Consider the following 288358-nt stretch of genomic DNA (forward strand, 5'->3'; position numbering starts at 1 on the left):
ATCAATTAGAGCCTCCCCTGTAACAAAGTGTACAGAAGAACTGTATGTTTTTATATTTATAAATATAGAAACTATTGCTATTACTGTTACTATATTTATAAATATTTGGCCTAAAGGAAAAATGTGTGCTATTATTGATGTGATTTGTTGTTATAATTACCTGTATATTGCATTACTAACAAAGGCTGTTAAGTGAGATGCTCTTACATCCATCTGATTCCAGCAACAATTAACTTCCTTTAATAAAACAGACAAGAAGAACAGCAGTCTTTCTGACCCAAGTCTGCCTGGTGTGCAAATGATATCACAGCTGCAATGATATTTCATGCTGCAAATGATATCACAGCTTACTTGAGCTCATTGAGAATTCCTGGGCTTTGTCTAAAGCCCTCAAAACAACTCTTCTCTCAAACAAATGTGGAAAGGCACTGCCAAGAGATCTAACCTGTTTGTCAGGAGAAAACTCTGCTTACTCACTTTTTAGCAGCACTACAAACCAATCCCTGCTATCCCAGAAATCAAATGGGAACATGCTAATACCACACCAATATGAAGAGTGGATCTGTAAGTGATGTCACAGACATGACTGGAATATTAGAGCTTAAAAAGGCAAAAAAAGTATCTGTAAAAACTTGCCCATAGCTTCCTGAAGATTGCTCTTGAGTCCCGTGGCTTTCTGAAGATTGCTCTTGAGTCCCAAGGAAAACAGTGTCATAGGACTCATTTTTGTATGGTGTGTGGTCTTCCTGACTGCCAGACACCTGCAGGATCTCAGATATTTCCAACCTAAGCTCTGGAAGGGACAGCAGCACATGCAAGAGAAAAGAAGGAACAGAAATACATAAGTACATAAAGTAAAGAACATTAAGGAACAACTACATAAACAGTAAGCTAACAAAATTGAATAATAAAATGAAAACTGACTCATTTGCTGAACTTTTTTTCCCCCACAAAAGGCAGCTAGGCCTTCCTTTTAAACCAGTTAGCCAGAAGGAATTTCCTCAGGGCTCTGAAAAGGTTAAGAGATATTAAAGTGACAGAATAGACAGGAAGGAGGAAAAGTTAATTTTCAGACAACACAAATAATGAAGAGTGTCAATGCACAAGTGACTAAGCACAGAGCTCCACAATAATGAAGGACTATAGACTGCACAGCTATCGAGTACGTGGATGTATAAATCTGCTCAGCCCCATGAAGTGGCAGATCCAGTCACCTGGCCATGAAGAGAGAGTAAAGGAGAGATTAAGATGTGAAATTATAGTTTCATTTCCTATGTTTGGCTTCAGGTCACACACACTCTGCTGTGGAGGTCAATGCCAGCCAGAGCTGATTGAGTAACAAAGGACACAAACAAATATCAAAATATTCTCCTGAAAATGAAAAGCAGAGACTTCAGCTAGCCTAAGTGTGCTGAATGCTCCTACTCCTGCTGGTGAGGGCTTCCAGACAGCAGAGCTTTGTGAAGGCACCTCTACATTTGTACAGTGTTCTTGAAGTTCTACAAAAGCATTTCCAATGAAAATTGTAACCCAGAGTATGCCACTAACAGTCGTTGCTGCTTAACTGACAAAAGGAGTATCTTACTATCAGCAGTAATGGACCTAGTCCTAGTAACTATTTAAATGAGGCAGAAAAAGATGAAAAGGGAGAGAAACATGCCCACATACAATTTGTGCTCTTTAATGGAAGTTACTTACATTGGTTTAAATTAATTACAAATTGCTTTTACTCTGTGACATATAAAAACTGCAAGAGAGCTTTCTAATACAGCAGTCATCTGGTTACTGAAACACACAATTTCATGATTACCTGTTTTGGTTTGGTTTTGGTTTAGTCTTCAATATTCAGCATTAAGCAATACAGCTGTGTCACATCTTTGGTGACGGTTCACAGCTGAGTATGTCCTAAAAACACCATGACCTGGACACATTCCAGGCTATCCAGTCAAAATTATAAACTTTCCATCTAAATGCCATGTACAGCTGAAGTAGCACATCCATCTTTCTTCTGTTCTGCAGACACATGAACAACAAAGCTGAAGTTTTATGCACTAAGATCCTGCACTCAGGAAAGGTAGGCTCAATTCCTGTCACTGGCAAAATTCCTATCACTGATGCTTTAAGAATTTCTAGTTTTTATTTTTCATGTATCTGTAACTTTGGTGTACTATAAAACACTAAAACCTCTGTTCCCAGCACCTTTTGCCAAAACAATTTTTTCTGAACAAAAATCCAAGGACACACTTGTTGCCCTAGAGCCCAGAAATATGTAAACAGCAGTGGATTGGAGGGGAGCATGCCTGGGGTGGTTAACATCATGACCTGAGGGTGTGACTGGAGAATTAAGGGCCAATATGCTAATAGGACAGAACTTATAAAAGGTGAGGAGCTTGTGACCCCCGTCGTCCATTTTTGGGTGCAGCCTCCTTAGCAGGCTTTATTTGCCCTCAATGTACCATAAAGGCCTTTAATAAATTTGCCTGCCTTTTACTCTCCTAACTTGTCTGGGCATCTATTCCAGGTAGCCTGTTTTACGCATCATCACAGACACAGTTTCTTGTCACCAAGTACTTGTTGCCTATAGACTGAGCCATTATGGCCATGGAGTATGTGGAAACACTGTATGTGTTCAAATTTTCCTACAAATTAATCATCTGGGTTCACGGAGGTGAACCATAAATGATGATTCTCCTCAATCTGGAATCTAGCAAGCAAAAATTATAAATAATCAAGCTTTCCACAATTCAGAAACTTGATCCCACATCAGCAGAAAATGAGAACTCACATCCAAAATACACTGTCTAAAATTGCTAATGCCAGCATCCCGAAGCTTTGAGACTACAAAGCCCACTTCCTTATTTCTGCATCTGTTTACTCAGTTGTACTTTGCTGTGTGTTGTGCTCTGCTAAAAATTACCCCCATGAGCATTGGTCTGTGTGGGAGTTAGCTCATCGTCGTGTCCCATCATAACACCATCAGCACAGTTACCACAATGGACATAGCTGGAAGGAAAATTCTGTTCTGGCTGCTGGACATGGGAAAAATCCCCATGTATTCTTTAGCCAACAAAATAGGTGGTCCCTAGCGCTCCCATGTGTGATCTCCTCAGGTGCTAACTCCACAGAAGCTAGAAAGGAAAGAACAGCTGGTGGGTTATGCTCACAGGATGAGATCCCTATCTCCTAAACTAGCCTAGCTTTAAAAGAACTGCATGAAAGGAAATAAACATAATCTGAAAAGAATTGTGAGAAGTATTTGACTCATTGTTGCCATTGAACTTGGAAAATTAGCACTGAAAACATAATTCTCTACAAATCCAAAATTACATGACCAGAATTCTAGATCCAGTGGAGTTTTATGATCTCAGTCTTTTAAATTAACCTTCCAATTTAGGAAAGAAAAAATGGTAATCTGCAAAGTAATGGAAATAAAACATTACGCCCCCCAAAAAAAGAAAAGAAAAGGAAAAAAAAAAAAAAAGAAGTACATATAATCAGACAAAAAATTCAGGGAAGGGAACATTTTGCCAAATAGAAGGTCCACAGAGGATTTCCAGAGCATCTGTCTTCCTTGTATGAAAAAATGATGGAAGAAACCATCATGCATTTATACTTGTTGCTTATTTTTTGTTGTCATTGCTTTATTTGAAAGACCTCTATGATCTGTAGGAACCCTCCAGAGGGAAACTTGACCCTATGTACACAGCCCTTTCCTGCAGTGGTTTGTGCAGAGCCACCACCAAAGCTCTTGGCTCCTTGATGCCAGTGGGTCAGAGCTGGCCATACTGGGAGCAGAATGCCCACAGATGGCTGAGAAAAACAGGGCCTTGACAAGTGCAAATCAAAGTAAGAGAAGTCTGCCTTTACAGCTAATCATAGCTAAAACAAGGTATCAAAGGGACTGATGGTGTTCCTAAGAAAACAGCAGAGTATGTCCATTTTCTTATGCTGCACACGTGCATTGATCACCCACTGCACCCACCCAAGGATGTTAATGTCTGAGATGATTATACAATGAACAATAAGTGTAAATAAACTCTGGCAATACTGATGTTTTATTGGCAAGTGAAACATTGATCCTACAAGATGATAAGGCTTCACCACCACCTGCTTGAGCACTGAGTAGAGATTGAACTGGGAAATTGAACCATCTCTACAAGCCAGGCTGCCTCCAGCCAGTCTGACAATACTGCTGTCCCTAAGAGCTTTGGCAGGAGTTTTAACCTCTGTATTCAATATTTGGCATAAAATTTAGTGCAGGAAAATATCCAAATTGCAAACCTTAGCATTCTCCTTGTAGGCAGAAACAGACCTCCCTGCACCAGACCCTCTGCCTGGTCTAGACATCATGTTCCTTCCATAACAGCAATATGAGAGTCTGCAACAGCAAAATCTCTCTAGACCAGGAAGCTCAATCTATATCCCAAATCTAAGCATGCAGATTTTTAAAAATAATTTTAGCTTTTTATCAGTTTTACTCTAATATGCTTGAAATACTCAAATGATAAATTGATAACTATTAATTTTCTGTGGAGATGGATGCACACATCTGGATACAAATACATACTCGCATATCATCATCACTGACAAACCTCACATCTGGATTAAGAGCATAAATGTGGTCACAGTTTGGGCTTGGTGGGTTTTTAAACAGCATAAAAGCAAATTCCCTCTCATGTTGCTACAAATTTTCTGTAAGGTGCTGTTCTATACCTGTAAGAAACAATAAACTAAGAGACTATTTCATTTTCTTTTTTTAAACTAAGTAGAACATAAAATGAGTACTTACCCCAGAAGAGCTCTCTGGGTTTTAACTAATCCACTACAATAAAACAGAGGAGAATGTTCTGTGGGAGCTTTTTATATCCAGCAGTGTTTATTCAGAGCCCAGGAACAGTAGGATAGCACATCTGGAAGATGCAAGAACAAACCAGAAAATCTAGAAAAAATTTTCCTGCTGGTGGAAGGGAGGAGCACTGCAGGCCCTCTGCACACTAATGCAGCTCCGCAGTGTTTGTTTGTTGTATTTACTTGAAAAATTAAAATTAATTTTTAAATTTAAATTTAAAGGAGTTTAAAGGATACTCCATACACTAGAGTATCTAGAGTGCTTTTTGCAGGGAATTCACACACGGCAATTCACACTGAGTGCTGTATTCCACACATATATAAATTCAATACCACAGGAAACAGTCCCTGCCATATCTGAGAATTTTCCAGCAGTATCAGGTACCATTAAATGTAAGTTTCTCTGTTGACTATGATCACCTCCAGGTCTCATTGTCATAAAATCTCTTCTAGATATGATACTTTAGAATCAAATAAAATATTAATGAGGTACATAACAGCGTGCAACAACAGAGATCAAAGCTCTGACTACACACAGGACCTTCTTCTTCTCATTCCTCATTTAAATCAACAGGAAGGTAAACTTGCTTTCTGGTAAGTCTGTTCTTTTAAGAAGACTCTTGTATGTCTGTTCCCCTGAGTTTGTGGTGAAGAGACTCACCCATGGAGATGATAGGCAATAACAGGTGAAATCTCAAATGACAGCTGGTTTCTGTACATTGCACTGCCTTGTCCTGGCAGTGTGACTCTGCAGTCATAAGCCAATGATCCTCACAAAACAGGTGTTTCCAAATGGCTGCAGGTAAACTTCGCCAGCTTCTTCATTTCCCTTGAGAGCTTCAGATAAATTCTGTTGAGGTGACTTGCTAGACTGACCCTGCTCTCCCTGCAGCGTGTTACTTTGATTCTGAGTTTTATATATAGATTTTAAGTGTTTTATATATAGCTTTTCATTTTTATTACTTGTCTAAAAAAAAAAGACAACTTTGCTTGTGCAGTTGATAATGACATTTCGGCCATTTCAGTCACCCACTAGCGAAACAAAGATGAGGTTCTGATGTGTGACTCCCAGCTAGGCACTCTCCCTTACAAGGTTTTTGAAACAACATGACCAAAGTTGTTTACTTATTTTGGCAGACATGTAATATTAGCATCAAACCCAGCCTATCAATATCAGTTCAAGCCCTGGGTGATCCAGCAAGAAGCAGCACTCTGCCATTCCTTTCTCCTCTACCTCTGACCCCAGTTCTACTGAAACCTGAGTAATGCTGAGCAGAGCCAAGCTTAAACATAAACTGTTGCTGGGACAGCAACTCTTTCAGCTTGAAAGGAGCCTTCGGGGATCTCCAGCCTCCTGATTTTAGATCAGAGTGAATGCTGATTTCAGGCCATGTTTCTCAGTGCATTACCCAGATGGGACCTGAAGACCTCAAAGGCCAGTGATGTCTTTGGAGTGCTGTGGGCTTCTTTTCGTTGATCCTCTGAATTAAAAACGCTTTTCCTTATTTCTGGTCCTTTGCTTCAATCTGTGTTCACCATTTGTTATTCTTCTGCTATGCACCTCAGTAAAGAGCCTGACTCTTCCTCACTGGTGCCAGAAACTGGATATTGGGTCCCCTCTAAGCAAGCCCCATTCCCTGGTCTGCCTCTTCTAATTTCCTCACCATCTTGTTCATCCTCCACTGGCCTTCCTCCAGTTCATCAGCATCTCACTTATACTACCTCATCCAAACCTGGGTGATTTGCCACAGAAAATTAAAACTGCAAGAGCACACAGAAACCAGGAAAAATGTAACCAATCCAAACCTTAAATATCACATACTACTAAATCCAAGTCTGATTAAATCAATATATCCTGCAGCCAGATTACTTGCAACTGGTGTAAAGGGTCCTAACTCTTTCCTGGTGTTACACACTCATGTACCCCATCTCTGCCTGAAAATGCAGCCCTGTTTTAATTCTGCTGATGACTCTGAAAACACACCAAGGATGTGCTTATGTGCTCCAGCAGATCCCTGAGAAAACCACGGGAGAAATTACTGATGAAGAAGCAGGCTTTGACTACCTCCCAAAGAGAGTATCAAAAGCACTGAGATGCCCTCAGCTACTTCCAGCTATTCGGGATGAAGACACTAATAACAGTTTGCTCCTAAACATGTTAGGAGGGTTTTACTTCAGATTTATCTCTGTTCCCCTACTAGCAGGGAGAGTTTTCTGGGAACCTATCTATCGATCTGGGTCAGAAATCTTAACTGGTAGTAGATTAATTTACAGGTAGAGAGAAGAAGTAGACAAACACTTTTTTCTTGTATCTTACAAAATCACTATCTTACCTTAATGCTGAACATGTCCTGACTCCAGAAACCTGACAGACCTGAATTACAGTGGATCCAATTACTTTATTTTCATGCCACTTTTCTTCAGGAGCTCTACACAGTCCACCAGCAGATACAAGCTTTCTTTATGCCCAGCAAAGCACTGGTTGTTCCTGAGTACTTGGCCACCTTATGAATAGCGATCTGTAGTTTTTAACCTGAACATTTTATCAGTGATAGTTTTAGATATTAGCAACCTTATCACAAAGGAACAAAGCAGTTGAAAAAGTCTTGGTCTCTCCAGTCCCCTCAGCTCAGGAGAGCTGCTTGCTGGCAGGGTTTTGATCTGGTCCCAACTGGGCAAGTATTGTGTTTTAGTGCTGTGATCACTCACGTCTCACTCACTAAGATGTGGAAAATGAAGTTAGCATCATTCTTTTAACAATGTGGAGTCCATTGCCAAATCACTGCAATAAAATACAATTGGCAGGCAGGGTGAGGATGAGCACTACAAAAAGTAAATGGCACAAGAAGCAGACTGAAGTAGCAAATTGTAGTGTTGAAGCAAGGCATGGAACTTAGCCTTCCTTGTGCTTGCCTTGGGAGAACTGTAGTAACTGTGTCCTGAGGCACCCAGGAGCAGTTATGGTGACAGGTAAGATCTGTAGATCCAAACCTGAGCTACAGCTGCTCTGCACATAGGGACTGGGGAGAGGGAGTGCAATTTCACCCCCCTTTCACACACCAACAACTGTGGTTAAACAGCACTGAGATCATCTTAAACAGCATTGTCATCATCTCCTCTATCCACCCACTCTGTTCTCCTTAGGGATGGCTCTGGCTTTCCTGCATCCCCCATACAGACTCAGAACCCAGGGGACCTGGGTTCCCAAGGGCCTCAAGCTGGAGGCATTCAGGTGGCAGATGCCCCCCATGGCTCCTCCTCCACATGGCAGCCATGCTTCAAAGTCCTCACAATAGAGGCTGGAAACTGGGCACCTTTCCTGGGTTCCAGATGGTCAGATTTAGTAGCAGGAATTAAAGTTTACTTTTCCATTAATAGATTGAATATTGGAGAACTGCTCAGGTGAGGCTTATCTAGTAGAGCACAAAGCATGCAATGCTCTCAGACATGGGTGCAGCATGTGCCAAACAGGGCTAATAAGGCAAAACTGGAGCAAAAAGGTCATTCAGCCTACATGCATCTCAGGGTTTCATTTGGGGGGAATTGTTTTAAAAATGAAAAAGATCCTTTTTATTTTTTTAAAGTAGATATTTTATTATTTAAAAAAGGATTGGTTTTTTTCCTAAAAAAGAAATTTAAGAATTTAAGTGTTTCCATAGCATAGCATGAATAGTGTATATAGTATGAATGTGCTGTTGTGATTTACATTTTTACTTGCACAAAACCTCAAGTTTTTCCTGCATAGCGGGACACCCTTTTGCCTTGGACAGAAAACCCTCTTTAATCTGAAGGAGTGAATTACCCTCTAGACCACAGAAAGCAGGACGACTTGGTAGAGTACCAGTCAAACAGCTGCAGATGCTTCCAATTTTTAAAATCATAAGAGTCATAGAATCAGTAAGATTGGAAAAGCCCTCTTAAGATCACTAAGTCCAACCATCAAACCAGGACCACCATGTTCAGCACTAAACCATGTCCTGGAGTGCCACATCCACATGTTTTTTGAATACTTCCAGGGATGATGAGTCCACCACTGCCCTGGGCAGTGTGTGTCAGGGCTGAACAACCCTTTCCATGAAGAAATTTCCCCTAATAGCCAATCTAAACCTCCCCTGACACTGCTTGAGGCCATTTCATCTTGTCTTGTCCTTTTTCCCTGGGAGCAGAGCCCGACCCCCACCTGGCTGCCCCCTCCTGTCAGGAGTTGTGCACAGCCAGAAATTCCCCCTGAGCCTCCTTTTCTCCAGGCTGAGGCACCCCCAGCTCCCTCAGCCGCTCCTCATTAGACTTGTACTCCAGCCCCTTCCCCAGGTCCATTCCCTTCTCTGGACGTGCTCAGCCAAGGTATTTCTCATTGTGAGGGGCTCAAAACTGACTCCAGGATTCAAGGCGGGACCTCACCAGTGCCCAGCACGGGCATGGGCACTGCCCTGGTCCTGCTGCCACACTAGTGCCTGGACAAATAACATGGTAATCTCAGGGAAATTACAGAGACAAAAACTAATGTGACTCCTGTCCCTATTTGGCTTCTCATTTGCTATCTTGCAGAAGACAAACCGTTCCAGGCACAGGCTCCTCATTCCCACGCAATATGTAACATAATGGGACCCTCACTCACGCCTACAGATGTTTCCCTGATATATTTGCCTTATATAAAATGTGTTCTTGGGACATTTTTACCCAGCAGTTCAGAAAAGGGCTCATAAAAGAGCATTTAAACCAATTTCCACTTTACAAATCCCCAGCCTCCTTTGCTTAGAGAACATCAGGGAGTTCAGATAAGAAACAAAGCCTTGCAGGTTCCCTTCCCTCCCAACAGACAATTACAATTCAACTCCCTTTTCATTTCTGGATGGTTGCAGCTGCTGGGCACATGGTTGATTTACAGCAGACAACAGAGCACCGTGCTCAGGAACTTGATAAGCTTTCAGAAGCACTTTAGTGCATCAGCTCTATCTGCTGCTCATGTGTGTCAATATACTTACTTTTATATTGATATTATATATAAAAATATACACATAATATACAAACATTATATACATATTGTGTATCTATTTTATATAATATATATGCACAAACACATAGGGCATCAGAAACGTATATGTATATATGGTTTAATGTATATATACATATAGATATATTTATATATATACATGTATGCACTTTTTTCCCAGTAAGACAATACTTTTGGTGCAGGATGAAACAATTATTTCAGTTAATGTGGGCAATAAGTGGGAAGTGGACAACATCAATAAAATGTATTAAATATTTCACTAATGCAGAAATCTTTCAGGATAATGTTTGAAATGCATGTGGTGGGTTCCACAGAAGCACTCAAGGGTTGGTATGGAGTCCAAATATTTTCTACAGGATGCAGTTCTAGGATGCATATTTCAATGTCAGAAAGATTTGTTGATTATATATTTTGTCTTCTTTTAGGCTCTTGTAAGTCAGTGGGACAGTGTCTCAGACCTGTAACAGTCAGACCCTAATGCACTCATAGCACTGATCAGATGATTAGCATAACAGCAGGAAATGGGAACAGACAGATTTGGCTTTTTATCATTCAAAAGTTTTCCTTCTCTAGTTAAGGGCAAGAATTTTGGCTTATCTCAACAAAGGTATTTTGATGCCTTATTCCTATTTAAGTATCTATCATTCAAGTATCTCCTATTTAAGCATCTACCTTATTACACAGAAGCTACATATATAAATACCTTCACAAATCTGGGATTGACTGTTTGAGCTTTTCACCCTTCCATCTGTGAAGCAAGGGTAACCATACTTCTGCCTAATTTTTTATAAGCTTTTTTTTTGCAGAAAAGTAATCCTTTGGAGTTAATTCAGTGCTTTGCTTGTTAAACAGAAACAAAGGCTAAAGCAAAAGTTTACCCAAACACCCCTCTCCTGGTCAGCTTCATCCATCCATCCATCCATCCATCCATCCATCCATCCATTCCCTCCAGGTATAGCTTCTCTTGGACGCAATCTATCCCAGCTACTCCAGAAAGAGGATATTTCATGGAGCAGTCTACTTGCAGTGTGCCACAGAGATGCTCAGAAAAAGAAGATGGTCCCATTAAAGGACTAAAGTCAGTATTCAGAAGTTATGGCACGCTGAATTTCCCGTGTGACCTCTCTTGAAGGGCTAGTTGCACTCCTGAATCCCAGTCCTCCCTTCGAAAGGATTAACGTGGATTAAAAACTGGCAGAGTGACAGCACTCAAACACAATTCCACTAAGGGATCATTAGCGGCATGTCACTATTCCCAGTGCATCCCTGCTGGGCTGGGCTCAGGACTGTTTAATATTTTTATGGATGACAAAATACAAAATCATTATGGTTAGAGTTTTGTAATGGTACAAAGACGAAAGAAAATGGGCAGCTGTTGCAGAGAAATCCAGTGCAGTTGTTAAATTGGATGCAACAATATGCAAAATGTGGCATGTCAGCTGTGACCAAAAAGCATGACTGAAGGGGACATCAGGAAGCTGTGGCTGAAGGCAGCTGGAGTGTCCAAACAGAGAAACCCCTGACCTTGTATTCCCAGCACTATGTTTGGCCCAAGGGATGAACACTGCCTATGGGTGAGGAGACAGGAATGCTGGGAACAGCTGGAAAATCCCATTATTTCAGTGGGCACAATTTTATTTCCCTGGCACAATTTTGCCAGGTCCTGAAGAACGGCCCTAGTGCAGGCATCAAAATGAGATCAGAACACTGGTTTGTGAAGGACTCCAGGAAATGTGGCAAAAGAACCAGGAAAAAAATTTTCATAGATTTGCAGGAGGGGAGCATGGGAATTACTTCATGGATGGTTAAAAATAACTAAGGTCAGGGACAAAGCATTATTTGGCTTGTAGGTCTAACAAGCTACATCAGAACACGGCCCAGCAGAGCTCGCATGAAGGGATGAGACAAAGCCTGCACTGTTTCTGTCAAGTGAGGATCAGTCAATCTGGGCTATGAATTGGCAGTCCCCAGCTATCACCACATGAGGAGGGAATGCATTCCTAAAGGAAATTAGCTAAGGGAAGTCTCTGTCCAAGGGAAGTGTAAGCTGTAATGATAATTCTTTCTTCCAGCCTTACAAACCTGCCAGACCATGTTTCCATGTTTCCCTAGTTAAACCATTTGATACCAATGACATTGCAATGATGTGTGCTGGCACTGAAGACCTGGAGCTTGACAGTTTTAAACCATACACAAATGATTGTCCAGGTGTTACATTCTTACTGCTAAAATAATAATCTCTTGCTCAGGATTTTATTGGAAATATTGTTCCTGCCCTGCTCTAGCTGGGCTGGGGTCTCACACTCCAACTGGGATATCTAGTTGCCTGCTGCTGTGGTCCTGCAGCTCCGTGACACCCCTGCGCCTTGCTAAACCTTATTACTCATTGTTTACTTTCCCAGATCCAGTTTCTCTGAGTCTGAGTACCATTTTATAAAGCATTAATGTCTGTTTTCATGCATGTTCACTACAAAAGGTGAAAATAAGTTTTTGTGTTGCCTTGAATAAGAGAACACTCTGAATCCTTAACAGCAAGGTGAACCCTTAACTCCACAACTGTAGTTCTTCATGTTCACATAGGTGTCGCTGTTGAGCAGCTAGCAGAGTAAAGAACTCAGTTCTCAGTGGCAAGAAGGAAAGACCTTTATTGTTTTGATTTCATCATATATATAGAGTTTTCAAAAGTCACCCAGATTGGTCAGTCAGAAACCAGGCCAGGCCTGCACCGTCCAGCTCTTGGGACACTGTTTTTAATAACATCCAAACTTTATTTATAAAACACAAAAAGAATTCTCATGGGAAAGACCTGTGTTAGCCACACATAGGCACTTTTTAAAACAGCTGTATTTCTAAAGCAAATGTATACAACCTCAAGTCACCTCAATCTCCCACTAAAATTCAGGTGCAGAGAACTTTTATAATGGTAATATACAGGAAAGCTGTCATCTTGTCATCTGAGGAGCTGTGGTCCATCACTTTATAATCCATGTAAGACAAAAAAATCTCTTTTTTTTCCACTATTATTTTTATATTTTTGGAATAGATGTCTATCTGATCTCTTGGACGAATATACTTAATATTTTGTATCTCGACTGAGTTTCTACAAATAACAAATTGACAGATTGCCCAAAAGGAACAAAACAAAGCTACATTCATGGCAATGGCATATTGCCTCCACTCCCCCTAAGCTCCCTCTTGGCCTGTGTCAGTTAAAAACTCCAAGGGTCACCATACCTTGTTCATACTTCTGGGAAAAGCTTCAGAGAATCTCAATTTGAATAGCCACCAGAGCCATGGCATTTCCCACCTGACTCATCACTCTGGCTCTCATGGCCAAAAACTGCTGGCCCTGATACATGGTGTTACTAGATTCTGTGTAAAACTGGTCAAGCTGTAGTGTCTGGGTTAGGTTTCTCCTCCAGGTGAAAATTTGTCTTCTTAACCAAATTGTTGTTTCAATGCTAGGATACAGAAACCAGTTTTATTTTTGTTCTTAGCGTTAATTTTTTTCAGATTTTATTCTGTTTTGGGAAGCCACAGGTGGCACATGACCAACCTCATAAAATCACAGACTGATTTGTGTGGGAAGGGACCTTAAAGCCCATTTCATTCCACCCCCTGCCATGGTCAGAGAAACTTTCCACTATCCCAGGTTGCTCCAAGCCCCGTCCAACCTGGCATTGAACACTCCCAGGGATGGGGCAGCCACAGCTTCTCTAGGAACCTGTGCCAGGGCCTCGCCACCCTTCTAGCAAACAATTTACTCCTAATATCCAGTCTAACACTGCCCTCCTTCAGCTAACAGTTGTTTCCCCTTGTCCTATCACTCCATGCCCTTGTGAATATCAAGTAAATTTCCCTCATTTCAGAGAAACACCACTCACTTGGTGGAACCTGCTCTATCTCTGGCCAGACCTGTCCCAAACCACAGTGCTGGGGTGAGGTTTGTGTGATGAAGTTGGCACACATGCCAAGCTCCCAGGTCAAACAAATCCTAGGGATTTTGATCTGCGTAACTCAGAAGAGGATTGAGCCCATGTGATACCAGTGACTGCTTTAGACCTTTGCACGAGATGCATATTGGATTTGCTTTTATCCCCTCAAAACAGCAACAGGAAGCAATCTCTAAGGAATATAGTAAAGCATTAATGTCTACTATCAACTTCAAAACAGCCTGAGTTGATAGTGGTTCATATTTCTTCTTCCAGCTGGTTTAAGGGACTGAACAAGGGAAATATTACCCACCAGCAAAGTGCTGACACATCACTATTGCTCAAGACAGTCAAAATGGCACAAGATGCCAACGAGGGAAAATATTCAAATATTCTTTGCCCCAGACATAAACAGTCTAGGACAGAAATGTGGAAAAATACATTCCCTGCCCCAGTCCCTGCTCTTCACCCACCTCATGTCCTGTGTGGTCAAAAAAGGAGATTCAAGGAGGGGAACAAAATGTGTTCAGAGCTACCCAGCATGGAACAAATAAACTGTCCAGTCTTTGGCCACAAGAAGAGACACCTGCGAAGACTCAGAGGAGTTCTGTACAGCCTCAGGGTCTGACGGAAGGTTACAGGGGAGCTGTTCAGTGCTGCTCCCCAGGCCAGACCTAGAAGGCGCCAGCATTACAGCTTCAAAAAAAGGGAAGAAACTTTCTAGCCAAGGTGGGGTTTAGCTACAGAATTGTTTGATACAGGATATTGTGGATATTTAAAAAACCAAAATTTCACAGTGAAAAATATCATCAGCTAAGTTCTGGAACAAAAATCCTCTAAGGAGTTATTAAAGGCCAGGTACCATTTCTAGCCCTGGATATCTTTGAGTGCCAGGGAGCTGGCAGTCACATATCCATACATGTTCCTTCACATCTGCTTTGGCCGTGGCTGGAGACAGGTTCCTCACCTGGCTCTGCTGTGTGCTCTAGGCAGGTACAGGTGCTCACCTCCCAGATCCACTGGCCTCATCTCCACATCACTGTTGGAGAAGGGAGACTGGCATACACAGAGTCCCAGTGTGGGATAGTAATTGGGATTACTTTGTTCCATCTGTAAAGATGTTTATAATGGACATAAAAACACATTCCTCATTTTCACAGCTCTGCTGTATTTTTATGTCTCTAAGCAGCTCCAGCATCAAACAAGAAACACACAGCTTTGTCTTCTTTCTTTCTTTCTTTCTTTCTTTCTTTCTTTCTTTCTTTCTTTCTTTCTTTCTTTCTTTCTTTCTTTCTTTCTTTCTTTCTTTCTTCCTTCCTTCCTTCCTTCCTTCCTTCCTTCCTTCCTTCCTTCCTTCCTTCCTTCCTTCCTTCCTTTCTTCCTTCCTTCCTTCCTTCCTTCCTTCCTTCCTTCCTTCCTTCCTTCCTTCCTTCCTTCCTTCCTTCCTTCCTCCCTTCCTTCCTTCCTCCCTTCCTTCCTTCCTCCCTTCCTTCCTTCCTTCCTTCCTTCCTTCCTTCCTTCCTTCCTTCCTTCCTTCCTTCCTTCCTCTTTCTTTCTTTCTTTCTTTCTTTCTTTCTTTCTTTCTTTCTTTCTTTCTTTCTTTCTTTCTTTCTTTCTTTCTTTCTTTCTTTCTTTCTTTCTTTCTGTGAGCATCCATCAGTGACAAGGAATTCCATGAGCACAGAAAAAAGACCTGAGATTTACATTCCCTCCACTGCATCACTTTTAGAAGTAGTTTTACATACAGGTATATGATTATGCTCACCTTGTGGGGGCTTATGGGGTTCAGATTTAAGAAATAAATCAATTCTTCCCTGTAAGGGTGATGAGGCCCTGGCACAGGTTGCCCAGAGAAGCTGTGGCTGCCCCATCCCTGGAAATGTCCAAGACCAGGTTCGACAGGGCTTGGAGCATCCTGGGATATTGGAAAGTTTCTCTGACCATGGCAGGGGGTGGAACAAGATGATCTTAAGGTCCCTTCCAGTCTGAATGGTACTGTGATTCTATGATTTAGCAAAAGCCCTCATTTGATCACAACAAGGCATTGATGTGGTGGCACTGGTTCTCCTCAAACCTCAGATTCATTCTCATTTTGAAAAGCAGTCAATGAACCCTGTGTAACCCATCATAGCCAACACAGAGGCTGGGGAATGAATAAACCAAATGAGCACACTGAAATCTGGCCTTTCTATAAAAGATTAAGGTGAATAATAAATAATCCATCTGAATGGATCAGTCCCATTTGCCTCTGTGAAAACTTGGCACAGATTCCCTGGTGCTGATGGTCCACACCAGGCACAGCAGGTAAGGACCATCCATTTCACAGTTTTCCTGTTTCTCAGCAGATTTGTCCATGTCAACTTTGTCCGTGATGGACCCTGCACACAATATACCTGATCCTTTAGATACCCATGAGCAATTTGGGGGCAGAGATATTAAAAGGTTACACATCATTTGGCAAAAACACAACTTCTGCCCTGATAATTTTACATTCCTTCTTCATGATTTTAAGTGGAGACCTTGATTTCAAATAAAACCTCTTCATTGACTGATTTGATTTCCTGTAGTCTTGGTGTTGACAGCAAGTCTTGTCCAAGCTCCAAAGATCACAGCAGTAGAGCTCAGGTATTGCTTGTACAGCACCAAAAGCTCAAATGTAGGTGAAGAAAAGAGATTTCAACTGGATCCAGCTAATTTCTGGAATACTGTCTCTCAGAGTTGTAATTCTGTATTGTTCCTCATCCTGATCAACACAGTGCTCACTACCTGCAAAATTAGCCACCATCCAACATGCATCCCACCTCTAGGAATGAGATAAATACTTGGAGACTGGCCCTGTCTGTCTGCTCTGTCACTACCTTGTCCTTGACAGTTCTTTGTATTTTTGCTTTACCAGCTCCTCTTTCTGCTGGCATAACACCCCATTTTAACAGAATAGGAAAATTAATAAAAAAGCACTCAGAATGAAAAATTCTGAGATTAAATTAGATGGGAATGAGATTAAATACAGCTAATTGATTTGTTAATGAAAGCTTCCTGAAACAAATCCAGAGTTGTTCAAACCCTTAATCTGTGATTGTCAATTTAAAGGAAAAAAAAAAAGAAAAGAAATGACAGGCATCAGTTTAATTCAGGCAAGAGATTATGCACCTTGGAGAGAGACAGTAGGTCCTGGAGAAGCAAAGGAAAGGCTTCTTCAACTGGCCAAAAGAAAGGCTTATCCAACTGTTATCAGGAAAGACCAAGCAAGCTGTCGCAGATTTGTGAGGTTTAGCTCCCAAATGTAGCAGAATTCTGGGATCCTGCAGTTCCTGAGAGCCCAGAGGATCACAACATCATTTAATTCCGCCCCAGCGACGCTCAGAGCAGGAATGTTGTGGCTGGGAGGCAGGTAGATTCTGGTGCCTTGACCTGACAGGCAGAGTCACAAAGACCTGGTGTGTTTTACTTCATGGTTGCAAGCAGTAAAGTGGAGATGGTTTGTTGGTGCAGCTCCACAGGCTACATCCCTCATGCACAGAGAAAGTTCTTGGCTTATTGCATGGTTTTGGTATCTTTTCTGAAATGTGCTGATGTCAGGACATCACAGCTATGGGTATTGTACTTTTAATCCCCACTTCATCAAAATTCAGTCCCCTGGCTAAACTTAACTGCTGCTGCCACAACTAAATTTTTTTCTCTGGTTTTATCATGGCCAGCATATATAATTCAGCTCTATGCAGAGCTAGAAAGGGGCTATTAGTAGCTTAAATCTTATTTATGCACTAATACGAAGGCATAAGTAGGATTTATGTGATGCGTAATCCCTGTGCTGACCTTCTGCATAGAAGCAGGCTGAGCTCAGAAGAACAGCTTTTATGACAAAGGAAAGTATAAAGCTTACAGCTTTTAGGACCAATACTGTCAGCAACTCCATTTCTTCAGCTTTGGGAGTTCCCACTTCCTTTCAAATGAGAAAAGATGAGGAAGGAGAAGAAAACAAAGGTCCTAACCCTTCTGCCTTTGATCTGGACAAAATTAGATCCTGCTGTAAGTTTAGGACAAGCCTTCAAAAATGTGTGGTGATTTCTCAGGGGATTTGATTGTGATTTCACAGCAGCACTGTGTTCTGGGACCCTTGTGCTGGTCAGTCAATGCAGACCAAGAAAGACTGTCCTACAACAACATTCTATAATCTGGGTCTGTTCTCTGAAGGTGCTTTGCTATTGCATTACTGCATGTTGTTTTATTAATGTGTTCACTAAGCACATTTCCCTTGATTTGCTTAGAATCATAGAATGATAGAATGTTAAGAGCTGGAAAGGACCTTAAAGATCATCTAAGTGTCTCTGTCCATGGAAGGGGGTTGAAATGAGATGATCTTTAACTCCCTTCTAACCCAATCCATCCCATGATTCTATGATTATAAGATTAAAAGAAAAACAAAAGAAGCCATAAAAGGTTTTAGTAAAGTAGGGTTTGTCATTTGAATATTTTCAGAGGGAAGTTATGTGGTTTCCACAGTTCTTCAAGGAAACAAGTGGACAATTCTCACTCGTCTTTCTGTAAACATAGAGCAAAGCTCATCTCCCTTCTTCAAATGGATTGTCAGCACTCTTAATGGGAAATGGAGTGTATTATACATCCCCTAGTTTAATGATTTCACTTGTATCTGTGACTAGATTTGAATTCCTACACAATAAAAGACTCCAACCAACATCCCAGACCACTCACGCTTGGTACTGTTGAGGCACCTAAATGGCAGACAGCCTGGAGACAGAGGCAAACCAGAGTGTCCATGTTCAAAAACAGAGAGACAAAAGGAGGAACAATAAGAAAAGACCAGAAGAGGTGTCACATGACAGGCTGGAAAGCTGGCACGCTGGAAACAGGCAGATGCATTGGCGTTCTCTAGTCTCCTTCTCCAATGTACTGCATGTCAACTCCCCAGATGAGCAAGACCTGCTTAGACCTGCCTGAAGCCTTTGAGCTGTTATCAGAATGATTTGTTTCCAGAGAATTTGCCTAAACCAAAGTTAACTCATAATCAAGCACTTCCCTCTTCAAAATACTTTGAATACTTGGAATAACTGAAAAATCTGCATATCAAAAAAGGTGTTTCTTCTAGCTTGTAATTATAAACCAAGTGGGATTTCTGTATCAGCAAAGCAGCACAACAATGCTCAACCTCTCTCCTGTGGAAACCAGTGGAACTCATCTGCTCTCTTTGTAGTACTTTTCTGAAAAAAACCATTACCAGAAAAAAAAAAAAGACCTGACAATGTAGTAGATAAAGGAAAGCAGCAAAGAACCTGTCAGCATTTTCCCCCTTCTTGATCAGATGTTCCCCTTGGGCTTGTTCACTAAAATAAACTCAAATTCCCCAGAGAAAAAAAGGCAATAGGAGGACACCCGGCAGATGAAGGGGAGTGGGAATGGGTCCCCACTCGAGGAGGTGGTAGAAATTCTTCCCTACCCCCCTCACCTACCCAGGTGCCACTTCAGAATAGGTATGAGGTCCTGGATCTAGAAGATCAACTAGAGGACACAGAGGAGAATGATCTGTTCAGTGATCCTCCCAGTTGTGAGTCACCTGTCAGACAGATCACCACCTCTAACATTAAAAAGAAAAGAAGGGTAGTGGTAGTGGGTGACTCCCTTCTTAGGGGAACAGAGGGCCCCATATGTCAACCAGACCCATCCCACAGGGAGATCTGCTGCCTCCCTGGGGCTCGGGTATGGGATATTGCCAAGAGACTACCTGGGCTGATTCGGCCCTCTGATTACTACCCACTGCTGATACTCCAGGCTGGCAGTGATGAGATTGAGAGGAGGAGCATCAAGGCAGTTAAAAGGGACTTTAGGGCACTGGGTCAAGTGGTGAATAGGGCAGGAGCTCAGGTAGTGTTCTGCTCAGTCCTCTTGGTGGCAGAGAAAAATGACAAAAGAAATAGGAGAGCCCACATTATCAACAAGTGGCTCAAGGGTTGGTGCCATCAGCAGAATTTTGGGTTTTTTGATCATGGGGAAACCTTTACAGCACCTGGTCTGCTAGAATCAGATGGGCTCCATCTCTCTGTTAAGGGCAGAAGGTTTTTAGCTCATGAACTGGCTGAACTCGTTGAAAGGGCTTTAAACTAGGTTCGAAGGGGGAAGGGGATACAGCTGGGCTCTCTGGAAACAGGCCTGAGTTAGGGGTGAAATCAGTAGCCCAGCTGAAGTGCATGTATACTAATGCACGCAGCATGGGTAACAAACAAGAGGAGCTGGAAGCCATGGTACAACAGCAAAGCTATGATGTGATTGCCATCACGGAAACATGGTGGGATGACTCACATAGCTGGAGCACTGCACTGGATGGCTACAAGCTCTTCAGAAAAGACAGGAAAGGGAGAAGAGGTGGAGGGGTGGCCCTTTACATTAGGGAGGTTTTTGATGCCATGGACATTGAAACTAATGATGATGAAGTGGAATGCCTATGGGTAAAGATTAAAGGGAAGGCCAACAAGGCTGATATCCTACTGGGAGTCTGTTACAGACCACCCAACCAGGATGAAGAAGTGGACAACCTATTCTATAAGCAGCTAGAGAATGTTTCAGGGTCACCAGCCCTTGTTCTCGTAGGTGACTTTAACCTACCGGACATCTGCTGGGAACTTAATACAGCAGAAAAGAGGCAGTCCAGGAAGTTCTTGGAGTGGGTGGAGGACAATTTTCTGTTGCAGCTGGTGAGTGAGCCCACCAGGGGAGAGGCTATACTAGATTTATTGTTGACAAATAGAGACGGGCTGGTGGGAGATGTGGTGGTTGGAGGACAACTGGGGCATAGTGACCATGGAATTATTGAGTTTTCAATAATTGGTGAAAGGAGGGTGAACATCAAAAAGACTTTTACATTGGACTTCAGGAGGGCAGACTTTAACCTATTTAGGAGACTTATCCAGAGAGTTCCTTGGGAAGCAGCCCTTAAAAACAAAGGAGTATAGGAAGGGTGGGCATACTTCAAAAGAGAGATCTTGAGGGCACAGGAACAGACGAAAGATGAGTGGGCGAGGCAAACGTCCATCCTGGATGGACAACGAGGTTTTGAAGGAACTTAGGAACAAAGAGAGGATATATCATCTTTGGAAGGAGGGTCAGGTCTCTCAGGAAGTATTTAAGGAGGCTGCTAGGGCATGTAGGAAAAAAATTAGGGAGGCCAAAGCTCAGTTTGAACTCAATTTGGCAACCCTTGTAAAGGACAATAGAAAATGCTTTTACAAATATATTAATGAGAAAAGGAAGGGCAAGACCGACCTTTGTTGTCTATTGGATGCGGAAAGGAATTTAGTAACTGCAGATGAGAAGAAAGCGGAAGTGCTTAATGACTTCTTTGCCTCGGTCTTTACTGAAAAGACACATGGTGCTCAGGACAACTGTCTTCCTGGGTTGGTAGATAGTGTCAGGGAGCAGAACAATCCCCCTGTTATCCAAGAGGAGGCAGTCAGGGAACTGCTGAGCTGCCTGGATATCCATAAATCTATGGGACCGGATGGGATCCATCCCAGGGTGATGAGAGAGCTGGCAGATGAGCTTGCAAAGCCACTCTCCATCATCTACCAGCAGTCCTGGCTCACTGGCGAGGTTCCAGATGGCTGGAAGCTGGCCAATGTGACGCCCATTCATAAGAAGGGTAAGAAGGAGGATCCTGGTAATTACAGGCCAGTTAGCCTGACCTCGGTACCAGGGAAGGTTATGGAACAGTTTATATTGAGTGCTATTACACAGCACCTACAGGATGGACAGGGGATCAGACCCAGTCAGCATAGGTTTAGAAGGGGTAGGTCATGTTTGACCAACCTGGTCTCCTTTTATGACCAGGTAACCCGCCTGGTGGATGCAGGAAAGGCTGTAGATGTTGTCTATTTAGACCTCAGAAAAGCCTTTGACACTGTCTCCCACAGCATACTCCTGGAAAAGCTGGCAGCCCACAGCTTGGACAGGGGCACTCTTCGCTGGGTTAAGAACTGGCTGGAAGGCCGGGCCCAGAGGGTGGTGGTGAATGGTGCTGCATCCAGCTGGCGGCCAGTCACCAGTGGTGTCCCTCAGGGGTCTGTACTGGGACCAGCTCTGTTTAATATTTTTATTGATGACATGGATGAGGGTATTGAGTATTTCATTAGTAAATTTGCAGATGACACTGTGGCTAGTACAGGTCTTTCTCGTGAGAACATTTTGCTGTGTTTTATAAACAAAGATAAAGTTTGGATATTTTTGCAAACAGGGTCTCGAGATTTGGGCAGTTCAGGCCTGGCCAATTAGGCCTAGGGGGAGGTTTTTGACTGACCAATCTGGGTGACCTGTGAAAAGTCTATATATATGGAAATCAAAATAATAAAGGTCTCTTTTCTTGCCTGAGAACCTGGGTTTCTATTTCTCTGCTAGCAGCTCAACAGCAACATGACGCTAAGCTGGGAGCATGTGTCGATCTGTTGGAGGGTAGGAGGGCTCTGCAGAGAGACCTGGAATGGTTGGATACATGGGCTGAGTCCATTAGGATGAAGTTTAACCAGTCCAAGTGCCGAGTCCTGCATTTTGGCCGCAACAACCCCCTGCAACGCTATAGGCTGGGAACAGAGTGGCTGGAGAGTGCCCAGGCAGAAAGAGACTTGTGGGGGTACTGGTCGACAGCCGACTCAACATGAGTCAGCAGTGTGCCCAGGTGGCCAAAAAGGCCAATGGTATCCTGGCCTGTATCAGGAATAGTGTGGCCAGCAGGAGCAGGGAAGTCATCCTTCCTCTATACTCGACACTGCTGAGGCTGCACCTTGAGTACTGTGTCCAGTTCTGGGCCCCTCAGTTCAGGAAGGACGTGGAGACACTTGAGCATGTCCAGAGGAGGGCAAGGCTGGTGAAGGCCTTGGAACACAAGCCCTATGAGGAATGGCTGAGGGAGCTGGGGTTGTTTAGCCTGGAGAAAAGGAGACTCAGAGGTGACCTTATCACTCTCTACAGCTTCCTGAAGGGTGGTTGTAGTGAGGTGGGGGTTGGTCTCTTTTTCCGGGCAACAACTGACAGAACAAGAGGACACAGTCTTAAGTTGCGCCAAGGAAAATATAGGTTAGATATTAGGAGAAACTTTTTTACAGAAAGAGTGATAAAATATTGGAATGGTCTGCCTGGGGAGGTGGTGGAGTCACCATCCCTGGACGTGTTTAAAAAGAGACTGGATGTGGCGCTTGGTGCCATGGTTTAGTTTAGTTGAGGTGTTAGGACAGAGGTTGGACTCGATGATCTTGAAGGTCTCTTCCAACCTGGTAATTCTGTGATTCTGTGATTCTGTGATTTTATTCCTTACTGAGAAACTCCAAAGGATGTGTGCTGAGAAAAGCAATCAATACAAAACTGTGGAGGTTTTACCTCCAAGTTGCCAGCCAGAGGGCCGGCTGTGAGGGCAGGGACAGCCTGTGCTGTCTCACTCATGGTGACAGGAAGATCAGCCCATGAGCCCCTGCGGCAAGGTATGCACCAGCTAAGAAGATCATTGGCCCAGGCTCCTCCCCCGCCCCTTTCCCATATATAGATTGCTTCTAGACTGTTCCTCTTTGTTCCCCTCTTAAGTTGTACACCATTGGTTGGTTTGAACTATGTATCCTCCCCTTCTATGTAATGATTGGTTAATACCCCTGTCCCTCTTCCCTACAGCTCTCCCGGTTGGCCTGTGTGCCCAACCACTCCCTCTTTCCTTCCCCTTAAAACCCTACACCACTGGGTGCTCAACGGCCATCTTGCGCTTGCCTGCCTGCTCATCGACGCCTGCAGCAGGCCTGGTCTCATCCCGTCCCTCGGGACCAACTGCCGCCAACAGCTTGCAGCCTCCGGAGCTCCAGTCCCTGCGCCCGTCCCCGCTGCTCCGTCCCGTCTCTCCTTCCCCGAACCTTCCCTGCTGCGCCTCACAATAAACCACTGGAGAATCGCAGACTGCTTGCTGTGCGTCTTTCCGCTGCCGCACCTCCCAGCCTCAACTTGCTTTTTTATTTAAGACAACACAAAACCACAGCACATGTCCCCAAGATGACAGCATGAAAGGATGGATGCCATGTCTCACTCTACATCATGAGTTCAGGGTCTCCCATTGGGTGCTTTCATCCTGTAATGCCAACCCCCTCACTCCTGAAAATGCACCTACTCATTTCCAATGGGGATAAGAGGGAAAGGGGTGCCACAGTGTCTCTCAGAGCGGCTTCTAGCTGGGCGCTGGAGAGGGAATATCTGCAGTTTTGCTTCTATATTTTTGTTTAAATTGGGGATAAATTAATCCCTGAGGATGATGTAAATATGTGGTATGTATGATGCTCAGATCAGTTGCTTCAGTGGAAGCGACTTGAAAGACAAATTGTCCAAGATCTCAGACTGAAATTCATACATTTCACAGGTTGTTCAGTACCGAATTTGTCGAATCACCTGGGCTGCTCTTGCCACACCTGTGAATTTTCCAGAATTGCAGGCAACCAGCTGCTTTTCCAGAATTGCAAGCAAGACTGTCTGGGAAAACATCTACAAGCTTTTCTTGTCTGCTTTTATTTTACTCAGTGGGTGAAAGATCCACTATAACTTGTCAGTGAGGAAAATGAGGTGTTATTTTTTAATTTTTAAGAGGGGGAAAAAAAAAAAGAAAAAAAAAGCAGTGTTCCAGGCTTCCTTCGTCAGAACTTTGGAAATTAAGAAGAGTGAGAGCTATCTATACGTTTCTGGATTTATTTAAACCACACATCACTTCTCCACCTGGCTCTGACCAAAGGGTGTTTAACCCTCTGCAGGCTGATAATTCTATTGACTGAGAACATTTATCCAAACAGTTAGGCATCCACTTTGCTGCACTGGGGAATTTCAAAGCTGCCATGAAAAAGTTGTATTTGACAAGGGAAAGATAGGTTGAAAGAGAGGTAATAGCAATTTTACCGCTGAATTTTGAAGCAGCCAGGATATGGTTTCAAACAGTGAAACTGTAAGTAAGGGAAATACCTTGATTTCCCCCATTGCAGCAAACAAAGCCATTATCTTAAGCTCAAAATAGTTGTTTCCACTCCTAGTAGTCTCTTATCTGTATGAAGAGTTTGCATGATTCCAGCACTCTGCATTAAGCAAAAGCAGCATTATAGTGATGCACTTCTGAATAATGGTAATTTGATCTATTAAAAAATGCTATTAAACATATCATTTGCACTCCATGCATGTGAACTAATCATCCATACCTAAAAACTCCTTGAGCACAAAGGGAAACTAGAACTGAAACACTGAAGTGCTGAATTCAAGGTCGTGCTGCAGACAAGATTACACTGTTCTTTGTGCAAATGCAAAACTGGTTCAGAACCAGTGTGGCTGAACCCTAGCGCTGTTCATGAAAGATGGTATTTATTTCTTCTAGTACACCAAAAATAAATTAAACCTAAAGCCTTCCAACTTAGTTTTGCATTAGGTACAATGTATACAAAAAACTCTTTCAGAAAATAAATGCAAAACTAAGCTTCACACTTTTTAATTATCTCTCTTGTCCTTCCAGGGCGAGCTTATTTTCTTGCTTTCTTTATCTTTTCCATTTATCTGATGCTTTTGCAGAACTCTCAATGAAGTGTGCCATTACAGAAGGTACTAACAGCAGTATTTAAACCCAATTGTTCGCAGTTATTTGAAAACACCATTCAGATTATTGGCAGTTCCTCTACTGAGATATTGGTGAACTCTAAGACAGTAACATTCTGGTGCAAAAGAAGAAAATATCAGCACCTGAAGCAAACTTTATGATTCATAAATGAGTAGTAGGCTGGAAATCTTACAGTTTTTCATGTGTTACTCACTTTTGGGATGATTCTCCTTTCCCTAGAGCAGGATGCTGAAGGTGAGCATTGGAAGTCCTGCTGAAGTGCACAGTTGCTCCATGAGCAATGTGTGAGCAGGATGGAGGTATCGGCTGAGGGACAAAGCAAGGATGGGAGCTCACTCTCCTCATCGGGCCTGATCTCTGTCAGTAGCACTCGTTATATTTTCCATGTTATTTATTCAATTTAAAAAATTTAATTTAATTTTTATTTATTCAATTTCCATATATATTCAATATAAAAATTTGTATCTTTGGGGAAAAATGAGAAGAATATATATACTCACCTACAAGATGAGTAGATGTGTAGAAATGGTTTTGGGCTAGTGTCACTGGTAGAGCACATTGATTTGGAGAAGCCAGAGGAGATGCTGCAGGCAGAGGTGAGGTACACACACTCACCTTGACATATCCCACAGTCTCCCACAGCACCAGGTGAAGTAGGGCTTCTTGTTTTCTCTTCATTCATGGTCCCTTTGGGTCCCACCAGCCTTTAGTGTCCAGCTGAACTACAGCCATTATTTCAACTTTTCTATGCAGAAATGGCATGCCCAGGACAAAGTTTTATAGATGTTGGTGATAGAAACATAAAAATAAAAGAAATTGAGCTTAAACAGCCTGTCACAGTGGGATGGTTGTCATTAACATCCAAACAACATTTTGCCAGTTCTTATTAGATCAAAATGGGATAAATCCATATATTAGAAAAAATAATCCCACTGTCAAAACACAAACTCAAATATCCAGCAACTACTCCTTTTCAAGGATGACACTGCTGAACAATAAAGGACTTGGTAGGCATCTAGTAAAATTTTTGCAGAATTATTGCAATTTTGGGAGTATCATAGTACTGAGATAGGGAGTACCAGTTAGCACCAGTTAGAAGCTCCCAACTTTGAGTTCATCTTGCTTTTGGCCACAGGCACTCCAGTACACTGGAGAGGCTGCTCTTTCTGTCAGGCACTGTGAGCAGCTCAGCCTTCCCAGGCCAGCTCATTAACCAGATCATATTCATTTGCAACAAAAAAGAGGTGGGAAGGGAAATGGCATTGAGTCTGAGTCTCTGGAGACCCAGACCTCAGGAAGAGAGACTTGCAGAATCATGGAAACGCTTGGATTGGAAGGACCCTTAAAGATCATCCAGTTACAATCCCCCCTGCTGTGGGCAGGGATACCTTCCACAGACCAGGTTGTTCCACCTGGCCTTGGACACTTCCAGGGATGCAGCATCAATATCCTGTCTAGGCATGGTTACAGCAGTTGAAGTTACTGTCACTGCCCACCACAGCGAAAGAATGTTCCTATCTCCACAGTCCACTCAGAGCTGGAAAAAGCCCCAAAATAGAAACCCCACACCAATCTGCCCTAATTTCAGCCAATGTTCACAAAGAGTAGTGCTGGGCACAGGGTGGAGCAGCACGGGCCCAGGTTTGATCAGGCTTTCATATCTGTGGCTGCGTTGTGGTAATAGTTCCCTACTGGAAAGCAAAACTTTAGGATATTGTTGAGAGTCGCCAGAATACAACACGCACACTCATAGAGGTATCAGTGTTACTTCATTTATTTCTTCTAAGACAAGCATTATTATAGACAAAAGGTACTGTTCATGTGACAGACTGGTGCATATGATTGGTTATTTGCTACTGTTCACGTGCCTATCCTAGCTTGCTGATTGGCTACAAGTTTCTAGGCACAATTTACTTGATTCAGCTAAAGTTCTACCTGCATCAGCTCAAGTACTGACTGTGATTTTTTCCCTATCTTTCTGGTTCTCTTTCCTCTCTGTCTCCTGGGAAGGACATCTCAGAGTTGGGAACAATGGCTGGTTTGTGCACATACATTTCACCTTGCACGTACACTTCGCTTATGTGGCCTTGCTGTGCCAGCCATTTTCTTACAGGACATTGCACTGTGTTCCAGAAAAACTCAGCTGACTGCGGCCTATAAAATACTAAAACTCTGCAGCTCAGCTATACATTCCTCTTTCCTACTTTGTGTTGCTGGGAAAGGAGGAGTAAGTAGAAGAATACTCAGTGGTAGCATCAGGCGTAAGGTAAACCAGGTTAAAAGAGACAAAAGTTACTCTTTTCAGCAGGAAGAGGAAGAATTCCCATTTTACAGCACAGTTATCCACTTGCATGAGCCAAGGAGCAGCATCAGGTATTTGCCACCAAGACCTTAATTTGAGACCTCATTAGCAATGACATAGCATGTTTAATGAACAGGGACTTTAAATTAGAGTATCTTATGAAAGACACTTGTCAGCAGGAGTGGAACATGCACAACACGGGGAAAAGAAGTAAGTTAAAGTAGAGGGAAAATAAACTGACAGAAAGTGTGTGGCCCAAAGAAGAGGGAAACATTCTTCTGTTTCTGTACACTCCTACTTATCCTGAAGAAGTTTATAGCATCTTCTCCAGTGTTTTGTTGCTAGAATGTAATTTTTCTTCCCAACTTGTCAGTCTAACAAAAATATGGCATGTTTTAGAGACCCATGGCATCATCTTTGTTTCCAGATTTGTCTCATCAGCAAATTTACATTTTTTATATTCATTCAGCTTGTTGTGAATGACCGATTGTTGAAAGAATTGAGCTTTGCCCAAGGTGGCACCACAGTTTTATCGGTCCCTGCACAGAAAATCTTTCCCTTCTGAGAGGTCTCCAGCTTTTGGTTCTGTAAGGCATCATGTCCCTCTTTTGTCATCTTTTTATATGTAGAAAGGTTTTTGAAGGTCAATGTGATGCATGCAGTCAACCCCCTTAACCAAACTGGCAATAGTTTGATGCAGGCTCTGAAGGAGGAAAAGGCCTGAGCCATAGCCAGGCCATGATCTCCTCCAGAAAGCCCTGAAAAGAGCAGAGTGACTCCATGAGCATCAATGCACTGAAGAACATTGGGCATTTAACACCTCAGTAGCAGGTGGTTTTTCCAGGGCTCATTTATCACAGAACAAAGACAGTTATTGTGTGGGTACGAGGAGTCCCATGCTAGGAGCCAACCACTTCGTCCCATAAATATATCAGCCTGAGTGAGCCTTCTTGAGCTCTTCCTGCCCAGCAGCCTGGCTGCATGGTGGTGACCTCCCATTGAGCTGGGACATCACTCTAGGTTGATGTTCCTTACCTGAGACTGAGAGATTCTTCCTTACATAAGGTAGACACATGCCTTGTTCCTAAGAGATTCACTTCCAGCGAGCCACAGATTCTCTGGGCAATCTATGCCAGTGTCTCCCCATCCTCACAGGGAAGAGTTTCTTCCCAATATCCCATCTAACCCTGCCCTCTGGTAGTGGGAAGTCATTCCCCCTTGTCCTGTCTCTCCAGGCCTTTGCCCCAAGTCCCTCTCCAGCTCTCCTGGAGCCCCTTTAAGCACTGGAAGGGGCTCTAAGATCTCTCTGGAGCCTTTTCTTCTCCAGGCTGGACACCCCCAACTCTCTCAGCCTGGCTCCAGATTAGAGGGGCTCCAGCCTTCAGAGCATCTCTGTGGTCTCCTCTGGACTTGCTCTGGCAGGACCCGATGATCACTGAGGATGATCACAAGACTCCATGTTGTGGTTCCTTACCTTGCAATAAATTCCCTAATGTTATGCTAAAATGTGTCTCTGGGAGCTCTGGCCACCTATTTTCACCAGCTCTAGCGAATTCACTCATCTGACTGCCATAAGACATATCTGTGGACACAACAGCTCCATGAGGGCTCTTACCTTCTGGTTTATTTAAAAAGACCAACCAGCATGAATTTGGGAATTCCTCCATAGGCTGTGTGTTACCCAACCTGATCACTCCTCAGCTCCAGTCACACACAAGTACACAACCATTCATTCAGCAAAACCACTGGCAGTGCCCCGCTATCTCAAATCCCTAAATGTAATTCATTTGATAACAACCTATAATGATTTAATTTATTAGCTTATAGCAGAAATCTTTGCTGTTGCAATTAGTTGAATAACCAAAATAGGATCGAGACAGTATTTTTTTTAAGCAGAAATGATTCAACACTTTCCCCCTCTCCTGAAATTACTTGAGAAACATTGCAGTGCAAAACTAAAGACTCAGAACTGGGCCATGTTCTGAATGTCCCTTGTGTGTAGGTTTAATTTTATCTCCTTCTCTGCAGGTATTGCAATACCCATTCAGTGCATAGATGAGCTGCTCCAAGGAGGATTCAGATCCACACAGCTGTGTCATTCTGCGCAACGACTCTGAAATGATTACATGTATGCTGTAGGTCTCTTTAGCCATCCATTTACCTTTAAGCTTTGCTTTTATGCAAAAAATGTATGCTTTTATGCTTTTTTATACCCTCCCTATTGAAACATAGCAGCACATGTGGACACAGCCCCATGTCACACACTACTGACAAACTCGGGCAGACATGCCTGTAATGGCTGATTAAATCAATCCAATCTCACCCTGTTACTGAACGTGACTTCAAGGAGATCTTTTGCCACTCAGTTGCAAGAATTTTATGCTACTTGGCACTGTTTAACAAAGGGACTTGGAGCTTGATTTTCTAAAGGAATTTCCTCACATGAACTGACGAGCACATGGTCCATACCCTCTTCTCTGGGCACTCAGGTTCTGGAAATAGGTCTAACTCTGCCCAAGTGAATTGAACGTGCATAGGACCAGTCATTATTTTAGCAATGCATGTCTCTGGCACAGTCTAAGGAGCAGGCTTCAGATTTTCTCTCTTCTGTAATACCAAATTTTACTACCAAAACTAGTCTGTTATTGATTCCTCTCCCCACCTGTTGAACAACCACCCCTGAAGTCCTCTAGAGCTGTACACACATGCAATGACCTTATGTCTGTTTCACATTGTTCCCAGAACAAAGTCTTCCTATTTTGATTCTGTTGCTGAGTAACTCTATTTATGATGTGGCTTCAATAGCATTTATTGTAATGAAAAACAGTTTCTAAAAATCCAATGTAAAATTTCCCTTGTGAAAACATTAAGTGTACTGCCCATCCTTTGAACAGCGTAATGGCACTGGAGTTCCTAAGAAAAATTCCTATCCATGGCTGCTTGTGGAAACATCCCAATGCTTCCACATTTGCTCAAAGCACCCAGACCACTATAACTTAACACCACATTTCAAAGTGTTGAAAGTTAAAACTTCCAGAGATCCTTTTACAGCTTCAGTATAATCATAGCTAATACTGGGCCTTTTATCAAGTCAAAAATGTGCTGCCCTGTGTGGAGACTGAAATCAATAACACATGGACAGAGCCAAGACATGGTGTTTAGCTAGTCCTACCCAACTTAGAAGTCAGTTGCCACCAGTTTCACACCAAACATTGCCATCTTCTGTTGTAACGTGTGTCCTTCCTGTCCCTGACCCCGCCCCCCTGACCCCTTCTGACTGGATGTGAGTCAGGACCGCCTCCCATCCCTAGAGATAAAAACCCCAGCCAGATCCAGAACAGCCTCTTTGGTTCTGGGCTCGTATGGAACCTGTACCCTCCCTCGCCTTCCCTTCCCCCTCCTCAGTCTCCCCATTCCTCCCCTGTTTTCCTCAATAAAAACACCATGGAGACCAGGAACCAAACAGCTGCCTTTCTAAACCTGCGACGCTTCTACAAGGACCGCGTCTGACCAGTCCCACAGCTCGTGGCCATGGAATGACCATCCTGCGTGTTCCGGTTCTGGGGCAGCCCTCCCCCGCAGCAGGGGGGGGCTGCCCTCAGGTTTTGCACTGCTGCAAGTGGTGGAGAATGCGGGCATCGGTAAGAGACTTGCCTAGACACGCCGGGGAGCAGCGGAGCCCGCGGGAGCTGGGGGGCGGCGGGAGCCGGCGGTGCTCGGTGAACGGCGGGGCCGGCGCGCCGGGCCGGGCCGGCCCGAAGGGCTGAGCCGGGCCGGCGGCGCGGCCGCGCCAGGCCGGACCAAGCTGGCCGCCAGCCCGCGCCTCCCCGCCAGGCTGCGCGGGGCTGCGGCGGAGGGGCGAACGCACGGCGGGGAGCCGCCGACGCGGCAGGACGCTGCCTGTGCTGCAGACGGAGACCACCCTGGCCGCGTGGCCCGCACATGGGCGCCGCCATCTTGTGAGCCGCCATTTTGTGTCGAGTGCGCCCCTCCCCCGGCGAGACCAACTCTGCATGGCCAAACACCATCTCTGCTGTGCAGCACACGCGTTGGCCGCGAGCTGTGAGACTCTTTAAAGACACAGGCGTGTCCCAAGAAGAGGACCCTGAAGGGACTTGTAGAAAGCCTGTGAAGTCTGTGTTGAGTTGCTGAGGATGAAACAGTGACGAAGAGGACTGCAAGGGACCGGAAAGCGGTGACCAGTCTTGTCAGTTGGCAAAAGTCTATCAAGAGTAAGAGAGACTCTTGTGGTGAGCCGATAGCACCTGCACTGCCTATTCAGGGAAATTTTCCGACCCTGGACCTCTGCTAAAGGTGTAGTTTGCAGCAGAGGAGGAGTGAATGTTTGTATGAATGTGATTTGGAGGCACCCCCCAGGGGAGGGGGTGGGAAACGTGTGAATGGTTGAAGGCACCCCGCAGGGGAGGGGGTGCAGAGGTGTGAACAGCTGAGTCATAGAACACGGCAGGTTGCAGGGCTCTGTTTTAAAACCCCAGCTCATTCTTTTTTATTTTAACCTTAAACAGATTAACAAGTGTTGCATTTTGAGAATTGGGCTAGAGAGGGCTTCCGGAAAAGGCCCTCTCCGCCCAATCCTCAAAAAAGAAAGGTATTTTCTTTAGTTAAAACCCTTTTTTGAGTTACAGTATGTTTTGTTTACCCCTATTAATACCTTTCCTCCTTCCCATGTCCCTTCTTCCCTCCCATTCTCATAAGGAGGTAACTAACAAGGCCGCATCCCGTCAAAAAAGACGCTGAGTTGCTACCGATTCTCTCAGGCACCTTGCCAGTTCCCCCCTTGTACCATTACCCTTAAAAAAATCACTCCTCACCCCCTTTTTTCCTACCCTCTTCTTCCCCAGATAGCACCTCTACCATGCTCTCTAAAAATTTACTTTTCCCAAAATCCCTGTCTCTTTCCGGCTGTGTGTAAGCTCTGCCCCTCCCCCTGCACATCAAAGCTGGGGGGGGGGCACTGCAGACAGCCCAGCCCCGTCACGCAGCAGAGCAGCAAGATACACCTGATCTCAGCCAACCAGCTTCAACTCCAGCCCTACTGAAGAAATTTCTACCAGCTCCAAAAGACTCTGAACTAGAAAAATTTTTTTTCCTTTTGTATAAGAGAAAAAGTGGATTTGTTGTAACATGTGTCCTTCCTGTCCCTGACCCCGCCCCCCTGACCCCTTCTGACTGGATGTGAGTCAGGACCGCCTCCCATCCCTAGAGATAAAAACCCCAGCCAGATCCAGAACAGCCTCTTTGGTTCTGGGCTCGTATGGAACCTGTACCCTCCCTCGCCTTCCCTTCCTCCTCCTCAGTCTCCCCACTCCTCCCCTGTTTTCCACAATAAAAACACCATGGAGACCAGGAACCAAACAGCTGCCTTTCTAAACCTGCAACGCTTCTACAAGGACCGCGTCTGACCAGTCCCACAGCTCGTGGCCATGGAATGACCATCCTGCGTGTTCCGGTTCAGGGGCAGACCTCCCCCCGCAGCAGGGGAGAGCTGCTTTCAGGTTGTGCACTGCTGCAATCTTCAGCTTAGAATCTGAAACATTCTTCTTCAGTACTAGAAGCGGGACATTGTATTTTCCAGTTTAACCTCTTCTTGCAAGTTACAGACCACTATGGCACAAAAACCTATAGAGCAAATGGCTAATTCTTATACAGGGTAAAAGTCTTGACAAATTCTTGTCTACCTTGAGCTGTTGGGATAACTGATTCTTCCTTTTCACACTTAAATACCCTACTACAGAGCAGATGCAACCTCTTTGATCCAACTAGGGAACTAAGAAACTCGCATGTCTATAGAGAATATGCCTGAAATACTGGGAAGTTACTCAATATTTGCAAGGATAACAGACCTACATAACAAATCTGGGGACTTGGGAATTAGAGTTTTCCAACACAGCATGTGTAGTCTACACATAGGAACAACAGAGTCTCTGTAAATTACTGGGAATTCCATTTGTTTTCTTATCAAGCTGAACATGACTCACCATTGATGAGTGCACACTGCATGCACACACTGCTCCAAAACCAGATTTTTCCTGGGTTCATTTAAATGCATTGGTAAAATTAATTTAATTTATTCCAGGCGAGGATTTGTTGTCTGAATATAGAACTACTTTGGTAAGATTTGTCTCAGTAACACTCTTGCACAGTGTTGATGTTCCAATGCAGCAGTTCTGAGGTGGTCAAGTTCGTTTTGCAGCATTTGAGCAAGTCATCCACAGAAGCAAGTTAGAGCTCCCTAAAGCTTTATTTCAGAGACACCAGAGTTTTTCCTGTAGTCTAATCTGCTGTGACCACAGCTCACACAGAATCTGCAAGCACAGCCAGCAACTGCTCTCTGAAAAGCTTGTTTTAGCATGATTTAATTTTTCAGTAGCATGAAATCCCTCACCACCACCAAGATTCTTGCAGAGTGCCCAGCCAAGTGAAAAATCAGACAAAAGTTCCTCTCCATGCCCCACACTGAAGAACAGAAAAAGGGAAATGGTAGGTATGTAAAAAGGGAAGTTGCTTGGTTTTGGGATAGACAAATTTATACTGAGCAGTGAAATGTTCCATTCTGCTGATGAAAGGACACAAGGGAAGTAATGCAGCTGTCAGAGACAACAACCACGGGCCTTCATCTACACTTTCAGTATTGCTGGGCAGCTGGTTCTGGGAAACCTGCTAAGATATAAAATAGGCAAGAAAACCCCTAGTCATTTGTCACCTTATCCCAAAGAATACAAAGGACGTATTGGTGCCTTTCATATGAATAAGAGCTATTAAGCGGTAGTATTTATCTCTTCATGGCTTGGAGCTCACTTTGTGCCTTGATAACTGCCTGTTAAACTGATGACCTGATTCTCCTTTTTTGAACAAACATAAATTAATAAAAATTTTAGAGCTGGGTTGAAAACAACATAAAATAATTCTTTCAGAATAAAATAACACTTTTAGCTTTATTATTTGACATAAGTTATTTTCCATTACTAGATGAAATTCTGGCAATCCAGTGATTCTCCAGAATCAGGAGATTTCCTTCTTCTTTCCTAAACCATTAAAAAAAATCCTGAGATTTTTATCGCCCTCCTCTGAGCTACTCACTTATGTGACACTCCCCATCACTTCCCTCATCCCACTGACCAATGTCATGAGTTTCACTGTTACAACTCTTCATTCAATGGGTCATTTAAATAAAACATACCAGTTTCATCAACAGAATGTAAGAATGAGGCTGACCACTGCTTCCTGTAACTGACTGTACTCTGACTGTACTCTGTACTCTGTACTGACAGTAATCAAACCCTAGGGAAGAGCACTGCTTGATAGGAAACACTGATGCTCCCCCAGAGGTCCCAAGCCCCAGCCATTTGTCAGCCAGGGTTTAGAACTGGAGTGCACAGCTATAAAATTAGACAGGGAGAGGGCAGATTCTGAAGGCTCGGGGACTCCACCTTGGCTTAGCTGACTGCAACTTTGGCATGGCTGTTTATCATCATGTGAATTAGACTGCCACAATCTCAGGCCTTATTTTGGGTTTTCAAGTTTAAAAACCAAACAAACAGGCCAAAAAAGCTTATTTTTTTGATGTGTCAGGATACATGAATTAACCAGGATCTGAGGAAGTCTGAAGTAATTGTTTCCTGTATTCTTACAAGATGGACTTTTGCAGATAGGGTTTAAGGTGCTGGCTTTAAACAATAAAACCCCTTGATAATTTGGGGCTCAGTGATAAAACAGAGATTCCCCTGGCAGCTTCTTTGTCGTGTCCCCTGAAAGTGGAAAGAAATGCCAGGAACAAAACTGCTGCATGCGAACCTTGACACCAATGTCCCCGGGGGTCAACACTGCAGGAACAATACAGATATTTTCTGTAACTATTTTAAAATTATTTTTTCAGATATGTATTTTGACATGCTTAGTTATGAAAAAGTAGCAAAATGAAGAAAAAAAGGAAAAAAAAGTGTGCAAAAGTGTTTTTTTTTCCCTTGAATAATAAAAATAGAAAATGAAAGATGGATTAACATATGTTAATTTTGTTTTGGTTTATCATTCTCCCTTCCCATCTCCCTCAGTAACAAAGAACTAAACAAGCAGAGTAAAAGGAAAAACTTTAAAACAAAATAAACCAAAATCAACCAACCAAAACCCACAAACAAAAACCCCACCTCCAAAATAGAAATGTTACTAAATGAATAAATTTTCAGGAAGCACTCTACATAATTATATTTTCAAGTAAGCTAGGGAGAAGAAATAACTCACGCTGGAAAGAATTCCTTTTCATGGTAAAAGCTACTCTTCAAGAAATCTTTTCTGTGTTGACTGTTGGGAGAGGGTAGGTAAGGAGGAGAGGAAAGACTGAAGTCTCCTGAAAATTTCCCAGTAGATAATCAAATACATGGCTTCTAATTTTTTATCATCATGGACTTCAGAGACAGGATTTATTACATCAATGTAAAAAATATACCAAACCCCAAACAAGGATAAGTCCTTTTCTGTAGGTCCAAAAAATACTCACTGAAACAGATCACTAATTTTCAACAATCCTAACAAACTCCGGCTGTATGGAGCATTTCTTCCTCTCTACCAACATCAGAAAATGTAGAAGGCTGAAGAGAAAAGTTAAACCAAACCATTTAAAAATACAATACTGTGACAGATTTTATTTCATTTTGGTTGATACTACATACTTACTACCACTAGGAACAGACATGCCTTTTTTTTGTTGTTGTTGTTTGTTTGTTTGTTTTGGACTTCTTGTATTTTTTTTTAACCTGAATCAAAAGTTGACCTAAACTTTGCTGTGCCTTGGAAATCTGGCTCAGGAGTTAACTGCAGGAATTTTTATTTAAATAGGTACGCATTTATGTTTGAAAATAAGACAAAAACAGGTGAACAGGAAAATTAAATTACAAATTCAGTTCATACAAATATCTCTTATACTATGCACTAAATCCTGTTAATTAGCTGAGGTCTTTTAAAAAATCTTAAAATACTTATGAAACATTATTTACAAATTATATAAATAAAATCTAGGCCACTTAAATTAGCCAATACAACAAAAAAGTCACCTTTTTGTATGGTGTGTACTAAAAATGTTCTTGTTTATTGATCATAACCCAGTTTGCAGTATCAAATGTTTGTTCACTTATATCAACACGGGTTCCAATAGAAGGAAGGAAGGTATTGGTTCCAAAAGAAAACAATCAATATAATAAATGCTTAAAATCAATGAGGCTTATTAATGTTCTGTTCTGCACCATTTGCAGTAATTTTTATAAGTCCCTTCTACAGTATTTGTCATGTGAACAGGTCATCTCAAAATAGCAGAGACATAGTTTTAGCAACAGGAAAATACTCAGTACATTGCTCACACGTCACAAAGACCTTACCAGGAGGGAGAGGCAGAGAATGGAATGTCAGTGGCCAGCACAAGCCTTTACAACACTTAACTTAAAAGGCAGCATTTATAGAACTAATCACAGACTATACACATCCTGCACTCAAGAGCAATCAAAAGGACTGGAAAATATACATTTAGGAAAACAAAAGACTGATGGTTTTCCACTACATTTTTTCAAATTAATGCTTTGCTCCATGTCTTTTGTTTTAAAACCAGCACTGACACCACCACCAACTATAACTACTTTTTCCTTTAACATAATATATGGCAGGTAACTACTGTACGTGAAAAATGTACAATAAAATATGAGAAATCACTGAATTTCCTATGCAGACACATGAAAATATAAAGCCATACAGATTCCAAAGTGCCATGAATACCAAATTCAAGTGATGGTTTATAGCATGTAGGAAAGAAACTAAATGAAACTTGCACTATGGGTTGCTGAGACCTTCAGCTGTATCCTCAGTCTCCCCTTTGGCAGCTTTAGTGAGAATTTCCATCCATTTCATCTGCAGCTCTTCATCTTCTGCACTGAAATAGAGAGTTTGATGGGACTGGCAAAGCTTAAAAACATGCTTCACTTCAAACTTCTCACCAGAACCTGGTAAACTGACTTCATAGCCAGGCAGAGGGATAGGACGTGGGTTTCGTCCATCCTAAAGGAGAGAGAACAAATGTAAAAATTCAGGAACAAATGCTATTTGAAATGGGAGGAACAGTGGTATACTGCATGGAACCAGCAGGCACACACTGCAGGAAGCACATGGATGCAGTCCCAGGTACACGTGCATTTGGCTCCTTGTTTAGCACTGCAGCGTAGAAAGCAGGGAAGAGGCAGTATCGACTGCTCAACTTAAACCAACAAAAAGCAATGATTTACTGGTGCTTTATTCTTATTTCACTGATTTTCTTTCACAGTAAATACGGCCAGGGATTTTCATATAATTTCACGTAACTTATGCATGTGTCTTTTATAAAATTCCCTTTGCATTAGGTACAGGCAATGGGATCCAGCTGAGGAGAGTTTGGTGTTGTCCCTTTTGAACATCATGGGATATTTTGCAGGATTGGTTAAAAGGAATAAGCAAATAAGCAAAGCTGGACCCTGAGAGACACCAAGACAACTAAAGGGCAAGGGAAAAGTCTTTGAAATAAAAGGGAGTTTTTGATTTTCAGTCACTTATGACGCCTTTGAGAGTTGTCAAGGAAGCCAATGCTCAAATTCTTGACCATCCTTTAAAGGCCAGATGGACTCACCGATCTAAGGAGTGATACAGCTCTCTAACAGTCACATCTTGGATATCAACCAACTCCTATCCTAAGCTCTCAGGAAAGATATGCAAGGCAGGGTGTGCCATGGCCAAGCAACCTCTTCAACTGCTCCCAGTAAAGTGTTTCTAAAGATGAGTCCCCAAATTGAAGTCTGAATTACACAGGCATCAAGCATCCGTACAAAGCTGTCACTTTCTCTAGCAGCTACTTGTGTTGCAGCCCCATACTAAAGTTAACAAAGCATCCCGCAGAGAAGTGGCAAAGTCATTCTTCTGTCAGCCCACATCAAATGCAGATCACTTGGTAAATCTGGAACAGGACTAAAACTCTGAGAACAATGCTCAAAAAGATGCCTACTTTTCTAACACTTCATCTAAAGTAATTCAAGTATCAAAACTGCTCACATTAATGCAAACACATTCTAAATGGGCAAGAAATACACAGTCAAAAATGTGTCATAGCTTATTAAATCAATACAGGCTTCTTGATTTATTCATCTATTGCTTGTTATTGTCATGCAAAAATGCCAGAGTCCAACTGCTTGAAGACCAAGCACTATTCAACAAGATTTAAGGCAACTTTAGGCCAAACACTAAAGAATTCAGTTCCCATGTGAGTGTAACTAATTGTCCTTAATGCAGCACTGTTTCTGTTCCCTGACACCACAGCCACATCCCTATAAACGGGAAGGTCTTGCCCATGCAGAAGAACTGGCATGTACAGAGCAACTCCTGCACACGTGGCACCGCTCAAGCAAGCAAATATGGGACTGATGAACACAAATGCACAAGAGCACATGCAAACTCAACCATGCCTGTTTCACTGGTCTTGGAAGAGTAGACATTCAGACTTATCACATGGAAAATTGTAGATTGCCCAAGACAATGACAAATGATGTTGTTTGTAGCCACAAAGTGCACCGTAAGAGCAAATTGATGTTTCAGTTGTACATGTTGCACCTACCCAACATGTGCAGACACAGGCAAATTAAGCAGTATGCTTTTGGTCTTGCACCCTCCGTTTTCTTAATATGCTGCCTTTGGCACTTTATCTGTACCTGCCTGATCCAAAAGGAAGGGATTTACATTACCTCTGAAAAGCCACACTAGTGACAGGTAAAGGTGAAGCACTCGGCCCTGAAGAATATTCCACCCCCAATCCAGACTTCTCTTCGGGACCAGCAGCATCTCTGGATGTCCTTTGCCACTGAGCCCCTCCCTTCCACCTGAAGCCCAACAAAGCTCTAGTTCTAAGAGCCTACTGGATTTGGCTGGTTGGACTGTATTTTTACAAAAATATTTCTGCGTGCAACATAGTAGGACTGCATGATACTGCTATTTCATCAAACCAAAATACCCAGTCCTGAAAGAGCTTCACTTTAGGGCTGATTACAGTAATTTTCTTCTGATAGTGAGTCATAGATAAAAACCTAGTGGATGTGTAATATTGTCAGCAATCATAAGCACTGTGCACTCATCCTGACTCTCAGCAGCACAATACAAATAGGTTATTTGAAAAGGAAAACCTTCTCAAGAACCCTGAGCTCAATTTCAAACTCACCTACTCCCTTATTTTCCAAAAGTAAATCACACTTACATGATGAATTGGAGATTTTTCTTCTTTATAAAGCAAAATTTTCTCTTGGATCAAGCTTAATCTGATATATAAATATATATATTAGCTCTAACTATACTAGTTTTACCCTTCATATTTCTCCAAAATCCATTACTTTTCTAGTTAGCCTGGAAGCCTTAACTTTGCACATCTCACTCAGGTAAGTTCATGTCAGAGCTTTGCAGGTAGCTGTGCATTTTACAAGTCCAATGGGGTCAGAAGCTCCAGGTGAGGCACTTGAAAAACAACACTAATTTTTCTTGGAACTGCTGGTCCTTACACTTGAAGTAGTCTTTGCTTATAAGCAAACTCTTATAATTTCACCAAGATAAACCTGACAAACAGCTGTACAAATTCTATCTCCATTTGAAGACAAATCAAATTGGTATGATTCTCAAACCCAAACAAGCTGGGAATTTATCCTCATGAATAAAGCCTTACGCAAGACTTGAACTGCAAACACTCAGGCTATTAATTCATTTTCCAGGAACAAGGATCTAAAGCAAAAGAGCAGTGTTCTTGCTGTTTTAAATCTGTGAGTCGTTTCTACCTGCACTAGCATCCCTTCTTGGGCATGAGGGCCAGAGGTGCAGAGGAAGAAGCTCTCAATGTGTTCAAAGCTCCAGATTCAGCTTGGTTTACTCCTTCCCAAGAGGCAGCTAGTCTTTCTGTTCTTCTTAACAATAATCCCCCAACTTTCAAACTTCTACAGTCATGCTGTTTCAAGATCTTTAATACTATTTTTGGCAATATTATTCCCAAAAGATGCATCTTAGGCACTGAAATGCTTCTTTGCAGGTCTAAAAATGTCTGTGAGATCCATTGAGGTGGTTGTTCAAAACAGAACTATGCCTGGGAAAATAATATTTAAGCGCATGTGTGGCTCTCAACTGATTCCAGACATTCAGACACCAGTAATGAAGCTCTGGAAGAGATTTTCCTCAGAAGTCTAGAGTATCCTATGTAAACCAGAACTAACAAGAATTTTGGATTAATATCAAGGAACATTAATATCAAGGACTTGCTTCGTAAGTTTTTCCTGCAGCTGGATGCAAATTGAAGTGTACAAATGGGAATGGCAGCCTTTGAAGAAAGGATTCACTTTTGTTGTTTATAGTCTCATTCCTGACAGTAAATCCTGGTTTTGGAATGTAAGATAGATAACTTTGTCCTGTTGCTTTCTTGACAGTTTATTGGGTGATTTATCTTACACCTGGAATAGTTGAGGATACTAACCACTAAACTTAACTGTCATAAAATTGACAATCAGTGTTGAAGGCACCCTTTTCCCCTAAAAAATAGAATCTTACTAATAGTATCAGCAGAGGCTCAAGATCAAATTTGGCAGGACATGGACAAAGTACACAGCAAGTGAAGCAGAGAAGCTCTTCCAGCTTCCATCTATGGCTTTGCATGAGTGTCAGGTGGGGCCTGCAGAATCGAGCATTGTTCAGTTTGCAATGAATGCAGGTGATTTATGTCCACGGATTATTATTTGTGCTGTACTACAGCAACTGGTTGGGCAGTAGGAGAAATTCTAAATCATACTGTGTAAGGGGTGTTGCTTCCTCTCAACTTCTCACCCCTGCCACCTCTTAGATGACACAAGTTGTTTCTGTGTGAGGAAGGCCAAAGAATTTGAACATCTCTCCCTCTATTCCCACTCTCTTTGTCCAAGTGTGCGACAATCTGGCTTGGTATGTGTGGGTAAAGGGTTTGCACTGGCCCTTGGATGAGGCACAGCTGCACATCAGTTGAAAAGTTCCACAGGTGGGGCTGTTCTCTCTGCTTGGCTTTTGAAAGCATTGTTCCTTTCCCCACACCCTGACTCCAGAGAGAGCCAAGGACTGGGTTTGTTGCCTTAGTTTTAGTGCCTTGTCTGAAGCGGTTTGCTTTTTCAATGTGTAATTTCAGCCACATATCTCCCTCTGACTAGGAGGGAAGCCAGGCAACTTGCTGCCAGCAGGATGAATTGGAAACTTATCCAATGTGGGGCTAGAACCATAGATGCAGCCAAGCAGGCTGAAGCTCCAAATTCAAGCTTTCAGCCTCTTTGAGCACTGTCGCTGTTGAGCTGCTAGCAGAGTAAGAAGACCCAGGTTCAAAAGGTGGCATACAGAAGAACATTTTATTATTTAATTGCATCTTATATAGACTTTGCAAAGGTCACCCGGATTGGTCAGTTCAAAGCCTCCCCCTAGACCTGATTGGCCAGGCCTGAACTGTCCACCTCCGAGAAGCTGTTTTTAATAACATCCAAATTTTATCTTTGTTTATAAAACACAGGAAGAAGAGAGAAAAAGTTCCCATGGGAAAGGTCTGTGCTAGCCACAGAGCACCATGTTTAAAACACTATACAAACTTGTTTAAAGCCAGAGGTGCTCCTGCTGACAAGCAGCGAAATGAACATGGCTCTAGAGACAACGTGTAGTACTTGTTGCACATCAGCTACAAGGTGAGTTTTATTCTGAAATGCTTTATAAAATCATGAGGGAAATAGATTTTCTCAATTGTTCCTAGCCACAAACAGATGCTAATAAAAAGAAAACCTTCTTTTCACTACAACTACAGCAGGCTGAATTCAGACCCATTCCTTCTTCCATGCCACACAGGAGAAAAAACAAAGCTGTGTATAAATGTGTCAAATGCCAAATACAAAACTGGGTATGGGGAATCTTATTTCAGCATTGTTGTTCTTCAATGCTAAGGAAGCATGACTGATATTGCTATTTTGGATATAGATGTTTCCATTGACTTCCATCACATGCAAATGCTAGTTAGTTTCAACAGCACATTTAGAGACAAAAAAATCTTATCAATGTAGCTGTTTCAAATAAAGATAAAACCCGACGATGCTATGACAGAGAGTTTTACCATTTATCAGGCTGAAGAACATCTGCATTTTCACAAATTCCTCTACCTCATCAACCCAGAACTAGGTTTAAAAAAAAACCCTTGAACAAGAAATCCCAATATCCAGCTTCCTTTGCAGTTCTATGTATTTAACATGAAAGTGCTTTCCCTAATGACAGAGTAATAAAACCTTTGAATACACCTGTCTGAAACATCTAAAACAGCCAAAGCACAACCGAATTATCCTTGTTTTGTCCTTTTCTTTTCTAAAAATTTGACTGGAAAAGCAACGAGCTTTAACATAAGCTCAAAACTGTATCAGCAGTGACTATAGGTAACAAGGTAATCTGAAATCGCTAAGGCTTTGTGCTATATCCAGAATAGAAAATTCAGTTTTGTTGAAACCAAGCCAAATCCCTTGACCCATTTCTCAGCTTGACATATTTAAACTTATGCTTTTTTCTTTTTCCTGTGTGGTAACCCTTGTGAATGCCATCTTACCTGGCTGTTTCCTTGCAGGTACAGAACAAGAGGTTCACTCTTGGGGATGGTCACCCACATTTTGTACCAAGTCTTCCCTTTTTCAAGAAACTGGAGGTAGCTGCTGAAGAGGCTGTTTTCAGCTGCAAAGATGCTTTGTTTCTGGATGAAGGTGAAAAGAAAGAAAACAGAGCTGTTTCCATTTATGTTTAAGCGTGTATAATAGTTAGAATTAAATATAAAATACTCAAGTGGTGCAGAGTCAAATAACACTGGAGGGCAAATGTTGGATAGGCCATAACCAAATAAAAAGCAATTATTATATACAATTAAGAAATAGCGTAATTCCATGTAACAGAGGCAGAGGCTGAACCACCATTCCCAGTGGACATGAAGTTAAATTCAACTTCCACACAGTAAATTGAGAATGGTAATTAAGATGATGCAGCTCATTTCTTGCTTAGCAAATTAGGCTGGGAGATTACTTCAAATTAATGCAAACGGTGTATTAACAGATCCTCTTGTGCATGGATGGAGCCAAATCAGAATGCAAAAAAAGATTGCAAGAAATGGTTGTGTTCTGATAGAAAGCAAAGAAAATCAAAATTCCTGTTCACATTACGATTTGCACAGAAGCCTTCTGAAGATTTCTGGCAGCTGCTAGTAACATTTATAGAGTGGCAATCTCCTCAGCTGCTACTAAGCTTATTAAGAAAGTTTCACATAAATAGAAGGGAAAGAAGAAGCCTGACTCTGATATTTTCTTTCTATGCACTGGCTTTCTTGCATTTTACCTCATCCTTTGAGATTTAACAAAAACACTAGATGCCTGAGCAAAAGAGGGGAAAATTGCACTTTTCCTTGGGTTTTTCCAGCTTTTGGCTGTAATCTGCTTTCTGAAGTAAAGCCATGGGTCACATTTCACTGACTTTTCAGATTAACAGTGCTCTCTGTTCCCTGTATAGGTTCAGGTTTTCATTTGAAACTTTTCCTACTGAAAAAATGCTGTGAAGTTTGTCATAAGATACCACAGACTCTGTTGACATCCATGGAGAACTCATCATCTGTAGGCGCAGCTAGAGCATATATCACAGAATCACAGAATGGTTTGGGTCAGAAGGGACTGTAAAGACCGTGTCAGTCCAACCCCCTGCCACAGAGGGAAACATCTGATACCATATCTGAAGGTTTTGATGGGATCAGGTTCTGGATCCAGAACTTTCTCTGTGCTCTGCAGACCTGGCAACTTAGGACAGGGCAATGTGGACCTGTAGCTTTACCCCATTCTATTGCTGAGATCTTGGATGTGTTTGAGTACAAACCTGACAAAGCTGCCACTTTGTCCCAGTTCACTCTGGGACACCATGCCAGCGTAAGTTTGCCTGCTCAGGTACATTAGTAGCCTGGAAGAAAATACAACATGCTGTGAAGCAGAGCAGGGCAGGGTCTAAGAATCACAGAACACAGAATCTCCTGAGTTGGAAGGGAACCACAAGAATCATTGAGTCCAACTCCTGGCCTTGCACAGACATCCAAACAGTCCCACCTGTGCCTGAGAGCGTTGTCCAAACTCCTTGACCTCTGGCAGCCTTGGAGCCACGCCCAATTCCCTGGAGAGCCTATTCAGTGCTTGATCACCTTCTAGGGGAAGAATCTTTTCCTGATATCCAGCTTAAACTTCCCTGTTTGAGGGAGATTACTACAGGAGTTCTGGGTCTGCACTTGCACGTTTATGTTTCTTGCTTAGAGCCCATCTTGTTTTCACATAGTTTGGTGTGACGAGTGGTATGACAAGGCTGGGAGGAAGCCTAATGGCTCCGAGGGGTGGCTTCCAGAAAGACGTTTTTCAAGATATGGTGGTTCTTAGTATACGATGCATCTATTCCCCCATTTTACATGAGGTACTCAGAGCAGAATGGTGAAGGTCAGACTATGGGGGAAGGATAATTGGCAATGAAGTTAAGTTTGCAGTGTGTCAGTGCCTCTTTCAAGAATCTGATGTCCCTGTGGGTCCGCTTTCAATTAAGATGAATGTCCTCTTTAACATACCTAGTCACTTCTGGCTGTGTTTCACAGGTGAAATAAATAAACCTCGTTTCTTCAAGGTGGCCCACGAAAAGCATGGCTTGTAATGATACTCACAGTTCTGCCCATGATCTAAAAACCAATTAGTTAAATAAAAGTTCCAGTTGTGTGGATGAAGAAAAAAAAAATCAGTTTGCCAACATGTTTCATATTCTTGCAAAAAATAAGGGTAGGATGTGCTGCTCTCAGGGTGTAAAGCTTGGTGATAGCTGTGGCAATGGTGAAGGAGTAGTTCACATGGTATAGCTTGTAGATGTCAAGTTTTGGAGAAAAGTGCCTGCATTATAGCAGAGTGGAGAAAATTCCAGTGAATCATCAGTCTTACAGACGGATGCCATTGCACAATCACAGGATTGCGGAATAGGCCGAGTTGGAAGAGCCCCACAAGGATCATCAAGTCCAACATTTAGCCCTGCAGAGGACATCCTCAAGAGTCACACCAAGAGTGCCCGAGAATGTTGTCCAAATGCTTCTTGAACTCTGTCAGGCTTGGTGCTGTGACCACTTCCTTGGGAAGTCTGTCCCAGCCTCCAACCAATCAAATTAAGAAACAAATTAATTTCAATAGTATTTTGACAGGATGTAAAATAAGGAGTGCCAAAGTATCTACTACACGGAATTAAAAGTGAAAAAACAGATATTTTTCTTTGAGTAGTTATTGTGCACAGCTCAAGATTGGAAATCCATCATAAATAAAAAGAAGACAGAGGCTTTCCCTCCTTTTTGTAACTTTGGAAGCTGAAGCTTAGCTGCCAAGCCAGTGTGCATCCCTATGTGATCAGCATCCTATGATGAACGCTTACCATCTACAAATAGCATCCACGCTGCAGGCATGTTCAATGCAAGTTATAGGTCAGAGGATTAAATATCATGGTGGGGTAGAAAAGAAAACCAATTTGATTAGTTTTTAATAAATACACTTAAAAAGGAGAGAGCCTCACAAAGTTTCTTAGCCAAAGACTGTACCTCTGCAGCTATTCTTTTCTTCTGTTCTCCAACTGCTTCCACCCCAGGGCTGCATGGGCTTGCTGGAAGCTGCAGGAAACACTCTTTACACACTCGATTATGGCGGCTGTTATCTCCAAGTGGCTTAAACTCGGAGCATTTTGCACAGATCACCTGTAACAGAAAGATGGTATTTAATTAGCCATGTTTAAAACATAACCCTTTAACAAAGAAATTGTCTTGCAGAATGGTTGTTCTTAAAGTAAAATTCTATGAAAACTAATGTAAACATAAGATAGAGAGACCAATATAATATTCACTATATTTACCTCCATTAATAATTAATGTGTTTGTGATCCCATGCAATACACCAATGCAACAAATTTGAGAAAACATATGTCTTTGGGGAAATACTGTATGACTAACATCATGCAAGTTTCCTTTTCTTGTCTTTTGTTATATGCTTTTATAAGTCAAAAAGAGTTTAAGTTGACCAAGTGCTTAATGGTCTAGGAAGGACCAATTTTCAGAGTGAAAGTGGTTGACATTCCTCACCAATCAAGGACATCCTGGAGAACTGAGGAATCCAGAAAACACCAACTATTTTCAGAACATTATTTGTCTGCCTCAGTTGCCAAGAGCATGCAGTGGAACACCGGGCCCAAGGAACCAGTGCTTGGAAAGGATGCTGAATCTGCAGCTCCAGAACCTGCTTTCATGCTAAAAATTTGTTTCTATCACAGCAGCTCCAGGGAGAGAAACTGTCCCCAGGGTGTAAGCCTGATGGACATCCATTCTGAATTTCTGTACAACAATAACCACAAACCAGCACCATACATACATGTTGTTACATGGTCCACTGTAAGGCATTAATTGCTACATGAAGAGAACTGCCTTAATTCAGGAAGTGTTACCCAAACAAAAGCAAGACAGCATTTTTAGCAATATGATAGTCTTTCCTTGAGACAAATTAACTTCTTCAATTCAAACGCTATTGCCACACCACAAGGCACTGCACAACAAAAAAATGTTTTAACAATAAATTATTAATGATGTAATTATTGTTATCTCTCTGTCTCTGGGGGAAAGCCATTATTTCATTTTTTTAGTAACACCAACTTTGCAATGGGATATTTTAAACCCCCAGAAAGGTATTTCATTATTTAAGCAATTATTAAGAAATACAAACCCAGAAGGTTGAAAATCCCAACTCTAGAGTAAAAATGCCTCCTCCACAGCAATTTTATTTCAGTTGCTGAGACCGAGGTTTCTTTAAACATCTTAACTATACATTTAGATCTCTCTGCAGCTGAAAATTTATCTCCATTTCAAATGACTTATGTTATTTAAATAATATTACTCTGTATTACATTAGGAACACTGAATGAAGTTTCAAGTAATCTTGCAGAAATCTATCTCATTTTGGCCGTGGTTATGATTTACAGCAAAAAAAATGGGGAATTCAGCTGTCGATGAATGGCACTAGGGGACGTGGCTAAGGACCTTCAGTAACCTGGCCTTGCCTCTCTGGGAGAGATTTTCTTTGGTTTTTCAAGCAGGATGAAATCACTTTTGCATAACCTTTCTTTAGGGAAAGAATTGCCGAATCACGGAACATGCTGAGTTGGAAGGGACCCACACGGATCATGAAGTCCAACTCCTGGCCCTGGACAGGATATCCCCAAGAGTCATATCATGTGCCTGAGAGCCTTGTCAAAATGCTCCTGGAGCTCTAGCAGGTTTGGTGCTGTGACCACTTCCCCGGGGAGCCTGTTCCAGTGCCTGACCACTCTCTGGGGGAAGAACCGCTTTTTAATATCTAACCTAAACCTCCCCTGACACAACTTCAGGCCATTCCCTTGGGCCCTGGAAAGAGACCACAGAAAGAGAGCGGAGTCTACCCCTCCTGTTCCCTTCACAAGGAAGTTGTTGACCCCAGTGAGTCTCCCCTCAGTCTCCTCTTCTCCAGGCTGAAGAGACCAAGTGCCCTCAGCTGCTCCTCATATGGCTTCACTTCGCCATCTTTGTTGCCCTCCTTTGTATGCTCTCTGATAGCTTAATATCATCTTTAACACTGTGTGTTCAGCTGTTCATTTTAGAAGGGCTGCTGTCTGGGTGAAGTGAGGCTGTCTCAAGCCATTGCTTCTGCAAACAAACTACAACCCTCTCCTCAGATACACGCTCATCCCCAGGGAAAGCACCACCTTTCTTTCTATACACTGAGGCACTGCATTTGTCTTTAAACCAGCACAAACTGGGACCCTTGCACCAGTTTTGCTCTTTCCCCCCCCAATACCCATAGAGTAAAGCAAGTGGAAAAACCTGCCCTGTCAATGACTTGCTATGAACCAGAATGTCTTTTAGTCCCTCCACTGAAAAAATAAAAAATTGTTTTCAATGGTCTCGGCAGAAGAAAGTCAAGAGCTGAGCCTGCTGGGATACTTACTGCTCCACACTGCTTACAGTGGTGCCGCCTCTTCGTGATGGAGTTAAAGCTCTCACTACAGCTCTTACAAGCCTGTTTCTCTTTGTCTCTCTTGGATTTGGAAGATTTCCTAGAGGAATCACTCTGAAATTAAAAGTACATAATTAAAAAATAATAATTTAGAAAATGGTAAAATTGTTCATAGAGTTCTACTAACAGAGATCCTCTTTGGGGTCCACACCATTTTAGGGAAGAATTTACGTGACTCTGTTGCTTGCCTCAGCTGGATGGCTATCTCAGCGTCCTAGGTTGCAATATAGATGTATTTAAGTATTCTATTACCACCAGCTGTGGGCCGGTAGCTGTTATCACCTGCTAAGGACCCACCACATGACTCATGGACTTATCCCATTGTGGGATGCTCTGCCCAGGAAGGAGGAGCCAGGTGTTCCCACCTGGATATAATCTGGCCTTGGAACTGCCTGAGGGAGCCCTGTCTACTGGGTTCCCAGAGGACAAGAGCTACCACTGGACCTTCAGCTGGAGACCAGACCTTCACAGGATCACCGCTTCAACTGGACTACTTCAGTTGGACTGCTACTACCACCCTAACAGGGTGTCAGGTTGTATCTGACTTTGTCAGTGCTTTTCCTTGTATTATTTCACTTATTTTTAATTTCAATCTCAACTTGTGATCTCCCACTGGTTTGTTTTCAAACCAATACACTCAGCCATCAGGGGACTCTGGGGTGGGATATCATGTGGCCTCAGCCCCTCTCTGCCCACTCATCTCCTTACTGCCATGGCACAATCTCCTCTCCCTGTCTGTCAGTGAGGAGGAAGAGGAATGGCCAAGGTGGGAGTCTCAAAATTAGCTTCCCTTCCAGCACTCACATCTTTCATTTTTAAGGTACATATTGACCTTGTGAGTGCATTGTAAATTTCCCTCCCTTGGTGAGGAGGAGATGTGAAGATTTTGTGAAAAATGGCTTGACTGAAGAAGTGAATGGTGATGGCAGTGGACTTTGCATGACCCAACTTCAAATGCTTAATTCAGGAATTTTCTTATGCTTCCTCCCAGCCCAAGATGATGCATAAAGCTCCTCAGGAAGGTAGGGACACCCACACCTGGACTATCTGCTGTCTAGGAGGCTAGGCAAGGTTAGTCTCTAAATCCAAGCTGGTACCTAAAGTCACTCAGCAAACCCTATTGCAGAATTTTCTGATAAAGTGAACAGCGTTACTGGATCCAGCATAAACTGGACTTCCCATACCTGGAGGTGTTCAAGGCCAGGTTGAATACGGCTCTGAGCAACCTGGTCCAGTGGAAAGTGTCTCTGCTCATGGTGGGGGTTGGAATGAGATGATCTTTAGGGTCCCTTTCATCCCAAACCATTCCAAGATTCTATCATTAACATGCCAACACGCAGATCACAAAGATACAACTTCACATGGAGCTTCAAGCAGATTCTCTGTTTTGTTTTCTTTTTTTGAATAAATAGATACTATTCCTCCTCCCTAGCCAAGCTGGCTATGTGCAAGAGAGTAGCAGTTTCCTAGGGGCAAGACTGGGGTACCCCCAGACAGGCAGCATCCACATGGAGACCCAAAGGATTGGCTGCACTACATTCCTCTGGCACAGCTTTTTCATGAGAGAGGTTTGGTAACGCTCTTCATTTTTGCTTGCTTGGCACAATCATTTAACAAACTACTGGGAGAATAAGCATTTCCTCTAAAACAAATGCGTAAAGGTATTTTACATGTTTTCTGGAAATCAGCTGCTGAAGATCAGGTCCTTTGTAAGACAGACAGATCATGGCTCCTTGACAACCCTCCTTCCCAGGAAAATCCTTCCATTCACCCTAAGGTCTAATCTCAGTGGTTGTGACTAATCTACAGAAGCCAGTAATGGAGATTTTCGGGCCAATTAAAGAAAAAATCTTTAATTTTATAAGCTGACACCACTCCCATCTTTCAGCCTCCTCAAGTCTGCCTTGGATTCCCTGCTTACAGAGGAAAGTATATTGTATTTCAGCAGAGCCACTGGAACCACCCTGCTTTATAATGCTATTACATAACAAAAGCACAACTAATTACCTCAATTACATTGAATATCTTCATTTTTATTATCTTTTCTATAGCTGCAATAGCAATGTTTCAAACTTGTATACAAGCACATAGGATGTTTGGCAATTCAGATTGGTGAAGTGCAGTCACAGATTTGTTCATTCAGGACAATCACTATAACCCTATAAACACGCATATTAATTGCTCATCAAAGCAGAATGTCTTCAAATCCAAGTCCTCCCACATCAGAGCAGAGAGTAATATTTCACTTTTCTTGTAAAGATCCACGATAACCACTACGACACCAAATGGAACAATTCCTAGGATGAGTCATTGGCAAGTCTTTCCTTCCAGGCTCTATCAGACCCCTCCCAGTAAGGCAGATAATAAGGCCAGTTCCAAAAGCTTTGACTGATCAGCAGATACCTTCAGAATAACTTTTTTATTTGTATCACACATATTGACTAAAGTCAGCTGTTTCTCACTCTGATTTTGGTGTTAATACTATTTAATGTTTCACAAGCTTGATTATCCTTCCACTAGGGAGGGATGGATATAACCTCACTGGTCAGCCTTATTTTTTCTCAAGGCTTTTGATTCTTATATTAACCACAATTACACTGGTGTTACTGGAATGGCAAGAGCAAAAATGAAGGCACCATTTAGCCCTGTGAGCTCTGACTGGAAGATAATCACAACAAATGCTAAACAAAACTAATTTTTGGCTTTCAGTAGGCACCTACATGTAGGCACCTACAAAAGAAAAAATGTAGGTAGTTCCCCTACTGTGAATCAGGTGGGCTGCTTCATGTGGAAACTGGTTAATTTGGTTGCACTTCATTAGGAATATACATCATCTCCCACATGCATGCTCTACAACACAGATAAGACTCAAGTTCAGTATTTCCTCTAAGAGATCTTCTATTTGACTTCCTCCTCAGTGTGCAACAGTCTGGACAGTGTCCACTTCCAAAAATGACCCATATCTTGGACAAAGAAAGAAGGCACAAAGCGTACTAAATTGGGCAAGATTTGTTAGGGCAGTTCTGCACAGGCTTCTATTTTACACCATTATATTTTAACTTGTGCTGAAGCATATAACAAGGACTTAATACTAACTTCACTAAACCAAACAGGCTCTGTATAAAGATGTCTTTAAGTGTTTGATGAACACCAGCAATATTTCATAATATTTCTCAACATTTTGAGAATGCAGTGAGAACACGAGGGTTTGAAATTCGCTATTGTAGCTGCAGGAAAGATAACAAAAAAAAGCCATTATTACTTGGCAAATTCCAGTGAGCTATTACAGAAGACTTTTAAAATAACGTTATTTAACATTGTTAAATTAACAGTGTTAATAACATTGTTATTTAACACTGCTGACACTGAAAAAAAGAATTAAAAAAGAATTGCTTTCCATTCCTGTGAAAATGAGAAGTCATTCCTGCACAGGCAGTGCCCTCACCCCATCCAGTGATGGCTCAGGTGACCTTAATACATATTCTTAGCACATCATCTGAACAGAAAGGCTTTTGTAGCAAACAAGGACATGCATTGTAACTCACATTGTTCATCACAGATAAATTTAACAGTCACTTTGCAACTGTGTCCTTTATTCCATAAGCTACTTTATTTACTGCTGATGCTTGTGAAATGGGGTGATAACACAGAGCTGCACTTGCTTCAGCATCTTGACATTAATGAGCTTGAATAACTGTCATATTTCTCATCTTTCTCAGTACACCCAACTCTGCTTTGAAAATGCTGAGTCTGACAAGAAAAACCACTCACATAGAATCTGTTCAGAGCCAGGATCTACTTCCTTCAGACTAGGCTGTTTTGACTGCTAATTTGCTTTTACTCTACAGCTTCATTTCACTCTCTAAATCTTGACAGTTTCCTTCAATTTTAAAATTTTGGTGGAAAATTAGCATATATCCCAGCAACACGTACAACTCACGTGACTGCAAGACGAAGGCCTGTGGCTGGCCTTCTTAGGTAAGCAGACATCTTATCTTTAGTGAACCATGGAGCCTCCATTTACTTCTGAAATGCAGGGAAGAATCACCAGAAAGCTGGTAGGAACAGCAAGAAAACCAGTGGGCTGAGGAGACTGCTGTTGCAATTATTTATTACTTGCTATATAGTCACAGAATCACATAGTCCCAGAATGGTTTGGATTAGAAGTGACCTTAAAGCTCATCTCATCCACCACCCTGTCATGGGCAGGGACACCTTCCACTACCCTAGGTTGCTCCAAGCCCCATCCAATGTGGTCTTGAACACTTCCAGGGATGGGGCAGCCACAGCTGCTCTGTGCCAGGTATTTCATTCTGTCTGGGCCAGCAGGTAGAAATTCAGCCCCAATGCTGTTCATGTAACTCATAGACACATTCTGATGAGACTCTTACAGGAGCAGACACATGAGCTACAAAGCAGTTTCAACTCTTTTGCTTCTCGTTATGCTCTTATAGGTGTATTTTCCATTTATAAATGAACTATTTGGAGCAACCCACAATAGGTAGAAAATCAGCAGGTGCTTAATATAGGTGAAAAATAATTTAAAATCATATAGCAAATTTTGTACTTTGTAGTTTTTTTGTTTGTTTCTCTACATGCCGACATTATATATGCAAGGTTACATGAAAGACATTTTCCACAGGCTCTTATTTCCTCTTGCACACAGCAGTCTGAGCATAAACTGCACTCGCAGTGCAGAGCAGCAAGACAACTCAGAAAGAGATACCATGATGCTGTAGATGAGCAGATGATCCTTCCTGCAGTAGGATTTCACTGTCTGGTTATGCAAATATGAACACTGAAGAAAATCCCAGAAGGCTCCTGAGCAGGCTGGAGAAGCACGGGAAGGAGCTCTCAGTTTGCTGGCCACCGCTACCACCAAGTGGTTTGCATGTGAATCTGCTGAGCACAGGATGTATTGCTTGTGCTCTCACTGAGCTGTTACTAGAGTTGTCAGCACTAAAAATTCTTATTTTCTGAAGCTGCAAATAACATTCTTACTCATAATTCCCATTGATATTATCCATTTTAAGCAAAATTAGTGCCCAGAATCAATACTACACAATTCTGGTTATTTCTAACTTTGTCTTTTTGATCAACTCCACTTTTATTTCTATGTCAGGAATTAAAATTTTCTTTAAATACATGATTTAAGGAAAATTACTTAATGTATCAAGATATGCTATGCGTATCACTGACACAACTATTTATAATCAACTAAGATACAACTTTGAAATCTAATTACAAATAAAATTTACATTTTCCAAAGAAGTTTAAGACCAACCAGAATTTTTATGTGTGGGTTTTTTTAATTTCATACTATAAAACGTAATTTTTTTAAAAGTAGCTAACTCAATACAACATCTGTAACTCAAGGTACAGGACACTAATCGCAAAACCGACTATAAATAAAGAAAATTTTGTTAAGCGAAAATATGAAGTGAGAACAAAAAATAACCAGCAAGGAGCACACTAATCACAAACATTTATAACGTGGTTTTTGTATGGGTCAGGCTTGTTTAACAGCTTTGCATTGACGCTCTGTACACCCTCAAGCTTGGCCAGAGATCTGGAGGAGCCGTGAAGTGGCTCCTTTGTTATTAAAATTGTCACGCTGATACATAACATCCTAAAACACAGGTAAGGGTATTTTTGGTTCTTGTTTGTTCTTGTTGAGGCCAATTTTCAGTAAATTCAACTGACCCTAGGCATTTCCTGAAAATCTTTTATTCTAGTAGAGAAAGATGAGAATGATAAAAAATAGACCTTGTTAAGGACTCAAACCCATGGGTTTGACTCAGCAGCAGTCATAGCCATTGTACTGAGCAAAATGAAAAATACCTTTGAAACTGTATTTTGCTTTCATAGCAGCCAATTTTTTACAGGCCAGAGACGTACGAAAGTACTATCATCTCTTCCTCTGCACTAGCAGAAACATGGAAAGCATACTCTGGAAGAAGTATTCCTCAAAATTTGGCTCTGGAGACAAAATCCTGAGTTATACAATGAGACAGTATTAATCAGACACGTTTCCTGAACCTATCTGATTAATGTCTCTTTTTGCCCTCCTACCTCCAAGCAGTCAGTGTAGCTCACTCTCACAATTCAAACACACACACACAAAAACAAACAGAAAAAGCCCCACCAAAAAAACCACCAAAAACGAACAAACAAAGCCCACACAAACCTCCCCCTCTCAAAACCCAAATTGAAGGAATCAACTCTGACACACATGCAGCATATATCCATTACGAAACTAGTTGTATTGCTTTAAGAAGTCTATGCATGATTTGAGAAGAAATCCCCTTTCACCCAGCACTGATAACATCTACTTTCTATCCCTGCAAATTGGTTGGAGAATTTATTTCCAGATTTTCAGTAACAGTTTCTGCTAACACAGATGGGACAATGCGGCAGTGGCTCAGCAGGCCAGGGGAATCGTTGACAATCCAATGTGCACCGAAGTACTTTCGGGGAGATCTTTCAATTCCCTGGTCTAGTGAGTTTACCATAACCCTTCTGGGAAAAAGAGTAAGACATCACTTAGGCTATTTTATTTTAGGGTATTTTGCCTGCACGTAAGTTGCATCGATAGAAAGTTCACAGTGTGAGGCTGAGGGGTTTATTTGACTGGTTGCTGGCTGGGGTAAGATTGCACGCTAGTACAGGGACACAATCTCAGTTTTGGGAAAGGTTACAAAAAGGTTGCAAAAAGTTTTAAAAGTGTTAAAAAGTTTTTGAAGTGTTAAAAATGGGAGCTGGGCTGTCTTCACAGTTCCCAGGAGAAGAAATCAAAAAAGCTCCCCTTTTGGGCTGTGTTTTAAGGAAGTGGAAAAGGCTGAGGGGGGCCACCTCCTGATCCAAGAACAACCTGTTGAATACTGTGATTTTGGTTGCCAATGTATAAGCTTAACAATCACAAAAAGTGGCTTGTTAATGGCACTGCAAATTATAATACCATTTTCAACTGATTATGTTTTGTAAAAGGAATGGAATGGAGCAACTTATGTTGATTTATTTTTTGATTTTGGGAATAATTCTAATTTGCAGAAGGAATATATGCGTGTCTTCAGAGATCTGATGGTGTTAACATTAGAAGAGAAGGGACAAGAAACCACTTAAAAGGTGTTGCCTCACCTTTAGTATAGGAAAACATTATTCAGTACTTGCAGACAGAGGACATGGATTTTTTAGTGTATGAAGACCAGAGGTGTCACCCCCAGCTGAACCTCTGGTTACATTAACGCTGGGCAGTGACAAAATGGATTTCTTAGTAGATACTGGAGTGGTGTATTCGGTTTTAAATACGTGTAAAGGAAAATTTACATTGTTGGTGAAACAGAGCAAAAGAATAATTGGCCTTTCTTTCAACCATTAAAATTTGGAATTCATAAATGGGTATTAGCCCATTAAATTCTTTATGTATCTGAATGTCCCATACCATTACTAGGAAGAGATTTACTGAGTAAATTAAATGCACAAATTACATTTGAAAAAAAATCCAAGTCCATATTCCTGAAGAAAAGGCCTTGGAGACGCACGTCTTTCTGTTACAGAATCCTGAACTTGAAGTAGAAATACCAGAGTAAGTGGACAATGCAGTTGCCCCACTGGCATGGGCCACTGGAATTTCAGGATGGGCTCGGAATGCAGAACCGACCATTGAAAATGTGTGGTCCAGTCAAGAAGACCTACAGAAAACCTCTCCGGAAGAAATGGATTGGGAACTCTTGATGGACGGGACCAGCTCTGTGAAAAATGGAACCCAAAAACCCAGGTCTGTGGTCGCAACTGAGTACGAGGTAACAGAGGCCAAAGCAGTGACCCCAAATGCAATGGCTGAGAGAGCAGAACTGATTGCACTGACAGAGTGCTGGAGCTCTCACAGGATAAGACCGTAGATAGATGGACTGACTGGAGATTTGCTTTCGGAGTGGTCATAGAGCCATTTGGAAAGAGACAGGGCTGTGAAACTCTAAGGGATCCCCCCTGAAACATGGACAAATTATACAGAGATCATTAGAGGGAGTGCAGCTACCTCAAAAGGTGGCAGTAATACACTGTACATTGTAAAGCTCATCAATTTTGAGAGACCCCAAGAAATACTGGAAATTGGCTGGCTGACAAAGCACCCCAGGAGGCCACCAGTACGGACACCCTGATGGTGTTACCTGAGTAACATCAGCATTTGGACAAGGAGGCTGCTGGTTATAAGGCTGCCAATTATCACCATCTGAAGATGAGTAAGTATCCAAACTGTTAGATGCTGAAAAGAACCCTGAAGGATGGTTGATTATACCCAGCAAATAGATAATAATCTCCCAACACATTATGAAGAAAATGGCAGAGGAACAACATAACATAACTCACTAGGGAATAGAATCAATGGCATAAGCATTGAAGCCTCAAGGGACCATATCAAGTGATACTGAGCATCAATAGAGCTTTGAAGGTGCCAAAATAGATTCATGGATCCACTGCAGCAGAATGAAGTCATCACTGGCAACAGAATGGATGCTGATACCACAGGACCCACACGCCTTAAGCTAACCAATAATTTTGCTGACTATAGTTTATGGACTAGAATAACAAGGGTTAAAGCACATGGTCTTCAACCCATATTACCTCAATGGGAGTAAGACAGAAACATCTGGGAGTTATTGACAAGGGGAGTGATGGATACCCTGCATAAGTGCACGGGATTCAGTAGGATCAATGTATAGCTCCTGCTTGGTGGGATTTCCAGCTCCTTTAGAAGTACTGAAAAATCCCACCATGTTGCAAAACTTTGAAATTGGGCCAACATGTAGAAATCTCTGTTCACCGGGAATATCAACAAAAATAAAACTGTTTGCTAAAATGAGAGTGAAAGGGACCTTCCCAGCAAAGCAAATGTGTAACTTTTGTCAGTTGTTTCTCTAAGTTTGAAAATTTAACACAACTCCAACCTCCCTTAAAATACAATGGCATGGAACAAATTTCTTAGGCCTGGGAGCAGTAAGCTACCTCTGGGATGGCTTTTGCTGTGTGGATGACTGGGCTACTCCTATGTTCTGGCCCATATTTCTGGAGGGCCCTGTGCCATGGGCAGATTAAGTCCCCACTATTTGACAAAGAGGATTTGAAGCATAAAAGAGAGAAGCGCTCAGCCAGATGACTGTGATTCTCAGGTTACCCTGTGCAGTGAGTGAAATGATTGCTGCTGTCCTTTGTACACCTGGAGCTGGGGAAGCTGTGAACCACTGCACCACAAAGATAATCACGTGTGCTTTAGTTAAAGGGATAAATTACACTTCACAAGCCTTAACTGACCCGAGTACAGAAATGACTCAAGTCAGAGAAGCTGCCCTTGATAACAGAGCAGCAACAGACCACCTGCTGTTGAGACATAATCATGGATGTGAAGAATTTAAAGGGATGTGGTGCTTCAATCCCTCCAACAACTCCTAACTTATAGAAATGAAAGTATAATTAAAAAAACCAGCCACAAGTGTTACAGAGAGAAGCACTAGGTGTCTCTTGTCTGGTTTCATGACTCCCCAGTGTAGGATAATAAAAACAACTGTTTGTACTTATTGTGATATTCCTATTCAGAACTTTAATCATTTGTTGCCTAATACAATTCTTACGACTGGGTAGACAAAGTCAGTGTTAATAACTGGATATGGACTTCAAAGAAATCATACTAAAATCTCAAGGGGGTGAGTTGTTACTGAACAAGTTATATTTCTTGAAGAAGTCCATGCATGATTTGAGGAGAAACCCCATGCATCCAGCACTGTTAATAAAGTAATGTCAGTTTTTTAACCTAGCAAACTGGTTGGAGAATTTATTTCCTGGTTTTTGTGATATATCTGAGCAGGATTCAAATTCCCTGATGCAGCAAAAGGCAAGTAGCTACGGGTATAACTTTGCCAGGAAGTTAAGGACAACAGATGCAGCCACAGATAGCAGGATATAAACCCTATAAAATCTATATTGAAGTATGAGTTTCCTTTCCTGCTACAAAAGAAACATAACCAACCTCCCAACACTGCTCTGACTTAAGTATTAGCTTCAAATTACTCACCCCTCCTAATGCACCACCACCATCTGCTCCTGGCATTGATTCCACTGAGCTGGTGCTGGCTATCTGAGGAGAAACAGAATGACACAGAACAGTTTCAACATGGACATTCTTCCTAAAGTATATTAAACATTGAGAAGAAAATAGAAAGAGTTTGCTTTCAGCCCCTCAACTCTTTGCAGGTGAGTACACTTTAATACATAAAATCAGATCGCAGAATCATAGAATGGTCTGAGTTGAAAGGGACCTTAAAGCTCATCTTGTTCCAGCCCCCTGCCATGAGCAGGGACACCTTGCACTAGACCAGGTGCATGTGTCACATATGTGCTCAGCAGCCTACAAATATGGGGCTGGCTCTGATGTGGATGGCTTTACAGATGGCACAGAATTGCCAACCTGCCTTCGGGTGCAACCTGTGCCTGTCCCCCACGTGCTGCAGAAAATTAGTGCCATGGTTTGAAGGACAGCGCTTTATCGGAGCCTGCCAGCCAAACCAGCAAGGGCTCTATGAAGGCACTGGATTCTGAGAGGAACTGAGAGGAATTCTGAAATTTAGTCCATTCAAACACTAACCAGTTAAGCTTTCCTTCTTCACAATCTCAGTCTCCAAATAAATGCAAAGTGGCATCTCTATGTATTCAGTTATAGAGACATATACAAACTGAATACACATAGATGTTTGTATATCCATATATATTCATATAGAGTTAATAGATAATATTCATATATCTATGTGTATCCCATACATATAGATAAATATACATTCAATAGTATTCAATACATGTAGAGGGCAAATAACAAGCTTTGTACATTAAGTACCAAAATCACAGCCTACACTCTAAAAAGAAAGGAAAACCATCTTATCTGACATTAATTTACAGGGAATTCGCTAGTTTACACAGGGTTCTCAAACTATTAGATTCTTTATGATACATTCTCCTGTTATTCCCATAGATCATTCTTCCTTTGCCAATCAGACAATGATCTCTTATTTCGAGATCATCCAAATGGCCAATGCATTTTGGCATTCTGGCTTCATTTAATTTGAAAGTAAAAAGGTTTAATCTCTGATTAAATGGCCAAATTGAAGAGCTATCATTCTGATGCCTCATTGGATCTATTTAGATTCTAATATCATCAATCAACTCTTTAGAACACGTAAAGGAGCAAATGCATCCCCTGGGGCCAGGGCTGTGTCAACCTATGGCACTTCCTCAGGGGATTTGATTTAATGAAGGGAAGCATCACTACTCAGCTCTAACCATTTCTGCCTCTGCAAAAGCTCAGCAACCCTAAGGTGTTCACAATATCTGTTCCTTAGTCCTCGCAAAGGGGGTTCTTTTCACTGGAATCCTAATCAACCCAGGGATTTACTCTGCCTAGTAAAAGGACATCTGTGTGCTGTGATGGGACTTGGAAAAAGAAAAATGTGGAGAAAAAACAGGGTTTGAAGAAGAGATTAAGGAAACCCCCAGGAAATTTGGGGAAAGAGTAAATTTCTCCAGTTGCTTATTCAGATCCCCATGTCTGTTTGTTTATTTGGAATAATGGGCTAAAAATTAAATACCCTCTACTGTTACCTGGAAAGTATTTCAAAAGGGCTTCTCCCTGTTATGTTACCACTACCACTCATAGTGTCTAAGAACTGGTAAGAATACAGTTATTGACATGTTTGTCAGAATCACCCCAGATCTATGGGGACAGAAACAGTAGATGGAAATAATGATGATTCAGCATCTAACAATCATGATTTAACTAACAGAAGCATTCTCACTCTCAAATCTTAGGGGTGCCACTTTCACAGAGCTCAGCTCTCTGCAGCACTTTTCCTTGACAGCCTTCCAAGACTGCACAAACTGCATCCTTCTCTACACCAGGAGCCTCCAACTCTTCTGAGATGAAGCAGTGGTGATAGAGGTCCTTTTCCTTGGGAACATTCTTAGATGGCTTTAAAATCACCCTTCATATAGTTTGGAAATGCTGCTGGTGAAGATGGAAGAACTAAACCACGAAGGGACCTGAAAGCTTTCTAAAAAGACTTTTAAAATAAAAGACTACTGCTACCATTACACTGCGTGGCACTGATTAGCAACAACACCTTCCTGACAGGTGAGAGTTCATTAGTTGCTGAAGACCTGCACAGGCATAATCTTAAGAGTCAAGTTAAACTTCAGATCTCTGCACTTCCCAGAAAACACAAGTCTTCTGTAGGCAGATTTCAGGCTGACACCAGCCCGAAATGCTGGTATGAGCTTACGTGAGTCCGCAGGGAAACACAAGCATGGTCAGAGTTGGATGCACTGGTCATAAACTGCAACCAGTCCTATGCACTGTAACATAGTAAATGTATGGCCAAGGATGGGAAAAGAACAATTTTACTCTTTTTCTACAGGCTTATTAAAACCATAGTGTAATTTCTCATAAGTTACAGATCCAGCCAGGGATCCATGACTGCCTATCTATTTCTTGACTCATGAGAGCAAAAAAGGGTCACTTTTTCTTTTAAAGTTGCTGCCCAATATTCCATAGATGATATGTATGGTGGATGCTATGCACCGCAGTGTATTGCAGTTAACAATGTTCTCAATATTTGTCCAGTTTTCCTTACAGAAATACCTCAGCTCATTTTAATTGAAAATTTCTGTCATATTTAGCTATGACATCAGTTTGCAAAGCTGATTATCTAGAGAAGCTAATCTCCTAAAAATGCAGGTTAGTATTCTGGCATTAAAGAAATTACAGTACAGACTGCATTAATATCAGCCATGGATAAACCAGACTCCTGAGCTGCTTGACGTTTATGAAGAGTAGAGTATAAATATGTGGCTACACAATGAACACAGAAACAAACTGAATTTATAAAGATAATAATAATGAAGTTGACCAGATGCTGTGTCTTAATTACACAGAAAGAAGTGTGCTTATTAGTTTGCTTATCAGCAAAAGATTTTTTCCATCAAAGCATCCTGGCTCTGAATGCAGCAGTTAACTGAAAAATATAGGCATGAACTGATTATTTTCAATTTTTTCCCAAGTATTTTTAGCTGATGAATAGCTCAGGATAAGTAAACTATGCCAGATTCTGAAAATGGCTATCAGTAGCGGGATTCTGGAGTCTATGAAGTTTTGAGAAGATCTTTACTGCCAGTCTGATTATGCTGGGATGAAAGGCATATCCAACACCTCTCCTGAGGTCCCTGGGAAATCATTCAGGTAAAAAATTCAGATTATTGAGTCACTGAATCAGTCTTGACTCTCCAAGGAGAGGTGTCATAAATGGTTAGGTACAAAACAAAATAAACCCAAACAGTTTCGGAAGCAGAGGAGGAGGAAGATAAAAAGCTCCCAAAATTCAGCCTCTGCAGATGGACCTTCTCTCTCTCTGCTCAAAGATCTATCATGTCAGAAGTCATAAAGTCACAGGCAGCACTGCATGATATTCCTAAATATTTTGCTCTCCCAGGCCCTATTCCTCTTCAGCTTGTAGCAAATGCCTGTGGCTAAGGTTATCACCATCATTTTAAAGTTGAATGGAGAGATATTGTCCTGATGTGAATCCTTAAACAAAATTTCTAGCAAACACAACACAGAGTGATACCTTATGACTGTAGAGAAACAATAAACTTTCAAGACTATTCTGCCTATTTAGTTGAAGAGTATTTTTTCTGAAATATATTTGTTATGTATAAGACATTATTTTAAGATCCTTTTAAAATGCATCATTTTCCTTCCAAATCTTTAAAATATTTTAAATAATAATAAAATAACATCAAAGAAATAATCCCAAAATGCATCCCTGATGAGATGGGAAAGAGTAATGAACAAAATCTCCCAAGCACACAAACAACATTTCAGACAGCTAAGCACTCATAACATGGAGGAATTATACCTGCTCTGCTAAAAAAAAGCCAAGCCACCAGCCTGGAAAACATGACTGATGGGTCTCTGGCATTGAATTGCCCTGGGTAATTTATTCCATATCTGCACAGCTGAGTAACTGTGACTGATACACATTTGAGAGCCATAGAAATGGAGCTGACTGCCCTATAATGTCATATAAAAATGGAGAACAAGACTCCACTATTTTAAAATTCGCTGTGCAAATCTTACTGTTGGTAAAACTCTTCTGGCAAAGAAGAATGAAGCACTGGTACTTACTGAGGAATCAGGAAGATGCTCCTCCTCTTGTGAAAAAGAGCTGTTGAAAGCTCTGAATGTCTCACTGTTCTGTTTGTGCTTTTCTATTGTGGCTTGAATGACCTGACACAAAAATATCAGCAACGATGAGAAGCATCACAAAAACAATTCTCTCATAGGAAGATGAGTAGTGTTATCATTTGGTGAAAAACGCTTACACTTGTATAAATGAAAGGGGAACTTAAAATCCTTAAGTGGTGGTGTTAACCCATCATTGTGTAAGTTAAAAACTAAGACTGCCATCAGACAACGTCTCTACAAGTCAAACTGGAAGAATATACAAGGTCTGATGCCTCAGCCTCTCCTCATACTGGACTTCAGGAATGCAGGAAAAGGGAGCCCCCAGACACTTTCTGGGGCCAGTTGGTCAGCACTAGGACCCTGACAGGGCTCCACACTTCTCTGTGAGCAGCTCTGCCAGACTGGCCCACCCAGCTTCCCTGCACAGTCACATTAGTTTAGAACCCCAAAAAGATAATTTTAAATGCTGTCTGGATGGTGATTGCCCCCCTTATCATTGGTGCTTTGTACTAACATTAATCCACTCCCTCTTCTCCTCTTCTGTCCTGTTAAAACAAAAAAATAGAGAAAATATCATCATTCTACTTAAAGTATTTTCAGTAAATTAATTTCACAGCTTCACAGCCTTATATCCATTAGATTTTTAGCTTTGCCATCCACTATTTTATAAATATTATTAATAATTATTGACAGTAATTATTACCAAATGTCAAAAATACCTAAATCACTGACAGAGTGGACCCTACAAGCACTAATATAAACATTGATGCCATTCAGTAAAGGCAATCAACATAGCCCTCCAACACACTTTGACTTAGGACCAATGTTCTCTTGCATATCCAAATTATCCTTCTCTGCTGCTCATCTCATGATTTAAAGCTCTGTCCCACTAGCACAGTCCCTCAGTCAATTTCTCTATACATATTCACAAACCTTCAAAGACAGAAAAAGTAGCATACCTGGCTTGTAGTTCCAATGATCTCTTTTTTCCTGTTATGGAAAATGTATGAGCCACATTTTGCTTGGCAATTTCTTGGACCTGTAAAAAGCATGTCAGCTTTTTACTCATCAACCTTGTCTTTCCAACATTTTTAATTACTTACAAATATAGTAATTCTTTGAAATGCTTAGTCAAAAGGATCATTTGGAATAAAGTACAGAAGTAGGAAAAAATAAGGGACTATTTCCGTAATTACCTGTCTTGCTACAAAACTTGTGGAATCACTACCACCAACCAGACTCCTACAGAAGTAGGGGAAGAAGGTGCCTCCTGTGCCAGCCAAGCTGGGGCTGGAGCCAGGGAAGGCTCTCAATCCAAATATGTACATGGTCAACATTATTCTACTCTGCTTTGAATGATTCTTATAAAAATTTTAAAAACCCAAGCAACCAAAAAGAACCAAAAAGAGAAACAATCATAAAATCATTAGAGTTGGAAAAGACTTTATACCATCAAGTCCATCAAAACAGCACCCTCACATTCACCACAAAACCACGTTCTCAACTGCCACATCCACAGGCTTTTTCAACATTTGCAGCGATGGTGACATCACCACTTCCCTGGGCAGCTTATGCCAGGGCTGGACAACCATTTCAGTGAAGAAATATTCCCTAATATCCAACATAAATCTCCCTTGGTGCAACTTCAGGCTGCTTCCTCTCATCCTGTGACCTGTGAGAAGAGGTCAGCCCTCACCTGGCTACACCCACGTTTCAGGCAATTGCAGAGAGCGAGAAGGCCTCGCTCCTTATGTCCAGACAGAATCCCCCCAGCTCCCTCGTCAGACTTTGCTCCAGACCCCTCCCCAGCTCTGTTGTGCTTCTCTGGACACACTCCAGCACCTTAAGGTTTATCTCGTAGTGGAAAAGCTGCATTGATCCAAAGTGATCCAAAGCTGGATTTTAGAATTTTATTATATTTTTACATTCATATAATGTTGTGTGTTTGGATTCAGCAGGGATCCGAAGCTGTCACGTGGAGAAGCATTAAAAAAAGGGTAAAGAAGAGATGCAAACCTGAAGTCCTGCAATGTCCATCTTCTCTCGGACACTGAACTTCTGGCCGATCAGCCTCAGTTTTGGCACACAGTACAGCACCATGCTGTTAAACTGCAACAAGGCAAGAGTTTAACTTAGGGGGTTCCATGCTGGACACAGCGTGCATTGTGAAAGTTCAGAGCTCTGGTGTGTTTTACTCTAAGACATAGTTCTCAAGAAGAGATTTAAGGTGAAATTGAGGCTGACAGATCATTACTGAAAGATGTGGGCAGACAGAAACATGCCAGGCTAGTCACTTTTCCCTTCTGCCCCTCCCTCTGAATTTGACTGCTTGAAAGCGCAAGAGCTTTTCTCTCAGTGCCAGCAAGAGGTGGCTATCTCCTGCAGCAATGTGGTATAGATGGTAACCACCTCCTGTGGCACTCTGCAAAAACTCAGCCTCTGAGGAGAGAAGATGGGAAAGACCCCTTTGGGTCTGACAAGGCATCAGCAAAGGCACAGCATGGAAGAAAGAAGGAAATCCTTGAGAAAAAAGCTTCAAGAGAAAACTGCTGCTCACAAGGAGTAGCTGGAATCAGCTGGTGAATGCTTTTTGTCTTCGAGCTTAGGAAGATGGAAAAGTACCACAGAATCATGGATTCAAAAGATGGTTTGGGTTAGAAGGGACCTTAAAGCCCATCTCATTCCACCCCCTGCCACGGGAAGGGACTCCTTTCAACTAGACCAGTTTGCTCTAAGGCTCTGAGCACAACCCTGAGAATAAAAGAGTAACTAAAACACTCACCAGGAATAAATACCTATCCTGTGCTGTGCCATTCTTTGCTGAAAGTTTCTGAATGTGTCCTTCTTTAATGAGCTCATTGGCTGGGTTAACAATATCCTCTTCACCACCCAGGCGCTCATAGACTTCCAAAAGCTTGTGCATCTTTTCCTGCAGGTACAAAACCCCAGAAATTTAAATATTAAAAAAAAAAAAAAGTTCCATGTGGTCTATTGCCCACTGTATCATTTCTGCAGTAAATGTACATAAGTTGAAATAAAACAGTCTTTCACTTTCGCTGTAGCTCTGCATTTATATTAAAACCTGTTGCATATTCTTCAGTACTATTCCCCACTCTGTATTAGGCATACTGGATTAGCTATACTCAGATTGTACAATTTAATGACATATTGAGATCAATTTATTTGATCTTTTTAGACTGTTACTATTCAACAATAAGTATGTGTCATAGAATCATAAAGGTTGAAATAGATCTCTAAGATTGTCAAGTCCAAATACTAATCCTTTGGAATTTTAGAAGCAATAGCCAATAAAATCAATGGCCAAGTTGGAGACCAGTGTGTTACCAATAATTTCCAAGTTTTAATTTATTAAATGAGTTTCTATCCCATGTCTCAGACATAAGATTTCTGCCACAATATGATAATTTTTCAACTTTTGAGAAGTGCCACCTCTTCTGTTTGTTGCTGATACAGCTGGAGGTAGGTCTTCATCAGGAAGCACCGTCATATTCCACAGCTCTAAGCTAAGTGTAAAACCTCAGCTGTCTGGGGAAATACTGCGGTCCTATGCAAGGGCCTCCATGGCCAAAAGTACCTCTGTAATAGGCCTACCAAAATGCTTAAAATATACTTTTAAAGTATTACAGGCATCCTTATATCTTGGTCAAAATTCTTTATGAAGGGATTACTATTTCCTTTTCAGCAAATCCCTGTTTCTACTTTACATTAAGGCATCTAAATATTAAAGTCCCTCTAGAGAGTATTCTAATAGATAAAGGTGACTCATTGATCCACTTGCAATTGCCTTATTAAGCAGTGCAGAAGCTTTAGCAAGTCAAAATAAAAGAGGTATGTACATCGTGCTCCTGAATTACAGCCCTTGGAAAGGTATAGCTTTTCAACTCCAGTCTGGACAGATGTGCTCCAAATGACACTGTCATCAAATGGTCAGGAAGTGAGGACCAAGATCAATCCATTTACACTCAAATATATGCCCAAACACATCTCTAAATCATATGTCTACCTACCTATAGATTAAGCTGCAATTCCAGGTCTTTATACATTTTGTTTGCCTCCATTTGACTCGACAACTCTCACAGCAAATATACATCATACCAGTTCCTGTCCTAATCAATTCTTTTGGCTGACAATTAAAGAAATGAACAGCAGAAAAAAAAACCCACCAAAAAAGAAATAAAATCTCAAACCATTAAAATGAACGTACTGCAAACAAAATGGAAGGTGGGGGCTGTGGACTAAAACAAGTAAGTAAATCATCTAAGGCCCAAAAGGCAGCAGATTTTTTCCACCAAATGGGATGATGAGCAAGATATTCCACTTATTTACAAACATACAAACAACACTGACCTTATCAAACTTACATATTTTATAAACGAGAAACTAGAACACTACAAATAGGTCCAAAACCTGAGGAGTAGTTGCACTTTTAGGACAAGTCAGCTTTGGAAGCATGATTTATTTCTTCTACTGCACCACAACAGGAGTAAGCAGCCAACAATTAATTTGGCCCTCTACTAACTTCTGGAGATTTTGCTACAGCACTCACTTTCCTTTCAGTTTGGCTTGGACCTCATGCAGCAAAATTATTATAGCAGCCTTTTCCAATAGGTTCTTGTGTACTAACAGAAAAAGCAACCAACACAGAAACCAACGAGCCGGTTGTTTCACATTCCTGATGTCTGCAGAGATATTGTACACAGCCCATAGGAAGAGTTGCTAGAGGCCACAAACCAGGAAAATTTCCACCAAAATATATCCTTATCAAGAGAACATGCCAGACTCAAATTGAAACAGATGGTTTCCTAACTGTGTTTTCAGACACACTGAAAATACACAGACATCAGCTGGTTACTTCCCCATAGCAGCCACAGGAAACGCAGTCTCATGGTGTCCTTGCCAGCTGGAGGAGGAAGTAATGTTATGATTGGGAAGGGAATATAAACCTTGCACCCCAAAACTGTCAGGGAGTGCTAAGCCAGATACACAGCATTTCAGGTCTCTGTTAGATAGAAAATATCCTGAGACACATATGTGCACCTAAGGGATAACATCTGCAGCTATAAAGCCAATTTACTTTAATGGTAATGCACTAGCTCTTCTATATGTAAAATTTGTGCTAATGTCCAAAATCTCCATAGTCTCACTGCCCAGCTTTTGAAACACAGCTTTCCAAAGCTACTGATGCATGCAAAATGCACACTTTGGGCATTTAAGATGAGCCAGAATCAAATTAAAGCAACTTTCCTTTTGTTGAAGATCCGTAGGACTAAAAAACCTCTGAAAATCTGGACAAAGACACCTTGTAAATGGACCTAATCAGAATACTTTCAACACTGTTCAAGGAAAAGCGAATAGTTTTATGAAGACTTCCTTTTTCAATTCACTGGGTCCTTAAGAATGAGGAAAGTGGAATTTAAGCCAAACAATCCACAGAAATTGTCTTTACAATAAAAAGAACTCAGACATCCAACACATTTAAAGCCTGACTGACAGTCAGATATTCTTCCCCAGCCTACGGTACTGAGCCTGTTGCAATGGGAGGCCCTCAGTTCAGCCAAGTGTTTCAGTCAGATCACAATTCCATTCTGGAATTGCTACTCACCATCTTCCGGATGGCTGCATTGGAATGGTTTGCTGCTGTTGATATCAGCTCCAGTGACTCTGCAATAAAGGTACCAACAGTTATGCATTCTCTGGATTATATCTTTTAATAGCATCTTGGGGGGAGGGGGGTGTCACCTCTCTGATTACTGCTTTTCCTTCAAAATTGATGTTACATAAGCAATTATAGACACAATCACTTCTGCATGTTCAACTGATCTATGTTTCACCTTTCTCTCCCTAAAATCTAGATGAGCCAAAGCACAGTGACAGAAAACCCTCACCTTCTAGGAATCATCTATTAAAATTGATTTTAATTAAAAGTTTAGTCTTCCCAAGCATATTTTTAAGGCTATTTTCCTAAAACAGGGCTCACCTGCTTATGGTAATATGGACCCTGTTTTGGTAGAGATCAAAAACCCCTCATAAGCAAGAGAAGTCCATTTCTCCTGTTTCTCCATGGTAATAGAGTTTAAGTGCTTTCTTGGCAAGAAATACACATATAAATACAATACAAACTTAAAACCATTCTTCCTTTCTTCCTCAGGCTATTGCAAGGATGTCTTCCTGTCCTTGTCCTTGGCCATACAATGGATTAAACAAAAATGTCAGCTGTTCTACTACAGCAAATGTCACCATATTGTCACTGTTATTTGCCAAAGCTGCTTTCATTCCTAGACCTGGCATCCCAACTCTTTTCTTCTCAACTCCAAAAGCATTCAAATTCCCTTTGTTTGGCAATAATCTGACTAATTCAAATCTCCATTCTGCCATGGTCCTGGTTGTAAGTATCTGAACATGTGAAGAAAAAACTGGCCAAGATTTCATTGTGCTTTTAGACAGAGAGGAGTTTATATGTACTTTCAGCATCTTTCCTGTCTGGAGATTCTTCTGGAAGTTTATTTAAATAGTCCTTCAGGAGAAGCTCATAACGAGGAATCCTTTGCACTGGTTCAAGCATGTGATGCTGCAAAGTCAGATTTCCACACACCTCCTGTTTCTGTAAGGGAGAGAAAACAAGCACTGAAGAGTTTGGGTTTTTTTCCTGCCTTTAGTGTTTAACAGCAATGAAAAATGACCATTCTCATACGGCTAGAGGACTGTACAGGAACTTATCAAGCCATCGACAGACTCATAAGGCTGGAAAAGACTCTTGAGATGATCAAGTCCAAACATAAACCTAACACTGCCAAGGCCACCACAAAACCAACTCCACAAATGCCACATCTGTATGTCTTTTTAATCCCTCCAGGGATGGTGATTCCATCACTGCCCTGGGCAGCCAGTGCCAGGATTGGACAACCCCTTCCATGAAGAAATTTTCCCTAATATCCAATCTAAACCTCCCCCTGCAACAGCTTGAGGTAATTCCCTCTTGACACGTCCCTTGTTCCCTGGAAGTAGAGCCTGACCCTCCCTGGCTGCCCCCTCCTGTCAGGGAGTTGTAGAGAACAAGAAGGTTCCCTCTGAGCTTCCTTTTCCCCAGGCTGAGCCCCCCCAGCTCCCTCAGCTTCTCCTCATGCTCCAAACCCTTCCCCAGGTCCATTCCCTTCTCTGGACATGCTCAGCCCCTCAAGGTATTTCTCATTGTGAGGGGCTCAAAACTGACCCCAGGATTCAAGGTGGGACCTCAGCAGTGCCCAGCACAGGTGGATGGGCACTGCCCTGGTCCTGCTGCCACACCATGGCTGGTACAGGCCAAGGTGCCCTGGTCCTTCTTGCCCACCTGGGCACACCTGGGCTCATGTTCAGCCGCTGCCAGGAGCACCCCCAGGGCCTTTCCTGCCGGGCCCTTTCCAGCCTCTCTGGCTCAGCCTGGAGCTGCAAGGGCTGCTGTGACCCATGGACAGGACCTAGCACTTGGCCTTGTTGAACCTCAGACCACTGGCCTTGGATCCAGCCTCTCCAGATGCAATTCTGGAGCCTTCCTGCCCTACAGCAGATACCAGAGCTGACAGGTTTTAAGTGAATCTTCATCCCATATCTGGCATTTTCTGCCTATACGCAACTATCTTCTTTCAGAAGGCTCAGAAAAGCTCTTCCCATCCATGGTCTTGTGCAGTATTGTTTTCTCGATGACATGAAATCAGAATGCCCCCAGGGATATATTACTTGCCAGTGCTCACTATATGAGCAGCAGACACATTGCTTACACACCACCTTTGAAAGGAGGAGCTCTCTCAAATTCTACTTCTTTTTCACTTGGCCAAGAGGGGGAGGAGGTTTGAGTCCAATTACACTAAATATCACCTGATAAGGCACCAATGTGCTCTGTGTGCAATGGCACTGACTATTGCAGTGTACATGTTTTCATAGGATCCTGTGAAGCAAAAGAATGTTTCTATTTAAAAGAGGAGAGATGAAAATCTCAGTAAGAACCAGTAACTTGCTTTAAAGCACACAGGAAGTTTCTGCTAGTGATGTAATCTGACTCCACAGCAGCCTGTTAACCACATACACACACGCTCTTCCACACAGCATTATTTTTACATCAGCCCACTTATGTGGTCTGTTCTAGTGTAAGCAATCCATCATCAACCACGTTAATTTCACTGTGCATTTCTCAGAGAAAAGAACTTGTTTCAAGTATCTGCAATTTCCTCATGAATATTCCAGCCCACACCACACTGCTGACTTGCTCAATTCTCACAGCAAGGCTGGAGATAATGGGATGAATGTCTGAGAGAAAAATATTAGCTATTCTTCCAGAAATTCAAAGCACTCAACTTGCTTTCAAATATATCTTGTCACAGTGTAACAGGGAGAGCAATATTTCTGTTTAGGAGAGCTGAAGTGAATTTATTATCTCTCAGAGGTTTACAGCACCAGAAAATGAAGCTGTGAAGGACAGAATCAAAGATTCCAGGGCAAAGAACTTCACACATCTAGCACTTGGATTATATTCCCAAATCCACTTACTATAACCTTCTCCATGGTCTCTTTATTTCTGCAATAGGATGAACCTGAACATGGGACAGCAATAGGGAAGAAGAGGAAGAAATCACTTCAAAGTCCACATCAGTTGTATTCACATGCAAGTACACCTTTCTGAAAAGGCAACAGTGACAAAACAAACTGTTCTGAATAGAAGTTTCATGCTATGCAACATATAAAGTTTACTGAGTTTACAATGAGATTCTTTACTAGATAAATGTTTATTCTGTATTTAATTCATGTGAGAATCCAAAACACATAAATATATATAATATATATAAATATATATTAGAATAATATATAATGATTTATTATATGTAGTATATATTTTAAAGCACTTTCATGATGGCATAAGGATAAAGTTGACAAACTAAGTAATAATAAACTCACTAGCTATCAAGTTTTGGCCCCAGCAAGTAGATGTGAACTGAACAGTAAGTATTTTTATCTTCAAGATCAGCTAAAGTACACTTGCTAAGTTACAGTCATCAACTTATTAGTAACATTTGATTTTTGTTTTCTGCTTTCCCTAATTTAACATAATTAGTAACAGTGAATGCCTTAAGCTGTGTATTATACATATACTATTCCATTAGCAGCTTAGGTAGACAGTGCACCCCTGCAGGATCACAACATGCTTCAACGGGTATGTTGAAAACTATCAGTGGCTTTTGATAGTGCAGAGATATGTCAGATGAGTGGACTAAGCATTCTGGGTCAAATCTCTGCCTCCTGCAGCTACGATTGACCAAAGGAGCCAAAGGTGCTGTGTAGGTGCCACTAAATAACCTACAGTGCAATTCTGTCATCAGCAGGCTTCCGAGGTGCATCTCCTGCCCGCATTGGCAGCACCCACAGTGCCTGGCAAGAGTTCTGCTCAAGCAACAGCAGAGCTCTTCAAGGTCTGGGACAGGTGCAGATGGACAGGTGACACACATAATTTCTGTTGGAAGCTTGGTGGTGGGAAGAGACAGGTGAATTTTAGTCAACAGAGATGCCTGTGCTGTAGGGAAAACAGTCCCAAACAGATTTATCCTCAGAAAGCCATGGCATAGGCTGAGGACAGCAAAACACAGTGCTGCTGCACATGCCCTTAGTGGGAGCAGGATGGGTGCAGGCAAAAAGAGGGGAAGAAAAGGCCATGTGGAGCAGCAGTGTGGCAGGAAAGGACCTCCCCCAGTACTTGCGTCTCCAAACTGCTGAGTCTCTGACACAACCCTAAACATCCACACATGGCCTCTCCTCTCCCAGCTCACTAGGGGACTACTTGATTTCCAACAGCTGGTCCAGCCACAATCCTCCCATTTAGGGCAGGCAGCTGCGCACCCTGCTTGGCTTAACCCACTCCTTGCCAGCCCTCCCCTCCCAAAGGATGGTATCTGCTTTCCCCAGACTGGCGCAGGGATGCTCAAGAACATGCTGGAGCCTGCATCCCTTCAGCTGGCTTGGGGGCCGAGTGGAATAGAGCAGTTTTATGGATACATCAGCATAATTAGAGCTCTTCCCCTCTCCCTCCTCAGCTTTTTGTGCAATTATGAGAAAACACATGAAAATTCATGTTAAGCATTCTCCTGTGGAGGATCCCGAAAGCTGAGTACCACTTCAGAAGCCTCAGGAAAACCAGACAAACAGCGGATGCTGTCAGTGACATGCCCAAACTCAAGCACACCCACCTCAGAATGAAAATGTATTTATTAAAAAAAAATTAAGATTAGAAATGAGGAAAACAAATCCAAAAGGGTCAGAATTACTGGGCCAGCAGCGAAGTTTTATACTGATACTTCTGATACTCCTCATAAAACACAGAAACATGGAATGGTTTGGGTTGGAAGGCACCTTGAAGTCCATCCAGTCCAACCCCAGTCCCCTATCACAGGTTGCTCCAAGCCTCATGCACCCTGGCCTTGAACACTTCCAGGGATGGGGCAGCCACAGCTTCTTCAGGCCACCCTCCCAGGGAAGAATTCCTGTCAAATATCCCATCTAACCCTGCCCTCTGTCAGTTTAAATCCATGTTAAAAGAAAAAAAAACCCAACAAAATAAAACAAAAACCAAACCAAATCAGTAACAACATCCACAAAACACACACACACACACACGTGCACACAAAAAAAAAACCAACCCAAAAAACCAAACAAAACCCCCCCCCAAAAAAACCCCAAAAAACCCAAAAACCAACCAAAAAAACCCAAAAACACCTAGAGTGGAAAAAAGCTGAGTACCAGCTAAAGAGAAGAAAGGAATGCCACTAAAATTGTGTATTTTTAGTATTAGTGCCATATTATCTTGACACTGTGTGCCATGAACTGGGAAACAAATAAACACACTGAAATAAGTGAGGATATCTCAGTCCTGGCTCTGGCCAGGGCAGAGTTAATTTTTTGTAGTATCCAGGAGGGGGAGCAGCCAGAACCCCAGTGTTATTGACAATACCTTTGGTCATTGCCAGCCTGGAAGAGAGGGTTTCACTTGAGAGAAGGAGGTTGCTTATGGTGGAGCAAGTGTGGTGCATGGAGTGGCTTGGGTGAGGCTGGTCCTGACTGGAGGGAGTGGCGTGGGTGACATTACTGCAGTCGGATTGAGCTCTGCACTCTCTCTGTACTACAATTTTGTTATTAATACTGTTGCTCTTACTGTTCCTTTTCTTATCTCATTGGTGTTTCCAGTAAATTGTTCTTATCTCAACCCATGTTTTTTGCGTTTTGTGCCTCCAGCTCTCCTCTTCAGCTGCTGCAGGGCGAAGGGAAAAGGGCAGGGCAGGGAAGCAAGGGAGTGGCAGCGTGGTTTTGAAGTCTCTAAATTGGGGAGTATCATTCCTAAACCACGACACTCTCTAAGTCCCATTATGCCAATTAACAACGTACCTGTATGTTCTGAACAACATCTTTGAAGGGAGAGGACCGCTGCATACATGTGTTCACTATGTCCATTGCCCTGTCAAAGTTCTTTACATATTCTCCATACATTTTCAGAAAAGGAGCAAGTTTCTGCAGGATATCTCCTAGCCGTGGGTTGACATTCCTATGGTAAAGAGACAGGTAAGCATGGAAATCTCTGGAACTCAGACAGTTTTAGAGAGAAAACACAGCTGTAAGATTCCCACAACTGTCTCCCCCATGTACGAGCACTTACACCTATGTGCAGTCAAGACAGGCTTCGTTTCAGGTAACCTATACAATACCCTAGATGAAACTTCAAACATTAATCCTGATATAGCAGGAAAACAGCTCTGGCGATACTTTGAACTGAAAAAATGCTCACAACGTATTCTGGAAATTCTGAGTGCTCAGGCCTACTCCTGAAGTCAGAAATGTTTGAGAGACTTCATATTAATGTATTAAATAACAAATGTATTAACTACTGCATTAAACAATAAAATATTTGAAATTAGACTAGGCCTTATGGTTGCTATACTTTCTTGAAAATGTAATCATAATTGTAATGACGGCTACCTACCATTCTTGTGTTATTCTTGTTTTGAGCTCAGGAAGAAGAAACTGTCCATGGAAACAATAGATGGAAGAAATATTTGAGAAGATGCCTGTTACCACTTCAGATGAAATCCCTGCTTCGGACAATTTAGTGCAAAAAACCTGCAGAAGGCAACAAGAGAGTACCAACATTTCTTTACAAAAGACAATCCTAGACACGATGACTTTAGATTGCAATTTTGCAAAGCTGACTGCTTAGAACAGAGCTACAGATTTTGACCCCTGGTAGCCAGTTCTTGGACTCTTCAGGCAGTTCACAAAACTTAGGCCCACTGTTACCAAGAGTTAGATATATCACTGTAGGCCATAGAAAAAACCTAGGAAAATCTGAGCACTACTTCAGAAAAATATTGAAATGACTGAGAAGATCAGACATCTCATATTTGGGAGTGCAAGCTGCAAAGAACATCCAGTTCCTGAAAAGCATTTACTGCAATTTACATGAAGCAAAATAAACCATGTGATTTGCTTTTTCTCAGTAGGGAAAATTACACTGTACTGAACAAAAGAGAAAAACATACCCATGACTTCTGTGGTCTAGAAACAGTCTCTGTTCATCTAATATAAACACTGCAAGTATTCCATAGTGCTCTAAGAGTTGAAAGGTGAAGGGTTCTCCAAATTACAGCTTCTAACAAGATTTCTAGCCAGGTGATCTTTTCTATTTTTTTTCTTCTACTCATTTTTAAAAAGTACTTGGCTAGCAATGTGTCTCATCCTCATTTTTATTTCTTTCCTACACATTCATAGTCTTTTTCTTTGAGATAATTATAGAAATGCCTGAATCGTGTAGAGTCAACTCAAAGTCTATGGGGAAGAAAGTTCAGACTCATCGTACCAGTTTTACTTCATCCCCACGCATAAACATGATGGACAACAACTACAAAACACAGTGGTAAAAAAAATAGTTCACTGTAAGCGCAGAACTGACACATGTGGACTGATTTTAGTAAAACTTCAACTTCTTCCACATCACAGAGCAATCACAGATTTCATAATTTCTCAGTGCCTTCATTGTCCCTGTGATTTTCTCTCCCTATACACCTAGGGAGGAACCAAATGCTGGCAGTGTCTGTGCCTTGGGACGCTGCTTTCCCATTCCCCTTTCTGCCATCCTTACCCTCTGGCTCATTCTCAGAGAATCCTCTTGCCCAAAGCTTGCCTCCGGGACTCACAGGCACGGACTGGCAAGCAAACTCCATCTTCCACCTACACACAGCATTTGTACTGTATCGAGCTATAACTTAGGCAATGGACAGGAGACATCATTGTTGCTTGCTGAAAAGAGAGTTAATTCAAAATGGAATTACCTGGTCCAAGAGATGGAGTCTTTTTACATATGCTTCTTCTGTATGGAGCAGCTCATTGGCAATGTTGAATAGCCTTTGGGGCTCCGTACACTGAAAAACAAGTTACAAATTACACAATCCATCTGCACCTACACACCTGAGTTCCACCAACTGTTCTCTTTTTCATTTTGTCAGAGGCCAAATCCCTACCAGCAGAGGAGCCTGGAGTGAAAGAGGTTAACACATTTCAGAATCCGTTCCACATCCCTCAAAGAATTACTTTGCTCCAGAGACATTTTTAATGCTGTTTTCTAAAAGTGAAATTAGTAATACAATCAGTGGCTGGTCAGGACATCACTTGAGTTCATAATGATTTTATAAAAACAACCAGAAACATCCTCTAAACCTGGAAATAAGTCTAGTCTATTTGGAAAACAAGGCAATAGACTTTAAATCAACTCTTCTCCTTTTTGAACTTAGGTCCTGCAACTAAAACCAAAACTAGAAACCAGGCTGTTTGGCCAGATTTCTACCCTCACCAGCACTGCATTACTCTCTAAGGCGTATTTCTAAGATTTTTGTGCAGCTTTAAACATGGGCCAATTCCCTGGAAAGAATTTTCAGCAATGTAACCCAAATCACTCAGTAAAGCCTTTCATTAAGCTCATTTAATAAAAATAAAATGAGAAAGGACCACTTAAAAACCCTAAATACAGTTACAAAACACCAACTTTAGGCACAGTTTAGCCAAAAGCTACATAGGCCCTTTGCTCACTAAGTGCTTACAAATACCTGGATTACTACAATACAGGCTTGAGCTTTCCAACACACTTTTAAAGTGTTAGACTTTAAACACCATGTACACATATAACAAAACCAGCCCAGAACAGAGGGCTGGCTGGCTTGTGGTCAGGAATACAAACATGGAAAATGGGCAGCAAAGATGATCAAATGTAGGGAAACCGTTCTAGGCTGGATCCAGGAAAAAAAGACAAATGCAATTTGTAACCTTCACACACGTTCACAAAAGAACCAGACAAATCTCTTGAGGAAAAATCCAGCTGAAGTCTATTAACACATGGGGCAATTTCCAGTTCAGGAAGCACCTGGGCCTGTCACCAGCAGCAGTGCTTCATCCCAAATGCCTGTCTCGGGTGCTCGAATTTGGGGCAAGGACTTCTAGACATAACTGTGTAGGCCTCCGTCAGATTGTTGGAAAATGTAAAATAAAGGCTCTCTTTAAGCTTCTTCAACATTACCTTATTTTGTTTCCAAACATAGTTGATGAGAAAAATTTAAACACCTGCCGCCACCCCCCCCTCCACTGAACAGACAAACTGCAGTACAACTGAAAACCTCAAAGGCTTTTCAAAGCAAGCCATGAACTCAAACAAACCACACCCACAGTTATCCTACACATAATGAGGTGCCACTTGCCGTGAAGTACCCACAACTCCATGATGTAAGCATTACTGAAGGAAGGTGAATATCTTTTTTTATTTGAAGCAACATCAGACTTCCTTTGAAACAATCCCTCTCTTTCCAGGCACAAATCGGGAGACAGGCAACCATGCCATGTGTGAAGTTTTGACATGGTCTCTGTCTGCCCTGCCACTCAAATTATTCCAAGTAAATTCAAATATTCTTTTAAGCTCTTTCAACATGCCACACAACATCCTACTCTGTTCAATATCTAGTCATATTTAGGGGAAGAGAAAAAAAATCACAGCACAATGAAGTTTTGAAATTGTTTCAAGCAAATACATCTTATTACAGTTTACACTGAAGTGCGTTGCTGGACAGTCAAAACCAGTAAATACAAGGATCTCTCACTGAGAAAGAAATTATCTACTGGTTTTGCTGGGCACAAAGGAGCGTTCAAATGAAAGGCACTGATGTAAGCAGCCACCACGCCAGTCACCAAGAGCATCCTTCGAGTTGTTTGAATTCAGAATTGGAAAAATAATTATTTCTAACCAAATGCATTTGTACTCAAAAGTAAATCTTTACATAGCACATGCGCTTTTTAACCTGCTGACCTTCACCATCTGCAATTCAGTTTATATTTCAAAAAAACTTGCTGACATCTGCCTAAATACCAAACAAGGGCTGAATAGACTCAGCTTGAGCTCAGTTTTACAGAGTGACTCCATCTTCAGTTGCTCTCTGCTACTCAGAGAGGCAGATAGGCACATTTCTCAGACAAATTTGCAACGTTTGCCTTTCAATGGGAATAACATTTTACATTAAATTGCAGTTTAATTAAATGTGAGGCAGTCCCATTCTTCTAACTTCATTTTGTGCCAAGGCAGGACAGCTTTAACAAAGCTTGAACCATCACTCAACTCAGTTCACTAGGAAGAGATATTTCATGGTCCATGTCTCTAAAGGAAAAGTGAAACAAATTTTCAAACTGAGATTATGCTCAGCCTTGTGCAGTGCTCTTGCTGGCTGACTGCTCGCCACAGCCACAGCACCTCCTGTTCAGTCATACACTAGAACCATATATCTACTGCAGAGGCTGGATGGAACAGTTTGGCTGGTGGGGTGACGAGAAAGATGAGAAAACCAAAGAAGGAGATGTTGACTTCACAACACAGAAAGTAAACTCCAGCGTTCAAAGCAGCATGATGCTCTTACACTTCCTTGTGGAAGATTCAAAAATTCATTTTCAGCTGCAACTCTCCATAAAACATTTTAAAGTAAAAGGAAACAGCAGCCTGAAAACAAACAGAACCAGCTTCTCATGAAAGTTGGATTCACACTTGGAATGTATTTGCACCTCAAATACCCCAGTCAAAGGCATAGATTGGCATACACTGGTCTGCTTTGTGCAATTAAGTGGCCACGAGTGCATCGCTGCTTTCTGCTCACCCACCCAGCTGGGCATCCAGGGACATGGCCGGGCCAAGGATTCATGGAGGCAAAGACTGCCCTGGCTATCACAAAAAGCAACTTTGAAACAAAAATTTTAAGTACATACAAAGCTTAACACAAAAAAACTTGGGCAATATTCTGCAGCAACCATTTTTCATACAATGGGTGTGTGCAACTATATTCAGTCAGCATCTCTCACACACGGCTTTCAGTAAATCGTGCAAGAGAGCTGCTGAGATAGAGCTTAGGTTAAAATCATACACAGTTATGCGTCAAAACCCCACCAGTCAGCCCTACAAATAACAGAAAAAGTCCCAGAAAGATACAGGTCACTTCCTATTCAATAATGCTGAAAACAACACAGAAAAGTTATCCTATGCTTGGTTATCTTTGTTGCACTGAGATCTCGTTTTCCTTAACTTATTTAAAACAAATATGATGATGATGGCGGCATATCTGAATTTTATCAACCAGCATTATGACTAAAACATTGACCTATGGACTTTTTTTTCAGAATGTACATGGAGATAACCTCACCCAAAGGTCTGACTAGCAGGACTGCAGGCCAAATTTTACAATACACACTGGACAATGAAATCAGAAGTCAAACTCCAGCTATGTACAGGCAGAATAGAAGCATGTGTCAGTGAATGCATGAGACATGTGAGACTCCATTGTTACTATTTACACAGCAGGAATCAGGAGAGATGGAGAAAAGCATTTTTTGGGGATTTCGAATGAGCATATATTACTCTTGGTGAAAAAATACCTAAATAAAAAGCTATGAAGCATTGATAGCCCTTTCAGAAGCATTACCCAGGCTCTCAGGCAGTCAGCAGAAGTCTTGGGTATATGACTTCAGAGCATGACAGTTCGTCAGTCTCACTTTTATGTCACTTTTTTTCTTTGTAACCATCCTTGTAACCGTCACGGTTAATGTGCATCACTTCCTGGAGCTCCTGACATTTTCTGAGACATTATCAAAACTAATAAGCTCCTGTGTTCATTTCAATTTTGATATAAGACAACCGGAAATCCCAGTAAGTCACTCCTGAGATTTTAAAACATTATTTGTGACAGTAGTGAGCCCTGTTAGACTGCTGCAGACTCCTAAAGGAAGCCACATCACTGCAGAGCTAAAACTAGATTAAATAAAAGAATACTAGTTATATATCAGGCAAGATTACTTTCCCCAGCCATGGGCTGTGTGAAAGCTTGGGTGGAGGATGGAGAGATATCTGAAGTAGAAAAGAATGTTTATTCATGAGCTTCGGTTACCCTGATATCCTAGGAGTTACTGAGCCATCATTAAATCACTCTGCAGCTGTACTTATACATCCTCCTCCAGCTATAACAACTTGCATATTTAACGAGACCACTGGTTACCTTCATGGTGCAGCTGCAAAGCCTGGTACTGGGGGTAGGAGAGGGAATGCAGGAAAAAGACACTCTCTCCAAACTTAAGGCTTTCTGAAGGAGGTTTCCCCAGCTCCCAAGCCAGCAGCTGATGCCAACTGAACACTCCTCTCTTCCTTGAAGCAGGAAAATTATCAGTTTTCAAGGCTGATGTGAAATTCCAACCTAAGAATAACCATGGAACAAGTCAACTTTGAACCACAGTAGCTCTCCTTGCTGGAAGTTATAGCCCTTCATGCTAACCCTGAGTCTATAGTGCCCCGAATCTGCAACAGAATCAACAGGGAGAGCAGGAAATGACCTCAAGTTGTGCCAGGGGACATTGAGATTGGGTATTACAAAAAAATTCTTCACTGAAGAGTCAGGCATTGGAAGAAGCTGCCCAGGGAAGTGGTGAAGCCACCATCCCTGTAAGAGTTAAAAAAACAGGTGAATGTGGTGATTAGGGACACAGTGTAGTGGTGGACCTGTCAGTGTTAGGGTAGTGGTTGGACTCAATGATCTTGGAGTCTTTTCCAACCTTAATGATTCTGTGATTATATGTGGACATTTAACACAGAAATTGGCTTCACCCAACACGTCCCCAGAAGAGGGCACAATCTTTACACTAAAGAAGGGGCAGTTCTCTCTCAGTCTTCCTCCTCTATGTGACTGCAAAAACAAGGTGACTTAGTGTAGCTTGGTCAGGCTCAAAACTGACTTTTGGAAGGAAAATCAACTCAAAATGCAAGGGAAAACCTGCAGTGTATCACATAAATGCAGCTCAGGAAGAAGGGTAATACAAAAAACCAAAACAAACAAGTTTTCTTCTGGAGATGCCTCTCTCATAAATTCACCAGGTGAGCTCCAGAGAATTACAACCTCATAACTCTGTGTTTTGTCATCCTTATTTCATACTGTATGGACACTTAACCTAAGGAACAAGATTTAAAAACAGCCATCAAATCATCAATGTCTTACAAAACATTAGTATTTGTCAACAAAGCACTTCTTCATCATATGGTAAAGTGTTCAGCTTGCAGTTGTCAAAGTTGGTTTGATACAGCATTCCTAGTCCAAACTGTAAATTTAATTACCAGATTAAAGATTTTTTAATGCAATGTATTATTTTCTAGGGCTTGGACTTCTCTGATGATCCTTATGGGTTCCTTCCTGATGAGGATATTCTATGATTCTATGATTTCTTGCTGGCCTGTTGCAACTAATAATGTATCTTTTAAATAATATTTCAGTTGCACACATGCACATACATACACAGTATGAATATAAAATAAAGTGTATCACAGAGTGTGTATGTATGTATAAACACACTCTTGTCAAGCTGAAGTACAGAACTTTGTGCATACCACATACCCACAAGCCATTTTCAACATTCTTTTATAGTCACCAGCTGATTGACCTAGAAACTATGAAATGCATTCTAATGTCCACATTGCCCAAGGGACAAGCTCTTGACAGACATAAATCATGATATATTTGGGGATTTCAACTACCTGAAAGTTGAAATTTCAACTACCTATATTTGGGGATTTCAACTATCAGAACTACCTGATTTGCACAAACTGAGGTGTGGACGCTGTACTTCCCTAACTGTAGATCATTAGTTGCAGCTGTTCATCATATTCTTTAAAACACAAAAATCCCATGTATTAACTTTACTGTTGTCATGGTTGGAAGGCAAAAAGCCTAACAAACCCAACCCCCCCCCCAATACAAACAAAAAGACTCACCAAGCAAAAAGTGCAAAAAGTGGAACATTTCACAGGTATTTTGCAATATTCCATTTTGCTCTCCTGGAAAAACCTAATCCATTTTAACAGCACCATTTCGAAAAATAACTGTCTTGATAAACTGATAATAAAAGGAATCTGTCATTAATCTTATACAGCTGCTGCAAATACACAACAGCCTGGACTACATTAGTCTGGAATCAAAGAAAAATCTCTTTTCTAGCTACAGGTTCCTGAAGAGTAATTTGATGTAACTACCATCAAAACAACTTCTTTGCACTCAAGAAGTGGTCACACCAGCAAAAGCACAGGTTTCTGTAAAAAAACACTCTAAATTTTGTGTGAGACAAGATTTTGATCACACCCGTCCTACTCAGACGCAAGGTCCTGACCCTGCAAGATGCACTATCCAATTAGCTCTCTGAATAACACAAAGCCCCACGGAAAACAACATGCTCTAACAAGCTGAACTTAGACAAACACAAAAAACAAACACAAGGTGTGAGTCTTGACCTACAGAAGTATTTGAATTTTAACAGCTTACCTCTGGCTGTGATGGATTCTCTTACATGAAACCTTTTAAAGCAAGCTGGGAACCTTTCTAAAAAAACTTTCTAGGTCAGGAACAAGTTAGGACCTGCATAAAGCAGGAAATAATACTATCATGATCTTTTGATGAAAAACCAACCAAACAAATAATAGAAACAATGTATGAAAGTGATGCAAGAGACTGCTTGCCAGTGTCAGGAACTGGTTTCTGTGAACTTGATAGCAATGAACAAACTTCCTTACCTTGTTTACATCCAAATAGTCTAACTTTGGCACTTCTGCTATCTCTTGTTCCTCACTGCTTCCTTCATCAATGTCACTGTCCTCATCCTGCGTGGAGTCTCTCTTCTGCTCCACAGAGGAAGGCTTGGTGCCCTTTCTGTCAGGTTCCATCTCCTCTAAGTTCCCAGCCATGCTGGGCTTCTTCTGCTCTGCCCCTTCTTCACTGGGGAATGTTTCCCCAGCCACGCTACAAGAAGGACTGTCAATGCCACTGTCTCTGTTGGGAATTTTACCATTCACATTTAGCTCTGCAGTTGAGTCTTTATTGCCAAGCTCTCCTTGGGGCTCTTTGCTCACAGTCACAGCAGTACAGTCTTCATGGCTTTTGTTATCACCTATGCTCAGCTCTTTAATTTTCATTATGTCTGTGTTAGTTAGATCTGTGCTACATGGTACATTAGCCTCAGCCTCATCCGGTTCAGTTTTGTCATTTGTGGAAGAGCTGCTGAAAGCCACTGTGTCACAGTCACATGAGCTCATCTGCTTGGATGAGTCCAGGCCAGGTTCCATCTTAAGAGCTAAATTTAGCTGGTTTCTTTGAAGAAGATGTACAGGTTGCCTGTGGGTGAAGAGAAAGCACCACAGTCACATTAACACTCAGGTTTCACCCTGAAAGAGAGGGTCTGATTGTCATTTGATTCAAGTTGTATTTCTTGTACCCCACTGACAATCCCAGGAAGCAAGAACGTGCACATTGCAGGAACAATGATCACCCAAAAACATCCCAAAAAAACCCATCACATCTACATGCTACTGAAATGGCACCACCAGAATCATGGGCCTTTAGTGCTTTCCATGTCACCTTGAAGAACAGTCTGGTTTGAGGGTTTGGAGAAGGAATTGCCTTTAAAAAGAAGCAGTTGGTTCTGGGCTTGTTTAAACAGGAACTCTCATTCTTCAACAGAAATAAGCCTTTGGGGCAAGGTCTTTTCTGCCAGAGAGGATGTTCCAAAGCATGAGAAGGCACTGCTTTTCCTCTTTGAAAGACACCAGTGATAACACACTCCAAGGCACAGTACAGGGCCTGTCTTCATCTCCCTCTTTGTGAAAAAAAACCCCATCACTTAGCTACATCAGGCAGACTTGTTCTTCAGGGAAAGTTTTCATGTGTTTGTAAAATGACCTGGTTTTACAGCAATATACGTATATTTTATCCAATTTAGTGTCTTTCACATAAAAAGTTTCAGAACAGTTGCTATTCTACATGCCATTGTTTCCCAGTACACTAAGCGCTTCCCTGCCTCCAAGCAGCAAGATCTGATGTTTATTGTATCTTAGACAGAAAACTCAATTATTTCATAACATAACAATCAATTTCCTATGATGCAATTCCCACATCAAGCCAACTTACCAAAAGCAGACTGTGGGCTACTTGTCTGTTAGAATCTTAGCAAATGCAGCAGGTCTTAAGCTCCTTAAGCACAACTGTATGCTACAAACTAAAATTCACTGTTATACAGCTTTTATTAAAAAGATACTTTGTCCTCAGTGAAGCTTTGCACTTCCAGTAGAAAACATCCCAAGAGGACTTTCTATGTGATCATTACAGTAAATGTTTTCTTTATTATATTCTAAGTTAAAAATCAGAAAAGGGAGATGAGAGCAGATGTCGCAAAGCCATATTTACCTAATACTTTCAAATTTCTCAATGAGTGTGTTGACTCCTGCTGATATTGGTATTTCTTCCTCTCCAGGTGCTAAGCTCCTTGATGACTTGGGATCAGCTGGCAAAGGCCGAGATGGTGCAGGAGGAATTCTTTCCTGCCCAGGTTTGAGATGGACAGGCTTAGGAGGTACTAATGAAAGAGAAGGGGTAAAACAGGAGGATGAATCTCCATCTTCTTTATCCTAAACTCAGAACAAAATCCAGACCAAAAGATATACATTCTTGCACCATTCTTTATAAAAGGCACAGGTGCAGTGCCGAAGTATTGCGTACACCAAAGCAAGCTGCTAAAGAAAAATGACGGGTTTCTATTTTGTGTTTGTACAGCTGGCTTAGCTGTGCTAACAAACCGAGCAGCTCACAGCATTGCACCGCTTCCTCATTGCCAAACAGGATGCATGGCTCACGCTTCAGTTTTCAAGTTTGCTCGCCATCTCACTCATACTGATGAGCTTCCCCTTCCATGACTTCTCAGAATTCTGGCACCCCATTGAATCTCTTATATTGGGAAAAAAAAGGCGGAGGTATGAACGACATCCCAAAACAAACCATCAAAACCCAACCCCACCATGGATTTCAGTGCCTTATGTTTGCTTGGTCAAAAACACCACAGGCAGAACATAATGGCTTTTCTTCCTCTTGTTCTCCCTCCCCCGTCTCCTGTGGTGTAGTAATCTTCACAAATTTCCTTCCTCTTTTGGTTCTACATTGAGTTGCGTATGATATAAATAAAACAAGCATTGTAAGAACACTCATGTTATGCTTCAGAACTCACAAGGAGGCCAAAGCACAAAGTTTAACGGCATATTTTTTAAAAAATGGCATTAAACTGTAATGTCATTTTAAAAAATTTATTCAGATCTTCCACTGATTGCAGAGTAAATGGTTTATCATACACAGGCAGTAACTCATGGCAACAGGTTCCCGTGGTGTGGTAGTTTCATATAGGGAAAGCAACTCCTATAGGCAGAACTGACACTGGAAGGCAGGAAAACTGACTGGGATTGGTCCCAAAGTACACACTGCTTGGGGGAGCACTGCCAAGTGTGCTCTCCAATCTAGACTATCCAATGAGCTGACACATTAAATGATGAAATCCTAACTACATGCTGTATTAGAAAACATTTTCAAGAACAGTTTCTTTCAACCATTTCCAACTTTGATCATCCATTTGGCACGTCATCAGCATTGTAATGGGGCTTGAGTTAGCAACTGTTCCGAATGTAATCCCAGGGTTACTTGCTTCAGGAGGATAAACAGAGGCATATGCACCCAAAAAGTCAATTCCAATTGTCCCTTCCTTGCAGAAAGCTCTGCATCTGTTCTAAGATCCACATCAGTCCAGATGTCTGCCCTACTCCAGTGGATGGGCAGCTGCCATAGTAGTCCATAGACAGACATTGTCTGAGGTCAGTGATGAAGAGCTGTTAAACCATTTTGGAGTTCTGAGTATAGGTCAGCTTTTAAACTCCCTACGTTACTGAGTTCAGCGTAGAAGAATAAAATCAAATTTTCTAAGGATCTGAGCTTTAAGAGGACACTTCCTATAAGAGGACTGATTTGCCCAGTCTCCAAAACCATCTGAAATTCCTATTTTAAAATAGACGTGTAAAGTTCAATTTTGAAAAGACCTCTACAAGCCCTATCTTATGTGGGAATAACAGGGAAGCAGGAAAAGAAAATCTTCTTGCATATAAATGGGTTGGCGGAGCTCTATGTTTTGTCCACCAGGTTTTCATGTGCCCACCATGTGATCAGTGAGTGTCTGGCCATGCTTCTCCTTGCAAAAATAAAAATAACCTAAAAACAGTATCCACACAACCATCTGGTTCATCTAGCCAAAGGCAAGCTCTGGGCCCTTTACAGAAGGTGCATAGTGCATCAGGCAGACACGTCAGAACCTACCCATATACCCCATCAGGCCTTCCAAGCTGGCGCTGGTCCACAACACCCACAGGTTTTACACTAACATTGAAGCATTTACACACTCTGCTCTCCATGTAAACATTTGTTGTCCTTCCTGTTCGTGGATTCATCTGAATCACCTCAGACAACACACTCTGCACTGAACCAAAAGGAAGCAGGAAAACACTTTTGTTAATTCTGATTTTTTTCTCACTGAAGTAATGTTGAGAAATGGAGACATCAGCATGGAGGCAAAGCCACTAAACCTACCCATGACTACTTATCAAGCAAAATTTCAGCCATACCAGTTGTGGTTCAAGGCCAAGTGCACCTGGGTCAGGGCAATCTCAGATGCAGACTGGGCAGAGAATGGATCTAGACTAACCTCGGGGAGAACCACTTTGGGGTGTGGTTGTCAAGATGCTTGACATGACCTGACCACATATGCTGACAGCCCAGAACCCTGCATGTCCTGGACTGCATCCCCACCTGCAGCATGGGCCGCAAGTGAGGCAGATTCTCCCCCTCTGCTCCATTCTGGTGAGACTCCCCACCTGCAGCTCTGGGGCCCCCAGCACAAGAAAGACATGTTGCAACAAACCCAGAGGAGGCCACAGAGGTGCTCTGAGGGCTGGAGCCTCTCTGCTCTGGGGATGGGCTGGGAGAGCTGGGGGTTATGTTCAGCCTAGAGAAGGGAAGGCTCCAGGAAGACCTTAGAGTCCCTTCCAGTGCCTAAAGGAGCTCCAAGAGAGCTTGAGAGGGGCTTTGGAAAAGGGCCTGGAGTGACAGGACCAGACAGAATGGCTTCCTGACTGAATAAGATGGAATATTAGGTATCAGGAATTAATTCTATCCATTAGGGTGGTGAGGCCACGGCATAGGCTGCCCAGAGAAGCTGTGCCTTCTCCATCCCTGGAAGTGTCCAAGGTCAGGGTGGACGGGGCTTGGAGCAACCTGGTCTAGTGGAAGGTGTCCCTGCCCATGGCAGGGGATGAAACAAGATGAGCTCTAAGGTCCCATTCAACCCAAACCATTATGTGATTCTTTGACTCTAATTAAAACTAGAAGTTTGCTGGAAGAGATACCAGCATTACAAAGCATTTTCAGGTTCTGCCTGCAGGCTGAAGCCACATGCTGGAATGGTATCTCCTCATTCCTCCTTCTCCTGAAGGTTTTTCACAGCAGCTCATGGCTATCTGGAGGAAGCAGAACCCAAGACACAAAAATCTTTGTTGGAGAACAAGTGAAATATCAGGAAGGACAGAATCAGAAGAGTGGAAGGCGAGGTTAAATAAATGGGAGAAGGTACAGCCCAAGCTTGGCCCTGGGTCTGTAAACCAGCTGGGAATATGAGTCCTCCCTCACTGCTAAACATGCATCTCAGCCTTTACATCACTTCATCCTCCCTGGCCATTAATTCATCTCACAAATGCCTAATCTACAGTAAAGCAAATACTCAACAGACATTTATTAGCAACTGGATGGAGGCATTCCCATCCACCATCCCAGCAGTTGGGGGCTGTTGTGAGTTGCTGGGAAAGCTGGGAGGACTTCATAAAGAAATTCTCAAGCAGTGTGAGTTGCACTTGCAGATTTACTTACTTCAGTTAAGGCCCTTGACAAAAAGAGATTGGAAAAACAGAGATGCTGAAGCAGATTATGAAGGGTTATCACCTGGGAAGTGAATACACTTATAGAAAGAATAAATGATCCAAAAGCCCTGGGTGGAGGTAGAGAGCTGCATCTGGAGCTTCAGGTGGTGATGCCAGCACATACCACCCAACAAATCAACAAGAAACAGGCCTTAATGAGACAGCCACATGGCTCTAGGGAGAAAGACCTGGGAAAAAGGGTTATTGCATAAAAACACCAACAAAAAGCTGAAGAAATATTTATGTCTGCACCACACTGTCACAACTACTTTTTGTGGATATGGCCACCAAGAGAAAGCAAAGGTGTTAGGCACTTAAAATGTCAACTTCAATGGAGTCAATTTAATAAAAACAATTTTTTTTTAAATTTGGCTGTTTTAATTTTCCTGGAGAGGTATGAGGCATTCTCCTTTCTTTCCTGCGTATAACACCCATAAGGTAACAGAAGATCAATGACAAGGGAGAAAAAACATTTCAAATTTACAAAGCAAATAAAAGTGAAGAGAAAAAAGAATTGTACTATCTTTCCTTCCTTGAAAAGTATCCTGCGTATTTTCTCTACTGTCACACATAAGCTAATTGAAGATACTTTCTAAAAGCAGTTTTATTATAAAGAAGGAAAGTGAAATAATAAAATCATTATTTAAAATTCACACCAAAGGAGTATCTTTCAGGAGAATGACTGGTACCTCCATGACCAAGACTTGTCACCTGTATTTCTAACTTTGACTTAGCTGGGTCAGCCTGATTTTTGAGTGTTGAGTACAATACAACAGTCTTACAGGAATTTTCATTTGGACTCACGTTTCTTTTTGGACTACTTTTACAATACATCAAGTCCAATAAAACAAGTCCTGACAAAAAAAGTATCAGCAAGAGTAAACAAGAAAGCTTTTTACCTTTGGGTGTTTAGTTCACCTCTTTAACAATTTCCAGCCTTTTTCACCCTTACTGGCATGAACAAGACTAGGCACACTGACTTCTGTTCTAAGCTTATGGCTGTAAATGACAGAGAGAGCTTGGTGGGGGGAGGGGTGTGAGCAGCAGAAAGAAGCAGCAGTACCGGTCTTGGTGAAGGAAATAAATCATTATTTGAATCAAGCTAACTAGGGTCCCTCCAACTTTTATGAAATATACACATGGAAAAAACAGTTTACATCCTCAGTGATTGAAAACCAGTGCCATGAATACAACAGCAAAGTCTTTACACCAGCTAAATTCATTCCAGTTCTTACTGAACAGTCACTTTTACTATTCCTTGTTATCGTTTGTAATAACAACATTCATGGAACTGATTAAACTTGGGATATCAAGACCTCTAGGCGAAAGCTCCATAAAGACACAGACCTTGTGAGATGTTTCAAGCTTGAAGTAGTATATTAATTTAATGTTTAAGGTTTACTTCTAGAAGCAGAAAATACAATGATTTCTTTGCTGTTGTTTAAGGCTGAATTGCTTTTACATAGACATTTTAATTGGAAGGGGGTGGTGGTGCAACAGCTCCATGTGTACACCACAATATATTCTTTTTCAGATGACCATGACCATCACATGGACACATATCTTCTAAACATTTTGGTTTATGAACTCAGTATCTTCTTGAGACTTAGCTTCCTTTGTTCCAAACACCTCTCAAGCTCCATGCTTTTTGCATCTCCAATTCCCTTGAGGCAAGCACCCATTACATACATAAGTGTAATCAATTCTACAGAGCACAGGGTGGTGAGAGTAGGGCACTTGGCAAACTGGCATTACAAAGAGAGACCACAAGTCATTTCACTGATGAAGAAACATGAAAACAATTTATATTCTTTCAAGGAATTTGCTACAGTCTTTTTTTTTTAGAATTCAGAAGCCTGGGGAGACCAGACAAACATCTGGAGACCAGCTGGAACATGCTTCTTCCTGGCTCCTTTTCCATCATACTTTGGGATTGCCACCTATTTGATTATTAGCTGGCAGTTCTGTGGAAGTACCACAGGCTACATGTGAATGGTTTAGCTTCTATTTCGTATTTTCAAAATACATTTATTCCATTTAGGCATTTCCTGTTGCCATGCATAGTACTTACAATAAATGGAAAACATACCAGGTTTAAACAATAAGATATTATTACCTAAAATACTTCAAAAAATTATCGAAAATGTAAACAATATTGTTGAATTCAACTAACACTTCACAGCTGCATGAGGTATAACAACAGTACAAGAAATATAAACTAAGTTAAGTAATTGGTTATTGCTGAATCAATTGCTTTTGAAGGCTTCTGACTTCTTTTGAAGGTTATCTGACATTTGAAAATGAAGATGATAAAACCTTACCAGATATAAATTACAATGTAAAAGTAACTATTTTTCTGTGACTCAAAACAATAATTTAAAAATTATACACTTTCTATGCAATAGAAGCTTGTACAATTTCTAGGAAAAAGCCACTTGCCTTGGGGTTTCTGCAGAGGATGCATTTTGGCCAGTGCAGTTTTGGTTTTGGGCTTTCTTCCAGCTTGATAGAGACATTGTGCCGAGCTGATGTGCTGCAGTTCCCCACATGCTTCCAACACTGGATTGGAGTCAATGTGACATTTGATTTGAAAAGGAGAACAAGGGCAACCTGAGGGAAGGAAGGAAAGAAGTCAGTTTGTTGAGTGGGTTTTTTATTAGTGCTTTTGTTTGGATTTTTGGTTCTTGGGGGGGGGTTTCTTTGGGGTTTTTTTGTTTGTTTTTGTTTTGTTTTTTGTTGCGTTTTTGGGTTTTGTTGGGTTTTTGTTGTTGTTGTTGTTTTGGTTTGGTTTTTCTTGTTTGGTTGGTTGGTTAGTTGGTTTTTTGTTCTACTAATCCTGAAGAAAACTTGTGCTACTTCTGAAAGTATATCATTCATCCAAGTTTCTGAGAAAGGGAAGGGGGGTAGGAGAGGGGTGAGCCGTTCATTTGCAAGTTATTACAACCAATATATCCAGCCTTAACAATCCTGTTAAACTGCCTGACTGGTAAAACAGACAGAATTTCAGTAATCCTGTCTTTAATTAAATATTTACTTCTTTACTACAGACACGCAAAATAAAAGAGCAAATATGAAAGTTAAAAGCCATTTCAAAAGGATTTCTCCAAACAGAAATACAAGTGCTGTAGCATACAATGTTGTGTTACTTGGTAAAATACAACTAAATTAGGGTGATTTAGAAATGTGTTCCACGTGGTGGGATTGCTACAAGTGCCATTTCTTCATATTTAATCACTCAAGTTGAATTTTACCCCTATTTATTACTCCTCCTTATATACACTACTAACATGTCTGCAAAAGGCTCCAGTCTAGAAGATGCCATTAAGACACAATCTAGTGACAACACAGAGAAAGAAGTGATCAAAATGATTGTTGGTCTTCAGTTTAACAATCTTGATTCATTTCTGTGGGGACTGGGAAAACAAACCATCATGGATCCTGCAGTATTTTCTTGAAGTTTTTTCGGACTTGTGGCAAGCCTACATGAAACCCTCACGTCAGCTTTACTAGTGTGTCATGAGAAGGTTTAAAATTGCTGCATATGAACATATGAATATATAGGCTTCTAGGAGTATTCAAAAATTAAAAAACACATCAAATTTAGAAATCTGAACATAAATGCACTAAAAAAAAGGCAAAGAAAACATGACAAACATTCTTTCCCTATTCCTGTTTTAAAATGGACTAGCTGAATTTACCAGCATCTCACGAGAGTGCAGGGTGGCCAGCATCACATAGAAAAGATTCATCTAAAGATAAAAAACCAGTCTTTGCCTTTCTGTGATGATTTCAACAACATGGCTTTAGCTTCAAAAATGTAACCTACTTTCAGCCAGATTCTTATTAAGATCAAAAACCTGAAATTAAAATTACTCCCATTCACATCAACTAAATTATCCTGGATTTATATTAACGGTATTAAATCAGGATGTGACCTTTTGAATAAAGCGCCTGAAGTCTGAGACATGCAGACTGCAGATTTTGTTGTCAAAAACAGATTCAGATGGCACAAATCTACTTACTGATCTCTGCCACCCAAATATACAATCCTTGAATTCTCTGTGTACAGCTGCCAGTTGTTGCTGCTTGAATCTTCATTAGCATTTCTACCACAAAATCTGCTTTTCAGCAGTTTGGAGACCAGCTATTAAAACATTCTTCCAGCTAAAACCAGGGAATTATAAGTACTAGGTTCTATTCCAATATAATTTCACTTACCAGAAAACTGCACTGAAAGTAAAGTAGATTATTAGAGCAGATTAACAGATTATTGCAAACACATAATCAGTGACAGAATTTATGCTGATGGCTTGGCTCTGGGTACAAAAAGCTCCCTGTGACAGCAGCAGTCCTGCCACACGCCAGCTTTTAACGGGGAGGACAAGGACTTCCTCCTTATGAACAGTAGCTCAACACAGCCAGAAATTAAAATAGTGCACAAGGGAAAAGCTTGAATTCAAGAAAATTAAAAGGGCAGCATGTAGAAAACGGAGCTCAGTGTTTCAGCAGGTATTCAGTGTGTGACTGGAACGCAATCTAGCAATGTTGTATTTTCTTAAAAATTGCTTCAGTGATCCAATTTCTCAGTGGACAAATCTCTGCACCTACCATAGCTCTAGAAAGCAGGAAAAGACCCTCTAACCTGCGCTATGTTGTCTGATGACACAAGCATGGTACCGATTTCAGCTCTGGCAAAGCACTGAAGTCCTGGTAGATGCCAGACATGTCCACAGTCCCCCACGGCAGCTGAAGGAGAAAAGCCACAGCTTCTCCAGTCTTCAGGTACCACATCTCTGGGGGATCCCCTACTGAACATCCTAAACTGAGCCCAGCTACCCATGCTGAGTTGGGCTAAGGTACCAGCTACCCTAAGCATTCCCCATTCTTCAAACACTGCCACTAAAAAGGACTATTCTCTTGGTATAATTTTGTGAAGTTTCCAAAAGAATTAAAAGTCAATTCCTTTTTCTTTCCTCCTGGGATTCATCAATGTGAATGCAGGCCCAACCACCTTACTTTTTTACTGAGAACAAGAGCTAGTGGTTACTTCATTGGTTTCAAGTGTGTGGCACCACCAGACACCTCTTACGTCTACGCTAAAACCTCTTATGAACTACTTATGGTACTGCAAAGTAGAGTGTTTTGATCCTTATTTTATAAATTCACACAAAAAGTTTTTTCTTCTACTGCATAACCCTGTAAAACAATCATGGCACAAGATCCCCCACTGGTAATTTCTCAACCAACACATCCATCTTGTCCAAAATTTGGCTCCAAATGCTTTAGGACTTGTCCTCAGAGGCATTTGCAGAGTAAATACTTCATGAAGCCTTATGCAACTTCCCATTAAACAAGATTATTCAAAGAGCAAGTGGGCACAAAGTAGAAAATAAACTTAAAAAGTACTAGGAAAGAAGAGGAACTTAGAAAGCCACAAGTGCCTTGAACATCAAATGTAGTACTGGCCCTAAATCAAGAAGAATATGCAGGGGTGAAGCACAGAAGTGGCTTTCATTCTCTTTATTTAATTTAAGCCAAGCTGGTTCTCCCTGTTCATCTCTGATGTGGCCCTTAAGGGCTGCATTTTGCAGGGAAATCAAAAATTCCTTAGGTTTTTTTTTTCAAGTGCTATGAAATGACTTGTGAAAACAAGATTTACTGGATTAATTCACACAAAATGATCTGAAAATAAAACCCTCTGTCTGCCAAGTGCATTGCAGGTGTTATTGGGAATGGGAAATGAGAGGGACAACATAAGTAAGATCCATGCATAAGCCAGGTAACCACTCCCAAGATATCTGCTTCTGCTGCATGTTTCCAGAAGTGGGAGCAGGTGATGGGCCCCCACTGCCTGCTCTCTTGCACCCACCAAACCTGCAGGACTCAACAGAGAACTGCCTCCTGCTTGATTTTTGGTCCAGTGTTGGATAAGGAAAACTCCTTTTGCAGTAGCCAGGAGGGGCAGGGCCAGGACCTGGAGGTTGTTCCATACCACCTACACCATGCCCAGGGAGTGGTGTGGGGATGAGGGGAAGAGGCCTCTTTCGGTCAGGGTAACATGGCAGGTGGTTGGGGTTTTGCTGGTTTCTGCAGGGTGAGCACTCCTGTGTGAATCATTCACCTTTCTTGTACACTCTGTTATTAATATTGTTGCTGTTATCCTTTGTTTCTTATTTCATTGCTGTTTCTAGTTAGCTGTTTTTATCTCAACCCATGATCTTTACCTTTAACGCCTCCAATTCTCCTTTACAGCCACCAAAGGGGAGGAAGAGGGGGAGGGTAGAGTGAGCGAGCAGCGCATGTTTTCGAGTGTTTCAGTGGAACACTAAAATGGGGAATACCACTCCTGTACCACAACAGCCTTATTTGCCCAAAGTGAGGCACAAAGAGTTAACAACAGATCTGTCCAGAGCGGGTTAGAAATAAATTTGATGTAAGCATTTGTCGTGTTAGGTATGGACCCACTGGTCACAATATTGCTTGGTCTCTTCACCTGCAGGATTGTGGTACTTAATCCTGTATATGTTTCCATATATGCACCATGTGCCCATCACGACACTCTTTTTCACAGCAGTGAAAGGGATCAGGATTGCTTTGTTGCTGTACTGTGTGATATCAATTTATGACATGATAACATCATATGCAATGAGGGTCATTTGACATGTGTGTTCAGTGTTGCTCTCTTACCCTTACTTTGGATGCCACCTTTCAGAGTCTATTAATACTCGTATCCACTCTGTTAGGGGAACAGGACAGGATGATTTTCCCCAGTTAATACATGGACACCATCCCCAGGTTATCCATGACTGTGAAACATGCACTGCCATCAAGCAGCTCAAGTGGGTAAAATCCCTGTGATGTGGGGGCACACTGGTCAAAATATAAATATGGGGAAGCCTGGCAGATCAATGACATCACACTCCCACAAACCTGCCAAGGCAAGTGCTATGTGCTGACCATGGTGGGAACAATCACTGGATGGCTGGAGATGTACTCTGTGCCTCATGCCACTGGCCAGAGCACCATCCTGGGCTTTGAAAAGCAAGTCCTGTGATGTCATAGCCCCCCAAAAAGAACTGAGTCTGACAATGGGATTCATTTCATAAACAGACTCATGGACACCTGGTCCAGAGAGCATGGGAGTGAGTGGGTGTATCATATTCCCTGTCATTCGCCAACTTCTGGGAAAATTGAATGGTACAACAGACTGTTAAAAAACATCAAAAGCAATGAATATGGGACCTTCACACATTGGGATCTACATTAAGCAAATGGTAAGCAGGTGTTAAACTGGTTAGTTAACACTAGAGGCTCTACCAATGGAGCTGGCCCTGCCCAGTCAAAACCTCCACATAACGCAGACGGGGATAAAGTCCCTGTGGTGCAAATGAGATGTGTGTTAGGGAAGACAGTTTGGATTAGTCCTGCCCCAAGCAAAGGCAAACCCACCCATGGGACTCTTTTTGCTCAAGAACCTGGGTGCACTTGGTGGGTAATGCAGAGAGACAGGGACAAGTTGCATGGACTTCAAGGGGACTTGATTTTTGAGTGAGAACAGTCTGTAATGTTGAACTGTATAATATTGGTTGCTGAATGACACTGCCAGTGTGTGCCATAACTACCATGGTCAATGAGAATGGACTGCTCCAGATACACCAGGTGTTAGCTCATGGCTTGCAACCAGCTGACAGCACACCAGCCCTCCCCTCCTGGAAGACATCTAGGATGGACAGAATGCACAGCCATGGATTAAATGAACTCAACAGACATCATGGAGGGGCAGCCCATTGACTGTGGAAATTACATTATGTAGACGGTATAGAATAAAGGGTGGATAATGTCCTGGTTCTGGCCAGGACAGGATTAATTTTTGCAGTAGCCAGAAGGGACATTGCCAGCATCTCGAGATTATTTTATACCACCTCATGCCATAAACGGGAGCAGGGGGAAAAGAGGTCCCCTCCAGTCAGGGTAGAGTGGTGGGCAGAGTGGGGTTTTGCTGATTTCCGTGTGGTGAGCACTCCTGTGTGAATTGTTTGCCTCTCTTGTACACTCTGCCATTAATACTGTTGCCATTAATGTTCGTTTTCTTATTTCATTGCTGTTTCCGGTAAACTTCTAATCTCAAATAATGATCTTTTACCTTCTGTACCTCCAATTCTCCTCTCCAGCTGCTGCAGGGGGAGGGGATGAGGGAGGAGTGAGTGAGTGAGCAGCACATGGTTTAGAGTGTTTCAGTGGGAACACTAAACTGGGGAATATCATTCCTAAACCACAACCAAATTAGCTGTAAGTGCCATGGAAGCATTTGGGGAAGTGTACTGGTATGAGAAAATTGACAAAAAATGGTCATTTGTGTCCAAACCTTATAAAAGGCTACTCATAAAAAATTATTCCCAGACAGCCTGGCTGACAGTGACTTCACATCTTATCCCTGGTTACCTGTGACAACTCAAGGCAGAGAGTCACACTTGTCTGGATGTGGAGTGTGCCAGCACCTCCCAGGCACTCACAACAGGCACACCAAAAACCTGAGCATGCACTTCCAAACTTATAAAATCCTGCCCAAAGATTCCGCTTTGCTCTGTGCACTTCTTGTGCTTCTAATATATTTAAACTCAAGTACTTCATGGCTGGCTTGTAATTCTACTCACAAGAACAATGCTGCTTATAACTCCTCTGCTCAAAACCAATCCAAGCAAAAAGGACATAGATTATTCTTTCCAGAGGTAATTTTTTGCATCATTTTAATAAAATAATAGGTATTTTAGGCTTCTACTAAGGCAAAAGTTAAATAAAAGTCCTGTAATGCCTCAGCTGAGCTACAATTTGTATTTTCACTGAATTGGAAGAGTAACATCAGTCTTTCTGACAGAATTCAAAGCCACCAGGAACATTATGGCACAGAGAACTTTCGTGTCTCCTCTTATCCTCACTTAAATGTTTGCACCCAGAAAAAGTCTGTATTTTTTAAATATTTCCCTTAGAAGCTTTCACGAACTTGAAGGTTACAATCGATTTTTCTAGTACACTAAGATAAAATACAAGGATTTTGGGTGCTCCACTAAGCTTGATAGTAAAGAGACCAGTTGAGCCCAAGTGGTTAAACTCCAGTTCTCAGGCTTTTCTACCAACACACAAGCCTGTTTCCGATCTTGTATTTGGCACTCAGTCCCCAGGTAGCCATGTTCAAATAATAATCCCAGGTTAAAATAAAAAAATATCTTGGAGGTCTGTGATAGCAGCAAGAACCTGAAATGTTATGACAATCTCCTGGTTTGGCACATCCTACATTAGCCAACCCACAGGACTTCTCCTCTAGCCTCTATTAGGGGAAGAGATTTTGCAGTATTCCACTGAAACAAAGCAAGCTTACAGCTCCTTGGGCTGTTTAACACTTTGCCCTACACTAGGCTAGCTCCCAGCCCTCTCTTGCTGCTCAGCAAGGAGCACTAAGCCTTTCCCACTCTGCCACTGGGTATACCCTATTTCTTCTCTTATGCTGCTTTATTATCTCCACCGTTTTCCTCAAACCCACTTAAACCTCACCTCGTCCTCCTATGCACACCCCAGCAGAGAGCCCGGCAGGGGTGTAAGGCAGTGGGTGCTGGGGCTGTACAGCCCTGCTGTAAAATCCAGCTCAATGACACTGACAACAATTACCATACACTTTTCTGGCATTCCAAAACACCAAATTTAGCAAAAAGAGTGACAGCAAAGTTATCGCCATAAGCTTTCAGAAACAGATGCAATCAAGCAAACATTATGTTCCAAAGCAAGCAAGAATCTGGCATGGACTGCAATTCCCCACCAAAGAGAGACATATCACTTACTTGTGCTTGAGCAGAGACTCCCACATTTTTTCTTATTTGCTTAAGCTGTTAAGACAATCAAAAAGAAGGAAGAACATCTCCTGCTGCAGCTTTCATTTCACGGGTTAAATGCCATGCTCCCAGCAACCGACCTCCCCCAGCTCACTTCCGACCACCACTGCGGTTGGTGACTCAAAGCCTATAAACGTGGCAAATGCCTGTGGAGGAGTCACAGGAGATTACTGCTGGGTTTAAGTTGCAAACCATCTGAAAGGCAATACAAAGGACGTGGATGGTTTAGAAGCCTGAATCTTTCTGAAATAGAAAAGAGATTGTGGAATCACAGATTCTCAGAATGCTTTGGAGTGGAAGGCACCTTAAACAAAAACCATCTTGTTCCAACCTCCTTCCACTAGAACACATTGCTCAGAGCCCCATCCAACCTGGTCTTGGACATTTCAAGGGATGGAACAGCCAGAGCTTCTCTGGGCAATCTGTGGGCAAACTTCACCAACATCACAGGGTAGAATTTCTTCCTAACATCCAACCTAAACCTAAGCTCTTTTAGTCTGAAGCCATTCCCCCTTGTTCTATCACTACATACCCTTGTAAAAAGCCCCTCTCCAGCTCTCTAGTAGGCTTTCTTCATATTTTTATAGAGCTTTTTGCTTAGACATGGTTTGATATTAATACAAGAACAGTCAGTTAGAGCAGTAACATGTCATGGAAACCAACAAAAACACAGTTCTCAGCACTCAAACTCTCAGTCTGCTTCACAGTCTTAGAAGGGAAATGAGGGACCACAAGAAGTGGCAATAATGAGGGGCCACAAAAGTGGCAATAAATGCAATACTGCCAGCATGGGATGGAGCTACAAGCTACAAAAATGTCTTGAAAATGTTCAAAGCCTCATCTTTCCCTCTCCTGCTCTCCCATCAGAATCTCCATGCGATATTATAAAGTACAAAGCAATGTCTAAAATTTTTGAAGTAATGCTGCATTTCAGGGAAGACTTCATCTCTGAGGAGCCACACAGTGGCTGCTGCTTTGGGTTCTTACAAAAAACACAATTCTGGCAAACCATGCTAAATCATTCAGTCTGAGCAGGGCTGCCAGAAATTTGGTATGTTCAGTTCACCTCACACCACCACAGAAATACAGACAATAAAAGGAGTTTTTCACAGAACAAACCACACAGCTAAAATTAGCAAATTTGTGCATGTAAAGCACAAGAAGGACCAGTAGTTTCCCTAGACCTACAGTGCTAGGATTTGGGATTTTGAGATTTGCTGTACTTTTATCCTGTTCTGACTAATTTTAAATGCCTTAGGTGAGCATGCTTTCTCTAACAGATATTTCTATAGCATCTCAAGTGTCACTACTGAACATCACTGTCATCGTATCTTCCATAAACCTCCATCAAGATACCCCACCTCTATTCTCATTAGATTCTCCTAAGGTATGTTCTTGCAAGTTAATCCAAATAAGGCTATGTTTTACCAGCAATGGCACACACCATACATATTTCATCATCTGAATCACAACAGGCATATTTTGGAGAAAGGAGTTTTCAGCTCTGATTTCTGTTCTTCTTGAACAGGTTTTTACATACAATGAGTAAAAACCTGTTTTACACACTCATTTCTGTATCCGTCATTGCAATCATGTTTTTATTGCCCTATCCAGAACAGCACCTTATCCAGGTACCTGTGCAATGCTATTCCAACACTCCCCTGCCTCTGGTACATTTCATACTTGATCCTGCAGCTAGGGATTTCTTCACAGCTGCTTTCAAGAAACCATTACAGAATTTTAATTACTCATTTAATCTGGTATACTTTCGTTTCAATAATTAGCTTTTCAACAGACATACATCAGCCCTTTCCTCACAACACTAAAGCACATTCCTTGTCCCACTCAATGCTCCCTAGACAGGGTACTACAGAACAGTCATCATTTTCTATCCTGCACGTAAATCAAAAAACCTCACACTCCAGACCTACATTTGTCCAGCCAAAAACACTGCTGGCATTGTTAGTTCTACACAAAGCAGGAATGAAGTGTCAATACAGGTTCTCTGACCACCCCACCACTGCAGGGACAACTTGGGCACAAGGGCCTTTCCTGTACATATGGATTAGCTAGCAAACTGTTATTAAAAACTGGCTATAAAAGTGATTCTTAAGTTTACTCTGCATTTATATAATTACAATGGTCAGGAGAAGATTTCTGAGTGACAGAAATGAGGAGCTTCAACATCTAATTCTGTATTAGAGCACTACTTGACACAGATGTGTAAACCTAATTCCTGCCAAAATCTTCATACTTACCCGATGACAAGGTAAAGGAAAGGCAAAAATACAAGCATGTCTCAGAAATTCTGCTGCTAGGAAGTCATTGCACACAACCTCACAGTGGAGCAAGGAAAAAAACCATACAAAAATCAAGCTGGCACTCACTTCTAGTTTTAGGTTTTTTATTTTGCTCTGAGTACAGCTGGCCACCACATCACCCACAGACAGCACAAAGCAAGGACCCTTCCAAGGCCAGTCAAATATCCCACATTCCCACCAAAGTGGCAATAACATCTGTTGAGATGTAATACAAGATCAAGTCAACTTGCCACTAACAGAGAACATTTAAACTTATTTTCAGGACAAAGAAAGAGAATCTATCACTAATTGTATGGAAGGTCATCTTTCCCTAGTAAAGAAGAAAAGTGTTATTTCTTATTTTATTTTTATTTTGGCAAAGTCTTGCCAAAATGGAGTCAAGGGGAAAAACACATCAGCTGAATGGGAAAAAAAACAGCTTCCAACCCTGATGATTCCAAGGGGGCCTGAGAAGTGAAAGCAACAACCAGAAAAACCATATGGAGAACAGAATAAATTCACTCAAAAGGAAAATCAGAAAGAAAACAAAGTAAAGCACCACAGAATATATTCTTCCCCAGGACTAAAACCAGGCACAATAAAGCCCCAAAACAAAAATATTTTTCTTCCTATATGTAACAGGATGTGGTACTGCAGTCAGCAAGCACTTACCTTCAGCTCCTGAGGTTATTAGTACACAGTTGAAAAAAAGCTCTTGTGTTTTTACTGACTATGTTTTAACTGAGCCCTCTGCCAACATCCTCATGGACACTGAGGACACACTGTCTGCTGCAAAGCCCCATCCTTCCTTCAGTCACAGGAGTCAGCCCCAAATGACAGGGTTGTACTCAAACCTCTCTGTAGGAAGGCACCAAGCTCATCCAGACTGGCACTCCAGGGACATGTCCAGCTTCACCATCTCCTCCAGAGAAGGAGGGACTGTGAGGAATCAGCTCCTCGCTGTGCATCACTGTTATCAAAGCACTGGATGGATGCAAGTCCAAAGATTAAAAGCTTCCACATGTAATTATTTCTTTGTTAATAAACTTCTAAGTGATTATAATTTAAACTCTGCTGGAGTATAGATGAGGACTAATGGATTTTGAGGGGACTTGGGGGATTTTTTAAAGTAGTCGTATATGTTCTCTCATGTGGTTTAATGCAAGTACTGTAATTTCTAGATTTGTGTCTGTAGTTCTGCTGAGTGTGACACCAAATTACACAGTTGATGCCAGAATGATTTTTGCTTTTACATTTCCTTCATATATATTCATAGCTCTGTAGACGATTGTTGTATAGTTATATAGTTCCCAGCTAGCTCCAGTTCTTTTCCTTACCTTTTCCCTACCCTGACAGGCAGAAAGACAAAACACATTCCAGAGGCTCCAAGCCCTGAAGGGTCCAAGGCCCCTATCCTATCTAGGTTCTTCCTGGGAGCCAAGGACAAAATACCCTCCCCAGACCCATTTTCGTAAACAAAGTTTAGCTCTCATCTAAAGGGGGGCTACCGAAGACGTAGAACCAAAAGGGGGGAATTACTTCATCACTTATGCTTCTAACTGGGGATTCTTACCAATTATGCTAATTTGCTGCTATTTTTAACTGTATTCATCCTTTGCGGGGTGGGCATTTTTCCATATCTGCTCCTTGGATGCCTCCAATAAAGATCAGCCTTTATATTACCTCCTATACTAATACTGTCTCAAAAGTGTGTTGTTTTATTTCTAGATCTTTAAGCATCACAGTCAATGTCCTGAACCAATATAATAATTGTGTGCTTTTCCACATTATCACAGAATCATAGAATGATTAAGACTGGAAAAGATCTCTAAGATCATCAGGTTGAACCATCAATCCCCCCACCACCTGCATGTTCACCACTAAACCGTGTCCACCAAGTGTCACCTCCGCATATTTTTGAACATTTTTGAACACTTTCACTTTTTGAACACTCCACCACTGCCCTGGGCAGCCTATGCCATATTTGATCACTTTTCCAGTGAAGAAATTTTCCCTAATATCCAACTAAAGCTCCCCTGGTACAACTTGAGGCTGTTTTATCTCGTTCTGTCACTTGCTACCTGGGAGAAGAGACTGACACCCACCTAAGTGGCAATTCTCAAGTTCTTTCATGCTGTTCTGTGACAAACTCATACCAAAGTTATTCTTTCTAATTTTGTTTATATTTTTATCCCTCTGGAGAGTATCAATCTGGCCTTAGGTTTCATCTCTCAGTTGACTAGGATACAGGTGCCCACCAGTAACTTTTGCATTAGCCTTCCTATCATACCTCAGAATATGGGCATATCTTACAGATCTAATCCCAAACTTTGGCATTAAGATTTCAAGCCTCCAGTGACATTCCCACAAGGCCCACAGGAAACAGATTTCCAGTTTGAAAAAACATGTTTAATCTTTCTGTCTAGTGCTGGAGACTGTTCATTGGCAAGCAAATTTGTGCATTTACCTATAGTCTTCTCAATGTTTACACTTGGCCTGGTCTTCATATTGACATACAGAGAATAAAAAAGGGGATATTGAACATCAAATCCCCATAAATGGAAGGCAGTTACAAACGTTTATTATATAACAAAGTACAACAGATGCTGAAAATCTCATTCTTTTGGAGGAAGCATTTAGCTGTCTTTCCCCCCCAAATGGCATAGTTTAATTAGGCTAAAATAATCAGCACAGCAACTTTCTGTGACACCAAGATCAAAGGCAGAAGAGGGAAATCCCTGAGACTCTTCCACCTAGTAAGAAAAACAGGTTAGGTGATGTATAAAGTCTGAGGCATAAAGAGTGACAAAATAAAGGAGATGGAGCCTGGGGCAGATGTCAGCCAGCCTGACATGGCAGGTGACAAAAGCCCTGCCAGAACGCTGCTTACAGCACACATCAGGAGATTCAGCCATCACACAGGGCTGTCAAACGCTGTTCCTCTACTAGAGAAAGGGAGGCAAGACGGGATGACCAGCCAGACTCATCTCTTTGGCGCATGTAAGTCTTGTCCTACTTCTGTGTGCTGAAATGAAAAGCAGCTTGTTTAACTTCAGCAGTAGATTTCAAGACTTAATTCCTGCAGTGGCTAAGGCGCAGATACCAAGGGCCAGATATCAAAGTCCAGCTTAAGTTGTTTCAGGTGCCTAATTTAGAAGGGAAAGATAGAATTGGATTTTCATTCATATATTTCATTACAACTAACATGAAACCTAGAATTCATTGATCTGTAAGACTGTGTTCTGCTTTGCTTTTCTCTTTTGCAAAAGGATTAACTGAAGATAGAAGAAATGGTTCTTTCTTCCTGATTTTTTTCCTGAGTTCAGGATTGAGTTCAGGGCAGATAACATGCCCAGAGTTAAAATTAAGGTAAGCGCTTGAAACAGATTAGAGCACTCTCTAAGGAAGATTTATTTATAGCCTTCTCATTCTAGCCAGGGGAGCAGAAACAAGGGTATTTCTCTGACTCACAGGGCAAGTCCCATACACCATCACTGTGGGGTCCTTCAGCACAGCAGCAGCATTTCTACATACCTTTTCCTCCTCCTGCCTCTTTCCCATTCAAACTTGCTTTGTGTCTCATGTTTCTGGTTATTAACTCAGTTTAGCTCTGGTCTCCAGATTTTGTCTGGCTGCTTCCTGCACAACACAGGGATGCTTACACACAGACAACTCATGGTCTCCTAGAAGGGAAGATCCCATACAAAATGGATCCCCTTACAGAGTCCTCAGAGATCAGCCACAGGCAGCTGAGCATGAGGTGCAGAGTGTAGCTGCAGCTATAAATGCATTTTCACCATGGATGTCCCAAGTTAAAGCTATCATTTTGCCTGATGGCCTCAGAGCCCTCACTGATGTCAGATGTCTGCATCACGGCCTCTCCTCTAAGATGCACACACTGGATCCTGATAAAGGGATGCAGGCAGAATCTTTATTCAGCATTCCTGAGTCTTTCCTCTTGGATGAGCACTTTTTTCTTTTTCCCTTAACTAGTAAAAGGTTCTTCATTATGATGAAAGAGTTCTAATTTATAATTACACCGATTGTGCAAATCAAAGAACTATTTCAGGCTAATAATACACCTGGGACTTCACATCTGTACTACATTGACACAGGAATTACAAGGCCGGAGCTATCCATTACTGTAAAAACCTAAAGAGATTTATTCTAGAAACAAACTACTGCAGCCAAAGCCATCTCTGTTTGTTCCTTTCAGGTTACCTCTAGCTGGGTGATTTACTGTCTTTGGGATTCTCTCCCAAGAACAAAGACAAAGATGGCAGACCTCCAATTCCCAGAACTGGTGAGTTGGTGGGGCTGGGTGGTGGGGAGTGATGGTGAGAGAAAAGTATTACACTGCTCACCTTCCAGTGATTTACAAGACACAAAAATGAGAAACAGCCTTATCTAGTCCTATAAGCAAATTCCAGCCTTCATTCAAAACCATGTCAAAAAATGTTTCATGTGCTTCATTTCTCCTGTTACTAAAAGCTTATTATATTGTTATTCCTAATGACAAAAGCAGCATGCAAGGATGTCTCACTGCTCAGTTGATGTGCCTGTGCATGCTCTTGATGCCATACATTGCAATGTGTAAGATCTCATTTAATCAGAAAGGTGTGTAAAAATTATCCTTCACTTGAAGTTTAATGACAATATAATTAATCCCCAACATTGTCCCAACCAACTGGCTTTCTCTTTATAACCCTGAATTGTTTTATTAGTTTTATTAAACCAATAATTAGCCTTTGCTGATTTAAAAGTCTATTTAGGTACTAAATACAATTAGGTAAAACTGAGCTCAGGTTCTTTGCAACAAAAGTGGGCTTTGCAGGGCAGGACTAGCTTTTCTGTGCTGTCACTCCACACTGCAGAAATTAAGAAAATTTAACTTCATTACTGAAAAGCACAGTGAGTATTATTTTACACTATCTTGACAGCAGAGCTGCATATTTCAAAATCCAGAAAAATTTCACAATAATCACTAAAAGAAAACATATCTCAGCTCTCAGTGTGGCTTGGTAACACCCTACTTGAAGTTTAAAGCTTTCACAGAAAATGACCAAGCCATAGAGTCTTGGAGTTTGGAAGGGGCTTGGGGAGATCACCCTGTCCAACCCCTCTGCTTAAAGCAGGGCCACACAGAGCGGGCTGCTCAGGACCTTGGACACGTTCGAAGCCTGGACACGCATATTACAATATGACGTCTATAATAATGTTTTTGTCCCTGTTAATACAAATAAAACAAAATAACAGTGTAAATTGTCAGTAAATAATGTTCTCAAAAAACAAGCCCTTTATTGAAAAAAGGACACAATAAAAATGATTTCTGACTGATGAGCTGAACATGGGCAGCAACTGGAGCAAAGAAAACAAGTTGCTATGGTGCCTCTGCTGTAGACTGGATCATTGAGTGCCTCGTGGGCTCACAACAGCACAGTCACAGTTTGGAGGAGCCTTCAAGAGCCAGGACAGCACTAAGAGGCTAAAAGCGAAAGCATCCCTAGTCCTGCACCTCTTCCTCATATCTATACTTCCAACAAAGCAATCCCACACAGTGACTGTAGAAGAAAAACAGTAAAATAAAAGCTCATTACAAGATTGTTTCAGATAACAAATGACTCATAATGAATTTACAATTCTGAGCTCTGACAATCACTGACAGTGAAAGTCAATGTAATATCATCACAATCTTATCAGTTCCTTGGAATGGGTTGTGGACAAATAATTTTTCTTTGGTTTGAGTTTTTTCAGATCTGTTATGGCATATTGGCTTCAGAGAGCTTTAACTGCTGCCAACATCACGTCACAAGGAGGGGAACAAGACACCTTTTAGAGCAGTATCTTGACATGTAAAGCGAGGATCTGAGTTAGCATCAATCAATAGAAAACAAAACAGTAGCATTAATATATCTCCAAATTGCCTAGCACACCTCCTGCTTCCTTGACAGCACACTGGTGTCAACAAACACCATTGAGCCCTCCATAGCCCTTCCAAAAAATAAAAGAAAAAAAACCACCAAGCACATGAATATACAAATTGCAGTAAGGTCTGACTATGCCCTGGCCACCCTGTCCCACTCGGGGAATGATTAATACACACCAATTAATTGACTGTCATCGATCATGACACCAACTGGCTGCACAGGCCTTAGCCACACTCACCTGTGACACTGAGGTCAGCTTTTGCATATGATGAGCAAACCCTTCAAAACACTGTGATGATTGTAACCATGCAAAGTTACTGCTCAAAAGGCACCTTAAACCAGGTTATCCCAGCCCATAAATAAACTGAGGCTAATTAGCTGATGCTTAGAGCTCAGGTGTCATCCCCCCATATGCAAATCTGGCTTTCATAAATACATGCAAAGCCTGCACATCTCCACGTCTGCCCTGCTTGAGAGGGACAGCTCTCCTCAGAGAAACAAAACAGGATGGCTGCAGGTCTGCCAATTTCTAAGTTAGTCCAAGTGCACAGCCCATTATGCACATCCTGTCATGCACAGCCAAGCACACACAGCCCTGTTGCTCCCACACCCTCACTCCAGTGGGGCCACTATCTTGCTGTGCCATGAGGCCACCCCTTCTTCGTGTTCCTGCCTCACTCCTCAGCCTTCCTGCAGACACTCCACAGAGACGCACTCAGAGGGACCAGCCTTGAGCTCCAGTCTCCCCTGACTAAAGCTTCGTTCTCAGACTGGGAATGCTCTGGTCAGGTTCTGTGATGTACTGTGCAAAGGAAAAATCAGACCTGTCAAGCACAATAATTGCTTCAAGGTGGTTTTTAATTGCAAAGCTCATTTGCACTAAAGGTCAGGAAGAATCGTGTATTTTGTTCCCTGCAGGATGCACAGTCACAGAATCACAGAATGGTTGAGGTTGGAGGGGACCTTGAAGACCATCTCCTTCCACCCCCTGCCATGGACACCTTCCACTAAACCAGGTTGCTCAGAGCCCCATCCAATTTGGCCTTGCGAAAAAACAACCAGAATAAAATTAGAAACAAACTGAAAATTCTAGTTAATCTCACCAATTTTCTGATCACAGATCTAACAGTATTTCTTCTTTCTTACCATGGTGCACCTTCTCTTCCTGTCCAGATACTTGAATGCAACTCCTACAGCATTCCTAACTCAGTATCTACAAAAAATGTTATTTGACTGAACAGACCTCTCTTCCTCTCCTCAGAGCAGACAGCTTGGGATTCTCAAATGCACAAAAGGCAATGTGCCCTGCTACAGATACGCTGAGAAAGGCATAGAACACAAGATGCACTATTGAGAACTACTACATTCTTCTTCCACTAATCTTCCACAAGATGTATTTGATAAAATGAATGTGTGACTGGCTTAGTGTAACAAACATTAAGTGTGTCAGTCTTCAGTTCTTTTTGCACTGACAAGTTTTAATACAGTGGCTACCCAATACATGTTGTAGCAATCTTACAATTCTGTACCCATCATTTAAAACCATTAAATAACATTCCAATGCCAGAGTGCATAGCATACACAAAGCCCAGGCAATTTTCAAAATAAGTGACCCAACCAGGGATGTTCTCCAAATACTTCAGTTCAGTGACCTCATCTGATGATGGAATTATAATAGCTAGGTTACAGTTATATCAAATAATTCATTCTAGCCATGCAGACTATACAAACTTTTTCATATCAAGTAAAAATCAATTTATCACACATTCTAAACTATATTATACACTAGGGTTCCTCCTTCTTCTGTACAATAAGATGTGTTTATTTCAAAACATTTTCAGAATTAAAAATACAAAGCTATATAAAAGCCATAACAATACATTAGCTTGTTTGACTATAGAACTTAAATTGTAATAACATTTAACAGCATAAAATTCCAATCCACTCAGCAATCTGTTGGAAATACAGATGATAATGTTAAATTAAAATTACTGTGTTTTGGCATATGTAAAAAATTACACAAACACATTGCTAAATTTGGTATTCACCTGAAAGTGGCAGAGGCTGACAAATCAAGCCATTTTGGTGTTCTAAGAGGATGCAAACATGTCTTTGAAGAGACACCACAATCTGGGCATCAGGGACAGCAGGCAGGAGTTTCCTCTCTCCCCAGGGACATACACCACACTGTGAGCTCATCATTACTATTCTTATGTAGATCACACTTTCAGTGTTCAATGACATTTTACATACAGAAAAAAGACTGGAAAGCCCTGCCCCCTTAGGAACCAAAGCCTCTGAGGACAGGGCAAAGCCCTATGAGCAGAACTTGCACCAGTCTTTTGAGAGAGCCCAAACTATGAACACACTTCACCTATCTCTTCAGCAGAGGGGCAGCAGCCAGCACAAAGGGCACACTCAAGACACGTACTCCTGCCTTGTTTCACTCATTCTGCAACACAAAGAGCTTGGGCTGTACTGGAAGGGAAGCAGAGATCCACGGGGAAAGTACTCAGCTGTGTAGGCCTCCCCATGGTCTGGGTGAGGTAGGAACTACATGGAGAATTTGGAGTGAAGAGGTCTAGAAATTAATTCGGTCTTGAATTAATGGTCAAGTTTTTCCCCCATGTCTCATTTTCCCTTGTTCAATGAAAGAAGGAGACCACAAAGTTGGAACTCTCTACAATAAGCAGATGATGCTTGCAAACAGACATTACAATGACAACCACATTGTCAGTTAACAACTGCAAGTTAAAACAGGATATCGAACTGAGGAGAAGGAAGGTCAGCCTGTGACTGACACAGGGACATGAGTAGGTTAAGAATCAACAGCAACACAAAATACTCTGTTCTGGTTTAGCCTTCTTTGATGACATTTATTTTCCCTTGCAAGATGGCTGCAAAAACTAGGATTTTCATTTGCCTATGGCTGGCACTTCACACTTTTTCAAAGCTGCAGTCACCCCAGGGTGGTACCAGCTAGCAAGCAATAAAGAGAATTCTTTCACTGCATTTTCAATAGGTACAAATCTACACTCCACCTGACACTATATCATAAGACAGATATCAGCAACAAGCATTCCAGAAGTTGGTAAGCAATTGGAAGAAATGCCTGTAAACATTTAACACCAGGAAAAACAATTGTCTTGCTTTCCCCTGACAACAGCAGAAGGGGTGCAGCACCAGAAACCGTGACTAAATTAGCACCCCCAGTTACTGCAACTAAGCAAATGATTGCCATCTCAGAAGACCAGCCACCACTGCCTTTATGATCAGAGACAACAAGAAACCTCAAACTGACACATTTTATCTCAAAATTGGGCAGGCTCACACTTTAATGACTGGGGATCTGAGCTGAGATGTGGTAACTTACTGTTCTGCCATATTTTGATTGCAAAGAGTTGCATTCCTGGAGTCTCATTGGGTTAAAATACTTATTTTGATTTAGTGCATCCTTTAACTTAGAACAAATAAACAAAAAAAAGTAAAAAATTAATTATTTTTTTAAAATCAAAAATTAAAAATAAAAAGGCGAGAAAAGATAACCCCAACCCCTCAGAACGTCAATAGAAGCATATCAAAGGCCAGTACTCGTCCTTTCACTACTTCCAATTCAATTAATATTTTCAGGCTATCTGAGAACTGATACAAGGTCTAACAGTACAAAAGGATTCTCTTTCTTGCACTGCAGAAGCTGCATTTAATCCTTTTTTCCTCACTTGACTCAGGGGTTAAAATTGGGAATGAGAGGTGGAAATAATTCTGGGAGATTTTTCATATGTTCAGCTTTCCAATAAAAATAGGAATTTCTTTTAATAACTTAACTGAAGGCAGTCTCATTCAGCAAAAATAAATCTCTGACACGCAGCACTCATCCACAGTCAAAGGAGAATCAACACTTCACTGTTCCTATATCAAGTTTACTATACAGGTAGGTGGATAAGGGAGAAGATCAGAGTAGGCAGAACAACAAAACTAGATGGCTTGTCAGAAAGGTATTCATAAACAATTAATAAATGGCTATTAAACCATAAAGGGTAATGGTAAAATTGGTTTAATGATCTTGCAGGTGTCACACAAGCACTCACGTGTATTTCTTAGATGAACAAACTGCTGAAGTCTCAGGCGAAAATACGTTCATTAGTTATGAAACCAAAACCCCATTTTATATATGCATTCAACTTGTTTCTCACCACTAGAATAAATCTGTGTGTTTGGTTCATTGCTGGTCATACCATGGCTTAAGTACTGTGTGTCCATACACATATATGTACTTGTTTGACATATACCCATCCTCCCAATCTGCCATAAACCAACTCCCAACTCATTCCAGCACACAGTTTATTTCAACAGTCTGATCACTGATCTTCCACCTTGCCAACATCTCTTGTACAGCACAAAATTATGAACACAGACACTGAAACCGGTTGGAAACTTTTGAGGACTGCAGGATTCAGGCTGAGTTTTAATTAGCCTGCTTTTGTTTGTTTATTTTTACAGAAGAACATGATTCATTTTTCTTTTGTCTTTTAATATAAATTATGAAATAGCTAGTACACATATTCACTATGGGCGATAATCTCCAAAAGCTGAGCTCCATTTGAAAGCTGCACAGTGCTTTCAAATGGAGACAGGCAAATCATGGCAGATAAGATGAGAACCATTCACAATGCCGTATTTTGCAGAAGCTATTTATTCTTTGCTTTGCTATTTATTCATTGCTTAACAATGCCTTAAACCAATTGCTGATTTGTTTGGACAATTAACATCCAAAATTCAATTCTTCACAGCTGAATTGGATTGCATTTGAGTCTCAGAGAATACCGCTATTCATCAGCTGACAGCCCTCACCAGGTAGTCAAGGGCTGAAATTTTACCGCTCATTGCAGACAATGTAATTACCAAGCTTGGAAGGGATGTAATGTACACACCCAAAGAAAGCATTAATGGCGGTAATGTATACACCCAAAGAAAGTATTAATAGTGGTATGACCAGTGAGGGATAAACAAGAAAGCAGTATTTCATCACTGCATGAAACAACAGTATTCATTTGCAAGACCAAACTGCCTACATCATGCATAGCTCTGTTGAGAAACAAAGTACTTGAGCTGAAAACTCATTGTGAAGGGAGGTAGGTCATCCACAGCTTAATAAAACCACACAAACTCTGGCATCCACAAGTGGCAATCATTAGTTCACTCACTCCTATCATTCGAATTCTCAATAGTATTATTACAAATAAATCCATGGCAAAAATATTTTTAACTCATCTCTCCAAAACATACATGTGAATTCTTCAACTGTTTTGACTTCCCTCATCAAAACTGAAACCCATAAACTTGGTGGATCTGGCAGCACAAACCTCTTTTGGTTTAACCTCTCAGTTATGCCATTTATGGCCAGTAGTCCTTTAGTAACTTCTTACTAGTCCTGCTGGTGGAAAAATGTTTCAACTACTGCAAGTCCTTTTGCTGATAGCAAACTTCCTCCACATTAAAGAGGATCAATAGTCACACCTACTGCATTTCACATACTGAATATGCTTCTATTTTTCCTGATAATTATGACTTCCAGTGTTATTGGGAGCTACTTTACATGCAGGAATGAATCTGTCCATATCCGTTAGAGAAATTATTTTCTCATCACTAGACGCAATGTCTTATTTTTGCTTCCCTCAGCACTGAAGCTATTGATAGTATGTTAGTAAGTTGGTGACATCTTGAACTTGTGATTTGCCCCAATCCAGCTCAGAGATACTTCAGAGACCAAGTCAGAGAAGTGGGTATTTGCTTTATTCAGTGCACCGGATGTGTGGGAATTGTTTCCACCAAACACACACACCAGTACCTCCAAAGACACAGTGTTATAGGTAAAATTCATGAATATTCATTACATTCCCCAGGATAGGAGTGGTTATACAAATTACTTCTCGTAAGTCATTAATATTAATAGCGATTTCTTGTGCTCAATGGCAAAAAGATTCCTTTTGCCCCCTTTTATCTTGATAAGATTAAGAGAATCCACAAGGCCAGAACTGACAGGTGCCGTGCTGGTGGAAGGGGCAAAACCTCAAAGAAACAAGGATGGTTGAAGTGCAAATAGATTTGGATTTTCTATTTGACTACTCCTTTCTCACTTGTCTTCTTAGTCCTCTCTTTCCTTCCCCTTACTTTCCTTTCCTTTCCTTTCCTTTCCTTTCCTTTCCTTTCCTTTCCTTTCCTTTCCTTTCCTTTTTCCTTTCCTTTTTCCTTCCCTTCCCTCTCCCCCTGCCCCTTCTCCTTTCCTTTCCCCTTCCTTTCCTTTCCTTTCCTTTCCTTTCCTTTCCTTTCCTTTCCTTTCCTTTCCTTTCCTTTCCTTTCCTTTCCTTTCCTTTCCTTTCCTTTCCTTTCCTTTCCTTTCCTTTCCTTTCCTTTCCTTTCCTTTCCTTTCCTTTCCTTTCCTTTCCTTTTTCCTTTCCTTTTTCCTTTCCTTTTTCCTTTCCTTTTTCCTCTCCTCTCCTCTCCTCTCCTCTCGTTTTCTCAGATGACCTCCAAACACGCCATACAAACATCCGACAGGATCATGGGAACAGGGCTAGGAGGGCAGCTGTCATGGCTTTAAGCCGGACAACTTTTAATTGACACAGCACTTTTTGTCCATTGAACCTTAATTTTTGATCCATAAATGCAATACAAATTAAGCAAAGATGGAAACATTACCCCATTTAATAGGCTCTCAATCAGCTATTTTGAAGAATTCCTTAAAACTGCAAGCCACACTGCAGAGACAACTTGCTGTATCACAGAATCATCACAAAATGGTTTGGATTGGAAGGGACCTTAAAGCTTACCTGCCATGGGCAGGGACACTTTCCACTATCCCAGGTTGCTCCAAGCCCTGTCCAACCTGGCCTTGGACACTTCCAGGGATGGGGAAGACACAGCTTCTCTGGGCAACCTGTGCCAGAGCCTCCCCAGTCTCACAGCCAGGAGTATCTTCCCAATATCCCATCTGAATCTACCCTCCTTCAGCCATTCCCCTCTTGTCATGTCCACACAGGCCCTTGTCCAAAGTCCCTCTCAAGCTCTCCTGGAGCTCCCCTTTATGCATGGGAAGAGACTCTAAGTCTCCCAGGGCCTTCTCTTCTCTGAACAGCCCCAGCTCTCCCAGCCTGCCTCCAGTGCAGAGGGGCTCCAGCCCTTGGAGCATCTCCATGGCCTCCTCTGGACTTGCTCCAGAAGCTCCATGTCCTTCTGATGTTGGGGGTCCAGGAGCTGGACACAGCAGAGGGAAGTCTTATTAGGGTGGGGTCCCACCTGAGCAGGGCAGAGGTGCAAAATCACCACCCTCATACGCTGCCCACACTGTGGGATGAGCCCAGGAAACAGGGGGTTTCTGGCCTGTCAGTGTATGTGGCCAGGTCATGTTGAACTTCTTGTCAACCAACACTCTCACGTCCTTTTTTTTTTAACTAGGATGCATCAGTTAGATATTTTAGCTGTCAACTGAACACTGCAGAGCTCCAGCTTGTCAGATTCTATTTCTCCTTTTAAAAAAATAATAATAGAAAAAAGTTAATGAAACATTGCCTGAGAATATCAGAATACCCTGCTCAGAACACACAAGAGAGACTGCTGCTCAGAAAATCCATATGGTAGAAATTACTTATTTTTATGGAAAAGATAGAACAATCTTTCAAATCAAGGATACAGATATTCTCTCAAAGCTCTTTCTTTCAAGAACACACAGCTATTTTGACAACAATTTGTCTCTCTCAATTGCAAAGATTACATCATTTAATCTAACCAGCAATACCCCAGGAAGACACACAAGTTCTGCTGTACACAGTAAAGTATATGCTATCTATTTTTACCTTAAAGTTTAAAAAAAGCATGTAATTCCACTTCTCTGGGATTATAAGAAACCAGGAAAAATTGCCATCTAAATTGATATATTACCATGTTAATGGCAGTTAATGGAATTGCCTGTATTTCCTTGACATTTTAAGTTACCTTTCTAATCATCAGTCCAGGGCATGTGGGGAATACTGAGGTTTTACACCTACACTAAATTTGCTCTTCATTTCCTATGAACACTGATGCTAATAGTGTAGTTTGTACAATTCTCAATACTGTCAAGAAAGAAACCAAATTAATTCTAAAGTACAGATAATTCGCTCCTCAGGAAGAAAAGAAACTAAGCAGAAACACCAAGTCCAGTGGGAAGGAAAGAAAAAAGTAAAAAGCAGTATTACCGATAGCTATTTTCACTGAAGGACAATTTACAAATTCTACCACCATTAAATAAACCTACTTCCAAAAACAAGTATTTCCCTTTTACAAACACATCACTTTTTTGTTACAGCAGTAAGTGTTTCAGTGTCCCTTACTTACTCTCACCCTACATTTCCCATGTAAATTCAAACACGAACCATAAAACAAAAGAAGTCCCATTAATGTAGCATTCTCAGTAAGGCTTGTTCTGTGGATTTTTCTCCAAACCACTGACACCGAGCCCTTCTCACAACATGATTTAAAATTCCATGCTACTTCCACTTCTTTTTCAGATATATTAGCCTGGCTGTGCTTGGAGGAACATCTCCCTGAGAAGAACTGTTTCATACAGCTACAGCTGCAGGTAAGCACAGTCCAAGCTTCTGGGGTGCATCTGGCCTACAGCAGAGAGAGGACACAGCAGGATAGATATGATTCTTGCAGACCTTACCCCGGATGCTACCTCAAAGTTTTTCAAACCTGATTGCCGCCATGGCCAGAAGCATGAGTAATCCCATAAATTTAAAGGGGATTGCTCACAGGACTACAGTTACAATATGTACCATGCAAACACTCACTTGTACACTTTTCAAACTGGGACCATCCATGTCATTGAGAAGTGGTTTATGGGTCAGAGCTCTGCAGAAAGTCAGTAAGACTTTGAATTTTCTAACCATTGGATCAGAAAAAAAACCAAATCATCTGTATTTAATCTTAAAAATATCTGCGATTATTAGGAAGTCAGCTCCGACTAGTGCTGCAGGACATGATGAAAGACACAAGTAATGGTTCTACAAAGCTCATTTAGAGATTTATTGCACACTCAACCTCTTGCAAAGCAACAGAATGCAACTAAGAACATAAACATGACAGAAAGTACAATTATAAAGTCAAAATCTGGTGCTACTACTAGATATTCTCCAGTCCATTACCAACATAAACCCGCTGGCTGCCAGTAATGTTCCGTCTTTCTCCAGTCTCAGTCCTCCATGACCTAAATATTCACTGATTAGTACTTGTGTGTATTTAACTCTTTGAGGACCCAGTCCTGAAGCCCTCCATATTTTTCCATCCAGGCTGCTCAAAAGAAACACTAAAGCATTGGACAGCTCTTTTGAAAAGGAAACTCAACATCTGGCAGGATCAGCACAAGAGCTCTACCAGCCTTCTGAGTTTTGTATCTATTGTCACTCATTCTGCTTCTCATAGTAGTATTTCTAAAATAGGACATTTTAACAAGCCAGACCAAGCACCCAATAGCAGAAAGAAATGGTAAATCCTGAGCTAAAGGACAGAGTTTAAAACAGGTGCAACATACAGGTGGTGGGACTGATGGTGTGGTTTTGTACTACACTTAACCTCCTCCCACTGAAAGAGTCATCCTGCCCTGCTCCCTCAATGACAGACACTACATTATTCTTGCTTAGAGGGTTTTGACCCAACTTGGAGTTGATTCAGCTGATCACAGGGCAGTGGTGTGAAAACTGTGCTCCGGGTGGAAGCCAGTAAGACCACAGGGAGCAGAAAGTGGAACTGGGCTTGGAGGAATCTTCTACAGTGGTACCACAGGCAGGGCTGCAGTTGTGACAGGTCCTGCACTCTGGAGAACCTTGGGAATGACATGGTTTACTGCAACTCAACTGGCCAGCGAACAGAAACACTTCATCTGAAATATTACTACCTAATGGCATGGAGAAAATATATCAAAACCTCTTGTTCTGCAACAAAATACTTTTTCATTGGAAACCAGAACTAAAAGTATTCAAAAACTAATACTGTTTATTCCTATTAAAAGCAAATTCATCTTTACAAGGAAAATAACTCCAGTTTGATCTTTCCACCTTCTCAGACCATGGCATTTTTACCACTCATTCACTAAATGTAACCCAAGTTAAACCAGTTTGCCTTTGACAACCAAAGAGGTCAAGACCTTGAGCTTTTTCAGTGAAGTGTTTTTTCCAGACCTCTACCATTTTTGTGGCAAGGGTTTTTAATTGCCGTATCCCATTTATAGGGGAAATTAATGTTCAACTGATCACATGCTTAAGCAAAAAGGCTCTGTTTCAGTTTCCTGTTGGAACTTGCAAATGCAGATTTGGGGGGGGCGGGGAGGCAAGACAAAGAACAATAGGTCTATTAAAAACAGGATTCAATTTTAACATTGACTTGTAAATTCATCCAATGATGAAGTCTTCACTTTTTTGAAGGGGTGGTAGGCGAGACCCTGTAAGTTTACAAGAGTTTTTAGACTTTGGATGCAGTTCTTCATGGCAGTCCATACACCCACATTCCCAGTGTACTGGGAAGGGACAAGATGCAGGATTACACTGCGAGCTAGTGCCACTCTCTGACACACAGCAAAACCAGGTTGTTCCTAATAAAATACTGGAAATTAATTTAATCCAATTTTTTAGAACTGCAACCAAGTCTCTTCTTTCCCCACTTAGAAATGAAAAAAATTAATAAGAAAAAAAAATACAGATGCCTTGATTTCAGGTGATTGTCATTGAGCCCTTAGAGCACTACTGCTGAGAGCACATGGAGTAAAAAGTATCATTTCCGTCACCTGGACCCTTAAGTACCAAGAATGCTGTAATGGCATCGCCAGTGTCAATCTGCCATATCCCCACTGGATTTTCATACATTAGAGGCATTTCTTTTGGTTTGGATTTCCTTACAGCACCAAGCTTGACTCCAACCCTAAAAATAAGAAGAGGTTTCTTTTGTTGCTTGTGGTTGGGGTTTTTTGGTGGGGAAAGAAAGGGTGGGTTTAGGTTTGTTTTGTTTTGTAACTGCTCCTAAATTCAGGACTTTCAAGTCTTTGCCTCTAGCATTATGATATGTATCCTAACTGTAAGAATCTTAAAAGCAAGGTACATAACCACAAAAATCTGTATAACTAACTCTACCAGGCTTTTGCTCTTACTTGTTTTTCTCATAACAGATTTATCTCATTATTTGAGCCTCTGTCTCAAAATAGTTTCTCAGATACTCAGATAATAATTTCTCAGATTCTACTTGAGATGAATTTCTGAATGACTAGACTTTCTGCACATTTTTTATATTCAAAATTATAAAATCAGGTAATTTTAAGAAAAAGGGGAAAATAAGCTATGTCATGCAGACATGCGGTTCTTCAAAGGAGATAATCTGACCTAGCTATAGAAAATTATAAAAAAAAATACAGCTCTGCCACAACGGCAAGTAAATCCGTATGTTCTCAGAAAATGTCACAGACATACTTTCCCTTCAAGTTTACATAGGCACAAGTGACAACTGCAATGATTTTTACTTCCATTTACCCAAATTACAGTGAGTTTTTTTCCATCAAGAAGTATGATGATAACTTAGAAGTATATAATTACCCTCCTCTGCTGACACTGAAATGTCACATCCACAGAACATCGACTATTACTTGTTATTTCATGAAATTCACTATTGGTTATGCGGGCTGCTGCTGCAAGTATGAAACCAACACCTTCTCTCCGACCCTAAAAACCCTGCCAGCTGGAGGCAGAAGACAGCACCAGGGAGAGATCTCCAGGAAAGATGTCTCCTTCTCCTTACATACTCACACATAAGAAAATGTAAATACTCTTCCTGAAGATTCCTAGCTGGATCACCCCAAACTATTAACCACAAAATAAGCACGTGTCTAATTCCACACATGTGCCTGCAGCTGTGGCAGTGGAGACCAGAAATCAAATGCTGTTCCTCCACAACTCCCCAGCAAAGCCTCTTACTCACTGTGCTGCAGCTACTGCCTTCCCTACACACCTTCTCTAACCTGGGGAGTCTTTCATTCCCTTCTCAGCCTTTCCAGGAGAAGTCAGAATGCCCTGTATGGTCCAACTTCTCACAGTCTGGGTTCACCACTCCAAAATTTGTGAGTGGTGAAAATTGATTGCCTCAGACCAAGAATGCAAACCTTACTCCCCCCACGGCAGCATGGCTTCACTACACCCCAAAGAGTGGAAGGGAACAGCCAGCAACACATCTTGCAAAACTGTCTTCCTCTCTGAGAGGTACACTCAACACCCCTTAGCAAAGAATGGTGGAAGAACAGTTTGTTTCTTGATCAGCCTTTTTTTCTTGTTGTCCCCAAGCTTGCCTCTAACTCCACCCACTTCTGAACAAAGATTCTCATACACCTTAGCTCACACATAACTTTCAGAAATCTGAAGGCTCTGGGTCCCACATGGGAACACCACAAGAACACAGGAAGCCTTAGGACCATGGAAGAGCTCAGCAGAAGTTTTCAGATATGCAACACCAAAATTGCAGGTAAGGCAGATCCTTAACTCCTGCTGGGGTGCTCATGTCCTTGTTTAGATCCCACCTCAATTTACTGCAAACTGTATACATTGGACTGATCATAATAAAAAAAAAAACCAACCCTGCATACATCGATTACTTTAAGAGCTGGATATCATTAAAAGTCCCATAGCAACAGGAGCTGTAAGATACTCCCTCAAACACCTCAGGGAATGCCTAAATAACAAATATTTAACAAGGAAACAGAAAAGACGGGGAGGGAAAGTCTGGTCCAGGTCCCCATGTTGTCATGGTGACTTCTCAGTCATTATGTACTTCAACCTCATTTAGAAAAAAGCTACATTTTCACCCCTCCCAACAAAATAATGCAAGAAAGGGAAAAAAATCCTGCCACCTTTTCCCAAGGCAATCAAATGGCAACCGAATCCTTTGATCAGGCAGAACCCCTGAAATATTTTAACCAATACTTTTCTTGCACTGAGAATCAGGTACACAGACAACATGGAAACAGACATCAGCAGAAAATTCAAATTAATAGTCCATCCAATCCATTTATCATACAAGATTCTGACCACTCTTGGCCCAGACAGGTTTCTGCTTTCAAATAATTTAAAAAATAATTACTTACAACATAATTTCATTCATCCCCATTTGCAGACACTGTTTGTGAGCAATTGGTTTTCTTTTACCAAGTACTATGTGTTCCACATGCTGCTGTTATGATACAGAGCTATCAAACAGCCTTAGCCGGCTCAAAAATAATAAAATCTTCTCAACATCTACACACAAATGCTGCATAAATACAGATTCTAGAAAGCAAAAAATCAATACAGCTCATTATAGAACTGTATGGATACATAGCAAATGCTTTACTACCAGCACTAAATTGCTCACACTCAGCAAACACTGCCCAACACCGCCAAATCCGCCCCACTTCTACACCAGGAAAAGGCTAATGCATAACACAGTCAAAGAGCTGGCATCTAGTAAGACACCATTTTCTACATGGTACCTGAAAAAGCATTACAGACTCCACGAGAAAGCACTATTTGAACAGATCACAGCACGCACACTTACCGGCAGCTAGCCAGCCCAGTCTGCCCAGCCATCTGCCCCCTTGCCCGCCCACCTCCCAGCATTCAGGATATCACCACATTCACTTCACAGACGGACCGTTCTGATGACCCCCACCCTCCCCGTTAATCAATTAATGAAGCAAGACTGGTTTTTTCCTTACTAAGCAACGTATGGACACTAGGTCACTTGAAGGTTGCCTGTTCCTTCCTGCTGCAGGGCCTCCCAGATAAAAATTGCCCAGCCAAATTCAGGATTTTTTTTTTTTTTTAATATTCCTTCAAAGCTGTAGGAATACACTCAGCCCTTGACAATGCCAGCTTGCATGATGAAAGAGCAAAAGTAGTTTTGAGGCTGCCGAATGCCTTCCCTGGGTTACCATGGAAATAAATGTGGGAAGGGGAGGGGGCTTCGCTGATGGCAATTGCTGCTACTCAGTGGAGATGTTCTAAAGCCAGGCTGTGTGGGACTACAGTCCAGGAAAAGAAAATGCGTTTTAATATTACTACTATAATTTTACCTGCACTTCCTTTAATTTGCACCAAATTTCACATAGTTGAAAAGCATGAAACTTCCCCAAGATGCTGGAGGGACACTGGCTGAAACAAGTACGGTGTAAGATCCCTCCAATTAAGGGCTGAAGAAACTTTATTTACATATTGGAATTTACACAGATGGGAATTAATGCTCAGTTGCAATTAAAACTTGGTTGACAAAGATGAACCTGCCGCAGAGCTAAAGCTGTAGCAAGGACGACTAGTTTCAGGAAGGCTTGATAAGGAGCACAGCCTTACCATTAAAACACATGGTAGCATTTCTCTTACAAACAATTCTCCCACATAGTATGAAACAGATTACCTCAATGATCTTGTTGACCCTTGTGGAACTGATAAATGTCCATCAACAAAAGCAGGGTGGACACTGTGACACACTGCTCCACAGTGCTCCTCCATGAGATCTAGACTCATATCACCACCACCACCCTCCCCCTTCTTGGGTCTTATCAGGGTTCCCATGGAAAGTCTACCAAAATAATCCATGGAAGGCAGAAGCCTGGCACCAAAATCCCAGTAAGAACTGCCAATACAATTTCATCAAACTGATTACATTTTATACAAATTTAATTAGTATTTTTAGGTTGGATATTAAGAAAAATTCTTTCATTGAAACAGAATGGTTAATCATTAGAACAGGCTGCCCATAGCAGTGGTGGAGCTGGACTTGATGATTTTGGAGGTCTTTTCCAACCTCAGAAAGAGATAAGAGCTGCTCACTACAGTGACATTAACGCAGTACTCCAACCAAAGTGCAATACTCACTGTCCAATATTTGCCACAAAGCAGAAGCAACTTCCACAGTCATCGGTTTACCATTGGTTATTACCAATGCATCTAAATTTTACACGTCAAAAAATTCTCCAAGCACTGTCTCTGAACACACAGAGAAAGTTTTTTAATAACAGTTAATTAATAGAGAGCTCTGCCTTAGCACACTAGGCAGACCTCCTCTCTCCTCAGCCTCTCCATAGAGGACACCAAGAAGTCTGCACCAACACAAAGACCACTTTGGTTTCCAAGCACAGCAACTAAAGGTGATCCACTCCAAAATCCACCATATATTTACTTATCATTTCCAATGGGCTTGTTTAGAAAGTTAAGCCAAAAAGAGAAGAGGTAAGCAAGTTGTGGGCCATACAAAAAGACAGAGTAAAGCTACGGTGTAGACACCGTGAGAACAATTACAAGCCAGCTGTGCACAAGGCTGGAAAAAACCTGTCAGACTTTGGACTTCCTGCAGAAAACTCCAGTACTGGCTGCTCTGCAGCTGCTCCAGCCAGCCCTCACAGCAGCTGCCTGCTCCCTGGAACTCACTCATCTCTCCAGCCCCACAGCAGAGAAAAGGAGACACCACCAAGGTCCTAGTGCCCCGAGAGAAGTGGATATCTTCTACCCAAGTGGGGCCAGGGGAGAACTGGTGGGAGAAGTAACCTAGGCCAGGTCCCTTTCTGACTCCCCTCTCACTTGCAGCAATTTCTGCCCTAATTTGAGTTGAGAGAATAAAAAAGTATGAAAACACTTTTTTTTGCAACAACCTATCATAGCCATAACATGAACTAATACATTACAATTACACATATAGAATCTCTGTAAGACACACTGCTGGCCAAGGAGCAGAGAAACCCCTCCTGGACCTGAGGGAAGGCTCATCTCCTCATCTCCCTGTGAAGCAGAGAACAAACAGTCCAACCCATATCCTTCCACCCGTTTTCCTCCTCAGCCAAATACGTGTTCAACTTTTCTTTTCAAGGCCACAAATCAAAAACCTTAATACAAATAAAACACAAATCTGATTTTATGATATCACAATAAAAATCAGTTTTGCTGATCACATGTGACCCAGATCACACAGTGCAATTCTGCATGCTTCCCCAAGCTCCTACAGGTGGCCCTGCCATCAAAGCTTTATAACCACCAACAACAAAGTTTCACTCACAGCAAAATCTCAATTCATATGCAAAGTCAAGGAAGAGCAGAATTTAATCTGCCAATGCAGACACAGCAAAGCACTATAAAACACTAGCTGATGCATACAAGCAATGGGAAAGAGCTGAAATGGCTTAAAAATCCAAACAGCCAGAAACCAGAGCAGGCCAAAGCCACAGAGCAGCTCTGCAGAGCTCACCTGGCATGGACTTACAGTAATGTCTCTGGCCACATCCCCTCACACCATGCCAGCACTGTGTCCCTCTCCCAGCTCCAGCAGGCACCAACCAGTGCAAGATGGGACTAGTCTGGAGCAACTCTTCCAGATGGCAGCTGCCATCCTGATGCTTCTGCCCACTCATCTCCTTCTCTCTAGAGACCAGTCTATCTGGCTAATGAATTTTAGAAAAACAAAATGGAAAAAGAAAAAAAAATATTTTATAGCTCTTTACCCCTTTTATTGACCACTCTGAAATGTGAGCCTGAGAAGGAAGAAGGGATAGAAAACACAACGCATAAACCTCACTTCCTCAGGAAATCAGATTAAAAGCCACACCATCAACTACCAGGGAAGCTCAACAAGACAGGGAGCAGCTCATATAAATTATTCTTTTCTCTAAAAGGCAGCTGCCAGGGAGAGACAAAGGTGACTACTGAGGCTGAGCAGAAGTCCAAGAAATTGCAGGGAGAACATATATTGATTATCAAAAATCAAGAATATATCTCTTTCTATATGCATACTAAAATTGCACATGTCCAGGTATGTTTGGAAAGGGCAGCCAGGAGATTCCTTTGAAACCTCCCTGAACAAACAAAAAATGATCACTGTTTTAGACTTTGTAACAGCCAAATAGCACTAGACTAACCAGCCAACACTCCTGTGATTCTGTGGCTAAAACCACTGTGCTCCAGGAGAGAAACATACACATACTTTGTCTCCTAGTAACAAGGCAAGGTATCAGATGTGTCAAGCTGAGGGGAAAAAAATAGTCTTTTATTCCAGAATAATAAATGGAAAAAAGCTGGCAAATGACTGGCTATTTATTATTACATGATCCTGCTGTAATCTTCTTGAAGCTTTTTATCAGAATTGTGCATGTGCAAATAAATTAAGAGTTAATCCTATGGTTGGTGGTAGCTTTTAGATGACTGATAACATCTTATTGGAAGAACAGATATAAAATTAAAAAAAAAAACCAAACCACCAAAAACCCAAAACAAAACCAGAAAGGGGACATTTTGAAGGACAAACCATAATTTCAAATCATGTACCCAGCAAAATGGGGAATAAGTTGATATCTATTGTTTGTTTACCCTGTATTTTATGCTCTAAAAACTACATTCAACTGCCAATGAAACAAATGAAAAGTCAGCTTGCCTAACTGCAACACTGATATCTGAAGTCTGAAGACACTTGTGTTGCTCACACTGTAAGTAGTTGCATGCACCAAAAATAAATTTTAAAAAATTAAGAAGATACAACGAATCACTCAAGCCACAGCAGAGCAAGCAAAAGAGCCTTGTTTTTCTGAATGGTGTAATAGCTTTTAAAAAACCCACAAAAAGATGTACAATTACTAATCTGTCTAAGAGCTGCACAAGTGCACCATGTTATCTGGTCCCCAAATAACACCACTAAAGGTGAAATGGTACACCAGCCCATGGAAATTGAGATTTACAGAGGTACCTGTTACATCTGGGGACATTCTGTGGTTTGCAATATATATTTTTACAATTTTCTCTTGTGCAGAGCTGACTGGTTAGGCAGACAGAAGACTCGGGGTACTTTTGTGAGCCGCACAGGTTTGCCCCATATTTCAACCAAGTCCAAACCACCTGAAAACAAACTGAAGTGATTTTTTAAAAGATGACTTTTCACAATTCTCCTTAAGTTTTCAACCTTTTAAATCCCATCTCGGCTAACATCCAGAATTTCCTTCTCATATAGCAGCAGAAAAACTCCTTGTATGCACTAATAAGGCACATAGATGCTACCCAACAGACTACAGCTGCTTTAAAATGTCAGTAAAAAAAAGCTATATGAAACAGTGTCCATCAATTATTATTTCCCTCTGCATGTGCAATCAATACAAGGACACTGCAACTTTAAAGCTTGATCATTTCAATCCATTTGGAGTTACCTTAGAGGCATTAAGACAGCGAGGGGGGTTTATCACTGCTCTGTTGCAAGAGAAACTTTTGAAAACCAAATAACTTTTGAAAAATGGAAGTAGCTCTGCTGTCAGTCACCTCTGCTACCAAAATATATTCGTTTAAAAACTCAGCATCTTTTGCTTTTTTAGGGTTAAACAAATTAAACAGAAATTTTTGCCTGGTCATACAATTTCTGAAATTTATTTTAGAAACTCCCCATTAATACCTGCAGTAAAAACAAAGAGAGAGGTTTAAATTGTTAGCGTGGTATAACTGGTGACAAAAGAAGGTTAAGCACTGAAATAACTTCAGCTACTTAAATTGGGTAATTTTTCTACTAAAACAGCAAAAAAATATTCCTCAATAAAGCAAGATTAATGGGTCTCTAGAGACCTTTGATCCAGCCATTTCATACCACATGTTCAGTAAGTGTATTAAATTTCACTGTACTAATAATAGGTTACAATTACTATTATCATCATCAACAACAGACAGGCAGTGCTAACCATTCAAGCACAAACACTTCTGCATTTCAATCTCAGGCCACGTGTCCCAAGAGTGTTCTGCGCTGGAACCACACCAGGAGAAAACCCAGAACCAAGCCAGCGTGAAGTGGGGAACAGAGGGAGCTGGAAGTTCAACTCAGTCAGAAACAACTATGAAAGGCGTGAAGTGCCTTTTTCCACTTTCATTTTATTTTCGTAGTCAGAAAATGTTTTGAAAGTAGAACCTATTTGTATGAAGTCACTGATGGGAGCTATATATTTCTTCTAAAACATTTAGAAATGAGGACAAAAACTGGAAGGCTGGAACCATAAACTATGATATACACATTTACTCACAGTTGGCTTTGCAATTTCCAGTTTGGTTTTTATCAGGACAAAACCTCATGGTCTCCTTTCCCTCAGTTTCCAATGAACTTCATTATTAAAACACAGGGTTTTGAGTAGACCATGACTTCACCCAAAAAACAAAGATGGTCTTTGTGCAAGGGGAACCACAGTTGTGTGCTCAGAATGGTGCATAACACCACGCAGCTTTAGCAAGAGCATGAGCCAGGCTAATTATTTTTAATTTTTTTATGTAATTCCTTATTTTTAATATATGTATATATGCATCCATACATTATACATATAGATGTACACATATACACCTTGACAACCATTCCCTTTTATAACTTAAAAAGATGTAGTTTGCTGGTGTTACAGTAATTGTTCATTATTAATTTCATGTATTATCTCTTTCAGAAAAATGTGAACACAAATCTATTTGCAAATATCATTGAACAATTTTCTGCCATAGCAGACAGCGCACAAGAGCAGCATACTGTGCTCAGGTCCATGACATTCTGAAGTCATCAGTGAGGAGAATGAATCTCTGCAATTAGCTGAATACATGTGTACGTATAATGTAGGCAACCTGCCATCTGCATTTCCAGGGATTTCACAGCTTTTTTTGGAAGCTTGGGGATGTGGAACACCAGAGCTTGCTCTTGATGAGAGCACTTTGATAGCAGTCTTCTGGACCAGTGGCTAGTTTTAATTTTATTATTCCTACAAAGGCACCCAACAATCCCAAAGGAAAGCAGAGCCCCTAAGATAGGCACTGTGCAAATATTTACTAAAACCAGGCTTTGTTCACAGTTCCAACAAAGAATGCTTGAAAATGAAAGAAAATTTAAAAAAAAAAAAAAAAAAAAAAAAAGGAAGCGTTGCCAAGGTTTCACAGCGGGAACAGAACGGTAGCATGCACTCCTGGCCAGTCTCCTACCTGGCTCCTGGGACAGGGCTAACTCCCTTCGGCACCAGTCAGTGAGCTTAGAGTATTGTTTCAAACAAAAATAAGTAAATAGGAGCCTTTCTTTTCCCACTCCACAAAGTAAATAACTGAAGTACATGTATTCTTGGTGCACACAACTCCTCCACATGGGAGAGACAGGGGAATTCTTTTGGGAATCCCCTACTGAAACACTGGCAGAACATCACTGGCACTACAGAAAGCGAGATCTGTACATTAGTCACAGCCCAATGCAAACAGAATGTGCCATTCTGCAGGAAAAAAAAGAAAGTGAAGAAGCACACAGAGACTGACACCATGCAGAGAAGTTAGTATCATAATAGCATTTCACACAAGAACTAGCAAAAAGAATTCCATATGGATTCAGTTGCACTGAGCAGTAAGTGTATATGAAAGAAATCAGATTTAAATCAGTTCTTCCAAGCTAAACCTCAAGTTTTTCAAAGAATGTACTTCCTCTTCAAGCCACACTGAAGCAGGGTCATCCCACCACTGTCATACAAGGTTTAACAGATTAAAGTTTTTGTTTTCCACAAGTAGAAGAGCTTTGGATTGATTTTCACAAGTCCATTAAAAATTGTTTTTTAAAGACATCTGTTAGCACATGGAAAGAGGCAGGTGTAGTCATATAGGGACTTATATCAAAGTAACATTATCCAGAACAGACACCATATTTCTGTAAGGATCTATAATGTAAATACGGGATGCCCAAACCAAGGGCCAATTCCCATCCAAATTCCATAGTACATCAGTCTTAGCCAAAGAAATTGGAAGATTTCATTGAATTATCATCTGTTTTTCATTACTAAAGGTGACAGAACCCTGCAATCAAATCATAGGATTGTTAAGGCTGGAAAAGACCTGGAAGATCATCAAGTCCAACCGCCAACCCAACACCACCATGTTCACCATTAAACCATATCTTCAAGTGCCCCATCAGCATTTTTTGAACACCTTCAGGGATGGTGACTCCACCACTGCCCTGGGCAGCCTGTCCAATGCTTCATTTTCAATGAAGAACTTTTTCCCTGATATCCAATCTAAATCTTCCCTGGTGAAGTGGTGGAGAAGTGGTTGTCCTGTTTCCTGGGAGCAGATCCTGACCCCCCTCTGACTGCTCCCCCCTGTCAGGGAGTTGTGGAGAGATACTAAGTCTTCCCAGAGCCTCCACTTTTCCAGGCTGAGCCCCCAAGCTTCCTCACCCACTCCTGATGCTCCAGACTCTTTCCCCAGTCCTGTTCTCTTTCCTGGCACACTCTGGCCCCTCAAGGTCTTTCTTATCATGAGGGGCCCAAAAGTGAACCCAGGATTCAAAGCACAGCCTCACCAGTGCCCAGTACAGGGCAAAAAAGGAGACTTCCCCTCCGCACTTCTTTTGGACTCCATACAGCATCTCCCTCTGGGGCAGGCACAATGCTACACTGCTTTCCTCTACTTAAACATCCAACTGGACTGCCAGAGGTCTTCTTTCTCTTACTTTGTTTTTAAATTAATTCAGAAACACCAAAAATGGTGTTAAGACAAATTACTCTGCAGAAATTTGCACAGTAACAAAGAGCTTGTGATTATATCAGCAATTTTCACAGGGGCTATTGCTCTACTTCTGATTTATGGAAAAAGCTTTAACATTCAAAGCTTTATTCTGCAGCTTTTGAAATTAACTGTACATATGTATGCTTCCGTGAAAAACAAAGCAGAAGTCTTTTGGTTTAATTTTCTCTTTCAATTTATCCTTTGCTGCAAAGAAAAAGGTTACAATTCACTCAATTTCTCACTTCCCTACCAGGCCTAAGAGGTACAAATGCCCTAGTTTCCTCGCCAGGAACCAGCACACTTGGCTGACATGGCATCTCGCCACATACCAAGGGAAAAGTTAAAGCGGTACAGATACAAATTAAAAAAAAAAAAAAAAAAAAATCCTTCTAATTTCAGTATTGCATTGGTCAAAAATCAGTGCCTGTATAAAGATCTGCAAAATTAAAATCAACTGAAGCCTGTAGCTTTTAGGGCCCTCATCTTGGATTTTGGAATGGATTTTGGAACAAAAGGTGTTTTTAAAAAACTCAAAAAACACCCAAAGTACTTCATGAAGTAACATTTCCATTCTCATGAAACAATAGCTCAATTACAGACATTCAAACATCTCCCAGTTGAGATTTTGCAGGTTTTTGCCGAAGAGACCCAGACAAAGAACTAAACATCAAGAGACATTTCTTTGAATTTTGCCAGCTGCTGTTTTGGGCGCTGGGCACACCAATTCAGAGCATTGCTCTGTGACCAGAGCCTGGCCTGAGCTGCTCTAGACCCAGAACAAGCTCTGTACCCGCACAAGTAGGATTTACTTTTGTCCTTTGATTTTTAAAATAGCCATGAAACCCCACCCTGGCTTGAGGAACAAGGTTACAAAGCACTTGTTTTGCACTAACTTGCCTATTTCATGGCACCCCGGACTTCCAGTTTGAATGTTATTTTTTTAAGCACAGCCTCTCACATGGATTTAAATGTTTGGCACAAGACAGTCAGAAGAGCTCTTCGTTGTAGCTTCCTGCCAAGAGGTTTGGATCTGGGCTAGTTATCATTTGTTCCCTCCATACTAATGACACGCTTTAGACAAAGATTTGGCAATGCACTCTTGGCTCAAAAATTCCCACATTTTCTCAAGGAAATGCCCTTCCATATTGTTAAATAAACACAAAAAATTACGATTTCTGTATGAAAAAGGTGGAAAACTACCACACTGGTTAGGAAACCAAGCCAAACTTTGACCTGTTGGACTACAGGAAAAAAAGCAGGGCACAAGTGTAGCTAGAAAGGGCAGAACACCACTTTCAAGAAATCCCCAAGTTTCCCACAGTAAGAAAATGTGTGGAAATGGAGTCAAATTGCCCATGCCCTCAGTTAATGCCAATAGCACTAAAAGACAGCCTCACTGAACAGCCCTGTGACTGGTGTCCCACTCCACTCTTCCCTGACCTGTAAAACACAATTTTTCAAACAAGTAATTTCAGGTTCATATTAAGGTAAATATTTTGTTGTCCTTGGAACATTACAGCCTTCTACCTGCCCTCAAGAGCTGTTCAGATCATCTTTAATCCAAAAGAAAATAATTTTTATGCCTCTTTCGCCCCCTTCAGTAGTACACCTTGAGAAGACTCTGGATCTTTTTTTTTTTAGTGAATGTCTTGGGGTGATTTTATGATAATCCTGTATCCCCTATCATCTGCTTTATGCCCAGAAATGGGTCCTGTAACTTTACACTGGGTTCAGGAGCTGAGAGAACCCTGGTCCAGTTCTTATTCCCCCAGGTTTCTCAGCCTTGAAAGGTGGGGGGAGCAGCATTCCTGCTTCCAGCTGCTGCTAGCTATCCTGCTTGGGCTGTTAGCTAACGATAAGCTTTTCCTGGGACTGCAAGAGCAATCCTCGCCTTCTTCTTCTGCTTTTCTTCTGGAATTGTTTCGGCTCAGCTTCGGTCCGAGAAACCAGACCATCAGTTGAGAGCCACACACTGTGGATGGTGGGGGGAGGTTGTGGGAACACCACATCCTAGGGGCTCCAATCCTGGAGAAGCCAAGCCAGCTAAAGAACTGTAAATCCACCAGCTGTCTTCACAGGTTCAATACCTAATAGTTCCTTTTTCCCATTTCCCTGTGCCCCGTGGGCATTTTGTTTGTTTTGTGAAATAAACAGGTTTTTTCACTTTCAGCCAAGAAATTCCTTTCATGTGGTGGGGAGGGAGTGCTGAAATCATTTTTCTGGGGGAGGCATTCATTTCAGGGTGCTTCCTCCTAAACTTGTCTCTAACCTGGGACAGTGAAACAAGTTGATTTTAAGAAGGACAACTTTCTGGACACTTGCAGTAAACCTTGCACAGTGGACAGAGCCCCAGGATTGCTGGGACTGTTTCTGCAAACACACCACGACACAGTTCCTCCAGAGTCCCACAGGCACCCAGGAACTGCATCTGAGGCAGCAATAATCTGCTGTCACTTGCTAAGCTGAGCTTCAACAGATGTTTAAACAGGACTGAGGTTTATCATCAATAAATCTGTCATGCTCACTTAGCTTTGCCTCTAATTAGGGATGCATAAACCCTCCTGTGTTTAATTTCAAATCTTTTTTGAACATGGTTTAAAAGCTCAGTATGTCTCAGTTACTGCTTTATGGTTTTGGTCTTTTATGGGGTTTTGAGACAAAACTCAAGTGGAACAGAAGAGTTGACCATGAACATTATAAGAAAAGTTGTGAAAAAAGACTGAAAATAAAAAAGAAAGGATTTGGGGAACAAATTGTAAGGGAAGAGGGAGGGCAGCAACGAACATGACAAATGCATACCATGGCCTGTAAACCATTTCATCTCAGCTTGGCTTTTGTGCCATCAGATATGGAATTTGTCCATTTTAATATATCACCCAGGTATGAGAGCTGGGATAGGTAAAAGGGGAACTAGGGTGAAGATGTGGGGTTATCTTGTGCACAAGATAAACAACAAAGGGAAACTCAGATTTAAACTCCAAAGGGTACTGACTGTCGATTTCAATTTTGTCAACCCTCCAAACACAAACTTTGATGTCCCTCCAGATATTTAAAAGCTTTCCATGCTCCATTTAGGAATGTCTACCTCTCTCCTAAAGGGAAGTATCCTGACAGTCTTATCTTGTAGCATCTCATCCAGACAGATCACGGAGGTTTACAAGTGCCTCTTCTTCACTGTATTTCCAAACTGATCCCAGACTGACTCTTTGACTGAATTAGACAACATCTGAACACCTGCATGGGCTAAAGACAACATATATCACATGAAAAATGTGGAAGTGTAGACTAGCAAAAGGTAGCAAAAGTAGGCTTAAATAAAATATTGTTCCTTTGCAACGAACACTACAAATCTGGACCTTAGCTGAGAGAATTGGCAGGCTGACAGACAATGCTGCTACCTATGCATGCCTTCCTTCAGCTCCAGTGACCCTTAATCCCGCTCTGAGAAGTGGCTCTCCAGAAGACACAGTTTTTTACTGCTCTGGGCTGTTCTCAGGGGCACCCTGCATCTGCGTGTGCCCTGTCTTTCCCCCTCCTTTTCTTTTCCCCCCACAATCAATTAGAAAGAATCATAGAATCACAGACTGGTTTGGATTGGAAGGGGTCTTAAAGCCAATCTCATTCCAATCCAAATGGTGTCCCATGGGCAGGGACACCTTCCACTATCCCAGATTCCTCCAAGCCAAATCCAACCTGGCCTCGGGCACTTCCAGGGATGGGGCAGCCACAGCTTCTCTGGGCAACCTGTGCCAGGGCCTCATTACCTAGTCAAGAATTTCTTCCTAATGTCTAATGTACTCACTTCCAGCAAAAGAGTAAAGAAGCCTATCACCAGGCCAGGTTAATATAAATAGGCAATTCTCCAAGCCTTCTCTGTATTCTTTTCAACTTATGGAAGTGCAGGAAGAAAGGAAAAAAACAAAAGGCAGTGAAGTCTACAGGGTGGGCCATGTCCCAAAAATTTGTAGCTCCCTAAAATTAGCATTTGTGGACAAGCAACCCAATCCTTCCAACTGTGCAGACTGATCTAAATTCCTGAACAAGGCCCTACTAATGAAAAGGATCCATCCACAATTTTCCCAATGCTAGGACACATTTAAAGCACAGGTGGACTTGCCAACAAATAAACTGCAATGTCACTGACTGATCATGGATTTTATCAGGGTAACTCTGCTGTTATATGAAGAACATACATAGATCCATGAGATACACACACTTCTAGGAATAACTAAGTTGATGATTCCCAGGCAAGAAGTATTACGCCACTTCTGTTCTGCAGATTTTTTTGGCCATTACTTGTTGCCCACAGATAGAGTAGTAGGTTATCTTGCATTACAATAGACATAGTAAACTGGATTTTTCAGAGGTTGTTGCTTTTCTTAAAATTAATTTTTACTAAAAAAATAAACCAAACAAAAATACTGGCATTGAAGTTGAGATTTCAAAATTTACCCATAACACTCTAATTTCTTCAGACTTTACTGTTCATCAGAAAAGGTCATTCCAAAGAGCAAAACACAGCACTGCATGCTCAGGATTGTAAAGATATCCCACAGCTTGCAATCTCCCAGCTCCAGCTGTGAAGTCACAGCCAGGGCACATCTCGTGTTTCCCTGGCTGGTGGGTTTGCAGAGACCCCCATGTGCACTGCCACTACACCCTTGCTTGCACTTTGGATGCTGAGTATGTCTAAGTGCAAAGCATTTCAGGGAATTACATCAGATGCCATCATTTGGCATTTCCCAATCATCCAAAAAAACCCAAACAATTAAGATACAGCCAGATTTAGGTTTTCTATTGGGAGAAGAAACAGAGTTCATGTGCTAGCTATTTCAACAGCATTATTTCAAAGACAGTATCAATAAAATGTTAGATTAATCATACATCTTTTGATTAAAAACATCGGTGAGGCACATTACCTCCAAAATAGTGGTATAATTAATCTTACTGCTCAGGCACAGTACTTTAGGAATAGGTTCAGCAGAGGGTAAAGAAAGAGACATGAAGAGAACAAAAAACTAACAAATGCAACAAATTATTTGGTAGGAAATTGATTATTTAATATAAAATTATGCCTTTTACTCGCAAACCTGCCACTGACACTTTTCACACATCTATACGCTTCCTAAATACGACACAGTTTGAACTGGAACAGCTAAACAGGATCCATCTCTAATTCATGCTCTCTGGGCAGGAGTTGCTTCTTAAGATGAACAACAGTGACAAACTGATACAGGAGTACAAAAGTATTGCTGAGGTAGATCAGGTACAGTCATGGAGCTGTGGAGGTCATCCAAAAAATCACCCAGAGTCTTTTACAATATATTATTTTATTACCTTAAGAAATATTGCTACAGCAAAAATTTCCAGCTCATTTTCCTCCTGTTTTCTATACTCACCACAATACACACAAAAGACCTGTGGTAACATTGGGTATTAACCCACTGCCTTATCACACCATGGATCTACAGGGAGTTCAGTTCCACATTAGGGATGTATTCAAGAACATTTTGTTTTGACAAAGCTGAGTCTACACTATTTACATATTTGTAATTGCTGCCAATACTGTGGTAAAGCCTGCAAAGGCACCAGGGCTCCACCACACAAATTGAACTCAAAACCACCCCGCTTCTGATGAGTTTAACAGAGTAAGGACACGCCCTTCTGAGGGTCTTTGCACCCACCACTAACCTCTCATTAAACAAGAGTATAAAATCATGGAAGGGTCCTCAAGGCTTATCTCATCCCACCCCCTGCCATGGGCTGGGACACCTTCCACCAGACCAGGCTGCTCCAAGCCCCATCCAACTTGGCCTCGAACAATCCCAGGGACAGGGAGTATCATTTGTAGCAACAGTTCACCAGAAGGTGAGAGTGACTGTGGTTTTATTTGTTGCACAGTTTTGTACAAAGCCTTTATTAAAAAGTCTCCTCTCATTTATTTTTTTCATATGAGACGTGTGAAAAGCCCAAGCAAAACATATAAATATTCCTGATCCTCAAATTTTACCGTATGTACCATATGAAATTTTACCATATGTACCATATGAAATTTTACCATAAGTACCATATGAAAATATTTTGGAAATAAAATGCTCTGAATTTTTTTTTAAATCAGCACAGGAATACAGAATTTTTCGTGCAGAACCAGTCATGTTTTCATCCTTAAGCATCAAGTGTCATCTGGTGGATTGACACAGAACTGCACCAAAGAACCTCCCAGAAAAAAGTTTACTAGGAAAGAAAAAATAAATTAACTAAACAGAGACAATATTTACATATGGCCTCAGAGATGCAAAAAACAGAAGCCCAAACATCTGCTAGGTGCAGCTATTTAGAAGAGGATCAGCCATAAGATTCTTATAAGACATACAGGGATTTGGTGGACTTACCTCACTGAAATTCAGGAAATGCAATTTTTTTTTTAACTTACTGTCAGAAAGCTACTAAAAAGCTGTACGTCTTCAACAAAGACATCAAAAAAATCTCAGTCAAATATTTATTCAGTTTTTTAATCTAATGTGAGCTCCAAAAGTAACAACCTGAATCTGGAACTGGGGCTCTAAAGGAAAACAATCACCTTGGGTGAAATGTCAAGCTGTTTTCCCTCATGAAGGAAAAAAAAAAGGAATAAATGATCAGGCCAACAAGGACACTGCAAATTTTTAAATAAAAAAGCAAACATTAAACTAGAGACCAAACTTCCTATTTCTTTCTGTGCCTTTGAAACACACATCCTCAGCTCCTCTCTCAACAAACTTTAATAAGCACTGACATAATGATTTTAAAAAACAGACAGCTCCTTTCTTATCACTAAAGAGATTAAGAGACTGAGCCAAGAAGAAAAAGAGAGATTTCAAGAAACTCCTACTAATGAAGGCCCTGAAGAAAAATAATAATAAAAATTTAAAAACAAACCAAAGCAAACAAACAAAAAACAAAGAAAATGAAAACAACCAGAGAAAAAATGGAGCCTTTGCCAGGATCATGTCCTAGGTTGCAATATAGATGTAGTTAAGTATTCTATTACCACCAGCTGTGGGCCGTTAGCTGCCATCACCTGCTAATGACCCACTCCGGATGACAGGCAATGAGCCATCAGTTAGCTGTTACCAGCTGCTAACGACCCACCCCGCATGACAGGCAATGGGCCATCAGGGACCCACCGTGTGACTCATGGACTTATCTCATCCCATTGTGGGATGCTCTACCCAGGAGGGAGGAACCAGGTGTTCCCACGTAGATATAACCTGGCCTTGGAACTGCCTGAGCTAGCCCTGTCTACTGGGTTCCCAGAGGACCAGAGCTACTACTGGATCTTCAGCTAGAGACTAGACCTTCACAAGATCACCGCTTCAACTGGACTACTTCAGTTAGACTGCTACTACCACCCTAACAGGGTGTTAGGTTGTATCTGACTTTGTCAGTGCTTTTCCTTGTATTATTTCGCTTATTTTTAATTTCAATCTTGACTTGTGATCTCCCACTGGTTTGTTTTCAAACCAACACAATCACCACGAGGATATTATTTTCTATCAGTTTTAATGCTTCAGTTTGAAAAGTAATCCCCCCTCCAATAAATGTATTACTCTGAAGACATTGATTTTGAAATATATTTAGCAATCTTGATAAGCAAACCATGGGGCACATACCTTCAGGAAACACTCCAATTTATAGGAAGAAGACAAGTGTTGATCAACTTACAAAGCAGAAAAATCAGCAGCATCTTCCTGGCCTTCCACACAACTTCCTTACTTACTGTGGCAGCTCATGGCTACTGATGGCATTAAAGCAAGATCTAAGTGTTTGAAATAACAGCAAAAGCCAATTGGCAGAGAAGGCAGCCCAGCCTCCACAGCATGGCTCTGTTTGTCAAGGTCCTAGAATGATTTGGGGTTTGATGGGATTTTAAGATTGTCTCATTTCAACAAGATGTTCCTGCCATGGGCAGGGACATCTTCCACTATCCCAGGGTGCTCCAAGGTCCATTCAACCTGGCTTTGGACACTCCAAGGGACGGGGCAGCCCCAGCTTCTCTGGGCAATTTGCGCCAGTGTGGCTAGCACAGGTTTTTCCCATGAGAAATTTTCTTGTGTTTTATAAATAAAGATAAAGTTTGGATGTTGTTGGAACAGTGTCCCAGAACTTGGACAGTGCAGGCCTGGCCAATCAGGCCTGGGGGAAGGCTTCTGACTGACCAATCTGGGTGACTTTTGAGAACTCTATATATGTGATGAAATCAAAACAATAAAGGTCATTCCTTCTTGCCACTGAGAACTGGTGCCTTCATTACTCTACTAGCTGCTCAACAGCGACACGCCAGGGCCTCACCACTCTCATGTCCAAGAATTGCTTTCTAAAATCCAATCTAACCCTGCCCTCTGGCAGTGGGAAGCCATTCCCCCTTGTCCTGTCACTCCAGTCCCTGGTCCAAAGTCCTTCTCTAGATCTCACAGAGACTCTTTAGGCACTGGAAGAGGCTTTAAGATCTTCTGAGAGCCTACTCTTCTTCAGACTGAACACCCCCAGCTCGCTCAACCTGGCTCCAGTCCTAGCTAGTACAATCATAGGACTGCACACTTTTAACTACCGTTGCATATTTCCCATGCTGCATTCATGTTCAGAGAGGAATTTAAGCTGGACCCCAATGAAGCCAATGTACTGGCTGGAGAGTCTGGAATGCCTTTGCACTGTCCTTCAGGTGCTCTCCTGCTGGCCTGTGAACCCTCTCCAGGCTCTGGGAATCTCTTGTCACTGACATCAAACCAGAAAGAGTGGGATGGATTGAGCTTCTTCTACTTTAGCTGAAAGCCTTCTTCACCAGCTTGACAAGGCTACGAGTGAAGATATTCTTCCCCTTCCCTGATAGCTGGATCCCATCTGCCCTCAGCAGACACGGCTTCCAATGCTAGTCCCACAGACTAAGTAGCTGAACCCCTGGCTGGAACGGCACCAGTACCATAACCATTTGTTGAATAACCAGATTCAAATGGTTCTTTCAAACCCCTTCCCTTTGACTGGAAAGAATGATGAACCTAGCTATGTTTCAGAGTCCCTTACTACCTCTCCAAGGGTTCTGTAATCCTTCTTGATAGTCCTCAGACTGCTCCTGGCTGTGTAACTGGTGCCTATGTGAAACACCAACAGTCGACTGGGTGAAGCTTGGTTGTCTCTTGGTGACATACCCAATAGCCCATGCCCCCAGTGCACAGCACACCTTTCTAGAGAGTGTGTCAGCTTGGCGTATGGGTGCCACTCTACGTGTCTGAAGAGACTTACCTACTACTGTGCCTTTCCTCAGTTGTGCTGGTTGTGACATAGGGAGCAGACAGGGCTGCCTCACTCAGCTCCAACATCTTCCTCTCATGCTGTGAGTCTTTCCTCTCCAGTCTGTAGAGAAGTGAAGTGGATCTGAAAGGGCCCTTCAGGCTCCAGGGAAAGGCTCTTCCTCCTGCCAGTCCTTGCTGTTGCAAGCTGCCATCCTTTTGCATTACTGCCCCTCACTCTTCTGTTTTTGGGGAAGTTTTGGGCTATTTGGCTGCAAAATGCATGTCCACTGCAGACTGCACTTGGAACTAGCTGTCAAACTCTTCTCAGCCTCCCAGGCTTTACACAACCTTCTCAGATCCTCCTGAAGCTCAGCCACCTGCCGCAGGTGGTCCTTTACCTGGACACACCCTTTGCAGGCAGCTCTGCTGCCCATACCTGTCCCAGGTCCAGGTGGTGCCTAGAGGCTGAGGTCCACACTGCATCATCTCCCTTCAACAGCTCCCTTGGGGAAGAGGCATCTGCCACAGCCAGGATATGTGGTGCAGACCCGCTCTCAGCCAGAGCTGCAGCCTCTGCTCTCAGAGGAGTGCCCCCAGTTGCGCTTGAGGGCCAAGTAGGATGGTACTCTCAGCCCATGCAGGTGGTCACACAACTGGGTCTAGTGGCTGAGTTATTTGTTAGACTGGGCTGTTCTGTGTTACGAAGTCAGACTCCATCAACTTCATCATTATTCAAAGTCAATTTAATGAGCAAACATACACCACACAGACACAGAATTAATTTGCTCTCTGGCACTTCTTTCCTGTGTGGGGTCAAAGAGAAGAGTGGCCAAGGCTCAATTTCAGCCTTTCAACCAAGCTGGCTGTCAAACTCCACAGTGCAGGTTTGGCAGGGGCTGACAAGGGATGCGTCACCATCCCCATTTTGGTGCTAGCCAGAGAGCTCCTTTGAAGCTATCTCCCAACTCGCTTCATGCTACTGTGTTTTGCTTTGTAGCTCAGCACAGTCTCAGAGCATATGACTCCTTAAGAGGAAATGAAGTTAGGAGAGGCATTCACTGAGTGTGTCAAGCATACAACAGCAGCTGACAGACGTGGTCTTGCAGGGCCTACTATGAGCTGACCTATTATAAAAGCCCTTCAGACTCACACCCAGGGTAGATGGTAGTCCTCAGCACCACCTTCCTTCCATAGATCCAATTCTATAGGCAGTAATTACTCATGTAGGCATAGCAAATACAAGCTATTTTTCCTTTCTTTGATATTTTTAACCTCAAAGTAAATGCTTTACCTAAGCAAAATCTACCACTAAATATTAAAAACCAAAAATACATCCTAAGCAGAAAAATGTCAACTATAACTGCTTCCCACTCCTGAAACAGAAACAGAAATTTCCCACTCAGAAACAGAAATATTCCAGTAACTGTTTATACTCCTCTCTTACAAGCCAAATCCAGTCTTCCCCACACCTGACACAAAAGAGAAGACAACCACAAAGTCCAGTCTATTCAGGAGAAGGTGAGAGCAGACTTCTCAGCAGGAATTTCTAACAGGCAGCATCCACTGAAAAAATGTTTGTAAGAGACTGTTAATCTCTGCATCCCAAATCACAGTTGCCATAATAGATGTCAAAGGTACAGAGAGAGAGCAGATCCATCTGGCTGCAAGGGAGCCTGTGTGTCTATACACCCTGAATCAAGATGAAACCTTAAAGGTTATCAAAAACACTACCAGTTCTTCATGCAAAGAGCTATCTTGCGGGTAACACACTAGCCTAGATCCAGCCGAAGCTTTTGGGCAGTCTTAAAGCTGAATCAAGTCCAACAGGGTTTTCCAGACAGTTCAAATAACCTAATATATAATATATTACATATATAAAATAATATAATATAATATAATAATATAATATAATATAATATAATATATAATAATAATAAAATAACTCTTTTTTACAGACTCCAAAAAGAGTCCTCAACTGACCAAGATAAAGTATGGAAGAGGCAAAAAGCTTCAGTAAACCAGAAGAAACAAGGCCAGTCCTCTTCTTGACTTTCTCAACTGTTGTCAGAGGTCCAACTGAGCTGACAAAGATCAAAAAGCATTACCTCAAAGCTCAATTCAGAGGTAGCTGATCCAATCAGATTAAAGTTTACTAAAGTTTACTGTATACTAACATCTAAAAGTTCAGTTGATTTAATCATACAGTGTCAGTACTTGAAACAGGACAAGTTTCTGACTCTCCTGATTAGAAACCATCAAGCAACTAAGTGCAAAATATGGTCTGCCTAACTGCAGAGAAAGCTAGAACTCTAGAGCAGCACCTTACCTCTCAGTAACCTCCTAGTTCCATGCTCAGTTGTTCTGGGTGAAATCTGAAAATACTCTAGGTAACTAAAGAGGTTAATACAGTTACTTAAAAAAAAAAAATCAGTCTACTGCAATACACCATACATTTACCCCCAGTGCTCCAAGGTAAAGATATGGTGTTGCTATTACCCAAAGGAGAATAAAAAGCTCCGAAGTCTCCAATATAATAAAAGGAGCCCTCCCTCACAAACTGCAGAGCAGCAACGGTGCCAGAATTAAGTTGTGTTATGGCTCAAGGCACCAGAATGTCTTACCGCAGTGCCAAGTAAAGCCACTTCAATGCGGTGTCCCTATGCCCCATCAGGGATTGCAAACCCTGTGTTTAGGAGCATGGAAAGAAGCTAAGAGATTTATGAGAATCAGCAGGGCTGCATCTTGAGTTTCCTACAACACCCACTTTTTCCAGTGAAGGAGATTTGTGGTCTTCTGAGGACTCAATCAAATGCCACTTTACTCAATACAAAAAGATGTAACTCCACCACAACAACAGCTTCTAGTGAAAGAAATATTTTCCTGACAGACATCTTACAGATTCCTTAAACACACATCTTTCTAGTTTTGCCTTTAGTGTTGCTGCCAAGACTGCTGGCTGCCAGTGCAGTAGCAACTCAAATTTGCAATGGGGGAGGGGGGCAGGGGAAGCATTCCTAACAGTATTAGCAATTAGGAGTTTCCTGCAACACCAGCAGAGCACTGGTGAACAGCTGCAGAAATGCAGAAAATGCTTTTCTTCTCTCAGACATGGTCAGCCATTATAAGAGGCCAAGACAATTTCTGTTACCATTGTGACTGCCTACAGGACCCCCAGAACTCCAGCAGAGTCAGCAGTTCACACTATCCCCCAACGAATAACACCGCTGCAGAAGTCCTTTCTTTGGCAGAAACCAAACTGCCCCACTTTTCAGCATCCCATTTTTCCCCTGCCCTCATGTAACCATCTGAGCCACTGATCGCAAAACATATTTACCTCAAGAATGACAGATACCTTTAACTGCTGCAGTTTTTTCCAATCTTCCAAACTGAAAGAAATATAGTCTTTCCAGATGGATCCATGTACTTCACAAACTGAAGCACAAAAGGAACTTCTTCAATCAACTTCTACTGTAACACACACATCCCCATCTGACAAAGAGGAAAATGAAAGGGGAAAAAATAAAGTTTTGTTCCTAATTTATTTTCCCTTTGGAACAGAGGGGTGTAACAGGGAGTAAACATGGTTTTTTCTGTCATTTCCTGCTTTTATGGACCAAAGTTTTTCATGCCACATAAACATTAAAACTCCTATCAAGCCTTTAATTAGAGAGTGGAAAAGATAACAGAAAAACTATTTATAATAGCCTGGGCTTTTTCCTAATGATACTGACATGCTGAAGACAATCCTTAACTGTTAAGCACCCCAGATCTTAAACTAAAATTACTTTACAATCTGTATCGTCAAACACTTTTAAAGACAATCTAAGGAGATTACCCAACATTTGAATATGGACGACACTCATGACACGACTTGTAGGGAACTCTACATTTGGTTCAGATCTCTGAGCATACTTGGGACCTAAATCTGGGGAAAATAAATATCAATTTTCTTACAAAGCTGGATCTAACTACAAGGGAATATACTGAACCCCCATGAATTCAGAAGAATACCTTTTTCCCCTAACAAGACACCGGTACAAATTTTTCCTCTGCTGTTCTGGGTCTGATTACTATTGCAGGCTGACTACAGCACTAAAAACTCAAGTAACAGTTCTTGTTTCTGAAGTGTCATCCTAAAAAAACCCTATGTCCTGGTTCTGGTCAGGAAGGGTTAATTTTTGCTGTAGAACCCAGAGGTTATTCCATACCACTTTCCATCATTTTCCAGGATGGGGGAAAGGGTCCCTTCCAGATGGCGCAGCGTGGCGTGGTCAGGTATTGTCAGTGGTCCCGCGTGGTGATGAGCACCCACATGTGAATCGTTGGCCTTTTCTCTGTTCATTCTGTATTACTGTTGTTGCCTTTACTGTTAATTTTCTTACCTCATTGCTATTTCCAGTAAATTGATCTTAACTCATGATCTTCATCTTTTATGCCTCCAATTCTCCTATCTAGCTGCCACAGGGGAGAGAGCAAGTGGAGCATGGTTTGGAAGGAGTCTTGGTGGGAACACTACATAGAAGAGCACCATTCCCAAACCATGACACCATGAAACTAAGCATGACTGTACAAAGTGCAGAAAACACGTCACTGTTTATAATAATCCTGGCTACATGATGCAAAACTGGCGGTGAGCCCACGTTTACAAACACTGCAAGCCCAATTTTAATAGTGGGTTAGCATATTGAACTCAGGAGACAATGCTCCTTGTCTAGTGGAAAATCCATCCAAGGATCCAATAATATATAATATATAACTAAAGCTGAGATCATGTTTCCAAGGATCTGCTGTTTGCTTCGACTGGGATGAAGCCATTCCAGCATGTATACAACACAATACTATTTTTGAAGGTCTTCTGAAAAACAAAACACACCCAAAAAAACCCAAACAAACAAAATAACCAAACCAAACAAACAGAAGAAGAAAAAAACCCAAACACCCCCCCAAAAAAAAAACCTCAAAAAAACCAACCACAACGTCCCCATCCCCCCCCCCCAAAAAAAAATTCACAAAAAACCCCCAACAAAAACAAGAAAAACACCCACAAAACAGTACTTGTAACAAAGATTTAGGTACCTTCCCAGCCAGAAGACCCTTAGCCATGCTGGCCAGACCTCAGCTGAGTTTAAATGAACAGCCCCAAAGAGGCAGGTGCTGATTACATGCAAGTTGCTTTATCACAAGAGAGGTTAAAGGGTGCTCCTAATTTGGAGACTAGCACAGAGAAACTAATCAAATCTGAACACTAATAGCTCTTTTTACATTGTCAGTATGACAGAAGCTGAGGGAAGGAAGAAACTGGAGGTGGTTGCATTAACTTTCCAGAACAGTTAGTGTGCTAGGAATGTATTCAGAAGCAAGTCTGCCTGTGGATCTGACCTATCAGCTTAGACCTAACATTCAGAAGACAATTGTCAGCACTGAAAAACAGACTGGTAGGAAGGATAGTAATTTTCCTGATTTCTCTCAAAAAGCAATCAGTTTTATAAAACCCAAAAAACCCAAACCTACAAGCCAAAACCCATTAGATTTAATATCAGTAATCAACAAAACATGAAAACACATTTAATTCAATTTTCCTTGTATTTAGACTACACAGAGAACAGATGCAATGGGTTGGACTGATGAGACAGCAGCAATGCTGACCTGTTTAGGTCAACTCCAAGTAAGAGACCAGAGATGTCAATAACTTTACTGAATATGCTACATATTTCAGCCAGACTACAGAATCAAAGGCTGTTACTATCTAGCTTCTATAAACATTTCCAAGCTATTTGTAAGCTGCTGTAGAAATCCACAGCTGAGCTACACTACAAATCCTGCATAAATCAGCCTTTATCATGACTGCCATTAAATGAATGAAAAAATAACAGTGTAAAAAAAAGCAGACTTCCAGTTTTTGTGGGCTTTTTGTTTAAACAAACTAGCTCAAATCCTGCAATTGTGACATCCAGCTCTTAAAAATGCATTTGATGTATTTCAAAAGGAAGAGAAAAAAAACCTGAACACTACAGTTTAATCAATACCAGCAAGTTGAAATGAAGACTCTACACCACATCTTGAATAGGCCAGGTGGGTGCAGTGAGTGGGGATAAATTCAGAGTCAGCTGAAGAGTCAGCTAAAGATGCAAGAACACATTTTCATCACTGAAAACCAAACCCATTACAAGTCAGAGCCAAAACAAGGAAGTGTAACAATCCACATCTAGTAGAATATTCATAGAATTATAGAATCACAGATGGTTTGGGTTGGAAAGGACCTTAAAGACTACCACATTCCAACCCCTGTGCCATGGGCATGGACACTTTCTACTAGACTGGGTTTCTAACATGGAAAAGAAAGACCTATTTGATAAATATGGTCCTTATGAAGAAAAATCTTGTTAATTACATTTCTTTTATTGTGGGCATTAATTACCCATTCATTCAATAGACACATTTCCACAAGCCTATTACTCAGCTGTAACACCACCTAAAAATACATATAATTAAGAAGCATCATTTCAAGCAAAACTCTGACTATAAATCCAGCAGTAACTTGAACACCACCACCATATTTCCACTTCAGACTCCCTTCTGGATAAGCATTTTTCCAACAGATTCGCTTTCTCTGGGATTCTCTGGGCATGCAATCTCGAAGATCAGCTCTAGCCCTTGTAGTGGTTACCCATTGACATTAGAAGACATCCAAGAAGCAATACCCAGGCAAAGCACGGCCTATGCTGTTCAGAGAAGGCTTTATCTTGTTCCAGCCTGTGGAGTGTGACCTCCCTCCAATATATCTATCTGGCAGCAGAATCATCAGGGGAAAAACTGTAAAATTTCTTTGGGTCATGTCTTTTAACACCAAAGTTGCGGAGAAGCATACTCTGCTTCTAAGTGAAATAAGTAACAGTCATCATCGTTACACCTGACAGAAAAATAAGGATTTGGATTTGAAGGTGTGCCACAAGCCTTCTCAGCAAGGGCATACCACTGCAATCTCCAGCATCAGCTTAAAAAATCCTTGAACAACCATCTAATTTTCAAGTCTTAAAAAAATAACAAACAAAACCAAAACTGAAGTTACAGAATCATATTTGAACTACTCCTCCGTTTATAACTGTGCTCCCTTTGAAAACCCTTACCAACATTTTAAAAAGAAAAAAGTATTTTATTTCATAAAAAAGCATTCTAAGGCCTTTACTGCAAATGATGATTCTGCAGTATTTTTAGAAACTAAGGCACATGTCATTTAAACATCTTTAATGCATTTCAAAAGATAGATCAATATATTGATTTACTTATCAAACGGAAATTAGATGAAGTCTCATCTTTTTCCCCCACTACATGGTGAAATAAAAAATCAGGTTTTACAGCCAAGCACCTCCTCACTAGGTGCCTGGATTCCCTGTGGCATGCATGGTTGAAAGTAATGACAATGATGATGGATTTTGTTACTTATCATATTGCCGTACCCAGCAGTCTTCAAGCTACACCAAGAGATTACATGCTCGAAATTATGATTTAATAATAATAATAAATTAAATATTTTAATAATATTTTAATAAGCGATTTTAATAAAGTCGCTTTTTCCATCACAAGATAGGAAATTCAGTGGGGGGGTGGGGATTAAATAAAATAAAATAAAGAATCAGGGAAACAGCAGCACAATTACACAGTTATCATAACTCCACAAACACAATCTGTCTAAACGTTAATGTTTCGGATTTCAAACTAAAGTTTTAGAGGGCTGAAAGCACAAATGTGCATTTTTGCAATCTGGTCTCCAGAAGGATCTGAAGATCAAGGCTAAGCTCAGCTCAAACTACAGTAACTCAGGGTTTATTATTTTTATTAGTCAGCCAAGCAGATGTCACAGCAGAAACATCTTGGGAAAAGATTTCATCAGGAATATCTTGGAGCTTCCACAGGACTGGAATATGTCAGAGGGAAGAGACCAAGAACAGTGTCAAATGGACAGAAAAAATAAGTGGTATGTTGATGCTGAGCCACATCAGCAGTACACAAGGGTTCTTCAGGCACTGTGAAGTGGGACAAACAGGTGAGCAGGACTCAACAGGAATTCCATGTTCATCCAGTGAAGCTGATGCAATAAATCAGGAAACAGGAGACAGGATAATCTAACGTGTTTGGCAGATTTGGAATACACTCTTAGCAGCCAATATCCTTTGTGGTTGGGAGACCCAAGCAATGTAGGTGCAAAAGCAGATGTAGGAGAATCAAACAGCCAAGTTTAAAACCTATGCTCTCAAGGTTTAAGATTTTTAAGAGCATTTCACCAAGCCTCTTCCAAGATTACAGGCACCACTTATGACTCCTGGGTTTCTGACCCTCCATTGAAGAGAGAGCAAACCACCACTCTACAGAGGCTCTGTTGCCATCAAAAATTATTCAGCAAGGTCCTGCTCAATTCTCCACAGTGAAACCTAATCCAACAAGGAGAGAAAAGGGACCAATAAAATAGTGCACACTGTGCAGTTGGACAGAACTCATCTGCGGGTTCCTTACAGCTTTGGATGAATCAGCTCAAATCCAAAATGCAACACTTTGCACAAAGGAGTGGGGTGGAAGATTCACCATCAGGTATATTGTCATGATACAAGATTTTAACACTTCAAACATACAAGTAAAATAGTGGCACAACTCTGTATACAGTTTCTGAACAACTAGAAATTCTGTTACCAGCCATAAGAACATTTCAATTTCCGTGGAGGCCATGAATTCTGTGTTGATGAACCTTCCAGCTTTAAGGCACAATCCAATTTTTAAACAATTGAGTGTAGGGGAAAGAAAACAAACAACATAAAACTGCCTCTTGCTGCCAGTTATTCTGTACCCAAACTTTGAAAACAAACGTTTTCAGTCTGTGGTCAGAACCCCGAAGTAGACAGTAGATAGTAGATAGACACAGCAGCCCTCCTATCCTCAAAATTTGCTTCGGCAGTTTCTTTGTCCTAATAAGAGGATTAGCAGTTATTGAAATAACTTTTGGGGCTTGCATGGTCTGGGAAATACCAAAAAAATCCACCAGACTATCCTTTCAAGTGAATAAGAAAAGCATCTGTTCTGCATTCCAAGCGAAGCAACTTTTTTGACTGCACAACCATCAAGTACCCATAACTCCAACCAAAGACCCAGTTCCAACAACTCCATACAGTATGGATGAGGCAGGTTTGTTTTTAATTATTATTTTTATTTTACTATTTTGAGGCAATCTTACTCTCCCCTAGCTCTGAACACTTGCACTTCCATCAGAAAATTAGGAATGGCAAAGCAAGGCACATATTTGCATAAGATGAAAAAAATGTTAAGAAATGCATTTCTCAACTGCACAATAATTAGAGGGGGACTTCTCTACCCAACTTTGATATTTGGCTCTGCATTTCTACAGTTAAGAAACAGGCTGTAAGAATTTCAATAGCAATTAGTAAAACAGATCCAGGAGAGCTCAGCAGGCAGCATTGTTCGTTCCTCCATGGGTACTTCACTCTGCATGAATGACTGCCACAGCCAGTGAGAGCAGTGAGAGCTATTCACAGAGGTAGAACACCTGGCTCCAACCCGAAACTGGAATGGCTGAGATTTTCCTCCAGGCAAAATTCATCTACCCCCAGTCCAGGGCTTTGCAGATACTCAACAAACAAGATAAAAAATGGGGAAAAGTATTAAATAGAAAAACCATATATGCTACTTCAATGCAAACCCCTAAGAGTTCCAAGATGCAGCTGTGCACGACTACAGCCTGGAGGATGGATCTTAAGCACTGTCAGTTTTTGTAGCTTCAGCCACAGCTCCAGTACAACCATGACAACCAACAGCACAATTTTACCTGTGGGGGCACAATCTCTTTTCCCATCAAATTTAAGAAGGAATACAACACCCTTCTGCACTCCTGGCAGCTCACCAGCAGCAGCATGGAGCTCCAGTGGTTGAACCAAGGGCCAGACCACTACCAGATCCCTGGGGCTCCAAATACATCTCCAAAGGTGTGTACAAGGTGGCTTGTGTGAGGAAGTTCCATCCTCCACTGAGAGCCTCCATGAGGAACCTTGCACATTTCTCCCTCACAGAGTAAGAACTAAGTGTGAGAACTGAGTCCACGTCATCCCCTGTCTTTCCCAGAAAAACTACAGCCAACGCAGGGCATGATACTGGATTGTAACAGCAAAGTCTAGGAAAAAATCAAACCCATAGGAAGCTGAGATATGGTGGTATTTTCATTCACTGGTCTGCAGGGAATTAACTCCTTTCTTTACTGTATTTATTTAGCTCTCTGATGGTGTTACCCTGGAGAACTTTTCCCTTACTTCTGCAGTGCCCACAGGTAAATCTCACAGAGTGTTTTGAACAGATTTTTACTCTTTTACAGATTTCTCTTTTACAGATTTACTTACTAATTTTGACTTTAAATCCTCTTTCTTCAAAGTATTTTCCTACACCCCTATCAGGTTATTTTACACTGTACTCACTTTTTCCTTCTTTTCCATCTCAGTCTTCTATTCTACTACTTCATTCACTTCAGTTTTTACACGAACATTTTTATTCAGCATTTTAAAGCAGTGGGTGAAATTCAAATCACAAGTTCCCATCAGACACATAGAGCCAGTGGCAGAAAACACAGCATCTCTGTAAATCTCATTTGGAATTGAAACTGAATTACACTTAGCAGATGATTCATATCAAACATGGTAAACCCACATTTGGAGGCTTCTTTGGTCTTCCTTTCACAGCTCCTTGCCACAATGTTTGGTACATTAACTTTCACCCTGTTCCAACCTCAAGGGCCAAAATGATTGCTGAAGTAGCAAGAATCTCATTAATGTAAATATTTGCTCAGGGTTAAGTTACCAAGAGAGAATTTCTGCTCAGAGCCTGCAAGCCCAAAAAGAAAGAATTAAAAAGAGGCCAAGAGTTTAAGAAAACTAGAACCCAGTGTTAAATTCCTTCATTACAGTCAGACGCCTGCCTGTTTTTCAAAAGTATAAAATACTGCCTGTTTTTCAGAAGTATAAAATAAAGAGGAGAAACCTCTGACATTCAAGAGATACTAAGATGTCACCCTGTCTTCAAAAAAATACTGGGACTACTGGGGTTTTTTGACTTTTAGAAATTAGATTCTTTAATACCAAGACTGGTATCCTCCAAAAATCTCCACCCAGATTGCCAGGACAGCATGTACAGATGTGCATGCTGCTTGCATACACTGCACCCAAATGTTCCGCACCAAGGATAGAGGTTGGGCTTCCAGTAACAGGCTGACATCTAACCAGTGTCAACTTTGGACCTTGTGTTAGTGTTTTAGCCATTCACATTAATTAAACAGCTCAAAGAGTACCAGAAACTAACTGTAAAGGTAGCTACACTTAAAGCAGTGGTTCTGTATACTCCAGCAGAGATTATTCAAAATGCTTGAAGAGAGGAAAGTGGCAAATACAATGTGCAATTGATTCATTCAACAGTCCAGCATAAAAATGCTCTCTCCTTGAGTATTCATTAAACAAAATAATTTCTAAGAAGCAGCATCAAATTAGAATAATAAAGAAGAAATAAAGAACTAGAACAATCTTTCAAAACAGGACACTTCAGGATTTTAAAATACAATTCCAGTAAAGCAATTGCTCATGGTCATGCTGAAATGCATGAGGACCTACAAGGTTTCACAGCTCCTCACCTCTCACAGCAATAGCCCGTGGTCCGCTCTGTCCCTGTTCATACCTTGGAGGTTCTGTCATCCCAAAGGACGCATTTTCCTGTGACTAACAACAGATTTGAAGACCATTAATTGTATATAACTCTATTCACTGCTCAATGACTGCTTCTGACCTAACCTCAGGAGTGCCCTCTGAAAAACTGTCAATACTTCTAACACATTTAAATGTGCTGTAGAGGCCTACAAGATTAAAAAACTTAGAAATGGTTATTCTTGCCTTTAGTAACTCTCTAGAAAGTCACCAGCATTTTGGACACAAAAGTTGGTAACACGACATATTTCTTCAGGACACAAAACATCTTTCTCAGGCTATTGGTGCTCAACATGTGTACAGAGAGGGACCCACAGTGGTCATTCTGACCAGCCTCTTGAGGATGCCAGGCAACAGTAAACCCAGAATTACTAGTCCCACCACTAACACAGATTATGTCATTCAGGCAGTACCAAGTGTCTTAATAAAGGAGAAAAAGTCCAATTTCAGCACTTTTGCAACTTTTTTATGTTGATGGTTAACTGTGAAAGAGCTGTTGGGTTTTAGAGTTCATAACCACAAAATTAATTATACTAAGAGGGAGAGAAGAAATACTGAGGGACAAAAGTATCATGCCCCTATCTGAAAGGTTATTCAAGCAGTCTGGCTTCAAGGTAGGAATTTCATCCTTCTGTTAATGGAGGGACTATAGATGAGGAGTTGATGCACTCACTTTGCTGAGCCCCTCAAGGATCCTGAAGGGAGTCCTGCATGAGATGACTGAGGTTATGTCAACAACCTCCTCTTCTCAGCCTTGCACCTCCACTCTTCACCTAGTCCTCTCACAGCAGTTAAATCACTGGCTTTCTATCCCACACTAGCATCTTAGCCCTGCGCAAATAACAAGAAAAGTGGAACCCAGAAAATAAGGAAGCAATTAATACCAATAAACTCTGAAATTCAACTGCATTTCACAGAAAGACAAAAATAGCAACAAAAGTCAGTAAAACCAGAAGAAAAGGCAGGGAGAAAACCATTTTGTGAGGTAATGGTCAGGGACCACAGGGACAATGCGCTTTAAATAATGCCACTTAACAAGTTAACCCTGAGAAGCCAGACCACAACTGCAGACCTGCGTATTTCTCACAGAAGCATGTGGTGACTACTGCCAGAAAAAGCAATGGCCATACCACCAAGGGAGCGGAAATGAGCATGAGGCTTTCACTACAATTAACACTACACTAGCACTATCACTACAATCACAGGAGGGGACACCATGACCAGCACATCTCTGCACAGGCTGGCACAGCACTCACTTGCTAGCCAGGTAAAGCAAACACTCAGTATTGTAGTACCAGGACTCCTAATAACAGCCAGCACAGATAGAATGAACATCCAGAAACTGTGAAATAAAATCCAAAGACCCATAAAATTTTAAGATATTGCAAAGTGTAAAATGCAAATGTAGTTATACTAACCCTTGCTTTTAGGAGCTGGCTGGGAATGGGAGGGCGGAGAGTAGAGGGAGCAGAAAAAGGTTCCCCTGGAAGCACTTTCCAGTGTACCTCACTATTGTTCCACCAACAAAGGCGTCTCAAATTTCACCACTCAACCTCCAAACCAGCCAGAGTTCTGTGCTGTGACTTGACTGCCTCCCAAATGCTCCAGAGAATGCAACACTGAGCTGCAGACATCCATTTTCAATTTCACATAGATTTTCACCATGGAGGTCTGGGGTCCTGTGCTTAGGGGTGCCAGGCTCAGTTCTCAGTGGGGAGTTCAAAGGGGTTGACAGAGGACAAAGAAAATGAGAGCCCTGAGAGCTGGTGATGGGCATGTAGCATGGCTCAAGAGTTGTCACATCATGGAAAGGAGTTCAACAATACTCCCTCCTATTTTCCTTCTCCTCTCTCTCACTCATGCCCAAGTCCATCTTAGCTCAGGCTATCTCATATACTCTGTTTCCATATCTAAGAAATGAAGTTACATTTTTTGTTTCTTTTTTTACTTAAAAGGAACTTTCAACTAGTTCAGAGAATTTGGAACAAGAGACATATTTTCAAAATACTATCAATATTCAACATTATGTAAGAATTGCAAGTCATAGTCAGTCTCTTGAGTGAAACATCAAATTTCACATTAAAATTTGATAATGCCAACATAAATGGATACCACAGTAGTTACTCCTGCTTTTAATCTGCCACTGTTCACTCCACTCAAGCAAGTTAACATCTACATTATCAATGGCTCAAATATCTAACACAATATCTGTATCCAGGGAGCCTGAAATATTAATTACTAAGGCTTTACCAGTCACTTATTTTCATTTAAAATTGAGATTTCAATAAACAAAAAAAATAAATTTAAAAATTAAAATGTGAATTTTAACAAAACAGCTTGAAGAAGAAAATTAATCTTACTCAAAAGCATTTCACAAGTTCATAGCTTTAGTAGAAACCAGTGCTCAGTCAGAGGAATCAAAGCATTAATCACATCATTGCTGCATGTACACTCCCTGCCTTTTCAGTTCTCACACAGATCACTGGGTCACACCCACTGACCAAGGCAGGACTATTTGCATCAACATTATCGATCCCCAATAATATTAGCAAGATCCCTAAAAAAAAAAATGTACAGACAATCTGGAAAAAACCCCATGCATTCACAATTATTGAGCTCAGTCAGCAGGAACAGACAAGCTTCAGTCAGCAACATTCAACAAGCTTCAGTCAGCAACGTTCTTTGAGCTTACAGACATATGGGAAGAGAAAGCTGTTCCCAAAACCTCCTGCAGAAGTTAGCCGTTCATTTTACATTGAAAACCAGTAGGAAACAGATGGACTTTAGGTCATATTTCAGAGGGCAGCACTGCCCACATCACTCCCTCTCACATAGCTTGTTTGAGAACAAGGCTTTCTCAAAACCAAACACATTGAACCTGATCAGGGAGTTCAGAACATAAAACAATTGGAATACTTCAGAAAATCCAGCCACAAAAACTTCCTTGAAAACACTGCAGTGCAAACAATGCACAAGTGAAAAATCAGCACCTGGGATTCTGACTTCCCACGTCTGTCACTCCTGGTGTCCCAAGGTTTCAACAACCCACTTCCACCAGTACTGACCTCAGACAGTCTTCCTCATTCTGGATCACACTACAGAATCTCATCCCACCCAAAAAGCCATGAGGACCATCACCACTATGATTCCACCGTTGTTACTGGTTTGAATATAATATTCTCTCTTGCACCTCTGAAACACTCCAAGACCAAACACACTCTGCAGTCACAACCTCCTCCTACATTATCACCTCAGCCAACATTTGGAGTTCGGGGGGGGGACATCCACAAGACTTGTGTTGGTCAGTATTTCTGTGCCATTAGTACAGTACACTAGATTTCCTTAAGGAAAGGACAACCTAGTATCCACCCCATCTTTCTTCCCTGCCTCTGTGGAAGATACCTGACACACCTTACATCTGCACACCTGGCAAGAGGCAAAGGTCCTCTGGAAAGAGAAAGTCCTGGCTTCACTTTCAGCGAGAATTTTAGACATACATTTAAATGCAAGAAGCTGTACCAAATGAGACTGGACAACAGCAATTCCAGCTCCATTCAAGAATGATTCCAGCCAGGACTACACAAGCAAGGCACATCAGAGCCACAAGAGCAAGTAAGCTCTACAGATCTACGTTAGATCAGCACACTCTTGAGTGCCTTGACTCTGAAAACAGAAATAACGCTCACTGAAGAGCATCAACTACACTCAAGAAAATCACAAATGCACACATAACAGTGGGTCACATATTGCACTGATCTACAAGCAACTAACCTGAGAACCCTGGCTCCTTCACTAATAGAGCAGGAGGCTGCTAACATGAGCATTTGTGGTGGTTTTGATTGGTCCAAAACATCAGCAAGGTATCTTTAACATCTAAGAGAAATTTCAACCCCTCAAAAGCTGCTGTGGTGGGCTTGGGGAAGTGTCTGAGGGGTGGGGAGTGGCACAAAGATAGCTCCTGTGTGTCCTGAGTGAAAGCCCTGGAAGTTTTTTCATCAAATCCAGCAGAGCCAATCTCTGATGACTCTGAAAGTAATGGACATGCTGCCGGCCAAGTGTAAGCCAATTAGGTAAGTTAGTTACACCTCTGTGAAAACATATTTAAGAAAAAATCAAAACACGGTAGTCACGCACTTCTTTGTAGTTAGAAGAGGAGGACGAGGTAGAGGTAAAAATATGTGAAGGGAGAATAACATGGAGACGCCAAGGTCAGTGAAGAAGGTGGGGGAGGAGGTGTTCCAGGCGCTGGAGCTGAAAACCCTCTGCTAGCCATGGTGAAGGCCATGGGGGAGCAGGAAGTTCCCCTGCAGCCCATGGAGTCCACAAGGATGCAGAAATTAACCCACAGCCCATGCCAGAGGAGCAGGTGGATGCCTGGAAGAAGCTGTGATCCAGTTGGAGTTGCATCTAAAGAGTTAAAGCTACAAAGGCCTTGCAAAAGAGAGAAAGGCCTTGCTCCTGGGTTGGAAGCAGCCTGGCCTCAGCTCGGGAGAGTCTGCACCCTATGGACAAGAGGACTCCTGTTGCAGGAGAATTCAGGCGGGATGTTGCTCTGAGATCGGACCCACACCAAAGAAGTTCCCAGAGGACTGTCTCTCATGGGAGGGACCCCATGGCTAAGTAGAGGACCCCTCTCCCTGATGGACTGATCAGAGAATACCCCTTACCGTGCCCCCTGCCCGTGTTGCTGGTTTAGAAAGTGAGAAGGAGGGGTGAGCAGAGAGACAGCTTCTTAAGAAGGAGGGGGTGAGAGCAGAGAAACTGTCTGGAGAGAGAGAGACAAGTAGAGATAAAGAGTATTTGTAGTGGAAGAATTGTAGTGATGAATAGATCTAGGGACCTGCTCTGTGGACTGAGAAAATACCCCACGCCCTGCCCCCCTACCCAAACTGTTGATTAGAAGAAAGAAAGGGGGTGAATAAAAAATGGGTTCATAAGAGGGAGGGGGGTGAGTGAACAAAATAGTGTATGAAATGTTTATTTTTGCCTCTCATTTATCCTCCGACTCGGTTAGGTAATTAAATCACTTTGCTACTTTAAGTTTAGAGCCTGTCTGCCCTTTCTTCCATGTGTCCTCCTACCAGTGTCCTATCTCACTTAACTCATGAGATTGGTGTGTGTGTTTACAGTTTTTTTTTCTTTCCCCTCTCCTGCGCGTCTGCAGCAGGAGAGAGCCGGAGTGCCGGTGTTTAGTCAGAGTCAAACCACAACAGCATTTCAGCTACTGCAGACTGCAGCCCATGTGTGAGGACCAGCCTCTAAAAACTAATGCACTGAAGATTGGACACAAGGTGTTCAGGAGGTGCCAGAAGTCAAATTGCCTAAACATCTCTGGATCCAGGGCAGATGGGGAACTTCAGCAGCTCTTCAACTCACCATAATCTGTCCTGGGTTGATCCAGCCTTTATCCACCCAAGAAGTAGGGCAGAAAACTTCCACTTTATAAAAATCAGAATTTATTTCTTCAAAAGAAGGAGTTGTTTCAAATTCAATCTCATTTTTACAATTTTTCTCTAGCTTTACTAAGGTAAGAACATACACAATAAAAAGAACTGAGTCACAAATGAGCTAAATCAGGAACAACCCAGCTTGCTTATTTCAGGGGACATTATAAACACAGCTCGGCTTGTTGCAGTATGAACTCTAAAACATCCTCCTAGCATTGTGAAAAACTGCTTTATATGAAAAATAGATTTCTTCTAAAGAATGCAAGAATACTTTTATCAATGTATTGGTTACCATACATAACCCCTTTCCATTCTGCACACTTCTCAACAAATCCAATTCTGGTCATTGACAATTGCCAATAGTCTCTTCCACTCCTTGGTGCTGCTGCGTATCAGGCACTGCAAGATTCTTTTATGCTGCAGAACTATTTTCCTTTGTGTTAAAATTCCCTAAATGTTGCAATGGAACTAAGGTAGAGTATATCCCTTTAACATAGTTAAACCACTCCTATTATTTGGAATGGAAAATGTGACATAGGTACTGAGGTTTAAAAAACAGCTACAATGCATGTGGCCAGTTTCCTAAACATGAATCTCATGAGAGGTTTTAGGGCTGTTTTTACCCCCTTCCTTTTTCTTCTTTTTCAGGAGAATGCTGCTCTTACAGAGACAGCCAGCTAAACGTAACAGACCATTATGGTTCAGAGATTTTCAATCTGCAACTGGAAATGGTTTGCGTTTAGGGTACTAACAACTCTAAAAGATTTTTTAAAAGGGAGGGGGGGGAAACCCTCAGCATTTTATAAGTGCCTAAATATGGATTGGCAGGAAATAAATTTAATCTACACAGTTAATAGCAGTCTTACTAAAATGAGTGTTTAACAGAACTGATTTTGTGTCGTTTTAGGAGAACTAAAAATACATTTACACAACTCAGTGCTGCATTTACACAAACATGGAGTCCCTGGCCATTGTGAGCAGCACAGGGACGCCGGGTCTAGGGTGTGTGTGCGGGGGCAGCTCGGGGTGAGCCCGCAGCCGGAGTTTGGGGGGCCGCGGGTAGCGCAGCCAACGCCGCTGCGGGTCGGGCCTGGGGAGGGCGGGCCGGCCCCGCTGGCGATGGTCAGCATCAGAACCGCGCCAGCCGCTCGCGGGGGCAGGGAACGAAAAGCAAAAATCAATTAAAGAAAGAAAGTTAGTTGAGCGCGCCCCCAGGTCTGCGAGGACTGCTCCGCTCCGCTGGGCCCCCGCCTCTCCGCGGCGGAGAGGCCCGACCCCCGGGCTGCCCGCGGAGGGCGCGGGCGGTGCAGGGCCCCGGCTCCAGCAGAGCCGGTGGGACCGCGCGGGGCAGCGCCCGCCTGCCGGCCGGCGAGAGAACGGGAGGTAGCGAGGTTGCGGCGGTGAGCTCCGTACACCTGAAGCGGGGCTGGCCCAAGAACCAGCCTCCCCCCGCGCGCACCGCAGAGACCCCGCGGCCCTCCGGGACCCCTGCGCCGCCCCGATCCCGGCCCGGCTTCCCGCGGCCGCCGCAGCCTCCACCGAGAACTTGGCGGGCCAGCGCGGGGCTCCCTTGCAATCGCGACCGAGGAGCGGGGGGCTCGGCGCAGCCTTACCCTCCGGCTCCATCTGCTCCCGCGGCCGCGCTCCGGCGCTCCCCGAGCCGCTGCGCGCTGAGCTGGGCCAGGCCGTTACAAAGGCAGCCGCCGGGCGAGGGGGGTGGGTTTCCTCTCCCTCCCACTGCAGCTGCATCGCGCCATGAGGCGCCGCCAGCGGGACGCGACGCCCCTGAAGGCGGTGGAGGCGGGAGACGCCCCCGACCCGGCCCGGCCCTGGGAGCAACGGGCCACGCCGGAGGGGTCGCGCCGGCTGCCGAGGGACCAGGTGCTGCTCCCGGCCCGGAGGCGGTGGCGGTGAAAGGGCGCACCCGCCGGGGCTGGCCCCTCCCTAGGGCCGAGAACGAGGGCCAAGGAGAGGGGGAGAACCCCCTTTCCTACCCCCTTCCCGCTCGGCTCTGGGGAAGCAGTGTCCGCCGCTTGCGTGGCCCTTGGGCAGGGCTACGAAGAGCTCCCGCTGAGCCAGACACCTCGTGGGCTAACTGAGGGCTCCATCCCCTTCCCACCCCCAGTGAACCGGTGGGCTCCGGGATGCCGCTGCAGGGAACAAGGCGTGCTCAGACCCCTCACCACTCGCATGCTACAGGGAAAGTGTTTGCGGATCCATTCGGTAAGAAAGAGGACGAGCCCAGGGCGAAGCTCAAAATCATGTCACAAGCAGTAGAAAGGGAAACATAAGGGCTATAGGCTCTCCACCGGCTGTTGCCCTTGGAGCCAAAAGCTTCTCGGTGCAGCTGCTGTGGGCAGCTGTTCGACACATGCCGATGCCCAGGAGAGACACCGGGCTGTGGACGGCTTCTCTGACTGACCTCCTGTTCTTCTATGTACGTGTCAGAGAGCAATTCAGATAGAAATTTTGTCTGAGGGGACCAAACCCTGCCAGCCTCTTCCCATCTCCCAGAACCATTGCAAGAAAAAAGAGCTTCTTATATAGTCAGACCCGAAGGCCCACCTGAATCACTGCTCTGTGCCTGGACAGGGAGTAGGATGTGGCAGGTAGGAGGGATTGCAGCTGATCTCCTGGTTGCAGGTTGATCTCCTTTGTAGTCCTGATGAAGTGCTCCTTCCACAGAGGTAAACCCTGCCTCTTCAGGTGAGGCACATATTTAAAGAGCTTTCTGAGATTTAAGATCCCAGCTTCTCATCACAAGGAGTAAATAATACCAAGAAAACCAAATGCATTTAAGCTTTAAAATGCCTATCAAACAATCTACCTCTGAAAGCACAAAGCCATGTAAAATGGTCTTCACAAAGGCATTTAACTTCAGGAAAAAAAATGCAAAACAATAAAATGAAAAGTTATCTATATGGGGCTTTAGTCTATTTTTTATTACCCACTAATTCATCATTGCTCTTTACCTTCCCCCTGAAATATCCAATATTGATGCAGGCATAAGTATGGAAATATACTGTTGAGCACTTCAATAGTGTGGTGGAATGGAAAAGCAGTTTTGCAGTGACATTCCTAAAATTGATTTTCATGGACTAATCATTCCAGAATAAAAGAAGTAGCTGTTCTAGATTAACTCTATTAATAGGGTCTAGGCAAACCAGAGTAAGAAAGCAGATTTATCAGTAATGAACTAATCTGTAGTTCTTTCCACTTTCAAAATGCTACCTGTTACTTTCAAAATCCTATCTCAAGGCATTAATACTACATTAATCCTACCTCAAGGCATACACAAATTTAATACACAACTAATGATTTCAGACATTGCAGTAAAAATGGATATGACTCTCTTAGATTAGCCCTGTCCTTTAGGACAATGAGGAAAGTCTTCTGTACAGCACTTTCACCTGAACAGATCTGAGATCACCAATCATTGCTGCATGGTTATTAGGTATAATGGAGATCTAGCAGCAGAAACAAACTTACTAATTGTTGAAAATCTCCCAGGTTCTTTGCTCTCATGAAAGCGAGGTCCACGCTACAAAAGGGTGAAGCTAAGACAAGCTTTATTTTAAGCATTTTAATTTGTTAGATATAGCACTGGAACACCAAATAACCAGTATCCTTTAAAATTACCTACTTATTTCCTATCCAATTCTTTATCTACCCTAGCCAGCATTTTGATTTAGTTTGGTTTTTAGGTTGTTTTTGGGTTTTTTTCTTGAGAATTGGACCATTTTCTTATTTTAGGTGCTCAGTATCTACAGTCTGGGTATCTGCAACATTTAATTTATATCTCTGACCAGAATCAGTTAAAGTAAATCTGGAGTGAGTTATCAATTCAAGCAAGTTGTAGCCATTGCTTTTGAACAGCAAAATTGTAACAAAGAGCCACTGTCAGTTTCTTTATGTCTGGAAAATAAGCCATGTCTTCAACCGAGGTAAATCATGTGGAGTCAGAAGGTTCAGCAGATAAGCAACAAAGAAAAGAAGAGCTCTGCTTCGCAGCTCTGCTGGGGAGTGGAAGGAATAAAAGCTAAGGAGAAGGTGATCTGACACTACCAGCAAAAGAGCAAAACAGCACAGATTTGGGTTTAGAAGACAAAAGAAATTGCTGGGAAACCTCCTCTGAATATTGGAACTTTCTTCCCACCTGAATTGAGAGGCATCCAATCCTTTAAAACTGTGAGGAGCAAAATTATTCTGGGATGATTTACAGCACAGTTTGTGACTCTTGAGTAACAAGCATGGGATGCTACCTTTCATTGAGTTGCAGGCAGTATATCCATAGCTCTGTTAAGCCCTTTTCTTCTAACCTGTCTCTCTCAGGCACCTGAGATGTTTCCCTCCCTGTCTTATGAAGGAAGTCATAATAGAAATGTCTGTCTTGTCAAGATTTCTGTCATTTCTGCCATTCACAGTGTTAGTCCCAAAGAAGTTGAAGATTCTATTAAATAGATTAGAAACTAGTTGGAAACCTTCTGCAATGAACTGGACCTTGCTGAGCACCTGAAGGTCTTAGTTTTATTAAATCTTAGCTGCGAATTCTACTTTGTATCCAGTTGTCTTGGTTTGAAAGACAGGTGTCTGCTAAGAGAGGTGGAAACATTCTCTCTTAGAATAGAGAATGTGACCCCCCTTCCCTCTGAATTATTTTACCTTTGGAATCAAGGGCTTTCAGGCAAAGATATGGGAAAAGAAATAACAGTTCTTTACTAGTATCTATAACAGAGTAAACAAGCAACAACAAGAATAGCAACAACAAACAAAAACCAGAAACCCGATGACAGATGTCCCTGGGCTGCCAAGCACTTTCCCGTTTGGTGCAATCACGGTCACAAGCAGCAGGGGCGCTGTTGAGCTCCCAGCGGGGCAGGGCAGGTACGACGACTGCCGAGCAGCTGCAGGTGGCGCTGTGGCGCAGGGTCAGGTCGGTCTCATGGGGTTGGTAATGGCGGCAGGGCTGGACTGAAGGATAACGCACAGCAGAGAGCTCGGAGCAGCGAGCTGGAGCGGCAGGAATGGCTCACCTGGGCTAGCCAGCAAAGGCGGCAGGAACTCCGCAGTTACAGCAGCCGCCGCGGTGCGTTCTGGCTAGCGCGGCGGGGGCAGCCACAGCCGGACTCCTCCGCAGTTGTTGCAAACAAAACACTGCAGCCGGGGATAAAGGTTGGGATGCCGCGCCTTTTTCGCAAGCAAGAGCTCACCCGGCCAGGAGGAGAAGGCAGTGCACGGCCAGATGTCCTGCGGTCGCAGCCAGGAGCAAAGCAGCAGCTTTTCTCTGTTGCCTCCGGTGTCCAGCCAGCAAGTGAAAACTACAACCCCCCCCCCCATCCCCCACCCCCGGCCAGAATGCCTCCTCCCCTCGCCACACCCAAGCCACAGCCTTTGTCTCTTACAAAAGAGTTAATGGCCCTGAGCACCTGGTTATTGGTTCGCTAGTAATAGGGATGGAGAAAATGCCACCCCGCCCCAACCTCCAACACCACTACCATGAATTTATTTTAGCTTTGAAGCACTGGGCAATGTCCATTGAATGTGGTCTTTATCTTGGACTTGTTTTTATTGTTTTCAATCCCTTGGTATCTAATGCACATGTGTGCAAGGGTAAGAGAAAAGGGCCAATAAATGCAGTGTGAGTGCTTAGCAGCATTCATACAAATATTCTTTATCTCTAAAACCAAAAAAGTTGCATGTCATATTACATTAAAATTCTGTTACAAGAAGAGCTCTCTCAATACAAAATAATTCTCCTCCATGATCAACTTTGCAGTTCAGTGAGGATTACCATTGCATGTCCAGGAAAGATAAATTTAACAAGGGTAAGAATAACCTCTTCTACATTTAATGAGACGTTGGAGACCAAAAAGCCAAGGCTTTGCAAATACATGGGGTTTGTTTGACATGCTTTTCATGTAGAAGATGCACGTTGTATTTTGTTCCAGATCATATAATCCTTGGGGTGGCCTTCAGGGTTTTGCCATCATAAGACACTCTACAGCAAACACAAAGTGCACAGAATTCTTATTTATAAATCTTGGACTTTTTGTCCTTCCTGAAGAGACTACTTTTCATGTGAGAATGAAGATTTGAAGACGACTGTGATATCTTTTGAGTACTTGCATAATCTCATTCTTATTAATTTGAAGCTGTGCCTTTGCATTTGCGGACAAAGCAGAATGGCTTTATTTCTCATTTACAATGAGATTAAACCAGAAAATGAAACAAAACCAATTAAATTTTAAGGCAGCACTGAAATGTATTCTGTTGCTTTTAAATTTGGGAAAAAAAAAAAGATTGATCAAAGGTGGCTTTCAAGGGAAAATATTTTTAAGTCAAAACCCTACTGAGGTAGGATTTGGTTTTGGTTTTTTTTTTTAATGATATCTTAGGCTAAAGCAAGTCTATTCCATACTCATCAACCCCAATTACCAGAGCAGCCAAGAATCCAGAGGAAAAAATCCTACAGAACAAAAGAAAGAAATAAGAAACTGCAGATAAAAGTAAAGCAGCCCTCCATTTGGGACACAGGTTCTGGGGCAGCTTTTAAACTCTGGCATGAGATTTTTATAGCAGAATGGAACTGTATTTTCGTTGCACTTCATAAAGTTGTTGAACATAAATATTTAGGGCAGCTTGAATGCTAATTTTTCTTAACACTGAGGCATTTAAAATCCTGGACATTCTAATTTCACTGGTATTCTTTATACACTGGCTTAACAGGGTTTTTTCTTTTAAATTGATTCAGATCTTTTTAAGGTAATATACCTCAGAGTTATTTGGGCTCTCTGAAAGCAGAATTTGTTTCATACAAGAGGTAATGAATGATCAGTGCATCACCCATATTCAGAGCCTGATCTTCACAACTCAAAATGTCCTCTATGACCAAGGAAGGCTCAAGAGCCATTCTTCATCTTTTAAATGCTGGACTGGGGAAAACAGTCATCCTGTTGCCATTGCTTGACAAAAAATAATGAGCTACAAGGGTGGTGGATTCATTCACTTCTGTCTCTGGGGGTAAAATGAGGGTGGATCATTAGGGGACTCATAATATGCTGACCAGAAAGGCTACACTTGATGTGTGACTGTCCATACTCACTGGAGAGGATAATGAGTATGAGGATGACGAGGTGTTGCTGACCACTAGCTAACAGCCAATATGTGTGACAGCCAGCAGTGTCCTCACCTGTCAGTGGGTGTCTATTTACTACGTGTGACCAAAATACCAGGGCTGAACTCATGACAGAGCACAGTGGTGTTGCAGAAACCTCTGTGCATAGATTTGGTTCTGTTTACTGTGGATTTGCATTTACATTTTTAGATAACTTAAAGCTGTAGGCTTGTCAGACATTCATTTGCAGAACTGGGGATGTACTCAGTGACCCAGAAAGTCCTTTCAACTCCCATGTTCATAATTTATTTTTGTATCACACTATAAAGTAAACGAGGAGCTATAGCTTGCCACCATTCAATTAAACACTTTCAAACAACACTGACTTCCATATTACCCTTGAAAACAAGAGGTGCTTTATTAATTGAATCATGGAAAATGGTACAGATGCATCGAGGTTGATGTATTTCACAATCAATATCTTTCAGGAACACAAATCCCATTATTCAAAAGGAAAAGCACAGAGGTACCTAAGTGCTTTTAACAATGAGCAGGATCAGAGTCACTCTAGTCACTTTTAATCTTGGCTCAGAAACAAACACTGACTCATTTTGAATTCTGGTAAAAGAGAACCAAACCACCAAAAATCACCAAAATGGTTAGTACAATATTTCTGTAATCTATTACTAAATTATCCATAATACAAATGTATGTTCTTTGAAAAGAGATTCTCTATGACTCTTCATGAAACTACTTAAAGGTTCTCATAAAGTTTCACACCAGCCATCATCAATTGCTCTACTCACAGACCTGTGTGTTACCAGGATCTTGGTGATTGCAATAGTGTCATGAGTTACCCTTTAGCCCTCATAGCCATCCTTGCTGTGCTATGGCCTGGGGTGATCACCACAGTCCTGTCCAGCCCAGGCTGGGCTTAGCAGAGTCATAAAGCAGAGGGGGAGGGAAAGCTCTACATACAGCTCCTGCCCTGCAATGACATGCTGTCGTGGGTTTGAGACAGGACCCTTGCCAGGAGGACGCATGAAAAAGGGCAAACAGGCTTCAAGCTTAAAGTTGCAAAAAGTGTTTAATTACCTAACAGAATTGGAGGATAGATGCAAGGCAAAAATATACTTTTCATACATTATTTTGTTCACACCCCTCCCTCCCTCTTACGAACCTATAGTATTCACCCCCTTTCCTCCTCTACAATCCACAAGCCAGGTGGGGGGGGGGCAGGGTGTGGGGTCTCTTTTCAGTCCACAGAGCAGATTCTCAAATTTACTCATCACCACAATTCTTCTACTACAAATACTCTTTATCTCTGCTTGTTTCTCTCTCTCTTCAGACAGTTTTCTGCTCTCACCCCCACCCTCTTAAGAAGCAGTCTCTGCACTCACCCCCCCCCTTTTTTCCCTCTTTGCAAACTAGCAACACAGACAGGGGGCAGGTTGAGGGGTCTTCTGGTCAGTCCAATCAGGAAAAGAGGTTCTCTACTTAGCCAGGGGTCCTTCCCACGAGAGACAGTCCTCTAGGAACTTCTTTGGCATGGGTCCAATCTCATGAGCAACATCCCGCCCGAATTTTTGCTGCAACATGAGTCTTTTGTCCATAAGGTGCTGTGCAGACTCTCCCGAGCTGAGGCCAGGCTGCTTCCATGCCAGGAGCAAGGCCTATCTCTCTCAGTCAAGGCCTTTTGCAGTTTTAACTCTTAGATGAGACTCCCACTGGTTCACAGTCTTTTCCAGGCATCCACCTCCTCCTCTGGAGAGAGCTGTGGGTGTATTTCTGCATCCTTACAGACTCCATGGGCTGCAGGAGGAATTTCTGACTCCCCCATAGCTTCCACCACGGCTAGCAGAAAGTTTCAGCTCTGGTGCCGGAAGCACTGGAGCACCTCTTTCTCCCCCCTTCTTCACTGACCTTGGCACTCTCCATGCTGTTCTCCCTCACATATTTTCACCTGCACCTCCTCCTCCTCCAACTACAAAGTGAAAGAAGTGCGCGCCTGCTTTGTTTTGACTTTTTCTTAAATATGTTTTCACAGAGGCGTAACCAGCACCTCCAATTGGCCCAAACTTGGCTGGCAGCATGTCCATCACCTTCAGAGCCATCAGAGATTGGCTCTGCTGGACTTGATGTAAAAACTTCCAGAACTTGCACTCAGGACACACAGGAGCCATCTTTGTGCCACACCCCACCCCTCAGACACCTCCCTAGGCCTACTAGAACAGCTTCTGAGGGGCTCAAATTTCTCCTAGATGTTAAAAACACTTCGCTGATGTTTTGGGCCAATCAAAACCACCACACATGCCTAATTTCTGTTACATGGGAGATCTCATGTCACATCTGTCTCCAGGAAAGCAGGAAAGTAAATCTCATTTTTTAAAGCACAGTGAATTTGCATCTCCTGTCTTCAATTAGTCAGTGGGCCAACCCTCACACAGAATGTATCAGGTATATTGGATCAGCACAAACACTTTATGTGACTTTTTCCAAAAAAAGTTTTTAAAATCACAGAATCATAAAATGGTTTGGGTTGGAAGTAACCTTAAAGATCATCTCATTCCAACCCCCATATATGTTTTTTAAAAATAAAAGTATATAGTTATATATATGCATAAAACACAGTTATATAAAGCCTGAATTTCCTTGAAAGTCAGAATCTGTGAGTGGCTTTTAGCCAAAACGCTTTTATTTCTAAATATTTATTTACCAAATTATGTACTAGACTTAGTTTTTACCTTGCACAGACATGTTGGATATACTTCATAGACGGAGATGTTAGTTAATCTGTTTGCCTTCATACCTACATTTTCTTAGCTGACACCATAATGAGCAAAGGCAGGCTTTAAGTAGTGTGGTCTTAATGAGGAATCCATTTGTGAGGCTTAAATACTGTTCCACCAGCAGCAACTGTTCCACCATACTTTACTCACAAATTAAAAAATACATTTGGAGATGAACTGCAGATCCAAGAGTGGAATTTCTGGTGGAGTTCCTTCAAATCTCTGAGAGAAATAAAATCTTTCCTGGAGTGCTGTTAGCCTTTAATTGTTGATTAAATAATAGAATTATTTACTACTTTTCATGTAGCAGGTCAATCTCCTAGTGAGAAATTACACCAATTTTAGCAGGTATGCCACTGGGACTAATTACTGTAGTTTCCACATTAGCTCTTGGTAGCAAAATTTCCTAAACTAATGAAACTAAGCTTTTCATTGCAGTACATAGAAACCAGTCCGCTCACTTTGTTCAACTTAGGTTACGCAGTTATTAGTAATAAAGGGAACAAAACCAATCTCAGACTTTTCTCCACCAGTTTCCAGAAAGAAACAAAATATCCTTCCTGTGCAGAAGAGGACTCCACCTCTGTGAAGACTGAATCATTGAAAAAGGAAAAGGTAGCAATGGTAGTGTAAGCCATTTAGGTCCTTTCTGTGTATTTATCAAATTCCCTTGAAACATTATTGAGCCAATTTCCCCCCCACATCTCTGTGCACATCCACAGCTTACAAGGACTCAGGAGCAAAGTTTCATTCTTTTCCTTGCCTTCATACCTGAATGCTCCTCCCTGTAGTCTAGGTTTTCATCCAGTTCCATCACAGAACCAGGCTGTTTGGCACTGGGAAATGCTTTACACCTGATGGTAAAAGCCTCTATGACTGTTGTAGCATGATTATTTCTTTTTGTGAAGAGTGATAATAACCAAAAAGGTACACCAAGAGCTCAGGTCCAGTGCAAGAGAGAGCAACCAGCTAGACACATCTTTGTTCAGAACTTTTCAGACTGGTTGATTATGTGACCATAAACTGGGTTTTCCTGAAATCATTATAAAGGGGGGGGGGGGGGAAAGATTTGTAAGTAAGAAATGCCACGGAAACCATAATGAGTAGGACACACAACCAAAATGAAAGCAGCAAAGCACATAGCATTCCATAAGCAAATCTATCCTTTCTGCTAATAGTTCCATGCATGGCAATGCCCTGAGCTGACCAGTAGACCCTTCTCAAAATGCATGTTGAAGGAAGCAAGAACAGAAACAGAAAGGACCAAAAAGCAGAGCAGAGATTCACCATTGCTACTTAACAGGAAGTAGCTCAGCCCAATGTTCTTCTCCCATCAGCTCTAAATCTTTTCCCATTCAGTTGTTAAAAAAGAGCAGATTCTGGTTCTCCAACTCCTAAATACAGCATGAGATCCCAAACAGTGATGACATGAGATGGAAGACAGACAGAGCATGGCAACTTCTATAAAATTCCATGTTTAAGTTTCTCCTATCTGCCACAGATGTGGCATGGATGTGGCCATGCTATCCATTACATAATGAGATTTTTGATTGATTTCAGTAGTTTTAGCTTTGTTCCTCTGTGTACAATAGGATGATGTCTGTTGCAGGACCCTTGGCAGTCCCTGACTGATTTCTTACCTTTCACAGAGCCCCCCTGCAAGCTGGCAATGCCAGTGAGTGGTGAGCTGATAATGTGCAGAAGTACTCACTCACAGGTAGTCACATCTCCCAGCCTGGCCACTGGCTGCTGCACTCAGCCAGGATGAAACCTTGGCCGTACTGATTGAAGCTGTGCTCTCAGACTCGGGGTTATGGATGGGCAACGGGGAAGGTGCCGACCAAACTGTCACTGGTTGCCAACCACTCTGTCAAACATGTGACCTAGCACACAGCTGAAGAAAGCTTTTGCTGCCACAACCCATTCCTGCTGGGCGTTGAAATTAATAAGCAGGGCAAATTCTGGGCACAACAGATCCCATGCAAACCCAGAATAGTTAGTTATGTGGCATACAACTATTCATACAACTATTCTTGGCAAATGCTCAGGAACTGAACTGGATTACCAGAGTGATCGAAAAAAATAAGGGAACAAAGATTTATTCTCAATAGTTGTTCCATTTATTGTCTGTCATGTGACTCTGGGTAATCACTTGTAGCAGTGGGTATCCATTCATAGAGCTTCATATTCCTGAGCCGCAAAGCCAGCGACTCTCTGAAAGAGCAAGAAATACATCCAAGGTGAGCTGTACAAAACCACGGATAACCATGGCAAGGCTGAATGAAAGGGAGAAGCGGGAGAGTGCAGGGGAGAATTCTTGAGACAAAAGTCAAATCTTTTAGTGTGGAAGAAGTGTGACCAGTTTTGATCTGCTCTCAGCTGCTATCTTCCTTGAAGCAGCAGAGGGTCCTGTGAACAGACAAGGCCCACTGGCTGGTGCTGCCTGGCCCTGTCCTGGCCCTCTCTGACCCTGTTTGGCCCTGCCTGGCTCTATTAGGCCGTCTGGCTCTCTACGTCTCTGGGCCTGTCTGGCACTGCCATCTCGTGTTCTCTGCCAGAACTACTCCCAGATCGCACACAGCTGCCAGCAATTGCACTTTGCATGTTCAGGCATAAGGGTCACATCCCTTTTCTGTTTCTTACCATTTTTCAACTCCCACCACGGATTCTCCTCCCTTCACGTAGACCACACTCAATGTTATTTCTCTGAGCTAACTTCCAAAGGGAGTTGCTCTGGACATTCAGCAACTGGGTAATTCCAGAGTACAAGACGACTGAGCTGGAAGTTTGGTGCTTTCAGCACAAGAATCATGCAAAACAAAAAGCAGTTCTGACCTTCAGTGATGGCCAGACTTGTAAAGAATATGATTAATAGGCACCTTTGTACTGGCCAGATTCTCCAGCCATGCTGCATAAATGGATCTGCTAGTACAAATTTTAACTCATATGTCTAAAGCTATGCTTTGATTTGCTGGGCACAAAGTATAAAACCCACAGCCAGTAATGTCAGAGACAAACATTCCTGTCATGTCTTTGATGGGCAAGTGTCATGCTTGGCACAGACATGTACTCCTCATGTACTCCTCCCTCCTGTGCCGTCTCTTGAAGTGCATGTGCACAAATTTTCTTCTCACTACTTCAACTAGTCTTACACTGCCCAGTATAAACAGCTCCACAGAAGAATAGTTTTATTTTGTGTCAGCTCTGAGAGTCTGTAATTACACAAACCCTGCAGCCTGCTTTTTTGAACATAGTGCTACTACCCCTGACTTCCAACAGTACTTTCCACATTTTAGCTGAGCACCTAGTGCAGACTGGATGGTGCTTGCTTGCAGAAGTGCAGGCTCTGAAAGGGTACTGTGGAGCTGAGCACTATGTGGTTATCACCATGCTATCTCAGCTGTTCTAGGACACTGAAGGATCAATTGCCACATTACCCACCCAGATCTTGAGGCCCCCTCTCTGTGGACCTGTGGGCTTTCTTGACTCTCCAAATCATTGCCTGTTTCCCTCTGTCTGTGACTTTCTGCATGATTTCGAGAGGGTACTCAAGGTCAAAGATCCCCCAGACCTCCCAGCAGTGTGTCAATCACTAGTATAAGGTATCCCTGTGCCTGGGCTATTTTAGCTTTGGAAGCTGGTAGTGACACAGACTACTTGGCTGGTAGCATTCTGTAGGCACCAAATTTAATTCTTTCAATGTAACACCACAGAAACTAATTTAATTGAAAATGTGCTTAAAAGCACCCTAACCTGAGGCTAGTCAGATATATCTGCTTACACCTGATAGGGACATTAAGTACAGCTGTGTTTGGATTGACTCAGATATTAATTAGAATAAATATCACAGATAGTTCAGGTTTGAAAAACTTCAAAGATCAAGTCCAACCATTACCCCAGAACATGGCCAAGGCCACCCATGTCCCCAGGTGCCACATTTACATGTCTATTAAATCCCCTCAGGATTTTAAATCCTTCAGGGGGGACCTTCTTGTTTCAGGCTCCCTGCTCCCTCAGCTTCTCCTCAACAGACTGGCCCTCCAAACCCTTCCCCAGGTCCATTCCCTTCTCCGGACGTGCTCGAGCTCTTCAAGGTCTTTCTTGTCATGAGAGACCCAAAACTGAACCCAGGATTCCAGGTGGGGGCCTCTACAGTGCCCAGCACAGGCGGATGGTCACTTCTTCCTTGGTCCTGCTGCCACACCAGTGCTGATACAGGCAAGGATATCATTGGCTTTCTTACTCACCGGGACACAGCTGGGCTCAGGTTCATACGTCAGGAGGAAGTAATTCTGAATCAACTGAAGCCTTAAAACAGAAGGTTACTGGAATCCAGAACACTTGCATGAGACATTCTGAAACCACACACAAAAGCATTCAAATATGCCAGGGAACAAAATTTTCTCTTACATGTTCTCCTCATTTTTTCGCACTGTTCCTCCACATGTTCTTTGTGCCCTCTTCCTAACCCCTGGAGCTGATAAACGTGCTAGCTAATCCTTTTCAGATGGAGAAATGCACACTATGCAGTCTGTACTACCAGACTACCCTAAATTGCCAGCTTCTTTTCTGGAATTGAATTTTTCCTAGGCTTTATGCCAAATAATCCATGCCCACAGCAGATCCAGCTGCTTCAAGTTGCTCAAAGCTGCTTCAGCTTCAGCCATAGCTGCCATTTTTTCCTTCTTGCCCCTTTCATACTCTTGCATGCTTTCATCTGGGTTTTTTTTCACTGCTTTTTTTTTCCCTTTACTTTCTTGTTTCCCCTTCTGCTACTTCCTCTTCTTCTCAGTCCACAGAAACACATCTGTTTTTCTATGAATAAGTATTTGGGGCTGGAGTAGAAGCCCAAGAAGTAGTAGCTTTTTCCTTCTGCTCCATGAAAGATCCCTTCTGAAACAGGATATTGATGAAAAGTGTCCTTCAGGGGAAGGGGAGAAACAAAAATGACAATTTTGCTCCCTACAAACAACACAGGAAGAGGATTCATGTGGTGCCCCCCTGCTAGATTTTCTGTCAGGGTTCTTAACAAATTGAACTCTGCAGATACGATGCAGGAGCAAGAGTCTCATTTTACACCCCTGGGGAAGAGCTGTCCAGAAGAGAATGAAGAGTCTAACCCAAGTCAGAAAAGGGACGAGGAAAGCTCGTGATAACAGTGGCTTAAAGAATGGTAAGAAACGCAAGGGAGGAGAGAAAGGCCTGGATTCTTACCTTGCTTCCTACTGCTCAACCAGCTTCTGCAGCTAGATTGGAAAGGCAGAACACGAACATTACCTTTAGCTCTCGTCCCCTTCCTGGGCTGCAACTCCAGTTCTGCTGTGGACTGTTGCTAACTTGGAGGAGTTGTGAACACCCTGAGAGCCTAACTGTATATTATACTGAGACAATGAAAAAGACTTCAGCCACAGTATCACAGCTCGTAGAAGTGTTCTCAATTCCATGCCCTCATTGTTTTAATTAAAGGCTGAACAAGCTTTTAGCAAGTATTTTCTTACACAAAGAAAACATTCAATTGGCAAAGATATTCCCAGGTTATTTAAAGAAAAAAACACCCAGGCTTTCATCAATATATCACAAAGAAAAAAAATCACAGATGCAAACTATTCCTCTTCCCCTCCCATTCTAGACCTAAAAGCAGTAACTTAACCACAAACCCTAAACACCACCGCCAATGATGCATGTCAGGCCTGGAGTTTCATTGGCAGCCTTTAACAAGGTGCAATTCAGAGACATCTAGATGGTGTCACCATTGCTGATGAATTGCCAGCAGTGTGACAGAAGATGCCAGTGGTAGGGACCCACCCGGTCAGTCAGCCAGCAGGTATTACCAAGTAAGGTGGCTTTGTTCCTGCAACTCAAATTATGTGGTGGACAATAAGTGGATTCATTCTCATTCCAGCTGCTTCCTAAAATAACAGCAGCAAAGACCAATACTGATAGCTGATATCCACCCAGCAGCTTGCACAAACCCTACAGCAGGACAAGAACCAGCCAGAGTGAAGCCATGCTTTTGATCATGGCAGGCTCTGAAGGCTAGAGGCTGCCCTGTTATAGGGAGCCCAGGCAGGAGGCAGGGCGCTTGCTCTGCCTCCCAACAGCAGCTGCACAGGCGGTCAGTTTTCTCTTGGCGCAGCTCCCTGAGCATGGTCAGATGTGCAACTTCAGCTCAGCGGGGTGTTGCCTCATCTTCAAACCTGACAGCACCTAGGGACAATGGTGACAGAACAGCACACTGTTCTCAGTGTTACTCACTTTGTTATTCAGATTAGAGCATCCAGAATCAGGAAAGCTGAACACCAGCTTTTTGCCAGCAGCTATGAAGCACAGCAAATCTCTGGTTGTGGAGAATAATTACCAGTGGTGAATAACTACCAGTGCTAAACTCACTAGCAGTACCTGTAGCTAAACCATGCAGGTGCCTCACTGCCAGCTCAGGTGGTTCTGGTTATGCCTGAGCTCTGTTGTTTGACTCGAGTATTTGCACTAACCAAAAAAACCTCTGGCACCCGAAGCATGGAAAGCACTGGTGAGAGCTGATACTTGGGAATTCTGTCCCTATGGAGAAAGACAAAACCACAAGGAACTTACTCTTACAAACTGAATCTTATTTTTGAGACCTGTTACTAAACAACCACTTGATTACCAGCTAAAAAGAATTAATGCTTTTCCCATCTTAATAAGGCAGGGTAAATTTAGGATACTCCTTAGAGCCAGGTAAGATCACATGATAAAACCTCCCTGTGACACTGTCCATGGCATGTCAGCACTCTGCTCCCTGACGGAGACATCAGGCTGCTACACAGGAGAGAGATTTCTGCTCAGCCCCCAGGACTCTGATACTTGGCTCAATGAAGGTTTGTTGCTCATCTGACAATAGCAAGAAGCTGATGTTCCACTGCTGGATCAAATAGTTCATTCTCTATCCCTTCATAAAGCTTTGAGCTGCATTTATTTGAATTCCAGGGTAGAAGCAACAGAGGAAAAAAAGCTAAGGAACATTTGAGATTAGTAGAAGCTGCCTGAATGTTTAGTCAATATAATTAGAAATAACTGTCATAGTTAGGAACAGTCATACCACCAGAAATTAAGGGGAAAATGTTTGTTATTACAGACCTGCCAAACTGAGTGTTTTCCCTAAATTTGAGTTAGCATGTACCTGAATGCTGAGAGAATAGTGAACCTAAAATTTCTGTGTAAAAAATAGGGAGTAAGGTTTTGTGGAGAAGATATAGAAGAAATTATGTCAAGCAATATGAAGCAGTGTATAGTTAAATGAATTGTTTCTTATTCTCTCCTTAAACTTAATTATGGACTATTGTAATTCCTCAAACAGATTACTGTTTGAAAAGCAGAAAGGATGAGTTTTAAAAAAATATTTTAAAATGCTGTTATTGAGAATAATGGATCATGTAACTGCTAGTGAGAATTTACTTTAAAAAGTTTTGCTCTTTTAATTTTTTTTTCTCTTATGATCTCTTTAAAACCATATACTAAATCATCAGTTTGGAAGTTTCCCCTGGCTGTTAAGTCTGCTACAATATTTTAGCCTAGGACATTCACAGCCTAAATGTCCAACCATCTGACATTTATTTTAAAAGTAACATCAGAGATACTTCAAATATATAAAATTGTTCAAAACTCTTGCAACATAAAGAGAATCACACATGTACATGTTTGGCCTACACAGAGTGTCCTTCTAATATGATACTTGATTCAGTCAAAATCTACAGTATTTGGGGGTTCTGCCCTGAAAGTAATATTCAGCTTAGTTAAATTTTTATTCTCATGAGGCTGGTGGAGGTCTGGACATGCACTAACTCACTTCAGCCTGCCTTAAACTCACCTCATCTACATGTAGCTAACTTAAGCTTTGCTCATGTCATGTAACTTCAATCTGCAAGTAACACATTACACACATTGTCCTAGTTAGATATCAGTATAGATTTGGTCTAAATTTTAAAATTTTTCTCAGGTTTCCTCCAGCACAGTCACAAAAATAAACTTTCATTACACTGCTCCCACTCAGGGTATTACCTTTGCTTCAGAAGTACTCTAACATCTAGGACCAGATCCAGCTTGTTAGTTGGCTTTCATGGTTTGAGTTTTTTAAAACAGTTACTGGACCTAAGACATTTTACAACCCCCTCACTTGCAGTACATCCCAAAGTCATTGAGTTGGATAAGCTAAGGGGCAGGCAGATCAGCTCTCAGGTTACCTTTGCGATACCAGTCTCACAAAAGATGAGGAAAAACATTCCCTCCCTAGCTGTGATGCCTCCGTCTTGGGGAAGTTTGTGTTTGCATTGGGAAGCAGCATCCTCCCTTCCTTTCCTGGGAGAGGACAGATGAAGCCATCTTTTGAGTGGTTTGTACATGACTGATTTTCCCAACAACAACTAATGACTGTTTGTTTGAAGCTTTTATAGATAAACATTCAAAGTAACACACAAAATTAATAGTATACTCAGAATAATCACATTACCTAGCTGCTTTGCTTGGTTATGAGCTCACAGAGGTGATCTTTATAGTTTTTGTTTTTTCAAAGTTCTTGGATGCAAAAATATCTTCTCCTGGTCCTGTAGGTCCATCTAATGCATCAGCCTTTAAAGAACCACAAGAATGTGAATATATTTTTGAAACTATAACTACTGTAAATATTTGTCTAGCTGAATTTCACCATGTTATCTAGTGGGATCTCCAAAAAGCTACAATGTCTTAGTTTTCATTGCCTTTATCCCACAAAACCAGGCACAACGGAACTTCCAGGTCTCTTATCTTTAGGCACTTCTGTACATCCAGAAATCTGCCCTGTTCCTCTTTTGGGAAGCGAGCAACTTGTTTTCAAGCCTTACTTGCAAGAAACAAAGGATCAATGCTGAAGTACTCACTCCACAGCAAGCAGGAGTGTGACATTTGCTGGCAGATTCTTCTCCTGGAGACTTAACTCCAGCCACATCTGCAGCTGAAATGCTGCACCCACCCTCCATCTCTGCACAGGCAACATTCCCCCCAGGCATAGGGAGGGGATTTTTCTACACAGAAAAGAGTCAAAGAAATTAATGTTTTAATTAATAGCTATTCACTAGACAAGCTTTTAATCTAAATATTCTTTCTTGACTTTCTCATTTTCTTTCTTACTAAAGCATTCTTGAATCACACTGTTTTACTATTTAACAGGTCTCCTCTCACGTGCATGCAGATGGGTTTACCTTGTTTCTTCTGTAGATCATCCTGCAGCTAAAGCTCCTGCTATAGAAAATGCAGACTTCTACACATGCTCTGCTAGTTCACTGCATAACCTTCAGCAAATGTTTCCAATGCCCAAGGAAAAACTGGCATCTTGCTCTCCAGCTATAAATTATGCTGATGAGCTGGTGTCATGTAGCTGACTGCTACCACATAGAGAAATGATCAGCAGAATGGTTCTGAGAATCCTACCTGAGGACACAAGAGTTGTTAAACTAGAGTATAAAACCATATTTAGTGTTGCTAGGGGCCAGTACTAAGTCACTGATCCAGAAACATCTTTGTATTGATGGGGCAAACCTCAGCACTGCCCTCAGGCTTTGGGCATTCTCTTTGAGGGGCTTTTTGTGAGTTTGTTTGCTAATTCTACTGGACAAACATCAACATTATAAATTTTCACAGCATCCCTGACAGGTTGGAAGGGACTCTAAAGACTATCTGGTTCCACCCCCCTGCCACGAGCACAGACATCTCCCACCAGACCAGAGTGCTCAGGGAACACTGCCAGGCCAGGAAACATTTCCAGGGAAGTGTTCAGGGCCAGGCTAGATGGGGCCCTAAGAGGATCTGAGTATTTTGGAGACTATATGAGAAATTAAGATGTAATTTCAGGATGACCTGTTACCACTGACACCACAGGCCTTAGTCCTACCCTTACTTTGCCTGTACCAGCACAAATGTTTGCAAGGCTATTCAGCGACACCCATTATACCAGTCTGACCCAGGCCAAAACTAATCCACAAAGATCTCATGGAATAATGGAGGATGGTGCTCCCTGAGTGTGAGCACAAATAATTAATTTTCTAGTTCTGCAGAAAACTTCATGTGAGGTATTCAGTTTCTTTCAGATAAAAATTAGTATTTATTTGACCCCTGGCTGAAAATCCCTTCTGCAGATGACTTAAACCAGCACCTTCTTAAACCACAAAACCAACAGGCAGAATACGCAATTCCTTTTCTCTTTTATTGCTCCTGCCAATGTGACTACCTTTACGCAGGCACATTGCTTTCCTACATTAAAAACAGTTTTATTAATCTGGAAGCAATGTTTTGCCCTCTATCCCTCCTCCTAAGGTTATCCAATTAATACACAGTTATCCTTTTAAGAAGTTTCCATATTTTCTCTTCAACTTTTTTGTTTTTCAGATCTGTGTAAAGGTTACTTGGCAAGAATACATGCATAGGACATTAAATGGAGATCAACCCACCACTAAAAGGTAATGCACATAGAACATAATACAGTACTTTGACATCATTTCAAATAAATACCCACATACAAATGTAGTAATTTTAAATGCAACAATATTTCTTATGAATCAATACTGTAACAGAAGATGGAAATATAAGTCCCCACATCTAGGAATAGTAATTTTTTTCCAGCAAACAGAACTCTTTTCCACACTATCAATATTAGCTCAATTTATACTTTTTTTGAGAAGTGGGAGGGCTCCCCTCCAGCAAGTACCAATTTAATAATCCACATGGGCCTCACCAAGCCTTGAGAACCTCACATGGCTTGTTGATGCGCTTCTCTGTTTCTGTTTGCTGAAATCACAATTAGATACAACATGCAAAGGAGATCCCGATGTGCTGCGGCCCAAATCTGCACACAGTGCCGTGGTTCCTGCACCCACCACTGCATACCTCCCCTCCCAGCAACATTCCCGACACATTCCCACATTGATACCATAAATGTGGTCATACACTGCTCATCTATTCAACATGAGTCCATTTGGTTCCCAAAATGTAGTCGGGTTTGTTCAGGTTTGTGGTTTTGTTTTTTTCCCTCTATAATCCTGAATTTGCAAGGATTTGCATGATGAAATATCATTGACTAACAGAATTTTTTACAATTCCGTGAATATATAATCTCTACAGTAAGACTACCATTAAAAATGTGCGAAATGGGAGTTCACTTTGCACTTATTGCTCCACATCTTTAACAAATTCCAAACCAGCTATTCCATTCCTCCTACGTGACAGGACTTAGCCTATGCTACTCTAAGAGTCTCCCTTCAAATGATCAAAGGCACTACTGGCAATAATGAGTGACAGAAAGGCGCCGATAGATAACACCATATCATTGACCACTTTAGAATTTTTCTTTCTAAATGTACCATAATTTGGCACAATAAAATGAAAAAGTAACAAAACAATTCCAATTTGGAATTTAACTGGTATAGTTGTATAAAATTCTGTTAATCAATAATACTTCAACTTCCTAAAACCCAGGAATTCTGTAATTTATAGGTAACACTACTTATTTAATATTTTTTCAAGTGCCTATTACTGTTTTAACAAGAGCAAAGTCAAGTTTTCTTCTTGTTACATTGAACTATTCCTAAGAATAATAATACAATATGAAAAAAACCCCAGAATTTGAATACCCTGGATTTCTTAATGAACATGGCAGTTAAAAAAAAATCAGTAATTTAAACATATAAAGCGTAACATTTTAATAACAAAAAAGATGCTGAAGCACAGCACATAGTTCAACAGAGCTCCTGCTTTTTGTTGAAACTATTTTCTAATCACAATCTAGAGCCCCCCCAAAATCTCTGCCACATGCTGATATATAATTCATAAATCACACGTTCCAAATTGGAGAGAGACTATGAGCACAAACCACTGCATTTATATAAACTCTTCTACATAAGGAATTGAAGAAGCTAAAGAAAAATATCAAAAGTGCACAGGTTTAACAATCAGGTAAAAAATGAGCATCTGCAATGAAGTAAATTACTCCATCCAACAGGAGAGCACAGACTAACATGGTAAGCGTTACATTTGAAGTAGGTTTCTTCAGCACTTGTAAGGTTTCTTACTGCAGCAGCACTTACAGGTAAAGCTTGTTTGTTTTATAACTTCAGACAGAAAGGGAAGGTTTCAGGTAGTATATAGGAAAAGCTGTTTTCAAAAGTTAGGATCAGGTCAGTGGTTTCCATTCTGTGTGCAATGGGCCACCACTTTGAACCAGAGTGAGGAGGACTAAGAAATGCTGTTGCACTGTTGAAAAGGCCTTCTCCAGGGACTATTCTACAGCTGAAAAATGGAAAAATAAAATAGCATTAGAAAAAAAACCCCAGTGTTTATTTCTCAGTCAACTGAAAACTTAACTCCATGTGCTGCACAGACAGGTTAGTTGGCTGAGGGTCTGTTAGCTGATTGGGGGAACAGCAGCCACTCCAGCTCACATATGGCTTTCCACCAGGTGAACAAGGCTTCATGGGTTCAGCCTGGAAGCAACGCTTTGCAGAAAGAAGGATTCTTACAAGTACTGAATAAAGCTTTGCTCTTCAAGCATGGGTTAAAAGCAGTGAGTGTGCAAGAAATGTTTTCAGTGAAGCTTTAGGTTCTCTAGAAACATGCAGGTCAGTATATCATGCAGGCCTATGCAGAGAATCATTGAGAAGAGCCTGCTTGCAGAGGTAGGTGATGGCTTAAGGAATTTTCCATGCTTTACCCCAACCCACTGAGACTGATATGAAAGACTTACAGCAAATTAATGTCTCAAGAAATTGTAATAAAGAATTAAATATTATCTAAAAATACAAACAGCAGGATCAAGTCACTTTACACCATTCCTCAGTTCTTTTTCTGACAGGATAAACCATAACCATGATAGACTTAAAAAGCAGTCAGGCTGGCTCTTATGCTTTTTAAATATTTGCTGAAATTACTGAAGATGGAAATTATCACTATCACTATTGGGCTAATAGCAAAATTGTTCATAGTCAGAACTGAAAGAATATGCCAAGCCTGATAGCAATGGTCAGTGTCTGGTAACATTGAAATTGTTACAGAAAATTGCAACTAATTTGAAAAGAACCCTAACAATGTATTCAATTAGTTTTTCCAGTTTACCTTCTTGACATTAGTATTTCGTAAAAGTACTGCCATTAGAGACATAGAAGCAGTGAAAACTATGTTAAAGCTCCCTGCTATGGTGGAAAAAGAATTTTTACTGAGTCTATTAGAGCAGAGAAAGTTAGCACTCAAAAGCCTGCTTTCAACATGTATTTTTAAATTGTACTTATTGCAGGAAAAAGAAGAATGAAGGCCTTTTGGAAGATTGTGCAGCAAAGAGAAAAGCAGGACTGAAAATTATAAAAGATGTCTCTTCTAAAATATCAAACCTGCTATTTAGCAATATTAAAGCTCAAATTCAGGAAAATGCAGTATTTTCTAAAAGAAGTAATAACAGACACACAGGGCCTAGTTTCTAAAACCAGAATTGCAATTTGTTTAAACCCTAAGCAGTGATATTTGAGCAATGTATTAGAATTGAATCACTTGGGGGTTTTTCCTTCCTCTCAAGATCAATAAACGCAATTCTGGCTCTGGGCTGCAGCATTTCTATGGCTCCCAGCTTTGTAGCAAAGTTCCATGTGTTTAAAATCTCACTGTATTAATTTAGAAGACTACCCCCCAACAAGCCTAAAAATACCCAGGAAGCCAAAATCCCCCATGTTTTCCTCTCAGTCGGAAAACCAGCTGTGCTCTTATTAGCTTCTGTTAGCACTGGGGTATCTCCTGAGTGCACACGGACAGCGTGCAGAGCAAGCTGTGAGCATCAACAGAGACGGGCAGAGGAGCAAAACCACAGCACAGGGTTAGAATGGCTTTGGGAACTGCACTATTGAGCACTCACCGGCACAGGCTCGCATTGCTTTTAGTAACACTATAGGCGTACAAAAGTATTTGAAAGAGTACAAAATGAACAGGGCTTTACATTAAAATAAAGTCTGAGGCTAGGCACTTCAAATACTGGGTTAAACAAAGCTGTGCCTTTCAGTGCTCCACAAATTTTCCACAATTTTAGAAGGAACATTTTCAATCTTTTTCTCTTATGTAGGCACCAATTATAAAGTACACTTTTATACTATAGAACTTATTGTAATTAAGTGGCTAAAAATGCCCCTTAAAAGTTCAATAGCAGACAAAGATTTATTTGTTTTTAAAGATTAATATATGCACTAAGCTACTTCATAAATCATTATTAGCAGGATGATCTGGATCAATTTCCTGTGCCTCTAACGTAGAGCCCTGTGAAACACATGGCTTGCACATGGAATGCAGTATATTCTGTGTACTTAGAAAAATGATCAGAGCTCTAAAATGCTACCTATTTAGGTTAATACTGAGAGCTGAGAAAAACTGTTTGTGACCAACAATGCTAGACCATAGTCACATTAATTCTACACATACAAACTGTTGTGGCTACAGGCTCTTTCCTGTACAGGATATCTCAGACAGGTTCTTTCGAAAGAGTTATGCTTGCAAGGAGCAACATAAGACCACAAAGGTCCTTTCAGGACATAACCTCTTAAAGTGGAACTGTCTACCAGGCAGGATCCCAATTCTTAACATTTTATATTTTGTATACGATGGAGTAAATATTGCATATTTTTAATATAAATGTGCAAGTTTCTTCTGATTATCCCTCTGAGGAGAGGGATGCAGAGTGTAAATAACGTACCAAGTTTTTTCTAGCTTTTATAGCCTATAAAAGCTTTAGACTTTGGTCAGTGGTGATACAAAAGCAAGTATTTAACATCCACTACAACAGGCAGATTAAGTTTGACTCCAGCTTCCAAATGCCCTGCATTCCCAAGACATAGCTCTAATTTTAACCTTTGCTTTTCACCACTTCTTAAGCCACAGTTACAATGAAGGTTTTCTGTTTGTTTTTGCTTATGAAAGCATTTACTGAAGTATGCTGCAACCCTGGAGGATCACATTTGTGCTATACGAACTACGGTAAGTAACACCAGATATATACTCTATCAGGTGTTCTCTGAACACTTACCATAAACAACAAATCCCAGACATGTTAATTGTGGAAAAAACTAATTGCTTTCCACTATTAACTTGTTAATAGCATCCCCATACTTACGCATTAGTTACAGTTAAGACCGCCATAATACAATCTGTATTACCTGGTTCAACAACACACTAGTACAAGTCAACTCACTGTGACATTAGATAGTGGGGATTTATGCTGACAGTTACAGCATAAAAGAAGATGCAGGATATGGTTTTACTAGATATCTGTCCTAGTCACAACAGATTTTATATTTGTCACTACAAAACACCTGGTTGTTCAGGACAGATCCTTCAGACCTGTCTCCACAGGACCAAATGTGACTTACACTGGGGTTACTGCCCTTGGCTTTGGAGGCAGACTTTGTGCGCACCCTTTTGGACTGCTCGTGGTCCAGTTCCAAATGTTCCAGGCGCTGGGTCAAGGCCAGTTTCTGCTGGATAGCCATCCGAAGCAAGGAGTTCAGAGTCTTCTTCTCATCCTCGGCTGCTGCAAGTTGCCGCTGCATTTCATCCAGCTGTGTGACATATTCATCGCATCTGCAGTGAAATACATAAATCTTTAGCAATCCTGGTTCCATTATGAACATAAATCTCTTGTGTCCAGCCTATACAGCAGTGATAGCTTTGCAGCTGCTTCCATACACAGTCTTAAATAGACACCTCAACCAAACTTGTAGAAAACTACAACTATTTTTCACTGGGGTTCCTAAAACCCCATACTCAGCACTTAATGTTAGTGCCTTTCAAGATGGTGTGTAATTAACAGCCTCCTTGGAGAGTGGAAGTATGGAGCCTGATGTAACTGTACTCATGTCTGAATGTCAGTGAGATGTCCTCCCATTGCAAGTAGACCCCATGCAGTCATACTACTTTTATCTCTGATTACAGAGATCACTGTGGTTCTAAGCTTCAGGCTGTAAAGGGTCTGAAGGCAGCAACACGAATGTTGTGAAATGGCCAGTGCTAGAACGGCCATTAATACCAGTTGATGAGCACCTGAACTGTGCCATTTGTTACATTACACAAAGTCCAAATAACAAATCTCCAGTGGTGACTGAACAGCATTATTAAAAACAAGCATCTTTCAGAATTCTACTTTAACCTGCTCTAATTATGCAATAAATAGTGGCTATCTTCTCAATAGCAAGGGGCCTTTATATAATTGTTCTCACCATCAAAATCAATTTTAGAACAATTAAAGGAACTGAATTAGTGGGAAGGCTGCGGTAAAGCTGTATGAATTCCTCAAGCTGTTCCATCTACAGTCATTGTCACTGAGCCTGGAAGCTGATTAACTTGCACCATGAGCAACTTAAAAAATTAAAGTCTACATGTAGGTCATATTTACTGCACAAACAGTTATGCATGTGGGTAGAGAAATAAATATTCATAGAAACCAGCTGGAATTTACCATCTGTAAAGTACAGCTTCTCCATAAAAGCAAAAATACCAGCAGAGAAACTCCTTTTAATATTGAAATGGAAAAGCCCCTGACTTTAAGGGACATTTATCATCATTAAGTAATGTAAGGCAGAATGGAAAAAAACCCACCACAAAACAAAACTGCATGGATATGCAGATTCATCAGCTGTGCTTATACTATCCAGCCTCAAATTCTGCTCTGCATACTTTAAACAGCAGGATTAGGCCTATATTCCTAACTATATTTGCTTAAGAATATAAATAGCAAGAAGAAAAAAACCAGAATTTTATTTTTGAATACATAGAGAGATTAAACAGTAACTCAGAGATATAAATATAAAACTTCATGAAATATAACTGCACAGCAGCTTTACAGACCAGAAAGTTTGGGGTGCCCATGTGCACAGGAATCTGTCCCCTCACACCTCTGGGCATCTCACTAATTTTTCTGAGTTCCTCACAGCCTCTCCCAGACTGTGCAGCCCAGGGGAAAACAATATGTGAGGGATCTTTCTTTTAAAAAAAACAAACCCAGGAACGTCAAACTTGTTGGGACACCAACATCTGCCCTTCTCAGACGGACCTACACCACTACACCAACTCCTACCATCCAGGGAATGGAAGCCAGACTCAGGGCCATATCGTGTCCCATTAACCCATTTCAGCGCTAGAGATGAACAGAGATTGAAACAGCCCTAGGAAGTCTGAAAAGGCTAAAATAATCTTGAAAGAATAAGAGTACTCCCCTTAGGCAGTGTGTCACCAGCTTCAGCAGGAGGGCGTGGCCACAAAACTGAACAGCTCCCAGCATCCTACTGACCCTGTGCCCTGCTGCTCCAGATGCCAGGTGTTTTCTTCCCTTGGGGGTGGGAGCAAGGCACAGGCTAAATATTCCTGGGAGGTTTGAGACACTGTTGGGTTTCCCTCCAGCTTTCAAACACTCATGACATCTGAGGTGTAAGGCCAAGTCTGGTTATACCAGAAGTGACCTTTCTGCTTTCTCTTCTGTGCACACCTCAAACCTGATTCCTTCCAAGCTCCACTACTGCAAACCAGGGGGATGTCCAGAATAGCATTACCAATTCCTTGAGGAATGGAATGTAATTGCTTCAGCAAAATATGATCTGGCACTGGAGTGACCTGTCCCTGTTCCCCTTGTTTCAAGCTCAGTATTACCCTCCCAAAAGATTAGGGCAATGTAAAAATAGGGGGAGGTTCCCCCCCCCCCCCCTTTTCCAGCTTCTTTTTTGTGAATCAAAACATATCCACATTTTTGTACAGAACACAAAGTTAATGTAGGTCCAAAACTTTCAGCTCAGTGAAGTAGTGTCAAGATTGCTGCTGTGTTGATTTGACTTGCAGCAGAGAAGTGTTAGTCCAGGCCAGCCAAAGCAAGGGGGGCGGATCTCTTAATCCCCACCCCACCTGGAACAAAAAGATAAGGAAGTGAAAACAAAACCACTGCAGTAAAGCAGAACAAGGACTTCCCACACACTCTTACTTACGTTCTGGTATCATTGCTGCCTCTTGATCAAGCACAGCTAGTTGCGCCAAAGCCAATGGCTGATTGGTGACACAGACAAATGCCTGGCATAGTCTAGAAAGCAGCAAAGTCTTTCCCATGTGAGCCAAGCTGTAATTGAAGCCAGGATTTTGACTCCAAAAGATTATTTTAGCAAGTCATTATCTCATAGAGTTTACTGTTAGCACAACTGTTTACAACATCAACTGACTGTCCTTAGACAAGGTATTCACTATTTCAAATACCTAAATTGGTTGTTTGTTTTTTTGTTTTCCACAAAACTTTATTCAGGGAGTTTTTCCTTTTTTCCCAACAAAAGGGAATTTTTATCAGTAGCATACATGCAGCTGCTGTTTTTAACCGTACCTGAGTGACTGTTCTCTCCTACAGAAGAAATGACTCAGGAGAGACAAGAGCATTAACTACGCTGCCTACACACCATCCTGTATCCTGAACCTGCCTTCCTGAAATTTTAATCCAAAAAGGAATCATATAGTCTCAAACTCAAACCTTTTCCTGATGCAAGCAGAGCCATCCAAGATCAAGGAACACCACACTGTGCAAACCACTACAATAATTTACTGGAATGAAGGGGCGAGAAGTTTCCAAGAAGCGGCTGTAGATGTTGCACGCAGAGGTGGACGGGGATCTACCCCATTTTCTTCCTTCGTGCTACTTGCTGACTCTCAATTTAACTTTCTCAAAAAATCCCAAAACAAAACCCAGTAATGTAGCCTCCCTAAGCATCTAGGATGACACAGGGTCTGGACCTGCTTTAGCTGGCAGCAGCAGCTATTGCAGCATATCTTTGTGCTCTGTTAAAGTGTATTTTCACTGCTTTGTTTGACAAAACAATAAAAGCTCCTTGCCTTTTACAATTCCATTTGCCATGCTACTTCCCAGCTATATATTCAATAACATCAGAATTGAAGATGTCTTTGTTTTAAGAACACCTTTGAAAGAAAATAATTTCACTTTCATACTTTTAGGAAGAATATGAAATTAGCATAAGCCTGTTATACTTTCACACATTCACAGCTTTTAGTAGATAGTGAACATAAAACTTTAATGTTGCCCATTTTCTTACTATGGGTAATTAACAACAACACAAATAAAGCAGCTTAGGGAAACATCAACTAGATTTTTAGAAACAACACAAGCTATACACACATATCTACACAGAGGAAAAAAACATTTTGAGTGTTAAATATAATGATAAGAAATAAAAACTAAATCTTCTAAAACACCTTCTGAAGTCAAGTTATTGAAAAACATAACTTGGCATTTTCCAAAACTGCATACCACTGCTTCCCACAAACACTGCTTGTGCCTTACAGACACTGCTTGTGTTCTCCAGACCAGTTTAAGTAAGGGTCAGCATGTAATAGTTTTAATATCATTTGTAAGCAAATTCACTAGTGAATCAAGCTCTGTTCCAGGAAAAAAAAAACAAAGAAGTGATGTAACCAAATGCACCTGGGCATAATTGTATTTTTCCTCTCTTCTCTGCAATCAATGAGGATCATGTGACAACTTCCAAGGAAACAAGACAAGTGACTCAACAGTGACTGAAGGAGGCATTAGAGAGAAGCATCAACTACTTCTACATCAAGAGATTAAACTGTCAACCCACTAAGGCAATTCAAACATGGAAGATTAAAACCACAATTTCTCAGCTTTATTATAAACTGGGAAACGTATTAGCAGAGACACAGTTAAAATGAGATGTCAATGAGCACTGATTGCATTCAACTGTAAGAGATCAGCCACCTGCTGTTTCTAACTCAACCTTTATATTAGGAATTAATACTAAAGACTGATTTTTAACACCTTACCCCTACCTTTTCCTTACCCCAACCTCTGGTGAAAATCAGCTCATCTGCAGAGAAAGCAGTAATTTGTGTTACCAGAGGAACACAGGGAAGAAAGAAGGTTATGGCAGCAATAAAGCAACTGAAGCTCCTTTCACAAGGTCCCTTCTGGTATGCCTGTGTGCCACATTTGGTGTACCGGAGCTGGGCTCCTCAGCACCCAGGGGAGTTTTGGAAGCAGCCTGTACACAACTTGGATGTGTAAGTCGAAGAACAGAAGGATGTTACTAGGGACTGACAGCAGAAGACAAGCATGTCTTCAGAAAGCAGGTAATTTCTATGATCTCGTGCAATCTGCCTGAGCTGGTCTTCTCTGAAGGAACTCACACTGGACAGAGTTTTACATAGCCATAAAACCAAGCAGATTTATGTTTTACAAAGTTGTGAAGCAGAGGTATTAAAAGGCATAACCCCATGTGAGCATGCTCCTGGCAAGTGAATTTGCCATGTGCTCTATTCCAAGAGCAGCTATGCCAGAACTCACACAAATCCAATGGCAGGAGCCAGGCCCTCTGCCAGGTCAGTATCTTTGAGACATCCTGACTAAGTAGACTAAGTTCATCTCTTGCCTGGGTTTGCAGATCCAAACTCCAGTAACGTGTTTTTCACAAAATCCTGAAGAACAAAACACAGCACAAATCCTGAAGAATGCAGAAAGAAGAACCCCCTAGATTTAGGCTGTTTAGGATAATAAATAAGCAGATTCAAGGGGATATCAATGGCAACCATAGCCAATTGATAATTTGTAATTACTTCCGCAATACCTTGCACAGAAAACTCACTGGAGTTGTATATTTGAAAGATATAATCCCTGTGCTTTTTATATTCCTAATTCACTGTGATTTTCACTACAGAGAGTGGTTTATATCCAGGTATAGTTTTCCAGAATCTCTATAATCAATCATGTGTAATCAATATGCATTAGTAAAAGGTATTAAATGAATTAATCAGACCACAAATCTCTCCTGTAGTTTGAAACAGCTACAGACAGACAGCCCCTTAGTGCTGGACATCACAGCTCTTCTCAATTTCCACCAATAAAAACTCTCAAGAAGAGATGATAAACTTATATGGCAAAGTCCCTCCTCCTAGAATTCAAAAGAAAACTCCTTTCTTTTTTTATAGATAAAGGTTAAAAGTAATAGTCCTATGCTACTAGATTAGAAGTGTAAAGCTGTCACACAGGGAGAACATTTCTCCCAGTTCTGAATCAAAGGAGTGGCAGGGGTGGATGATCTAATTCCAAGCTCTTCAGCTCTCTCCACCTCACACCACCCAAGCTGTGCATGTGCTTTGCTTTTTACAACCTACAAAAACTGACACTTTCTATGAATTATCAAACAAAACCAGACTTGTCAATCTAAAACAAGTAGACAAGTAGACAAGTAAAACAATGGAGACAAGTAACTGCTGTTGCAGTAATCTCTCATATTTTAAAGTAACTCACTTCCCATTTTGATTAAAACCAAAAGGGCAGACAAGCCACCAAACAAGAGCTGGCACAGTCTACTCTGAGGAGCTCTGCGCACCACTATTATTTCACAGGAATGCATCCTGTGGTTCACTCTCCTTAGCAGCAGTGCTCCAGCAGAGCACCAAAAACCACGAGAAGGTGGTGTGGACATAGCCACTTTAAGCAATCCCTGTAAGAAGACTGTTACAACCTGAGTTCATGGCCTATCTACAAGAGGCACCTTCATCAAGGCTGAATCTCAACATATGCAGCATTACTTGTAGCAAACATTTTAATTGTCAGACACAGAGTCTAGAGCAGGCACATCAGTGCTATAAATGTGAGTGTGTGCACAACATCTGTGCTTGCAGCCCAGATCTTTTTTTTGTCTCTAGATGCCATTCATCACCTCTAGATCTAGCATCAGGAATAGGAGAGAAATGCTGCTACTCCCATCTGAGAATCCCATTCTGGAAATGGTCAAAGTCACATCATCTGTGTCTGGCCCCTCTGGGCATTAATCCTGTGGGATATTTTTAGAGAAGTTGAATACTTCTACTGTGTGGAGGCCAGTGTGAAGACCCTTTAGCTGTAACTCTCAATCCTGTGAGAATTGCACTGTTTGTTCTCCACATGAATTTACACTCCTTTATATGCTGCAGGCATTTGAAGTCCATGAACACAAGAATATTTCCCCAAATGCTTTCAATACTTGCAAAACTGACGAGAATGTGATTCTGAGCTGATGCATACATTCACTGGAAACACCTCTTCTCCATTAGTGAACAACAGCTAGCTGTTATTTTCTTATGTGTAATCATGATTTTGTTTCTCCACCACAAGCACTATCTTGTCATTTTAGTATCTTATTATATTTTCTCCATTTTTCCAATATGTTCTAACTTGCCACCCACCTGTCCCCTTGCTGACTTGTTGCAGTTTGTCTCTCCCTTTATTTATGGCTCATGAAGCACTGGAACATGGGCATAGCTATTAATTACATCTGGGCACATTTGTTCTCTGCTTTTTAAAGCCTTCTGGTCTGTCTGCTCTCTCACTTCCCTTGCTTGTACTCAGGCTCTGGAAAAGAACCAGAGACTATATGTATAGCAAAGTTGAGAAGCCTGTAACTTTCACCAGAGGAGTGAAGTTGTATCCTGAATCACTTCTCAGAACCAGTTTAAGTCTGTCAGGGTTTGTTAAGACAAATGCAACTTCCTGAGAACATAGTTTAGTTTTGTTACCCAACCCTAAATAAACAAGCCAGCAAGGAGCCAGCTGGGCTGTTTTTACCCTCCTTTACATCATCCCCCACTGGCTGCAACCTGTCACATGGGAGGTCCTTCCAGAGAGCAGGGATTTTGGTGCACTCCATAGGGCATGTAGGACTGAACATGCAAGGTAAAGAGACAAGAGAGTTGCAGGCTATATCAAAAGACAGAAAACCAGAAAAAAAAATAACACAGGGAAGAGAAAGGCCAAAACCCTTGTTGGGCTTGCACTGTGTATGGTTGTTGCCATTTTCTGTATTTAGTAGAATTTTTCGAAGGATGCTTACTCAAATTTTAGCAAATTGAACTCAAGGAAAACACTAGCATAACAGAACAAAATAATCTTTGCTTTTTAAAAGGCAGATTTGTGTTTAAACTGCTCCTTTGCTTAATCCATGACAAGTTTTTCCCAGTGCATTCATTCTTTGGCTGTGAAAGGATGGCAACACTGGCCTTCTGCCTTGCATCTAACCATCCTTCAAGGACTTGAACCCAAATTGCTGGTGTATGAACCTGTAGAGCTGTGCTTCATTAGCACTGGCAGTGTACTCTGGAAATTGCAGCTTCAGAGGTGTTCTCCAAACAACTAGCAGAAACCTTCAGTTTTCTCCCTCTCTCCTTCCATACTGAAAAGTTAACCAAAACAAGCCTCAAGCTGAACATCTAGGTCGGATTTTTCTCATCTGTTTTAAATCAGGATTTTTTTCCCCCTGCAATCAATTTTAAGAAAACTGAGCTCTGATTTGCTTGCAAGGTTGAATAACAAATTGCTTAAAGGCAATCAAGTATCTTTAAAGGCAATCTTGAATCTTTATCTACAAGACAAGGACGTCATGCTTCATTCCCACACTAAACCATTAGAACACAGAATATATTCAAGTTCCCTCAAAGTACTTGGGAGCAGCTCTTTTTCTAGCAACGAATGGAATCAATCTTTCTCCTGACAGTATTTTAGAGGAAGATGAATTGATTTATGAAAATCTGCCACTAACCCTCCTCCTTACACTTACGCAGGGATTTATATTGTTCTGTGTTAAAAAAATCTTAATTTTCTTAGCCTACTAAATGGGAGCTTAAACAAACTAATGCAAGCCTACCATAAAATATGTTTTGAAAATGACATATTTTTGCCAGGAAAAAACAGCGATAGCTCCTGGTTCCCTGCTTCCTACATTACTCTGAGGTGACTTAAATACCACCAGTAATATCAACCCCTGATCTGGGACCCCCTGCTCCTAATCACTGCTTTATGCCTACTTGCTGCTGGTGGTCACATTAAATATTGCAGGGCATTGGGCACAGTAAACTCAATAAATACTCAGCATCACCTTGAAAGTAGCATTTTGATTCATATACACTTGAACAAAGCTCCAAGTGAAGTGAGTTAACTGCAAATATGTGCTCTCTGTACATTACTCATAACTTGACTTATCCCTTTGTACAACAACTTTGTTTTAGGCATACAGTGCTGTCTAGAGTGCTGCGGCAGTCTATCAGAGTTGGCAGCTGTTAATCTGTGTTGTGCAAGCCTCCCCTTGTCTCTAGCTGAGGTCTTACTGCATTTTAATTACTTATTAAAAATAGCTGGTAGTTTTGTCAAATTAGAAGGATTAACCTACTTTAAAAAGGAAATTAGGTCAGTTACTATCTTCATGCCCAGCCTCCAACTGTCACATATTGTTACAGTTCTCTTACATTCTACAAAATGAGTATCTTCCTGTGGAAAATACATGTGCAGCAGTCTGCTTTATGCCACACTGGAACAAAACTCCAAAAGAAACAAGAAGGGGTAAAGGCTCCATCATTTGTTATTAGTCTCTACTAATACAAACCTCTTGGGGGGGAAGAAACACAACTCTTAATGTGGACTGTTAAGAGGCGCTCCATTAGCAGGCTGTTTGCAACAATGAAGACAAATTGAACTGTAGTACTTCCGATTATTTGCAACATGACTAAAAATCACACCCCAAAACAGTTTTTGAGCTTATCTCCACCAAAGCACCTAGGATCACCACTTGCAAGCTTACCCCACCTGAAATGGAGACTTACATGAAACAGCCACTGAGAGTAATGCACTTTGCCAACCACCAAGCTACTTAACCCTCCCCGACCATGGATCGGGAGGGAAAGGGATGACAGTACCCCACCTGCAGTACTAAGTCCTGATAGCTACTGTGGCATCTGAAACATGGGGCACTCTGGGAGAAAGAAGCAAGTCTTCATGCTCTTGTGCAACTGTCACTATGTCAGGCTCTTTAGACGCAGACTCCAAGGCCAACTGCTTAACTGCCATGCAAGGCTCAGGAATGCTTCTAAGACAAAAGGAGTAGGCCACATCTCCACTCACTCTATCCTCAGTTTTTTGAGTCCTCCTGTTGTAATGTGTGTCCTTCCTGTCCCTGACCCCGCCCCCCTGACCCCTTCTGACTGGATGTGAGTCAGGACCGCCTCCCATCCCTAGAGACAAAAACCCCAGCAACATCCGGAATGGGCCTCTTTGGTTCTGGGCTCGTATGGAACCTGTACCCTCCCTTGTTTTCCCTTCCCCCTCCTCAGTCTCCCCACTCCTCCCCTGTTTTCCACAATAAAACCACCATGGAGACCAGGAACGAAACAGCTGCCTTTCTAAACCTGCAACGCTTCTACAAGGACCGCGTCTGACCAGTCCCACAGCTCGTGGCCATGGAATGACCATCCTGCGTGTTCCGGTTCAGGGGCAGCCCTCCCCCCGCAGCAGGGGAGAGCTGCTTTCAGGTTCTGCACTGCCGCAAATAGTGGAGAATGCGGGCAAGAGTAAGAACTTGCCTAGACACGCCGGGGGGCAGTGGAGCCTGCGGGAGCCAGGGGGCGGCAGGAGCCGGCAGCGCTCGGGGAACAGCAGGGCCAGCGGTGCGGCCGCACCGGGCCGGGCCGAGCTGGCCGCCAGCCCGCGGGGCCCGCGCCTCCCCACCGGGCCGCGCAGGGCTGCGGTGGAGCGGCGAACGCACGGCAGGGAGTCGCCGACGCGGCAGGACGCTGCCTGCGCTGCAGACGGAGACCACCCTGGCCGCGTGGCCCGCACATGGGCACCGCCATCTTGTGAGCCGCCATTTTGTGTCGTGGGCGCCCCTCCCCCGGCGAGACCAACTCTGCATGGCCAAACACCATCTCTGCTGTGCAGCACACGCGTTGGCCGTGAGCTGTGAGACTCTTTAAAGACACAGGCGTGTCCCAAGAAGAGGACCCTGAAGGGACTTGTAGAAAGCCTGTGAAGTCTGTGTTGTGTTGCTGAGGATAAAACAGTGACGAAGAGGACTGCAAGGGACCGGAAAGCGGTGACCAGTCTTGTCAGTCGGCAAAAGTCAACCAAGAGAAAGAGAGACTCTAGTGGTGAGCCGATAGCACCTGCACTGCCTATTCAGGGAAATTTTCCGACCCTGGACCTCTGCTAAAGGTGTAGTTTGCAGCAGAGGAGGAGTGAATGTTTGTATGAATGTGATTTGGAGGCACCCCCAAATCAGGGGAGGGGTTGGGAAACGTGTGAATGGCTGAAGGCACCCCCCAGGGGAGGGGATGCAGAGGTGTGAATGGTTGAGTCATAGAACAAGGCAGGTTGTAGGGCTCTGTTTTAAAACCCCAGCACATTCTTTTTGATTTTAACCTTAAACAGATTAACAAGCGTTGCATTTTGAGAATTGAGCTAGAGAGGGCTTCCGGAAAAGGCCCTCTCCGCCCAATCTTCAAAAAAGAAAGGTATTTGCTTTAGTTAAAACCCTTTTTTAGTTACAGTATGTTTTGTTTACCCCTATTAATACCTTTCCTCCTTCCCATGTCCCTTCTTCCCTCCCATTCTCATAAGGAGGTAACTAACAAGGCTGCATCCCGTCAAAAAAGACGCTGAGTTGCTACCGATTCTCTCAGGCACCTTGCCAGTTCCCCCCTTGTACCATTACCCTTTAAAAAATCACTCCTCACCCCCTTTTTTCCTACCCTCTTCTTCCCCAAATAGCCCCTCTACCATGCTCTCTAAAAATTTACTTTTCCCAAAATTCCCTGTCTCTTTCTGGCGGTGTGTAAGCTCTGCCCCTCCTCCTGCACATCAAAGCTGGGGGGGGGGGCACTGCAGACAGCCCAGCCCCATCACGCAGCAGAGCAGCAAGATACACCTGATCTCAGCCAACCAGCTTCAACTCCAGCCCTACTGAAGAAATTTCTACCAGCTCCAAAAGACTCTGAACAACTAGAAAAATTTTTTTCCTTTTGTATAAGAGAAAAAGTAGATATGTTGTAATGTGTGTCCTTCCTATCCCTGACCCCGCCCCCCTGACCCCTTCTGACTGGATGTGAGTCAGGACCGCCTCCCATCCCTAGAGATAAAAACCCCAGCAACATCCGGAACGGGCCTCTTTGGTTCTGGGCTCGTATGGAACCTGTACCCTCCCTTGTTTTCCCTTCCCCCTCCTCAGTCTCCCCACTCCTCCCCTGTTTTCCACAATAAAACCACCATGGAGACCAGGAACAAAACAGCTGCCTTTCTAAACCTGCGACGCTTCTACAAGGACCGCGTCTGACCAGTCCCACAGCTCGTGGCCATGGAATGACCATCCTGCATGTTCTGGTTCTGGGGCAGCCCTCCCCCCGCAGCAGGGGAGAGCTGCTTTCAGGTTCTGCACTGCTGCATCCTCCGTTGCTCCTGGCTCATTTTTTTCACTACAGTTACCAAGCATATTTTAAGTTCAGAAATTACAATTGTTCATTTAGTCAGGGGAGTCTGTTGTACATTTCCAAACAGAGCTCACTCCTCTATTCACCCATAATTCCAAGTGTCAGGACATAGCTCCTGTTTCTTTCAGAAAAGCTTTTATTCTGCCTCCAATTCCTCCCAGCTTGAAGCTGATCTACAACTAACAAAGATCTTGCAATCTCTGCTTATTAATTACACTCCAGAAATGGAGACAGAGAGGAAAGAAAGTAGGACAAATCCAGACAGTACAGGGTATTCCATTCTCTGGCAGAATAAATCGCCATAGCTCAACCATTAGCATTCCTTGGTTTCCACGCTTACTCCATGCATAAATACAGCTGAGGAAGACTGAATCACCAGGAAGCCAAAGATTATTCAAGGAACTTGAGAGCTGCTGTAGAAGCACCTCCAAAAATGAGGAATCCTCATCTCTATCCACGTGATTCCTTACTATGGTGCTTCTTAACAGGCGTCAGAGAAAACCCTTCATGGCTTTTTGTTTCATTTTTCTAAGTGTCCAGAGAGTGAAAAGAAGGAAGCAGCACAGAGCACATGCAGACTCCTCCATCACTGTAGGTTAGCTTAAATGCAGGTGTCTAGGTTACAATAAACAGCATTCTAAGGCAAGGCCTGGAATGCATTTAGGGATGCACGGCAAATGAACACTGCCAGAGGTGTCCCTGTGAATCCCCCTGAGCTGAAACTGGCCATTTCTAGATAAAGATTCCTCTTTTCCTGTTTCCCAGGACCATCTCTGCACAGAAGCAAACTGAGCACTCCTGAGGTGTAAAGCAGACCTGACTGCGGAACATGACGGTATTGCCTCAACACTCCACAGAACAATTGTGTAGTCTAAAAGAAGAAATCAATGAGAGCAGCAGCTACCACCATGCACAGCAAAACAGCATTTACCACTGCTACAGCAAGTGACGTGTCATGTGCTGTGACATGTCATGTGCTTGTAGCGTGCCATTACATGGCACACGCAAGACAACAAACAGACCTACAAACCGGGCTGTGGATTTGTGAAAGGAAGGTCCTGCTTCACCAACACAGTCTTCTTCTATGATAAAGTGACCCACTTAGTAGAGAGGGAAAGGCTTTAGATGTGTCCATCTAGACTTCAGTAAAGCATTTGACACTGTCTCCCACAGCATCCTCCTAAAAAACTGGCAGCTTGCAGCTTGGATATGTGGACTTTTTGATAGCTGAAAAACTGGCTGGATGGCCAGACCCAAAGAGTTGTGCTGAATGGAGCTATATCCACTTGGGGCTGGTCACCAGTGCTGTTCCCCAGGGCTCAGTTTTGGAGCTGGTCCTGTTTAACAACTTGATGATCTGGATGTAGGGATTGAGTGCAGCCCCAGAAATTTGCAGATGACACTAAGTTGGGTAGGAGTGTTGACCTCCTCGAGGGTAGGAAGGTTCTACAGACAGTCTGGACAGACTCAACCAATGGGCCAAGGACAATGGCATGAGATGCAATAAGGCCAAGTGCCACATCCTGCACTTCAATCGCAGCAACCCCAGGCAGCTCCAGCCTGGGAGAGTAGTGGCATGAGAGCTGCTTCACAGAAAGGGATTTGTGGATGCTTGTTGACAGCTACCTGAATGTGAGCCAACAGTGTGCCTGGGTGGCCAAGAGAATCTTGGCCGGTATCAAGAACAGTGTAGCCATCAGGATGAGGGAGGTGGTCATCCCCCTGTACTGGATACTGGTTAAGCCACAGCTTGGGCACTGCATTCATTTTTGGGCCTCTTACTTCAAAAAGGGCATTGAGGGGCTGAAGAAGGTCCAGAGAAGGGCAACGAGGCTCACAGAACCTTGTCCTGTGAGGAACAGCTGAGGGAGCTGGGTTTGTTTAGCCTTCATAAGAAGAGGCTCATCGCTCTCTACAACTGCCTGAAAGTAGTGAGGTAGGGCCAGTTTCTTCTGCCGTGCCTGCAGTGAGAAGATCACAAGAAATGGCCTTGAGCTGAGACAGGGGAGAATCAGATTAGATATTAAAAAAATGTTTTCACTCTTCAGGTGGTCAGGCATTGGCCGGGAAGGTGGTGGAGTCACACTCCCTGGAGGTGTTCAAAAGGTTCTGGATCTGGTGTTGGGTGATGTGGTTTAGAGGTTAAGTGGCAGTGCTGAGTCGACTTGACAATCTTAAAGGTCTCTTCCAATCTTGATGATTCAGTGATTCTACATGTCAGCAGGGGTTTATGTTTGTTAACACCACAAAGCACAACTAAGAAGCAGAAGCAAGTTCCAAAGACAAAGCAACCAAATCAGCCCACACAGGTCAATGAAACGACAGATCCCAACTGCAGGATGGACACCCTAAGAACACCAAAGTGTTTGCAACACCTTTACCTTTTTCTAGATCATCAAGGTCAAGCAGAGTCCCATTTTCAGTGCATAATAAATGCTCATTTTTCATTGTTAAATGTCACTCCTTCTCAGAGCTAACGGTTTCAAGAACCAAGGACAATCTCCCAGCCAATTTGAATAAATACTACCACAACAGCTTTATGTTCTGCGGCAGCACATTATATCCATGCATCAATAGGAGCATATCACAGACACACACACTGCAAGCAACGATTTTGGGAAAAGGAACCCACCACTCCACTCTCTGCAGGGTGGATGGGAAGGATGTTCAACTCTTCCACACACAAGCAGGAATTTTGTAGAGTTCATTATATTCTTTACCTTGTTGCAAACATAGCTCTCAGGGAAGAGAAGGTGGCAGCATCTTCTTTCAAAGCCTTCAGCTCATTTCGCAGCTTCATCATGGTCTCCGTAACCATCGCTTTCTCATTCTCATACTTGCTCTTTAAGTTGGCAAGGGCTACTTCTGCAGTCTGTTGGTTACCAGGGAGAACAGAAACATAACATTTATTGAAACTCTTCATTAAATGGCTGGAAAAAAGATTTTTAATCACTATTAACATAATGAAACATTTACTTTGTACTGGAATGTTAAACTTGAGGTCAACTTATCTTGTACAGATAAAAATAACATTTCATTTCTGAACACTGGGAACAGACATAGCAGTCTCCTATTCCCATTAACCATGCAGCAGCATCAAGGAAATTACAGAATATAGATGCAGTGAAACCTATCTACTAGCAACACAAAGGAACAAAACAGTCAATTTAGTATCTTGATATTTAAATGCTTTTGTCAATCACTAGAAGAGTTTTCTAACCCTTATAGCATTTTCCCTGTCTTACATTTGGGACACCTTTATTAAAATGTGCAAAAGAAAACAATGTGTCTGTCCCATTCTTAAACAAAACTGTACTTTTTTTTTAAAGACAATTTAAATTTAACCTCAGAGAAGATGACAAAGTATGTCATGTGGTACTTTAATAGCAATTATTTTCATCTTCTGCACTGCTAATGTGTGTTGAATGGCACAGCCCAATCCCCAAAGACTAATTTTACCTTTCATCTCTGTTATTTTGACCACATTCTTATATCACATTCTCATATTGGAGGGCTCTCTTTTACTTTGTAGTTTGAGAGAAAACAGTACTTAAGTTTCAGAACTTTTTTAAGGGCAACTACTGGAATTCTTTCAAGTAGAAAATAAGATTACCTCTTCATTTTAGGTGTCTTACATTAAATATAACCTGACCTAATTCAGACAGACAGTAGATTGAAGCTACCTTAACCTTAATAAAGTCTCAGGAGTATGTGAGAAGCTGAAGTCAGTTATAGCCCCAGTGCGTGGCTTTAAGTGGGAGAGCTGAGTGCCTCTAATGGAACAGCTGGCTTCAGCCTCAGACTAGCCAAATACCAGCAACACAGGCCCCACAGAACTAAGGGAATGGCAGAATGACCTCAAAGATAAATTCTCCTGTGCTTATGACCTAATTCCCTGATATTGTAACCTTCATACCCCTAAGACATGATTACCTGTTTGTTGGCTTTCAGCACAGTTCTCAGGGTTGCTATCTGCTCCCTCTTCGTGCTCAGCAAGGATTTCAGCTTCAGGATTTCTTCCATGAGAGCTTCCTTGTCTTTGTCCACCACTGGTCCAAGTTCTTGAGTGGCAACCCGCTGCCTGGACAGCTCAGTTGTTCTGTCCACAGCAGCCTGCAGGTGTTTGATCTGATCCCGAATTATAGCAATCAAGTTGTAAATGTTCATCGGTTCCTTCCGAGGATCTGACACAGGGGATGGCAGAGATGACACCGGGGATGGGCTGCTGTCACCACTTCCATTCTCTGCCTTTCCCAGCTCAATAGTTAACAGCCCTTTAGAAAGAAGAATAGGAGACCTTCTTCCCTTGGCCTCTGGACTACTCCGTCCACCTTTACCTTCCTTGTAGTAGTCCAGCATCACTCTGTTGGGAGTTTCATTGTTGCACATGCAGACATGGTGGTATAAATTGGCCAGCTCCTCACTGAAGGTGACTAGTTCATCTTGGGCCACACTGAGGCTACCCTGTGTTTCTCCAGCAACATCACTCACTTTCTTCAGCTCCCTCTCCAGCCTGGCCATCTGTTCTCTATCATGCCTACTGGATTTTTCCAGTGAGGTGATCTTTTCAGTGAGAGCTTGGCACTCAGTCTCATATCTGCTCTTCTCTTCCTCGTACTTAGACTCACATTCTTTGTATTTCGCCTTCAAATTTTTGAGCTCTTCTTTCAGGTCAGTAATTTCTGCCACAGCCACTTTGTACTTGCACTCCAGGATCTCTGGCCCATTGATGTCAACTTCATAATAGTCTCCATCTTCATGACTATCTCGGTCCTTCTCATTGTCAAGGGCAGACTGACGCTCCTTACTGGCCTGGAGCTTCTTCATGGCGTTCAGATTTTCAGTGAGCCTGCCAACTTTCTCATGCTGCTCTGAGAGGGCCCCTCGTGTATTTTCCAGCTGCTTCTGAGATTCCTGCAGTGTTGTTAACAAGTTAACCTTTTCTCTTTCCATCTGAAATGCAGGAACACAGACATCTATGTTAAGGGAACTGCATCACTTAAATGCTTTTATGCTAAGAGAGAGCAACTTATCCAATGGTCCATATGGTTACAGAAATCCAATCACTTTCACAATATGGAAAAGACTACACAACACATTCTAAAATTATCTCGAGTACAGTGTTTATTGCTGTTGGAGGTTACGATTTTTCCTTTTGTTTCTTTCTCTTAAGGAATTTTGTCCCATGTGTTGCTAGGAGACACTAATGATCGGTACTTAGAAAAGACAAAAGACGTACCCATGGTGGGGGGGAGGAGAGCACCTGGCCGCACTTCTCTCACATGAGGGCTTTCTCTTAAGAGTGGCAGAGATCCCACGAGATTTGGGACAGGAGAAAAGGCTGAGGGCAGCGCCAAGCTCTTCTCTTGCTCTCTGGACATCATAGGGAGCAGTCAAGCTGCTGCTTCCTGCGAGAGAGTTGACTGCTATGGCCACAGCCCAGCTCTGTCCTACCTCTTCCTTACTGGGTGAGCCTTTGCTTGTAAGAGCAGCCCTTGAACTGGGAGCTCATTAACACCCAATTTGACAGGGAAGGGCCTTCACCATCCACCCTGGTGCCTCAGGGGAAAACCCAGGACCCTGACCCTCTTCGCCCTCCCGGAGTACACATCTGCCCAGCTGCGTGCCGCAGCTGCTGTGGAAGAGCCCGGCTGCCGCAACCTAGCCCTGCTGCTTTTCTGCCACTGCCTCGGGTTTGTTTCTGTTACACTGCAACCCCGCACTCCGCCCCCCGCCTGTTGGGACACACCGCAGCTCCTGCCACAGCTGCGTTGTTCCTGCTATCTTTTGCTTGCTAGCCAAGGTGAGCCAGCCCTGCCGCTCCAGCCTGCTGCTCGGAGCTCCCTGCTGCACCCCGTCCCGCCATTCAGCCCGCCCGCCATTACCGCGGGAGCGAGAGACGCGACGGGCCTCGCGCCACAGCGCCCCCTGCAGCCCTGGGGTATCATTGCACTGCCCTGCCCGGCCGGAGCCAACAGCGCCCCTGCCGGCTGCGACCGTAACTGCAGCAAGGACGAGGGCGGCTGACAGTCCAGAGCAGCCTGTTCCTGCCTTTCTGGTTTGCTTGGTTTTGCTACCGTTGTTGCTGCTCGTTTGCCTTGTTATAAATACTAGTAAAGAACTGTATTCCTCTTTCCAAATCTTTGTCTAAAAGCCCCTTGATTTCAACGTTATAATAATTCAGAGAGAAGGGAGGTCATATTCTCTTATTCTAAGGGAGGTTCCCATTTTCCTTAACAGACACCTGTCTTTCAAACCAGGACAATTCCTAATTCTTTCTTATCTCCTCTTCAAAATGCATATTTTTACACATTTGTAAAAATGCTCTCATTGTGAAAACTTCCTTTCAGCTAAAGACAAGCTAAAAGTTATTGCTATCTTCTAAATTATCAAGTAAATTCTAGAAAACACGCAGCTAGTCTATGGTGAAAGCTTGGAACTTCATGAAAGACTCAGAAATACCAAAACTTTTTCAAGTTTCTCCTCTTAAATTTCTCATTTTTAAAAACTCTGACAGTTTTTTGCACAAAGGCTTTTTCTTATAGAAGATAATTTAAAACATGCTTGACAAAATATTAGTAGGCAACAGAAATATGTACCTTGTTCTAAACCCTCCAATGTCCTAATTGCACAAATAAAGCACAGAAATGCTTGGTGCTGATTAAGACTTCATGGTCTTTGAACTTATAGCAGAAAATACAAGTACAAAACTCCTGTTGATAAAGGTGATTGGAGTAACTTTCAATTTTGAAACAAACCACTATCGTTCTTGCTAGTGACATAATGAAGTAGACACCGCAAGTACTCCATGGGAGATGCATTAGAACTTTCCACCAAGGAAATGACATGACTGCCAATTCCAATGCATAAAAAAAAAGGTTAAAGAAAAAAGCTGTAGTTTTTCACTGACACACATTTAACATCCTCAAATTCTACATCAATTGAAGCCTTTAAAAATACAGTATGAATAGTATGGTGGCAACATGACATACCCAAAAGACTGAAATTACATCCCAAACAAACTTCAGGAGCTATTTGGAAGTGCACAGCTTTTCAAGAAACCCATTTACCTGCACAAGCTGCTGTTTCAGTTTCTGGATTTCAGAAATGTTTAATTCACTCAGAAGATCTGAAACCAGACTTGGGGCTGGAGGGAAGCTTTCATTTTTCTTGGGCGTTGAAGTACTGTTCTTGCCATTACTGAGTTTGCTGAGGCAGTTTTGTTCAAATCCATTCATGATTTCATCATTATTGGGCTCTGTGGCTTCATCGCTGAACTTCAGCCCATCCAAAGAGATATTCAGGTGGCTGTTGTACATGGAATCATTGATGTTCATGTAGTGAGACAGCTCCTTCCGAAGGTTGTTCTTCTGCTCCCGCTCTGTCTTCAGAGTCTCCAAGGCCTCCTCAAGCTGGCGCTCAGAGATTTCCTTCAGCCGTATGGCATCTTCCAGCTGGCTATTGAGAAACTCGGTTTCCTCTTCAAGCCTTTTGATTTCATGTTTCAAGCCTTCAAACTCCACCTGGAGGTATACAAATGGGGGGGAAAATCTCCAGTGAAAATGTTTGCCTGCAAGGCACCGAATCATTTTGCTTTTGAATGTTTGATTGCACTTAAATATTGTAGCAATAGAATACTTCTTTCATTTTGGGAGTTTAGTTTTAGCACTATGACTGTAAACATGGCTTATGTAATTCACCTTCACAGAGACCATAGAATAAATTCACTAAGCGAACTATCAAATGAGCTGATCCATTCCAGCTCAATTAGGACAGGTGGGAGATACAGTGTGTGCGATACAGAGGCATCCCAAAACAGGTTTGTCTAGCACTGCATGTAATTTGCAGCAGTAATTTGTTTGATTAACAAGTTCCCTGGCCAACCTTCCCACAAAGTCAAGCTTCACATTTCCGAAACCTGGCATGACAAAAGTACAGTTTCACTGCCATTAGAATACACCACTGGGTTAAAACTCTGATCAAGCCCTGCTTTGATACATTCAAAATAAAATGCTTTAGCATTTCTCTCATCATCATTTCAGCACCTCTTGAAAGGGCTACAATTCAGTCTCTACACTTGATACACTGATGATTTGATGGCATGCTATCTATTACCTCTAATACTGTACTTTTTTAAACCTCCCCTGCACTGAAATTTTGTACACAAATGATTAATGTAAAATTTTTAATCACTTGGGGGAAGCAGAGAGGAAGCAAACAAAGAATATTTTTCCTTACTCTGAAAGAAAGGAAATCATACCACATGACATGTCACATTATTTTTTTGCCAATTGCTAAATGAATTTTAGATGCCAACGTAGAGCAACTTGGGAGTGCTGAACCACACCCAATTTACAAACCAGGAATCAAGCATGTTCATTCAGTGTTGCCTGGAAAAACTTGATGGCTGCATCTAGTTATGTCAGCAACTAGAATAATTAAAAACCGGAATAATTAAAAGTTCATCAAGTAGGATTAGAACTGTCGCTGTTGAGCCGCTAGCAGAGAAAAGACCCGAGTTCTCAGTGTAGCAAGAAAGAGAGAATTTATTATTTTGATTTCAATATATATAGACTTTTCAGAGGTCGCCCAGATTGGTCAGCCAGAAACCTCCCCCTAGGCCTGATTGGCCAGGCCTGAACTGTCCAAATCTCAAGACACTGTTTAAAAAACATCCAAACTTTATCTTTGTTTATAAAACACAACGGAATGTTCTCACAAAAAAGACCTGTGCTAGCCACATAGGACAAGGTAGAAAATTAAATAATCCATTGCCACGAAAAGAATGGGATCTTGGTTCTGTGTACATCCACTGAGATAAAATTTCAGACAGGAGTCTATTTTCAAAGTTTCCAGAATACAAATACAGCAGTCAATAACTACTAGCAACTATGAAGAATGGTGAAACCCAAAAGTAACCTACTACATAGGTTTGATTTCACCAGTTCCCTCTCTCTTCCAGCCTGCATCTAGAGCACAACAGCCCCTTTTGTCCCTGCTACAGGGTGTCAGGGCACCCAAAACTGCGTAATTAGACCAAACATATGCAGATGAGAACAGGTCCAACCCATTTTGGCCAGTCAGGCCCAAAGTAATAAACACTGATATGTAGTTTCACTTGAACATAAATAAAATACATTCAATATCCCATGTATCTGGCTTGGCAAGGCAGCTTGCGTTCAGAACACTGAAGGAGTTTTACAGCAAATCCTAAAGAGATTTTACTATGTTCTGAGTACAACAGACCGTATTAACATTGAGTTTTCTCAGTAACTTCTATTTTAGGAATATCATTATAGTATTGTAGAATCAGAGAATAGTTTGGGCTGGGAGGGACCTTAAAGTTTACCTCATTCCTCCCCCTGCTGTGGGCAGGAACACCTTCCACTAGACCAGGCTGCCACAAGCCCTGTCCAATCTGGCCTTGAACATTTCCAGGGACGGGGCAGCCACAGTTACTCTGGGCAACCTGTGCCAAGGCCTTACCACCCTCACAACCAACAATTTATACTCAATATCCCATCTATCCCTCCCCTCAGGCAGTCGGAAGCCATTCCCCCTTGTCCAAGGTCATTTTCCAGCTTTCTTGGAGCCCTTTATATACTGGAAGGTCTCCCGAGAGCCTTCTCTTCTCCAGGCTGAACACCCCTATCTCTCCCAACCTGTTTCCAGAGCAGAGGGGCTCCAGTCCTTGCAGCGACTTTGTGGTCCATGTCCTTCAGTTTCCCAATTGAACCCTGAGCTTTATTTATGCAATGTGACTGACAGGTACCTGAAGAATAAAAACAGCAAGTCCCCCACTGCTGTTTTTGTCCCGCACTGATGGATGAAGATAATTTAACCATGCCAAAGACCACATCTTATCTAATCAGCTCCACAAAAAATAACTCAGGGAAGTTCTTTAAAAGTTTTAAGAACGCAGTTTTCTAAAAGTCTGGAAACAGATGCAACTGCACAATTAAATGTGACTTTTCAGACAAGCAGTCACACAGGTGTGACAGTGTAGAGCAACTATAACAGCATTCCAGGTTTAATGAAAGTAGCTAGAAGAGAAGAGGAACACAGAAACGGAGAGAGAATGTAAGGAGTAAATAGCAATTAAAACATGTTTAAGAAGCACCCCCATTTCCAGATACTGTAGGATGGAAGGATGGAAGATGGACGGACGGACAGATGGTTGGATGGAGGGCATTGTAAAGAGACACTGAAAAACTACTGTAGCAAAAGGACTAAACCAAGCAACAAAGCAGAGTGATAGAGACTTAACTTCCATCAGAGAAAGAGAAGGTAATGGAAGGAGACGTAAGTCAAAGTAGAAGCAATAAAGTATTATGACTGTGTATAAATAGAGTCAGAAGGGACAACTCTTTGTGCTCAAATATAGCGGTTATAGTCTAAAAAGCAGTACAAAGGTAGAAAAGTAGTTGTTGGATGTTCAAATGGACAGAACCATAATGTAACACAGGAATTAACTGGTGCAACCAAAGCAATGCTCACTGGTTGAAAAACTTGCCTGATTTTGCTTCAGGACAGACACTTGTTTCTGGAGACAGATGTTTTCCTCCTCAAGCTCAGTGTAGTCTTGCAGCAAACGTGCTTCTCGGAATTTATATTCCTTAATATCATCTCGCAGGCGGGCCCTTTGGATCTCCACATTCTGGTTGACCTGGGGAAAAAGGAAAACAAACCCCAAATGATGGCAATTTGGTCGACTACAATCAATTTCCCAAATTTTATATATTTTCTTATGTGCACTTATTAATTAGTTTATATTGAAACAGAAACTCTTCCCCTCACCCCCTGAAATTACAGAAAAACAAGTAATTTACACAATAATCATATTCTGTTTTCTGTCTTCTCTTACAAATTCTCACCGTTGATTCAGAAAAAAGTCAAGAAATAAGCAGGGAAAGCAGCATTCACATCTATGTTGTCTCACTGGCTGTAAGTAACCAGCAAAAGTTTTCCAGACCAGAAGTCAGTGCACAAAACTGTTTCCACTTTAGCAAGAAAGGCCTTTTCACAAGAGACAGATTCACATGACTCCAGATGTTATTTGGACATGTATTTTCTGTTGCTTTTCAACAGACATTTTCTTTATGCCCAGAGCTATAAGCTGAAAATATGATCCAATTAATCTTTCTCGGGAGAGACACAGAATTAAAACTCATGAAATCTAAGATCTCAGGTAGAAAAAAATAGAAACTGGTTGACATAAAATATTCCCTTCCCTCAGCCCCAAGATTTATGCAGGACTTAATGAAAGACTTCAAAGAAAATAATTACCATTGTTTTGAAATAGATCAGAAGTAAAAACCAATATATTGGTGTAGTATGATCTTGGGATCTTTCACAAATATACACAGACACTTGAATAAATTGAGCTGGAACATATGGCTCACTGTACTTAGCTTTTATTCTTTCCAATATTATTTTCCTTCAAGCCCTACCCTCAAACACTTAATTCATACAAAGTGAAAAATATGTTCTAAAACATCAACAGAATTAGCTTCAGATACATGCAAATAGGGAATACAGTTGCCTAGAAAAATACTATTTTTGCAGCTGTGCCTGTGATGCGATAGAGTGGTTTTCCACAGTTCTAAATCAAAACCACTGCTAGCTGCTGCAGAGGCAGCCTCTACCTTCAGCTGGGGGTATGGGAACTGCTTCCTGCTCTCACCTGTCCTACAGCCCAGCCAAGCAAGCTTCAGCCTCTGGCCTACAAACTCAGGTTCCCTCCAGGCTCTCCACTCCTGGCCAGACACAGGCATGTCAGTGATGACTAAACACGGTCTCAGCCCTTGAGAGAGTGCAGCAGGGATCCACTGAGTAACCACACGGCTACCAATAGGCACCTACAGCACACTGAGATAAGGGAAATGTTTGCAGCAGGAGTATGTGCCAAGACTTGAATCTGGCATGTTCTGAACACAAATACTGAATCACCTGCAACTGTTTACACTTAAATTACAATTCCCTCACATCTTAGGTAAAGATTAAGACTATACAAAATTGTCTGCTTATTTTTAGCAGCACAGGGCAGAGCACAACTTCACAGCACACTGAGAAACCAAATTTGATGCGACCAGACACTACAGTACACCAATGCAAATTACAAGTTGCTATGTCCCATATATCATGCCTGAATAAGTGTTGTCTCTATCTTTGCACAAACCCAGGGCCACAGGGAAAGCTGAGGGCTGGCATGAATTCTCACATCGTTATGTCTCTTTAAAAACTGCAGTGGAGACCTCTTGCCTTTAGCAGAAAGAGCTTCCAGCCAGATAATCTAAACTAACAGGATTGCAAAAGCCTTGATCAAACAAATCATCATACTATTTTCCCCATTCCCAAGTAAGCAAAATGCAATGGAAGACCTCCCACAAAGCTACTGGTGAGCTTCTTTCCCCGCCATTCAGGTTGCTTTGCTCTTCTTCCTCCCTGGATGATCTAATCTTTGCAGAGGTCAATGCCTGGAAAAACCTTTGGAGACTGTCTGGACTGAATGAAGAATGGTTTCTGTCCAAAGCTGCCTGTTCCATTCAAAGCAACAGCAAGAGCTCATTATTTTGTGTGAAAGTATTGTCCTATTTGTCTAGCACAAGAAAAATCATTCTATTTCCATGTGTGAAGGAAAGGCAGATTTAAAAATAGCTCCCTTGCCTCCTGACTAAAGAAGGGAGGTCTAACTTTGATTTAGTGGCTGTTAATAACCTGTGCATTTAGTTTACTCATAGAAATTTTTTGTCAAATAAATGTGCATGCTTACAAGCTGCAAGATTCAATTGGATGCCATGTGATCTCATATAACTGACCAAACAGTGGGGGTTTTCCACAGGAAAGAGAAGCTAAAGCTACTACATCCTTCCTAGATCAGGTTTTTTCTATTACCCATATAGAAAGCGATATTCATGTACTTTAAGACAGATTGTATGGTTGTGCAATGTGTACATTGCACATGTTCTCTCTCACAGGTTTTACAACTCCTCTAGTGTCTAGAAAAAGTGAGATAACCTACTAAGGTGTCTGATCCTTCCTTTGACACTTATTGCTTCAGTGACTCAGTGGCATCTTTCTTCCTCCTCTGCCCTAAGCACAGAGCAGAAGAGGGGCTGGAATACATGGGAATGTCTGACCAGCTCATGTCATGCTCAGCTGGACCAGGTCACACCTCCACCCAAAGCAAATTGCACAGTGATAATGATGTGTTAAAGTGCTGGGTGGAGAACTCATGGCCATAAAATCCCCACTCCATGTCCATCTACCTGACAAACCCCTCAGCTTCTCAACCCAGAGTACATTGCCACTATGCAAAGCCTCCCATCCATCCTGCCCAGGAAAAGACCATGATCTGGAAGTGATTTTATCTGATCAAAAGGCCAAAGACTGCCCGTTCCTGATGCTAGAGTGACTGTCTTCAGCCTTTTCACACTCTCAGCTCTGCCTCAGAAGGGTTCTGCAAGAGGCCCCTCCAAGCAGCACTGGTACTAGAAAGAGCAGGGATTGCTTCAAGACCAGTCTGAACCTGTCCTGGCCTGCATGTCAAAAGCACAGCTACAGTCCTGCAACGCTGGCAGCTCCTTAGCACCTGCTTTTTTTAGTACACCCCACCATATAAACAAAGGTGCATGTACTTTGAACTGAGAATTAAAATAATTGAGAGAAAGATCTCAGGTAGCTGATTCCCTCCTTAGTCCTGGGCACTGCATAGTAACCTCTAGGTCACGAACCAAAGGGTGATCTGTCAAGCCAAGCTGTGTCATTAGCATGGGTTCTGGTACTCTGAACTCCACCAGTTCATGAAGCCACAGGTCAGTTTGAGCTCCCTGCTGTAGTAAACACACTCATACCTGATTTTACATGTCGTTATTATCATTAAGCGACAAAGGCTAGTTTGCCCAAATTTATTACTAATTCTAGGTTTAAATTTAATTCTTCGCGCTTTAAGTATTTCTAGGTATGATCATCCCCTCTTGTATTATTGAGAAAGGGGTAATCAATATGTAACTCAAGTTAAATATTGAGAGACACAATATGTGAATTCTAAAACCTAGAAAAACAGGACTCCCTTAATCTTATCAGGATAACAGGGACAAGAATCCGTTTGAAGCCAGCACAGCAACCGCTGAATCATCCCGTGAAGGACTGCGCATGCTCCAGAGAGAAAGGTGAAAAGCGCATTGTGATGAAGACTACTGGGACCTTCACCCTGGAGGGGATCTTTGGGGTCTCCAAAGACCACTGGGACACACAGCGCATGCATGGCACACATGCTAATGATATTAATGACTTCCGAGAAATTATTTGAATAACCACTCCTATCCCGGGGAATGTGATGAATATTCATGAATTTTACCTATAACAATGTGTTTTTAGAAGTGCTGGAGTGTATGTTTGGAGGAGGGAATCCCCCACACGTGGTGCACCGAATAAAGCAAATACCCACTTCTCTGACTTTGTCTCTGAAGTGTCTCTGGGCCCACTTGGGGCAAATCATTACTCTTGGGAAAGAGTCACAAAAGAAGGATGCAGACACTTTGGAAGAATCACAGTACAGTCAGACATTACAGCAACTTCTATATATTCTGTTTCTGTGGGTAGGAAAAAATAATAGAATCATTTATGTTGGAAAAGACCCTTAAGATCATCACCAGCCATTAACCTAAAACTGTTAAATCCATCAAAATAATAAAAAAAACATAATCTCTTAGACATTTGAATAAATATAAGCATGAAAATTGGGAAAACTAATCCTCAGACATGTAACTTAGTTCCGTATTCAGTGACCTACTGAACAGTGAAATTAAGAACTTAAAACCTGGACCATTAAGCTTTCCTGTGCACGAAAAGAGAGCTTCAGGTCAACCACTAGACAATATCACAACTTATGAACTACATTCTTTGCAGTTTGCAAGTCATATGGGAATTCCCTGGTGCCCATCTGATACTAATGGCATTTCCTCTGCACATGTGAGGAGTGAGGTCCTGTGGCAAAGTATCAAGTAACAGTGTAATTAAGGGCTGGGATATAAAATACTTCTACCAGAACCAGAGCTGAATTAAGATTGCATAAAGAACCAAAAATAATCTCCCCCTAGTTCTCAAATTACAGGCTTACAAGTTATATTTTTTCTTTTTTCTTTTAGTTACTAAACAAACCACTAATGTTTTAGAGAAAAAAAAAAGTTTCATTAGATCCAACTCTTTATATCAGCAGCTACAAGAGCTTCTTGCTTTTAAAATTTTACCCAGTCTACCCTTACAATAGAGGAATTACAAAATGGTATAAAAATAATTGCTTATTCATTTGAAGGAAAAGTGCCAAGGCAGCCTGGCTCTGCTGCCTCAGTCATAGAAGAACTTGTCTCCAGTCACACCAGCACCTGTCTCATCCTGTGCACACTGGTACAGCTACAGCCTAAGATGTTCCTGTCTTGGAGTGATTTAGGATGATAGTCTATTCCCTGATCCTCTGCTTTATGCCCAAAAATGGTTGCTGTATGTTTAAGGTGGGTCCAGGGGAGGGGGGAGCCTTGAGGCCTTTGGCAGGCTTTCTCAAAGCCCCACTGCCCAGGAACCTGGGGGTGTGATGTGGTCTGGGTTTTGCTTGGCTAGCATGGCTTTGTTAACCCAGGCAAGAAGTTTTTTCCCTTCCCTAGCCTTGGACAAGCTGCAGCAGCAATCCTTCAGCGGCTTTTTGAGATGAACTGGACAGCCTGTTTGGTCCAAGACTAGAGAGGATGGGACCTGTGGGAGAGGGGTCGGTGGGGATGGGTGGGAGTGAGGGGTAGCTCTGTTTTGGCCCCAAACCTCAGGAAAATCGAGCTGGTGAGTTAGGGCACAACCAAGAGGCTCTAGCCCGCCTGCTTCATCTGCTGCGCAGTGGGGATCAATGCCAGAGTCACCAGGTTTTCATCCATTTGCCCAAACAGCTGCGTGAAGCTTCTGTTTGAGTTTTTTTCTCTGAGAGAGAAGCCAGCACCGTCTTCTACCGTGTGGCACGAGCCGGTTTTTTTTTCCTGTCCTAGGTTGCAATATTGATGTAGTTAAGTATTCTATTACCACCAGCTGTGGGCCATTAGCTGCTATCACCCACTCCGGATGACAGGCAATGGGCCATCTGTTAGCTATTATCACTTGCTAATGACCCACCCCGCATGACAGGCAATGGGCCATCAGGGACCCACCGTGTGACTCATGGACTTATCTCATCCCATTGTGAGATGCTCTGCTGAGGAGGGAGGAGCCAGGTGTTCCCACCTGGATATAACCTGGCCTTGGAACTGCCTGAGCTAGCCCTGTCTACTGGGTTCCCAGAGGACGAGAGCTACTACTGGATCTTCAGCTGGAGACTAGACCTTCACAGGATCACCGCTTCAACTGGACTACTTCAGTTGGACTGCTACTACCACCCTAACAGGGTGTTAGGTTGTATCTGACTTTGTCAGTGCTTTTCCTTGTATTATTTCACTTATTTTTAATTTCAATCTTGACTTGTGATCTCCTACTGGTTTGTTTTCAAACCAATACATATTTTGGCGCCCAACGTGGGGCTCGACCTGGGGAAACTCAGAAATCCTATCACCATGATGCTCAGCTTATCTATATGGGTGCTTTATCTCGCTCTCTATATCTTTCCTCAAATGGGAAACTATCTGCCTGTCGTATTGCTCTTGTTACGATCAGGGCATGGCATGAAAATTGCTCTATTGGTTTATTATGCCTATTGCATAGTAACCTGTGAGGCGATGAACACCATTCGGTATATTTACTCGACTTTGTCTGCCTGGCCTAACCTGAGCTGCTCCATCTGGGATCTCCTCAGCAATCGCACCCACCCTCTGGGGCTAGGAGGAGAGAGCGGTTTCTTCCAGCATTTCAGGCCAGGCACAGCCATCTTTGACAATATTGAGTTGTCTCTGGATGCTAAGGATGGCATAATCTTCCTGTCAGTTCTGTTTTCTTTCTTCTCTGCGACCAGCACAGTGTACCTCATGCTGAGAAACAGAACAATACTTGGTGTTGTACAGCGTCTTCTCAAAGAGGAGGAGAAAAGAAACAAGTCAGCAGGCACCACGTCCACGCAAACTGCCACCAAGAGGAAAGGAACCAAACGAGCAGCCAATGTGTCAACACAGACCATTGCCGAATCAGAACAGCCAAAGCCAGTAGCGGTTGCCCCTGTCCAGAAAAAGAAATCCAAGAGCAAGTCAGTCCGCACAGCGACTGATGAAGATGCGGCAGGACCATCTCACCAAGCAGAAGAGACAGAGCCAGAGATCATCACTCGCTCTCTATCCCTGGGGGAGCTGCGTGACCTACGGAGGGAATTCACCCGGCAGGCGAATGAGTCCATCTTGACCTGGCTGCTCCGTATCTGGGACGCTGCAGCTAACGACACTATTCTGGATGGAAGTGAGGCCAGACAACTGGGATCCCTGTCTCAGGATGTGGTCATTGACCAGGGGATTGGGAAAACCCAGGAAACTCTCAGCCTCTGGCGGCGATTGCTGGCGAGTGTACGGGACAGATACCTGTGCAAAGAAGACCTCCAGATGCACCAAAGGAAATGGAACACAATAGAACAAGGTATCCGATGCCTGAGGGAATTGGCCGTGCTAGAGATCATTTTCTCGGAAAACGAGAGATTCCCCAAGAGCCCAGATAATGTCCGGTGCACTTCACAAATGTGGCTAAGATTCGCGCGGCTCGGACCAGAGATATAGTCTCGTTACCTGGCAACATTGCAGTGGAGGGAAGGCGAAGACCAGGTGGGTGTGTTAACAAACAAACTGAGAATTTACGAGGACACTGTCACCGCTCCACTACGGACCCAGGTCTCATCGGTAGAAACAAACCTGGCCGCGCAAGTCCGGAGCTTAATTGAAGAGAGCCACCAGAAACTAAAGAAAGAGCTCAAAGAAGGATTTTTCCATGCCACACCGAAACCAACCAGAGTCTCTGCCATCAGGAGCAGACGTACTCCAGTCAGGGAAAGAAAACAAACTCCACGACGTGACCTCTGGTTTTTCCTTCAAGAGCATGGGGAAGACATGAGGAAGTGGGATAGGAAACCCACCTCCACCTTAGCAGCCCGGGTACGTGAATTGAAAAAAGAAACATCCACTTTAGGAGGCTCATCTAGGTACAACACTGCCCCAGTCTCTTGTGGCCAGAACTCCAGACAGAATGGAAGTGATAATATGACTGATCCTCTTGAAGGGACCTCAGGAACACATTTAAGGAAGAAGAACATCGTGCACCAAAAACAGGATTAGAGGAGCCCTGCCTCTAGCCAGGTAGAGGAAAGGGATAATCGGATCTATTGGACTGTGTGGATCCGATGGCCTGGCATGTCTGACCCACAAAGATACGCGGCTTTGGTTGACACCGGCGCTCAGTGCACCCTGATGCCATCCAGGTATGTGGGGACCGAATCCATTTCTATTTCTGGGGTGACAGGAGGATCCCAGCAGCTGACTGTACTGGAAGCTGAAGTGAGTTTAACTGGGAATGAGTGGCAGAAACACCCCATTGTGACTGGTCCAGACGCCCCATGCATCCTTGGCATAGATTATCTCAGGAGTGGATATTTCAAAGACCCAAAGGGACATCGCTGGGCTTTTGGGATAGCAGCCGTAGAGATGGAAGACATAAGACAACTGAATACCCTGCCCGGTCTCTCAGATAACCCGTCTGCTGTAGGACTACTGAGAATTGAAGAACAGCAGGTACCAATTGCTACAGCAACAGTGCATCGCCGGCAATACCGCACTGACAGAGACTCTGTGGCCCCCATCCATAAGATGATTCGGGAACTGGAGAGCCAAGGGGGGGTCAGCAAGGCTCACTCACCCTTTAACAGCCCTATATGGCCGGTGCGTAAGTCCAGTGAAGAATGGAGACTGACGGTGGATTACCGTGGCCTGAATGAAGTCACACCACCACTGAGTGCTGCTGTACCAGACATGTTGGAACTTCAGTACGAGCTGGAATCCAAGGCAGCAAAGTGGTATGCGACCATCGACATTGCCAATGCCTTTTTCTCCATTCCTCTGGCAGCAGAGTGCAGGCCTCAGTTTGCTTTCACTTGGAGAGGTGTGCAGTACACGTGGAACCGACTGCCCCAGGGGTGGAAGCACAGTCCCACCATCTGCCATGGACTGATCCAGGCTGCACTGGAAAAGGGTGAGGCACCAGAACATCTGCAGTATATTGATGACATCATTGTGTGGGGGGACACAGCAATGGAAGTATTTGGGAAAGGAGAGAAAATCATCAGAATTCTCCTGGAAGCCGGTTTTGCCATCAAGAAGAGTAAAGTCAAGGGACCTGCCCGAGAGATCCAGTTCCTGGGAGTAAAGTGGCAAGACGGACGGCGTCAGATTCCTTCTGAGGTCATCAATAAGATCATCGTGATGTCTCCACCAACCAACAAGAAGGAGACGCAAGCTTTCCTAGGCACCATAGGCTTTTGGAGAATGCACATCCCTGAGTACAGCCAGATCGTGAGTCCTCTCTACCTCATAACCCGCAAGAAGAATGATTTCCACTGGGGCCCTGAACAGCAGCAAGCCTTCACCCAGATCAAACAGGAGATCGCTCATGCGGTAGCCCTGGGACCAGTCAGGACAGGACCAGAGGTAAAGAATGTGCTTTACTCTGCAGCCAGGAGCCATGGTCTGTCCTGGAGCCTTTGGCAGAAGGTGCCTGGTGAGACCCGAGGCCGACCACTGGGATTCTGGAGCCGAAGTTACAGAGGGTCCGAAGTCAACTACACTCCCACCGAGAAAGAAATCTTGGCAGCTTACGAAGGAGTCCAAGCCACCTCAGAGGTGATCGGCACAGAAACACAACTTCTCCTTGCACCCCGACTGCCAGTGCTGGGGTGGATGTTCAAGGGAAGGGTTCCCTCTACCCACCATGCCACTGATGCCACGTGGAGCAAATGGATTGCCCTCATCACACAGCGCGTCCGTATTGGAAACCCAAATCGCCCTGGGATTCTGGAAATTATAACAAACTGGCCTGAAGGTGAGACTTTTAAATTATCTTCAGAAGAAGCAGAGGAGCAAGTAGCACGTGCCGAGGAAGCACCCCCGTATAACGAGCTGCTGGAGAGTGAAAGACGCTATGCCCTCTTCACCGATGGGTCCTGCCGAATTGTAGGCGCAGATCGGAAATGGAAAGCTGCAGTATGGAGCCCCACACGACAAGCTGTACAGGCTACCGAGGGACAAGGTGGATCGAGTCAGGTCGCAGAGCTTAAAGCCATCCAACTGGCTTTGGATATTGCCGAACGAGAGAAATGGCCAAGGCTTTATCTCTACACTGACTCCTGGATGGTAGCCAACGCGCTATGGGGATGGTTAGATCGCTGGAGAAAGGCTAACTGGCAGCGCAGAGGAAAACCCATCTGGGCTGCTGAGATTTGGCAGGACATCGCCGCCCGGGCAGAAAAGCTGACTGTGAAAGTTCGACATGTGGATGCACATATACCTAAGAGTCGGGCTAATGAAGAGCATCGTAACAACGAGCAGGTGGACCGAGCTGCCAAGGTGGAAGTGTCACAGGTGGATCTGGACAGGCAGCACAAAGGAGAATTATTTCTAGCTCGTTGGGCCCATGATGCCTCTGGTCATCAAGGGAGAGATGCGACATACAGGTGGGCTCGTGACCGAGGGGTGGACTTGACCATGGACAACATCTCACAGGTCATCCACAGCTGTGAGACTTGCGCTGCAATCAAACAGGCCAAGCGGGTGAAGCCTCTGTGGTATGGTGGACGATGGTCAAAGTACAGGTATGGGGAAGTATGGCATGTTGACTACATCACACTTCCCCAAACCCGCCAAGGAAAGCGCTACGTGTTGACCATGGTGGAAGCAACCACGGGATGGTTAGAGACCTACCCTGTGCCTCATGCTACTGCCCGGAACACCATCTTGGGTCTGGAAAAGCAAGTCCTGTGGAGGCATGGTACCCCTGAGAGAATCGAGTCTGACAATGGAACCCATTTCAAGAATGGCCTCATAAGCACCTGGGCTAGAGAACACGGAATTGAATGGATATACCACATCCCCTATCATGCACCAGCTGCTGGGAAAGTTGAACGGTGCAACAGACTACTTAAGACCACTTTGAAGGCACTTGGCGGGGGAACCTTCAAAAATTGGGAACTGAACTTAGCAAAGGCCACCTGGATGGTTAACACAAGAGGTTCTATCAATCGAGCCGGTCCTGCCGAGTCCGAACCTTTGCACACAGTGGATGGAGATAAAGTCCCTGTGGTACACGTAAGAGGTTTTTTAGGAAAGACTGTTTGGATTAGTCCCACGTCAGGGAAAGGCAAACCCATCCGTAGAGTGGTTTTTGCCCAAGGACCTGGTTATACTTGGTGGGTGATGCAGGCAGATGGGGAAACCCGTTGTGTCCCACAAGGAGACCTTATCTTAAGTGAGAACTCTGTAGATGGTAATAGAATAAGGGGTGGATAATGTCCTAGGTTGCAATATAGATGTAGTTTTCTATTACCACCAGCTGTGGGCCATTAGCTGCTATCACCCACTGCGGATGACAGGCAATGGGCCATCAGGGACCCACCGTGTGACTCATGGACTTATCTCATCCCATTGTGAGATGCCCTGCCGAGAAGGGAGGAGCCAGGTGTTCCCACCTGGATATAACCTGGCCTTGGAACTGCCTGAGCTAGCCCTGTCTACTGGGTTCCCAGAGGACCAGAGCTACTACTGGATCTTCAGCTGGAGACTAGACCTTCACAGGATCACCGCTTCAACTGGACTACTTCAATTGGACTGCTACTACCACCCTAACAGGGTGTTAGGTTGTATCTGACTTTGTCAGTGCTTTTCCTTGTATTATTTCACTTATTTTTAATTTCAATCTTGACTTGTGATCTCCCACTGGTTTGTTTTCAAACCAATACATTTCCCTGGTATTTTAGGTTTTTGTTTCGATGTGTGCATATGGGGTGTAGGGTCTGACAGTAATTAATCTGGCATTTGTTTACCTTTTTTTCCTGTGCCTTGTGGGCATTCTATTTATTAATAAACTGTTGGGGGGGGGTGGGTTTTGTTTTGGAATTTTTTAACTTTCATCGACTAGTACTCATTTCCTATTGATGCAAGGGATTGTCAGAACCCTTTTTGGAGGAGATTACTCATTCCAGAGTGTTTTCTCCTGGATTTGTCTCTAAACTGAGACGGTTCCTTTGTATGAGGAAAGATTCATAAATAAAACACGTGTCAGTACCATGGCTCAGGCCACCTCAAGTTATGGAAAGAAGCAATTTTTTTTCCCACACAACCCCTATATAAAATTCAGGCTATATCACACATCTTTCTCACACTGAATGCACAGGGAGGCTGGTGGAGACCTACAGCCAGGCACAGCTATAGCTACAGCTGTGTGCTATACAGATAAAAGCATAGAACACCACCACCCCAAACCTGGGTTTGTGACATTTGTTCAGCATTTACCTGTTCTCACTGACACATGGCAGTCACCAAGTTACTGACAACACCAAGCTGAGTGGTGCAGAGACACATCTGAAGGATGTGTCTCTCCAGAGGGAGCTGGACAAGCTCAAGAAGTGGGTCCAGGTCTCATCCAGTTTTACAAGACCAAGTGCTGATTCTGCACCTGGGTTGGGGCAACTCTTGGCATCAATTCAGGCTGGGGTATGTTCAAATTGTTCAAATGGAGCAGCCCTGGGGAGAAGGATTTGGGGGTGTTGGTGGATGAAAGGCTGGACATGCCCCAGCTGTGTGTGCTGGGCTGATCCCCCAGCATGGGCAGCAGGGGAGGGGGGGATTCTGCCCCTGTGCTCCACTCAGTAAGACCCAATCTGCAGAGCTGCCTCCAGCTCTGGCATCCCGGCACAGAAAGAACATCAATCTGTTGGAGCAAGTCCAAAGGAGGCCACCAAGTTGACTAGAGGTATGGAGCACCTCTGCTATGAGGAAAGGCTGAGAGACTGGGATTCTTCAGCCTGGAACAAAGAAGACTCCAGGGTGACCTAACTGCCACCTTCCAGTGCCTGAGGGGAGCCTAGAAGAAACATGGTGACTTTTTACAAAAGCATGTAGCAACAGGAAAAGGAAGAATGGCTTTAAACTGAAAGAGAGTATATTTAGATTTAGTTGTTAGGGAAAAATTATTTTAATGTGAGGGTGGTTAGGCCCTGGCACAGGCTGCCCAGAGAAGCTGTGGATGCCCCATCCCTGAAAGTGTCCAAGGCTAGGCTGGAGAGAGCTCTGAGCAACCTGGTCTAGCGGAAGCGCTCCCTGCCCACAGCAGGGATTCCTTCCAAACCAGGCCATTTTATGAGATACTCAAATGCAACTATTATAGCTTTTATAACTGCTGATGAATTGTGCTGACATCACCCTCAGGCCCTACCCACCAGAAATAGACCTTCCTGTAGACACAAACCTTTGTTTGCTCTAATTGTATCTAGCATGTGTCCTCTTCTTCAAACATTGCACGGGAAACTACTAAGAAAACAGTTCTTAGAAGTGAGAGAAAAATGAACGTACTCCCAGCATATTTTACAACACAAGCACAGACAGACTACACAATCACTGTCTGCATCAGTCAGGCTGTATTTTCTAGGATTTATAGCAAGTGTCCTTGGTGTCTTGTTCACACAAGCCCACTGGAGAAAAATAATGTAGATATTGTGCTAAACTGTACTTTGGTCTCTCCTCTCCATGCTGTGGCTGCAAGTCATGCCATGCCATGGTCTATCTGCTGAAAAGCTGCTAGGCTTTCAGGACCTTGGTGTACTGCAGACAGTGGCAGATGCAAACAGCAAAGGAAAGAGGAAGGCACAGTGGTCATTTGAGAAACAGAAGATACAGTGTTTTGTTTCTGCGTTGAAAAGCAAAGTCAAGCTTTAACTGCACTTCATATTACTGAGCCAAAAAAATCCAACCAAACCCTCCTCAAAAAAGCCAAAACAACAAAAAAATACAAACAAGCAAACAAACAACCCCCCCCCCCCAAAAAAAAGCCCAAGAGAGATGACTCGCTTCGCTGTCAGTCTCCCTTTCTTGGCGCCTCTCTGAAACATCCACCCATGCAGCATTTGTCCCCAGTGCTTTCACAGAAATCTGAACTACACTTAGTGTCAGTGCAGGAACTCTCCCTTTCCAGCACAACTCAGCAGCAGGATATGTATCCCAAATACAGCACCACAAACTCCTGTGTTGGCACCCTGGATTGTTCTACACCAAATACTACAAGAACTCACTAAGAAAGTTCCTCACCTCACTCCTTCTGAGGTTTTCCCACACCTGGTCCAGGTGTGCCCCTCGTTTATCCATTTGGAGCCAGTAGGCAAACCTACCCTGATTTTTCTTTCCCAGCAGAAGCTGCATTCCTACTTTTTATTTTGTGGACTAGGAGAAAAGATCTGAAGAGCTCTAATTCATGAAATGTGCCCTATGTTGCCAAGCACAGGCAGGTTATGCCACAACAAGTATCCTGCAAGAAACAAAAATCAGAGATGCCAAGAAGAAGCGGTGGAATATGCACAACTTGCAGCACACATTTCCCTGCAGAAAGTGGGAAAACAGCACACTGGCTGTTTTTCATAACTTATCCAGAATGCTCCCCACAACTCTGAAGCATTAATGGAAGACGTGCAGCTACTCTGACACATGGAAGCAAATGGGCACAACTGCCTGGGTTTTGGTTTTGATTTGTATGATTTGGGTTCTTTTAGTAACCTGTCCTGTAATTATCCAAACACCGAACCCATGACAAAGTATCTTACTATGGATACATGTGACTCAGGATTCTCCTTAGCTAACATCACTGCAGGGGTACCATTCTACTTATGTACTCAGCTCAAGATTTTATTTATTCTTTGCAAATTTTTAAATAAAAATCTTTGTGAAGCTGTGATATTAAGGGTAAGTTTATCACAACAGTGGAGAACAAAGAAATTAACTGTCATGGAGATTTTCTGCACAATATTAGCAAGACCTGAGTTGACACTTGGATACTCCAGATGTCAGTTAAACCTTGATGTCAGTTAGAACTTCGTAATCAGCATTAAGTCCTGATACAATACGTATGTCCTGTTACTTAACGAGTTGGTTGTTGCGTGTCCAAATGTTTGATCCAAACCCAATGCACACTGTCCCAGCCATTCCTTTGTCACAGCAGGGGTTATCACTTGGGCCTTTGGCAAAACCTCACCTCTCTTGTTTAAGCTACTTGTATAAGGATGGAGCCCTGATGCTCTCTGATTACATGCTATGCCCCAGGTGAGGATAAACATACCTGACCCTGAGCCACAGGCTGTTGCTGCCCACCCAAGCAGGCAGTCGTCATCCAGTAGCCTTTTGGGCACTGAACATGAGGAGCTTGGCATTGGTGCAGCCCACACAGGAAGCAGCAGCACTGTGGTATCTTTACACAAAACAAATGGATCCATGGTATAGAAGAAGCTGGGAAGGCTGGAATAAGCCTTATGATCACAAGCTGGGGGCACCGGTAGGTCTCTGAGATCAGAGGAAGAATATTTAAATCCAACTGAAATAATCTATTTTAAAACTGGAATAAGTCAGTTATTGTTAATGGTCTCATTTCCAAACGGTGATCTCATCACCTCTAGAAATGAGCTGGTTTTGAGCTCCAGGAGCGTGAGAGGAGGCCCCATTCCCGTTCTGCGTTTCCAGCCATCGTTCCCCAGAGACCCGTGGTGCCAGGTAGCAGGTGGGTTTGGGCTCTGCACCTCAGTTGCAGCTGAGCGTGGGAGTCTGGGTGGAAAACGCTAACCTAGACTAGCAACAGTGTTATGAATGGCACTGTGTAACACTGTTATTCAGTTTCCCCTTCCTGCACAGAATTGTTTGCTTAGAGCAGTCAAACTCCAGCTGCTTTTGGAATCTTAAATCTAAATAATTGGCAGCTTTCCATGTCCTTCCTTTCCACAACAAAAACGTTTAACCCTTCTGAGGGTTTTAGGTAGCTGTAATTTTTCACCTCCAGCAGTGCTGGTGGCACCAAGCCCAGTTCTACAAAGGTCACTGCCACCCAAAGCGTCCCCATGCAGCCATGTGCAGGGATGAACAATGCCCAGCAGCAGTCTGGCTCACCCTGCACCCACCGAGAGCTGCCTGCCTGCAGCCTCAGCTGGCACATTGGGAAGGTCTCTGTATGCTGGGTTTGTATCTTCAGGAACTAAAGAAACAAGCTTGAGCTAGTTTTGACAAAATTCCCTTAAGCTGAAAAAAAGAAGAAAATTGTTCAGCGACTCAAGCAACAGCCCTCTGCATTCGACAGCTTGTCATTCACACAGGTTTGGGAGGACATGGGGATGGCTCCCTGGGGGATAGCTGAATTCATATTTACAGCAGGAACAGCTGAACTAAAGCTATTGACTGCAGTAATTCTCCCTATGGATGCAAACTAGCAAGTGACCAAATAGATGAAGCATACTTGCAGACAACAAAATGAACACCAAACCTGCTACAGTGACACACAGAGCCATTGCGGTCTCCTCTGTGGGCTTGCCTACAGCCTATAAGTACAAAAGAAAAGTTGCACCAAAGACGTATTCCAATTAGTAGCTCTAAGTCACATTTATATTTAAAAAAAAGAGCATATTTTGACATCAAACATCTATTTCTTTATATTTCAGATTGAGGCTGCTTATTAAAAGTTAATAACCAAAATCAGTCACCCCTGTATATGCACCTCTTAACAGCAAACACCAATGAAATCCACCAGTGAGACACAGCTCTGCCCAGGGAAGCTGTGGTGGCTTAGAGGAGTTACAGAATCAGAGATTACAAAGCAAACTTTGAACCAGTAATGTGCTGAAATTTATTTCAGACCCCTGAAAGCTGTCAGGGTTCCATTTCCCAAACCAAATTTAGATTCTTCTGATGTACCAGGTGTCTTAGGGGAGTTCAGTGCATGCAATCCACTGTGACACTTTGGTAGCAAACTCAGGACTGACTCATCTTCCTCACTGGAACTTGGCCCCCAGCTCTGGTGCCAGGAAGACATTTCTCCCCTCCAGAGCAACCATGCTGCTGGAATACAGTTCACAATACATCCACAACAGCTCTCCTCAGAACAGGGGCTTTTGTCAGCAAGGTGACAATTCACCACCTGCTGGACCCACATGTCGTGGTTCTCTCAGTGAGCTGACTCAGCTCCAGCTTCAAGCAGGTGTCAGAAGGACTGCAGGGCAGCAGTGTGCCCCATGCCTCAACCATGCAAGTCAGAAAAGGCTGGCAGAGCAGCTGCTGTCAGTGCTCACAGGTCCAGCACAGGCTTGGGACAGGAGCAGTGACGAGTTGGTGAGCTGGACGAAGGAGCGACAAAGAATCAAATGCCACAGGACCTGTCACATGGCAGTCAATGCCCTGAAGTCTTGCTTGTTCCTAACCAAGCTAAACTTCAGCTAATATTTTAGTGTTTCCATAAACCACTTCAAGCTTTTCTCCTGGGTCAAGCTCTTTTTGACTTTTGTTTTTTAATTTTAACATCCTACTCCTAATCCATGATAATTACTGTTCAAAAAACAGCCACTTCAGTGATTCTAGAGAAGAACGGCTCCTGGCTTCCTGCCTGCAGTTCAAAACTGTTGAACAAGTCAGGTCTGTTCTGTCCTTTGGCAAATCCCTGCTAAGCTTGCTTCATCAGAAATGTCCACAAATCACATATTTTCAATAATCATAAGTACAAGTTTGTGCTGTTAATGAAAGCCTTCCCTCCTCTGTTACAGGGCCTGTTGGAGGTTTCTTTATTTTCTTTCTCTAATATTAAAGGCCTATTTTAAAGTTTCCATTAACTGTTTCCAGTGGTGACAGTCTTTCTTGGGCAGATTCAACACCAGCATGCTGTAGGAGCACCCCAGGAGCAAATTCATGGGACCTCAGTGCTAGATACTAAAAAGCTATCAGAATTCAAAGAATTTAGAATTTAAAAAATATTGACAAAAAGCTGAAGTTAGTACTGCTATGAAAGATTAGAAGTCTTCTACTGACTTAATTTGGCCTGACTAATTTACATATAAAGCATGAGATGAAAGCTTTGGCTGACTTTATCCACACAGCATTAGTGGCCTATTTTCACAAGGTGCCACACCTCCAGGATGTGAAATATGCTTAATTTACACTTTCAAATCCTACCGAGATACAATCATCTCAAAACCACTGCCTTAGAGTTCCATCACCACTTCAAACAATTTTAATGAACTGAATCACAAAGGACTTCTCTATCTAAACTTATGATACCTATGACACTACTTTATATATAACAGAGGTGTATTAATGATTTTGCTTATATTTAGGTTATGGAAGCAATACCTCTTTCTAGAAAATGCCATGGAGTAAAGGAAAATAATATTAAACAGTATCATATGGAAGCTAGTTACAAAAAACCCCCAACCCAACCAAAAAACCCCAGATCTTCCCTTTGCAAAGGTAGTACTCCTCGTGGAATACATGAAGAAGATGCCTGGTACAAGTCACAAAGTGGCACCCGTCCTCACAACAACTCACAGGATGAATATGTACAGAGCAGTGAACTCTATCCTGTGAGTCCAGATAAAATCCATCTTAACTCTTCTTTCTGAGCAGGACCTGCTAATGGCACTATTTTACTAGCTTTTGCTCACACCAACAGCCACCTTCAGCAAGGGTAGTCTCCTGTTTGGCTGAAGGGCCAGCTGCGAACATCAGTCAGGCTCTGTCATGGCTCATGCTGCTCAACTGGGATCACTCGGCATTCCCAACCCAAAGTTGTTGTTTTCTAATCTAGCAGCAACATCTACTAATGCTTCACACACAACTCCCCAACTTCCACATGGACTGTGAGAATTGCAATATCTCTAGTACAAATTGTTTTAATGCAGTTGTTGTTTATAACTTACATTAAGCTAGAGGCAGAACCACTGGTGAGAGAAAAAGACCAAATGAAAAGGGACAGAAAGCATGGCCAAAACAGAGGGAGATCAGTGTGGGTGTAACCCCAGCACTGCTGTACCACAGCCTGCAGTTCCACAGCCTCCAACAAACTGCAGCTTAAGAGGTGAGCAAGACTCAGGACACTAAGACTTTCTTTCAGCAGCCTTGTTTACCACTCAGCATGACAGACTGTAATAACTTTCTCATGACTTAATACAGTTGCTTCACAAGTACTATGCTGAAATCTCCTTCCCTTTTCACAGCTGTACTTCAGACAGGGTGTTACATCCAGTTTGTATTCTACAGAAACAAAAAGAAGACAAAGGTTGTGGGACAAAGCAATTGGATATTCATCAACTAATAACTAACTGCTGTTTTCAGAGATTGTCTCTTGACTGTTATCTTACAGCTACAAGAGGTTTTGAAAAGCCAAAAACCCACCACAGACCAGCTGTTCTAAATATATTTATGCCTCAGCAGTCCCTTAGTTGTACAATGCTACAACACTGGATCCAAGCTCTGCATGCAGAATTGAGCACGTTGAAGCTGTGTACCAGGAATTAGCAAGATACTGGTTTATCCATTCACAAAGTGCATGCTTTGTGGCTGTTATGTACCTACTGGCCTACACTTCCATAAAACAAGAAAAAGGAAAACAATTTTTGGCCATATAAGAGTAACACACTGCCCTCTTTTTTATAAAAAGGATTATTTTCCTAAGATGGGTTTTGATCAATCACATTAAAATTATACTGTATAAAAATATATATGTAGGCAAAACTGGCAGCAGCAAAAACAGGAGAGTCCTTTTGTCATGAGAAAGACCATGTTTATTGACCCAATGCTAGGCTTTTCCTGCCACAAGTGCTTTTGCCCAAGTTCCTCTGAACTCCAATGCCCGAGACCTTGTGAAAATCAAACGGCTCCGCCAGAATAAACAAGAGAACATACACTGCCATCATCAAGACACAAAAAGAGCAAGTTCTAGATTTTACATTTTAAAGCAAAATATCACAACAGCAGAAATGGTGGCATCCTGTTCCTGGAAGTTGTCAGTGCCTGTACTGACATGTACATACAGCAATCTATATTGATAATTAGCTATAAGTTGTCCCAACAAACATTGCTCCTAGAGCTCCTTACTATTCACAGTGGCCACACAAATGAAACACCAAGAACTTCCTTGGATATTCTCAAAAATCCAGATCCAAACTAGTTATTAATGAGGTTGATACCAGTCGTCTTTTCAACCTCTACAGCAATGGAAGGTCACAATAACCCAGACAAGAAAAATCAAGGACACTTTTCTGGCTCCCTGACCTACGCTACCCAAGGCAGCAGCAACTTGGATTTCATTACATGCAATAACTCAATACCTGGTTATATAGTAGTTCAGTGCTTACCTCCTGGCTGCATCAGGTACAGCTTGGAGCAGTACCACCTGACATACAGGTAGCTCTGGTCCAGGGAAATGCTGACTACTCTGGGCTTTTTCCATCTGCTCAACTTTGGAGCAGCAGACACCTTCCTCTAAGCAATCATACGCTAACATCTAATAGGGGTAAATGAGTAGCTCCACTGACAAATGAAATAAAGGGAGAGAATACTAAGCAATGTCAAAAAAAAAAAAAAATCTGGACCCTCTCCTTCATCTGCAGATGATGCAGTGGGCACTTCCGGGAAGCTATGGAGGGAGACTTGATACATTAGCACCCCAAATTTATTTCACCTAAAAATCAAAAAAGGCTAAAGAGGAATATCAGTAAAGTACATCAAAATCCAACTTGAAAACCAAAACACAAGGTAAAAAAAAAAGCAATGGATTATGATAGAGTCACAAGGACAGCAACAGCAGAGCACTATTACTTGTGATATCCCCCAACTGGCCCTTCTGTGCTTCTGCCCAAGAGATATTTTGTTACAAGTTATGTTCTTAAAACCTTCCATATGTTAAGTAAAAATAAATCTCAGCCACAGCTCTGAGCCAGTCCATCCACACAGCACCACAGAAGCAAACAAAGGATGGTTTTGGCTCAGCACATTACAGCACTACTTTGAGGCACACCGTGGTATACACTCTTTCATATTTTCAGAAAATGCCAATCTGACCCAAATGAACCTTGTTTGGATGGATTGCCAAGGATCATCTGCATGAATGGCAACACTCCCAAGCAGAGGTAAAACAAAGCAATCTCCTGCATCTGAAAATCTCACTGACAACAGAGGGGAAATTTTCTCTCAGTGGGGGAGGAGCGACACACACAACACACATGACACAAACCTCTTTAATTAGCACTCTGCACAGTAACTTCAAGCTGAGCAGTGTGTCTCCAGCTCCTTTCAATAGTACAGATTGATTTTACATTGTTCAAAGATTGCAAGAGGCTTTCTCCCTCCACTGCTCACACTCTCAGAAACTGTGGGCAGACCAAAGGTCACCATGAAGGTCACCAGGAGCTGTGACTAAAGAGACAGAGTAATTCAGATTGATCCTGCCATCACTGAGGCATCCACAAATGCCCAGCAACTTCATTTTAGCACAGCAATGAAAAGCTGCCCTGCAAGTGTGCTGCCAGGTCAATTCCCACACGATGGTAACTAGGAATATTAACTGCTAATTAAAACTTCAAGGATCATATTTAGAGTATTATAATGTCAAAAGAACAAGAGTTTATTTTAGTATTTCTTTAAAATCTGAAAATACAGTGTTCAAATGGTGACTTTCAATGTCTCCACTTTCAGGATTAGTTCATATTGGACACTCAGTTTCTAGGCAGCAGCCATCACAGCAAGGGAAACACTGCTATTAATATCTTCCCGTGGAATATATAAACAATACAGAAATCAGGAACAAATGCCTCCATAAGTATTTGCAAAACACATCAACTGAATTTCCACTACAATTTCCCTGCTTCAGAATGGATTTTTATTATGCTTCAAATGGCTATAAACTACACACAGTACTGCCCTTTCATAAAAATACTCAGCTCTCTCTAAAAAAATATTAAACAATAAAAAACCCAAACACTACTAAAAAGGATGCTGTCAGTATAAAAACCAACTTCAGCTAAAATAAAAACGGGGTAAGAAAGCAGCAGCTGCCATCTGCAATGTGCTGAGCCAGCACACAGCAGCCACCACTATGAATGTTATCAACTGCCTTTGAAGCTCCAGCATTGCACAAAAGGCAACTTCTTGTTAAAAAAACCAAACCAAGCCCCACCTATTCACACTGTGACCCTTTTAATTCTTTCAAGATATCAGAGGACAAGAAATCCAGTCCTGCACACTAACGATGATGGGCTCAGCTCCTTCAAGGACCAGGCTTGTTGCTGCTTGGCTTTTAGAAACAGAGCTTTGCTAACCCGCAAACAGCCATTTTTACATTTAGAGCATGTTCAGGAGCTGATTTCCAGTCATGCTGCTCAGTCCAGATGTAACTTGTGTAGTTTAGCATTATTTTTAGTGTTGTTATTTTTCTTATACACTTCCATATGCACAGTTCAAAAAACCAGCAATGAATCAAGAAATATTTTCTAAGCTGCTGTGGGACGTTGTTTGAGTATTATAATGGGGCTAGAAGGCACCAAAAACCCCACAGGTAATCAGTTTTGCAAGAGCCTTTAAGCTCAGACACTTTTCCATCAGAAGATAAAAGCTGCCACAGAATCCTTGAACAAGAAGAAATGGGTGAGAATCATTTTTATCCCAGTGTGTTACAATGAAAACAGTGTCATGCTACTACTTTACTCCCAATTTTAAGTCTCATGAACACATTCATTTCTGACATTTCAGGGTGAAAAAGACAGTGTGTAAATGCTCCTGTCTCCTGCATCCTGTCCTCTACAGCTCCAGGGACTGGAAGTGAGTGATGTGCAGTGCCAACGCTGCAGCCTCTCCTGCAGACGAGGCAGACGCAGTACGGTCAGGATAAGCGACCCCTAGAGCACACTTTGCCCACAGGGCAAATGCTGGGCTCTTTGCTTTTTTTGTTTTACACAAAATACCCTTTTTCCTCGCCTCACCAGCCTGCAATCTGGTTTTATAGAAGTTTACTCAAAGCACTCAACTGTCGTACAACTTCAGTTTGCTTAATTTTTTTCCAGCAACTTGATTGTAACTGGTTCTTCTGCCTCTACATCCATCTCCTACTTCGCTGCTCTCTACCCCACAGGTGCTATATACCAGCACTCAGGCAACTTCATTTGGTACACAAAGGATAAAGTATATTTGATACACAAATAAGAAGTATAAAGCCACTCACAAAGCCTTGCTACAAGGCATTCTAGCAAAGCTCACCATATTCTGCAACAAGGAGATTACTATTTTTGTTTTAGCTCCTTAAACTGGTATGAGCTCCCTGCTCTATGCCAATATCCCACCCCAACCCTCAATTTTCTTCTCACCTCTTTCCCTAAATCAACAAGCCTGCTCCAGTTTCTTTTATGATCATGACCATGAGTTGTGAGTTCCTCTCACAACTCATTCTGCCTCCATGGGGTCTCTGTACCTCCAGGGACAAAGTTTCTAGAAAAGCCTTTATTTTATCTCTCTCTTCAGTGCAGTCAAAACTCTCATGATACCAAAACTCCAAGCTCCACTGCTCCACAGCAACCAATTCTACTATCAACTTCCAAAGCTTTTCAGCCTCCTTCTCTAATAATTCAAGTAGCACCACTACAGCAATCTTTCTTTCCCTTGCTCCAAATCACATTCTCCATGAAAAATGTCCTTTTCTCGCTTTATGAATCTCACACCATTTTAATGCCATTCACATATCTGACCTTTGTTCATTCTTCTCATTTCTGCTTCCAAAAGCAGCAAACCCTCCTCTACTACTATTCTTTTTGTTTGAAAGGAGAATATCTAGAGATCAAGTAATTTTTTCGTTCTTTCTTCTCTAAGATTCTTATCATGAAAGACAATAATTCTTTCTACACTTTCCCTTCTCTAAGCTATTCACCTTTATATGCAGCATTACAGATTAGACACTATTCAGAACAGAGCAGTGGTTTACTCCACACCATGTGAATATGTATGGAAGTACTCTACCAAGCATATTTTTGCTATATGATTATCACTACCTCCACAGTTTCTTTGACCTTTGCAATATATCCAGAAATACCACAGCAATAACATGGAGAATTTAATATGATTTTTGTTGCATTGAAAATATATCCATTTACATAAAAAGGGAAGAAAGAGTCCTCCCATTTTGATACAGAACTACAGGCCAGACTTCATGAACAAGAGGTCTTCAAATCTAGGATACATGATAATAAACTATTTGAAAACACTCTTGGTCACCTACCTGTAGTGCACAGTGTACAATTTAGAGCATGAAGTGTCATTGCCACATATTCTGTGCTACAACATCACCCACGCCTTCTTCAAGTATAGTTCCTTACAGTGCTTTTAGGGAATGCAGAACATGGAGGTTTTTCTTTCTGGGCTGCAGAGACGAGCTGATGGGCATGTTCCTGTATGGGTTACCAGTGTGTTCAAGGGGGAGGAACAGAAAGCAACACAAACTCCACATCTTAGCAACAAATCCTTGCGGGAGAGAGACGTGTATTCATAACTTGAGGAACATTCTTCCTTCCCTGACAATGTCAAGGAAACCTGGAGAACTTCAGCAGATTACCAATTTATAAAAGAATTGCCAGCCATCATTACTCTGAGCAGACCAGGTCTAGCAAACAACTTAATGGCCTACCATGAAGAAAACACTGGCTCCAAAAAATAAATACCTGTTAGCAATTGAAACAGTCAAATATTGTGAGTAGGCTTCCCAGCAATACCTCTCCCACCTCTGTTTGCGTTATTTTAACTGCAAGTCCCAGAAAGCTGATACAAGCCCCTGTATATTCCACGTCTGAGGATGTGGAAAGATGACTGAAGCAGTCATGTTACTGCATGTGGAAGGCAGCCATGGTCATGGTGGCCTGATTTAACACAGCACGTCTTACACTTCCAGCAACTGAAGATCTGCTTCCACTCGAAGCTTGTATTCAGTTTTGGGCCCCTCACAACAAGAAAGACCTTGAGTTGCTGGAGTATGTCCACAGAAGGGCAACAGAGCTGCGGAAGAGTCTGAAGCACAAGTCTGATGAAGAGCAGCTGAGGGAGCTGGGGGGACTCAGCCTGGAGAAAAAGAGGCTCAGGAGGGACCTTCTCACTCGCTACAACTACATGAATGGAGGCTCATAGCCATATAGGGATCTGGCTTTTCTCCCAAGTAACAAGTGTCAGAACAAGAGGTTAATGGCCTCAAGCTGCGCCGGGGGCAGGGGGGTTAGGCTGGATATTAGGAAAAATTTCTTCACTGGAACCAGCTGTCCAGGGCAGTGGTGGAATCACAGCCCCTGAAAGTGTAAAAAAATCATGTGCATGTGGTGCTTAGAGACATGGTTTAATGGTGGACCTGGCAGTGCTAGTTTAGTGTTTGGACTTGTTGATCTTGGAGGGCTTTTCCAGCCTTAATGATTCTGTGACTGTATGAAGCTGTTCCCATTAGAGTTACTTGTGTGTCCCTCAGTGAAGCATTTGGCTACTCACAGTCAGAGACCAAGTTAGAGGTCTTACGTAAGACTAAAGATGTCAGGGCTGGCTGATTCGTTTTTTTAGGCTTACTTGGAGAGTATGGGTGAGCTTCATAAGACACAAACTTAGTTAAGGAAATTATTTACAGGACTTGACTGGAGTATGAGGGTTGTTATTTTTCTTATACACTTCCATATGCACAAGGAGTTGCTTGAGACCCTGGGAAAAAAAGTCATGCCAAATTCCTCCAATAGGAGGCAAGAGAACAGGATGAAGGGTAAAATTCACAGATCTTTATAGAGATCTGCGTGCTGGATATCCCTTTCTTCTATGGTTTAAAACAAACAAAAACATCCCACTATAAAGAGATGTATGTCTGTGTTCAATACAGACCTGATAATCCCATCATTATCAACAAAAAAAAGGGGGAAGCAAGCTCCCTGCATGCAGCAGGCTGAGTAAGTGTTTGGTGTTCACTGTCCTTCAGATCTAGATACTCTTGATAAAGCCTGTTAGATGTTAGTGCAGAACAGGAAAGTTTCTTTGAAACAAACCTCAGAAAAACAGCTTCCATCTTATAATCTTCAAGGGAGAAAACTGCTCATATATGGCTGATAACTTGTGGGAATTGACACACATTGGCCTGCCTCAGCTCACTAACACCAACTGCGTTACAAACTGCTCATACCCGTGAGAACCATAACATAGACGGAGGCAAGAAGCAAAAAACAATGAACAGAAAAACAAGAAAAGAATGTACACCTGTGAGCGGGAGGCTGTTGCTCACAAAAGATGTGTACTAAAAATAACTAACCAATAATGCTGTGTAATAACAGATTTGAAAGCCAATGGCTATATGGCACGAATGTTAGAAAATAGTATAAAAGAGACTTTGTAGCAATAAACTTAACTTCTACTTTCCTTTCTACTTAGCCTGGAGTCGTGTCTTTGTATGTCGTGCCTGTCTTGAACAGTGACAATCATTTGTGGAGGTTTAAAATATGCCATTTAGTACATATTATATTGTACCATGTCATGTCAGCTATTACTCTTAACGTACATAAAAGCACACACATTAAAATATATTTTCTTCTTCAGTTCACATAATCAGAACATCTTTTACTTTCATGGTAAAGAACCCCTCATTTATATTTATAACAAGAAGGAGACGCAAGCTTTCCTAGGCGCCATAGGCTTTTGGAGAATGCACATCCCTGAGTACAGCCAGATCGTGAGTCCTCTCTACCTCATAACCCGCAAGAAGAATGATTTCCACTGGGGCCCTGAACAGCAACAAGCCTTCACCCAGATCAAGCAGGAGATTGCTCATGCAGTAGCCCTTGGACCAGTCAGGACAGGACCAGAGGTAAAGAATGTGCTTTACTCTGCAGCCGTGAGCCATGGTCTGTCCTGGAGCCTTTGGCAGAAGGTGCCTGGTGAGACCCGAGGTCGACCACTGGGATTCTGGAGTCGAAGTTACAGAGGGTCTGAAGTCAACTACACTCCCACCGAGAAAGAAATCTTGGCAGCTTACGAAGGAGTCCAAGCCGCCTCAGAGGTGATCGGCACAGAAACACAACTTCTCCTTGCACCCCGACTGCCAGTGCTGGGGTGGATGTTCAAGGGAAGGGTTCCCTCTACCCACCATGCCACTGATGCCACGTGGAGCAAATGGATTGCCCTCATCACGCAGCGCGCCCGTATTGGAAACCCGAATCGCCCTGGGATTCTGGAAATCATAACAAACTGGCCTGAAGGTGAGACTTTTAAATTATCTTCAGAAGAAGCAGAGGAGCAAGTAGCACGTGCCGAGGAAGCACCCCCGTATAACGAGCTGCCGGAGAGTGAAAGACGCTATGCCCTCTTCACCGATGGGTCCTGCCGAATTGTAGGCGCAGATCGAAAATGGAAAGCTGCAGTATGGAGCCCCACACGACAAGCTGTACAGGCTACCGAGGGACAAGGTGGATCGAGCCAGGTCGCAGAGCTTAAAGCCATCCAACTGGCTTTGGATATTGCCGAACGAGAGAAATGGCCAAGGCTCTATCTCTACACTGACTCCTGGATGGTAGCCAACGCGCTATGGGGATGGTTAGATCGCTGGAGAAAGGCTAACTGGCAGCGCAGAGGAAAACCCATCTGGGCCGCTGAGATTTGGCAGGACATCGCCGCCCGGGCAGAAAAGCTGACCGTGAAAGTTCGACACGTGGATGCACATGTACCTAAGAGTCGGGCTAATGAAGAGCATCGTAACAACGAGCAGGTGGACCGAGCTGCCAAGGTGGAAGTGTCACAGGTGGATCTGGACTGGCAGCACAAAGGAGAATTATTTCTAGCTCGTTGGGCCCATGATGCCTCTGCTCATCAAGGGAGAGATGCGACATACAGGTGGGCTCGTGACCGAGGGGTAGACTTGACCATGGACAACATCTCACAGGTCATCCACAGCTGTGAGACTTGCGCTGCAATCAAACAGGCCAAGCGGGTGAAGCCTCTGTGGTATGGTGGACGATGGTCAAAGTACAGGTATGGGGAAGTATGGCAAGTTGACTACATCACACTTCCCCAAACCCGCCAAGGAAAGCGCTACGTGTTGACCATGGTGGAAGCAACCACGGGATGGTTAGAGACCTACCCTGTGCCTCATGCTACTGCCCGGAACACCATCTTGGGTCTGGAAAAGCAAGTCCTGTGGAGACATGGTACCCCTGAGAGAATCGAGTCTGACAATGGAACCCATTTCAAGAATGGCCTCATAAGCACCTGGGCTAGAGAACATGGAATTGAATGGATATACCATATCCCCTATCATGCACCAGCTGCCGGGAAAGTTGAACAGTGCAACGGACTACTGAAGACAACTTTGAAGGCACTTGGCGGGGGAACCTTCAAAAATTGGGAACTGAACTTAGCAAAGGCCACCTGGATGGTTAACACAAGGGGTTCTATCAATCGAGCCGGTCCTGCCGAGTCCGAACCTTTGCACACAGTGGATGGAGATAAAGTCCCTGTGGTACACGTAAGAGGTTTTTTAGGAAAGACTGTTTGGATTAGTCCCACCTCAGGCAAAGGCAAACCCATCCGTGGAGTGGTTTTTGCCCAAGGACCTGGTTATACTTGGTGGGTGATGCAGGCAGATGGAGAAACCCGTTGTGTCCCACAAGGAGACCTTATCTTAAGTGAGAACTGTGTAGATGGTAATAGAATAAGGGGTGGATAATGTCCTAGGTTGCAATATTGATGTAGTTAAGTATTCTATTACCACTAGCTGTGGGCCATTAGCTGCTATCACCCACTCCGGATGACAGGCAATGGGCCATCTGTTAGCTATTATCACTTGCTAACGACCCACCCCGCATGACAGGCAATGGGCCATCAGGGACCCACCGTGTGACTCATGGACTTATCTCATCCCATTGTGAGATGCTCTGCCCAGGAGGGAGGAGCCAGGTGTTCCCACCTGGATATAACCTGGCCTTGGAACTCCCTGTCTACTGGGTTCCCAGAGGACCAGAGCTACTACTGGATCTTCAGCTGGAGACTAGACCTTCACAGGATCACCGCTTCAACTGGACTACTTCAGCTGGACTGCTACTACCACCCTAACAGCGTGTTAGGTTGTATCTGACTTTGTCAGTGCTTTTCCTTGTATTATTTCACTTATTTTTAATTTCAATCTTGACTTGTGATCTCTCACTGGTTTGTTTTCAAACCAACACAGACGCTTGCACCTGAAGTCACATGGAATAAGTCGAAATTCAGATGTGGGCTCTTGGATAGCCTCCCCTCCTGGCAGGGGAGGCCAGCTGACTAGCTTAGGACTGGACAAGACCAGTGCCCAGTGCTTCAAAGAAAGGTGCAAGAAAGCTCAGGAGTAATAACTGCTGACTGTTTAATCCATCCATTTGTGGCTTACAGTCTGTAGTTTCACCAGTCTGAATTAAGGCAATGGTTTGAGCTCTCAAAACAATCATTTCTGCACCCGTGCCACAAAGACTTCTGCAGAGCTACAGATTTTTTAAGTACTTAAATTCTTCAACTAATTTCTCAGCAATTATCTCTCCTTAAAAACATGTGGTTTCAATAGTAAAACAATAAAAGGTCAAAACTACTTTGAGGTATTACGTTAAGCAACCTACATAAAAAAAACAAGCCATCACTTCATGACAGGAAACACAAGACTGTAAACTTTACTATCCCTCTCTTTGTGCATTTCGATGTTTTGTTATAATCCCACACCCTCAGAAATTAGGGAAGAAAAAGGGATAAAAAGGGAAATTATGCCACAAATATTTTGCAGCAAGAAAATCTGTATTGGGAATGAGGCTGAAGTACATCCAAGGGTCTCTGTGCTTGGCCTAAACAGGTTCCTCCACTTTTAAAGCTAGCAGTTCTGGAACTGAGGGAACTGATGTGCACCCACAGCACCACCATGGCCAAATATGCAGCCACACATCTTTTAGCTCAAGAATCCTCCCTTTTCTTGGTTGCATAGCAGTGCACCCTGTGCATCTTCACTCACCTCCTTCAGTTCCTGTGCAACAGAATTAAGGCGTTCATTTTCAGACTGTGCGTTGGCAAGGACATTTCTGATCTGCTTCAATTCTGTCTGCAACTCCATAACCTTTTTCATGTAGTATTCTTCTTTCGTAGCTGATTCTTGAATCAAGGTCTCCTCTCTGCTCTCTCCATCTGCTGCTACCTTCTTGTGGTTGGTATGGGCTTGTCCAAAAGCCTAGGACAGTACGAAAACACATCTTTTATCAGTAAACCTATAATTTTACATAAGTAACTTTAATTTTAAATAATTGAAAACATTTACCCTCATATATTTTTTTGAGGCAAAGAAATGTAACCTTTTCCTATACCCTCCAATTCTGGGGTCAGATTTCTGAATGTTAGTAAGTGGCCAACACTGTGCTCCTGAAAGTAAACCACTGCACCCAGTGGTTTTTTTGCAATGCAGAATGCTTAAGTAGAACCTCACGTAAACCCTCGTGGGAGGGAACAACAATGTACTGACTTCAGTCTGCTGTTAAAATAAGAGTGGCTTTCAACCAGATGACTGCAAGATGACCAGACACTGCCACACGCACATATTCTCTATAGAGCGGTCAGATTCACTTCTGCAAAACCAGGATCACTGAGAACACATTTGGTATTAGCAGCCCATTCCCTTTCCCAGGCTGGGACCTCCCTGCAGCTGCTCCTGGCTGGAGATTACAGTCCCCTCCCCTGGGCTTGGCAATATCGGCAGGGCTGCTCCGGATCCAGGCTAAGCCAGTAGGGTCATGCTGGCTGAAGTAAGTCAGCAGATGCTCCCCCAGCCAGCTGGAGACATCAATCCCCAGCAGTGTGCCAGCAAAAGCACTCGGAGGAAGGCCAGAAATCCAACCCACTTGGCCCAGCCTGCCTCTGGCTTGTACTGATATTGGTATTATTTTGCCTCCTCACATTTCTTTTTAGCGGTTTTCATTTTGCTTGAAGCCCTTCCAGGTGATGGTCCCACTGGTAGTGTTCTCCACACATGCCCAGAGCCCACACAGACACCACAGCTGCTGCAGTATGGAACAGTCTGTGGCTATCACTGGTACATGTTGGAGAGCAAAGCTAGCCACTTTCAGTAGTTATATTTGTAACACATTCTCTGGCAGATCAGCCATATTCAATGAGTTTAAAAATGTGATCTTCTAAGTGTGCATGCATGCACCACAATCCAACCCAAGGTGTGTTTGGAGCTTTCAGGTGCCACAGATTCTTTGTGGGATGCCAAAACATGGCAGGTTTCCCCAGTCAACATTAATATCAGGCAAATTCAAGGACAGGGAAGCATCTAATGAAACTCCTTATCTAGTCATTCATTTTCAATTGGCAAATTTTTGCCAACTCTTCAGAAAAATACTGTCAGAGAAGAAAAAAAATCTGGTTTGAAGAGAAACAGATTTCAGTGTTTTATCACTTCTGTATATTACAGCAGGCACACTTATAGCACAGAAACTACTGACTATGCCAGGACCTAAACAGCTGATCAAGTATGCTAGCTCTGCCTATGATTAAAGGCACTCAGATATCGCTCCCATCAGACGAAATTTTATTTCAGATAAGCAAGTCAGAGATACAGGAGACAAATATCCATTGCAGAAATTCTAGCCAGATTCACCAAGATGACCTAAGGGAAATTAAAAAGTGTCACATTTCAGACAGAAAGCACCATCTGTGCAAGTCCTCGTCAAATGAATTTCAACAAAGCAGCTTAAAAGCCTAATAACCAAGATCTCCATAAATGTTAAAAGGGTAACAAAAAGCATGCCAGCTCCTCAAATACACTGTTTCTTCCTCCCTTAATAATAAATTAAGATCCGCCCTTCATGGAGCAGCACGTATGACAAATCTCTGGCACAGAGAAAGGGACAATGGACATCTCTTGCCCAGTGAAGTAGCACCATTTGCTCAGTAGCAGGATGCCAAAACAGCAAATAGAATCTCAGGACACTTAAAGCTACAACTGATCAGCCAGACCTCAGAGTCCAGACATAACTCCATTGAGGAGCTCATAATGACGCTAAGGGAGGGATTCTTAAGAATAATGACTAATTTGCTCTTGAAAGTTCTAAGTCAGATGCTAGGCCTTGTTTTCTTTAACATTTGGAAAGAAAATGTCATCATTTTGTCCACATCTCAATTGACGTGGAGTACTTAAACACAGAAACTGCCACAGAGGATGACACTGGGCTTTTTTTTTTTTTAATCCAATATCCTGTCTTCTACAGAGGCTAATGCCAGATGCTTCAGAGAAAGGTGCAAGAAACCACACAATCTCCCTGAGCTGGGGATTGCCTTAGGCCTAGAAGGAGAATGCTTAATGTAAATTTGGAAGAGCTATCATTATTGAGTTACCCATTTAAAATAGACCTTTATTTTTCAGAGGTTTATGCTTTCTGGCATCTGTAAAATCTTCCAACAATGAATTCTATATTTAAAATCTTACTCTTATATGACAGATTTTCATCAGCTTACACGTTTCCCACATTTTCATAAAAGAGAGCATATTCTTGTTCCGAGGCTTGAAGGTGTGCTGTTAATTCCATGGTCCACTGTAAGTCATTCACTATTTTTTGAGACAAATCACAACTCTATTTTCTGGTGATGGCAAGGTGAAGTTCAGTAAGTTATCATCACTTTCATGTGAGGTTTTTCCATTCACTATGACAGTCAGACTCACTGATGGCCAAAATAGGCTACTTGAAACAGAAGACTAGACAAAGTTAGGAGAATAAAAAGTGGACAAATTTATTCAAGGCCTGAAGGTACATTCAGAGCAAGCAAAGCCCTGAATTTGGGCTACACCCAAAATGGATGCCAGGTCACGAGCTCTTCATCTTTTATAAGTTCTGTCATATTAGCATATTGGCCATTAAATCTTCAAGCACAACCTTAGGTGATGATGTTAACCACCCCTGCTCACTGTTCCCCTCCCCAGCTCACTGTTGTTTACATATTTTCAGGCCCTAGGGCAATGAATGTCCTTGGATTTCTATTCAGAGGCAATTGTTTTGGCTAACGAAGCTGGGAACAGATGTTTTTAGCCTTCTATAAGAAGCACAGAACTACACTAAGTTACAGACACATGAAGAATAAAAACTAAAAATCATTAAGGCATCATCACTTTTCAGAAACTGCCTTTTATTAAGGCTTGTCCCAACTGGCACAGCTGACACAACCAAATGGGAACTGCTCACACACACTAAATGCAGAAACAAGCTCATGGTCACTCCTACCAAAGGATGCTGCTGTTCTCTGTGGGCTCAAGTTATTTCGGCACAGCAAGGCTGTTATTTGCTCTCTGCCAGCATGCTTGTAAAGTGTCAGTGGAAACCCTGCTGTTAATTCAAGTATTACAGAACTCTAAGTGGACTCTGACACGCACAGAACAGAGAAACCGCCTTAAGAGCCTTGGTCATCAGGACAGGAAGCCTGGAACAATTCAAGCTGTGTGCATTTATAAGACAACACCTTGAAAAGCACTGCCACTCGAATGAAGCTTTGTTATCGCTCTTGTATGTACTTAGAAACAACCTCATACATTCATAATTCCTGTGCAGAACAGGAAATGTAACTTTTAACAAAATTGTGCAGAATTACAGGGCAATGCAATTACCTGCCATAGCTACAACCCAGACCTGTCTTAAACCAAGCTATTAAAAGGAAAACCAACTTTTTACTGCTATGGATGAAACCCCTAAACTTTCACACATCCTGGAGTCCAGCATCTGCCCATTTATTTTTGCTTTAACATTATCTAAAACACAGAAGCAGAAATTAAAGTTACCCTGCTCTTCCTCCTCTTCCAAAACTTCTATTTCCATCTGCTACGGAAGAAAACTGTTCACAGTTATATTGGAATGATACGCTTTGGAGTACCTCTGCACAAAATAAAAGCTTCTGACATGAGGGCTGCAAAACACCATGTTCTGCTCATCAGCTGCCTCTAGGAATTACGAGACACCAATGTTAAGGGACTATTGAAATTCTTATCTTCCAGATTTCCTAAGATCGTGGCAAAAGCAAAATCAAAGAGTTCATGAACCAAAATGCTGTCTTGCTATTTGCTCAGCCGTGCTTGTCAGTGCATTGGAAAGCAGTTTGCTGGACAAAGGTACAATTTACTCACAACTGTCTCTTCAGAAAGCTGCATGAGACACACATCAAAAGCCCTCCTTGAGTTTAACACCATCCGAAACCAACATAAATGAACCTCGACCCCCAACACACAACCTCAAATTCTGTAATACACAAGCCCAAATTCTGTACAGCCATTTACCTGTGGACCAGGCAAACATGAAACACTTCCCAGCTGGGGGCTTGCAGTTATGTGGTGCGAGGGCAGCGCATGCCAAGCTCAGAGAAGTGCACCAACTCATTCAGATGCTAATTTTTGGTTCCTGCTCATAACTTGCTGCCAAAGCTGCAGATCAACTGAAACCCTGACAGGTTTTCTTTTGTCTAGCTGCCACCCCCTATCAGCCATGCCAGTCCATGAGGTCCTTCTCCCCTCTTCTTTCAAATATACTAGACAACGTTGCCCAAAGGCCAATTTTAACATCCCTGAAACCCTTAATGAGAAATTTACCACAATTTGCTGATGAAGGTTTACCAAATGTTTACCAAAATTAGTACAAAAAATGCTATTAACTGCTATTAAATCAACTTTCGTGTTTGCAGAATTACACATCAGAAGACCCAAGGCATGCAAAAAACATACGCTATCATATTCTTAAATAGCCCAGAAAATCTCAGTGCTAAATTAAGGTGATTTCTACAAATTTAATCTTCTGATGACAATGTCTTAAACCTCAAGAATTCGAAGCTCTCCACAACAATTATGAATGGAAAAAAGAATCTGGACAGCAAATGGATGAGGCAGCCTCATCCAAAAACTTCAATGTTACATAAACTGGTCACACCCAGCTTACTTCAAATGAAGCCCTGGATCAAACTACAGTTAGCCTGAGTTTAAAGTACTGATTTTCAAAAGACAGACTTAATAAAAGGTGAAGCTTCCTCTAGGTTTGATGATTATATAGATTCATCTGTTTATGTTGCAGGAGGAACAAGATCTCAATCATCTTGCAGATGCAGGTAGTTTTTTGCATGACACCCAGCACACTGAAGGATGCTTTCATATAAAACTCCAAGCTTTGAGAAGAGAGTTTTCCCAGTTCTGTGAAGTTTAGCATACTGCTAAGATATCAAGTTCTTAAAAAGTTTCCTAAGATTTTAATAATGACTTTTTGAAAGAAGTTCTTTATCACAGCACAGCTGATCACTGAACACATGAAATGTGAAGAATCTCTGAAACATGCTTCTTGGAGAATTATAAATGCTTTTCTCACAACAGTTGCTGTGATATCAGAGATGCAAAGATTGATCTCAGTCATGCTCAAAAGCAAGACTCTAGGGCCTTCAGGAAATACAGAACAGTGCTGCCTTATCTGCCTCTATGATCTGTCACTCCAGACCTCTACTTAGCCTAAAAATCATCCAAAGTATGCTGGTTACGCTTCCATATTTTCTGGGACTTCCTGAACTTGCCTTCTATAAATAAGAATAACACAAAATACTGGAGTGCCACTATCAAAAAAATAACCACCCCAAAGTGATGCTGGAAAGGGCTTTTTCTGAACAAACCCAGTACCATCTCAAACCCTCTACTGACCTCTGCAAAGAACTGGTATCCCTAAAGGCTTGTTGAGAGCTGACCAGAATCCAGGTGCTGCACAGGGACTGGTACAGGCTCTGGAGGCTGCCCTGAACTGTCTCTAGGGCACTACCCTCACTCTGTACCTGTCTTCTTACACACACTGAACCACAACAACTAGGGAAGCACAAAAAAAGAGTCTCAGAGCTGCTTAAAGCAGATGTACTGACAACAAAAGTCACAGCCCACCTGCCCTGAGATGACACAGATGAACAAACAGCAGAAGTAACATCTCCCTCATATTCAGTCAAAATGACAGGGAGGTTCCCGTGCTGTGCAGGAACACACCCAAGCAAACAGAAAACAACAGAAATATTTCAGTGAAAGAGTTTCATATGAGAAATTGCTTACAAATTCATTTGTCATCTAAACCTGAACTTGTGTTCTCCACTTCAAGAAGGAGGGAGGGGGCAGAGAGAGAAACAACTGCTTATACATGAGCTGAAAAAATAAGAGGGAGAAAAATCTTAAAAGGGTGCAGAACTCCACAACATAAATCAATTTCTGTACAGTATGTGTCCTCCTAGCAACACGCAAAATTTGATTCCTTCAGATTAAAAAAAGCCCAAACAGATAAAAAAACAACCAACCAAAAAAAAGTACTTTGCTGTGTGACAGACAAGAAAATTTTTCATTTCTTTTTTTTATTTTTGGCACAAAAATGTTTTACTGGCATATTTCTCCAGCCTGAACACAAGATGAAATTCTCTTTTTCAAGAAAAATCTACGATTTTTTTCCCACTTTGGTTAGGTTCTCTCACATTTTTTGGTTGCTATGATAAAAACAGTTAAGAATTAACAAAAGAAAAAGCCATCATGCTCTTAAACATGCAACAGAAATCAAGGTCAGAATATTAAAGAGCTGCAGGTACTTGTTTAACAAGTTTATGCCTAGCCAAGAGTCAAGCACGAGGCACTAGTTATCTTTCTGAGATTGCCCCATCAAGGTCAATAATGCCTTTTTACACAGGACAGCATCAAAGCTATTAGTGATTTTAACATCTGCTCTGTAATTGTTTAAAATTTGCATATACTCACTAGATGAAAGCATTGCAAATTTGAGTTCTTCTTAGTCCAAGAAGTCCTAACAAGGGCACAAATCGCACAGGTTACAGTCAATTGCTTCTAACACTTTTAAATGACATTTTCAAACTCTAAGTGGCTTTAACACTGTAAACAGGTTGCATTACCTGACTGAGAGGGCAGCAGGTCACCCCATGCATCACCCCATCACCTCCTGGGCAGGGTAAGGCTGGAATTTGCATGAAAAAAAGCCATATTTTAATACAACCTTCTTCTGTGTCATATTCAGGTATGACATACTCCTTCCTCAGCACATCAAGAATGTCAATAAACATGAGGTTGAAGCTTTCTAAAATCTTCCTCTCCATCTGCTGGTAGTAAGATGGACAGCTGCCTTGGTGAACAAGGATAGCAGTCCATCTTCCAGTGAACAACACCTACACTGCCAAATTTTCACACTGTTCATCAGTTCTTTTTTATTAAAACAGTTGAAGTACAAAGAAAAAAGGGAATAAAGTAAAATTTGGGTAAATCAAATTCTTCCAAAACTAGCTCCTGGCTGGTTAGAGCTGTTGAAGCACATTGATTTCTGAGTTGCTGAAAACAGACACAGAGCAAAGTCTAAATGATGGTACAGGATTTTGGTCTTGGGGTTTTTTTTTTGGTTTACTGTTTTACAGAATCCTTCAGTGCTCCACAATCATACACAGAGTACTAAACAGAGCACGTGCTCATTGCTGAGAAGCAGGATGCTTCTTGCAATCAAGGTGTACACATCCACCAACGGTCAGCGAGTAGAAAGAAGTCTAAAATACAGCATGGTTTTGCTCCTCATGCTCTACAGACCTAAAATTTAAGCTACTGTTTCTGATCAAGGATGAAGAAAGCTTGAAAAATACCAACACAGAAAATACCGAGTAACTTGTGATTCAAGAACAACATAAGAAAGAGCAAAGTTGCAATATTCAAGCTTAATGTTGTTAGCAGGTGGGTAGAGACACAATTCAACTCAGCTGAGAGGTCTGAGTCCTGGGCTCTGGGGGACCAACAAGCTGCATACATAAATTCCTGAGTGTAGTAAGCTAGTGACCCTGCATGCCACTGACAGAGGTGGACCGTATGATAACGTCACTAGAAATCAGAAATCCATGCACTTCAAAACCTTCACTGGCTTTTACAAACATGTTTCAGTGTGATTTAGCTACCAAAAGCCTCCCAAAAAATGGGATATTGCATACTCCTATGCAACTCAATGGAGAGAGTAAATAAGAAGCAATACCAGAAGGTGAATGACAGCAATACAGATAGTCTTTGATCCATGCATCATTCAGTCACAGACCTGGTTGCAAGTGAGGGTGCACAGCCCACCTCCCATAGGGGATAAGGGAAAAAAGCACCTGCATGCTACACTGTATCCTCTGGCCAACACACTGCTCAAAGCAATAAGCCTGTGGCATGGCACTTCCAGAGCTACAGAGGCCTGAGCCAAAGTGTTCACTGACTGCAATACGGAATGTAGATGGTGTCACTGGCTGCCGCTCCTTATGGATCTATAGACATACGGAAGAAATGGGAAAATCAGATTCTGAGCATAGCGGTGGGAGCAGAGAACAGATGTTGGCTTTACAATGGCCATGGTTCCAAGTCGAACAGAAAAAACACAAAAGCAGCCAACAGGAAAACAAGACACTACCAAGACTCTAGAACTGTCCCCAAGTTATCTTGGTTAGAAAAAAACCCAAAACCACCTAACCCAAAGACTTCACACACTGACTAAGGTCAGGGACTCAGAAGGAGCCACACAAATGAAATCACCTGAGCTGCTGGGGACATAACACTTTTTTGGGATTCCTACCATTATCCAAAATGTTGGGTAACTAGATGCCTTCATCACTAATAAAAGTTCATGTTAAGGACAATTCCTTGACTGACCATTCAGATGCCACTCTGGGGGTTTCACTGACACACCCCAGACTGTCACTGTTGGGACAGAAACCCATTTGCAGCAGTGGCTTCAGTGACCTGACAGGGACTCCCTACTGGATTCTCCCCAAACCCCATACTCCCGCAGTCAGACCAGTTACCCTCACTGGCTCAGCCCCAGATCTCCCTCAGGACAGTCCCAAGACTCTGGTCCCTTTATGCTCTTTAACCACGGAGCAGTGGCATGAGAATTGCTCAAGCTGGTGCCACCTCCCATCTGTCCCAATGCTGGTATTTAGTTTCCTGTTGTTCCCTGGTTCCTGCAGAGTTCTGGGGTGACCAGCTAACCTCTGCCTGGCGCCAAAGGGCCCTTGACCCTTGGATAGGCAGCTGGTGGGCGACAGCCCCCTTCCTGGAGGCTCCAGCCATTCAACCCTACAAGGCACATCCGGCAGCTCACACCACAGCTTCCTTCCAAGATGAGCACTGGGTATATTCCTCAACATGTGTACTTCCCTTCTTTTTATAACACATGACAATAATGATGCCTGACCCTGGCATCCCCCACTGAGGGGTATGGTGCTACCTCCAGCAGTCTTCATCTTCCATGGACATGCATTATAAACAGCGCCCAGAACCTACTAGATCCAGCCTCGTTTAGACATGACAACACTCTAACACTGCAGTTTCAAGCTTGCATGTTATATGTCAAGACTTATTTCCCCCATGAAAGACAGCCTAGTCCCCTAGACCAAAGGAAGGTGCCCAGCTTTCCAAGCCTTCTTCTCTGTAGGTTAACTGTAGGTTATTTTGCTACCTTGAGGGGTCAGGTTGCTTCATTCACAAATATACACATCTAAGAAAGCAGATATAGTTATATGATCTTTGCTTATCACAGATTCCCAACCAGCATTAATATCAGGCATACAATCTCTGGATGAGATCCACAGTGTATAAAAACTATAAATCTCTTGCAGACATTTCTTGCCATTGATACTGAATTTTGAGAATGTTTCTCTGCTTATTATTCCGCAAACCTTGTGACAACAAAAAAGCCAAAAAAGACTTAACAGAAGAAGTTTAAGATCAATTTATCTGTAACTGAAAATTATTAGGGAAATCAGAACTGTGATTGTAATGGAACAGAAACATTAGCTTCAGGTAAAGGTTTAGCCACAAATTCTTCAGCTGAAGGAAAGTCAAGATGTCAATAATGGATTTGCAGTAAAGCAATTAGCATTTTAGATCCAACTTGAATAAAAATTATGTGCACTTCGGCAGCAAAAACAAATTCGCTTTTCTCAAATGCCTAACAGATAAAAAAAAAAAAAGACACAGACAAGTATTTCAATAAAAATATAAACAATACTACATTGCTCCAGGGCATAACATCAGATCACTGGGATGAAAATATCAGCAAGACACTGACCATTTTTCCACAGAAACACAGTTAACAACGTGTGAGTGCAGAAGAAAGATACAACATACGTAAGAAAAAAAGTAAGACATTTTGGAAGAAGTTGTTAAAAGTTCCGGCATCAGAACTTAAGCTGGTCTCTAATCTTGAAGGATTGTTACCTTGTGCTGGTAGCTTAATTCTGTACTTTCCGATGCCTTTTTACTGGTCACTGGCGGAAACATGCTGGACTCTCCCCAAGTCTCATGTCGCACTGTCCTCCTTTCTCCTCCCCCCCACCCCCTTTCCCCCACATTTTGTGATTTGGGGTAGTTCTATGTCTACAGGGCAGTTTTACCATCAAAAGCGCAGGCTGCAGCTTCTTTAAAGAGCTCTGTGAAACCTAATTTGCTACTGGAGTTTAAATATGCCTCTTGATTTTTTCAGAAAAGCATTCCTGATCAGAAGAGCTGGCCAGGTACTGGAAAGGCTCCAAGTATCTTTGCAAGCAATTTTTCTAACAGTACCATCGAACTGATATTCTCCTTCCCCTACATGAAAATTTCACATTTTCATATTTTGCTCCTAGCAACTTTATGTTAATTATCTATATGCCTCATCAACATTAAAATAATCAGTGTGTTAATAAGCATCAGAAGATTAATTAGCATTAAAAGTCATTTGCGTTCTTGTTCATGTTTCTGCATTATCAATCTGAATTTAATCATGAAACTTTAGGACCAGTTCAGTTCCTAATTCCTTCTGCTGATCTGATTCAAAATAAGAGATGTCTTCCGTGGCTTCACCAAGTATTGCATATTTTTCAAAATAACAAATTCATTATGACAAAAGTGATCTAAAAAAGTGATACCAGCGGGCAAAACCACTGTTCTGAAGAGACTGGCACACCTTTACAGGGAGAAAAGAATGTAATACAAGGAGGTATATTCCTCTTGTGTTTTATTCACGTATTTTCATTTTAAATTTTCTTGTGAAGTGTCCATTCTTACATTCTTCAGTTAACAGACCAGCACTGTGACTAACAGCTTCTCAGCCAAGTCCTTAAATGAATGCACTTGGCTTGGATCTGAAGTCTAAAGCTCAGTGACACAAGAGTTTTCATGTGCTCCCCTGAACATCCTAAACCTTTGAGCACGACCTAATCCTGCTCTCCCACTGATTCAAATCCTTCTCATCTCCCAGCCCCTCCAGCTGGGTGACCACAGTTGATGACAGCATCAGCAGGCTGGAGAAATGGAGGTGCACAAACCACGGCCAGAAGCTGCTCATCCCTCCTTTCCTGCCAGCTCAGCTGCCCCACTGAGACTGAAGTCCGAGACACCAGGCAAGGCCACTGAGCGCAGCCAAGCTGCTTCAAAATCACTCTTATAACTTTCACTGGAACACTGTTATGGTTTGACCCGGCCAAACACCAAGGTACCCACAGCATCTACTTGCTCACTCTCCCCTGCCACAGCTGAGCAGAGGAGAGAAAAAAAGTTAACACACATAGGTTTTATGAGTTAAGGAACTAGGAGAAAATGCTCCAAGGACAAAACAGGCCCATCTTAAAGTTGCAAAGTGATTTATTACTAACAGAGTCAGAGGAGGATAATGAGAAGTAAAAAAAACCCTTAAGACACCGTTCCCCCCCAACCCCTCCCTCCTTCCCACTAATATCACAGGGGGACAGGGTATGGGAGTTTGGTCAGTTCGTCACCAGAATCTTCTTCCACTGCTCAGCGAGAGGAGTCCTTACCCTGCTTTGCCATGGGGTCCCTCCAACGGGAGACAGTTCTCCGTGATCTCTTCCAACATGGTCCAATCTCACGAGCAGCAGTCATCCCAAAACTGCTGCAACATGACCTCCTCCCATGAGCAGTCAGTCCTGCCTGAACTGCTGTGGGTCTGTGGGTCACTCGTCCATGGGATGCAGTCCTCCAAGGACAGGCTGTTCCAGCCTGGAAGCAAGGGCCCCCTCTGTCCACCAGGTCCAGTGGGAGTCCCAGAGGAGGGAGAGGCCTTGCTCCCAACTAATGTTGCAGCAGTTTTGGGAGCACTGCTGCTTTAAGATGGGCCTGTTTTGTCCTTGGAGCGTTTTCTCCGAGTTCCTTATCTCAACTCACGGCCCCCTTAATTTCTTTCTTTGTTTCTTTTTTCTCTCCTCTGCCCAGCTGTGGCAGGGGAGAGCAAGCGAGTGGCTGTCCTAGGTACCTCTCAACAGAAGAAGAGAAGGAAAGCGGGAGGGAGGGAGGAAGGAAGGAAGGCAGGAAGGCAGGCAGGAAGGAAGGAAGGAAGGCAGGCAGGCAGGTAGGCAGGAAGGAAGGAAGGAAGGAAGGAAAAGCTGAGGGATTGAGGGATAAAACACAGTCTAAATGAAGACACTGGAAATGGCTCGGAGTGATGCAGGAGGCACTTCACATAAAATCACCAGCACCTGACTTCTTTGTTCAAGGCATGAGTGCTCCATTTCCACTGGTTGTGTGATTTGGTATGCAGGATCCTCTTACAGGTGTGACCTAAGGCATTATTGAAGATGAGAGCTTGGCTTCAGGTCTGGAAACTGCTGAAGCAGCTAAGAAGCAGTTTGCTTCCAAAGTGAATTCACACAAGACCCAGCATGAGGGGCAGCTACAGCATTCATTTTCACCTACACCTTCTCTGCACCCTCCCAAACCTGTCCTTGCAGGTCCCAGCTCAGGTGTGACAGAGTCGCTCCTCTGCCCACTCTCTCTTTGGCAAAGTTAGTAGCCTTACTGGCAAGTCCATCTGGAAATTATCCTTAGCCATTCCAACACCTGTCTTTCTGTTCCCCTATTCAGCAATAAAGCCTGGACTCATTAGTGAGCAAAGTGTTAAGTCAGGATGACCTCAATAAGTACAGGCAAATCAGACAGTGTGAGGAAAGTCCAGCAGTGAAAACACAGTGTTTTCATAAAATACTCAAGCCAGTTACAGAATTTCAGGCTGCCAGCTGCATGTGGAGGAAAAAAAACCCAAAAATCCAAAACCAAACCCAAAAAATGCAAAAATTATAGCAAAAATTAATGTGAAGATCGTACTGCAAAACAAGTCGGTCATGCCTTTTCTCTGATTTTTGATTTTTTTTTAATGCAAAAAGGGTAATATGTAGATACTTCAGGCCTGGGAACTTCAGACTTTTTTTCCTGAAGAATGAAACAAGAAATTTCTCTGGATGCTTCTAGCTCTGCTTCTTTGGCACTGATCCCCCACTAGTCTTGGACATTCAAACTGCTTTCTTCATCTTAAAGTTGTCCTGATATGGACACCTGCCCATGCCAAAACCATCTCTTTGTTTCATAAAAGCCACACATCAGATATGAAGTAGCAATTATTTCTGGACACTCTTGAACCATCTGAAATTTTTTGGGTTGTCCCATCCCATCACCTCATTGTTCAGTTAATATCTGAGGCAGCTCCCTCCTGGTATACAAATAAAACATGTTAAGAGGTGAAAATGTTGCTCTCTCTCTTTCATTTAAAATACCTAACATGTTCTGTCACAAAATGGCCCCACCGGCATCACAGAGACAGAGTGACACTTTTGCTCAAGCAGAAGGAAGTAAGTATCAGCTACTTTAAACTACCCCTTGATTCACCACATCCTGCTTAAAACTGTACCTTCAAACCAGTAGGGACAACAATATCTGGAAACATGTTAAAGACCCACCCACGCCCTCCCTCCCCACCATTCCATTTCGGGGGACACGAAGGCAAGCTGGTAAGGAAACCATGCTGGAGCACCACTGCGAGCAGCCAACCAGTCAGCCAACCATCTGCCCTGACAGCAAAAGCAGCCTTGCAGACTGCCATGACCTGCCCTGCATCACAGACAGATTGGCCTGCAAGCGGGTGCAGCCATCCTCCATTATTCACAGGAGCTTCCCCACTGTTTGTCATGGTGAAGACAGGCACTGCTGGCCAGCAGCTCTGTGCTGGTATGAAGAGTAAGATCAAAAACCTGGCCACTGATTCATCACATGGTACCGTCTCATTTGTGACACACAGACTGCAAGAGTGTGTATTGGATGTAACAGTACATTAAACAGATCCCTAAGAAATAATACATACTTCAAATAATACTTTTGGATTTCATGCAAGGAGCATTAAGCATTTCTGAGATGGCAAAGGAAAAGAAAGAAAACACAGCTCAAGTTAAGAAATTCATGCTGCAGACTTTAATACCTTGGGTCTGTTTTCGGAGACAAGACCTGCATGATCAGATCTTGCATCAAACTGCAGAAAAGCCCCCATTTACTGTAATCCACACACAAAACACCTGCTAAGAATGTAGTATACCTTGGATTGCTGCTGCTCTCAGAAGATGCTGGACCAAGTGAAATGACAAGCAATTGATTAAAGCTTTGTAAATTACCTGTAACATTTTTACACTCTTTCTAATCCTGAAAATTCACCTCGCACGGAAAAGAGTTACAGCTCATTTTTCATAAGGAAACGGAGACAGACAGAGGTTAAATATTAATTGAATTGAGACTTATTCCTTCGAATAAGTCAAAAGCCTGAAGAATTTCCTGACCAGGCAACCTTCAACTTCACTACTCTGCCTACCTGTGGCTAGCACAGACCTTTCCCGTGGGAACTTCTTCTCTTTTCTTCCTGCATTTTATAAACAAAGATAAAGTTTGGATGTTATTAAAAACAGTTTCTCGGGATGTGGACAGTTCAGGCCTGGCCAATCAGGCCTAGGGGGAGGCTTCGAACTGACCAATCTGGGTGACCTTTGAAAAGTCTATATAAGATGGAATTAAATAATAAAATTTTCTTCTGGATGCTACCTTTTGAACCCGGGTCTTTTACTCTGCTAGCGGCTCAACAGCGACACCTACCTACAAGCGAGCAACTACATCAGGAACTTCTTGCTTACACACTGTACTGCACAGCAGTACCTACCTATCCTGCCCATGGCCTGGGCACCACAGGGCTAAACAGACCGTGTAAAATGCAGAAGAGCTGACCGATCAAGGTAACTGTGAGGAAATATCAAACAGCTTTCTTCAACCTGTGTAACCTAGCTCAGTCCTATCTTATTGTTTGCTTCTGGGGTCTTTTTTTGTCTTCCTTCATCAAATGTTATGTTGCATTTTAGAGAAGGAATTAGAGAGGAAGGTTATTACACTTCAGAGGAGAAAAGGCTGGTCAATAATGTGACAACACCAACTTGCATAAAACCAGGCAACTAACTCACATCTAACCCCAAATCAGGTACAAAGATCTACACTAGAAAGAGCAGACCAAAAGGAATAGAGGAAAAAAACGTCCTCCTACACTGGTCATGCCCTCTTTTCCCAAACTGGTTTGGTGCAGTGTGTTGGTTTTGCATGGCCTCGTTCTTGGTAATGGGGGGGCCACAGAGGCGGCTTCTGTGAGAAGATGATAGAAGCTTCCACCATGTCCAGCAGAGCCAATCCCCGATGGCTCCAAAGATGGACATGCCACTGCCCAAGGCTGGGCCAGTTAGAGATGGTGGTAATGCCTCTGCAGTAACACGTTTAAGAAGAAATCAAAACAAAGTTGGTGGCATTGTTTTAATTCCAGGCAGAGCAGACTAAGTATATGCGAGAGAAACAATAGAGGTGGTGGAGAAGGAGAGAGAGGAGATGTTCCAGGTGCCAGAGCTAGGATTCCTCTGCAGGCTGTGATGATGATAGTAGTGAGGCAGGTTGTCCCCCTGCAGCCCATGGAGGTCCACAGGGGATGCAGAGATCCACCTTCAGCCCATGGAGAAGAAGCCCCAAACCAGAGTGGGTAGACGCCTGCAGGAAGCTGTAATCTTGTGGGAGACCCGGTGGAGAGAGGGGGCCCTGCTTCCAGGCTGGAGGACTACACCCCACAGATGAGTGACCCACGCCGCAGCAGTCTGGGGAGGACTGCTGTCCATGGGATAGACTCACATTGCAGCAGTTTTGGGAGGACTGCTGCTTGTGAGATGGAGCCACGTCAGAGAAGTTTGCAGAGAACTGTCTCCTGTGAGAGGGACCCCACAGCACAGCAGGGGAAGGACTCCTCTTCCTGAGCAGCAGAAGAAAACCTTGGGTGACTAACTGACCAAAACCCCTACTCCCTGTCTCCCTGCACTGTCACTGGGAAGGAGGGAGGGGTCGGGAGGGGTGAGGAAAGGTGTTTTTAAGGGCTTATTTTACTTCTCAATCCTGCTCTGATTTTGTTAATAATAACTTAGTATCTCTAAGTTGAGCCTGTTTTGCCCTTGATGCTAATTAACAATGTTTTCTCCTGGTCCTCATCTCAACTCATGAACCCTTTGTTATATTTTCTCCCCTCTGGCCAGCTGCAGAGGGGAGTGGAGCAAGAGGCTTTTGTGGGGTCTGGCGTCCAGCCAGCATCAAACCACGACAAGGCACAGAGGAAACCCACAAGCTTCATCCATTCTGCCTAAAAAGATCAGAATTTTCCTATCCTCATTCCAAATTCTTCCCTCCCAAAGATTACAGGAAACATGCTGGGGACAGAGGGAATAAACAACAAAACAAACCACCCTTACTCACAAACTGCTTGCTAATATTAAATGTGAACTCTAATTTTTGTAACTGATTCCCTTCAGACAGTCTTTGTTAAGAAAGAAAGTTAAGTACTAACAGCTATTAATCTCTAGGAGACTGGTTTTATTCCCAGCTCTTCAGTAAAGTTCTTGTATGACTGTTTAGACAGCCATTCCATCACTTGCTACTTCAGTTTCCTGATCTACAGTAGGGAAACAAGACTGCCAATGCCCTGTGAAGTACAGGATACTCACAGTAGTAAATCTGAAAAAAAAAAAAAAAAGTCAGGAAGACAATAAACAAGTTTTGGTTTTATACTTCACCTTTTTAACTCTTCCCTTATATGAAGAAGCAGGTGAAATCAACCTACGCACTAGTCCAAAAATGTACTCATCTCAAGAAGACATTTATCCACCCAATATAGGAGGAAGGTCAAACTTCACCATGATAATGCTCCAGCACTTTTATGCTCTGAAGCAAATGTCAAAGGCAAGACCTGCGTGACTAAGTTTTCCTTCATCTAACATTGTCATAATTTCAATGTGTCAGGAAGAGCACTTACTTTTGGACTTCATAATGAACATAAGAAGGTTGTGCACACTCCTGACCTGCACCCTGAGCCATGACTAGTATTTCCCCCATATTTCCACATACCACTGGCAAGGGTGTTTTTTTTCAGAAGCTTAATCAACAGAACAATCATTGACATCATTATATCCTGAGTCAGATGACAGAATGAAACGCAATTATACAAGAGAGTATTTTTTTCCATTCAGTTGGATCTTCTGTCCTGCAAACAGCATCACAATGCTCATGAGAACCAACACATTTCTGCTATTCATCAGCCCTAATTCATCAGGCAATTACTTCAATAACCAATTTTCTGAGATTAAAATGCAAGTATATGAGGCGTTTCAAGAACACAATGAAAACAGGATCAATCCAACACCATAAAGTATGCTGGCAGCAAACTGCAAGTCTTGCACAACCACAAATGCCCTGGAGTCAGAAGGGCTCATCCCAGCAGGCTCTAATTAAGCAGCGCGACTTGGAAGTGAGAGACAGGGCATCACCAGTGGATTGTCTACCGTGTACACACACCCAGGGTGCATGTTTTTCTTCTTTAATCTTTCCATAAAGGAATTGTGAGGGAAAATAGGACACCACTGACCCCCATGCTCATTTCTTCTCAAGTGAAACCTTCCTCACCTGTGCATGTCCTCATTTCTTCCCATTTTCCAGGCTGCACATCCAGCCACGCATGACACTGAAATGTCAAGCAGAAGGGGCAGTCTTTACTAAATGCCACACTGGCGTTTTCTCCGCAGTGAAACACTCCTACAGGACACCAACCATCCTCAGGAGATGAAACAGCATGAGGCGTTACCCCTTTCCTTCACTCCCACTGTGAGTGTCTAAGAGATGTTTCAGCCCTTCTTGCTATCACAGTCACATTAACATGGCTGCTGCACCACCACAAGCAGACCGGAACATGCACATGTTCCTCCAAGAAGCACGTTAGCAAGAAGAGAAATTAGTTTCAAACTGACTGAAAAGAAAAGCTGACATAAATACAGGAGAAAGGCAATAAAGGAGAGCTTGTCTGAAGAGAGTCCCTTGCCTTTCTCCATCAAGTTTGAAAAGCAGAGTGACGTCCATGTGCATGCATGCATGCACCATATATGCCCATCACACTCAGAGGTGCCTATTCAGTTTTGCGGTGAGGTTTGGGAGCACTCTAGTAGATGTATTTTTGTTTATTTTGTGCTGAAGATCAAGAATGATTTGCAGAAACTGCCCCTTTTAGAAGGTTATCATTAGCTACTCTTGCAGTGAAAAAATGGTTTACCCATAAAAGTTACCCATAAAACCAAAATGGTTTACCCATAAAAATTAAACAGAACCCAAGCCCCCAGTGAAAAAAAGTGCCATTAATCAAGATGCCCTTTTTAAAAAAATAAGGATAAAAGTCATGAGACTAAACATCAAACAAGATATTTTCCTTCAGTTGCTCTCTATCACTACTCAAGAGAGATTAAAGTGGTTTTTTTTTTTCTTTTCAGGAGGCTTTGTACTGATTAACAAAGATCAACATTCACCCTCCCCTCCTTCAGCTGCAGGCACCAAACTGTGATCAGGGTACACATGCCCCCTCCCTTTGGTGTCACGAGCAAAGCCAGCCCTGCCACGACTCATTACTGTCTACTCTGACTTCCAAGCAGAGGTCCTGGAAAGCTTGGAGTTAAAAGCCAAGGGCATTAGTCACAAGGTATTTCATTCATCACTGTTCCCTCCTGCCATGAAAGACTGTGGGCATCCGATGCCCTTGAAGATGAAACAAAAATAGTTTTTGTTTCAAAGCTCCTGCTATAAATTAGCTAAATACATATACACCCAAAATGTGGTCTCTGTCACTCACAAGTCAAAAGTACATTTATTGACACTGTGGAACATTTCCTCATTCCCAGTGTCCTGCTCTGGAGGCCACAGGACAGTGTCCCCATGGCCAGCTCAGAACCTACTGCTGCTTCCATCATTAGTCACCTTTGGAGAAAACCCACATGGCCAGCAGTCACCTGCACAGCCTCTCAGCAGCTGTAATGCGCACTCAGCCAATGCCTGATGTTTTGTTTTTGGGTTTTAGTTGGGGTTTTCTTTTGTAAGACAAACTACTATAACTGTAGCAGGGAATGAGAATTAAATGAGAATTAAAAAGGACCCAATTGTATTCTACTGACCAGAGAGGAATGGAGGTTTTGGTGAGCATACATTTGTGCTTTCTTATAATTAAAGAAAAGGTGCATGCGAGGGCAGAAAGGTGAGATGGAACAACACACAAGACAACAGAAAAAAAGCATTCCTTTCAGAATAACTTTAGGTCTGATGGGTCACAGAAAAACATAAAACAAGCTATTCTGAAGCATCTTTCTCTGCCTTTCATCACAACAGATCAATGAACTGCTGCCAGCAACATTTACACAGCTCCAGACTAGGCCTCAAAGGAAAGAAAAATGGAGATGTGCAGGAGAAGCAGTTAACGCTGCTGAACATCAGCATTGTTTAGGAGCCTGACAGCAGAGGAGACTAGAGATTCCTACTTACAAGTGCAAGGGTGCCCTTACCTGCCCACTGAGGTATCAAAGCACAGCTCAAACTCACTCTTTCCAATAATCACACTGCAGGAAATTTGACCATCAATTGCTGATTTTTAAACCCTTCTGCTAAATTTGATGGAATAAGTTATTTGTACATAATAGTTCACAATGTCAGTCTGATCCTGTTAAGCAGGTCATTGGGTGATCATCTTCCCCTGCATATGAAACAAGAAGTGACTGCAAATGGATTTTGAACAGTGGTGTTCTGTTAGGACTGCTACTACTCTGCAGGCACTTGAGCTAAGCACCTGTCAGGACATGCATTACAAATGATAGTGTAGAAATTTGATGTAGGTATTATTCATAATGAAATAATTTTTAGAAACTGAAAACCAGGACCAGTGATCTGTAAGTATTACACTAGATCTCTAGCAAGTGACCTCAAAGAATATTTTCACTAAAGCCCATATTAAGGCCTCAGAAGATATGTTATGAACCTTCAAAGGGTGCAATGGACACTGGAAACTTAGAAGCAGCCTGTTCCTTCTTAATATGTTAGCTCTTTACTTAAAACTCAAGAAGATCTTACTGAAATTACACATTTCATAAAGGATAATGCAGGGTTATCTTAAGTACATGCCTCACACAGCCTATGTTGTAATAATTCATAGAAGAAGAAACTTTCATCTAGTGCTACTAATCAAAAGATAGCCATTGCTGTTCAGTAAGCACCTGATAATAAATCACTGGAAACTGAGCAAATGCCTCATGGAGTACCTCTGCCGACATCAATGCCTTCCTTCTCATTTTCACCTTTGATATAAATAGCAGAACAGAACAATTTTTTTTTTTTTACTTTTATCAAATAATGGGAACAATGTAGCCTTGGAGAAATAGATAAGGCTGACAAAACAGAAGTCATGCAAAACAATGATACTGCACTTACTCAAAAGCAGGGCTTGAGAAATAGCCACTGAAAAAGGACACCAGACCTTGAAGACCACCAAAGAAGACCCCAAAGAACACATAAGTACTTCCAATATGGGGTGCAACTATGCAGAATAAAGTAACACATGCATCAAGTAAGCAGGGATAGCTAATGAATATATAATCAGTGTGCATGATAAAGACTGTTTACCAAGGCACTCAATCAGAAGAGGGATCCTCCTAGTGACCAGGGCTGCAATAAAGAATGCCTGCTTTTTAATACTCAAAACTGTGTTACAAAGTTTCTATTGGGCCAATTTCAGTATCACCTTCAACCGATGGACATAACCTGACAGTGAGGTAACTACTAGCTAATACTCAGTAACACCAACCATGCATGTGCTAATTTGCCCTCTTACACTGAGCCTTGTGTATCATAATGCTATCTTCAGGGTCAGCTGAAATTATGTTATCTGTGCTTGTTTCAGCTGGAGAAAAGGTTATTTCCTCCACAGAGGCTAGTAAGGAGCTATGTTTTGGATTTGTCCTGAACACAGGGTTGATATGTTACTGTTATTGCTGAACAGGGCTTACACAGGCCTTTTCTGGTTTTTGTATTGCCATACTGTAAAGGGAGGCTGGGAGAAGACACAGCTAGGAAGGTGACCCAAACTGACCAAAGGGATATTCCAGACCATGTGACATCATACTCAGAATATAAAACTGGGGGAAAGAAGAAGGGAGGGAGGGACATTTGGAGTGATGACATTTGTCTTCCCAAGTCACCATTCCACGGGATGGGGCCCTGCTCTCCTGGAGGTGCTGAACACCTGCCCAGCCATGGGAAGCAGTGAATTGATAACTTGCTTTTGCTTGTGTGCACAGCTTCTGCTTTCACTATTAAACTGTCTTTATCTGAACTCACATGTTTTCCAGCTCTTACCCTTCTGATTCTCTCCCTGATCCCAGTGGTGGTGGAGTGAGAGAGGGACTGTGTGGGGCTTGGAGGCTGGATGGGGTTAAAACACATTACCACTAAAAGATTCTGCCACAGCACAAAACAAAATTCAGTCCTCTAAACATGTATGTGGCTGCATTTAAAGTCAGGAGGAGTTACACTTACCAAAGACAACTTATAAGCTTACTAAAACCAACTTACACTTAACAAAGCCACTGTATGCATTCTGTCCTTCACATTAGACCAAAATGGAAATAGTTTAATTGCCCCACACACAACTCACAACAAAAATCTTTTTTCTTTTCTGTTTTAACATCTGCAAACAGTTTGCCTGCAGTCTGTCAGGCATATGTAACGGGAATGTGTGTGCCCTTGCAAGTAGCAGGTGTGACTGAGTTCCTCTTGGCAACCTTAGATCTCCAACCCAGTACCACCACCTCCTTCATCCACAGCCCCAGCCCATGCTCAACCTGTGGCCAGCCACCACTTGGGTGCCAGTACACCCACACAGACCTTAGCTCCTCATTTGTTCCTCACCATCACAAAAGCTCTCACATTTCCACAAGTTTGGGAATAGGCTCTTTCTCCCACACTGAAATATCCCCAGGGGCCATACACAAACCTTAAATGAGCAGCAGGAGTAGATTCACAAACAAGAGCTCACAGGAGATCTGGTACCTTCAGGGAAGTTGCGAGGCTTTTCAAAATATAACATCGCTTCCCACCATGTCAGCCCACTCCATACTGACATCAAGCCTCTTCCAAGAGGTCATGCAACAGTGAAGATCTGCGCACACTCCAGGAGAGACTCCAGCCCTTGATCTAGCTTTCATTTAGTTAAAATAATGGTTTACACTTTCTCTGGTGAAAGCCCAGTTAACACACAAAATAATTCTAGACTGCCTTCCATAAAATGTTGTAGTTTGAGTTGGAGAAGGATTACACCTCCCAGAGCATCACTGCAGCACAATCCCGCAGCAGAGATCACTTATCTTTAGGTGCCTATTAAGTAACAGACTGTAAGGAAACAAAGTGACATCGTAGAAATTTGGAGTATCAGGCTGCCCATCCTACTGCTGTAAAATCCTGCTGAATGTGCTTCAACGTGATTAACTACAGAATTGAGAAAAGTTACTGCAATATTATGAACTACTTTTATAGAAAAGTGGCATAAAAATAAAGCATGAGATAAAACATCCTCATTCCCACACAAGAAAGATTACTTAATTATTACTAAAATTACTTAAATATGAGCATAATATACTTACACAACCGATGTTTAATTGCAGGCTTCTACAAGGTCAATCAAGAGTTTAAGTTGGCACCAAGGGAACTGCTCCCTGGCTCAGTAGCCAGTCCCAAGAAATTAAGTTTAACCTCTCTCTCACTTCCTCTGCCCCAATCTAGCACTTGAAATTAGAGAACCAAGAAGATAATTGTTTTAACTGGGAGCAAGATTGAGAGTTTAGGGATGAGAAGACACAGCTTCCACTCACTCTTTAATTACTGGCAACCAAAGGACCACACACACAGAGCAGTGATAGAAACCTCTTTCCATCCTCTTCACTATCTTCACTCCCCAACCAAGGACGTTCTATCTATATGGCTAACAGTAAGCATGAAATCCTCCAGTGATCCTGAAGTAAATGTTTTCCCTTTTTTTTTTTTTTAAGTACAATAGCTACTAGCATTAGCATCTCATAGCATGAGGAATCCTCCTAAGAACAATGCTTGCCTGTTGTGCAGGCACACCCACTCCAGAAATAACACAAGGAAGCAAGTTGCATCCTGCAAAACATATGTAATGTACAGCTTATTATCCTGCTGCTTGTTTAACAGCATAGTGGCTTCCTCTGGTGTGACAACAATAGAGGCTTTTGTGAACAAGCCCTGCTCCACAAGGAGTCAGAAATATGGCTGCAAGAACACAACTCAGTACATATAAATACCTGTTAGTTGTTGGTACCAGAATGAACCAGGACATCAGGCACTTTGGGGGAAAATAAATTTCAAAAATCTCAGACTAATTATTTAAAATACATAAGCAGATTTTTATTCAGCGAAGTATTAAAGGAGACTAACGCTAAGTGCGGAATCACTTGCATATGTCAAAGTTACCTGTGCTCACGTGAACTCAGCTGTTCATATACCTTTACATAAAGAGCTTTATAAAAACCAAAACTAATGGTCAGGCTTTCTGGTTTTAGTGGTCTTCAGTCATTCTCACACGTGCATGCACACACACGACTGAACAAGGCATATCATCAAATGTACCCTTGGTAGCTACTTCTGCACTGCAAAAGCAGACTTTTTCTTGTAATCTGATTGTGCCTTCATTAAGAACTCATTACACCTCAATAACAAATTTATTTTCCCCTTAGAACCTAAGCAAAGGTCCAGAGAGTTTAACCCAAATACAACTGCATAATCTTTTGTGTCCAACAAGTATTTACAAAAAACTCTGGAGGAGGCTCTCGATTCCCTCTGACATGTTCTGCTTTCCACCTACATCCAGGCTTCACACTGAACTGCATCATATTCACTTACCATTGCCCATTAGGGTTGTGTATTGCTTAAAAAAATAAACATTAGACGTATTTGGGCCCCCATTTTAAGGTTTGAGTTAAAAAGCAAGAAGGGAGATGGACAAAACCCAGCCTTCTCATAATCCAATTTCCACAAACACAGAGCAACTGCCAGCTGCAACAGCCACATGGCCAAGTCACTGGTGTGTACCAGTTAATCTGGAGCACACAGTTCAATCAATGCTTGATGTGGCTGATGAGGTACTGTCCAGTGCCCTCAGATGCCTGGCTGCCAGTGGTGTCAGTGTCAGAAACAATACAAAGACAGGGTTTTACCATCACTTCAAAAACGGAGGACAAGTGCATTTCCATCTGCTCAACTCCATGAGACACTTTCTGGAGTAAAGGGGAGGATTAGGAAAGAGCAAACTACAAAATACAGGAGGAAATAAAGCCCTGGTGCATGACTTAAACCCTGGCAAACAGGAAGCAGAGGTTTCACTTAGGGTCCCATCCCTGCCAGGGGTCCCAGCACCACTGCACAGGCAGGGAGGAAGCCCCCCAGCACATGACAGCACGAGTGTGCCGGCAGCTATCTTTACAGGGCCCTGTCAGGATTGCAGCAATCCCTGCTTATTTTGGAGCAGAATACCTGTCAAAACAGAGAAATAACAGGCACTGTCCTGGCTGGCAAGACCAAAGTTCTGGCTAGAACAGACGGCACAACAGAGAGACCTGCATGCTATCATATATATGTTGAAGATGTTATGGATCCTGCCCCTTTGTCCAAGCCCACTCTAGCAGCATCCAGCACACCTAAAGAGACTGAATGTAGGTCCTGGGATGTGTCTTTGCTCTGTGGCCATCTGAGAGGTCCTATATCACCACATTCTCATTACACTACCAGCTGCAAAGCAAGTGCTTCTTCTCTCCAAACACTTTTCATTAAGTTCAGTTTTGTTTTCAGCCTTATGAGCAAACACAGAGTCTCCAAAGTTCAGGCCTGATGGTACTACGGCCTTCTTCAACACTTCTAATGTAGATTCTTTCAAGTGCTATAATTAAAGAATGTTATTAATTACTATCATCAGAAAAATTCCTGCTTGGTTTTTATGCTCCTGGGCCATTCCCTGAAATATAATGTAAATTCTTGTCCTGTACTATAGATGAAAAAAAATTCCTTTCACACCAGTTTCACATTCATTTACCCCCATTTTGTAGATACATGAACACTGTATTTCCAGATACTCACTTTCTAACTACCTGAGAAATGATAAACCCACCCACCTACCTGGCATCCAGACCTCAGACTTTTTTACATACTCCACTCAAATATGTCCACATTTGGCAGCAAGTAACAAGCAGAGGCTTATTTCCTGTTACCACTCAAGCAACCACAAACAACCCAACCTTCCAACTTATTTTTTTGCTTATTAATGTTGGGTTCTTCAATTACGAGAAACAACTGCAGTTCTACAGAATTTCAAATAATTTTTCAGGAACACCAGGATACTGATGAAACCAAGATTAACACAAGCCTCTTCCTTCATTTCCTTGACAGGTAACAGCATCAAAATGAGCCTCAAAATTCCACATGAAGCCAGAATAAAACGCATCCCTAACTTTAACCACCTTGATATAACTTGAGATCTGTCTTTAAAGCATGGATAAGCTACCTTCCTTCTTTGTGCAGAGCAACACATTAGCTAGCTGTGCCAATGTGAGAGGGAAAGGCATTCCTCCTCAGTCTACTCAGTAACTCCACAGCCTCACAGGATCAAAAAGCAGGGGCTTTGCAGTTAACTATTGACAAGTGCCATTTTCAGCCATAATTGCTGGCTCAAAAATGCAACTTTAGAACAGTCTTTCCTGTTTCCACTACCTGCCCTAAATTTTACACCAAGGGCTTAAGTTCTGCTTTCATTTACAGGAATGTAAGTGCATGATAGTTGAGATTTTGACTAATAAATACAAGTATAGAAAATGCACCATATAAAAAGAGATACCTAAGCTATTTTGTATGCTACATAATTGGATCCTGTTTCTATCACAGAAAAAAACAAGTATTCAGTACATTTGAAATCTTTCCCAGATGTGCAAGTATGCTGTTCTGTTTGGGATTTTTTGACACTTTTTTGTACCATTGCTGGTTTTAGCAAAACAACTTAAACACACCCAAAAATCCTTACTCAATACAGATACTAATTATTTTCCATGGTCAGTGCTAAAAAAAAAAAAATTCCAAAGTCTTCATTCTCCAGCTCTTAAAAGATTTTAATAAGCATCACGTGTTGTTCAGTTACAAAAGACTCCCAGTTCCAGGCAGTGACTGCAGAGGTCCTGCTGCTATGAATTACAGATCCCCTTTAAGAGTCCTTTAGTGTTTGCCCCTCTTTGTGCTGTGCAAGGCCCTTGTGTTTACATATCAAGCATTCCCTCAGTTAGAACTCTCCAAATGACCAAAACCATGTCACTTCACAGAATCTTGTAGCCCCTTTGGCCAATTCATGTTTAGCCAAATGTTTTATGGTCTATATTTAACCCAGAAGCTTACAAATGTCCAGTTTATCTATTACCCTAAGTGCAGAGGTCTCCTCACAAGGCTCCAGTCTAACACACACACACAAAGACTGCCATTGTTAATACAAGAGAATCGTCACTAGCACAGAGCTGTTGCAAAAGCAAAGCTGAAGCAATGGGAAGTCACCAGCTACAGGCAATGTCCAGCCTGTGCTCTGCACATAGGCTGCCTGACAGGAGTCTATATACTGTCACACTGAGAGATCACCAGCCAAATCTAGACCAAAGGCAGTCTTCCCTACAGCTGAAGGTTCCCCTTCCTGACAATACAGTATCATGGCATTGATCCAAATGGATTGCACATTAAAGACATTAAAGCTTATATTATTTTATGTTTCCTGTCTGAACTACAAGGGAATAAGGCTGTTGGAAACACACAGAGGCCAGAGGAAGAGTACACATGAACAGCCAAGGAAGCTACAAGCTAGAATGCAAAATACAAAAAATCCATACAGCCACGTGCACAAAAAATCCATACAGGGTGCACAAAGAGAAAAGAGTTCATTAGCAGTACTGGATTTCTAGTTTTGAAGTGCAAGTACACCAGCAATACTCTTGTGCAACAGAAATCAGCTGGCAATCAAAGCACAAAGCCCTTCAATATCAGTCTCAAGCCTCTATTAAGTTAGCAGAAAAATGGTGACAGACAAGTTAACACAGAAATAAGGAGAACGTAAATTAAAATCAGCATGTTCATAGTAATTCTGTGACACAGGCTGATTTCAGTGCTGGTCTTCCCTGTATTTGCAAAGCAGGACATGTCTCCCTGGAGCTCAACCCCAAATAAACAATCAGCAAGTAAGAGAAGTGACTTTTGCCACTGCAGCTGATCTTTCCTCAAAATACCGTAATTAAAACTGATGAGGAAAAAAACAGACCAAATTCCTAAAAACTAGCTAATTTCTCAGCGAAATACAAGTTAGAATGGGTCCTCACAAGATACATGACAGATTTAATTCACTTAGACAACACTTCCCCCTTCCACGGAAAATGACAGTGGAAATAAAATTCATCTCAGTGGCTTTCCAAATGTCTTTTATTCATTTATTTATTTATTTAAAATAAATGACCAGTCATCATGGTCCATGCATTGAAAGTCTGAGTCCCAGAGTTTACTCTGCACAGTTTTATATAGAAGCAACTCTGCTGATCACACCACACATTGCAGATTTGCCCGCATGCAAGTAAATGCCAGATGATACCTGTAGTAAGAAAATACCAGGTCAGAAGGGGCCTCAAGGATTATCCAGTCTAACCCTTCTTGGCAAAAGCATGGTCTAGACAAGACGGCCCAGCACCCTGTCTGCCCAAACATTAGGTGTTCAGCATTGGGGAATCCATCACTTCCCTGTCAAGATTATTACAATGGCTGCTTGTTCTCACTGTGAGTGATTTTCCCCTTCTGTCCAGTCAAAATCACTGCATGTGTAACCTTTACCCATTGTCCCTTTTCCTTTCCCTGTGACTCCTTGTAAGAAGGAAGTCTCCATCTTCTTTGTAATCATCTTTTAAGTACCAGAACACGGCAACACGGCCTCCCCTCTGCCCCTCTGCCTCACCCCTTTCTCGAGGCAGAACAGACCCAGGTCTCTCAGTATTCCGTCCTACGGCAGCTTACCAGTCCTTGGATCATCTTGTGGGCCTTCTGTGGACTTTCTCCAGCCTGTCCACATCTTTTTTGTATAGTGTAACATCTCTTTTGTAAAGTAAGAGAGTGCACACCTTCCATCTGATGGGCCATTGGGATTGGACATCACAGTTTCCACACATTGCAAAACAGTGCCACTTTCATTGCCATCACTAAGTTGCTAACTAAGAGAATGTGATTTAAGGACAGACGCAGAAAAAAAAGGATTTTCAAAGGATTTTGCTTTGTGGATGCCCAGAATTACAGTCAGGTCCAAGCAATTAGGGGAAAAATGGGAAGAGAGCAGGACGCTTAACTGCCTTTATAGTTGTCCTAGGTTGCAATATAGATGTAGTTAAGTATTCTATTACCACCAGCTGTGGGCCGTTAGCTGCTATCACCTGCTAATGACCCACCCCGGATGACAGGCAATGGGCCATCAGGGACCCACCGTGTGACTCATGGACTTATCCCATTGTGGGATGCTCTGCCCAGGAGGGAGGAGCCAGGTGTTCCCACTTGGATATAACCTGGCCTTGGAACTGCCTGAGCTAGCCCTGTCTACTGGGTTCCCAGAGGACCAGAGCTACTACTGGATCTTCAGCTAGAGACTAGACCTTCACAGGATCACCGCTTCAACTGGACTACTTCAGTTGGACTGCTACTACCACCCTAACAGGGTGTTAGGTTGTATTTGACTTTGTCAGTGCTTTTCCTTGTATTATTTCACTTATTTTTAATTTTAATCTTGACTTGTGATCTCCCACTGGTTTGTTTTCAAACCAAGACAATAGGTGAGCTTCTACCTGCAAGCAACTACAGTGCTAAGAAAATTGAAAGCCTGGTACATATTTCAAGATTTTTAAAAGGGCTGTTTAAAATGCAGACTTTCTTCATATAAAAGCTTCTCAGATTTAAGCTTTGCCCAGGGGAAGTCAATGAGTATCATTGCTTGCAAGACAAAGCTGCGAATTGCAACAGGAGACCTTACTTCAGCAAGGCCCAACGTCCAAAACAAAGATAAACTTCAGAATTCTCCAAACTGGATGCAATCTGAGAAACCCAAAGATAGCTTATCAACACAGTCTGCTCCTGACTTCAGAAAACTTTCACAAAAATGATCACTAAAAATAAAAAAATCCCCACCAAAAACCAAAATGGGGCTTCAGAAAACACCCAAACAAAGCCCACAATGTTCTGTTCTTGCCAGCAATGTATTGTGATAATAGCTGCAAGTTCCCCACACCCCTTTCTTAACGACTGTACTTGTCACCTATTGTCCTGCCTTACCTACTCCAGGTGGTCCTAGCCACGCCCCCAGTTTTCCCTATTGGTTCCTATACCCTAACCCCAGGTGGCCCTGGCCACTCCCTCGGGTTTCCCCTATTGGTTCCTGTACTCCTAACTCCGCCCCTGTACCTCCCCTGTACCCAGAGGTCACTGGGCCTGTGTGCTGTCCCTGCCCCTCTCTGTCTCCCTGTAAAACCCCTTACCCTCCGCCATCTTGCTGTCTATGCTCCACGTGTGTCTATGCTCCACGTGTGTTTATACTCCACGTGTGGCTGTGCATGTGAGGACTTTGCGCTGGAGGCATCTCTGCCTCGGGGAGGTCGTTGGCCTCTGCTGCACCATGCGAATAAACATCTTCCATGGACACAACGCATAGACCCTCCTCGCCTCCTTTATCATCGCCGGTTGTGGAAGCAGGCGAACCAGAGCTAGCCTTATGGCTCCCCGGCCGGTGAGAGCGCAGTGTCCAGCCCTGGGACAAAGGGTTTGGAGCACTGAGGCGCTGAACCGGGCTGGGTAGAGAAGCTCTAGGGTAAAGTCTGCTGCAACATCCTATAACCGCAACAGCAATGCAGCAGCAAGCAAGCAGCAGGAGAGGGTCAAAAAAAAGCTGTCTCCAGATTTCAAATTACTTGTACACAATTGCTGGTTACTGAAAAGAGAGCAGAATTAGTTAAGATAAACGACTGAAAACAAACAGGACAAGAGCCTGATTATTATTGGACATGGCAAAGGGTGGGGTTTTTTTGTTAATTAAAAGACTGTAAAGAGAAGTCATGTAGATTTTTTAATTATTGGCTGAACTGTAAAGCACACTGTCATGGAAGAAAACCATTTAAAAATTCTTCAAAGTTAAAAGATGCATCAAACTTGCAGGAGTCAACATAGAAAAGATGGAATTACCAAACTCTTCAGATAATTGCTCAGCAAACATTAATTACACACAAAGAGCAGTTAACTACAGTTAGAAATTTACAACAATATGGATCATTACAAGTTCCAGAGGCTGTCTTGAAAAAGCTCTGTCTTGGGAGTCCAAGGCCAAGGTCTGAAACCTGAAATTACAATAGTGCTTCAGAGGATCTAGTGAAACAGCATGATGGATTCACATACAGTGAGAAGCTGCCAAAAACATTACACAGGAAATCTGTGCAAGATTGTCAAAGACAAGAAACCTGAATAATCTACATTGTTATTTTATCCTAAAGCCTCAGACAGTCAGAATTAAAAGGCAGCAAATCAAGTCTGTGAATTTTGGAGACTTTGAAAGCAGATCACAGAGCTCCTAAAAATAGTTAAGTCAAATCATAAATAAATCTTGTATTTCATTAAATAATTATTTTCCAACTAATAGTATTGAGACTTTGTATGTACATCTAGGGAATTGATTTTCTCCCCGCTCCAGACAAATTTTAAAGTAATTACATGTTCTTCATCATTTCAGGAGACAAGAATCTCCATGGTTAATTGGTTCCAACTACAAACCTAGGTATGAAGTGCTACTGATGCAGGTCCTGCATGATTTCACACCCCCTGTGTAAAAGTGTGCAGAACTCTGTGGTTTGTGTGGTAGGCAAAAAATACAGCCACCACAAGAAACACAAAATCCTGACCACAAATAGAAGATCCCAAATTGCTTGTTCAACACCACAAGACAGAACTGCATACACGGAGGTAAGGGCTAAGTTCAGACTTTCTTTTTGTAAGCAGTACTAATGAAGAGACAATAAAGTATTACTCAAAAATAAAAAGGAAGCATTTTTCTTACAAAGAATGGATCTAATTTTATTTTCTTGTACTCATAAATTCATCACATCCCTGATATCAGCAGGGCAGGACACTGCAGTAAAGAAGAGCTGCGCAGCAGGAAGCAGGAGGAATGTTTACATTCCTCAGCACTGACTTCCAGATCCACTGAAAAGAAACCAACGTCATTATCATCTTTAAAAAAAACTTCATCTGGAATTTTGGACATGTAAGGGACCACCACTCTTTAATTGCTCCAGGGATTCATTCAAAGGCCACTTGTCACCGCAACAGCTGTTCAGCCAGGTCTTCTGTTTTGCCTACATTTTTGTTTTCTTAGATGGGGAATGTCTGTCACAGATTCATTCATGTCTGTCACCATTCTCCAGTCAGTGGCCCTTCATGTGGTTGCTAACTGAAAATGCATATTAAAACAAGTAAATACATCTTAAGTTCTGACCACATGTACATAGGAACACAATGCAGCTTTTGTTGCCTCTAATAATAATTCAAACATCTCTATGAAGGTTCAGTTGCCCAAGGTCACATGCCTGAGGAGGTGATACATGTGAACCCTTCTGCTGGTATCCAGCCAGAACCACTCACTCTTACACTTGGGTGAGGACCAGATTACTCAGGAGCCGTTTACTCCTGAAACAGATCAAGAAGGCCCAAACCAGGTCTGATCTTTGTAGGAATGCTACAGACATTGTTATATAGAATCATAAGTGAACAGGACAGAAAAACAGAAAAAAGTTTTACATAATAAAGATTTTAAGAGGATTTTATACAATAGCATATTTCAGATCCTATTGCTAGAATTATCCCACTGAAATTCTCCAAATTACTTTTTCCCCCTCAAGGAACTTGTGTAAAAACATGGAACCAAAGCAAGCTTCTGGATATGTTTCACTGATAAGCTGCCCATAGACTTGTGTCGCCATTACTGCTCCCTCCCTCCATCCTGACTGTATCTTTGATTACATTTTCTTTTAAAAAATCCATGTATTTATGAGCAAATAAATGTTTTGACTGCATCTTGCTCTACAGACACAGTAGTTCCCCCCCTAAGGAGAGGCATAAAAGCCTAGTCTTAACAAGGGCTCAGAAGGCAGTCTCCTTCTGTCCCCAAGGGTGAAATTGGTTGTTTATTAATCCAGATCAACATTTCCGAGAGCTGAAAAGTTAACCCCTCCCATTGATTTATGTGTGTCAGTAGCCCTATGTAAACCAACAATTTAAACTACAGCTTCACGCACACAGCTGCCTTGATTAAAACAAACCAACCCATACTGCCAGGACTGTTTGCTTCAATGCAACACTTACACAGCAGGTGGCTGGTGGCCACTGAGTGAATAGCCAACAGCACAGACCCAGCACACACAGTCACAGGCAAAGTCATCTCCCACCACCACAGCATCCAGGGTAAGGACTTCAGCAACAGGAAACCTTCTCCCAGGTTTCATACCAAAGACAATACAAGGAAGAGGTAAACAACTCCTCTACTTCTCCATACACTCCCATAGACTACTTTGGAGTTGGATCTACAGGCAGACAGACCAAAACGTGTGAGTCCTCTCCACAGACAAACCATCCAAACCATTGTTGTACAGGTCGGTTGGACAGTGGCCCAAACAATAAGCTGTTTTCAGAATACCAGGGATTCATCCTCTTATGTGGCATGAGGGAGGGATTAAGCCTTAATTTAGCACCATTTAGAAAAGATTAGCCTTTAATTGCAATAGGAGTTGGCAGACACCGGCAGCAATGAAAAGCCTTTATCCTGTAAAGCTTCCAAGTGGTCACTGACAGCTTCCAGGCCAGCAGTAGAGAGCCAGCCTGTGCTGTCCCCAGTTGGCTGCTCAAGGCCACCAGACCGACAGGGTGGAATGCACAGGGCACACAGCTGCATCACAGCTGCAGAGACAAAACCCTCATTCATGGGCACTCAGATTGGGTAAAGCATGTGGGGCTGCCACAGTGCACTGAGGAGCCGAAGCTTTCAGAAGGGCTCAGCTGCCAGTTCCACCCAGAACTATGCCCGGCAGGACCTAGCTGATTTGGACAGAGATCCAGCATCAGAGATACACCTACTTCCTGCCTTCTGGTATCAGTCCGGCCAGGTCAGCAGAGGAAGCTCCCCACCAGCTCCACTATCCTCTGGCGACAGGGCAAGAGAAGTGTCATGCTGTATTTTCTGGCACCTAAAGCAGATGCATGACATGCCTCAGGTGGAAGGTTGCCAGATCTCTTCCAAGACCCAGTAGCCCATCGCATCTCAGGAGCCTGTTACAAATGTCTTGTAATTTGGAGCAAAGCTAAATGCACTTCCAGATTGGCATCCACCAAAATGTAATTATTGTTCAAACCGATTTTCCTGCAGCAGTAACGTCTGTTTTACATCTGTGCTGGATTAATACCAGTTTAGGCTGGCATAGGACATCTCAAAGCCTGCAGTTTAACTCAATCCAGCTTTATTTTCAAAAGTTCAATGAAAAGTAATAATTTCTATGCATACACAAGGCCTTAAACCAAGGTTTAACCCCCTTCCTCCTCTTCACTTATAACCCATGCCTGGCAATGCCTGGCATTTCTGACAGCCTCAGGCTTGAACAATGAGAATGGCTGAGCCATCTGAATTTACTGGGAACCAGTGAGGGAAGAAAGAGCCCTGCAGCAAGGAGGCTGTGAGCTGGAGAAGAAAATTGTCAGACTGATTAGATGAGGAGCCATGAGAAGTACTAGTGTAAAGGGAGAATGCAGATCTTGTAAGGAGGAGGCAAAGAGTATGTGTCCAAGGAAAAAGAAAAGAGATGGTGGTCAAGATGGTGGCATAATGTAACAGTGGCAGCAGGATCATCAGCGACTGTAATGGAATTCAGCAGGAAACCGAGGAAGAGGAACAAAACCAAATGCAGGAGGAAGTAGGATTGGGAAGAAGAGACATGAGCCTGTAGCTGCTTGTCCACTTCAGATATGAACTGGCAGCCACATCTCATCCTCTTTGTGCCCTAACTGCTTCCAGTTTCTTAGCCTAAGGCTAAAGTTTGTCTCCTATGCTGGAAGAAAACCTGACCAGTAATCATGTCATTTGTTCAGAGCATTCTTTCCTAAACATTTAAGTTTTGAAAGTTCAACACCAAGTAGCCTGGCATGGCATTCAAAAACACCTTAGAAGAAACTTTAGAGTGTATTATTAGATATCCTTGGACACTGTTACACTTCTTTCATTCACTGTCACTGCTACCTTTGCCACTCATTCTCAAACAAAACACTGGGTACATCTATACAGGACTAATATCTAAAGCACAATTAATTCAAAATAAAATTATGATTCCAACAGAGAACTGAGAGTCCCATCTTGTACTCAGTGACACACTGAAGCAGACTAGTTTTATTTTTTAAGACTAAAAGGAAGAATTCTGTCTCTCCATGAGCTCATTTCACATTTAGAGCTTGAATTTGAGCAAGTTGATTTGTTGCATTATAGACACTAGTTTTATGCACATGAAGGCCACAAAGCTAAAGAAAAAAATGAAAGAAATTAAGTAAGAGGAACTCTAGCCATCCCCACAGATGTTATTCAAATTCCTCAAACATAACTTTTCCATTATTACAGCAGATTTCTGCCCTGCAAGAAGAAAGATAAACTGAAATACACCCATTATCTACACTCCTGAAATTTCAAGACACTAGATCAGTAATCTAATGGGAAAACACAACTACCCTCTGCTGCAACACCAGTTCCAAAGGCAGCATTAAGACAGATCCTAAAACACAAGAAGAGGAGTTAAACAATTCAAGAGTTAAACAATCTATGCCTGAGCACTGGAAAGCATTCCTGTGCACACAGACACAAAGTACTGGGCTGTTCCTGATAGCTCTGAAATTCTTTATTAGTAAAATCTAGTTTTAGAGCCTCACTGAACTAAGAAGCAATGGAACAAAACTTGGATCTGCATGAGCTCCTCATCTTGTGGAGGCTCTGCTCCCTTGTACAGCAGTGCCCACTGAAGATTAAGGCCACATTCTTCATACAAAGCCTACGTTATGTGCAGCAAGACAAATGACTATCACAGCACGGTACCAGGCAACAAATGGAGCCCAGGGCAAGAAAAATACTTTCATCAAATCAATCACTTTCTACAGAGATGACCCTTTCCACAGTGATAATAGAGCATGAAACAATGATAATAAAACAAGAAAATACATTCCTCGTAAAGTGCACATAGAAATACAGTATCAACCTTAATGCTGTTTCAGGCCTATTGTGGGAAAAAGGCCATACACAGTCACATTGAGAGTGGCAGACCACAGGGCTGATAAATGCTCTTTAAGGCCAGTTCTCACAATTCCCAGAGCCAAGAACCTTAAAAGCAAACAGATGCCTCACAGGGGCTTCGCCAGCTCCAAAAGCCTCCCTGGATGAGCCAGATTCCAAGACGCTCCCCAGCTGCAGTCCCTCACACTGAGGAGCATGAAAGGAATGAATGCCTTACTATGCTCCCCAAAAACCCTAACAATAGGGAGGTCACTGCATTCTTATTGTTTGATTTCTACCTGTTTCCCAGGTGAAATGAGTAGGCATTTCTCCTTGTCTGCTACAGAGCGGATAAGATCAAGCTGATTTATTATTAAGTGGTCAGGTGGAGGAGCTGTCTCAAATATGAAACTGTCAGGAAAGCTGTGCTCTCCCTACCCTTCACTATTCCATGTGAGCCTGGAAAACAGAGTATTTCAATGGGAAAGTTTTCCTCCAAACTTCCAGGACAGACAATGTTCAAGTCTACTACCCCAGCAGCCTTGACAAAAAGCCTGCAACCCTCAGAGGCCCTTTTACCTTCCTAAAACCCTCCCAGATTTCCAAAAGCAGAAATCACAAGATATGTACTTGAGCCTCATTCAAGCTGTGAAGAGTCCTAGCTACAATTCAAGAGTCCTCCCTTCAATTCACTACTTTGCTTACCTCCACCATGAACCCACAGGAGGACAGGAAAGTGTAATGGCTCACAAGCGAAAATGAATCCTGGAATACAGGATTTTTCCCACCCCTGAAATCCACAAAAGTTAAAGGTAACCACAATTCATTTACATCATTCAAGGAGTTACATTAGCAGTTCACAAGGACAGAGGATAGAATGATGCAGAATACATGCAGGGGTGAGAGGAGGGTTTCAAAATTGCCAAACATCAGTGTGATTAGGATCACTGCAAAAACCTACATGCAGGAATAAAACTATAAAGCCCATGAAATACCTGACACTAACAGAAGACAACTAACTCTTCTCTGCATTCCTTTCCTAATGGGTAATACTGCAAGTGTCACAGTAGTCAGCATTCCTTCAGCCCTCCTGAAGTCTAGACAAACAACTAATGCATCTCACATGCTCCACTTGGTAAAATCTAGATTCAGCTACTTAATCCTTCAGTGAGTATTCACTGACTAAAGAGAGCTGGAGCAGGTGAAAAATAAAAACGAGTTCAAACTTTAGTATTTAAACTATGGGGCACATTTTAAAGCACAGTATACAAAAAACATATATATGTAAGCAGCAAAGTAACAGAATTACAGAACTGTTGAGACTGAAGACTGGAAGGGAGCTCTGGAGATCATTTACTCCAACCTTCCTGCTTAAAGTAGGGTCACCAAAAACAACATGCTCAGGACACTGTCCAGTCAGAATTTCAATGGCTCCGAAGACGGAGGCCACCTAACCCATGGGCAAAGAATAGAAAATAAGTTACACACGGCACATTGTGTTTGTGGTTACTTACGTATGTGCTAGGGCTCAGTCTTTTATGGACTGTTCTGTAGCAACACAAATAACACTTGAGGCTAGAGCTGAACAACTCCACAGCTTGATTTGTTCCACGTGACTCAAATCTGCTCTTAAAATACTTCTGTGATTACTGAACGATCTTAGAACAAGACTTCATTGTATCCAGTGGGGAGAGGCTGAAATGTTTTAAAACAATCCTACTCCCCAAACACTGCTCTAATTTAGCTTGTTAAGTGCAAGTGGTCCTATTTCCCAGGCATTAGTTTGGATATTTTGGTTTCAATCCACCTTTAAATAGCTTCCTGAATCAGACTCAATTAGTAGGGAACATACATGCAAAAAAAGGAGGTATTAGTAACCCCTAAAAAAAGAAACTTGCAAAATTTATATTTTGCATTTTGTGTCTGAGTCAAATGCAGCCTGGCAGAGCTTCAGGTGGAAGCAGATGTTATATTCAACCCCACAAACTGCACCAAGATCCAGAAATGTCTAGTGCATACATATGAACCTTCCTACCAGCAGACGCTCCCCATCAGCACATCCTGAACCCTTTTCATCCATGCCAAACATTGCAACATGAATCTTACTCTCACACAAAAAGTACAATCTTTCATCAGTTTCTAAGGCAGCTACATGCTGCAGTGTAGCGCCTTCCCAGAGAACATCCCATCTCTGCTGCTCACCATCACAGCACCCAGCATGCTTACCCCAATAAACCACCTTGAGCAAGAGAAGACAAACACCAAGCTATTAACAGGCAAATCTGGTGTAAGACCACTATCAGCTCTCCACCACTGACAGACTTACCTGTCTGCAAAGACAAACTTTCATTTGAAGCTGGCTAGAATTTAGTCGTTGGTATTTAGAGACACTATTGGAGTATTTAGTCACAAGAGTGGGTGACAGCTCTACTGTCTGGACACTACTTGTCCCAGGGCAGAACAACATTCTTTACTGCTAACTATGTTTTAGATAAAGTACCCTTAGCCAAAGCTTATTTCCTTTTGAAGCCTATTGTGCATATATTTGTACACATAACACTGCTATAACATTAATATAGTGAATACAGAATGTAATCCCATGTAATGTTTATTATATAAACAAACCCATGCAAGACAAAACCTGGAATACATGCACAACTGAAAGTAAGTTACACATGGCAATTGCTCAGTGTGGGAATTGACAGCAGGCCTGTCTTAAGCTCACAGACACCGACCGTGTCCATAAGAGCCCTAGCATGGACAGAAGCAAGAAGCAAAAACAAGATGTGGACAACGTGGACAACCTCGTACCCATGAGAACCTTAGCATGGACAGAAGCAAGAAGCAAAACAAAGTGTAGTCAACAACTTGTCAACAAGACAGAAAAACACGGAGGAATTCACACCTGCAGTAAGGAGGCTGTTTCTCACATAAGCCGCGTACTAGGAATAACTGAGCAATAGTATTAGGTAGGAAATAGATTAGAAGCCAATGGCCATGTGGCACGAATGTTAGAAAATAGTATAAAAGAAACTTTGTAGCAATAAACGACCCTTCTACCTTCTTCCGGGCCTGGAGCTCTGCTTTTTGTGTGTCGTGCCCCTCTCGAAACAGCGACAGCTCACATTTTAAGAATGACAGGCTTGTAACAGGTTAGTAATGTTAAATTTCAACTCCTAATATTTTTTAACTTTTAAAAAGTTTTTTTACAGAAACCTTCACTTCTGAAAGCTTTTTGGTAAAAACCCTTTGTAAACAGAAAAAGGAGAAACTTTATAAAGGTTATGTCGAGTCCTCTGCTCTCCAACTGCAGCAATTTCACAACCAGCAATAGTCCCAAAACAACCCCAAAGGATTTACAGAGGAACATACAACAGAAGGCAGGAAGGAGGATGGACCTGGCCGATGAACCAAGCAACTCCAGTATTATCTTGCAGTGGGGAGTGAGAGAGTGTCACCCTCCCAGTTCTCCAGCCTGTCCAGCTTAGGTTTCTCCCAGCCTCAGAGTTTCCTTTTCAAATTTATGAAAACTGTGGGTCTTGAGTGCACAATATATCCAGGGACAGGCAGAGGAGGGCAAGAGAAAACAGCATACTCAGAGGAAAAAAACTTTAAACCCCAAAACCAACCAACCAAAAAACCACTAAAAACAACAAAAAAAAACCTAGACAAACAAAAAATTGTCTTTTCTATGTATTGTTTCCCTTTTATCTTCCAACAAGTAAATTTTAAGATCAAAACAATTTTAAGACAAACAGGATTCCCAAAAAGATATGCATTAAATTAGGAGATTGAATTCAGTACCTGTAATCAGAAAGGATCTGAAAAAAAAAAGGGCCAAACCTCCATGTAATGGCAAGGAATGACAAGCTCCACAACTACACAATGCACTTTTAGGAAACATGCCTTCAAAAATCCTTTCACGGATCCAGCTAAACTCTTCAGGAAAGTTTATTCGGACAGATCACACACCCTTTTCAAAACTTTAGAAGGGCAAGGGGGGTAGGAAGGCTGAGGGAGATGGGTGGGGAGGGAGATGGGTGGGGTATGAGACAGTAAAAGGTATCAGAGAAGGCTGCAACATCCTCCACCAGCACAGCTCCAGGAAGGATGTTCCTGTTGAACACAGTACTTGGGCAGACATGGGGAATGTTTTGACAATGCTCAGGGTACACAAGTTCTAAGCCCAGTTACTAGCTCATATCTCATTTTTGCTCTCCTTCATCCCTTCCCGCTACTCACCTGGCAGCTGCCAGTATCTACATAAAAGAGTGATCTACGCATCCTTTTGTTATAAAGAAGTGAATGACCATAGACATTTCAAAATCCATTCTTAAAAAGAGCAACAGATTAAAAGTCTTTTCTTCTTGTGTTTAGCTACTGTTTGCAAAAAAGAGACTTGAGCTTTTTCAGTCTTCTCATAATGTCAGAATTTACCAGACATGCAAGCACATACACATGAAAGGAATAAAAATACTAGTAGCTGCCTCCTGTTCAATCCATGTTTATGCTTTATTAACTTCAAATACAATACAGAATTCTGCATTGTGTCTGCTATGTGTCATGGGGAAATTTGTGTTTACAGTACGGTTTGATGTGCCTGTAGATTTCTCAATGCAGCTCACCAAGACCACATTAAACCAAGGCAAATCTATCCATTTAGTATTTAATGTCTGTATTGTAGCACAGTTATGAGAGACAGCACTGACTCATGGACTGTATTTAAGGAAGTTTCATCAAGAACAAGGGTGACAAGAATTAGAAATTCATACTCTAAACAGGACTGAAGAAGGAATGCATAAGATTAAACTCCAGTAGTAAACATGAAATCTAAAAACCCTTTCCTTCAATTTACTTTCTCATAAATTTAACTAGGGAAACATCCCTAGTGGGCTCATTGACACAGTAAGGAAATTTGTGATGTTGTAAACGAAGAACACAAGACAACAGCTTTAAAAGTTTGCTGTTTCAAAAAGCAAGTGAGCTATTCCAATTTCATGAGGTTTTTGGCCATTTCCAAAAGGAGAGAGTTCAACATACTACCGTTGGTTTAAGTTTAAACATTTGTGCTCACAAAACAGACATTCCATATTTCCCACTCCCAACCCAGTTAAAATAAAGGAAGGAGAAAAGCAAGACAAAAATCTGGTGCTGCAACTGCAGAACAAAATCCAAGTATTTATGAGCGTGTCTTGCTGATCTTCCAGGTGGCAGTGCCTGCTCTCCTACCAAACACTGGGGCACAGCTCCAAGGACGTGTTAGCACATAACTTTCCTGCTGATGGGGAATAAAGGTCACTGCAGTTCTGGTCACTAGGTTTCAGGGCCCATCTGCACTCCCATTAGATCTCCCAGCTTGTAAGTAGTTAGAGAACAACACAGACTAAGCTGTTTATAGAAAAGTTGCACCAGAGGCCCTTAATTCAAACAAACCTCAACACAGCTGCAGTTACGGGCATGGGTTTGGGGATGCATTTGTTTATATTAGGGGTTTAGGAGCACAAATATCTATACCAGGTGAGATGCTCACTTAATAATTCAGATGTGCAAATACAAAACCATCTCATGAGTATTAGAGGTCTAAAATTATTTGACATTCAAAATACAACTATTGAAATCATGGAATTCCTCCTCTACAGGAGAGGAAAGAGGGAAAATGCAGGGGTGGTTCTAGCACTTTCTAGCCTCTCTGGGTGCACATAAGAAACAAGTCACCCCCACTTTCAAAAAAACTCAGAGTGTTGGGGTTTTTTTTAAAGGCACAATCCCTGATATTTTGTCATTTAAGACTGGCAACACTGTCAATAAATAGCGCACAAAACCAAGATGCTGTCAATGAAAAATTATATTTGAGGCTACATGAGCAGATTTCTCCCATCTGTCTCCCCTGAACAGATCTGATGCACAAGCAAGGGCACAGATATTGGCACATCCTGTGCAAGCCCAACACACAGCAGAAAATGTTTTCTTAAGTACCCTGTCACTTCAGTTAGTTTCTCTGCCACGACTGTCATAACTCACCTATGAAATGAAGTCATATCAGCCTGGTCTCTGTTCCCACTAAATTCCCAGAGGATCTTATCACAACTGAATAATCACATGTTAGAGAGATCATACTCATTAGGAAAAGTACCTCATAATTCTGCCGTCATGGGCTCTATGTAACCTTTCCAGTTGACGTGATGGGCCAGCTAAGTGCCCTCCTGCCCACCCGAAATGTTTTGATCACTCAAATGCCAGGAGGAAAAGATGGTCACATCCTAACACAAGTAGACTAAAAAATTCATAAATGTTTGCCAAATCCAATCATACAAAAATCAGCAAAGTTTGGGTTTAAGTAAAATTCTTAACAAAGATACACAAGGAAAGAAATACACCCAGTGTAATACCTGAAACTGCAATCTGTTGCATTGTACTACTTCTCATAGGATTGCAGAATATTCTGAGATGGAAGGAATCCACAAGGATCACCTAGTCCAGCTCTTAAGTGAATGGCCCATAGAGGGACTGAACCCACAACATTGGCACCATACTCTGACCAACAGTGATAATCTCAAGGAACACCTTGAGATTGTCTAATAACCCGACCAGATTAAGAGAATTTTTTTACAAACTATTCTGGTTTTCACGCACTTGAAGCTAATTAATTTCCACTGTTTAAATGCAGATTTCGTGTAGCTATGCTGTATGCTACAGAGCCCAGTTTCACAACAGCCTTTAAGCTTTTATGTACACATACGACATATTTTTACATGACAAATACCATTCATCTCAAATACCAGCCAGCCACACAAATTTACAACCAACCACCCATATTGTTATGAAAGACCATAAAGATGGCCATCAAAAGCTAGAGCAGTTGGATTGATTATAGATCACAGAGCTTATCATTCCATTATAATGGCAAGGAAAGAAAATCAGCATATTTTGCTAGAGGACAAGGCCAGCACAAAGCCTTCTCGAGCATACTCATGCTTCAGAGAATGCATAAAGATATGCATTTTGTTATACATTTGGTCACACTAAATACGTTGCTGTATTTGTAATGCAAATTCTTCTTTAAAACCCTCTGCCCACCACCACAGCTGTAAGATGTGGAAGAATATCCCAGTACTGCTGAGTGACAGAGTGAAAACCATTACCAGGTCTGTAAACTGGACTTTTAGAATGAGAAATGTCAGAATTGGAAGCCACAAAAGCTTTAAGACAGAGAAACAAGTGGAAGAACAGGTATTTGCTGAAGAGAAAATAACACCTCTTGTTATAGGTCAAGCCTTGCTGTTAGTGATAGTATACTATTAAATCATGTACATTTGTAAAAAATTCAAAAGAGACAGAAGAAAATTTGAATTGGAAATAAAACAGGTCAATCCCTGTTCTTCACTTCAAGAGAAATTATTTATGTGAAAAATTATTATCCAGTTAAAACACCTGAGATTATTTGATTTTAGCCATTTCTTGGTTAAAACCAAATACTTACTGAAAGCATCCCCAAAAGGGAGCCAAGTAGAACTGCTTTGCACATCTGTTGAACACAGTGAACCAAGATACAAGACAGAAGCTTTTACTCACATGGACACAAGTCTCAGAGAGCTAATGTATTTAACTGAGCAAGAGAAAAATTTAAATCAGGATCACTGCTGGATGATTTGTGCTGAATCAGAGACCTGGATTTATTCAGGGAATTATGTTTTGGCAAGATAACCTTTCTTCATTTGATAGTACGTACCAAAGCTGAAGGTACACGCTGTATGACATGCTTGCTTCTGCTCATGGCCTGCTGGGGACAGTCACATTCATCCAACAATAGCCAATTTCTATTTCACAGGCCAAATGCTCTCTCCAAATGACACTGGAGAAAACCACTACATAACTATAAAATGACTGCTTGAAAATGTATTATTTCCATTTCCTTCCTAACATCACACTGTTGAGAAGTTTCACCCACAGCTTCCAAGAGCTAGAGGGCTAAGTGGACTACAAACATGTCATGCTACGCAGCCACTCTGGGCATCACAACCAAATTTCTCCGTCAAAACACACACAGCCTTGTGTAGCAAGATGCGAGAAAATCCCTTGTGGTTTTGAGTTACCCATTCATACAACAAAACAAGCTCCAAACAAACATCGTTCCTGATCATCAGAAAATATAAAGGATTCTGACCTTGGAAAGAGACTAAAATCAGATGTAACAAACTCTCTGTCCACAGCAAGCAATGAATCTTGTTTGGTTTGGGCAGGTTAGATGCCAGTTACGGTATTAGATCACTATACTTCTCTGCCTTGAAGTCAGAGCTGAACTACAGGCCCAGTTCCATCCAGCACTGACAGACTGAACATGCCAAAGGACTTCCTAATGAATTTACCAAATGCTGTCTTATTGCCTACAGCACAGCACTCTGCACCATGCTGGGAACTTGCCAAGTTCCACACTGCACATGGGCAGCAATTGAGGGGTGAAAAGAAAAAATTTACAGAGAGACCAAGCACTGCAGCATGTCGCAGAGTCTAGGCCATCCAGCACAACTCAGCACCCCACCAGATACACCACTCGTTTCAGTGAGAGCTGTATAGGCTCTTGTATGGCATGGCTGCTTCCCAAACATGGACGCAGGACTGCAGAATCCATATCCATTCCAACACTGAGCTTCAACTATGTTGGGGCCAAACATTCTCAATTAGCCCCATGTCCAGGCACACATCTAGACACCATCTGGGTCCCTGCTTGCCTAGAGTCCCAGTGGCAAACCCATCTGTTAGTGGGCAAGACAGACCACACCTTTCAGCAGACCCCTCAGGCAAGTCCCCACTCCAAAATGGGAGGAGCCTGACATCCACTGCCTGGCGTATATTTCAGCCAGATTAGTGAAAACAGCTGAGAAGAGAGGAGGGGGAGGAAAGTAGGAGGTAGAAAGATGGAAGGTAAGCTGAAGGACGGAGAAACAACAAAAAAAAAAAAAAAAAAAAAAAGCCACAGTTTGCAGCTATTACAAAACTTCAACTTTTCTCTGAAACGGAGTCTCCTCCATTCATTTGGATGGCATTGTCGATTTATGTAATTTCCCTCTGCTGAGGTTTTTTAGATCATATTTCAAACCCACGACGTTATATTTCTCTGTTGCTGGGTTACCAAACCTGAACAAACAATTCTCTGCAGTCTGCCAAAAGCAGAGAAAGAAAGCAAATGAATGCCTGGAGTATGCATCACCCTCTGGAAGTCATTTTATGGCCCCATGCTGCTACAGATTAGTCACAAGCTCACATACCATAGAGTGAAAGAGGAAATGGTGAACCTATTAAGTCAGGGGGCAGTGCATAGACCTGAGGACTGCTGTTCCCACCCTCCTGCCCCCTCCTAGTAAAATCAGGCAATTTTCCAAATCATTAAAATTCTCTTGCAGACTAGAAAAAGTAAGGTCCTAATTCAAAGGGATAAATTGGGTATTAATACCCCCGAAACTATCAAGCACGTTCCCACAGATTTTGAAAGGATGGACCAAGATTTGAAATGAAACCATGACAGCCCACTGTGACAAAACACCAGTGACTGTAGCTTTGAGACTTTCAGTTTCCAGGCAAGATGTCTGCCACATCAGGGACTACACAAACTTCTGTTTCAGGGGTGTGGGAACACACAGCTGTCCCCCACTGTGAAGCCCTCTGGGTTCACTCCAATCCTCAGCAATATTGCTTGGAAAGAATCTTCCCCTGCAGCACCTGTGGAGAGGCCACCAGTGTGCAGCTTTTGGTCCAGCGTTTCTCATGCCAAGATGGTCTGCCCCTGTTCCCTGAAAACCCAGGCAGCCTCTCACCCCATCGTCAAGCCCCAGCTCTCAGGTGCCCTCATCTGGGACTGCACATTGAAGGATGCCAAATGCAAGGCTCTAATGAACAAATTATTTGTGTGAAGACAAGAAGCTCTGCAAGAGAGACTACATCCCAGGACAGACCTCAGCCAAAGCCACCAGCCTTACAATAGTGTTGCCACTGCAGCATCCCCAGGACTGCTAATTCCCAGCAGCCAGGCCAGACAGACCCCACACACTGTGCAGCTGCTGTCTGTGCTCCTCAGGCAGCAGCTTCACCACCAAGCTCAGCAGCAAGACTAGCTTCAGATGCTCCTCTCATCCCATTTGCTGCTGCTTTAAAACACTCTGGGTGACGTGGTACCTGCACAACCACGTGCAACACACCTATGACCCAAACTGGGGTACTGACCTAATTCAAAAACAAAACCAAAAGAAAGAAAAATAACAAAGAAAATCAGTTCGATAGTGTAGTTTTACTATATCCCCTCCACAGGACAGCAAACACTCAGTGCTGCCACACTTCAGGGAAAAAATAGGTAGCAAATTGCACTACTGCTGCCAAACACTGAAACCTTGGGTTTAACTTAACGTAGAAACTTAGAAACAAATTACCTAATGTTTGCTGCAGGTAAGGGACAGCCCTCATTCTGGGCTAAGGCACAGACAAACACCACAAACCAAAAGTAAAACATGACTTTTCCCCAAGACCTAGCTCTCAGCTGAGACTACAGCAAATTAGGGAAAATCACTTCCACAGAAACATGGGGGTTTTTAAATAATTCCACCTGAAGGTCCTTACTATTCACCCAAATATTTATGGATGTTTTAATGTATAAGGTATAGCTAATTTTATCAGGAAAAATAATTTTAATCAGCAATTTCATAAAATAATCTGAAATCATCACTTCAATATTATTTCTTACTGTTAAGAAAGGCAGTTCAAGGAACACTGGCAAAGAAAATTAATTTAGTAACATAAAGCATTGAAGGTTACTATTTCTAGTACAGCAGGAAAAATTTGAATGTCTAATTTTTCAGGTTTTTTCCTAAATAAGGATATGTGAGAAAAGTAGCTTTACCGAAACACAGTACTAAATATCTGTATCACTGCAAACATCAGATTAATGTTATGGGTGTCTCTGTTCTTCATGTAAAGCAACTATGACTTATCAAAATATAAGAGGTTTAATTTACACAGGAATATTCTGCTTACCCCATCCACAGTTTTCAGTCTGATTTGACAGTGGAGACAGCAACTGTCTATGTTCTAACATTTCAAGTTACTTGGACTTGGAGTCCAAGTAACAATCACCGTTAAGACAGATTTTTTTTTTAACATCCACAAGACAGATCCACAAAAGTGTAACCATTTTATATTAGTATGTGCCAAATTGGTATCAGTTTCCTAAATTCAATTTGCAGTTGTACTTTTCCTACTCTAGATTTACATTTCTATAACTAGAATTAAATTTCACCTAAACTGGTCTATTTAAAGAAACATTTATTTTATGCATTAAACCCTTTGACTTTAACAGCGCTGCAAGGTTAGAGGTCCTCTTACGTGATATTAATGTCCTTTCAGCAGGAACCAATATATCACCTGAATATTCATTAGGAAGAGGCTGCAGAGGTGTACCTGTAGCCTTAGAGGTATTGCAACTGAACATCAATATTTACCATGATTAAACAGAAAGACTTGGTCAATCCAGCATTGATTCATGAGCACAGAGGGTCTAATCCCAGTTTGTCATGGGCTTGTTAGGTAACTTCGGCCTAGCCATTTCTTCCCTCTTTGCCATTATGTTCTTACACACAAAAGGAGCACAGCAGTACAACTGACAAAATACCTTGATAAATCCAGTGGGGAAAATCATTGTTACTTCAGCAACCAGTTTAAAATGTCTGTCTACAAAGTACACAGCACTGCATGAGGAAGACAGGAAAGGGAATGATTTCTCCTTCACTTCTGAAGATGCAGTTAAATGTTACAATAATGACATGTAACATTATGAAATGTTAAACCAGCCTGGATGAAATATAAAGTACCCAATTAACTGGGACATACGTAAGTCAGTTAAGCAAAGCAAACCTTTTGTCAGCAATCACAGATTCTGTACCCTCCACCTCAATATAAACTCAAACAGTACAAATATTACAGCCCAGGACATACCACCTCAGCTACATCATACACCCCACTTGAGCTTCATGGGAAATGAAGCAGCGAGGTGTTACCTGAATGTTTCTTTCAAAGTCAGCTCGCAAGTTTACCCAGGACAGAGAAGCCATGAAATGGCATTAAAGTCAATACATGATTCTTAAAGGCAAAAAACAGAAACAAGGGCCACTGTTAACATACAAAGAAATTAGAAGCCCTGTGCAGATAATTGCCAGTATTCTTGTAAGCTTGTTTAAAAACCACAAACCACATACATCACACTAACTGTGACATACTGACACATGCTTTTAAACTTTAAGGATAGACACAGTCTACTTATGAACTTCCACATTATTACAGAAATAATTAATCATAAAGTCCATGTTTTCCAAGGGTTTAAACACAATTCCACCACCAATACAACATAACCACTTTATCAGAAAGCAGCTTTGGACAGCAGACAGTTTCACAACTGTGCTAGTAGCTGGTTATAAATCTGACATCTTGAAGCAACTCCAAAGTACTGAGCGAAGCAGATAACCTCTTTTTCAAGCAAACCTTCCATGCCACATTCCGCCACAAATCATCAGGAAAAGAATAACTAAACCCTCAGACAATCCCTCTTGTGAGCTGGAGTGCACAAAGAGGTGATCATGTGTACTATCCACGTAAGAAAAAAGTCCCAGCTCAGGCAGGTAGGCATTTATACAATTAGCACCATCAGAGACAAAGGCTTGCAGGGTAACTTACCAGCTGAAACACAGCCTACAGAAAAAACTCTTTGTTACTTCATCTCCTAGAGGGGGTAAAAAATGAATAAAATTATATGTTTACAACACAATGTAGTATTTCTCTACAAGAAAGCCCACATTTTATTTCTCTGAACTAAAGAAAATATTTATCATAATATTTATTATAGTTTGAAATTAATTCTCTTTTACAAAAGCAAAGGTGGTACTGAAAATAACAATGAGTCTACCTGGGGAGACAGTTTGTATTTCAATTTTGTTCTGTCAAAGAAAATAACAGAAGAAATGAGCACAAAGTACCTCAAAAGATATATGAGATCAAATCAGCATACATACAAGTAAAAGAACAAGCTTAGAGAAGACCTGACCCCAGTTAAAAAGGGGCTTGTGTGGAAGCTCAGCAGTGCAAGCACAGAGCATCTCCCCATTTTCACCAGGACAACTTGGATTGCAAATACTGAGAGTACACAGACATCTTTACAAAATGGGGTACAGCTCTGACAATGCCATTCACACTCACCAAAGGGATAGCACAGTGCAGGTTAAGGCTCTGAATTTCTGCCACATTGGGGATTGGGTGGCAGGGAGGAGAACCTAGCCAGAAAGATCTGATGACTGTAGCAGAAAAGCCTGTACTTTCAACAAATTGTATTACAAAGTTCCCATGCTCAGAAACCACTTACCTATGGTATGAACAGCACCATGATACAGGGGCACTCCATAACAATAAACAAATTAAAGCATGTCCAAATCTACAATACCCAGCAGGACAGAAAACCACCGCATGCTTGCCCTGTACCCTGCCTAACATGGCCACGTGTTGCTTAGCTCTTTCAACACAGATGAACAAAGTAAGGTCTACAGAGACTAAAAGGGCTGTATTTTTAAAAGGCTGCATGAAGTCACAGTTAAGAAACAAGAGGTGGAAAGCAATCCTGTTCTAATTTGACATCAATCTCCCATGTTCCCCAAGAACAACTTAAGTAACCCAAGGTGGAGTCCCTTCAGGTTGGAACTTGAAGACATACAAGACACGTAGTAACTCTTGTATGCAGCGCTCCTCTAGCTGAGTGTTGGAAAAACAAGAAGTTGCATAAAACAGAAAAAATTATAAACTCCTCCTCTAAGTGTATGCTTCATACAACTGCTAAAGGTTTACAAGATCTACTGCAGACCAGATTCCTGCATAGCATCACAAGAAAGCTAGAGGAACAATGCTCTTTCCCTGTGTAGGCTAACTAGCAGAATCCTCAAGCTGTTCCCAGAATTGTCTGCCTCCCAGGTTTTGACTTAATTAGAATGGGACATGCACACACAAAGCACATCCTTCAACCTGTAAAACGCAAAAAGGAGTGAATCATTGCTGATTCTGCCATTTTTCTTCTTTTCTTTTTAATCTCTTTTACAAGCTTCTCAATTGTTACAACCCTAAATGAATGAAAAGACAGTATCATCAAGCCTTTTTCCGTCTGAAAGCCAAAACCTGTAATGCCCAAACACACATAGCACAGCCCAGTGACTAAAGTACTACCTATGATCAAGGCAACCTGGCTCCCACTGGCGTGTCAGGTACTGCCATGCTGAATGAGGTTGGGCCAGTCCCTTCACCTCTCCATGCCATGTTTCACATCCCACCTACCAACTGGGTTTACTGACTCTTCTCTACCTTGAGCTCCACTCTACAACTGCCTCGGCCCTTGACTTCCACATTTCTGCTCCTGTATGCTACCGTAATTGTGCTGGTCTCAAGTGGCTTTACAAACAGTAGCACATCAGCTCAGCTTGCGTATTTAGTCAACAAGTTTACAGCCGTGTAATTCAAAGTAATTAACCTCTTCACTTTTCCTTGTTTAACACAATAAAAGCAAAATAAAGCTTTATTTACAAGACCAAAAGATACATAGTATGCAGGAAGGGAGGGCATTCACCAATTCAGCTGAGTTTCTACCAGTCTGTTACAAGTATTTACTTTCCCTTTGAAACACCGTCTTCTAATTTTACTTAAAATCTATTTCCAACTGAATGAGCTAAAGCTAAGCCCTATCGGATACAATTTGCACAGGTCAAATAAATCCACCTATATTCACCTCTTATGCTGTATCAGATGTTTTGCAATCAAGGCAAGGCCTAAATCAGCTGAAAAGCAGCACAGGGTTTACCTGCATGCCAAATCACTGAATCAAACAAGGCTACAAGCAGACAGACAAGTTCTCACGGGCCATGCTCTACAGTAGGCGGACAGGGGATCCGCTCGTAAGGAGCGCAAACTACCAGTCTGCATTCTCTGACTGTTCCCCGGGCAGCACTTTTCCCACATTCTATACCTAGAGGAGACCTTGCATGAGAAAAACTTAATGTGCCAATTGCCTAATACAGCGTTTCTTCTCACAAACTTTACTCTCCTGTACAGATTAGATCTGGAATTTCCCTTGAAATATAAAGTAATAAAAAAATACGCCAACGGCGGGACCTGCGCCAAAACAAAGCTATGTGAACTAAAGTCTGCTGTATTATTTTCGTGGTGGTCGCCATTGAGGAAGTAATTAACACCAACGTAAGATTTCTCCTTCCACACAAAAGCGGGCATATGACAGCACCGCCGCCGCACCCTGGTCCCGGCCCTCGCCCCCCTCCGCCTGCTCGGGTTCCTCCCGGGGTGTGGGGGCGGCAGCCCCAGCGCCGGGGAGGGGCAACCCCGGCCCGGCTCCCCGCCCTACAGCAGCCCTGGGGCGGCCTACCTACCGGACCGCGAGGTGGAAAGGAACGGGAAGAGAAAAAAGCGTTTATCCGCCTCCCTCCCACATCCTACTTCACAGGAGCAGGGGTCGGGGCAGAAAGGCCTTTTTTTTCCCATCCCTTCCCTCTCCCGGCCCGGCCTGCAGCAAGGCGCCTCGCAGCTGTCATTTTGGGGAAGTGTGCAAACGCCAAGTACACAGACTTGTGTACTTCGGAGCCAGGCCGAAGCCTGGGAACCCGCCGGTCGCCCCCCAGCAGCCCCAAGGCCCCTCAACCTGCCATCCCCGGACTCCAAACCGGCCCCGCTCCCACCGCTCCCGGCTGCCTTCGCCCATCCACCCGCTACAGCAGCGCTCGGGCCCACGCCGCCCACTTGCCGCCACCCCGCCTCACCTCCTTCAGCTGCTCCATCTCGGTGCGGATGGTCTCGTACTCCAGCTCCAGTTCCTCATACTGTTGCTTCAGCTGCTGCTTCTCCTCCAGCACTGCCAACCCGTACTCCGCCGCCTGGATCTTCTCCCGGGTGGTCTCGCCCAGCTCCTGGAAGAGACGCTTGATCTCGCTCCGCAGCCACTCGGGCTCCGACTCCATCACCAGCCGGGCGTACTCCTCCTCCTCCATGACCAGCGACATGTCGGCGGGGGGTCCGCCGGCCGCCGAGGCGGGTGGGCGAAGGGGCGAACGCGCAGGCCGTCTGCCGCTCCTAACAGCGGCACGGCCCGCAGGCGGCCACGACAGGACCCGCTCGGGCCGCCATCGACGGGCCCGGCACGCGCTGCTCCCGCCGCGGATCCTCCCTGAATCCCTCCCCCCGCCACGGCAAGCGCCGAGCGCAGTGAAATCATTCAAAAGGCATGGCCGGGCAGGCGCCCCGCGGCACGCTGGGATCGGGAGTCCCCAGCCGTCGCAGCGTCGCGCGCTGTGCAGCCGGCCGGACTACAGCTCCCGCCATGCACCGCGAGGGGCGAGTATAGTCGCCGGCGGGGGGTGCGGATAACGCGACCTCTGCCGGTCGGCGCGGGTAGCCGGGCGGTCAGAGCGCAAGGCCGGCGGTGCTAGGGGGCGGCATGGCCCGGCAGCAAACGCACCCCGGGGTACCCCTTAATGTCCCCCTAACACAGATTCGGGCACAGACCCCTGGACCACGAGCACTTACCCCGTGCACACAGCCCGTGCACACACCCTGGCGGCCCGGACCGCGCTCACGAGGACTTTCGGGGCGGGTTTGAGAAGGCGCTGGGATCGGTGCTGTATAAAAGATGGGGCCCGTGCACCTGAGCGTGGCGGGGGAGATGTCCCGGTGTGGCGAGCGGTGCCACAGCAGCATGAATAGGGGAGAAGGTCACAGGAGAAGGCTGGCACCAGCCCCACGCCATACCGAGAGCTGCCAGCATCTCATTGTTCCCGGTGTTCCGCATCTAGAAGTGGAATTCGTGCTGCAAGGCATTCTCCGCCCACCCACAGAGACCAAAAAACCATGTTCCCCGCCTCATCCTGAGGACAACCGCGGCCCCGGGACATGGTGTTCTCCTCCTGCTGAGCTACCCGATTAAAGAAGGGATAGTCGCATCAAGACCCACTGCCGTGACCAGCCGTGACATTTGGGCAGCTTTACTGTGCTGTCTGGAAAGGATTTGCTCGCCTGTGAGGAAAGTGCCATCAGCCTTTGCCTCAGGTTACACCCACTGGGCACGTTTGGTGGCAGAGGCACAGGGACTGGCACACTCATTGGGGCACCACGGGTAGAACTAATTTTTAAAACATAATGAAGACTAAACAGAGACAAACCTCTATAAGTTGGACTGCTGCAATTCCTAAGCAGCCCCATAAAGGTGGGGGGTGTGTGCCCCTGGAGGGGTGGGGAGATGCTTCACTCCCATGGTCAGGAGAACCCTGCAGCTTCACCCTGTCTTCATAAAAGCAAGTGCAGCTTGGACTTTCTTCCAGTGTCAAAAACAATTGGTAATGAACTTGTGAGCAAATAGCAAGAATAATGAAAACAACACGTATGTTTTAGCACTCCACAAGGTCTCAAACATAAAGCAATGTATTTACTCACAGCTGCAGGGTTTTTCCAAGCTACTTTGAACTTCTGCCTGTGCACATATCCCTCATCCCTTTAATAAGCTGTGTAAAGGCTGAATGCTGCCTATTAGTCATGAAGCTGCCTCAGTCAATTTTTCTTCAAGGCCCTGACACTGCCTAGAGTTCCCTGTGCATCAAGTGCAGGGATGTGTTTGTCCCTTGAGCATTGATGTGACACTCTGTCACCTGGACCTTACAAGTAGCAAATCAGTGTCCTCAGCCTACAGTGTACATGTGAAATTCCTTTAGTTTTTTATTTTTAGAATTCTCAGGAAAAGGCATTTTCACTCTCATGCACCTCTGTACCATCACGACTGTCACTGAATGTTTTTAGGGGGTTTAAAATTGTGATTCTTCTATAACGCTAAGTGAGGAAAATAACAGCTCTCCTCCACACTGTTTTTCACTATTAGGATTTCTTCATGGCCTTATATGTTTTTCTTTTGTCCACCCAAACAGGTAGCATTGCTAGTCTCACCCATTCACCACCGATTCATCATTAACATATTTTTAATAATAAATACTGGCTTGTTTCTTTCACCCCATACTTTTTGAGCCTTCATTCTGTGTGCTCTCTGCAACTCTGGGCTCAAGCACATTAGCTACCCTTCAGTGCTCCTCCCTCTCCTAAACTGAAACCTGCATGTAATGACTTGCTCTCAGGACACAGATTCATTTCACACTCTGAATATTTCTGGGATTGCAAGTGAATTGTGAGATCTGATCAGTTTGGTGGGTTAATAGGGATGAGCTGTTCAACTTGTCATAGCAGAAGGGACTTCACTGGGTAATTTGTTTTCTAGATCATTTCTAAAACTAAAGCTTGTTGCTAGGTTTCACACTTTGTTATTTTATAAACTACCCAAGATACAAAGGCAGAAATTATAAATATTGCAATAGCTAATTAAAAAGCATTTCTGCCCAGTTTCGTAAAACTAGTCACTTGTCAAAGTTAAGGTTTTCATCATTCTTCAAGGTAAACATGCAGGCTAATAAAAGCTGTACTGAGTAGGAGTACAGCCCGGCCAGTGCCCATCACCTCCTCCTGAGCACAGCCAGAGACCACTGCCCATTTCTTCCAGTCACTGTCCTCAAACTCCGTCAATGCAAAGGCTTAGCTGCCACCCCACTGATTCAAGGTGTCATGGCCAAGTGTATTTTGGTGATATGGACTTATACAACAGCTGGAGATGGTTGCTTTTCTTTTTTCTGTTCACATTTTAAAGCTATCCACTGAGAACAAAGCAGTAGAATCATACAGGAACCATATTAAATGCTAAAATAAATTTGGGTAGTGTTTCTTCTTGTGGAAATAACCTACAGAAAAATTTTTCCCTAGTGGAAAAGTCATAGCAAAGGCAACACCCTGCAATGCTAGTTTTATTTAACCTGAGTCCCAATCCCAAAGCAGGTAGGCACGATAATCAAATGCTGAAAAATATTCAGGTATCTAAATGTGTAAACCACCCTAACCTGTGCTAAAATTGGGGTCACTGCAGACAGGAAACTCCTTATAGATGTCTTTCTTTTAATAGATTACTTTGGATAAGTCCACATGCACCACAATTAGGGTGGTACAGGACATCATAATTTCAATCTCCTTTTATCCACTGCATTTGTATACAGCTCAGCTATAGCGAACAGCAGAACAAGAAAGTCTTTAAATTGGCCCTGAAACAGTCATAAGAAACCCTAGCAAGCTGTTCCAAATTTCCTCTCTTGTTTTCTATTAAAGAAAAAACTTTAGGGGTGAGAACACTTTGGGACTGCTTAGATGTTTGGCAATGACAGTTCTTAAAGTAAACATGCTTCCAAATAAGAACCTGAAAGACTCAGGTGCTTTGAAAATATTTATTTGCAAGAGTTTGGTGAGTTCCTGGCAGAAAGCTGCTAGAGGTAACATCTGCCTACAAGAAATTATCAGAGGAACTGGAGTGTTTGCCACAAAACCAAATTCTTAAGATGCCTAAGCATCAGGAGAAAGAGCCAACTCAACTTTGGACATTTGATGGATTGCTTGAGCTGGATTTGGAAGCATACAGCAGCCGCAGGAATCGCATCTTGGCTGGAACAGTCAGATATACTAGCCTGGTAAGCATTTGGCCCACTGCAGGAGAGCTGAAGGAGGAATGACTGGCCTGTCCAAACAACAGTATGTCTGGCACACCATCTGCTAGGTATAGGAGGAGCAGATTCTCAGGATACTTCCTCACTCTACCAGGAGGGAGCAAGCCAGAGAGGAAAGGAGGATATTTCCCCTTCTCAAACACCTCCCTATTTTTTTTCCTTCTCCCCACTGCACAGCCCTCTGACCTACCTGCAGCTTCTGCAGACCATGCTGTCTGCAAAGCTTCTGCAGATCTCTTGCTTTTCAGCACTCTTCTTCCTTGGTTTCATTCACCTGGGGAAGCCTCTCCTGTATGTCTGCAGAAAGGGCCAGGTCAGTCCAAGGGATTGGCTTCTTCTCAGCTGAACTGCAGCAAAATGTTTGTGCTTCATGCTACAGAAAATCATTGAATCATAGACTAGATTCATAGAACAGGTTGGGTTGGAAGGGACCTTGGCCACCTAATCCAGCCCCCCTACCATGGACAGGGACATCTTCAGGTATGGAGTCTCTCAAAAACTCCTAAACTGCAGGCAAAGCAGTGCAACCACACCACTTCTGGTACCAGCCTTTTATCTGACCATCAATGTTCCCTTTTAAATCACCTTTGCAAATCTGACTGACAAGCAGTAAAGGAGCCACTGTTACTTACTCTATTTTGATGTGGTAAACATGCACTTATTTGGATTTTAACCAAGCCTGTTTCATTTTAGATAAATCATTTAAGCACATGTTTAAACTGAAGCCAAATAAGAGCCTGCACATTGGGGTGTACCAGTGTCTTCGTTTGAAAGACAGGTGTCTGCCAAGAGAGGTTGAACCCTCCCTTAGAACAGAGAATGTGATTTTTTTCCCTCCCTCCGAATTATTTAATTTTGTAAATCAAGGGCTTTCAGGCAAAGGTATGGGAAATAAAGGAATATCAGTTCTTTACTAGTATCTATAAACAAACAATAACAATAATAGCAACAACAACTAGAATCAGAAAACCAATAGCAGATGACTTGTGAGCTGCCGAGCCTTTTCCCGTGTGGTGTAATCACGGTTGCAAGCAGCAGGGGCGCTGTTGAGCTCCCGGCCGGGCAGGGCAGGTGCGATGACTCCCGAGCGGCTGCAGGTGGCGCTG

At 42.4% G+C, this 288358-nt stretch overlaps 2 protein-coding genes across 7 annotated transcripts; both read right to left on the minus strand.

Moving 5' to 3' along the window:
* Positions 1–36351: 36351 nt before the first annotated feature.
* Positions 36352–156732, minus strand: FGD3 (FYVE, RhoGEF and PH domain containing 3). 5 transcript variants are annotated; one of them, XM_085073175.1, is made up of 20 exons: positions 156338–156732; positions 91024–91194; positions 84989–85157; positions 83323–83920; positions 76529–76618; positions 75184–75320; positions 74592–74748; positions 69654–69792; positions 68794–68852; positions 65953–66099; positions 65187–65279; positions 64130–64209; positions 63685–63715; positions 63111–63212; positions 58956–59018; positions 48818–48940; positions 46393–46545; positions 43363–43503; positions 39358–39451; positions 37585–37778 (listed from the first exon to the last, which is right to left on the minus strand). In XM_085073175.1, exons 1-20 carry the CDS (start codon positions 156471–156473, stop codon positions 37738–37740), a joined length of 2724 nt encoding a protein of 907 aa, XP_084929301.1. In that variant the 5' UTR covers positions 156474–156732; the 3' UTR covers positions 37585–37737. The 5 variants fall into 5 exon arrangements, 4 of the variants coding, with proteins under 4 accessions (XP_084929300.1, XP_084929304.1, XP_084929303.1 ...); XR_014854815.1 differs by having other exon boundaries at positions 37639–37778; positions 39358–39455; positions 156338–156731; XM_085073174.1 differs by lacking the exon at positions 39358–39451 and having other exon boundaries at positions 36352–37778; positions 156338–156728.
* An 18087-nt stretch (positions 156733–174819) lies between these two features.
* Positions 174820–283878, minus strand: BICD2 (BICD cargo adaptor 2). Of its 2 annotated transcripts, XM_085073180.1 has the most exons (8): positions 283434–283876; positions 231966–232178; positions 202459–202611; positions 199016–199468; positions 195879–196898; positions 194666–194817; positions 180029–180239; positions 174820–176918 (listed from the first exon to the last, which is right to left on the minus strand). In XM_085073180.1, the coding sequence occupies exons 1-8, from the start codon at positions 283671–283673 to the stop codon at positions 176913–176915; spliced, it is 2448 nt and encodes an 815-aa protein (XP_084929306.1). In that variant the 5' UTR covers positions 283674–283876; the 3' UTR covers positions 174820–176912. The 2 variants fall into 2 exon arrangements, with proteins under 2 accessions (XP_084929306.1, XP_084929305.1); XM_085073179.1 differs by having other exon boundaries at positions 174820–180239; positions 283434–283878.
* Between the last annotated feature and the right edge of the window lie 4480 nt (positions 283879–288358).

Source organism: Lichenostomus cassidix, chromosome 12, assembly GCF_008360975.1.
Source record: "Lichenostomus cassidix isolate B80296 chromosome 12, HeHo_3.0, whole genome shotgun sequence".
NCBI lineage: Eukaryota > Metazoa > Chordata > Aves > Passeriformes > Meliphagidae > Lichenostomus > Lichenostomus cassidix.

Excerpts from the sequence above, each read along its gene's own strand:
- FGD3 (XM_085073174.1), bottom strand. The coding sequence starts at position 156,473 with ATGCAGCTGCAGTGGGAGGGAGAGGAAACCCACCCCCCTCGCCCGGCG. Across the intron at positions 69,793-74,591 it reads ATGTTGTTCAGAACATACAG|AAACAGGAGGTGTGTGGAAA; the intron begins GTACGTTGTTAA and ends TCTCCCTTACAG. Across the intron at positions 68,853-69,653 it reads AGACAGGAAAGATGCTGAAA|AGTCACTGGAGCTGATATCA; the intron begins GTACATATAAAC and ends CCTTTATTGCAG.
- BICD2 (XM_085073179.1), bottom strand. The coding sequence starts at position 283,673 with ATGTCGCTGGTCATGGAGGAGGAGGAGTACGCCCGGCTGGTGATGGAG. Across the intron at positions 196,899-199,015 it reads TGAAACAGCAGCTTGTGCAG|ATGGAAAGAGAAAAGGTTAA; the intron begins GTAAATGGGTTT and ends CCTGCATTTCAG. Across the intron at positions 180,240-194,665 it reads AGAGCTATGTTTGCAACAAG|ATGCGATGAATATGTCACAC; the intron begins GTAAAGAATATA and ends ATTTCACTGCAG.